This window comes from Pantherophis guttatus, chromosome 1, assembly GCF_059756535.1.
Source record: "Pantherophis guttatus breed Tessera chromosome 1, ASM5975653v1, whole genome shotgun sequence".
Taxonomy (NCBI): Eukaryota; Metazoa; Chordata; class Lepidosauria; order Squamata; family Colubridae; genus Pantherophis; species Pantherophis guttatus.
The window spans coordinates 129165732-129454089 of NC_142063.1; the positions used below are offsets into that span (position 1 = coordinate 129165732).

At 38.8% G+C, this 288358-nt stretch overlaps 10 protein-coding genes and 1 long non-coding RNA gene across 46 annotated transcripts; 5 read left to right on the forward strand and 6 right to left on the reverse strand.

Moving 5' to 3' along the window:
• Nucleotides 1-889: 889 nt before the first annotated feature.
• Nucleotides 890-13981, forward strand: PARP9 (poly(ADP-ribose) polymerase family member 9). 2 transcript variants are annotated; one of them, XM_034423385.2, is made up of 10 exons: nucleotides 890-1038; nucleotides 3095-3131; nucleotides 4183-5000; nucleotides 5541-5771; nucleotides 5864-6082; nucleotides 8522-8597; nucleotides 9626-9985; nucleotides 11070-11215; nucleotides 12310-12484; nucleotides 13553-13981. In XM_034423385.2, exons 1-10 carry the CDS (start codon nucleotides 1015-1017, stop codon nucleotides 13879-13881), a joined length of 2415 nt encoding a protein of 804 aa, XP_034279276.2. In that variant the 5' UTR covers nucleotides 890-1014; the 3' UTR covers nucleotides 13882-13981. The 2 variants fall into 2 exon arrangements, with proteins under 2 accessions (XP_034279276.2, XP_034279267.2); XM_034423376.2 differs by having other exon boundaries at nucleotides 894-1038; nucleotides 9623-9985.
• A 5392-nt stretch (nucleotides 13982-19373) lies between these two features.
• On the reverse strand, nucleotides 19374-31263 carry FAIM (Fas apoptotic inhibitory molecule). 7 transcript variants are annotated; one of them, XM_087881796.1, is made up of 6 exons: nucleotides 31162-31263; nucleotides 28316-28370; nucleotides 27233-27356; nucleotides 23120-23348; nucleotides 21800-21849; nucleotides 19374-19779 (listed from the first exon to the last, which is right to left on the reverse strand). In XM_087881796.1, exons 2-6 carry the CDS (start codon nucleotides 28354-28356, stop codon nucleotides 19630-19632), a joined length of 594 nt encoding a protein of 197 aa, XP_087737922.1. In that variant the 5' UTR covers nucleotides 28357-28370; nucleotides 31162-31263; the 3' UTR covers nucleotides 19374-19629. The 7 variants fall into 7 exon arrangements, with proteins under 7 accessions (XP_087737922.1, XP_087737924.1, XP_034279348.1 ...); XM_087881798.1 differs by having other exon boundaries at nucleotides 28297-28370; XM_034423457.3 differs by having other exon boundaries at nucleotides 30858-31263.
• Nucleotides 31264-31378: 115 nt separating this feature from the next.
• Nucleotides 31379-53373, forward strand: CEP70 (centrosomal protein 70). Of its 8 annotated transcripts, none has more exons than XM_087881794.1 (17): nucleotides 31399-31535; nucleotides 35698-35767; nucleotides 37941-38037; nucleotides 39981-40110; nucleotides 41810-41990; nucleotides 42768-42937; nucleotides 44851-44910; nucleotides 45400-45502; nucleotides 46215-46303; nucleotides 46614-46685; nucleotides 47079-47181; nucleotides 48649-48813; nucleotides 49369-49515; nucleotides 49790-49958; nucleotides 51145-51259; nucleotides 52205-52284; nucleotides 53231-53373. In XM_087881794.1, the coding sequence occupies exons 2-17, from the start codon at nucleotides 35759-35761 to the stop codon at nucleotides 53290-53292; spliced, it is 1752 nt and encodes a 583-aa protein (XP_087737920.1). In that variant the 5' UTR covers nucleotides 31399-31535; nucleotides 35698-35758; the 3' UTR covers nucleotides 53293-53373. The 8 variants fall into 8 exon arrangements, with proteins under 8 accessions (XP_087737919.1, XP_087737920.1, XP_034279301.2 ...); XM_034423410.3 differs by lacking the exon at nucleotides 31399-31535 and adding an exon at nucleotides 33033-33267; XM_034423447.3 differs by lacking the exon at nucleotides 31399-31535 and adding an exon at nucleotides 33038-33267 and having other exon boundaries at nucleotides 46224-46303.
• Nucleotides 53374-53479: 106 nt separating this feature from the next.
• On the reverse strand, nucleotides 53480-98577 carry ESYT3 (extended synaptotagmin 3). Of its 2 annotated transcripts, XM_034423399.3 has the most exons (23): nucleotides 98000-98577; nucleotides 89195-89236; nucleotides 88430-88564; nucleotides 87219-87295; nucleotides 81502-81568; nucleotides 81312-81401; nucleotides 78078-78133; nucleotides 76456-76576; nucleotides 75462-75635; nucleotides 73683-73765; nucleotides 71948-71996; nucleotides 70247-70336; nucleotides 69855-69917; nucleotides 68886-68954; nucleotides 67982-68047; nucleotides 65033-65119; nucleotides 62848-62997; nucleotides 59758-60233; nucleotides 58217-58315; nucleotides 56954-57085; nucleotides 55610-55715; nucleotides 55235-55284; nucleotides 53480-54311 (listed from the first exon to the last, which is right to left on the reverse strand). In XM_034423399.3, the coding sequence occupies exons 1-23, from the start codon at nucleotides 98357-98359 to the stop codon at nucleotides 54275-54277; spliced, it is 2679 nt and encodes an 892-aa protein (XP_034279290.2). In that variant the 5' UTR covers nucleotides 98360-98577; the 3' UTR covers nucleotides 53480-54274. The 2 variants fall into 2 exon arrangements, with proteins under 2 accessions (XP_034279290.2, XP_087737915.1); XM_087881789.1 differs by lacking the exons at nucleotides 53480-54311; nucleotides 55235-55284 and having other exon boundaries at nucleotides 55359-55715; nucleotides 98000-98534.
• Nucleotides 98578-105561: 6984 nt separating this feature from the next.
• On the reverse strand, nucleotides 105562-140457 carry CFAP221 (cilia and flagella associated protein 221). Its single transcript, XM_034423507.3, has 25 exons — nucleotides 140349-140457; nucleotides 135729-135890; nucleotides 134298-134398; nucleotides 133486-133572; nucleotides 133261-133356; nucleotides 131328-131428; nucleotides 128176-128279; nucleotides 126791-126950; nucleotides 124401-124533; nucleotides 124201-124312; nucleotides 123525-123636; nucleotides 122377-122464; nucleotides 120122-120211; nucleotides 118949-119044; nucleotides 117075-117174; nucleotides 116462-116598; nucleotides 113759-113839; nucleotides 112411-112518; nucleotides 112178-112318; nucleotides 111129-111281; nucleotides 110949-111049; nucleotides 109211-109303; nucleotides 108946-109050; nucleotides 107938-108003; nucleotides 105562-106333 (listed from the first exon to the last, which is right to left on the reverse strand). The coding sequence occupies exons 2-25, from the start codon at nucleotides 135865-135867 to the stop codon at nucleotides 106210-106212; spliced, it is 2628 nt and encodes an 875-aa protein (XP_034279398.2). The 5' UTR covers nucleotides 135868-135890; nucleotides 140349-140457; the 3' UTR covers nucleotides 105562-106209.
• Nucleotides 140458-162055: 21598 nt separating this feature from the next.
• Nucleotides 162056-185145, forward strand: SCTR (secretin receptor). Its single transcript, XM_034432765.3, has 12 exons — nucleotides 162056-162179; nucleotides 165848-165958; nucleotides 168382-168500; nucleotides 171558-171655; nucleotides 172718-172853; nucleotides 173736-173889; nucleotides 174558-174618; nucleotides 178681-178747; nucleotides 178979-179070; nucleotides 180303-180441; nucleotides 180957-180998; nucleotides 184899-185145. Exons 1-12 carry the CDS (start codon nucleotides 162092-162094, stop codon nucleotides 185079-185081), a joined length of 1290 nt encoding a protein of 429 aa, XP_034288656.2. The 5' UTR covers nucleotides 162056-162091; the 3' UTR covers nucleotides 185082-185145.
• A 5833-nt stretch (nucleotides 185146-190978) lies between these two features.
• On the reverse strand, nucleotides 190979-200480 carry TMEM37 (transmembrane protein 37). Its single transcript, XM_034423521.3, has 2 exons — nucleotides 200169-200480; nucleotides 190979-194463 (listed from the first exon to the last, which is right to left on the reverse strand). The coding sequence occupies exons 1-2, from the start codon at nucleotides 200187-200189 to the stop codon at nucleotides 193891-193893; spliced, it is 594 nt and encodes a 197-aa protein (XP_034279412.1). The 5' UTR covers nucleotides 200190-200480; the 3' UTR covers nucleotides 190979-193890.
• C1H2orf76 (chromosome 1 C2orf76 homolog) lies at nucleotides 199242-247748 on the forward strand. 18 transcript variants are annotated; one of them, XM_087881769.1, is made up of 8 exons: nucleotides 199242-199943; nucleotides 204417-204611; nucleotides 228226-228369; nucleotides 230402-230452; nucleotides 236256-236293; nucleotides 237226-237307; nucleotides 242493-242596; nucleotides 243163-247748. In XM_087881769.1, the coding sequence occupies exons 3-7, from the start codon at nucleotides 228237-228239 to the stop codon at nucleotides 242582-242584; spliced, it is 396 nt and encodes a 131-aa protein (XP_087737895.1). In that variant the 5' UTR covers nucleotides 199242-199943; nucleotides 204417-204611; nucleotides 228226-228236; the 3' UTR covers nucleotides 242585-242596; nucleotides 243163-247748. The 18 variants fall into 18 exon arrangements, with proteins under 18 accessions (XP_087737895.1, XP_087737898.1, XP_060543913.1 ...); XM_060687930.2 differs by having other exon boundaries at nucleotides 199580-199943; nucleotides 204414-204611; XM_087881772.1 differs by lacking the exon at nucleotides 204417-204611 and having other exon boundaries at nucleotides 199579-199943.
• Nucleotides 213997-221119, reverse strand: DBI (diazepam binding inhibitor, acyl-CoA binding protein). The gene is made up of 4 exons (XM_034423594.3): nucleotides 220969-221119; nucleotides 219850-219967; nucleotides 214997-215059; nucleotides 213997-214249 (listed from the first exon to the last, which is right to left on the reverse strand). The coding sequence occupies exons 1-4, from the start codon at nucleotides 220975-220977 to the stop codon at nucleotides 214173-214175; spliced, it is 267 nt and encodes an 88-aa protein (XP_034279485.1). The 5' UTR covers nucleotides 220978-221119; the 3' UTR covers nucleotides 213997-214172.
• A 7287-nt stretch (nucleotides 247749-255035) lies between the features above and the next one.
• On the reverse strand, nucleotides 255036-283091 carry STEAP3 (STEAP3 metalloreductase). 4 transcript variants are annotated; one of them, XM_034423625.3, is made up of 5 exons: nucleotides 282947-283091; nucleotides 264780-265274; nucleotides 262232-262759; nucleotides 258754-258915; nucleotides 255036-255378 (listed from the first exon to the last, which is right to left on the reverse strand). In XM_034423625.3, exons 2-5 carry the CDS (start codon nucleotides 265263-265265, stop codon nucleotides 255088-255090), a joined length of 1467 nt encoding a protein of 488 aa, XP_034279516.2. In that variant the 5' UTR covers nucleotides 265266-265274; nucleotides 282947-283091; the 3' UTR covers nucleotides 255036-255087. The 4 variants fall into 4 exon arrangements, with proteins under 4 accessions (XP_034279516.2, XP_034279525.2, XP_034279507.2 ...); XM_034423634.3 differs by lacking the exon at nucleotides 282947-283091 and adding an exon at nucleotides 282747-282897; XM_034423616.3 differs by lacking the exon at nucleotides 282947-283091 and adding an exon at nucleotides 282570-282842.
• Nucleotides 281689-283678, forward strand: LOC117669312 (uncharacterized). The gene is made up of 2 exons (XR_004592406.3): nucleotides 281689-281820; nucleotides 281915-283678. It is a non-coding gene; the product is annotated as an uncharacterized LOC117669312 (long non-coding RNA).
• The last annotated feature ends 4680 nt before the right edge of the window (nucleotides 283679-288358 follow it).

Here is a 288358-nt window from a genome sequence, read left to right on the forward strand (position 1 = left end):
CATCTGAGCACAGATGAGCAAAACACAATTATCTTGGCCTTAGAGCCACTTTGGTGTAGTGGTTAGAGCATTAGGCTAGAAATTGGGACTTGCTGAGATGTTCTCCCGCCTTAGGCATGAAGCCAGCTGGGTGACCTTGGGCCAGTCACCTGCTCTTAGCCCCAGGAAGAATGCAAAGGAAAACCATTCCTGAAATCTTGCTGAGAGAATGAATCGTTCAAAGACACCCAGCTAGCTTTCATGGTTAAGGCAAGACTAGAATGTATTAATTAAAATATAGGTAGTCCTTGACTTGTGACCACAAATGAGCCCAGAATTTATGTTGCTAAGTGAGAAATTTGTTCGGTGAGTTTAGTCCCATTTTACGGCTTTTCTTGCCCCATTTGTTAAGTGAATCACTGCAGTTCTGAAATTAGTAACACGGTTGTTAAGTGAATCTGGCTTCCCCATTGACTTTGCTTGTCAGAAGATCGCAAAATTTGATTACGTGATCCCAGGACACTGCAACTTTCATAACTGTGAACCAGTTGCCAAGTATCTGAATTCAAATCACATAAACATGGGGATGCTGCAATGGTCATAAGTGTGAAAAATGGTCATAAGTCACTATTTTCAGTGCCACTGTAACTTCAGTCACTAAATGAACTGTTGTAAATCAAGGACTACCTGTATATAGAGATTAAGAGAATTGACAGACACCCAAATATTCCTAATTTTTTTTTCCTGCCAGGTTAGAGATCTTCAGTTGCCCAGAATTTGTTGGATTGCAATCCCCTTTATCTTTGATCAATGGCCTGGTGGGAACTGGCCCAGCATTTCTTCACCCTTGAATTAATGGTAAGAAGTAACTTGACAATGGCATGGAGTTTCTGGCAGGGATCTCCTTGGTAACTGGGCCAAAAGATTCTAAGGGAGGTGACTGGTGAGTTGAAGGCAGTTCCTAGCTCTCAACCCAGGGAAATGGAAGAAGAAAATAAGGACAACTAAGAGGCCACCAGGAAGAACAGGATCAAAATGGGGAACATGATGAAATTACTAGTAAGTGAATAGAAAGAAAGGTTCAAACAGAGCTTTCCCAGCTTATGATGGAAGAAGAGCCAGTGGACATAGACTTGGGAAAAGGCAGGGGAAGCTTAAGCAAAATTGATGTGAAAGGACCAAACTGTGTTAAGGTGTTCCAAAATATTTTCCCCCCACTAAAAAGGCCCCATTACACATTCACATTAGATTTCTCCTTGGAATTAAATGTCCAACCAGGAAAATTGTCCAACCAGGCATTTGTGATCACTGGCATATCCAGCTGAATAACCACTTTGGGACTGTATAGCCACTGGGAGCAAAGATGGAGGATGGCAAATGATAAAACATTTCTATGTACAATTGAGTTACACCTGTTTGTTGAAGTATGCAGTGCTTTTCACAGTGTTGCCAAAATTTATTTATTTATTTGTTCAACTTGTATGCCGCCTTTCTCCGAAGACTCAAGGCAGCTTACAATGCATTTAAAAACCATATATAAAACATTAAAAGTTAAACCATTAAAAACAATTAAAACCCATTCACACCATTCATGGCCGGATCTCTCCAGATCGCAACAGCGAGATCAACGGCCCCAGGCCTGCCAGAAGAGCCAGGTCTTCACCGCTTTTCGGAAGGCCAATAGGGTGAGGATGGTCTGGACCTCAGGAGGTAACTGGTTCCAGAGAGCTGGGGCAGCCACAGAGAAGGCCCTCCCCCGCGGGCGCACCAGCCAGCATTGTTTAGCTGACGGGACCCTGAGGAGACCAACTCTGTGGGATCTTACCGGTCGCTGGGAGCTATGCTTAAATGCTTAAAGAAACATGTAATCTTCTTTCAAAAGACATTTTCTCTCTCTCTCTCTCTCTCCCTCCCTCCCTCTCTCTCTCCCCTCCCCCCGCCTTGCCTTTCTAAGAGTCAGCTTGCAATTTTACTTTCTTCTCTTATTATTGGAAGATTTCACATGAGAACCTGTTCATGTCGTAGCAGAAATGCTGTCAACACCACACACATGCATTTATATCCCCCTATTGCCAGTGAAGTTGAAAAACTTACATTTTCTCTATTGTGTTATAAGTCATGATGAAAGTTTTCTTCTTCATTGTGTCCCATATAAGGAACTGTTTATTACAAACAATGTTGCTAGATTTTGTCTGGTAGCAATGAAATTCAAAACAGATAATTAAGACTACTGAAAATGAACAACCTTACTTAGAATTCTTTTGTTTTTATTATTTATCTGTTTTTACACCCTTTTCTGGGCTTCAGAGTCTCCCTTTAGTTTTCAATATTGGGAAACAATTTTTCTACACATAACTCTGTTTTAATATTATAGTATTGTGTTAGCAATGCTAACTTTTAGTTATTTTTTATCTCCTGCAAATTTCAGTGTTCAGTGTAACACAGAAACTTGCAGGAGATAAAAATGAATGTAATTTTTTGAATGTAATTTTTTTCTGATTGTATTTTATACTGGTCTATAATAGAAATGAAGATTAGGTATAGATAGATGATAGATAGATAGATAGATAGATAGATAGATAGATAGATAGATAGATAGATAGATAGATAGATAATAAACATAGTGATAGACAGACAGACAGACAAAAGATCGAGATAAAGAAGTATTATTTACTTATTTAATCAAACTTATATGGCCACCCATCTCAAACTAAGTGACCGTGGGTGGGAAAGAAAAGAAAAGAAAAGAGAAAAGAAGGAAGGAAGGAAGGAAGGAAAGAAGGAAGGAAGGAAGGAAGGAAGGAAGGAAGGAAGGAAGGAAGGAAGGAAGGAAGGAAGGAAGGAAGGAAGGAGGGATGATCCTGTGTACATTCTGAAAATAAATCTCATTAAATTCAGTCAGGGTTACTTATAAATAAATATGTTAATTTAGCATATGGTTTGTACAGCATAATGGATTAAAATCTTTGTCTCCTTTTAGTGTATTGTTTCAGAAGATAAATTATTAAACTGAGGATTTACAAATAAGGATCACATTCCTAAACATTAATGTCAATGGCTCTAGTTTAGACATTAGGAAAGACTAATTCTGATTGCTTTGCTATTATTTTCACAGACTTTCAGTTCTGAGACTACTAAAAAAGCCAATGCAGGTAAATAGTCTTTGTGTCTTTTAGTAATACAATTTTCACTGAGGGTCTTTATAATTTCTCTCAGGGTTTCTGTACTCAAGATCTTCATACTAAAAATTTCCATCCTGCATCATCAAGTTGTATGTACAACATCACACATGTACTGCCAAATATAAGCAGAGCCCTGAATGTATCCATAATTGCTTTTCTTCTAGATCTCTAATTCACATGTGATAGCTGTTAAGCAGTTTTATACCATTTTGTTAGGGTGTCTCAACCTCTAAATGGGTAATCAAGAAAGCTAGGATCTCAGAAAGTGTCACTATGCAGATGTGTTGCAAAGAAAAAAGGAATAGGTTACAGAATCTTTGCAATCTAAAATATCTGTACTTGGGTACTTGGATCCCCATTATATAGCAAGTACATTAAGGTTGATTCTCCTTGATATTTTTGATCCTCTTTTTAACTCTATTGATTTGAAGGATAGGTAGCTCCCTGTTTAAGAGAAATGAACAGAGTATCCATCTGCTCTTGGCATTCCATTCCAGCCACAAATTCCATTGCTGGCATTCAGCTGACTTCCTTTGTATTAATAGCAAACAAATGGGAATGCTTAAAGAGCCTTGGTAGTACAGTGGTCTAAGGCACCCTGTTATTAAGCTGGTTATTAAGACCAGCTGCCTGCAATTACTGCAGGTTCGAATCTCGCCAAGGCTCAAGGTTGACTCAGCCTTCCATCCTTTCTAAGGTAGGTAAATTGACGACCAGTTGTGGGGCAATAAGCTGACTTTGTATAAATATACAAAAGAATGAAGGCTATTGCTTAGCGCATTGTAAGCTGCCCTGAGTCTCCGGAGAAGGGCGGCATATAAATCAAATTAAAAAAAAAAAATGTCACAAGATCACAAGGTAATTTATGTTAGGGAAAGATGGCATTCTGCGGAAATTATATACTGGCAAGTAGTTTTCTTCCCTGGGTCAGGAGGGAGTAAAATCTTCAAAAATGAACAGTGGGAATCTATGTACATATTTGCACAACCCACCAAAGGTTAATTTCCATTTATCTCCCTAGAAATTAGGATCCCGGTGGATGAGGAAATGCTATTGATTCCCATCAGTAACAGCATTTATGCAGTTCTTAAGAGGAGAGAGAATTACTTGTGCAGCCTTCTTCAGAAGAAGTTTGGCTGTATCTGTGTCCTTAAGAGCATAAGGAATCCCATGGAAGTATATAGGAAAAGCCTGAAGGAAGGAGTGGAAGTTTCCGTTTGGGTAGATGATCTCACGAGACATGAGGCCGATGCTTTGGTGAATGCAGCCAATGAGTACCTGCACCATTTTGGAGGTCTGGCATTTGCTCTCCTGAAAGCCGGTGGGCCAGAAATTGAAGAGCAGTGCAAACTTTTTATTGAAAAGAATGGTCCACTCAGTGCTGGCCAGATTGTGGTCACTAGCGGAGGAAGACTGCCGTGTAAGCAGGTTATCCATGCGGTAGGTCCAAGGTGGTCAGAAGATCAGAAGGAGGAATGTTGCCTCAAGTTGGAAGCTGCCATAATAAATGTTCTGAAATATGTGAATGCTCCAGAAAACAATATCAAGTCTGTGGCCATTCCTGCGCTGAGTTCAGGGATCTTCAATTTTCCTCAGGATTGGTGCGCTCAAGTGATTGTACAGACAATCAGGAACTTTGTTCAACTTGCTCCATTATTTGGCTACTTGCAAGAAATCCACCTTGTAAACATTGATGAGACCACAGCTGATGTCATGAAAAGGGCTTGCGAAGATCTTCTGGGGGTTAACGATATTGTGCCCCCGTCAGGTATTACTGATTCTATCACAGTCAATGAACTCTGCCTGCAGATCAAAAAAGGGGATATAGAAACACAGCAAGTAAGTCTTGTGGATTATAATGTTTCTTGTAGATGTATTGGCATGCCAAGAATATATATTTTTTTTATTCCAATGCAGAAAACTACTAGACTTCTTGTTGCTCTACTGAAAATTATATGATGTGGAAGATACATGGGCCACATCCAACATTAAATTTGTTGCTATTTATTCAACAGGATATTCTGTTTGAATATATCCTAAGATTCCCTCTGTGCATGCCTCAAATTATTTTTAGAAGTCCCTAAACCTTACAGAACCTTTCTTGTAGATATACACAGTAGTGGGATTCAAGTAATTTAACAACTGGTTCTCTGCCCTAATAATTTCTTCCAATAACTGCTCAGAAAGTTAACAACCAGTTCTCCCAAAGTGGTGCGAACTGACTGAATCCCACCACTGGATATATGTCCTGTCCTTATGAAGATGGGGAGATTATTAAGATTTCTTGCTGTTGATGGAATAGTATAGAATTTCTTGTCTGTAGAAACCTGGCATGAAAATGGCATGAAAAGTTTCACATTTTACATTGCTCTCTTCCAGGCTGCTATAATTATTAATTCTGTGACTGTGCAAGATGATCTTTTTCAAGGAGTGGTTTCAAGAGCAATTTTGGAAAAGGCAGGTCCAGCTTTGCAGGAACAATTTCTCTCGGAGTTACAAAAACTTCCATCAGAGAGGCCCAATTTCATATACACAAAAGGATTCAATCTCAATTGTGAACATGTGCTCCATGTGGCTTGGCCATCTTACTTTGAAGGCAGCAGGCAAGAGGTGATAGTTATTTCCTATTCACTTTACAGCGTTTCGTTTGTATGAATTTGGGAGAAGATCAACGTATATATAATTGAATTTCTTTCTGGCAGGTATTAAAAACAGCCATTTCTAAAGGGCTTTCCAAGACTCGGGAACAACAGTTGTCATCCATTGCTTTTCCTCCTCTTGGAATTAAAGATTTACATTTACCAAGTAATGAGGTGGCTGAAATTATGGTGGAAGAAATCATGCACTTTGCAGAGGAACAAACTGGGAAGAAGCTGGATGTCTACATTGTGATATCTCTGGACAACATTGATGTTTATGAAGTAAGCTATTGAATATTCCTTGCAAGGGGTCTAAGGAAAGCATATGGTATTATCAGTCAGTATTACCCATGAGACTCAAGTTACTCTCCTTGCACTATTATGAATGAAACTATTAAAAGATAGAGAGTTGCTTTTCAATGCTCTGGAAAATATAGTTATTGGCATGATTTGCATAGCCCTTGGAAATATTGATATCTGCTAATATTTTTGTCTGTTGTAGGAGGTGGTGGGGTTTTTTTTGAAGACATTTAAATTCTATGAATATCATAGAATCAGAGACTTGGAAAATACCTTGGATGTCCAACTCCCTGCCCAGGATAGGAATTCTCATATAATCCCAGACAAAGAGCCGCCCACTGTTTGGCTGGAAGCCTTGAAATTTATGCTTGAACATTTGTCTAGCAACCCAACTGATTAGTTTATTCTGTCTCTACTCTTTAGCCATATGCACCATTTTCAGACAGATTAGGAAAAGTTTAACTATAAGGTGGGTTAACAGAAAAGGTGAGGGTCTTGGAGGCCAAATCTATGAGGAAACCTTGAAGCTTGAAGAAAGGATAATTATGTTATGGTGTAATAACCATTTTCTGATTTTTGAATGGAGGATCTTTGTTTTTTTTCTCTTCAAAGTTAGGTTATAAATTTGTAGCTCAAATAAGAAGAAAGCACTAAAAAAGTATAGGCTTTGTGAGAAGTTTTATATCCAAATTTATTTTATTCTTTATACTGTTTCCATCTTTCCTTAACACTTTAACAGAATCCACAATCGTCTGAGAATCAGCGTCTCCACTAGATAATTGACAATCAAGCTGAAACTAAATTGATCAAGTGAAAATAGCAAACGGGGAAAATACTAGTACTTTAGCCAAACTTCCTCAAACTTCCAAATAAGACCTAATCCACATTTCAAAGGTTAAGGCAGTGGTGAAATTCAAATATTTTTACTACAGGTTCTGTGGGCATGGCTTGGTGGGCGTGCCTTGGTTGGCGTGGCAGGGGAAGGATATCGCAAAATCTCCATTCCCACCCCACTCTAGGGGAAGAATACTGCAAAATCTCCATTCCCACCCCACTCCAGGGGAAGGATACTGCAAAATCTCCATTCCCACCCCACTCTAAGGAAAGGATATTGCAAAATCTCCATTTCCACCCCACTCTGGGGTCAGCCAGAGGTGGTATTTGCTGGTTCTCTGAACTACTCAAAATTTCCGCTACTGGTTGTCCAGAACCTGTCAGAACCTGCTGGATTTCACCCCTGGGTTAAGTTCTGCAAACACAGTTAATTAAATTAGGCCTCCCTGCGGAACTGTATGTTCACAAGAATTCATACCTATACAGACACATGTCCCTCAAGTGTCACCCTAGAATCAGCACGCAGATACTTCCACACCCCGGACAAGCTCCCCCTATGAAAATCTGCACCCCATTTCTCTGCAGCCTGCCCCTAAATGCAAATTGTTTTGCTTTTAGGAATAAATAGGACCTGGATTGTGGGGGCAATAAGCTGACTTTGTATAAATATACAAAAGTATGAAGGCTATTGCTTAACGCATTGTAAGCCGCCCTGAGTCTCTAGAGAAGGGCGGCATATAAATCAACCCCCCCCAAAAAAATCTTCTTTCCTCACAGCTATCTGGATCTCATTTTTATTTATTCTTGCACAGCCCCAGTTCGAGTTGGAATCCCAAATTATTTTTCTGACAGCTTGTTGACCACAAAATACCTTGCCTTAGAAAGTGAGGATCCCTTCTTCACTAGCAGCTGGTTAAGAATTTAGCGATTTGTACTGTAATAGAGGATTTCCTGCATTGGTCAGAAACTGGATTCGATCATTTTAGAGATCCTTTTCATTCTTTGATTATATAAAAACAATCAAGAAGTTAATAGACCAAGCATGAAGAAAAGTCTTAATAATAAAGGAGGTACCTGCCCAAAGAAAAATAGCTTCCTGAACAATACTTTGCATGTTGCTAAAGAAATGCAATTTTAAAAGAAATTGCAATATATCTTGTTGTGACCAGTCTGCAATAATCCTTTGAAGTTAGCATGAGTTCTAGACCTTTCCCTACCCAAAAATCTCAGCCAAGGAAACAGTGTTAAAAATCCGCAGAGAATAACTATTTCATTTACTAGTTAGTACGAATGACATATCACACTTTCTGGGACCTTAAATCAGTCTTCTATTGTAAATGTCAGCTAAACTGTTAACATCAGTTGTATCTTCTTATTCTTTATGTTTGTGTCCGTAAACATGACTTCACCAACTGAGTTTCCAATCTATTCCAAGCATTCAATATTGGGGAGAAACATCTTATTTAAAACTGATTATTATTTTAATTGCCATTTGCTGTAATGTCCATGGTATTATATGAGCAAAAACAAAATTCCAAACTAGTAGTCATATTATGCTGATTAATCATTATTTTCCCCCTTTTAAAGGCTTTCTGTGCCAAGCTTATGTCAGTGAAGAACAAAGTAGAAGAAAAGATGGATTGCAGCAATATTGACACAATGGGTAAAAATAAATCGGAGGCTTAAAATTTATGGGAATTCTTGGCTTAATTAAGTTCAATGACCTGAAATAGATTCTTTGTCAAGACCCTTTCCAATGATTGAAACATTAAGAACGTGGGAAATAGATTCTTTGTCAAGACCCTTTCCAATGATTGAAACATTAAGAACGTGGAGCTCAACAACTTTGAACTAAACAATTTTGTTGACAGTGATTCAGTATATCCCATTTACTCATCATCAGTGTCATTGCTTTTGACAATGATGGTGATCCTGTGTATTGTGTTTGTAAAATCTGGGTTTTGGTTTAATATGGAAGGTGAACTCCGCAAATTCTGGCTTAGTCAGCAACCAATGGTTTAAGAAGTTGTGTATTGGTATACTGTGAGAACCAGCCATAGAAGGAGAAGCTGAAAGGTCGGTGGGATAAAAGAAAAGCTGGGGGAAAATTAGTCAAGATAGGAGGGAGGAAGCATTTCAGGGAGAGGGAATTTCCTTTAGATTTTAAAAGCTGGGAAACCTTAAAAACTCTCAATTTTTAATCTTATATAATCTTGTCTAAAAGCAAGATTTTTCTCAGTGAAAGCTCCTGGGTAATTGTGTCTTAAAAATTGCAGAAATTGTACAAAGTTATTGTATAAAATCATATTAAATATCTCAAAATTGTAACGACACACCACTTCATATACTGTTTATTGTTCTTTAAACTTTTCACTTGTTTTTGAGAATTTCATCTACTTCATCTAAAGAGTTCCCTTTCCTCTTGACCAATTCATTTTTTTTCTCCCTACATCTGTTTTGCAATTGATTCTTAGTCATTCTGTCTTTATGACCAAATTATCTCAATGTTCTGGTCATTCTCATTCCTTCTTGAGCCTCCAAATGGTCATCACTTTTTTGGAACTCTCTAGTCTTATCACTAACTATCCTTTCCTGTCACCTACCAGCATAATTTTTTTTCCTATGGATTGCACCCATTTGGATGCAATCATTCAGCAGTGCAAATTTTTCTTTCTTTCTTTTTTTAAGCAGAGCTACAGACTGATGTCCAAACCAGTCCAAGTTTTGAAAGAAATGGGCCTTTTGTGGAACTGATAGGACGCAGCCATGATATTTTGGAGAAGGCAGGACAGTGGCTCAGAGATATCATATTGGTTGAGGAAACTGGACAGATTGTTATAAGAAACCACAACATTTTAAACCTGAGCAATGTCCAGCCTCTTGAACTGTCTCATCTCCAGCAGCATTTTGGCATTACCATCCTGGAGAGTGTAAGTGGAGCAGGGACAGCCCTAGAGATCGAAGGGTCTCCCCGAGCTGTGATTGATGCAGCCTTTGCAATTGAATTCATGCTGCAGTCAACAGCCAAGCAAGAACCTCTTAAGATGGATGGTACGTAGAGTTGCATAAGCATATTCCATTGATAACAGAAATTAATCTAACTTTTAACAATTGACAGAATAATTCACTGAAAATCTTGGTTTAATTAACTTTTTAAAAGCAGACTTCTAGTATTTAGAAACAGCAATTTTAGAAATTTATGTACTCTTCACTGAACTTAAAAGGAGTTTTGTTATAGCATTTCACTCTGAATTGCCTAATGCTTGCTAAAAAGAGCAAACAGTGGACGGGCAGAATGCCGAGACAAAACTGCACAGACATAAATTGTACCTTTAAACATGTACATCATGACTTTATTCTTATAATGTAGAAAGTAATAGAAATCCATGTCAGATAAATTAAAATAGCAGAATTGTACAATGATAGTCTGAACATGTTCTGCTCTGAGAAAATCATGCAACCGTCTTTTTCAGAAAGCCAGAAGATGGCTTCTTGTCCCTATTTTGTTAAATCATATAAACCAGTGCAGTGTTAGAGTATTATTTAATCTTTGTGATCAGCTACCAGGTTTCATATTGCAAATTCTAATAAAATTGATATATCTTTTATTCTATCACTGGAATCCACAGGGGATCAGAACTTTGAAACAACATATAGTAAACAAAAAAATATTTTAGTCAAGTGTTGGCTAAATTAACTATTTTTTCCTTATTTCATCTTAGAAATATCATTTGTACAGATATCCCTAGTGAGAAATACCAAATAAAGTTGTTTAAAATGTTTTTCTTGTTTGAATGTATGTGGGGTGGGAGTGGGGGATGTACATATACTCTCAATTTTTATTCTTTTATTTTCTACAGTTGCTATTGGTATTATGGTTATTATTATGGCTTTATTTTTTTTTAATTGTATTTTATTATCTTTTTATGTTAGCACAAAATTTTTTAGGGCAAGTTATTGCAGAGCATTATACTATATTTAATTTTTTTCCCTTTTATAGAACAAATGGAATTAAAGAGCATCATCCCATTGCTTTTGAGTTTATTTTTCAGTCTGGTTTAAATCTTGGTTAAATTTTTATCTTGGTTTAAAACTTGGTTTCATTTTTATTAACCAGTGTATTATTTGCATTCAGGATCTTTGGAGAGCCATCTTCATCAGGAAGGGGATCTAGAGATGACAAACAGATGCTTTTATCAAATCACCCCAATAGAGTCTTACCTTCAAGAATTTAAAGACAAAGAAAAACAGCTCGAAAAAGCCGGCCTCCAGGTTCTAAAGGTGAATGGCAAAATAATGCTAGGAAAAGATTGTATTGCATTATACATGTATCAAATTAACCAAAACTTAAACAAGATTGAAATCAATGTAATGATTGACAGGGTTTCATTGACACAAAGTCTCTGGATGACCCAAACTGCAAGTTAAACTGGACATTAACTGGTTGTCACTTCTCCCTTTCTGTGAAGCAGCCGACTGTTCAATGCTAACAATGTGGATTTTGAATCTCGGGTTAGCCTTCCATGAAGGGGAAAAAAAAGATTATTTAATCCATCTGAGGGATTTAAGGTTATTTAATCCATCTGACTTGTTGATTTCCCATTTTGCAGCTCCAAACCTGATCTTCCATACAGCTCTATAGGGCTCTATAGCTTTTATTGAGTCATATTGGCCTGTAGGAGATAGCATAACTCGCCTTCTTCTCCCTTCCATTATCAGGAGCATCCTTTAAACTGAGGATTCCCTGCTCATGGAAACTTGGGAACGAATTGTAAACCTGATACAACTGTAGCTTATATCTGTGTGTCTGTGTGTATATATGTGTCAACTCATAAAGCTTTCCAGACCTTTCCATGTGTGTGTTTAATCAAACACCAGCCTTGGGAGGAATAGAAAATGTATCACTCAGAGCAAATCATAAGATGATGTCAGTCTCCTATAAATCATGAGCTCAAGCTAAATTTCAGAAGAGGCTACAGAATTCCAAAATATGCATCTAAATAAAACTAATAAATTTATGACAAATCTGAAAAAGGATAACAACTAACAAACAATGACCTAATTCCTATTGTGAATGGAAAAATAGACAGGCTTAATATTTCACAGAAAACAAATCCATATTCTGCAACAAAATCTTGATTGAACATCGATTTATTTGTACAGAAAACAGATAATCCTGGAATGAGATGTTTCTTTGATTCAAGTACCTGGATTTCCTCCAGAATCCTGGAGACACATACCAGGCAGCATCTCTCGTGTGAGGAAAGGTTTGCTGGAAAAAGAAGTTTCTGCTGGTTGCCAGGGGAATTATACTCATACTCATTTTACTACTGGTAACAAAGAGGGCACATCCTTACCTTTCATTTTTATTACAGATAGAGAAAATACATAACCCTCTTTTAGAATCTGCTTTCCAAAGGGTAAAAAGGAGAATAGAAGGAAGAAATACTGGAATGCCTGTATGTCATAGATTGTACCATCATGTCCCTGCTCAGTATTGTAGCCTGGTATGCAAAACTGGATTTCAGAAAACTTACTCCTCATCACAAGGTAAACCACATATGTTGTTGTAATGCTGTAAGAATTGCAGAATATTTTTCAGCATATTAAATACCTTATTCATGTGCAAATTGAATATCTTTGAAACAACACAAACATGTCTTAAAAATTAGTATTTTACAACTGGTTCTTAAATTATAATTTCTATACTGGTGAGAAACAAGACTGGAGTTTTCATTCTTAAGTGTAAGGAATCCAAACTAACAGGACTAGATTGTGGTGCCTCTCTTGTGTCCCCTTGGGCTTCATATTCAGACTTGGCAATAAATTACAGACTATCAGAAATTTAACCAGGGGTGAAATCTACTTACCTTCCCTACCGGTTCGGAAGTGCTTGCTTCACTCGCACGCGCATGTCACATGTACACTTGGACCCTCTGCGCATGTGCAAACGCTTCTGCACATGCGCAGAGGGTAAAAAAAAGTTTACTTCCTGGTTAAAACAAGGAAGTAAAGATGTCTGGGTGGGTGGGCAGAGCTTTGCGCTGCTGCCGCTACCGGTTCTCCAAACCGCACGCCGTCACCACCTGTTCGCCCGAACTGGTGCGAACAGGTAACATTTCATGCCTGCATTTAACTCTTAATTCACTTCTCAGGTATTCTAGGTAGAAGATTCTCAGAAAGATTAGAAACTGGAGGGTAAGCAAGAATTCAGTCTCAAACATAGTAGCTGATTCTCCACTGCAGACCATATATCTATGTTCCAGAGTACCGTATAAACTCTAGACTTCTACCTCTTGCCCATTTGAATTATCAGATTAGCTTGTTATTTGTTGGCTGTGGTATACCAAAATACAATTACCTCCCGTCCTAGCCTGAGAATTAATGAGACCCACCTCTCCAACCTCAGCTTTAATTACTCTATTTTTAATTGTTATGTGTGATTATTTTAGTGGTTATTTTCAGCATGGTTTCCAAGTTTGTTTACTGCAGTCAAATTAGTCCTTATGATTCTACCTAGTATATGGTTGAAAGACAAAAGATACTGCAGCTACTCGTTTATATTGCTATAATAATAAAAATATGGTAAAACAGCCTGCATTTTGTGCTGTTTTTCAGATCAGAAATATGGAGCTGGCATATATTTTAAAAAGAACCCCCGGAAACTTATAGCAGATACCAGAGAAAAATGTGAAATGGACCATTTGATCTGTATGTTTGAAGCAGAAGTTGTAACAGGGTCGTACACAAGGGGCAATCGGAGTTATGTAGCGCCACCATTAATTAACGCAAGCAGTATGAAACTCTACGATAGTGTGGTTGATGATATTCATAACCCTGAAATCTTTGTAATTTTTAATAAGGAACAAGCTCTACCACTGTACTTATTGACATGCTCTCTGCTTTGGAGCCCTGATCAGAAGGCAAGTTTGGAACCATCACCCTAGAATCTCTGAAGCCTTAATGTTAATTGAAACACAGACACTAGTTCTGTGTTAGATTAGGTAATAAACATATGGCAGTTCTGTAATGCAATGAAAAAAGAAATCCCTGCAACATTATATTCGTGAAGTCTCCTTATTCTTTAATGTTATTTCAACAAAAGGTAGTTAAAATCAAGCCTTCATTTTATTTGAAACAGAACTGCTGCAGCCACAAATCCTTATATTAAAGTATTAATTTTAAGCCGTCTGAATACCTGGGGGAGGGGGGAGGGGGGTTTATATTTACTTACTTAATTTTACTGTGGTCATTAGCCAGTACAAGAGAATTATACTCAAATATCCAAAGCTAAATTGACCATCTCAAGATTGTTAAGGAAAGTACATATAGACCAAAAAATAATTGGCTGAAAGACAATATTAAATCAAAATATGCTAAAGGGTTTGTTTAGGCTACACATATGCAACAACAACAAATTAAAATTAGCAATCTGGATAATATAAACTTTGAAATAACAGCGTAAAATACAAATGCAATGCAAATACATATATACACATATACATGTACTCATGTATATTTGTAAATAAAATAAAATTTTCCAAAAAGGATTTAAGAATTACAAACTTCTCTTACAAAACATAAAAAAAATATAGTACAACAGCTGACATGGCATTTACATTTCAAAGCAAATGGTTAATTCAGAGCCTCATCCATTTCTGGTTACCCATACGCAGGCACGTTCAATTTCTCTTAATTATTTTTTTGCCTGGTTTTACATGGCAATCTTATATGTTATCTCAGGGTTGAAATTGGGAAGTAGAAATTATTTATACTGTTGATTGTTGTATTTTGCTAGTCAAAAGTAAAGTCAGAGCATTTCAGGGTTCTGTATAAAACTGGAAATACAGAAGAACATGTCACAAGGACCTACCGGTACTCGTATGGGGTATGGTGTTTTTTTTTTTTGGTATTTTTGAGCCAGAAGAACTGAAAGTATAGTATTTACATTGGGCTAAGGTTAAAGTCCCCTTTCTGATATGGGATGTTAAGCTATTCTGGAATCAAAACCCAAAGCAAATGATTAGATTCACTGCCATGATCTATTAGTATATACCGGACGGGCTCTCCTCCAGAAGAATAGTGGAAAACACATCCCTGCAGATAAGAGTTGCACCCATAATTTCAGAACAAAGGGGAAAATAATGCAAAAAGCAAGGAGAAATGATACATGCATAGATATTCATAAGTAATTACCTAATAGATCTCAGGCTACTTCCTACCCTTTTGTTATCTAGAGAACAGTGGCCCTGGTTAGAAGAAACATTTGCATCTTATGATTCAGGGGTTGTTTTGGATTGTTCTGATAAAACTTAGCATATGCCTTTTGAGTTGCAAGGCCACATTCCACATGTCTCAATTTGTCTATTAAACAGTTGCACTCATTTAAAAACTGATTTTCCTCACACTGTATAAGAAGCTGGTGTCAGAGTTTATCTCTTGCTGTCTGCCATGGGAAGCTGAGAGATATTACAAGCATCCTTTTGACAGTCTATATTAAGCATATGTTACTTAAATTTGACCCTTGCTTGCTCATAGTCCAAAGATAGTGAGGGAAAATCCTAGGAGTGTGTGCTGTAAACTGCTTGCTTCCACCCACTTTGAGATCTGTCTTCTAATGCCAGGAAAACTGAGAAGGGAAAAGTGTCAGCTTCAACTAGTAAAGAAATACAGCTTGCCATATTCTAGCCTCCTCTTATCATTCCAGCCTATACAGTAGTGAAGTATTGGAGACATGATGAGGAATTTGGGAAATTGCACTTAAAATTTAGATTGATCACATTTAATGGTACAAGATTGGGAGGGATGTGTGTACACACACACACACACACACACACACACACACACACACACACACACACACACACACACACAGAGCCACTAAAGCCCTTAGCTCCACTATCCAGCACTCAATTGGGACTAACACACACACAAGGTTTCTTAAACATGAATGTTTTGCAGAATATTTTTTTTTCTCTAGTTAATTTCCTAAAATTAATCTCAACCAGAATTCCAAATAAATTAATGTTTATATAAAGGGGGTACAATCAGTGTTACAATCAGTGCTGGGTGAAATAACCTACAATTGTATAATGGGACTTCACTTGTTCTCAGCATTCTCATCTTTTCTGAGGGTTTTAACTTCCTACAGATTTGTGGAGAGGAGTGAAACATTGAGTTGATAAATGCTAGTCAGTTAGAAATTAAAAGGACTCAACTCTAGGTAGCATTACATTAAATGCCAATAAGTGAATATTAAATTTTACAATACCTATGGAGTTCAACATCATAAACTAGATCATTCATTCATCTATCCATTCAATTCATACAGTATACATGCAGCATACATTTTGCACCTCCAATTACACACACACATATATAGCACAAATATTTAAGATTGCAGTATTATTTAAATGTATAAATTTTCAAGTTTTTTTTTCTCAAAACTGCTATTTTTTTTATCTATTATAAGAGTACAACTATTTGAGAGCCAAGTATTTAGATATTAACTTTCAGTTACAGTACTTATTTTCAAATTCCAATTCTTTTGCACAAGATTAGAACAGTGTCAAATACAGTGAATTATATGTATCATGTGGTTTATATAATCACATTAAACAATATTGAAAAGTAGATTGTGATGTTTTTGGTACAATAAAAAATGCCATTCTTTTGCTTTGTTTTCAGAGATTGTGATGTATAAGAAACTGTTTTTCTTTCAATATTTCTTAAAATTGAACTGTTTTCATGCTTAATTTTAAAACAGACCTACTATTGGATGTCACAAGTTATTTATAAAGAATATCTAGAAACTAACTAACAAGAAATAAGAATTGAGTGTCTTATAGAGTGATACCTTGATATTCAACAGCTTTGAAACACATTGAATTTGATACACAACACATTTTGATGTGAAAAATTTGTCTCAGCATTCATCATTTGTTTGATACAAGCTAGAACTTGTCAATGTCAGCTGCATTGTAACTCACTACATTGTTCCTTATGGGAAAAATTGTTTGGCACTCATCATTTTTGGTACTTATCATGCCACCCAGAACCAATTAACAATGAGTACCGAGGTACCACAGCATATAAAATATCAATAATTAAGAACTAATAAATTTAAATCAGTATATATGGAGTTCAGTTGCTCAATAAAATATCGAACATTCAGAAACAAGTTTTCTGATTTGTAATAGCTTCTATCTACAATGCTTTAAAGTTTTTAAAAAATGTTATTTAGCTTGGTATTTCTTAAACCAGGACTGTTTTTCTTTTAAGAAAAGGTCTGTGAAGGTACAAGCCAAATATCAAGAGCAGTTAGTTTTAAATGCTGCTCATAGTCCAACGAAGAGTTAGAATTCTATGAGCCCACTAAATTCATTTATATTTGTTCGCATCAATATTTAGACATACACATATAGACATTCCATAATACTAAACATAAACTTCTCTTATTCCTTTATATTTCTATATTAATGAGAATAATATAGTTTCTGGTACAGTCATTGTTATAGTTTTGTTTACATTCTTTTTTAAAAAATAAACTTTACAAAAAGTTTTAAAGAGACCATAAAAACTAAAAGAAACTCATAAGGATAAAGAAAACAAAGACAAAAGACAAAAGGGATAAAGAAAACAAAAGCAAAAAAAAAGGCTTCCAATTTCCTTTGCAGTAAATATAAATGATTACAAAGTCATCACACTGTAATTACAAAAAGCTCACTTTTTTCTATTATCTATTTTTTCCTAATCATCAAAGGTTCACAAATCTTAAGTGCTTCCCCCCCCCCTTTTAATGCAAAAAGTCTACAAGGGGTTTGCAGTCAGCCATATCTAGATACTGCCTTTTCTCTAATCAAGGAAATAGGGAAATTGGCCATCTCTGCAAGTTCCATCATCTTCACTAATCATTCCTCTGTTGTGGGTAGCACTGAACTTTTCCACTTTTGACCATATAATTTCACTGCAATCATCATTTATGAAAACTAAATTCCATGTTTTTTTTAATCCCAAAAGATTAAAGTTTCTGGTTTCAACTGTACATTCATCTTTATCTTCTGAATTAATATATTTGTATCCAAAAATTGTGTCTTTTTTTACATATCCACCATATATAATAAAATATCCCTTTATGTTGTTCACATTTCCAATAAATATTTGAAGTACCTTCATACATTCTACTCAAGCCGCCTTGAGTCTTCGGAGAAAGGTGGCATACAAATTGAACAAATAAAATAAAATAAATAAAAATAAATAAATTTCTCTGGTGAGAAATGCCAACAATACAGCATTTTATAAGAATTCTCTTTAAGGCTAGAACATAATGTAAATATAATGTAGTCCTTTCAACCACCTATTTTCCCATTAATCCATTTGTGGAGGTGGCGCAGTGGTTAGAGTGCAGCACTGTAGGCTACTTCAGCTGACTGCTAGCTGCAGTTTGGCAGTTCAAATTTCAACAGCCTCAAGGTTGACTCAGCCTTCCATCCTTCCGAGGTGGGTAAAATGAGGACCTGAATTGTTGGGGGCAATATGCTGACTCTGTAAACCGCTTAGAGAAGACTGTAAAAGCACTATGAAGAGGTATATAAGTCTATATCTCTATAGACTTGTTAAGTCTATAGTCTATAGTTAAGTCTATAAGTCTTGTTTATTGAGGTGAAAAGTCCTAGCCCATTTTATCTTACATTCTTTCTTGTTCTTCTGACTCATATTTTCACAAAAGTTTATACATTTTGGCAATAACATGCTCATCATTTGTGCATAATTCTATTTCAAACTAAGTCCTGCATTATTCAAAGCCATATTTTATCCACTTTAAACCTTCCTGATAACTGTATATAAGAAAGCCATTGAAAATAACCACCTATTGTTAAATCCCTTGATTTTATTTTACAATCCTTTTAAGAAGACTCTAGTACATTTATGCTTACTTATCATTTTTCATCTACACAATGCTTTTTATGCTAAGAGCCATAGAAGTGTTTTGGGCACAATCTAGTTTATATTTATTCCATAGTTTTGTTTACATTCTTAAAGCTACATGGATTTCGAAAATATAAGACTTGATTTTACTGTATCATACCTTCTATATGCAATTATAGAGTTGTCAAAGGACATTGTGATTTCACCATTTCTGAACACAAGCACTCATCGATCATGAATTCAATCAAACTCATTAGATAGATCTCCTTAGGCCCACAGAATGAAATGACTATATAGGGAAGGTAGTTATGGGGCTCTTGTAGCAATCCTAGTACATAGAGATGAAAGTTGACTTCATAGGCATGCAGACGTCTGGTATCAGTTTCACCAATCATAAATCTCAAAAAGATACATTTACTCTTTCGCTGCAGTACACACCAAGTTTTTTAAAAAAAAGCTTAATTTAAAGGGATTAAAAAACCTTCTGATATGTAAATGAACAAACTGACTCTTTTATTCTGCACTATTTTATTAAAATGTCCCATGTAAACAATTTCTACATTAGTCAGTTCCCCTTCAGTGTCCCTATATAACAAAATAATAATTATACATAACTTTACATATTTATTTGGCCCTCTAGTGAATTTTCTATGTTCTAACTTAAAAAATCTATCACAGACTCAATGAACAAGTACACATTAAAGTTGTCAATTAAACCACAGTAATTGAAAATCCCTGATATTTTTATCTGCATTAGTCTCTGAAAGCTATTCCAAGACTTCTGGAATTTCTCCATCATCCACAATGAGCATGTGAAGAATTCCTTCCCTTCTCTTCCCACTGCTGATAGCTTTGATATAACAGTTGTGCTTTCCAATACTGAAATGTGTTTCTGTCCCATCTTCTACAAATTCACCCTGACAAAAAAAAAAGATTAAAAAAGCTATTTAATGATTCACAAATGTTTCAGACTTTTACTAGCTATCGAATTATTTTAGTTTCAACAAAGCATAAAACATTCAGAGTTACAGCATACAAACAGGACAGCAAGCTCAACCTTTAATTTTTCCGGGACTAGGAATTTCAGAAAAGATATCAATGCCATTTGAACTATAAGCGTGCAATTATTTTATGTACTGTATGGAATTTCTCAAAGAAATGTTCCATTTGTCTTGTAGTAGAGTTTAGCTGTGTAAAAGCTGAGGTGTTTTGATCTGGAAGCCAATGCCAAGGTTCTGGAAGAGGGAAGTCCTTCCTTTTTGTAAGAGGCATAAGCATTCCAGAACATGCATGGATCTTTGTGTTTTTTCCAACTCCCAGCCATTAAACTAAGTGATAAAAGGAGTTCCGGCAGCAGCAAAGATCAGTGGGAGCTTTCCAATACTGACATGTATGATTTGGGTTTTCTGCTGAAGGAAGAAAATTCAACTTAAGGAAAGAACTTGTGACACATGTCTATGGAGATTCTCAGTCATCCAGGTCATGGTTGTCCCAAAGGTGCTTTTTCAAGAGGCAACTGGACTTTCTGGTTTTTCTTTGAAGATGTTTCGCTCAGCTCTGAAGAAGCTTCTTGGATGAGAAGTGAAACGTCTTCAAAGAAAAATCAGAAAGTCCAGTTGCCTCTTGAAAAAGCACCTTGTTGTGAGACAGTAAAGATGAGTTGGAGTATTGAAAGACTAAGAGGAAGAGGAAGAGGAGCAGGAGCCTGGATAAAGGAAAAATACTTTTCACGCCAGGCCACATGATGACTTTTGTAAGCCCCATACATTTTTGCTTTTTGAGGCCCCTACTTCCATAAAAACAATATTATTAAAAATTACATTCCATAGGATTTTCAGTATTTTCTGTTTTTTTTAAAACAAAGAAACAGATTATAAATAATAAACATTATTCTGTAATAATAATAAATTGTGGCCAGTTAGTTATGTCTGTCACACATGGCTACAAACAAGATTTGTTGTTCATGTTTTGTGAGTTTCTTGCATGCTTTTATTAAAAGGTGGTGAAATAAATATTTTTTAAAAGGCACCAAAATAAGTAACTTCTACTTCACTGTTTTCTGATTAAAAAAAAAACCCACATTAAAATATTTTTATGAGCCCTTTGCCTATCATGCTTAATGGATAAGTCAATCCCGTTTTCAATAGTGAAACAAAGATTTATTTATTTAGTGTATGGCAGTGAAACAAAGAAGAGAGATACAACCGTTTGGAAGAGCCGAGTGTTCCTTCCAAATGACTCATCTCATTCAACAGAGATACACTGTACAAACTACACTACAAGGGAAGCAGTAATCTGATGACAAAAGGCTGGCAAGAGAAAGGGAAATGAAAGTGAAATTTGATAAAGTGGCTGAGGAGAACTCAGCATTACTCAGAGATAGTCATCAATTTGGAGACCAAGGGCAACAGCTTGATTCTTAGCTTATTTTGTTCCCAGACTGAAAACTGAGATATGGAAACAAAAAGAAGCCTCGTAAAGATAAAGTTGCACTTTTCTATTTGCTCAAAAATACTGATTCCTGCATGGAAAAATACAAATCTGTTTACTTCCTTCTGGTGTCTGTATCATCTAAAAATGAACCTGTGACACCATCATGATTGTTAATTTATGTTTTATTTTATATTGGGTTGCTGCAGAACTATAACTTCCACTATCCACAACCAGTAGGACCATTGGCAGGGTTTGCTGAAAGTGTAGTTTTTCAGCAGCATTTGGAAGGCCACAGGTTTCCTACCAGTAATAATCTTTAAAATTCTATAGGATTATGCTCGTTATGATTGCTTGTTAAGCTATTCAGCTATCACAATTATTTTGTCTTGATTGTCAATTTCTTGGGGGAGGAGAGAAAGATGGTATGAAATAGCCTCTTTAATTTATGACTTAATTATTTTCAACTAAAATAATCTACTTAAAATGTTTTTTGATGTTACATACTGCTGTTTCCACTTTTTTACCGTTACACCAGACATCCATTGTATCTTTCTCTGAAAAACAAAATCAGAAAAGGATTGTTACTTAAACTATTATATACAATTTCAATATCTTAAGTATAAAAGTTATACCCAGATCAAAACTCTTCTGCAGTTTACATTATGTTTTATTTTGATTGAATTCTACAAAACGCTATAAATGCATTTCTAATTGCATTCTGGTCCAGATGAAATCTCATTATATGCATGATGTTTCTCTAAGAATGCTGTTCATATAGTTATAATATCGTGCTTTTGGAGAAAATAAAAAATTAACAGAAAACTTATAGAATGTCAAGTGGCCACCGAATGCTGATGGAATATTGAAAAAAAGAATCCAATGGGAGGAAGAATAGAATGAATGGTATCCTTAAGAGAAATGCACTAAACTGGAACAATCACAAGTCTTGCTTATTCTATGACTGCAAGAATGTTAAATGTCTATCAATTTAATAGAAAATAGATTCAATCTGAAAAAGGGCAATCATTTCTAAGTAAATAATGCCTTATGAATGTAACTTGTCAATTTTTTTTAAAAAAATTACTTAAAAACCTGTATTTCTGAAAAACTCAAAACTGCCTAAAAGGTGTGACGTTTTGAAAATTAGGGTGACTACTGAAATTGGGGTGCAGATGAGTGTACATTGTTATCAAATCTATAGCTGATGCCAGTTTGACAGAAGGACTTTGATTCTGGTAATCTTTCTGCAACTTGCAAAGGGCAAGAGAATGCTGCATGTCACTTTTTTTAAGATATTATGGTAGCAGATACAGGTTGATAGTAGACACAGATTTATTTACAAAATGCTGCTATTATCTTAAAACCAGCTTGTTAGTCAGTATCCTTAATTCTCATAGTTATGCCCATAGCCATATATATGTCCAACATGATGTTTTCTGGATTTATAATAATACTATTTTCTATTTTGTTATACAATAATCACATTGCCAACAATACATAGTTAAGATTCAACACTAAATATAAACCAATGCTAGTAAATTATAAACAGCTATTAAAATTTAACACTAATTTAACAAATCCTTTTCAGAACCAAGAGATCTTGTTGTAATCCTAGAATGTCTCCAAGGTAAGAGTATGTAACTAACTTGATTATGTGCCATGCAGACATTGTCAACTCTAAGCCACCAGACATATTGATTTTCTATAAAGGTTCCCTTAGTCTTTATTTCAAACAAAGGGGTTATAGCATTTATATTGGAGAGTACCAAAATACAACTAAAATAGTACATGAACCATACAAGAGACTTCAGGAAACTAACATACCTAAAACAACTCTAAAATCTGTACCATCTAGGTGTAAAACCCAAGTGTTTGTTGTTTTTGACCGATTCTCCAAATATTTCTTGAGACTTTTTCCATCTATTTCCAGAGTATATTCATATGCAAATCCGCTGACTGCATCAATATTAATAGTAGCCTTTGTGTTAGCTGCTCCAACTGTAAATGTCTCCTTTCCCACTAATTTAAACATCCATTCTTTTCTTATTATTTCCTAAGGATGAAAAAAAGACATTTAATACAAACATATTTTTGCTTCAGTTCTGAAAACTTGATTGCCATAAAACCAGTCAACTTTTTGTTTTATTATTGGAAAAAATGATCAAATCAGATGTAATCAAAAGACTTATTATCCTTTCATCCTATTGTATGGTAATATTTCCTTAACAAGAACATAGAATCCAAATCACAGGAAGTAATTATTAAATGCTATTCTGCCCTGATTGTATCCCATTTCTGAGACACTTTACACTTTAAAAACAAAAACAAACTGAAGAGCAAGTTCAGATGTTTACTAACATGGTGAATTATTATGGTTTGTTACAGTCAGTGAGATGTTTAGACTGGATTTGGCATTTTATCCACTTATCGAGTCCTTCTAAGGATGTAGGATAGATACTGTTTGATGGTATTAAAATACTGTCACAGGATTATTATTATTATTTTTAAAATTCCTAGCATTTCCCCACACGAGCAGGGTCCAGAAAGTAAACTCTATCAGAAAAGACAAATGACATGTACTGTATATAGGTTTAGATAACTGAGGGGAGACATGATGGCAGACTTCAAATATTTCAGGGATTGTCACAGAGAAAAGGGAGTAAACTTAGAACTATCACCTAACAGGGCTGCGTGAATTGAAACTACAAAAATAAGATTCAGATTAAATGCCAAGATTGTAGAAACTGTCAATTGTAGTGTAGGTTGCTTTGTAAAGCGATGAGTTCTCCTTTGCTAGAGGTTTTTAAAAAGAAACTGGATGTCTTTATTAGAGATGTTCTACTGGATCCTGCACTGAGGAGGAAGTTGGACTATGTTATCTCTAAAATATCTTTCAAGTCTATGACTCTATGACAGTGATGGCTAACCTTTTTGCCATCGTGTGCCAGGAGAGGGGGGGCGGGAAAGGGTCGCGTGCGTGCCCACACCAATAATTCTATGCGCCCTGCTCTGCACATGCGCGCACAACCCCCCCTCTCCCACCCTCCGCTCCTGGCACGTGATGGCCTGGTAGGCCCGTTTTTCTTTCTTACCTGGTTCCAGATCCTCTCTATTTATCTGAGAAGGGTGAAAACAGCCTTTCTGACTCCCTCGGAGGCCCTCCAAAGGCCTGAAACGGGCCATTTCCCAACTCCCGATGGGACAGGAAGTGATGTTTTTTGCTGTCCCCAGCCTCTTTAGGAGTCTCTGGAGGCTGGGGACAGCAAAAAACGTCACTTCCTGTCCCACTGGGAGTTGGGAAATGGCCCGTTTCAGGCCTCCGGAAGGCCTCTGAGGGAGTGGGAAAGGCTGTTTTCACCCTCCCTAGACTCATAGAGAGGATCTGGAGCCAGGTAAGAAAGAAAAATGGGCCTTCCCCATCCCCCCCGAGGCAGGAAACTGCCTGTTTCCTTACTTCTGGTGGGCCCAGAAGGCCCGAAAATTAGCTGGCCGGCGTGCGCGTGCGCACCAGAGCTCAGCTGGCGTGCCCACTGATATGGCTACGTGTGCCATCTGTGGCACGCTTGCCATAGGCTCACCATCACGGCTCTATGATATCTAAAATATAATAGTCCTGAAGAATAGGTACCCTGTTTCCCCCAAAATAAGACATCCCCTGATAATAAGCCCAATCGGGCTTTTGAGTGCATGGCAATAAAGCCAAAACGCTTATTTCAGGTTTCAAAAAAATATAAGACAGGGTCTTATTTTCGGGGAAACACGGTATGTATGTACCAGAATATACATTCTGTGAACGTTCTTTCAAATACACCTGCATACACCTTATATTTATGTATTTGAAGGCTGAACACTGCTCTAGAACAGTGATGGCTAACCTTTTTGTCATCATGTGCATTGGCAAACAGGCCATTTCCGGCCTCCAGAGGGCCTCTGGGGGAGGTGGGGAAGGCCGTTTTCGCCTTCCCCAGACTCCTAGAAAGGCTTTGGAGGCTGGAGAGAGCAAAAAATGGGCCTTCCCCACCACCCCGAAGCAGGAAACAGCCTGTTTCCCTACTTCTGGTGGGCCCAGAAGGCCTGAAAATCAGCTGGCCAGCGCGTGCATGCACGCTGGTAAGCTAAGCTTGCATACCTATTGATATGGCTAGGCGTGCCACCTGTGACACACGTGCCGTAGGTTCACCATCATGGCTCTAGAATATCCTTTCCCTATTTGTAGGACTAATCCTACAAATGAACAATAGTGTAATTGTGCTAGGGAACTGAGTTTATGAAAGGATAGTAATTTAATTTGCTGTATAATAAAGGTAGTGGCAGAAGGGTAGAGGCACTTGTATGATTTGCTGCATAGGCAATGCCTCAAATCATAAAGTATATGCTACAATAATATGCATTCACCAAAGGAAACAATGTAGCTGACCCTGACTTTTTATTTGGACAAATGAGATAGGAAGCTGGAAGAAGATGTGCTACCTACTCAGAATGTGATTCTACTCACATACTGATTCCCTCAATTTGGGATAGAAGCATTTGCAGCACTGTGTTGGTCATTTGGATGAAATAGATCTAGTCTCCTCTTCCATCTTCTATTGCATGTGCTTTTCTGCCTTCATAGAGAAGGAATACCTACCCAGGTTTGATCTTATGGGATCATTCAAATACATTGGCAGGAGCTGGAGTTCAGTTCCCAAAAGCCAGAAAGAAAGGAATCATCATATTGTCAGGATGCCCCTTTCTTTACCCTTCTACTTGAAAAAGAAAATAATACAGTGGGGAATGATAAAAAATGGAATGAAAGGAATTAGATAAGGAAAAATTATGCCTAAAAAGCAATCTGATAAATTAAGCCATCTCTCCAATTAACCGGTTGCTCATTCGTATCTATTACGACTGCAATACTTCTCAATTTCCCAATATACATCTGTATACCTTAAATAATGATTTTCTATATAATATCTGCAGCAAGACTGACAGCAAGATTCTAGTACCACGAGGCATTCATTCCTTGCACTATGCATTCAAGTGATGTATGTTTTCAAGAAACAACTGAATTCCCAAACTGGTTATTGTGTATTTTTTGAATATATTAACAGAGAAAATTAATTAATCTATCAGTTTAACGCTGTGAATAAATATTCTTTTAATAGCTAAAAGCTGAACTCAACATCTGTTCAGAAGAAAAATATTTCATAAAACTGCATTATTTATCTTTAATAGCAAATTTTCAAAACTTTAGTTCAACATTATTTATCCAATATATTTCTATACTGCTTCTTTTGCTGGAGCATCTCAAAGCGATTTTCACTAATAGCAATAAAATCTAATTTCAAAAAGAATGAAATACTTATTTAGTCTAAACCTCCTTCTATAATTTTGATTTCAAATAAAAATTGTGTAACTGAAAACTGTTGAAAAGACTAATTTCAGCATGTGTAATGGGTAGTGTACATAAGGATAGTATTTCAAGTGATAGTTATTTAAGGGAACCTTAATCTATAATTATCTATCCCTCATACTTATCAAGGACCCTTCATACTTACCCCTGAAATCGGTGGGTTAAAATGCTTTCTTGCTTATCCTCTTTTAGTGTCTTTTGTAAATTCTCTTGCCAGTGCTAATGTATGGCCTTACCAAAATAAGATAGAGTACCTCCATTCTCAACACCATACCTGGGCATTTTACAGCCTGTAGGCCACATCTGGCTGGCAGGTGAACCCAGTCTGGCCCATAGTATCAGAAGCATTGAGGCAATGTCAATGGTTTTCCACAAAAGTCCCAGTTTCTCATGTGGCCCCTTGGGAAAATTAATTGCCCAGCCTACTCAACACCAATTAGAAAAGCTTTCTTGAGATGTACTCTTTCAGCAAACCATGTTTTACATACACAAACTGTTAACTTGTTGTTTTTCAAGGAACTATGCATTTTATGCAAATGTCCTACCTTTCCATCTACATACACAACACGCTTTCCTGATGTGGTCCCATGTTCAAATTCAATTTTGTGAACACCATCACTCAGGCCTACTTCCCAGACAGCCACCAGGTCTGCCATTCTGTCTATATAACTGTAATGAGACGTAGAAGAACAAAACATTTAAATATGTACACTTGACCTACTTCAAGCAGTATTATTCAAAAGTGAAATACACTTCTAAAGTGGCTCCAACTTAGCCAGGCTCTCTTTTTGGAAACTTAATTATATTTACAGAACATACTATGCAGCTCTTTAAATTATGAGCTTAGTTTTTACTAAATGTTTTGGTCACTCAGGCATATGCATATCCTTGTCTGTATATATATTTATATTTTTATTACACCTAATAAGAAAAAAGTGACATATTACATTATATATAGCAAAAATCCCTCAGCCCAATTTTTATTTTTAAACACCATGTTAAATCCCGATCATACAGTCATTTCATTGTACTGATACAAAGTCAGTTTATAGACAGAAAGTGAACATATTTAATTGTTCCAAGCCTAAAAGATTCCTTGGAATATTTATTCCCAGATATCAGTATTTAAAATAATTTAAACAAATAAAACTCCAATTTTTACAATTTTCATTTAAACTCTAACGAAATATGTTATTTGATTAATTGAGTAACCTGATAATTTGCCAAACGTAGAACTTAAAAAATAATTATTAAACTTAATATACCACTGGTTAACAATAACAATCAATCCTGGCCAGTTAAATCCAAATCCAGTCCTGTCTTTCTGTTAGATAGACCTATCGTTCCAATATCAAATTAAATACAGTAACAGAGAAAAGTAATCTCTGATAAGCACCACAAAACACCTTAATAAGAAACATATTAAATATAGCAGAGAAATTAAAGAACCACATATATGAACATTGTATTTATTGAATTTTATTTGGTGTTTTTATTAATATTCACCATTGGGAACCTTTGTTGACTATAGCAGTATATAAAACAAACAAAGAGAGAAATTAATATTTGGCTAAGATTTGTTTCAAAAATAACTTTCCATATCTCTTACCCTATGGGGTATATTTTACCTTACATCTTCATTGTTATCAGTCTCCATCCAAGTTGCCATAGTATACAAAATGGCTTTTAATCCAATTAGCAGCAAAAAAAGAAAGAAAGAAAAAAGAAAGCAGAAAGAAGTAGCAGCAAAAAAGTAAAAAATAAATTGCAGATGTTTAGAATAATTGTGTTCATGACAAATCACTGCTATTTCAAATATTTTGTCCTGAGCTGGGGGAAAATGCTGAGAAAAGCATTCTAATTTGACTTCTTGATTTTACCAATCTGTCAGTGGCTTGAAATTAATTTGGATACACAAATGCAGTATACCTAGAAATACCATAGTTACTACTTGCAATCATTCACTAAAAAGCAGGCTGAACCTGTTCCTCAAATATTTGCAAGTTTGCCAGTAGCATTTACAACCTTTTGACCTAGCTCAAAAGAACTTGAACCTCAGTTAAGGAATGCAACAATATGTTACAATCACTCAGTTACTTAACAAAAATAAATTTCTAAGCTGCTTGCTCCAACATATCAAAGCTAATGTTAATGGTCAGCAATTTCTTCCTTCTGGTTTCTACTTTAACTTTTTCATTCTTGACATTTTTGGAACACAAAGCAGCACATTTAAAAAAAGACATAAGGTTTAAAACAGCAGATGTTACAGCAGCACCCACATATTTTCCCCCAGGACTTGAAAAGTTATTTTTATTATAAACAAATAAGCAGAAAACTGACATGCAGTAAAAAAAATAAAATGATTAAGCCCAGTATTATATGCATTCCATATTCATTAAAGTGGCAGAAGGATTCCATAGGCATCCCTAAGAAATAAAAGGTGGGATGGCAATGTTTGGAAGATACTTATCAATCTACATAAAAAAGACAAATGGGTAATACAGAATGCTGACAAATTACTGAAAGTGGAGATGAATTCTAATTAATGATGTTTCATGATGGAAAACATTTTCCACAGCAGCCACTTTAACCTGCTTTTTTCTGATTTTGGCACTTTTTACAAATCTGACAAGAATAGAGTAACCTGTATAAATACTTCTCTACTATGAACTAAAACAACAATAAGTTCTGTGCTATGTAGGCTACTAGATTTCTTTGTGTTGATGTAATGCTTAAATTTAAACAGTATTCTTTGCTGAGTTCTCCAAATTTCATTTGATGAAAACTATAGCAAAATATTCTGCAAAACAAATTCAATTAAATTCTAGGCATCAACTCTGAATTAAAAAAGAAACGGCAGTGTGATTATAGCACAAATTTCACCTAGTTTGCCCCTATGTTAAGATCTATTCCATAAACCATAATCAGTTGAATTTGCAAGAATATGCCATCAAATACATTTAAAAGTCACAAAAACTAACTTCACACAATAGGCGTGTTGCTTGAAAAAATATTAATGCTTGCAATGTTGTATGAACCAGCTAAGCATGTCAATTTTAATTTCGTTCAACCCACATTTCTGGATTCTAAAAACAATACTGAAAAGGGGTTATTAGAGAAGAAGGCCTCCCTATTTATATGTGCTTTGGGTGACTTTAGTTAAGGGAAAACCAAGTATTTTTTCAAAGTGATTCTTTTTATTCCTGATTGATCTGAAATAATGAGGCTGGGTACAATCACCCTTGGAAAAAGCCATTTCCCTGTAGAGAAAAATTACAGCGGACAAAAGGAATCATACCACTTCACGTTATTTCTCTTTCTAATAATTTCTATGCAGGAATAGGATCTGAGATTTATATACAGGTAGTCCTTGACTTACGACCACAACGAGCCCAAAATTTCTGTCACTCAGCAAGAAATTTGTTAAGTGAACTTTGCAATTTATGATCTTTCTTGCCACAGCTGTTAAGTGAATCACTGCAGTTGTTGAGTTAGTAAAACATTTGTTAAGTGAATCTGGCTTCCCCCTTGACTTTGCTTGTCAGAAGATTGCAAATGGTGATCACAAGACCCCAGGACACTGTGCAACCGTCTTAAATAAGAGTCAGTTGCCAAGCATCTGAATCGTGATCACATCACTATGGGGATGCTGCAACGGTGGTAAGTGTGAAAAACAGTCCTAAGTCACTTTTTACAGTGCCCGTTGTAACTTCGAACGGTCACTAAACGAACTGTTGTAAATCGAGGATTACCTGTACTCCTTTTCTAGGGGAACATCAACAGATACTTGAATTAACTCCTTCTGGATCAGAGGGAAAAAAAGACCCTCTTCCATGTCATTTTTAGACTTAGACTTAGAATAACTTTAATGTCACTTTGAAATGTACACTAATCAGCACACATTAAAATGAAATTTCGTTGCATACAGCTCTCAAAGGGTCACCCACCTCCAATACACACTACATAAACATGACAAAATAAATAAATAAATGCAAAATTATGCATATAAATACAAAACTATGCATATTTGAAGGAAACGACCATTCGACCCACTTCCCCCATCTGCCAACCATTAACCCATTTTAAGGCTGTTCTGAATCCGGTTTTAACAACGCGGGCTTGACTTCGGTCCGAAAGAGCTATGGTGTTTTTAAAAGGCCCGTTCTCTACCTGCCTCAGGGACAGAGCGCCTCCCGCCCGCCGGTCGGAAGCGAGGCCTCGTCAGTGTGTGGGAAGTGAGCCGCGCCGGCTTCGGGCGAGGATAGCGGGTCTCCCAGCCCGAGGAGGAGAAAGGGCCGGGGGAAAGCCGAGGGGAGCGGCTTCGCCCCTTTCCCCCCCTCGCAAATCTCTGCGCCTCCCGCGGGGCTTCTCACGTTTCCGAGAGCCCTCGCGAGTCTCAATATGGCGGTGCGGCCCGGGAGAGGAAAGCCGGGAAAGCGTCGCTTGGAAAGCGCAGTCGGCGCATCTCTCCTACCCTGGCAACAGGCGCGCACACGCGCGGGGACCGGCCGAGAGACGCGTCCCGGAGCCGCCGCCCTCCGGAGCGCCTCCTCATCTCTGCCCGACGCTGGACTTCTCCCAGGCGCCGCCTTTGGAAACGCCTCGCTGGCTGCCCAGGCGAAGCGAAGCTCCTCCCGCTCCTTTCGGTGCCTTTTCGGGGCTTTTCCTTTCCGCCTCCTTCCAAGGCTCTCCTCCGCATCAGGGTTGCCTTCTTCACCGCCACGAGCCTCGCTGCTTTCGGGGGAGTGTTGCTGTTACTCCGAAGGAAGCCTCTGCAGAACCTCGCAAGGGTCTCTTTCGACTCCGTTTCTATGCTGGACCTTCTGGGGTTTTTTCCCTCCCCAGAAGGTAGGACAAGCAAGGATCCTTTGGTTTAAATTGCAAGGAAATAGATTTTGTTGGACACCGGGGGGAAAAAAAATCCTCATGGTGAGAGCCAATTAAAAAAAATATCAAACATTACTTTGGGAGGTGTTGGATGGTTTTTCTCTTTCACTGGAGTTGTTAAGCAGTCTGAATGGCTCTTTTAGGGATGCTGCAGTAACGGATTCCCGCACCAAATGGAGTCGGACTAGATGATCTTTACTCTTTACAGCTCTTTACATTCTATGGTTCTAACCTGCTAATCTGTAATTAGCACTCAGCCCAGTTAATTTAGCGAGTTTGCACAATATACACTGCTCAAAAAAATAAAGGGAACACAAGCAGAAGACATCCGAGATCTGAATGAATGAAATAGCCTTATTAAATACTTTGTTCGTTACATACAGTAGTTTTGTGTTCCCTTTAGTTGTTTGAGCAGTGTATAAACTACTGTAGGTAAAGAACAAAGTATTTAATAAAGCCATTTCATTCATTCAGATCTCGGATGTCTTCCGCTTGTGTTCCCTTTATTTTTTTGAGCAGTATATCAAACTATAAGCTAACTGACTAGACTGCCTTTATCATGTTGAGAAGCAAACTAGCCAGGCATATTTTAAGTTTAGCATTTTGGATCAACGGTTATAATCTGGTTAAGGAAGGCGGGATTAAAAAATATATAATGAAATAAATAATATGGACCACTGTATGTCTCCGACAGATGAAGTAGAGGGGTTGCTCACTGGAGAAACCCCCTCCCCCTCTTTAAAAACAGCACTCTGGTTTGGGGGTGTTCTTCTAAGAAAAGATTGCCTATGTCATGTTTTTAGTACAAAAGAGGGTCTTTCCCCCCCCCCCTGATCCTGATAACCTCTTTTGAGGCATTTTATTGATACCACAAGAAGATATGGAGTGCTAAAAATGGAAATAAGCTTCCTCCTCCACTGTTTTCCTACTGGTGAACAACTACAGAAAATATTGATACTAAAAGGCAGAGATCTCTCTTTTTTGGGAAGCTCAATCTCCATCTCCAGAGCAGAGGCTTTCATCTCATTTAAGTAGGAAGGCAATCTTTGCAGCCAGCATCCCCTATTCTCCTTCGAATAACTTTTCCCTTAATAACCCCTGCTAAGAATAACTCCACAGGCAAGTCCTCTTTTTGGAGATCAGACGAGCCTCGTCGATTAAATCGAATATACCTGCGGAGTATATAAAGCCTAAGAAGCCCGGCAGCCAAAAAATAAAAAATGACATCCCTGCTGCCAGGAACTGAACCTGAAACGTGTCTAGCATTTTTAGGGCTCTGAAATTAATCCGGAGGTCAGCTAGGGCCGGGGTTCAGCTGAGTTTTGCGTGTAACCTGGCAGAACCGATAGGTTTGTGTACAGACGTTTTTGCAAGCGTTTCTCCTCCTCCCTCTACGCCCGTAGCCGCTTGAGAAGAGCCAAGAGGTGGAGACTGGAAGCCAAACCCAGGGGCGGCTCTACTTCAGCTTGTGAGCCCGCCTTTAACGGCCGCGGAAGCTCTCTCGCCTTTGCCTTTCCGCCGAGCAGACAGAGGCAGCGGGAGAGAAGGCGCCTGCTGCCTCTGCGATCTTCTTGTTGGCCGAGCGGAGCGAAGGAGGCGGCGTGAAAGAACCCCTCGAGCAGTTCGGAGCCGGAGGGCCTGGCTGGTGGGCTAAGGCGGGGAGCCGTGGTCCATTTAAAGCAGCCTCTCTCCGGTGAACCTTAGTTTCTTATGGGTTGAAGTCTTGATGAGAGAGGCCTCTTGGCGTCGCTAGTAAAGCTTTTGTTCCTTTTTGCTCGTCGTAGAGAAACTGAGCATCGGGGGTTTTGTTTCTTTTCTTTTTGGCCGGTGTTTAATAACAGATTCGATCGGGACTGCGGTTTTATAACGTTATGATCGAACATAAGCAGACTTGTAAACCGAACCGTAAGAATAATCAAGGTTGTATAAACTCAGTTTGTTCTGCGTTCTGTTGAGGGTCCCAGGCAACTTCCTATTTTTGTGTCTGGCTTCTTTAGAGTAAATGCCATTGCGTGCCTTGCCAATGTTACCCGATCCAGTTTGCATCGTTATCCCACGCTTCTCACATCATGTATTAGGCAGTGCTAATTAAGGGGAGAGATGTCCAGTGGTGGGATTCAGCCAGTTCGCACCACTTCGGGAGAACCGGTGGTTAACTTTCTGAGCAGTTTGGTGAACTGGTTGTTGGAAGAAATCATTAGGGCAGAGAACCAGTTGTTAAATGATTTGAATCCCACCACTGGAGATGTCCAATATTTTCACCAGATGTAGATGTAGCTGCTCGTTAGTAAGTCTTACTTTCAGTGTTGACAGTGAGGATGGGATCAAAGCTTGGATTACCATCCTAAAAAATGCATTTGAGTTTCACATCTCAAAATATTTGGGATATGTGTGTGATCCTGTGGAAGGGAATGCTTAAGAGTGTACTTAGTTGGAGTCAGCTAGTAGAGATTGATTGATTATTTATTTATTTATTTATTAAATTTATATACCGCCCTATTCCTGAGGGACTCAGGGCGGTGAACAGCGAACGATAAAAATACATGTAATACAAACGTTAAAAAAAAAAAAACCCAATTAAAATATACTAAACACTCTGGTCCTAGATAATTCAAGACATATTATTATTATTATTATTATTATTATTATTATTATTATTATTATTATTATTAGCCATCAGGTCAGTTTTTTTAACTCCTAGCAACCACACAGAAATTTCTCCATGGCAACCTATCCCTATTCTGGTATCTCAGGTCATCCAGTAGAGAAAGAATGCACAGTACAGGTACTCCTTGACTTACGACCATTCATTTAGTGACCATTCAAAGTTACAATGTCAGTGAAAAAGACTCGTGACCGTTTTTCACACTTACAACCATTGCAGAATCCCCCTGGTCATGTGATCTAAAATTGGATGCTTGGCAACTGCATCCTTTATAATGGTTGCAGTGTCCTGGGGTCATGTGATCACCTTTTGCAACCTTCTGAGAAGCAAAATCAATGGGGAAGCCAGGATTCACTTAACTTCCATGTTAGTAACTTAAGAGTTGTAGTGATTCACTTAGCAGCAAGAAAGATTGTAAAATCGGGGCAAAACTCACTTAACAAATGTTTTGCTTAGCAACATAAATTTTGACTTCAATTGTGGTTGTAAGTCGAGGACTATCTGTAAATGATTTTCTTGCTTGAATGAGGTTTCTCCACCAGCTTGGAAATTGTTTTGATCTCTTGCAGTGACAGTCCTGATTGATTATTTAACCTGGTAGCCACTGGTAGCCACAGGAAGCTGTTGAATATGCTCTTAGAAAAACACAAATAAAGCTTTTGTTTCTTTTTATAAAGAAAAATTGAGCAGTCCAGTTTAGTTTTAGGGATGCTAAGTATAATTTCACATTTTTCTTGAACAACAATGCAAGCATGTCCTGTCAATATCCTTTTTTATTCTATATCCCCATGTTATGTCTTTATCTCATCTGTTAGCCATGAGTAAGACAGCAAGACAGACTGCTGTCTTAGTATTAAAGAAGTGTTTCCCCCTTTTGTGACACTATCCAAGGGCATCCTGAAGGGATACTGAATTAGGCTTTGAAACTTATTAGGACTCTGCCGCACTTTGGATCAGATCTCCCAGAGGTTGCTTCAATGTGTAAACATACACCTACTTGGAACTTCTTGAAGCAGCTCTTAACTTTTCCCAGGAACATGCTACCGAAGGTTCTCACATGTTTCAAACAACGTTTTGAAGATTGAATGCAAATGCAAATGCTGCATAGCTATATCGTCCATTAATATGGAGTGAAATCAGGGGACTGCTGTAACTTAAAATAGAGGTACAGTAGAGCCGAACAATGGGGACAACACAGCTTTTATGTCAATACAGATAGCTTCAACTCAGTAGTGGGGAAGGGCCCTATATTAAGTGAATCTTGTTTCAAAATCTGGGAGGAATTGATTTGTCTTTGAAGGCTTCTTCTGGCAAATTAATTTTTTGTATTTTTTAAATATTTGTATATGTGAGACATTTGAGCTATAAAACAGTACATAGCATAGCGTTGATCAATTTTCCTCATGCTGTAATGCTGTTTAATTTTTTTGCTTTTCCTATGTCTTCTTCCATTTTCAGATTTCAGAAAAAATAGGTGTCATATCCACTGGTCAACTAAAGTCAAGAGTTCAAAATTACAATGACGGAGGTATATCTTTGTTGAACCATGCATAAATAATAGCATGTTAAGGTCACATAGAATTGAATTACTTTCAGCAAAAGTTCAGTAGTTCAAAATGTGTTATTTCATATTTTACATAGTTCAAATTTTTATTATATTGTTCAAAATGTTTTATTATACAAATTTTGCTGCATTATTTTTATGTTATTATAATATTATATAGAAATAATAAGTTACTAAAGAGCAATAGGAACCTGTAAATAGAGTGCCTACAACTCACTGTGTAATGTTAGGTTCAAATTCTTATCTGCTGTAGCCAGTATGCCAGTATTCAGGTCAGTAATACTTGCAGGGTCTCTTGCCAGTTGTGTATCAAGCCATCTCAGAATTTTAATAAAGATTAAGATAAGGTGTTCTAAAAGCACCTTATCAATTTATATTATGAATTATCATATCTCAATATAAGCTTTGGAGCTGTTATGTATAAGCTGCTTCTGTATAACATTGTTCATATATTACGTTAAATGTAAGACTACAGTTCTAAGCCTGGTTTCCTAGAAATAAACTCAGTAGGATTTCATTGCTAAATAGGATGGGAAGAATTGTCACATATGTGTGTTTGAACATAATAGTATGAATCCTAGATTTTCAAGAGAGGCTTCTGTTTATTGATTCTGTCCATAGACTGATACAGAGAAAAGGGAAGGAGGCAATGTGCATTAATTTCCTCTCTAACATCTTCATTAGTGTTTCAGAGTTTCAGTCCTTTGGAACAAGGTGCAAAAAGAGCTGTGAGGAAATGGATAGTTGTTAAATTTGTAAGCCCTCCTCCGGTTTATGGGAGTGACTTAATGAGTCTTTATTGAGATGAAATTCTTACCTGTGGTTCATTGGTTACGAATCAAGCCTTAGTGATAAATAATTTTGTGGATGTGCTTTTCAAAGCATCTAAAGTTGCAGACTGCCCAAAGAGGACAACAGAGTCTCTGTGATGGTGAAATCTAATACCCAAAATATCCACAAGCTGGGATCATATAGCTACAATAATAAAGACTCTGTATTATACTGTTTTTAAGAGTGGGTTGAAAGTGTAGGGAAAAAAATTATTGGAGAGAATTGTGGAAACCATCTAGTGATTTTGGTTTCCCTTTTTCTGTCTCTCCCACTTTCCTTTTGGTTTATTTTCTTTTTCTTCTGTGTATGTTATTTTGAAGGAATCTGAGGGTAGTTAAATGCATACCTATCCCATAAATAGAGTTGAAATGTTTAATTGGAGGTACAGTATTGTAGTGAAAGTTCAGGAGGAGGATGCTAGAAAAACGGAGCTTGTGGAACAGACTGGATAAATGATATTAGTGGTTCACAGATCTATATTAAAATCAGTAAAATAGAAATGATATAAAATTGATTTATGAACTCTCAACTTTTATCTCATATGTAAAACTGAGAAAGTAGTAAGGCCCTTCTTTCACTGTTAGAATGAAAAAGCAAAGGACTTAAACCAAGAGTGAAATGCTCCCAGTTCGGACCGGATTGCCCGATCCGGTAATGATGGTGGCGGGTGGTTCGGAGAACCGGGAGCAAAAATCCCTGTGCCCCCTCATGCCCAACTGACCTGCACGATCATCAGAAGCTTTTTTTTTTTAACTTTTCAAAGCATTTTTTCTACCACCTCTTCCGACGAAAAAATGCTTTTAAAAGTAAAAAAAAAAAAGCCTCTGATGATCGCGCGGCTCAGCTGGGATCTTCAGAAGCTTTTCAAAGCATTTTTTTCTGCAACCTCTTGACCAAGGAGGTGGTAAAAAAAATGGTTTGAAAAGTCTCTGACGATCCCAGCTGAGTTGCCTGATCAGCAGAGGCTTTTCAAAGCATTAGAAAAAATGCTTTGAAAAATAATAATAATAAAAAAGTTGGCCACACCCACCCAGTCACATTACCTCACCACCACCAAGCCATGCCCACAGAACCGGTAGTAACAAATTTTACATTTCACCCCTGACTTAAACTTGAGAAAGCTTGTGATATGTAGCGCTCTCTCTCCCCCGGTATGTTTGCTACCGTGTCTATTTTCAGAATTTTACCATGAAGTAGCAATATTAGGTGACCAGTTAGGAGCAATTTCAGAGGATTGCATTAGAGAACAAGCTGGCAATGCTTTGTAATTATAATATGAAAAACTTTCTATTTTTTTCCCCTGTAGCAAGATCAAGAATGGGAAAACTTAAACAAGTTATTAAGACAACATGGCTTAAGACCTGTGTGCCTTGATATGCCTGGAAGTCGCGGAAATGTGCCAGGTAATCAAATTTTTTACTAAACTAATTTAAACTCACTACAGTAGAGTCTTGCACTTCTGTTACTCTTTGAAGATTTAGATACTTAAATACTTAATATATTTATAAAATATTATTTACTACTGACATTTCTGTGCATATCCACTCCAAATGGTTCTGAGCAGTATGTGATACAAGAGAAACATTGGTAACCCATCAATGTAAGAAAGAAATTTAGGACAGGTAAAGTGAGTTTTCAGTAGTTAAGGACAACTTTAAATGGTCCTATCCCATAGGATGCAATGCGATTCCTTAGCATATAAAACTATGCTGCGCATTCCTCAATATGAAATGGCTGGGATATAATTACATGAAAACAAAATATATTTATAGCTTGAAAAAGATACAAGTACTAAATTATGAATGCTTGAATTATGCTTACAGTTTTCCTTCAAGCAAGGAATGATGATAACACGGTACATTGTTGAGGTCTTAAGAACACCACATCCAAACTTCTTTCTCCCAAATTAAGAATCCTCCACCAGGCTCAGGTCTTCTACAATTGAATGACTTCCCCTTTGCCAATACAAGTACCATCAGTTAGATTCAACATGCAAAACTCCAAGAATTCCCCAGACAGCTTAGCCATTGCTGAAAACATTAAAGAGTTGATGTCTGCAAATTGCTGAGGTTGGAGCATTTATTTTGATGAGTATGGTATAGTTCATATGTCAGGTTGGGATTGGGCTGCTGGCTCTTAATCATCTTTGTTTTATACACTGAAGTATGTTACTATTAAAGAGCCAGGTAATAATGATGATTGACATGCCATCAAATTGTTGTCAACTCTTAGCGGCCATGTAGATAACTTTTCTCCTTGAAGATCTATCCCTAACCTTGGATTTCAACCCTTATTAATATTGTTCTATATTCAGCGTTTGAGGAAGTGTCTAACATTGGGTATAAATAGGGTCCTTTTGTGATTCTTTATTGGTTATTTATTTAAATGCCATCTAATGTCAAACTCTAGGAAGCTCCAATGATAAGATATTATGATAATGAACCAGGCAGGTAGGCATTAAAGAGTTACTGTTTCTAGATTAGTATCCTTAAAATCTGAATTCTTTCAGTCTATGAAGAACTTTGATTATATTGAATTTAGACACTTGCAAAAAAAAATGGCCAGTTATAGCGATAGAAGCATACTCATGTTCCAGACTCCAAAAGTTGGCTTAATGAAATTTATCAATCCTCAGGAAAGGCAAGCTCATACTAAACAATTCTGTATGGTCTGTGTTTATTTCATTGTTTAAAAAATGAATCATAATATTGATATTGAAAAAAGTTCTACTAATTTCTTATTGGTTTATTTGTCATGTCAATGTAAGAATATTAGGGCATTGTCAGCCTTTTGGGGCAGGTCAGGTCAAGAATCAGACATTGCAAAAACTATGAATCCTACTTTTTTGTTGTAAATATGACATCAGAAGCTTTAATGCCTGCTAGAGTTTCATCTGTCCTCTCTTACATCATGCAGAAGTAAGAGGATTATTTTTAGTCTTTTCCTTAAGCTTAATTTTTTTCAGGGCTGAGATTTCATTTACAGTTTCATTTATTTATGCTTTGCTTTCCTATCCTATGTCTGCCTCCCTTTATAGTATTAGTTATGCTATACTTACGCTTATGCCAGAGTCTTGAGTAAAGATGCTGCTACTAGATGACTTTGTGTGTTTCTATTCAGTAGATATAAATGAAGCGTAGCATTTCCCAAAGAACGTACGTTAATAGCATGCTTCCATGTAGCCCAGCTATATAGAATGTATCATTAAAGGCACTTGCTTTGTTATTAGTAATTGGAATTATTTACCTTGTGCCATCTCTTACATGGTACACATTTAGCATTCTAGTTGATTGGGAGATGCTTTAAAATAATGTCTTTAAAAGGCATTTATTTTTTAAAATACCAGACGCAGAGAAAATTGTTATGGACAAATCGTCTTCCGAAACAATACAGCATGCACTGAAAACATTACTGGAAGAGACAGAGCGTCAACGAAAAATTATTCGTGGTTTGATAGAAGACAATCACCAACTTAGGTAAGATACTTTCTTAGACTTCAATTGGATGTCATTCTCTAGATCAGGGATGGGCAAATGTGGCTCTTTTACAACCTGTGGACTTCAACTTGCAGAATTCCTGAGACAGCCAAGCTGGCTCAGGAATTCTGGGAGTTGAAGTCCACAGGTTGTAAAAGAGTCACATTTGTCCACCCCTGCTCTAGATGAAATATACAGAGTTCTCTCTCTCCCTCTCTCTCTCTCTCTCTCTCCCTCCCTCCCTCCCTCCCTCCCTCCCTCCCTCTCTCTCTCTCTCTCTCTCTCTCTTTCTCTCTCTCCCTCCATCCCTCCCACCCCCCTCTGTCTCCCTCCCATCCATCCATCCCTTTATCTATCTGTTGTCTCACTTCCCAGTTTTCACTTAGCCCCTTAGCCTTATGGTTGCTCTGTTTGGTTTAAAGGTTTTCTGTTCTGCTGTGGCATTTTGGAAACTCCCTGCGTGCTCTCCTCATCACTGCAAAGTTTTCCATTTAATAAAGATTCAGTGAAAAGCTAACATTCAGTCAGAATTCCATGCTTTCAGTGTAGATTCATTCCCTTGAGTTCTTACTGGGCAAGGAATGACAATAAAGCTTCTTGGCAGCATAATGAGCTTCCTTTATTACAGTAAATCCAGGTTGATGCTTTCTTCTGGGTTGTACATTTTAGGAGGCATGACTTAGACCAGGTGTGTCCAAATCTATGGCCCATGGATTACACCAGCCTTGGACAGCTAGTAATGTGGCTCCACAAGTTCATAAGCTTTTAACATCATTACATAATTTATATACATTAACTATATTATATATTTTATACACAGCCCAAGACAATTCATCTTCACTCAGTGCAGCCCAGGCAGGCCAAAAGATTGGATACCCATGATCTTTGGCTATTTAGGTTTTAATGTATTACCCAGGATAACACCATATAATACTATGAACCAAGCTCTAAGGTGGTTTCTTTAGCTTGGATTATTGCAGGATTGATTCACCCATGAATCTCCGATTTTGTTAAACTCTACTGGCTATTATAGAATTAAATAACATGTGTGGGCCACAAATTATCCCTACTCCCACCCCATAAATAAATCCAGCCTTTTTCCTTTGTAATCCATGCTTTATAACTTCTGAACTAAATCATTATAGCTTGTTCAAAAACCATTATTAAAACAAATGTGCATTAGCAAATTGTGTGATAGTCTTTTAGATGAACGCTCTTATGTTACTTTTGATTTGAACTTACAGGTAGTCCTCGACTTACAACAGTTCATTTAGTGACCATTCAAAGTTAAAACAGCATTGAAAAAAGTGACTTATGACCGTTTTTCCCAGTTACAACTTTTGCAGCATCCCCATGATCATGTGATCAAAATTCAGTTGCTTGGCAACTGGTTCATACTTATGACTGTTGCCGCATGCTGGGGTCATATGATTACTTTTTGCAATTTTCTGACAAACAAAGTCAATGGGGAAACCAGATTCATTTAACAACCAGGTTACTAGCTTATCAACTGAAGTGATTCACTTAACAACTGTGGCAAGAAATGTTGTAAAATGGGACAAAACTCACGTAACAGATTGTCACTAAACAACATAAATTTTGGGCTCAATTGTGGTCATAAGTTTCAGGACTACCTATATTTGGGGATAGCCTATTGTTTCACTAAAGTTTATTTTTGTTTGGTTTTGTTTTTAATTAGAGATGAATTACGCTTGGAGAGGAGTCGGGCTTCCCGACAGGAACAACGAGCGAATGATTTGGATGTTATTGTGGAAAACGTGAAACATAAAATACGTCAGCTAGAAGACGAGTCAATAACCAATGCTTCTCAGCAACATAATCAAATCAGAGATCTTCAAAAAGATCATGAAATTTCACAGGTACTTCAATACTGTTCGGAGTTTGAAATTCCGGGAAGGTTTGTTTATTATAGATGACAGGCTTTTAAAGAACTACAGCAGCTGCAAAACGAATTCTAAATTGCATTATGTCAAAAGCAGCAGGTGGTTATTATACTTTAAATCAGAGGTGTCCAACCTTCGCAACTTTAAAATTCTCCAGTGAGCCCTGCTGTCTTAAGTTGCCAAGGTTGGAAGCTCCTGCTTTTAATGAATATGCAAAAAAAAAAGTGAAAAGTGTTATCTCTGGCTATAGAAGGCAGATGTTTTCTTGAAAATTTATTTATTTATTTATTTATTTATTTATTTATTTATTTATTTATTTATTTATTTATTTATTTATTTATTTATTTATTTATTTATTTATTTATTTATTTATTTATTTATTTATTGGTTCGATTTATATGCCGCCCTTCTCCGGAGATTCAGGGCAGCTTACAATGTGTTAAGCAATAGCGTTCATACTTTTGTATATACCTGCGGTGTTCTTTTTTATACAAAGTCAGCTTATTGCCCCCACAATCTGGGTCCCCATTTTACCTACCTCGAAAGGATGGAAGGCTGAGTCAACCTTGAGCCTGGTGAGATTTGAACTTGCAGTAATTGCAGGCAGCTGGTGCTTCTTAACAGCACTTTAGTCTGCTGCGCCACCAAGGCTCTTGGTGATTGTATGGCCAGCTAGTAAATTGATAGTATGGCCAGCTAATAAATTATTATTTTTTTTTGGTCTTTTGCAATTTTCTGGTTTTCTGAACCCAGGCAGTGTACTGCCACCAAGCGAAACAATTGGAGGAGCAAGAAGAGACGATTGGCCATTTACAAAAGGAGCTTTCCAAGCTGGGTCTGGAAGAGCAGCAGCGTATCGCCACTCAGAAAAAAGTGTTCCGCCAGTTTTGTAAGCAGGCTCCAAGAACTCACTTGGATCAGCAGTAAGAAATTCTGCATGCTTTTTTTTTAACTCTGTGTGTGTGTGTGTGTGACATATTAAATGTGATTTTACCTAGGAATTCATGTTAGGTAGTTCTTCTCTGCATTACACATTGTACTTTTTCTTTTTAAAAATATTCATGCTTATGCATAAAGTTTTTAAAAAATATTATGCTTATGCTTTGATGTGCAAATAAAGAAAAAAAATCAGTGTCAAGCCTCCCACAACCCCAGTAAAATATACATAAAGGAAAAAGTCACTTAGCCCAATTTATCATTTACCCTTGATTTCACAGAGAAATATTGATCAGTCTTGGCAAACTACTTTATAGATTAAAAGGGAATATATGTAAGTGAGCCTAGATTGAATCCTTCTGGTCTCACATTATCTTTGAAATATCAAAGAACTTTTTTTGCTGCACTGTATTTGTATTCTTTTCTTATATTTCATATTTCTAAACCACCTATCTCCCTCAAAGTGATAATAACATCCAAACGTTTTATATATAGTTCTAGTAAATTTATATCCTTAAACCATACTGCACTTTTAATATCTTATTGACAAATTTATTTGTCAATATTGAGTCCTTCGGGAGAAGGGTGGTATATAAATTTAAATATAAATAAATATAAAATAAATAAAAATTTATGAATATGAAATTGGCACTAGGTGATAGTGGGACACACCTATATCATAGAAATGTCCTCTCACCCATTTTACACTTCCAGGTACAGTAACAAGGTTCACACCAGTTCTTGTTAATATTTATCGGTTGTCAATTTGAAATGTAATTCTTTGTTGGATTAGTCTCATTCTACGATCATACAAAACATAACAACAAACAGATTTACTCCTGTGTTTTAAAACTCTTAAACATTGATTTATTCAAATGGGTCATTCCAATTTTTTAATTCCAGAGTTCTAGCAACAACTTATATCTGTCTCAACCATACTCTTTGTTTCTTAAAAAAATATTGTAGACTTAAAATAATCCAAAACACATATCTACATCAACAATATTTGTATGGTTTTAGATAATGTTAATACACCTGAGTCTAATTACAAATCTGCAATGTGTTTGCTATCATCTTAAATTGTATATCCTTTCTTTAGGGACATATAAAAGTTGCATCCATATGGTTTGGGTTTATGTTATTTACATAACACATTGATGGAAAAGTACTGTACAGAATTCCAAAATTTAAACAGGATTGTTAATCAGTAAAGTATGAAATACGATGGGTGGCTCCATCTTGGAAATACCATTTTAGATTTCATATTTTTAAAAACCAGTTTCTACTTTCTCCTCCAGATGTTTTGGCCCATAATGCTCATCAGCTACAAGTGGCAATAACAGAGTGAAATTTACAGAGTCTCTAGCTTCCCAAATTCATCCGGCAATTGTTTGGATATAATTTAATTTCCACAAAAAAGGGAACCCCTATTAGGAAAGTTTAAGTTGCATATGTATGTACTACTTAAGTTTAAATATTAGGGGAAAAAATAGTTCTTATTTTAATTTTTGAATTGAGAATTATTGCAATTATTTTATTTGCTCTGTTTTAATTTATGTTGCGCTCATTCAATATTATTAATTATTTTCTTGACTCAATGGATTTATAAATGTGGATATTTTTTTCTGATATATCGTAATATAACATTTTCTGCAAAACCTAATCTTTCTCAATGGCATACATATAACTTAAAAATTGTTACCTTTGTATTTAATGGCTATCTTTGATAGTTGAGCTTATAGCAGAAAAACAGAACGAACTATTAAGGAAAGATATTACAGTGAACTAAACTTTGTCTACAAGTTCACATTCTTTCTTATAAAAGTTATTCTTAGGGCAGAGTGAGATATCCACATTTGCTGATTTATATTGGCTAAATTAGGGTATTCTTCTTTTTTAGGATTTGTTGCCTAATTGATCATTATGAATCTCAGATCAGCCATGTGAGAAAAGAACTAAGGTAGGTAAAATGGTTGGTCTTATACAATTTGTGACTTATCTTATGCTGCAAGGTATACTTTAGATGACAAAAGTGTTAAGAGAGACATTGTGGCAAGATATCCCCAACCACTCGTAGACTGTAACTCGCGTCAGCCTTCATCACTAGTCATGCTCTCAAAGACTGATGGAAGTTAGAGCTCAAAAATATTTGGAAGATCACATTACTTATCCCAACCTGAATCATAACTGAGATATATTAAAAGTTTTATTTAAAATTTGTAAGGTCAACCAGCTGACATAACAACCTTACATCGCATCCAATATTTTTTGAATAGACTTTGCTTCTTTTACATGTGTTCAAACTCTTTGGAGAGAACTTGCAAAGGGAAGGAAGATGGAAAAAGAAGCATATTTTTCGGCCGAACAAATTCACGCTGTTAAATGTAAAAGTTTGTTTTGTACTTCTGTAAATTTCGCTTAAGTGAAACTTACCCAATTTCCTTCATAGGAAGTACAAGAAAGAGATCAATCATTTACAAGATGAAGGAAAAGATGAGGATGAATTCTTGAAGAATATAGATTCTACTGCTAATTACAAAGCTCTGCTTATGGTAAGGAAATACTGTATAATCCTAGAGGTACATCTGGAATCTGGACAACCTCTAGGCATAAAGTTATAACTTTCCCAGTTGGTAAATTATAATGTGATTCACTTTAGGATTATGCTGAAGGTATTGGTTGATAGTCTTCAAATGTATCCCACTAATGTCTACAAATGAAAAGCGAAGCTTAGAGAACCCACACAACCCTATATTCCAACCCTGAGCTACATATATTCTCTATCATCATAGTTTGTAAATACTATGTATATCACAAACCCATTTTGCTTTTTTCAGCAGGTATTCATTTTTTGCATCTTAAAGTCTGCTATCTTTCCACTAGAATCTTCCTAATTTTTCCCTCCATTTTCCCATTTTTTGTAAACATTCTGCCAGATACAGAAATTCATCTTCCTGCTCTTATTTACCAATTCAATTTGAAAGATAAAGCATTGCACGTTACATTTTATATCTTCAGATATTTTCAAGTAGTTAAATACATGGATTTAAATCATTGGAAATTTTATTTTAAGGAGTTTTTAGTTTTTTAAAAAAACCATTAACTCTAGATTTCTTGGGTCAAACTTTAAGTAAGCCATTATTTTTCAGCATTTATTAGTATATCCTATTCATTAATCATCTACCTAATTGTTAGGACAAATGAGAAGATGCTTTGTTTGCATGCATATGTATGAGTGTAATATTTGTAATAAATATTTCCAAGTCTTTCCAGACACAGATAATTGAAACAAAAGCTCGAAATGAACAACTTGTGCGTGAAAATATTAATCTCAAGAAAGAGATGGAAATTAGGTGAGTGGTCAAAACAATTTCAGTGCAACATGCATGCACGGATTTGATTTAAATCCTGGATCTTAAATTCTGTGTGAAAACATTCACTACTGAACATCAAACAATCTCTACAAGCCATTTTTCAAGTACCTGATTCATGCTGTCATAACAACAGATGACCATTTAATAAACTTACTGAGAGCAACAGAGGCATGATCTGGTGAATGTTTGGCAGGGTGTTACTGGCCTTGTAAAAGCAACAAACAGCAATAAATCTACAAGACAAATATTTTCGTTCCGAAACTTGACAGAACTGTTTTCTTCCCTTCAGGCCAACACTACAAGAATTAAAATTTTATAAACACCAAGTGAAAAAGCTGGAGAAAATACTGAAGAACATCAAGTAATGCATTTTGAATAAACCTTAATCATTAACCTGTTTTGTAGATGGATAAAAATGGGGACGGTGTAGTGATTATTGATCTGAAATGTTGGGTTAGACACTTTAAAAGAGAGGAAGCCAAAATGGGAGCACAGCCAAAGGGAAAAACAAGGAGTATAACCTGAGCCAGTGAACCTATTTGTTGTTATTATAATTTGTAGTTTTTCTGTGTTTTGAAAGTTATGATTTGTGTAAAACATCTTGTGAAAGATTGCATTCTAATTATTTTTTTCTTATTTATGTAGATGCTGACCATATAGTTTACTTTAGGTTTTGTTTATTCTGTGTTTGGTCTTTAAGGCATGGAGCAATTTATTTAGTGTCTCTCCCTTTCCTTTCTTGGTTGCTTGTTAGATCACCTGAGAGCAGCGAAGAAGAAAACATGAAAGAAAACAAAGAACTTAAAAATGGTTTGGGAGGGAGCCAGCTGCAGGAAGTTTGCAGAAGATATTTACAGGTGAGTGTGGATTTCCGTTGCAGAAATTCTGCAAAAAACCCCCATCCTAATATAACATGAAGAAAAGTTTTCTCAGGTTTACTGTTCATTACTGTTCTCCTCTTTCATGGCTACAAGGATATTGTGATTAGTTATGAAAAGCCTGATGCTTTCAATTTAACCTAGCCTATTTAACACAGAGGTTTGTTTTAGATTCTCAGGAAAAGAAAAACTTAGGAGCAAATCAGGGCTTCAGCTCCTGATTTGTTCCCTAACTTGAATTTTGACAAATTATAATTCCTTGAATTTATACATCTTATTTAAATGAGAAAGAGAAGGAAAAGGCAGTGAGCTGCTTCCTATGGCAGGAAGCCATATTTTCCCAGTTAAGTATGTAACTGAGCCAGAAAATATGCCTTTATTAAAAGCTTCTGCTCATTTAACTCCCTTTTCCTCTAAAAATGCCATCTGGCGACAATAGAATCGAAGCCTTTCCTAAATCATCCATCATGCTTCTTGATTGTATTGAGAATAATCCCACTGGGTTACCAGCTGACAGCATGTATTTTCAGATTGCAGAATTGTACTGCTCTGATAACTGCTAAGACCATAGCTTCTATCTGGGAATGCTGTATTTCTTACAGTGTAATCTACTTGATGTTGCTGTTTAGTAAATGTAACATTTGCAGTATGGAATACCTATTTTCTTATCATTTGCATTTCAGGGAGAACAAAACTACCACACATCACTCTAGTCAGGTGCAAGTGAAATTATGCTTGTGGCTTTTTTCATTGTGACTTCCATGACTACCAGTCTGTCTTCCAGTTTAAACCACTTTTATTATTTGTGTGAACTAGAATTTACTTAGAAATCACCTCCAAAAGAAGCTTGCAAACCAAATAACAATTTAATGTTACTTCCCAGACAAACTGATTTTGGTTAGTGAAAGCACATAAGGAAAAATTGGAGCAGGCTTGTTCGTGCAGTGCTAAATTATGGTTTGCTGTTGTGCCTGGACTGACCAACTATATTGGTCAAAACAGTGTACTTAATAAATATAATATAGCTAGAAAGCCAGTTTCACTGAATAGTACCATGCATGTTTAGTTAAATCATATATTCTGTGTTAAAAATGTAGTTTCCTTGCTAAATATAGAAACACAGGGACATAGTGAAAGATTGATACGTTTGGGAGTTGGTGAATAGGAAGAAGCCTGATTATCAGATAACTTCACAATAGAAAGCCCATCCTAATCGCTGTTGGATCAAAACCCAAGAGAAGTGTAACTCTCTGAGATCTTATTATTTCAATGAAAGAATTGAACATTTGCCTAACTGTCCATTTAAACTTTGAATTTTAACTAGGACTGGATTATGCTCAGTATTCCTCAGATATAATCAATGTTACTTCAGCCAAGTGGCTGTCTGGAACATTACATAAAAATTAGTAAATAATGTTTTTTCCTTCAATTATTTTAACACTAAAGGTATTATCCAGCATTGACTCTATTATCAGAAGCCCAAGAAGAGCTCCTCTAATAACACTTACGCAGAAAAAGGGCCTTGGGAAAAGCTGGGCTGAGGAGGAAAGTGGATTTGAGCATCTCCCTGCTGTGATTGAAACCTGGGCAGATCAGCTAATGGCCCTGAAGGTACTGGTGATCTTTGACTGCTCTCTTCAGCCTAGGGACCTGCCCCTGTCCCTGGTTCTTCCAATGAACATCCTTTGTGTTTTCCACATATCTTTGTACTCATTTTCAATGAGTGTAATTTCAACATAAAAAGGTAAAGGTTCCCCTTGCGCATATCTGCTAGTTGTTCCTAGGGGGCGGTGCTCATCACCGTTTCAATGGCAGAAGCTGGGATAAGTAACGGGAGCTCACCCCGTTACATGGCACTAGGGACTCGAACCACTGAACTGCCAACCTTTCGATCGACAAACTCAGCGTCTTAGCTACTGAGCTACCGCGACCCTCTAATTTCAACATACAAGTAGTTAAATAATAAACGAATGTATTTCGCAGCAAAGAATTTTTTACACTTTATCCTGAGAAGTCTTTCTCTCGCCTCATTTGAAATGATTTGATTTTAATCAAGGAGAAGGATACAGGGAACCTGATCTTCCCACAGTATCCTATTAAATTCTTACATTGAAAGCCCAAACGAATAAGAGTAACACATCAACATCTTTCTTTTGTTCTTTCAAGATCTTGCACCAGTCCCTGAAAAAGCTATTTCTGCGGTTAGTTCCTTGGCATTCCAAAACTATGCAGGACACTAATGAATATATTAGAGTTGAGGATCTTCAGCAAATAGTGGAGGAAATCTCTGAAGAAGTAGGCAATGAAGAAAAGGTAATCTTGTTCAAAAATTCTGATTATTCAGAAGTCTTAGTCTAATGTGGAAATATGATAATAATAGTATGTCATTTTGGTCCTGAAAGTACATATGCATTCATATGTATGTAATGTGGAATTATAATGCCTATTTAGAAAACGACACCCTAGTTCTTTTCCAGTTATTATATCTGGGAGAATCCTAGATTTTAGATAGAATGCATTCCCAGGTTCTATCATGTTTAATTGAAATGATTATTGCCTTCCTTTTGTTTTTTTTCATATCCTACAGAAAAGTCTGATTCCTTCACAACAAACCTTGTATGCCATTGTCTGTCATTTTCAAAAACTGTTTGATGTGAAGACTCTAAATGGCGTTTATCCTCGAATGAATGAGGTTTATACAAAACTTGGTGAAATGATCAACGCTATGAGGAACCTCTGTGACCTGTTAGAACTAGGTAAGAATCTGTTGCCCCTTCCCCTAACCTGCTCAAAGTCAGACCAGGGTAATGTGGGGATAAGGAAAAACTCAGCTGTGTTCTTTGAGGGATGTGTGTGGTGTGCCTGTATATTGAAAGGGCATGATAGGTTTTGCAGGAAGAGGACGGCTGCCATAACAATTTTACCTCAGAGAAACGCTTTTTCTGCATCTTAAACTTAATTGCAAATGTACTTGAATTGAAATAAAAATTGAGGATGGAATAATAAAATACAGAACACAGCACCAAATCACATTGAATTCTACATATTTGGTTTGGTTTCATTTTAATATTCAAAGTTTGGTAACATACAAGCTCAGCAAAAGCATGTTGCAAAAGACCATTAAATGCAGCATCAGATTTGCCGCTGAGTCTTTGGGATTTATGGATTTTAAAAACCCATATAAGGCAATAATTCTGCAGCTCCCAGGACTCTATTACATGACCACAAGAAAGACTGGAAATACATTATGGAGGAGATCTGGTATCTCCTTTGCTATGTCTCTACAGAAAACCCCATCATTTTTTGAGCTATGGAAGGATAAATGGGAAGCAGGTTAAATTGTCATATATTCCCCATATGCATCTTGTTCCCTTCCTTCCTTCCCTTCTTTTAAATGTAAATTATTATTACTTATAGTTTTAATGTTGACTAGCTTTTAATGTTTGTAAGCCACCCAGAGTTGCCTTTAGACAAGATGGGTGCCATACAAGTTAATCAATCAAATTGCTCAAATAAATCCATCCAATCTCCACACACAGTCCTAAATTCTCTTTCTGATAAATGCCTTTTTTCCTCATTGCCTATAAAATAAGGTTTTCTTCCTGTAAAGAAATGACAGGCAGGAACCTTCTTCCATCCCATCCTGTTGCCATGAACCAAGCCAGCCTTGTGAAATATCAGGGCCTCCAAAATAACAGGATTGCTCTGTTAATCCTGTTGGTCTTATCCTTCCACTATCAGCACCACAATCGTTTTAATGGGTTGTTGGTTTCGCCTTCCCATTAAAAACTCTGGCATGCCTGTCTTGCACAACCTTTTCCCGTGTTGCTTAGTTTGGCTGTTTGAGTTGGCAACCATTTTGAGGAACTTGCTGTTTCATTTGCTCCCACTTTTACCTGTTGTGAAATGTTACACAGAAACTGATACAGTGTTTCTTCATAGATTGCTCAGCACCACCTAGTGTCCTGGTGAACACGGTTGGAAAGCTATGCAATTTGTTTAATGAGAACGTGGCCTGGCAGGTGGAACAACTGCTGGGCACACAAGACGTTGAAAGGTATGCAGATCTTCATAGTTAACTAATAGTAGCTTTGGAAAGATGCCTTTAGCCCTACATTCTAAGTGCATAATGGAGAGAGAATGGTGTGACGTCCTGTCAGGTATTTGAAGAACACTGTCACGACCATCGTAGTCATGTTATTCAAGGCAAATCTTAGAAAGCTTTTTCAGTTTTTAATTGAGCTTAATTTCTAGTGACCTGATCCTCTTTGCCTTCCATTTTCTCACAGTGCTCCTTAAAAGTGTGGTATCCAAAGGTTGATATGGATACTTCACGTGTGAGGCCTGATCATAAGAGAAGGGAATGCTTCATTCTTATGCTTAAGTATTCTTGTGATATCACAGGTAGACTTCACTTAATGATGCTAATTGGGACTGGCAACCCTAAGGATGGGGTCATAAAGCATGATGTCACATGGCCACACTGATTTATGATTGCAGTTGCAGCAGTTCCAGTTGCCATTAGTAGGTGAATGCCACACAATCACAGTGTCCTGCGATCCTGTGACCACCATTTGCAATTTCCTGCTGGTTTCTCCATTGACTTTGGAAACTGGCCATGAAGGTCACAAATGGTGATGACATGACTGTGGATATTATGATCTTCTTGGCTGCCAGCCAGTTGCCAAGTGTCCGAATCACAATCATGTGACTTCAGGGATCCTGCAACAGCAGCAACTACAAGGAATAGCCATAAGTCCCCTCATTCAGTGCCATTGTAATTTCAAATGGTCGCTGAATGAGTGATAGTTGTATGAAGACTGTACATTTTTGCTGATAAAATCTAAAACTATATATATATATTTTTGAAGCCACATCGCGCTGCTATCTCATACTCAATTTGCAGTCAACTGTAATCAGTTGACCATCATGATAAGATTAGGGCATGTTGTTTAAATTACAAAATGAGACAACGAATGTTTGTCAAATTGATATTTTTCAGCATTATCTGCAAGTTAGAAGAACATGATGACTTTTTCCCAGCATTTCATGCTCTTATTAACAACTTGCTTCGTGTTCTAGGTAAGCACTTTCTGCAAATTAATGATAATAGAGAGGCTAAGGCTTTCAGTAAATTATTCCAAATGAATTTTGTTTTCACCAGAATTTAAGGGCACCATTGAACTTTTTGAACTATATCTCAAAAGAAATTTATAATCATGTGGGATTATCCATTGTCCTGGTAAATCAGTCAAAAACAAATTAAGTGATCAAAGGCTACCCAAAGTTATTGCTCAATTGTAATTTTAATACATGTCTAGAAAGTAATATTATAAATAAGTTAAAATTGTAAAGTAGTTTTTCCCTCTGCATCCTTTCTTTTTTGGAATATATGTCTACATGCTATATAATCTTACTGTCAGAATCAAGTAGAAAGTGATCTTAGGATCGTTCAACAAAATTCATGGTAATTATATAAAGATTGTACACATGGTGTTTTATATTGGCTACTTATTTTATTGGGGATTGCCAACCATTCAGCAGGACAATTCAGTCATGATGTTGCTGTGAGTGATATGCTGTGACTACATCTTTTGAGATGCTTGGTGCATTTGCTTTGAAAGCATTTTAAGGTCATCCCAGGACCCCAAAACACTTCCCCTTGGATTGCCACTGAGGGTTGCTTGTTTTTACTGCCATTTTCATTGGAGGAGTCCACTGTGAATGTAGGTGAGATGACTTTGGAAAAAAGCGCGAAATAGCCATGTTCAGCCTTCATGTGGACATGCTTTTATGAATTGTAGCAATATTACAAGCAAAGAACCCTTCCGTTTCAGAAGCTGATGAATGTAATTTAAGAAATCCTTAGAATGTATATTCAACCCTGGTCATTTACAATATAAAGTATAAATATAGAGCCATACTCCATTGTATAGAGTACTTTTAAGTACTCCATTGGATATCTAAAAATAGGCGATAGTTGAATTGAAAAGGCAAAATAATGTTTGCAAAATTGCTTTTGTTTCAGAAGTCAGAAGTCTCGCAGAAATATTACCTGCTGTACAGAAGCTGAAATGGATGGTCCAATAATGTAAACTAAATATAAACCTTTATTGTATTGACTACCTCTTATATTTTTAAATATTTTTTATTAAAAATGTCTGAATGGAATCTTGAAGATTTGTTATTTGCTTTCCATAGCATAGGAACCAAGTTTTCAAAGCTGATTGAGTATCAATGAATAGAATATTGATCGTTAATAACTCATAAGCAGCTATTATACTGTAACTTAGTTTATTCTTTAAAAGCACATTACATCTTTAAAAGCACATTAATTTAGACAAACAGCTTCTGAATTAGATTCTTTGGCATAAATAATGCAAAACATGGTCTGTTTTATGTACAAAACTTAAGGCAGTGATTAGATACTAGAGCATTGGCCTCTTTGCCAGCCAGCCTCTTTCTTTAACCCCTTGGATCATTCAAAAAGAATCAGAGGATCGTTTAGAATAGGATTCAATGAAATGTGAGGAAATGCTGCTTGAAGGACGGGTCCCCCCACTCTAGCTGCAGGGATGAAGGATTTTTTTTGTCTCCTCACCTCCCAGAAAAAGAGGGTTCGATCCAGGCTAAAAAAAAAGTACGTTCTGTAAGCAAAGCTAGCATACCTGTCAATGTGATTTCAAAATGATGTGGACCCTGGTTTACTTGTGGCACTTTGTGTGGTGGGATAGAGCTGGGGAGGAAAAACTAAGCAGCAACGAAGAGTGCTTGGTCAATAAAGCCTGAGAATATTGAAAGCAGAGCCGTCTGCCTTTGGATGCCACCTGTCTTTGGTCAATCAATTGGGGAACTCCCCCAATACACATTTACTGTTACAAACTTTGCTGTTAAAAGTTAAATGTAGGATGATGCCAAATTCATCCCTTGAAAAAGTCAGAATTTTAAGAAATTGATAGTAATATGTTAAATAAGTTAAGCATTATTGAAGTATAAACATTTACAAAATCTTATAGCGGCCTTCAAAGTTCCAAATATACACGAAGTGTGCTGTTGATCAGGTGTGAAGGAATCAACTCTGGGGCTGTCCATTCATTGTCAACTGATACCTGTAAAAAAAAGGTGGCATGATGAGTTAAGGCAGATACTCCTCCACTAACTAGCTTGTTATATCCCTGGCTTTCGTGTGTGTGTGTGTGTGTGTGTGTGTGTAAGGCAGGGAACCAAAGAATCCCAATGGAATTCATGTTGTCTGGCCTAGATGTGGTTGCATTATCTGGCAGTGTGAGGGTGAAATTATCAGTTGAATAAAGCGTGGTTAAATCACTGCATTGGTCTAGTTATCTTAAAAACAGCCTTCTAGATACTCCTTCCCAGTTCCAGGACCTTTTGCTAGAATCACTTAACCTCAAATATTCAAAATGTTGCATCACCATTCTCAGGCTGTTTGAAAGCAAAACGTTTGGAGTGACAAAATAAATATATCTGTGGCCTTTTCATATTTTTCAGTGTTACTTTTGTTTCCTCCCTATTTTATGAAATCAAGTTTTTAAAACTGACAATGGGCCAAGTCCATATCTAACTAGTACTCAAGCCATCGTTTCTTGGTTTAGCCAGAAGACCATTACTAAACCACAGAGCTACCCAATTTCTCATGTGTTTGTATTAAAAACTTGTTTGGACGAATACTGACTGGCCATAAATAGATCAAACCTATCACGAGACATTCCTCTCAATAGCAAAATTAAATGGATAGCGAGATTGCAATTTAAGTTGTTGTTGAATCCCATAGAAAGCAAAGGGGTGGAATATTGTAAAGCACAGCCTAAACATATGAAGTGAAATTCTCCCTAGATTTTCCACTGCCTCTTTTAGGAGGGAGAGGAACCTGTATTTGAAACAAGCAATTATTTCTTCTGCTGCTCGGTCCATTCTGCACTATCCAGATCTAACAGTTAATCCTTTCATTGCATCTAGCCCAACTTGATAGGTTGCATTGCTACCTTTTTATATGCTGACCATCCAAACATACCATTGAGAGAAGCCCTTGACTAAATCTTCCTTTGATAAGTCAATCAGCACCTTTAAAAAGAAAAGTCAGAACTGTTAAGCTGCTTAATTAAATAATTGAGTTACAAGTACATGGTTTTAAAAAATAAAGTGTATTTCCACGTATAAACTGCCTAGCCAGCTCATCACAGTACTGCTATTTACTGTATACCTCTTCGTATTTTTTAAAGTACTTCCTCTAGAGAGTAGCAACATTTTGAAGTTAATAGAGCAATCCATAGTTATTGTCTAAATAATTCGTATAGCAAATTCTTACTTCAAGTGTAGAAGGGTGGAGAGGGAAAGTGAAGAAAATCCACAGGAAGATGTGAATAGCATCTTTTAAAGAACATTTTACCTTTCCAAGTTCTTTCCTTTCATGTGAAATAAGTGACTTTCTGTTTTTCACAGCAACATCTAAGGCTCGTTTCTTAATGTCTTCCAAGGTGTCATTAAATTCAAATCTAAATGTATGAAAAAAAATATGCTATGTAAATAGCAATTCTCTAATGCAGCTATTCACCAACCTTTCTGGCTTGGCGGATCGGTGGGGTGGGGAGGGAATGGTTCCGTGTGAGTGGAAGGTGTGCGCCTGCCGCTCACACAATTATGCACAGTCGCCTACCACTTGTGTGGCCCTGTTCTGAACAAGCTGTGGGGCGGTAGTGGGCCATGGCCCAAGGTTTGGGGCCCTCTTCTCTAATGATGAAAAGTTAAAGTTTTAGCAAAATTTTAATAAACTTTAATAAACAATCAGTTAGAAAAAAATACATCCAATATGTAAGACCCGCTCAAATTCCAAACACTTCCAGATTGCAGAGGCAATGTTCCCATAGATTAGATCAGATGTGACTGAATCCGTGAAGCATGTTTCTTCCAGGTTATGCCTGTTATTTTGGATTTAAGGCTGGATATGCTAACCATCATTACTTTGTAGTGACAAAAAGTCCTAAAGTCCATATTCCATGGCAAAATTCTGCTACTCAATGACACAGATACACTGTGATAAAAAGTTGCCCACAGAGAACTGAATAAATTATCTGCAGAGGTAACCTTGCTTTCATATGAAAATTGTTGAATGTTTTATTATGTATTAGTTTTATTTATTATATTGGATTTCTTCTGTAATAAAGTTCTGGTTTTTTATACAATATATTTCTGTTTATTTATATCCTATCTTTATTATTTTTTATAAATAATTCAAGGCAGTGAACAAACGTCATACTCCTTCCTCCTCCTATTTTCCCCATAACAACAGCCCTGTGGGATGAGTTGGGCTGAGACAGAGTGACTGGCCCACAGTCACCCAGCTGGCTTTTTTGATTTCTCAAATTCAAAATTTGACATCATAGAAGGTGAAATTATACAGGTCATATTTTCATTTACTTCATTACTGCACAATCTCTAGATGGTGATCTTTCTTTCTCAAGCGGAAAGGCAATAGGTCACTCCAAATCCTTTTTGCATCCAAGAAACATGGGTGATATTAAAAACTTTAGATTACTTCATGCTGCACCCAGGACTGGATGTTTTGAAAACGGCACCAGAGAAAAGCTGTGACCCTAACAATAAGGTAAAACTTAAACCGAGCTCTAATTACATCACCTAATGAGTATTGCATGTTTTTGACGAGCATTATGGGGATATCAAGTGCAACATCTAGGCCTCAGCAGGAAGCAATTTCATTACAGCATTTACTTACTTCTCATCATACCGAGGATTCAGTGTTCTTTTCTTCACAGTAGTTCTTCTTCGGGTTATCCATCTTTTGTCTGGGAGCAAGTAGATGCGAACATACGGATATGCTCCATGCCGAGAGCATGGCGGTAAATTTCTTATGGGTAGAAAATGGTAGCATATTTACAATCAACAGACTAAGAAAAACTCCTGAAGAAAAGATTCAATCAGGTTAAACCTTTTTCTTGAATTTGAACAACAGAAACCTAGAGGATCTTTGTCCATAATAGGCTATTCTTAGGATAGAATTGCTACTAAAGTTGAGCTGGATTGAAGTGAAATATATAAAAGGTCCAGCAGTTGCAGTTCTCTGAATAATCAGGAGCCCAATTTTGAAGAGTTCTTCAGTCAGCATATGTATGCAATTACATGAGGAAGACCCACTTGGAAGCTTCAACTGGACCAGAATGCACTTATACCCACATACCTCTGCTTTGTGAGCTATGCTGTTTTCTGTTTGCTTATAGGTACAATTCAAGGTACTGCTTGTTACCTATAAAGCCCTATGGGGCATGGGGCATGGTCAAATGAAGGACCATTTGTGTCCATTAATATCTGCCCAGACAATTTGATCTTGCAGGATAGGTGCATTCTAGGATCTTTCAATTAAGCTATGCCTGAAGTGTATCTTCTCTATCACTGCACAGAGAACCTCTAGATTGAGGTTCTCCTGGGATCTTAATGCCCCCACTTGCTGGTGTTTCAAAGGGCCCGGAAGACCTGGCTCTTCGCTCAAGCCTTTGATGGGGATGACTGAAGCTTCCTTTTAACCCAGGTTACTTTCTTTGGTTTTCACCTGCTTTATTTTTCTGCCTTCTTTACTGATTTCATTGTCTCTTGCTGTTTTTCATGTTTTGTTTTTATTGTTTTAAATCATTTGTAAACGGCCTAGAATTTTTGGGGGTTGGGCACCATATAAATTTAAACAACAACATGTTCAGCCAACAATAGTTGCAGACTCTGATCAAATTCTCCAATCTAGAAAATTTGGAAGGGGAAATTGCTATGCATATATTCATTCTATTAAGCAAAGATTAAAGTAAAATAATTGCCATTATACCCAAGATGTGTTAAGGGTAATCCAAATATTAAAAAGAATGGTATTTCTCTCAAAACATAATCAGATGCTAATAATGCTAAACATTACTCAAAACATAATCAGATGCTAATAATGCTAAACATTACTCAAAACATAATCAGATGCTAATAATGCTAAACATTACTGTACCTGCATGAGTTGACCAACACAATGAGAGATTGCCTTAAGGAAGCATACCGAACAGTGATGTGAATCTCTCCCATAGACCTTCCATCAGAAAGTGTCCCACTGCAAGATAATTGGCTTAATTAAAGGAAGTTCGTGACTGATGTAGCTGGCTACTTCCTGCTTGCTTCAAAGCGAAACTTCAAATCTAATCCCATAGAAGAGTTAAACTTTTTTTGTTGTTTGATATTATAAACAGATAAGAGGAAAAAATAAAACCATCAGAAAGAGAAAAGAAAGATGCTTGTGCATTTTATTATACACAAGCTAAACTGCCTTTAAATCATTTTCCAAAATATGCGTTCTGTATTTCAACTAAGATATATCTCTTGGTAGTTGTGGCAGTTCATTTTTCTCTCTGGTGCATTTCCGTATATTCCGAAACCAAACTAATATTAAAAGAAAAACTGTTAAGTCAGAGACATATACATTCTTCTGAGATTAAGAAAAGAAATTGATACCTGGGTATTTCAACAGGCCTTTGAGGAGAAGAAGATTTGAAAGGTATTTGTGCTGTGTTAACATTATATGGGTCATGATTTCTCAGCATAGGAATATATTGCTGGTTGTTTTTAGTTTTGCTCTTTTAATCTTATATATGGTTTGATTGTAAGCCACTTTAATTCAGTTGAAGACTGAAACAGCCTAGTAAAGTAATAAGTAAAATTCGAACCATAGAATATTAAGAGCACTTACACAAAAAAATATAAGATGCACAGTAACTATGACACCAGTCCCCAAGAAACTATTGCATTTCTGTAATCTAATGCACACAACATTGTTGAACTACTACTTGCATCATCCCCAACCATGATGGCCAATGTTAGATAGCAACGACAGAAATTATAGCCCATCTGTTTCAGAGGAACTATTTTTTTAGAGATCTGCATTAATTATTCTGTCTATATTCTCTTATACTGAACCATAATTTTAATTATAAAATAATCTTTATATAGATGTCTTCCTGAAATAACCACTCTGATTCTTGAAGCCCTTCTTCCAAAGCACTATTGCACTTCCCTAAGGTGGGAAATACCTGAAAATTATAATAAAAGACTTATCTCCCAGAGAACACAAGCAAAATATCAGCTCCTGTCATGTACATATAATACAAGGTCCCACTCACTTTATATTGTAACTTCACCCTATGTGGCTCTTTCCGCAGAAAAATCACAATGTATGGCCTCTGTCAACAAAAGGTTGCCCAGTTGTATTCTAGCCAAAACCCAGATCTTAAGAAACGCAAGCCCTTCCTTATGAGACTTTGAGTTGACCTAGTTAGGATCCTCAATTTTTCTATAATGCACACCTACAATTTAAACACAAATATTCTGGCATACGGAGTTCACCCCACCTATTTTCAATACTACATAAACAATTAAGGAAAGAGTGAATTAAGTGCTAGGTAGGTCAGTTTTATGTCAGTTTGGGCTAGGTAGGTCAGTTTTATGTCACCAAATACAATTGTGAAATAAAATACCCAGCTGATGTCCTTTCTGACTTACTTATTGAGGTTCAGATTGCTGCAAGTTATATCCATGATTGAAGAGGCTTCTGTGCCTAAAGATGCAAGGCTGGGCGCAATCTGGAGTCTCTGCAGAGCTGGCAACGTTGGGGGCACTCGAGTGGTCTCTGGAAGTGTCAAGGACGTGGGGTCTAAGCCACCTGTAACTCCTTGCTCATTGATTCCAGCAATTGCCTCTATGACAATGGGCTCTGACAATTTCTCATTTCCATTAGGTTTAGCATTGCTGTCCACTTTGTCATTTTTGCATTCAGGAACGTTAGATTCTTTGTTCCCTTGGACTGCCTTGGGCACTTCTACTGGTGGTGGTGGTGGAGGAGGAGGAGGAGGACGAGGTGGTGGCAGCTGTGCCTTGTTTTGGTCCTCGTTCTGTTCCGGGGCTGAGGCAGGAACTTGGTTTAAGGCATTAGACCCATTGTTCGTGTTTTCTGAATCAGGGACCTCTATGTCCAGAGCCTAAGGCAGAGAAAGGAAGTTAGCCATGATCATATTGTTTATTAAACAAACCAGACTCTTTAGAACCCCTTCAAAACTGCTAGTGAATTGTTGATGCTTAGTGTGAGAAAATGCAAAAATTATTAAATATATAGCAAGCAATTGTGTTAATTATAAATAACATGTAGTTTCTGACTTGGCCTCATGAATATATTGCATTATGGACCTTATTCATTCATTCATTCATTCATTCATTCATTCATTCATTCATTCATTCATTCATTCATTCAGTATTGCCACCCATCTCAAATGCATGACTCTGGGTGACTAACAATTAAAAACAAAATAAAAACAATAAGCTAATGTATAAACAACATGAAATAGCAATGAGACACCAACTCATAACAAATATCCGCTGTTAATTCAGCCCAAAAACCCCATTCAAGGACCAAGTTTTTCAGCCTAAAATAACTGCACATCCTTGTCTAGAGGCAGAATTTTGTCTACACATTCTTGTCAATTTAGCTAAGAAATGGAAGACCTTTAGCTGCTGTTTCTAGAAAAGGGGAGGTATCACCTCTCCAGTGAACACAATGACTGAAAAATCACAAGATTCCTATGTCCAACATGTGACTATGAAATATACTGTAGCATGTGCTGTGTTTACTGCTTTACATTCTTGTCATTCACCCTCATTGCTACACTTGTACAAAGGCTACATTTGTCTACATAGCACACCATGTTTAATCTTATGTACTATTTACATAGCTTTTTATTATTTACAATGAAGGTATTTTTTGTTATTTTAGTGCAATATCTATGCCTACAGTAAATGATAAGTCTTCAGGCAGATATTTGCTTGCAAAAGGATGTCATACTTATTTCATCAGATATTTTTTACAGAGAATTTTGCCTTGATTCTATATTGATACAAGCAACTCTTCTATTACAGTAGAAACTGGTGTTGCCATAATCCTTCCCATTTATGAATTTTATTAGCAACAGCAGGAATTATTTTATGGAGTGAAAGTGAGATAATTGTAAACTGTTGTATAATTTGTAGCATACAAATAAACCCAGAAACAATTTGGACCCAAGTGTGTATATGTTGTTGGCTTCAAACCAATTTCCATTTAATTGCTCACTTGGGAAATAATGCAAATCATATGTTGGAAATGTATGTATCACATATCCACCTAAGATTATTCCTTTGAAAATCCGTGACACTTTTGTTCCTAAACTCCCTAGCTGTTCTTTCAAAGTCCAAAATCCATCTCCTGGAAAAGAAAAATTTCTATTTTAAAATATAACAATGTGGTGGTGTATATATTCAAGATAAGAAATTCGTTTTTAAAATTAATCATTCACCTTATTTAAAAAACTGCTTTCCACCACAGAGCTTTTGGAAGGTCTGCAGCCAATTATTCTGCTTTATCACTAAGATGCCCCTAATGATAATCTTTTTGGGCTCTGGATGTCAATAGATTTAGGGTGCACTTTTCAGGGTTATGACTTCAAACATGCAGTAACTTAGTCTTTAAAATGTTAGTGGGAGTGAAGATATAGGACTTTTAATTCCTTTAATTTCTACTGCTGCTTCTCCAAACCAGTCCATTTATTTATAGAATTAATATGTATTTATTAGCAATAGAAAGGAATGGCACTCTTCAAAGGAATGCAAACATCAATAAACATTCAAATCTGGCATTTTATAGGAAAATATAGCTCTCTAGGACTAGGTCTTCTTTTTTTAAAAAAAAAAATTGATTTATATGCTGTCCTTCTCCGGAGACTCAGGGCGGCTTACAATGCGTTAAGCAATAGCCTTCATCCTTTTGTATATTTATACAAAGTCAGCTTATTATCCCCACAAACTGGGTCCTCAATTTACCTACCTTAGAAAGGGTGGAAGGCTGAGTCAACCTTGAGTCTGGTGAGATTCGAACTTACAGTAATTGCAGACAGCTGGTGTTAATCACAATGCTATCAGTCTGCTGAGCCACCAGGCCCTGTAATTGCTGTAATTTAGCCCAGTTTTGCTCATGGTAAACCAGTGTCCACAAATGACATTCAGCATATAAACATCCATGCATGTAGGAATTAATGCAGCAATTGCATTCAATCTCCAATTAAGCCAAGGTTCAGTAAAATCTGTTTTTAATTAAAATTACTATAAATTTATTCAGAATTACTGCTTGTGTGTAAAACTAACACCAGTTACTGAAATAACTTCAGATGGAAAGTGTTATATAAGACCCAGGGAAGAACTACCAGCCGCTAAAGTGCCATCCTACTTATGAACAAATACTCCACCTATAGCGTTACATTTATATAAAGAGGCAAGATCAAGAGATACCTTTGAAGCATTAAAACTCATAATCCATTTGGCATGGATAATACAGGCCTATATATGATGTAAGTTTGGTTTCAGTATAGTTCTCCAAGACTCATTATCCTTAGAAGGAATATTTAGTCAAATTATTAGTACATTAAATTTGATGATAAGGCCACCACAATCTCTTACTTCATAGAAAAAAATATTAATTTCATGGACACACAGAAAAGTTTTCCACAAGAGCTGAAATAATTACAATGAGGAAAAAAAAAAAAGAAAACAGAAGAAATCTAAGCTTACTCTCAGGACAATTTTCAGCTTAATAGAACTGTCCACACCAGAATGATCCAGTTGAAAATTTTGTTCAAGTGTCATCTCAGGGTTCTTTAATAAGCGAGCAAGAGAAATCACCAAAGTCCCAAGGGCATTCTCCTTCTCCTTATCTTTGATCTAGAACAAGGAAAACAGAGGCAGTACAAATGAGCAAGACAAGTGACTCTTGGCAGTGATTTAAACCTTCCCTTTTCAGATTACGTATACCGCCATTATGCGAATCAGCAGCACTTTCTGCATTTCGCATGGGAGCATTGAGACAAGATATATTGAAAGGAAATTCACCAATTAATGGGGCCATTTAAACCTCTTTATGGGAAATGACTACATTAACTTTCATAATGGATGAAGAAAAGCTAATGATCACGGTAGGAATGCTCTAATAATAAGGGCAGAATCAATTGGGCTGCTAGAAACCTATCGAAACATTCAAAGCTGACTTAACAGCTCATTTGGTCAATATAAGGCTTGAAGGCACTGGAAGAAAAGCTTTAAAAACAAGACTAATTAATATTCTCCAAATAAGACTGGGGGTGGGCGATAGTGCCACATGGTATTTTAGATGCTGCAAATTGATACTGTAACTTACATTTTCACAAAAATGACTCAAATGCTGTACTTGATAATACATAGAAGTGTGGGTTATTTGTAACATTGATCCATGTTTTCATAGGTGACCCAGATTTACCATAGGTCCTATACAATTGGGGTCCCCAACCCCAGGCTGTGGACCAGGACCGGTCAAAGGCCTGTTAGGAACCGGATTGCACAAGGGCGGGCAAGCAAGCAAAACTTCATCTGCACATGTGTGGGATCTAGGTTGTGAATGAAACCATCTCTCCCCAGGTCTGCGGAAAAATTATTTTCCTCAAAACCTGTCCCCAGTGCCAGAAAGGTTGGGACTGCTGCTGTAGAATATGGTGTGGGTCACTCTGCCTTATTGGCTGGAAGTGTGCTCATTAAAAACATTTCCAAAAGTATCATAAATGCATATCCCCGCCCCCCAAAAAAACACAATAAGAGGAGACCAAATCAACAAATGAATGTCCATATTTTGGAATATCCTGTCAAATCAGTCATAGGGTTATTAAGATATATCTTAATACTTCACTACAAATGATTAATCTGTAAATGTTTTTTTCTACTGAGCACCTATCCCCATAGGTTAAATAAATAGATAACAAATTAAGCAATCAATCCATTGGAAGCAGTACTTTTGAGATTCACTGTTGCGTCCCTTTCTGGATCGGGACACCCTACACACAGTCACTCATGCCCTCGTTATCTCCGCCTGGACTATTGTAATGCTCTCTACTTGGGGCTCCCCTTGAGGAGCACCCGGAGGCTCCAACTGGTGCAGAGTGCGGCTGCGTGGGTGGTTATGGGAGCAACATGGCGCTCCCGTGTGACACCTCTCCTGCGGGAGCTGCACTGGCTCCTGGTGGTCTTCCGGGTGCATTTCAAGGTTTTGGTTACCACCTTTAGAACTCCATGGCTTAGGAGCTGGTTATTTACAGGACTGCCTACTACCACAAACAGCCTCCCACCGGCCGGTACGCTCTCATAGAGAGGGGCTCCTCCGGGTGCCGTCAGCCAAGCAGTGTCGACTGGCGGCCCCCAGGGGGAGGGCCTTCTCTGTGGGGGCACCCACAATCTGTAACGAGCTCCCCCCAGAGATACGGAGGATCCCGGATCTGCGCACTTTCTGCCGTGCTCTTAAGACCCTCCTATTCCAGCAAGCCAGCCTGGCCTAATTTTCTCTTCTTTCTTTTAAATTTTTAAACTGAAATTTTAATTTGTTTTAAATTATTGGGATTTTTAATTGTCTTGGGCTAAATTGTTTAATTTGGTTTTAAATTGTTTCTAACTTTTGTATTTATGTATTTTAATCTGTGCTTGTTCACTGCCCTGAGTCCTTCGGGAGTAGGGCGGTATATAAATTTAATAAAACAAACAAACAAACAAACACTGGCACTTACAGACAAACTGAACAATATCATGAATTTTGGTCAGATTCTGTGGGGGGGAAAAATCCTCCCTCAAGCCCAACAGTCTCCTTCTTTCTTGCTATAACTGCAAGTGATGGACATGAGTGTAGATCTATAAATCTCAGTTCTGCAATGATATTAGGGAGAGAAGAAAACAAACTGACCTCCAAATGAAGAGACTGAGATGGAGCACTATGGACAAAGAAAGTGAAGGCCTGCCTCCATGCAGGATCTTTAGTGAAATTACAAGTCTGAGGAAAAAGAAAGCAGAATTGACAGCTGGACATTAGATCAAAGAGGTTTAGGCTGCAATTCAGTTCACAAAGGCATACATTTAATTAGAAATGGATTAGAATTGCTCTATTCTGCATTCAAATCAACTCAGTTTCCCTGGGTTCAATGGGACCTGGTTCAAAGGGTAGAGAGCTGTTCTCTAGCAGGATGGAACATTTGGTTTCCAAGGTTTACTGAACTACAACTCTATGAATCTCTACCAGTACGGCCTATATGGAGGAATGCTGGGAATTGCAGTTCAACAACATCTGGAAGGCACCATTTGTACTACCCAAAGGAGACATGACTCAAGCTTTATGTATTAATCACCCTGATTGTCAGTTCATTTTCTTTCACCAGAGCTATACAAAGAATTGTTTTCTATTTAGCAGGTCCAGAATAGAATACAGGTAGCATTTGACTTACAACAGTTTGTTTAGTGACCATTTGAAGTTACAATGGCACTAAAAAAAGTAATTTATGACCACTTATGATTGTTGCAGCATCTGCAGGATCATGTGATCAAAATTCTGACTCATATTTTCAATAGTTGAAGTGTCCCAGGGTGACGTGATCCTCTTTTATGACCTTCTGACAAGCAAAGTCAATGGGGAGGCCAGATTTACTTAACAACTGTGTGACTAACTTAACAACTGCAGTGATTCACTTATCAACCGTGGCTAGAAAGATCGTAAAATGGGGCAAAACTCACATAACAAATGTTTTGCTTAGCAACATAAATTTTGGGGTCAATTGTGGTCGTAAGTTAAGAACTACCTGTATTAAATATTCATCTGACAATTGAGTAATCCTTGTGTAATGGACACTCTGAGCAAGGTGACTTACTTTGACCCTGAGGGAACAGGAAGAATTTTGCTCCTTGTGCAGAGGTTTTAAATACACCATTAACAAGGCCACAGTTGACCCTGAGACCAGATGAATTAATCCTGAATTTAAAATGGAGCAATAGGGTGTTTCCTTTCCACCCCTTTAGGAATGATAATTCACTACATCAAAAGCTGTTTCCAAAGAACAGCTCAGGTTTTGAAAGCTGGTTCTAATCTACTCCCAGCATACAATCCAGACAGGACTTTCAGTCACCTTGTTCCTGCATAGGGGCACACATAATGTCTGCTGGGGAAAATCAAGGACCTCAGTAATGAAGGATTCATTAGTGTTTGGATGTACTAGCAGCTCTCAAAATGGAGCTCAGGGAAAGCATTCTCAGTCATCTAGTTGTCTCAAAGGATGCTTTTTTCAATTGGAAACTGGACTGTTTTATCCTTGAGGAAGAAGACAACGATGGTGGTATTTCACTTCTCATCCAAGAAGCTTCATTGGTCCTGGCAGGTTGGTGGGGGCAATGAAGGATTAGTTCTGACAGGATGGGGGAGGGGATTGAAAAGAGGATGTTTCTTTGCAGTCATCTGGTCATTAGTACTCTTCTTCAAGTGGCTTCAAGAGCTCTCAGAGAGAGTTCTAACGACCAGGTGACTGCAAAGAAATATGATCTTTCCAACCCAACACTCCCCCCCCCATCCTGTCAGAACTAATCCTTCCGTCACCCCCCCCATCCTGCCAGAACCAATAAAGCTTCTTGGACAAGAAGCAAAAGGTCTTCTTCCTCAAAGAAAAAAAACAGTCCAGTTGCTGTTTGGAAAAAAGCACCGTTGAGACAAGTGTACCACATCTATTTATAGATGAATATCACACTTGTGGGAAAGGTGATCAAATATTTGCCAAGTGACTATACTGAGATCCAGTAGTATTGATACAGTGCAGTGGCATTATATTCAGATTCTTTAGAGCTCATATATTAGGTATTTGATTCAACAAATACCAAGTTGCTTAACACATTGTAAGCCGCCCTGAGTCTCCGGAGAAGGGCGGCATATAAATCAAATTAAAAAAAAAAAAGTTCCTCCCTCTTTTCTTTATTACTTTTCACATCAGTAAAAATATTTGGGCTTTAAGTAGGATGCTTGAGGCTGTGTGGCTGCATTTGCATCTGCTGAACACTTTTGAAGGGTCTTTTTCAAAAGTTCTCAGCAGATGTAAATGCAGTCAAGCAGCCTCAAGCATTCAATCATCTAGTAATCTGAGTTCAAAGCAGAAACCTCTCAAGATGTCACCTTGCTGCACCATTTGGGAAACATTGAGCTTTTCAAAAAAAAGCATAACAAGTGTATTCTTTTAATCCATGGTATGCTTTACAGGATCTCCTCCAACCTCTTGCAAAATTACTTAAAATAAAGCACGAGGGTTATTTTATTTATTTATAAAGTTTCTTTCTTTCTTTTTCATGATTAAAAAAATAACCCCAACATGGAGATATTGGTTAAGCAATAACCCTATCTTCAGCATATGGGGACCAGATACTACTCAGGGGTGAAATCCAGCAGGTTCTGACAGGTTCTGGAGAACCGGTAGCAGAAATTTTGAGCGGTTTGGAGAACCAGCAAATACCACCTCTGGCTGGCCCCAGAGTGAGGTGGGAATGGGGATTTTGCAGTATCCTTCCCCTGCCACGCCCACCAAGCCACACCATGCCCACCAAGCCATGCACATAGAACCGGTAGTAAAAAAAATTGGATTTTACCACTGATACTCCATGGTGGGCCAAGCATTTGTATGTTTTCTGTTGCTTTGAACTTTAGAAATCTGAATGCCATCTTGCAGTATTCCTCGATTTTGGTCATGCTACTTAGGCTATTGGGGTCGGGTTCCCCAACCTTTCTTTTATCTTAAAAAATGGCTTGGATACTTTTGAAACAATTTTTCAGAATTTAGTTACCTCAAACTCTATTTTACCTTATGAAAAAGAAGTTGATGTCTATTACCTTGCTTTTGTGAGTTTTGTTGCCCACTGTGAGCAGGACAAAGGAAGAAGGTTCTCTTTCTATCTTCTGTCGTATTTACAATTTTGAAATAAAAGACAGTATTAATAGCAAGATAACATTCACAAGATAGAATGAGAGAAAGTATATAACATTTACTTGATAGTTTTAGAAAGATTGGAAGAAGGGTTAGAAGCCTCAACATGAGTCAGAATTTAGTATTTACATGTTATTCAGTATTTATTCTTGGTAACCCCATATATATCTTGGATTTGTTTGCTGCCTTGAGTTATTTATAACAATAATGGAGGCAGGAATACAAATAAATAAATAAAGATTACCTAATCTTTGTTTCAACATTGTTTCTACATGCTGTGCTTCACTTACACATTTATTTCAAATATGTAGTATGAAATGGAAAGGCTGGGCCAATCTCCATTCTATTTATGGTGTAACTGAGGTAACTTGGCTCTTTTGACCATCTAACTCAAGGTCAAACAGGGAGGCGAGCAGATTGACAGCTCTGCCCAATTTAGCTGGGTTGAGAATTAGCCTCCACTTAGCCAACGATGGCAAATAAGTATGTCATCTGTTCAGATGGATGCTTATAACTTGGCCTAGCTAGTTGCTGAGATTAGATTTTTCAGCCAGTGGGTTGGCTGGCTCAGAACTGAAATCTTTGCCTGATGCTGTACCAAATATTATATCCATTGTAACTCACGTAGCCAATCTCTTGTATTTCACTTTGCACAAATCTTGGCATTGATATCTTTGGCACTGAAATCTTTGCACAAATCTTTGGCAGTTTTTGCATTTAGTACCCTTTTCTTTTTTAAAAATCTTTTAATATTTATTAAATCCTTAATGTATTCAGTTCAATACCCATTCAGAAATAAGAGATATTTACCTTGAGATATCTGTCTTTTCTGTATTTCTTTGCTCCGTATTCGCCATTGGAATATTCCAATTGATTTTTCTACATTAGGAAAGGATTTTGAAATGAAAAAGGAGTTTCAGAAAATTAAGTGATATGACAGTGTAGGACTGTTTCCCCCAGAGGTTTTACCTAGGATTTTTGTAGGACTATTTTTTATCTGATCTGTTTTATCTGGGTTGGTTGGCTTTGTATTTTTATGGTCCTGTTCTAGTTTCTGCTGCTTTTAGTTTATTTTCACCGTTTTCAACTTAATATGTTTTCAAAATTAGTAAATCAATTGAAGCCCAAGACAGGGCAATACTAATCGGGAATGAAAGGCGTACTAATGTTGCCAGCTATGAAAATCTTAGAAGACAGCTAGAAAAAAACTAGCATGGATAAACATCTAGTAGGGAAAAAGTTCTTCTACCAATGAAACAAAGCTAAAATTCTGCAAATGGTTGATGCCAATAAGTTGGGAGAGCCAAGACAGCTTGAATAAATTGGGGACAAAATAGGAAACCTGTGACTTTCTTGAAGTTGCTGAAATACAACTAATAGCAGTCCCAGGTAGTTTGGTCAATAACTAGGAATGCAGAGAGTGATAAATCAGCAACATCTGGGGAATCTCTGAAAAACATATAAAGCTTAGAAAAGGAAAAACGTCATCAGTTCACTTCATAATACTTTGCAGCTTTTTTCATCTCCCTTGATCTGCTAATCAGATACCGCTGATTCTTTGCTTTGTCTTTTGAAACCTTGATTTCCCACAACATTGTTATTTGTTACATAGGCATATGTGCCATGCATTATATCCAATTTTGGTTGGGCAAGGCATCAAATTTATGTCAGATATATAGGTGTACATCTTGTACAAATAGCAAGTATACTAAACATGTAAACATGTAAGTTTGTGTCGCCAGAGAATATGTGGAAATGTTATTTATTTGGTTTACTTACAGGAAGGTTTAAAGCACTCTCCAAATACACGATGAGCATTCCGGTGGCAAGACCATTCCTACCCTACAAAAAAACAATTCCACAAAAAATTAAAATACACATGTGGACACTGCAAATATTTCAAGGCCCTCCTCCATCCCCTAATAACTAGAGGGTAATACAAACATTACCCAATGGTGTGATATTACCCCAAACTCCACAGATCTCTGCCCAATCTCCAAACTCCAAATCCTGCCCAATCAATGCAACTGTATTTGCTACAGTGATGTTTTAAATACAGCTCTCAGAAGAAATTACACAAGATGGCAGACACACTGGGCTATTTCTTTGTTCTGAATTCTTTCAGTTGTTTTGCAGTATGTATTTCTTCTCAAGTCCCAGAAAGCACTCACCTCGCTAAGTTTCTCTTGATTGATGACTAGAGAAAACCACTCGAGCTTTAAGTGGACATGCCCGCTTTCTATCTTGCTCAAGGGAAACCACTTCACAAAAAGAAAGAAACCACATCAGTGCCAGAAATACACATAAATTACATCTTTATGTTGATCTGTATTCAAGGAGAAACTGAGGAACTTATTTATCTTGATATTTTATGGGACCTGCTTTCAGATGATACACAATGGTGTAGGGTTTCCTGCCTAAGCAGTGCGTTGGACTAGAAGACCTCCAAGGTCCCTTCCAACTCTGTTATTCTATTCTATTCTACCTTAAAACCTGCTCCTTTTTAACTGTATTGGTTCAGCTGGAAAAGGGAAAACCATGATTGCTGAGGCACAATGAGCCCTAATTTGAAAAACAGATGGCATTTAATTTTACAGTAAATGACAGTACCCAAACAAATTATTTTTATGCTGCAGAAGGAAAGAATAGTCTTCTACCCTTTTTAGAAAGTCTTGTTCAAGTCTGATTCCTAGCAATGTTTTAGACATATCAGTATAATTTTTGGCAACTATATGAAAGGGGCTTGTTCCAACCTCCAATCTACCACACACACAATGTTTTCTCAGTTTTGCAGCTCACCCCAAAACTCTGCAATGCTGTTTAGTTTATCCTAGAAAACCAAGTCAGCTGCCATTAAGAATTGGGAATCTTGAGGGAAATGGGCAAGAAGGGGCTGAAACACATTCCTTAGATCTTGGGAAACAAGATGGAAACAAGATGGAAACAAGGAAGGCTCCTCCTGATACAATGGGATATAAGAGGGAGGAGCAATAAAGCACAATCAGGCCTGTAAGATTCTGTTTCAGATAGTCCTTGACTTATGACCATAACTGAGCCTGGAATTACTGTTGTAAGCTGCACTGGTCATTATGCAGATCATCACATGACTGCCCAATTTTAGGTTCTTTTCTGTGGTGGCGGTTAGTGAATATAGCAGATTGTAAAGCAAATGCTATGGTTGTAAAGTAAGCACCACAGTCGTTAAGCAAACTTAATGTCTGTAATGCGCATTTTTGCTGAAAGCCAGAACTTCAAATGGTTGCCTAGCAACCAGGTATAAATCAAGAACTACCTATATTGTATCCTGTCTTAATAAAGAATAGTTCTAGAATTCCTATGGAGTGTTTTCTGATTTAGTCTACTCTGAAGAGCTGACAGCTGCAACCTATTTAGGCCCTCCATGTTCCACTCAAAAGCAAATTGCTCCTCCCTTTAAATACTCTCAAAATGCTAAATCGATCCACTTATCTCTCAAGAATCAGAATAAGATCAGTAATCATTGTACTACATGTGTACTCATTTATTTGATGGTGCAAAGATTCTTGCACCATCTGATCTGTATATTTGTACACATGCATACTTGTGGTGCCACAAACTCTCAATAAAATGAATTTTCCCTTTAAAACCAATTCTATCACAAAACTAATAATCTGTGGACATTTTACAAGACCCTGCAATCACACAACCCATACAAACATTTATAATTTCCTATAACAGCAATGAGAACTCATATGCCTGAAAAAAAAAACAATCCTACTTAGCATTTACATTTGGTAAAACCTTATGTTTTTATAGCTGATAAGCCACTCATAAAATATGGCACACCTTTTAAGAACTACTCTGACACATGTTAAGCCAAAACCAAAACTTACCTCGTCAACAATTTTGTCTTTAATCACATCTACAAGGTTTATAACCAAGCTGTGAAAAAAAGAAAAGAAGTCACACAAAGGAAATCCCTTGGGACAGCTGTATTTGTTTCCATAATGAATAGCTACCATATGCTGCTATGGAGACTTATAGTACCTTATACGGAACTGTGATTTTTTTTTTTTAATTATAGTACCTCCTGGAGTTCCATGAAATATTCTGGCTTGCAATCTGTGAGCAAATTTCAAAAGAATCTAGTAGATTCTAATAACTGAATGCTCCCAAGGAAGTTATTTGAATCTGAGCCTAGTTCAACAATAAAGGTTATAAAAAATAAGCTCTCTGTAGACTAATAATAACTGACATTTTTTTTCTTCAATTGATGCAATATGCCTAGCCTGAAAAAACATGGAGTTTTCTGAGACTAGAGTGGTTTCTGCACTTACAAAACCTAGTAATGCTGTATACAGTATTTCTTTTTCCTTTTTAATTTTTATTTATACATTTTTATTTAACATACAGTGATGGGTTGCTCCCGGTTCGGACCGGTTCGCAAGAACTGGTAGTAAAACTGGCGGGAGGCTCCTCCCACCACCCCGGATGTCATCATAGACGATCAGTACATGCGCTGAAGTTCAGCGCGCATGCAAGCGAAGCAATCACGCATGTGTGATCCCGTTGCAAACCAGTAGTAAAGTTAAGTAGAACCCACCCCTGTTAACATATATATGTGCTTAATAAGCAGCGTATTGTCTGAGTCAATTTGCAAATACATAACAACAACATTCTTTAAATCTTTGCTGTATATTTCTATTGAATATTTTATATTAGAATTCTTTGAAACCACAGCCCAGTCCATGAATAATTCAAGTTGAGCAAGGTTCTGGCTTGTTAGGATTTATATTCAAAAAGAGAAGAGACTCTTCCATCGCAATGGAAAGAACCACTACAAATTCTATGACTATAGGAGAAGAAGAGGCAGAACCTAGGGGTGGAATTAATCCTGATTCATTACATTCCCACAAGCGATCCAAGCCCAGATTCCCCTTTAATACTGTTAACTCTTATGTAGCACCAATTTAGCGCTGACTGTTAGTTGACTAGATTTTTGTATACAGGTATAGACCATAAATCACCTTAACTGGAACCTTATGTGTGGTCCCTATTCTTCATGCCTGGCAATGACTGGCTTAGTGGAAATCAGCTATGTGCAAGCAGGTTATGGTGATAGATAGACTTGTGCCATATTTACTAATAAAATAATCTGGGATGGCATGCCAGCGATAAAATACCCAGAACTAACTCATATTTTAGTGACTTTTTTCTAGAGCAGAATGTGACATGAAAAAGTACCATTTAGGCTCAACTTTAATATGCAATATGTACATTAAAAAGTAAAAGGTATAATTCTTCTCGGGATTGTACAATGCACATTGGAGGAATAGATTTTTTTTATATTAAAAATTGTTGTGCTTCTTTAAAGGTCAGCACATCAGAAGATGATCTGGAACAAATTCACCCCCAACGTTACATTTCTTTATGACTTTTTTTTTTTGAAGCAGGAGCATTCAAACATGCAATACTCTATCTGCATTCAGAAAAATTATGCAAAAAACAGAAATGTTTCTGAATGCACAGAAAAGTCCATACCAATTTCATTGGCTCTAAGTTGCCACATGGCAGAAAAAGACACAGTATAACATTACACACACAAAAAAGGAAATCTGTATTCCTTACCTGCCCAAAAAATCATCTTTATCTGGATCTTCATCATAAATATCAACTTCTAGATCTTGGCCGGGTACTTCATGAACAACAAACTGAAATGAATGAAAGAAAAATTAAGTAACAAAAAAGAACAGCTAGGAGTTATTTTTGAAAAATAGGAGTTATTTTTGAAAAATGTCATTATGTCAAGTAAAAAGTCTTTCAGTTCTTCCATGTAGCATTAAATTAAAAGTCCTCCAGTTCTTCTGAAGTTACTTGCATTGTAACAGGAGCCTCAGTGGCACAGTGGTTAGAGTGCAGTACTGCAGGCTACTTCTGCTGACTGCTGGCTGACTGCAATTTGGCAGTTCAAATCTCACCAGGCTCAAGGCTGACTCAGCCTTCCAGCCTTCCGAGGTGGGTAAAACGAGGACCCAGATTGTTGGGGGCAATAGGCTGACTCTGTAAACCACTTAGAGAGGACTGTGAAGCACTGTAAAGTGATATATAAGTCTAAGTGCTATTGCTATTGCCACACACTTGCCACCTGAAGTGGCGGAAGAATAAAGTTTCTACTCATGTTCTTTATAATCAATTAAATTGAGGTGAGTGTAATAGGAGCAATGTTTCTCTTCGAAACAGAATTCAATTCATTACAAGAAAAAAATATTAAAGGAACCACTAATGCGTAAACAAGACTTCTTGGTGAAACAACAGCAAAAATAAACTCTTTCAAATATTCTTTATTATACTGGTTTAATTGAAAAGCTTTTTTCAAGAGAACTTACTACAGTTATTCCAAAAGCTTCATGAAAAAGCCTTTCAAATAGCCTTTCACTCACTTCCTTTAAAACACAACAGGACAAAGTGGACAATATTTAGAATGGGGTTTTCCCTCCTTTGTAAATTAGTTTTCTATTATTCTGGTAAACTGTTTAGTCCTGTAAATTAGTTTGCAATTAATCCATTTTTTTAAAAAAAATTTGATTTATATGCCGCCCTTCTCCGAAGACTCAGGGTGGCTTACAATGTGCTCAGCAATAGCCTTCATCCTTTTGTATATTTATACAAAGTCAGCTTATTGCCCCCACAAACTGGGTCCTCATTTCACCTACCTTAGAAAGGATGGAAGGCTGAGTCAACCTTGAGCCTTGGCGAGATTCGAACCCTGCAGTAATTGCAGGCAGCTGGTCTTAATAAGCTTAATAACAGGGTGCCTTAAACCCCTGTACTACCAAGGCTATTTCTGTTGCTGGCAACAAGACTTATATTTTAATGACTTTTAGATGGTTAGGACTACAACGCCCTTAGACATGAAGCAAAATGGCTGACATTCAGGAATTCTGGGAGTTGCAATCAGAATATCTGAAAAGTATTTGGTTGCCTATTCCTGCTGAAATATTGTTTCCTCAATCACTTGATTATATTCCTTATTCACACTATTTACAGAAACAAAACGTCTTCATTTAGAACACATTTAATTTCAAAATAGTCTGTATTCCTATATTCACTTACCAAGAAAAAAAAAGCTTCCCCTATATTCTATGGGGCTTAATTTGGAGAAGGCATATATAGAATTGTTGTTAATATATGCAAAACTCCAGACACAATCACCCAGCTGTTTCAGCTGATCTAGGTATATGTTAGTCAACTTCCACAGTAATTTGGTTTTTTTTCCTTCCCCTTTTCTCCCTTGCACTCTTTTAAGATATGAACCACCTCAAATCTACAACGTAAGATTCAGGAAGTGGGATATATTGTAAATAATCACCAGCACTTTGTTTCTAAATAGGCAAGGAGAAGTATCACCTCAAATATTTCATTCCAGATGGGATTCAGGTCTCTTTGTACTGTTTTACTCCGGAGTTGCACCAGGCCGACTCGAAGGAAAGCATAAGGGTCCGACTTGCCCCTGATTGCTCCAAGGAAGTTGTCTTTTTGGACAAGATTTTCGGCTTCCAACAGATACACTCTTAGGACTCCCTTGAAAATATACAATTGTTAAATATTACATAGGATGTTCATCCCAGAGGATCTGTCTGATATATACTATTATCAACATAACATTAAGAAAAATGGGGAATGTTTCTAACCACAACCCACAGAAGCATCTTAAATGAGATTTGCCAGTAGAACATTTAAATTTATGAGAAAAATCTTCATTGTTATTTTGCTTTTATTATGAGCCTTACATCAATCTCTGATCTTTCTTTGCGCCTCTTATTGTGGTGGATAAGGAGAAAAGCCAGTTAGTTTGCTTTTGATGATTCTCTGCTGAATTGGATGGGAGAGGGGACATTTACAATGTCTTTTTTTTTTTTGCAATCTTTTTGCAATCAAAAAATAATTTACCAAAATAAACCTGCACCAACTATAAGTCTGCTACGTATTTACTGAGCTTCATTCATTTTGAGCCGATTCCTACCATGCCTTTGTCTGCTCAAAAATTCTCTCCAAATCAGGATATTTTTTTTTAATCAAAAACAAGTTTTCCCAAACTTTTTAAGGTTATGTGATATTTTGGATAAAGAAAGGGATTGAAAAGAGAGGAAACGCCAACTATTAGATAAGACAACTAGATAAATCTTTGGTCTACAACTTTCTCTCCGCTGTGCAGATTCAAATGCAAGTATGGGGCAAGTTTACAATCTCTCCTTCAAGTGTCACTACACTGCAGGTGTGTAGAAGAACAAACAAGTTGGGGTAACCTCACTCTTTAGAAGCCTCACTCTTTTTTTTCTATATTTTGAGCAAGGTGCCTCACTAACAAGTCTTCAAAGTGCAACTCTGACCCCAGACTTACACGTGGAATAGGAAACCGCAACTGAGCCACATTCAAGTTCTTTTTCAATGGGATTGTGACTCTGTTTGGCAACACCAGCCGGGAAGCAATGAGATCTTGAATTAGCGAGTCTGAAAATAAACTGAAATAATAAAGGAGACATTTAATTTAATTCAAAACAAAACGGAAGAGTCATATGTGTGTCACACTGCTCTACTGAGCTTGTGACTCTTGTATTATTTGTAGACTCCATCTTAGCAGACTGCCAAGGTCTGTTGCCCGTCAAGAGATATGGGATGCAGGGTAGGGGAGAGTAGAAGGAATGCTGTCTTAGGTTTATTTTCAGCCTGAGAGTTTAGGATGCTTTGTTACAAACAGGTAAGTCGTTTATGACAGAACATCTTGACTGCTGAAGAAAACATAGAAAACAAGGTTATTTACTGATGTGCAGATAAGCCTGAGGTAGTTATGCCTCTTATATTACACCTTCAAGATGCACTTGACTCTAGCAAGTGCCTGAACAAGTTCTTGATGTTTTCTTGGCAAGATTTTCAGAGGTAGTTTGTGCTTGTATTCTTTCTAAGAGAGAGAGAGGGACTGAACCAATCACCCAACTGGCTTTGTGCTGAAGGCGGGACTAGAACTTAATCTTCTGGATTCTAGGCTGGTGCTTTAACCCCTATACCAGTATTTCTCAACCTTGGCTACTTGAAGAGGTATGGATTACAAGTCCCAGATGTTCTATTGACAGCTGACTTTGTGGATACCAGATCTATATCCATTCTCTTGTTATGTTAATTTCGTTTATTTCAACAGCTTTTACTTTTCTTATCAGTAAGTGTAAAACTCCTAACACCAGCAAATTCACAGGTAATTGCTTTTTGGAAGCAAAAACTCTTCTTATGGGGTAAGAACCATATTTTTCCTTCACTAAAATAACCAAACCAAAATCAATAAAAAGAAACATAAACACTCAAAGTCATCTTTATTGTCAACAAATGTTGAGATTGTCAATACCTCAACAGAATAAAATAGTTAATTTTCCTGTGGACGTGACAATTTCCTTTGGTTACTATTGACATTACTTTTGCGGTGATGCAAGGTGTGGTAAATTAGCAAAGCAAGCCAAAACTCCCATTAGAAACCAAGTAGCTCAAATGGTTCTGACACTTCTAACATTAGTTTACAAAGAAAACTAAGAATCTATAAGAATTTTACCAGCAGGCTCATTCTGTGGTCAGTTCTTATGCCTCTACTTGCCAGAATGTCTGTGAAGGACATAGGTTCTGTTTGATCGGCCCTGTGCCTACCCACAATAAGCCGTTCCTATTATAGAACTGTTATACAACATCTCTTTTGTTTAATCTCCATTTTGAGATTTTATTTATTTGATATTATTGTTTATAAATAATTCAAGGTAGTGAACATTTTTTAATACTCCTTTCTCCCCCTGACAACAACAACCCTGTGGGGTGGGTTGGACCGAGAGTGACTGGCCCAAAGTCATCCAGCTGGTTTTTCATATCTAAGGCAGGACTAGAACTCACAGTCTCCTGCTTCCTAGAACAGCAAACAAACCACTAGACCAAACTGGGTCTTTAACATTTAGATTGTTCTCAGCTCATTTGGAGGGAGGCACTTACCTAATGCCTGGAGCATCCAACAGGTTTGTTACTCCGGCCCAATTGATTTCCAAGTGCTGCAATAAGAATTAAACCAACAACAAAAGTGCAATGTTAATAACTGAAAACAGAGCTGGTTTAAAAAGTAGGAACCTGGAAATCTAGTTTACATCAAATTAGATGCATGGTTCATTGAGATCCTATTGGAGATACCAGAAAATGAACCTGCACTCTTTTCTTGATGCATATAGCATACTATTGAAAAAGTCAAGAATATTGAGTACAATAAAATCACCATAATTACAGTATAACAATAAAATTATTCAAACATGTGACAAGTAATGAAGCATCCTTCATTCATCTGGATATATTTATGGAATTTTAATTCAGCATGAGTATTGTGTCGCCGTTCTGAGTGAATTCAGATTGCCAACCAAACAAGCCTTGAGGAATTATGTGGTCATTTCTATTACCCCTCCATTATAAAAGGCATTTTGGCTACTGCTACAAGTTCCATGTGCAAGAAAACTAACCACCTAGCAAGGCAGCCTCAGAGCAGGAACATACATGAGTGATTTGTGTTCAGAGGAGATGAATAAGCATCATCAAAGCATTGGTTCATTTCCTTCACTGGAGCCTGTCACACTGACTGGATTCTTCTCATGCCTTTGCAATGAAGGGCTGAGACAATCGGCATGTGTCAACGTTCTAAATTTAACACATGTTTGTCAGATGTATATATTTGGCCAGAACTCACATAGCTAGTTTCAGGAATAACAGTGCATTCTGAGTGCTGAATTATCATAGCACTGTGGGGACCTTCTCTCCTGCTTCCTCTATGGGGTTAGAGATGACTACCAGAGGTTCAGAGACTTCTTCCACGAATGAATCCTCCTAATACAATAAAACATCTCTTTCAGTGCTTTAGTCTTCTGAATTTTAACCCTGATTTTTGTTTTTCCTTCTAAGGAAAATTTGTAATTTGTTCTTAACTCTGTTTTCAAACTGCATTTGATTCATGTGCTTACAGTATATCAATGGTGGGATTCAAAAATTTTTACTACTGGTTTTGTGGGTGTGTCTTGGTGGGCATGGCATGGCTTGGTGGGCATGTCTTGGTGGGCATGGCAGGGGAAGTATACTGTAAAATCTCCATTCCCACCCCACTCCAGGGGAAGGATACTGCAAAATCCCCATTCCCTCCCCATTCCCTCCCTCAGCTGGACTCGGGAGGCAGAGAATAGATGGGGGTGGGGCCAGTCAGAGGTGATATTTACCGGTTCTCCGAACTACTCAAAATTTCCGCCACTGGTTCTCCAGAACTGGTCAGAGCCTGCTGAAACCCACCTCTGGCTTATATGGTTTTATTATGGTGCTGTAAACCACCCAAAGTCATTTAAATAAGTTGGGCGGTGCAGAAATTGAATCAATCAATAAATTTTAAAAAATTACAACATATAGGTGAAGATGGTGTCTGAAGATACAAGACTGTGAACATCAATTTTAGTTCAATGAGGGCAAAGAGGAGTCTTAAACCAAACCAACCTTTTAAACTAATATTTTTCCCCCCTAGGGTACAAAATAATTGAAAAGTCAGAGTGAGCACCATATAAAAGCTGTGATCTTATGCATATTTGTGTGATAATCGAGTGCTTCAGATGATTCTTGCCACTTATCATCCTGTATTTTGGGTACACAGGTTGTATGTTAATCAAAACAGACTATGGATAGATTTACAGATTAGTTGCTTCTGTGACTCTTCCCCCCTCCCCCAAACACTGTTCAAGTACATAAGACCAATTTTCTTTCCATACCAAAGTTTTAATTTACAATTGTATGGCAGTTTGCTGGGACAGTGTACTGATCATTTGGGTGGAAGGGAGGGAAGGAGGGAGGGAGGGAGGAGGAAGGGAAAAAGGAAGACACAAAAATTGAATTGTTTCACTACTGAACTTTGTTTAAGGATCCCTCAAAGGCCCTTCAGCCTTGAAGACATAGTCCAGGGATTTGGGGAAGGTGCTAACGATTAGGAATAGACCTTGTGTAAAATGGAATGAAATTCACTCATTAGATAAATTGGTCTACACTATTTTCACCAACATGGATAAAAACAAAATCTCCTTTAATACAAAGCAAGAAAACTGGGGTAGAAGTTGCTTTCTCAATAGGTTAGGAATGGACTGAGGCATTGGTAATGTAGTTCAGCTCACCTGAAATGACTCATCTTCACCCTGAAGCAAACTGGCAGCACACATGTCCTTTTGGAAATGGTTTCAGATATATGAAACTTGTGCTGAAGAAATATGTGGTTGGCTTAATGTTCATTGATTTAGATGGATCTCGAAAACCTACTTGATTCTTGAAAGTTAATCTGAATAGAATTCTTTACTAACACTATTAAAGGTTGGGTTAATTATTTTTAAATGGTTTCATTTTACTTTTATAAGGGCTACACTTGGTTACATAATATTCTAAATTGCTCTTTCAGTGCCAATTGTATTCCTTAAAGCAGTGGTGAAATCCAGCAGGTTCTGACAGGTTCTGGAGAACCGATAGTGGAAATTTTGAGCAGTTCGGAGAACCAGCAAATACCACCTCTGGTTGGCCCCAGAGTGGGGTGGGAATGGAGATTTTGCAATATCTTTCCTCCACGATTGGGGAGGGGATGGGGATTTTGCAATATCCTTCCTCTGCCATGCCCAAGCCATGCCCACCAAGCCACACCATGCCCACCAAGCCACACCCACAGAACCGGTAGTAAAAAGATTTGGATTTCACCACTGCCTTAAAGTTTTCGTGTCTTTATTTCTATCAATGAGTTATCATGGAGGGTACTTCCTTGAAAAGCTACAGTGAAATATTTGTAGTTAACAACTTATTGACTATTACTATCTCGGAATAGTAATATGTTGGCATATTATAAAGCTATCTTCCTGTTTGGTTTGGTAGTCTTTGTTTAAAATGATGTTTGGGAAGAAGAAATAATCTTCCACCTTTTAGAAGCATATTCTCAATTTTATTCTAAAACACACTGACCAGTGTGTAAATCAGCAATCCTAATGTGGAAGGACACTATTTCTAAATAGGCAAAACATGAAGAGTGCTAACTTGTTAATTTGACTTACAAATTAAAAGACTTTTCATAAAATTTGTTAGTTGGAAAATGTGCTACCAGACTCCTGGTTAGTCTGCCACGACAGACTAACACAGCTGTCCTCCTCCTATTTCTATAATGATGTATCAGAATTGACTTACAGGTTTCTGTAGAAAAAACATGGTTACAGCTCCAAAAAAGGGTACATCTGTCAGAAGGGGCTCCAGAATTACTCGTAACATTCCATGCAACTGAAAAAAAAAATTGAAGGAAATAATGTTGATTTTTTTCCAGGAAGGAAAAAAAATAGGAAATATCTAAAAATGTTTCATAAAGTTGTTCTGTACCTACCTGTAGTCCTTTCACTCCTACTTTAATCTTGGAGAGTTCCATGTGAATTTCACAATCCCCTATATAACTGAGAAGGTGTTACAATTAGCAGGGTATTAATTAGAAAAAAAAAAGAACAAAGTAAAAGACAAAAAGATCAATCTTTTCTTATCATTTTAAAGGAATTTCTTATATTGTAATAGTATAAGACGAAGAACAAAACTCTAATTAAAAAGGTGTAATAAGAGTATGTGTGAATACAGTTTTAGACCAGAGATATTTTACTATATCACATCACATTTGCTTCGAGCAGATAACTTATTATAGTAGTTTACTTTCTTATCATGCTAATATGTTTCTGCTACATATAAAGACCATAACATTTATTTATTTATATATTTGGGCGTCTCAAGTAATATATTTGCCAGATTAACCTTATTTCTTTATCACTATATAACTTTCAGAAAATCTGATAGATTTAATCAGTTTACAGTATGTATGTTATGTATTTGTACGTATAGTACAAATATATACACACACATACACCAAGAATTAGGGTGAAAAAAATTTCCCTTCTTTGGTTGCCTTTTTACTAAACAATAAGACACCATCCATTATTTTTACTTTTTCCTCCCTCAAAAGTCCATTAAGGAAAAAGAGATAAAATAGCTGCATAGAATCTACTAATTGTAATAATCACCCTGGAATGTACAAAGAAAGATGATGATCCATTCAGATCAAAGTATTACAGTGAAATAAGATTAACATTGCTTAATAATAGGGCTCCAAAGAAATTCTGCAAATTATAACTCCTATTGCTGCTACTTAGCTTCTCAATAAATTTTGCAAAGAATTTGTAACAGGAATAGCAGTTCACATATAAAATACTTCAGAAAGGTCACACTGGTTAACCAAAGTTTCAGATCTTTAAACTGTTTTTAACATTGATTACTTCAACTGATTGCAGACGAACAGTAAGGGTTGATCAATAGGATTCTTGTTGCTTGAAGGCAACAAAACTATTTCATTTGGACAGGAAGGTAGGTGGGATAATCAATCAATCAACCAACCAATCAATCAACCAACCAACCAACCAATCAATCACCAATATGTTGTTTCTTACAAATTCCATGTTACAAAAGCCCCAACTGTAGTGAGATTTTACACACAACAATTCTTCCCTTACGGAGATACAAGACAACTATCAACTGTGAACTTTTAAATGAGTGTTATAGGAATATTTGGGAATCCAAAAACACAAATTGTAATAAATATAACATTGTCTTACATCCACGCCCATAAATCTCTTTTGGATTTTAAATTTTCCAATGGAACAGAATGTCCAATTGAATGACTCAAAATGGTTTGGCCAATAATGTGGCTCAAACAAGCAGTTTCCCACCTCCAGTTCTTTGCCTGTTCCCTTCAAAAGTTTTAATCTAACTACTGAGCTATTTACGGTCACATCAGTTTTACTTTCAATCTTTGCTAATAATGCACTGTCATGTCAGAATGAAATATGGAAAGCATTTGCAAAATAGAAGCTAAGTCAAGTTTAGTTGACCTCACATGTCACAAAATCTTGGAATGGTTTAAAATAAATATGCATTTCCTGTGTCATCCCTTCTGCTGTCAAAAGGTTTGACAGAGATGTCACGCTCTGCTGTCGACCTGTTTTTGCATTAACCTGATGATAGCATGCTTATTCAACTCCTGTAGCCTTCTAGTGTGTAAAAAGCTCTACTTAAGACCGTATTGTTATCTAAGGCAGCAAGAGGTAATAATTTCTTTTAGCACACCATCCAAAGTGTATTTGCAATAAAATATGTTTTGGTGATCAGAGTGTCCATTAGCAAAATCTAATTTTGTTTTCTTTTTTGACTGAAACCATGTGATTATTTTTTAAAAACAAAAATGTTTGTCTTTCTAACCAAAGAAAGCAAATGCAAATATATCTAATGAACGCAATAATTGTAGAGCCCATGGTGCTCTCTGGACTTGGTTGTTTGCTTGGGGGCATTACCCAATTACAGTAAGTAATATCAGTGCTAGTGAATATGAGATTTGTTCCATGTTTATGTAAAGTAGTAGCCCTGCCAGTTTTGGTGGGGATATGTTTTTCTCCTTGGTAGTTCCTTGATTAGGGTAATGTATTTTGCTTGACTGTTTGTCTGGTGTTAATTCCAGAGTATTGATCACACAACTTTCAACTGTCTTTTCCTGTATGCAGAATGAGGCAGAAAGCCAGCATCTCCTGCCTTACCTTCGAAATTTGTAAGTCAAAAGGCCCTAAGTAGGGAAATACAAGGAGGATGGAGGTTGTCAGGCATTTCTCGTGACATTATCAAGTCTGCCCACAGGAGACTAGGTTACTAGCATAGTTGGTTCTGGGAGTTGAAGTCCATATATCTGGAAGAACCCAGATTGCTTTACTATCTCAAAAGTATCTTCATCCAAGTTTATGTCTACAATGGTCTCACTGGACCAAAAGTTTTGCCAATACTGAGCAGAAGTAGCTCAGATTGTGATGCTGTTTATCCATTATACCAGGTGAAGTTTCTTTAAGCATGGTTAAAAAAGGATGTCAGTTGGTGAGTTTATACAACATGCTAAGATAAACCAAGCAAACTGCATTTATGTTTGCTGAGCAATGTCGTGCTGTTGACAAACTGAAAACCGAAGTCCATACACTTCGAAACATCCAGGTTGGGGAAGGCTGTGAGAATGTGCCTCATTTCACTTAAAAATGTGGCAAGCGATGGATTTTTATAAGCAGGACTTTTCTCTCTTTTCAATGACTTCTGGTCCTCTGCTTTCAGTCCTGCTTTAATGGCTTGGTGGGGCACACTAGATTAATTAGTGGTGGCAGGAAAAGGAAAAGATGAGCCAAACAAAACTATTCAATGGAATAGGAAGGAGCATGGTACAAACTCCCCTAAGGAGAGAATGGTTTTGCATAACATATTACTTACATTGGTCACAAGCCAATACCTGTATTTAGATTGACTTTGATTTCTACTTTTTAAATAACTTCCTGTGTTGCAGCACAAGAGACATACTACTAACATCATGATGATGCAGTCATCATGTTGCTGATCAGGCAACTCAGCTTGGATCGTCAGAGCTTGGATCGTCAAAGGCATTTAAAAGAAAAAAAGCCTCTGATGATTGGGCAGCTCAGCTGGGCATGGGGGGGGGCAGGGATTTTTGCTACCGGTTTTCCGAACCACCCGCGATCCAGTCTGAACCGGGAGCATTTCACCCCTGGAGGGAGGGAATGTTGCATGTCCCCTCTCTTAAAAAAAGACCATCTGGTGGGACCCAAAAGAAGGGCCTTCTCTATGGTGGCTCTCTCTCTTTGGAACATCATTCTTGTGGAGATTAGATTGGCCCTCACTTTGACATTCTTTCACAAGGCCCTGAAGACCTGGTTTTGCCAAAAGGCCTGAGAAACCCAGAGTGTGATGGAACCCATCAAGTGTTGCCAAGGGTTATTGTTTTTGTTTGTTTGTATATTGGGTTTTTATTTTTGTAAGCCAGCCAGAGTCACTAAGTGTGGGTGAGCGGCCCTACAAATTTTCTTAAATAATTAAATAAAACTTTCCTCAGCCTTTGATTGGGTGGCTAAAAGTAGCCAGTAGCCAAAGAGTGATAAAAGGGGGGGGGGAAGAGAAGGGATTTTACATTATATTTAATTAAGTTTAATGTCTTCATTAAAAGTTAACACTTAATCCAAGAAAGGAAAATTCAAGAATTCTGAGTAACAGCAACTAGAAGAAAGTAGGCAAATCTTATAATTCAGGACTTCTAACTAGTACTCTACTTTCAAATGAGACATCTAATTTAAATCATGGCAGCAAAACTTTCCACTTTTTCAATTCTTTTTCAAAGATGAGATATCTGTTATTCGTACGTGAAATAATTTTAATTGTTAACTGTTAGTATTACACTCTCTATGTATTTAATAATTTTATCTTTCCCATTAAAAACCACAATTCGGTGGCAACTTCTGTCACGCCTGCAGAAACCATACCCAAAAGCTTGGACAAGTGCACCCCAATACAATAGAAATTATTTCCCCTGTAACACCTCTTCTAGGAAAGGTTCTACAAAACAAAACAAATATGCATATTTCATTAGACTGCATGAAAATTAAATTCCGCTGAACAGACAGCTATGTGCTGAATGCCATCAAAGTTGATCCTCTATCTTCAAGCAGTGAGAATTAGATCACATTACCGATGCAGAGAACAAGGAAATAACTCATGTGGCCATATAATTTACTTGTGGATCACCAAATGTAATGTGACTCAGTGAGTTAAGAGTACCGCAAACATATAGGCACTTTTCACAAATATTTGAACAAGGCAATATTTAGAGATTACGGAAACCAAATAGAAAGTCAATTATAAGTAGCAACACGGTCATATATTGTTTATATATATTGTAGGTAGCTAAAAATATTGCACTTGCCTGTCTAATAATCTAAAGTACTTAAGATAAGCAAGCATTGTAAAGTGATAAACTAAATAATGGAGAAACAAACACTTATAATGCTGCTCTAAGAGGATATGGATCATTTGTCATGTCGTCCCCCGTATTTTCATATTAGCAACATGCACCTTGTTATCTCCCCGACAGTCTAAAAGGAATTAAAGCAGCAATGAGTCAAGGAAGCAATGTGGACAATGCATAAGGAGGTGGCTTGAAGATTTAAATAGCTCCACCTTTTTTTCTCAGAACTGGAGGAAGAACTCAGCACCTACTCCCAATCAACATACAAGGATGTGTCCTCCAGGATGCCTAACTGGCTGAGCTAGTTTTGAATCCTTCCCCCTTGACTAGGCATCCTCTGTGAATCATGCAGGATTGTGGATTCCTGTCAAACAAGACAGGTCTATTTGCAATGGAAAACTACCTCCTCACTCAAACTCTTAAGTGGGAAAACACCCATATCACCTTTTCATAAAAAGAGCCAGAAGAGAAATACTGTAGCTATCCAGTGCTAATCCAACTTACTCCTACAGCCAAATATATTACTCTCCTGAAGTATTTCAACAATGCATGTTATAAAGAAGAGGTTCAGGCAGTACTTGGCTTCACTGAGTTCTTTGTTTTTATATATTCAGGGCAGCCAAGGACATAAACATACAATATGAGAGATTCTTACCTGTGCAAAGTTCAGTGCAAATGAGATTGGCCGCTACTATATTATTACTAATTACTAATAATTACACGCACCACACCTAAGATTTTTTTCAATGATTCTGTTTTTGTTTCAAGATATTCGTGACATCTTGATTTAATCAGATGCATATTCTCTGCTAAATATGGATTATGTCTAACAAACGGCAGGCATTCAATCAGTGTTATTTCAGCCCATTTTTTTCTATAAATATAGCCTGCAATTGTTATCCTTCCTGGATGGTCTCAATCTAAGTTTTCCCATTTGAAGCAAACGTTCATCTGTATTAATTTGTTTGCATGCTGGACACTTAGAGAAATACCTCTCTAAACTCATGTTCACCATGATAAATGTACCTTTGCAGGTTCATATATCCTCCATGAGGTCATGTGGTGCCATAAGTTGTCTCTATTCCATTTTTATAGCATCGTTTTAGGAAAAGTAAAGCAATCACTGTTAGCAAAAGATGCACAGAAAAATTCACTGTTCATTGCTTATTAGTGAAGCCCTTTCCCAATGATAAACCATAGGAAACAATGCAGTTTTATACTACCATATTTGCAAGTCCAGGATTATTTGTCTTCGATCAACTTCTTTGGTATAGGTTTTCACTCCTTTAATTTTAGGGCACTGAAAGGAAAGCATGCAGCAGTATTATTAATACAGCAATGAGAAAGCCTCATTTATCTTAGCACAAAAAGATAACAACAGCCAAAAGTCAAGCTAGAGCCATCATATTTTTTTAAAAAAAAATCTGCAGAAAGAAAATAAAATAATGAGCAGGAGAGAAAGATTACAGAATCTTTCTCTCCTGCCTGTTGTTTTGTTTTCTTTCTGCCGAATAAAATACAGAATATTTTCTAATTTGCTACCCTTCAGAGGTATTGCAACTAAACCTGATATCACTTCCGGTCACCAGGGAGTTGAAAGATTTTTCTCCAACACATCTGGGAGGCATCATTTGGGGGAAGACTGTACTGCAGCCATTAAGTTTGCATTTTAAAATTCAGCCAGCTAAAAATGTTAGCTGTTGAAACCAACAAAAGGAAGACATCCAAAATTTAAAAACTCGCTAAGAAAACAGAAATTCAGATGCCAATTTAAGATTACTGAACAAAATTAAGTCCTTAATAAATTGAATTGACAATGCAAAGCATTTTCTTTCAATATTATTGTGTGCATTTTTAAAAATACCTAACAAAGGATCTTTGCTCTTTTTATATTAATGAAATCAGAAACTAAGTGAATAATGAATGGGAAGAAGATTTTTCTTTACCATTGATAACCCCTGTAAATAGAGACAAGTAGTTAAGTAATTACACATTCAGAACAGGGTGGGAGAAAACATCATAAGAATAATTCTAACTTCTAGCAGGAATTAGATTTTATAGCTGCAACATCTTTTTGTTCTTTTTTATTACTAACATCTTGAGGATTCAAGTATAATCTGAAAGATTCTGAAAACAAATACCTATTTTGAATAAAATGGACAGAAGTTCACAATCCTTTTGCACAAACATCTACTCTTTGTTACCCAGCTACACTTCTTATCTTTTAGTCAAGTAATTTAAGGAACGGGTTTGAGCAAGACCATTTTATTACAGCTATATTTGAGAAAGTGAATATCAGAAATCATTGTACCACAAATAATCAGAAATTAAAATAAATGGATTCAGATATATCTTAAGCCTATGTAGACCCAGAAAATATAGTCATGAAAAATTAGTCTGGATGTGGCAGTCATTTTCAAAGACATCACCTTACCTTATCTCCAAGATGGATTTTAGTAAATGTACATGTTTTCAGATGTACATTCTTCCCTCTGATTTTTGGTTCAAGGATTTCCTTAAATGTCTTTTCCATAATTGCTCCAAAATATGGCCAGAACTGTTCAACAATCTAGTCATAAAACAACAAAAGGCTAAAATCAACACTTGTATATTACCATTGTTTACCCTTTTTATTTTAAAGACTTTGTAAATGTCTTTATGTTTCTAAAGTGATAGTACTCTTTAGATGAAAATGAGCAGGTTAAATATTGTGGGATTTCTGAATTCAAATTGATAGTCTTGGCAAATTACACACCAGATTTAACTGGTTGAAAAGAAGAAAGTGTGCATAATTGATGCGGAAATACCAGGGGATAGTAGAATAGAAAACAACATTGGAGAATTGTCAGTTTTAATATCTGCCTAAGAAATTTCAGTACTGAGCATACGTTATAACATAATTGCTATGGCTAGTTAGTTTTGGTAACAAAGATTGCTGCACAATTTGTTTTGGAAAGAACCCGACAAAGGCAGATGGCAATGTTTTTTTTTCAACAGACGAGAATTTTGATCAAACAAACTTCAGGGCAAACCCTGAACGCGATACAAATGATATCCAATTTACCCCAGCCACTTAACTAGAGCAAACAAGCTTATTCATGGTTGATTCAGCAGCCAAGTTACAAAGCAAACTTTGAAGCAGAAACATTTCAGCCTTACGTTTATCAGATAAAAGCTCCTTTCATATCCAATGCCTTACCTTGTTCAGCCATTCTACCCGTTCAACATCTGGGAAGTGCACCTGGAAACCAAGGCAAAGAAGAAACAAGTGAAAAACGACTGGACTATGAGAATTAATACACAAGATGCAAGTAAAGTGACAGGACTAACAAAGGACTATTATAAAGTCTGAAATATAGCATGATTCTATAAAAATATAAAAAATGTCCCTACAAAATATATTTCATTTTCAGATTTATATCCATTATGAGACAGTTACAATTGAAGACAAAATTAATTCAACTCCAAGAAATAGCTATAGTTTTGTAATAGAGGGCAACATTTTATATACAAGCAAGCTAATTTCTGTTTTTCTGTTTATCATTTTGAGGTTGAGGGGGCTGCTTTTTATTTTATGGGAACTTGATTATTAGTTACCAGAGCCTCCAGAAACAGGGAAGGAAGGAAGGAAGGAAGGAAGGAAGGAAGGAAGGAAGGAAGGAAGGAAGGAAGGAAGGAAGGGAGGAAAAATTTAATTTGTGGAATTTCCAGTTAAAAGTCAATTAAGTAATACTTCGGAAAAACATTATTTTTGTTTTTCTGTCTGACAGCTTCTCTTCTGAGAATAGTCAATTGGAGTAGATCAACCAACTATTCAGAAATCACGATAAAGGCATCTACAGAAGTCCACAATTATACCTAACATGCAATTCAGGTTCTCACACATTTCAGGGTGGAGATCATTGAAATACTGGGATTTCTTTATCTTCAATGTTTGTCACCCACACTAATGTGAAATAAAGTGATTTATTTCACCTTGTTAGCCTTAGGCTAACTCTTCATAGTAAACCAGATTTACTGTACAGATAAAATGCTCATCTTCTCAACTTATTAAAAATGAGCAACAATAAATGGCCTATTTTGTATTTACATCTTAAGATAATGTTAGTAAATAGAATTGCTTTTCCCTAAAGATGGAGAGCAAATATCTTAATTAAAAGGGCCACACATTCTTTAAAAAAAAAAAAGAACCACTGTAGAATTAACTGGAAGTTTGATCTAAATTAAGATTAGGGGATAATATTTTTGCTTTTAATTGTATTAAATATTACAATTAGATAACTGTTATTTAAGCTTTCTTAAATAAGAAAGGTAAATATTTATGGGTCCATTTGGTGACTTTGTTACTCTTCCTGCACTTTGCATACACTTGCTCATCCTGAAAGTATGATGAATATGAACTCTCTCTCCCCCCACATCTGTGTGTGTGTGTGTGTGTGTGTGTGTTAATGTACACAAACACAGATGTATATATTGTATTTATTTAAAAATATAGAACAGCTAGTCTTTGACTTATGTCTGGTTGTTTAGAGATGGTTCAGAGTTACGACAGATCCTAAGAACGGGATTTACAATCCAGTTTCGAAGTTGCAATATCTATCTCCCATGGTGACATGACTGCATTTTGGTGTTTGGCAGTCGGCCTGCATTTACAGCCATTTGTAGCATCCCGCAGTCACATGACTGTGGTTTCGATGTTTTTTTCCCCCTGGAAATCAGTGTTTATATCCAGTTCCTGGAAAAATTACCGCCTAGCAAACAATGGATTCAATTAATGATCACGGCATTCTGTAATGACTGTGGTGCTGCAGCAATTTAACAATTGCTGGAAAAATATATTATAAAATCAGACATGGTCACACGATGACTTGCTTTACAACCGTCACAACTTACTTACAATCAAAACTGTGGGCTTTATTATGGCTGTATATCAAGGACTATCTACATTTTATGTGAGTAAATCAGATAAATGTAAGGATATATGGTAATAAAACCAAGGAATGTATGCCTACATGGGTAGCGACTTTGTGAGAAAAATAAAATAAATGGCAGGTTGAGATCAGTTCTCAGCATAATTCAATAAAAATGATAATCACTTACTAGCTAATCCTGCAACACAAATTGCACAAGATTTGCAAAGGGAGGGAGAGAGGTTATAGTAGATACAAATCTCTTCCTGTGTAAATGGGTGAGTGCATGAATACTCAGACACAATAGGTATCTTCCTTTTTTTTCACCCCAATTCTCAAAGATATGCTTACAACATTTATAAATTTGGCTCCATGTATAAATATATTAACACCATAGACAATACAATTCAGACAAGGGGTGGGGGAAATCTTAATTTGAGAAAAAGCTGATGTTAAATGTGATCAGAAGTGGTATTTAGCCGGTTCGCACCGGTTCACGCAAACTGTTGGCGGAAATTTGGCCAAGATCGCTGAACCAATAGCTATAGCTGCTGGCCACGCCCCTGAACTGGTTCCCCGGTCCCCCGGTTGCCACTCACAACGCCCGCCATATTCGTCGCCACCATGTTCTTCATGCATGCACATCCCATTGCCTTGCAAGTCCAATGGGATGTGCATGCATGAAGAACATGGTGGCGACAGCAGCAGCTTTTTCCATGACCTCCAGTACTTTTCGGCAACCTGTAGCCAACCGCCGCAGCCACAAAGCAGCTCTTAAAGAGGCGGCGCCTGGGAGGCTTCTTTGCCAGCTGTTTTCCAGCAGCAGCAGCTGGCTGGGGGCCACCGAAAACTCCTGTTAGCTTGCCTTCTGGACTCTGGACCAGCCACCGTGGAAGGTAAGCAGCCTGAACAAAGAGGCGGTGGTGATGGAGGAAGGGGGCTAGGGCCAGGGCTGCTAGAGGAGGGAAAATGGGGCAACTGGCAAAGGGAGGGCGGGGGTAGATAGGAAATTCCAAAAAAATTCCTACCTCTTCCTGTGGGCATGGCTAGGTGGGGGGTGTCATGTGACTGAGTGGGCATGGGTGTGAGTAATGTCAAGTTGGCCACGCCCACTCAGTCAAATGCCCTCCACCTAGCCATGCCCACTGAACCGGTAGCGAAAATTTTTGAAACCCACCACAGAATGTGATGCAGGTATTACAAGATCTTTGATGGGAGGGAATGGATAGTCCAAGAGGTAGTGGAATTCAGGAATTAAATTCAGTACCCTGTTTTAGAGATCCATGAAAGAAATGATGGCATTTCTCATTTATCACTCTACTTTATAGGAATGTCTGCATGGACAGTTAGCTCCTAATGAACCTAGGAAGTCTCTTGCCCATGATCTGTTGTAGAAGCATGAGAAAATTATAGGTGTAAGCAGAAAATGCAATATCTTCACTGCTACAGTTTCTTGTTACTCAGTAAAAAAGGTCATTAATAGGATGGAACCATTGCAAGAAGCTATCAAATGCTACTGATCAAGACCAGAGTCCCACTCCCACTCTCATCAATAACTTTGGAGGAAGAGACAAGCTGTACTCTACTTGCATAGGAGAAGATCTACTCAACCAAGCAAAAGTCACTTATGGGTAAACATGTGCACTCTCTTACTATTAAGTATACTTCCACCTTATCAGGTAAACTAGATTAAGCAAGTAGGAAACAAACCAGTCCCTAATGGTAAAGCGATTCACACAAGATTGCTTTGTAAAGCAAAACAAAAATCCAAAGTAAACGAAATGATGAGCCATGTCTGATTTACAGCACTCCAGGTATTTCTTACTCAGCCTCAGTGTTCCTCACGTGTAACAGAGGAGCAGAGCAACAGAAATATTTGACCTAAAGCAGTTTTAAAGAGTGTTTGTTAGAATACGCCATATGAATCGATACAAATGTGGGCTTGATTTGTACAGTATTTGTATGTGGTTTATCCAGTCACACAGAGTGCAAGCTTCATTTTGTTCTTGATCTCACCCATAACTTTGTATCTCTCTCCAGATGGACTATCAGGATGAAGCCCACCCAGGCAGAATTGGACTATGCCACTCATGATCTTAACTAGTTTATAACACAAGCAAATACTGCTGGTATAGTATAAAAGAACAGAATGCATTAAAAAAAAACAGGTGATCATTCCAGTGAACCAATTTTTTTGCTTTTTATTCCAAGGAAAAGGGTCCCTCTACTGTAGGTAAAAAAAGGGATGTGGTGGCTCAGTGGCTAAGATGCTAAGCTTGTCAATCGAAAGGTCAGCAGTTCAGCAATTCGAATCCCTAGTGCCGCATAACGGGGTGAGCTCCCGTTACTTGTTCCAGCTTCTGCCAACCTAGCAGTTCGAAAGCACATAAAAAATGCAAGTAGAAAAATAGGGACCACCTTTGGTGGGAAGGTAACAGCGTTCCATGTGCCTTTGGCATTTAGTCATGCTGGCCACATGATTACAGAGACGTTTTCAGACAGCACTGGCTCTTCGGCTTTGAAACGGAGATGAGCACCGTCCCCTAGAGTCGGGAACGACTAGCACATATGTGCAAGGGGAACCTTTACCTTATTGTAGGTAAGCTTCAAAATCTTTTAAAATACTAAGTGAAAAGTTCATTAGTTGTTGGCAAGTCCAGCTCTAAACAGATCTCACTGAAACAATTATTCTTTATTTACCCTACACTTACATTCACACTAATGGTGTAACAGCTACTGTATTGTCTCTGTATAATTGAGAGAGGTCCTCAGGCTGAGGCATTCTGTTCTGAAAGTATTACATTCTCATGATAACGAATTCAACAGTTCATAATTGGCCATATTTTCCTCTTTACTACATAGCTTTTATACAGAAGGAGAAGGAAAGCTGTACTTAACCTTTCACATTAAGTTGGCAGGAAAAAAAGACGTTTGAAATACATTAGTAATTCGATAGGCTGTTTTCTAAGATGTGAAGTATTTGGATCAGTTAGGATTTCAAAGTCTAAGTGCCAAATTTACCATGTGCCCGGTGCTTGAGATTCAGGTAAATCTAGGACCCAACTAGTATTTGCTTATTATTACTCTTTCCCTGTTTCTGTTTTGAAAGAAATTAAGACTGCTTTGTTGAAAAAGATTCCCAATCAGCCTGCCACCCAAAAACATATCAAACCCATAACCATTTAACAGGTTTGTCGGGTTTTTAAGATCAGATTCCTTCATAACCTGCTCTGGAATATCTCTAGAAAGAATTCCTTTGAAAGCTTTATACCTTCATGAAACAGCTCCGGGTTCAAAGAGCTAAAGGAATGCTCTTTGCATAAGGCCCATATGAATTAAATCTGACACTCAAAACTTTTCAAAGCCATAAGACCTGATAGGTCTCAGGAGGTCTTTAAAAACCTCATTCAACTTTCTCATCCAAGCTGACTACTTTAGCAAATCCTGTACTGCAATAATACAATATTTGTAAATAAGATGTTAACACAATAAAAATAACTATGCAGCTGTTTCATTGCACCCTAAATTTAATTGAGCAGGCAGTCAAAAGTTACCAGTTCTAAGGCAGTCAGGGTTTATACACTGCATTAAGCTATAATATGATTTCTTTGGCTTTGCTTAGCATATTGAATGGATGCAATCAAACTTGGTTTACTCAATAATCCATGACTGAACAATCTAGAGACAATTTTCTAAATATGTTCTTATTTCTACATCCACCCCTTTATTACGAAGCAGAACAGAATATTTCCAGAAATCTGTAACATTTCTGCTGACATTAAGGAGTACGAAATATTTTTCTACAGACCCTTTCATGAGCTGTCTAGTGGAATCTATTTATTTATTTAATGTACAGATAGTCCTTGACTTATGACCACAATTTTTCTCACAATTTCTGTTGGTAAGCGAGGCAGTTAAGTGAGTTTTGCCCCACTTTACAAGCTTTCTTGCCATAGTTGTTAAGTGAATCACTGCAGTTGTTAAGTTAGTAACACAGTTGTTAAGCAAACCTGGCTCCCCATTGACTTTGTTTATTAGAAGGATGCAAAAGAGGATCACATGATCCCAGGACAATGCAACCATCATAAACATGAGTCCATTGCCAAAAGTCTGAATTTTGAACATATGACCACGAGGATGCTGCAATGATCGTAAATATGAAAAACGGCAATAAGTCACTTTTTCAGTACCATTGTAATTCTGAACAGTCACTAAACAAACTGTTGTAAGTCAAGGACTACCTGTATATGGTGCCTTTCTACTGCAGGCTCAAAGCAACATCCATGGCACAACTCTCTCTAATGTTATCCTCATTAGAACTTTGTGAACTAGGTTGGGGGATAAGGATTGGTCCAAAGCTACTCCATGAGTTTTTTCAGCTGAAAGTGGACTTGAACTTGAATCCCTCCAGTCCTAATATGGGATCTTAACAACTACAACATATGGTTCTGATGGGTGTTCTCAATTTGTAGTCCTTGTTAAAACTCTGTGAAACAGAAACTACTGGCAGAGGGTGGCTATACAAATAATCAACCAGTTATCTTAATTTTAAAAAATATTAAATATGCATCTAGTAAAGTTCAAAGTTAAAAACAATCATTTGGTTGAGTTTCCTATATATGATACTCCTTTAACCATTCGGAATGCATTCTACATCAACTAATTTTGCATCTATATATCACCACTCCCATTACCTCAAAACATATGCATCAACAGATTTTCTGTTCCACTAATTTACTTTATAAAGTTTTTTTTTTTACTTAATTGCAACCAACTATGAGGAAACTTCAGCCCATCAAATTTCTTTGTCTGGCAAATGAAGACCCTGTGAGACACCTTCTGGAAGTCTCTGCCTCATTTTTCTATCTCACCAGATGGTAGGACTCCCTGAGGTCTTCTCACTGAAGCACAAAGGGGATGGGTTCACTGGAGGCTGAGGAGATGAATTTCTGGTAAAGCCCTAGAATTTAAAGAGTTGTGTCTCTCCCAAGGTGCCATTACAGTTGGATCATTGGAAGCAGTTTAGGAGGCCTAAGCTTTTTGTTGATTATATTCTGGTTTTATCAGGTGGCAACAACTAATTGGCTTTGTCTGTGTCTGGAAATTAAATAGGGTGAGCCTGCTTTGCACTTGGATAAGAGACCTCCAGCAAAGGCTGAACTGTAAGCTAGCCTGGGAAATAGAAAAGCATATTGAAGAAAGCAACGGCAAGCCACTTCCACACTATTGTTAACTGAACTATATGGATGCGTCCAAGAAATCACCAGGAGTTGGGATTTAGTTAAAGAATATTCATTGCTGTTTTTCTAGGCCAGAAAATAACTGAAGTTACTCAACATCACATATTCTATTCTCTCATTCATCCACACCTTAATGAGATCTCATCTGCAGCACAGCCCAACACTAGTAAATATTAAGGAAAGAGACAGAGATGTCAATATTTATTGGAGATGGGACATTGAGAGAAAAAGCACCCACGAGTGTGTGCATGGAACTCAGAGGACTTTCTGCCCAATTACCCCACAATTCTAGCAATGCCACTGCAAGTCCTTGGGTTCCAATCAATGTCCTGCAATATATTCCCCATGTTTTACTCTGAATCCTATTAAACGTAGGCAACTTAACACAGAGAAGAGTGAGTTAACCTATTTTCCAAAGCACCGGAGGGCAGAATGAGAAGTAACAAATGGAAACTAATCAAAGGGTTTAGAACTAAGGAGAAACTTCCTGACAGTTAGAACAATTAACCAGTGGAACAACCTGCCTTCAGAAGTTGTGGCTGCTCCAACACTGCAGGTTTTAAAGAAGAGATTGGACAGCCTTTTGTCTGAAATGGTATAAAGGTCTCCTGTTTGAGCAGGAGCTTGGATTAGAATAGGGGTCACCAACCTTTCGGACCTCAGGGACCACTAAATTCATAATTTTAAATCCTGCAGACCACTAATATGATCTGCCTAATGACTGGCTGGGCAAGTGTGGCTAGGTGGCCATGCGACTGGGTGGGCATGGCCAACTCAATATCACTCACGTCGAGGGGTGCCTCACTGGCCTCTACTCGCCCTTTCCCTTCCCAGCCACTCCTCGCCTTCCCGCCCAGGCTCCTTAGGGCCCCAACAGGAAGCAGTTGTTGGAGTTAAGCAGTTGGGAGTTGGCAAAACAGCTGGCTCAGTTCAAATTGGATGTGGCCAAGAAGGAGGCTCAGCAGAAGCACCTCACTGAGGACTAGGAGCATAGGCTTTCCAATCAGAGGGAAGACCTGCGGCAGTGCAAGGCCAGGTACAGGCGCCTGGAGACTCAGCGGGCTGAGATGGTCAATCAGTTCCAGGCCATGATGCAGTCCCACTGGAACAAGGCCTTCCGGCTCTTCGCCATCAGCGGCATTTCCCTCCAGCCTTTGCCCAAAGCCCTGCACCAGGAGGCTGAAGCAGAACCCAAGTGGGAATTTCTGTCCCCCTCCAACCCACACAAAAAGACCCTGAAGGGGGAAACTCTCTGCAGCAACACAAACATTCATTGCATGTATCTGTTCCAGGGGCCATAGTGAGGACCCCTGATTTAGTGCAATATAAAAAATGCAAATAATTTTTCTGCGGACCACCAAAATTTTCTCGCAGACTACCAATGGTCCACGGATCACCAGTTGGTGACCACTGGATTAGAAGACCTTTTGTCTTCTAATAACAACTCTGTTATCTTACTTCTGACGAGTAGGATCAGTAAGCAAGTACCATACTTAAATCACAGTTTTGATTCACGTTAATTTGTCAGGTGTCCCCCTGACAATTCCAAACCAGCAATGGAGAATGGCAAGCCCACCCCCACCAAAAAAAAAAAAAAAGAATAATGATGGACAAGAACCATTGCACTGCCAGACTCCCACCTGAGGTGGCACATAGACTATTTTGGTGGGAGGGGGTAGTTTTCCCTACTGGATACTATTTAATGCCAGGTACCAAGGAACAGAGAGGGAGCCAACTAAAGCCTCTGGGGGTACCAGGTCCAGGGGCTCATTTGCAGAACTGGCTCCAGAAGAGCAAGCCCAGGTTGTTCCTCAGGCCAGGAAGAGAGAGCAAAGTCTGTTTTGCGCTACTCACCCAGGCCGGGAGCTGCTGGAGGGCGATTCCTTGGCTGATGGCTTGCTTCTCATCCTCAACCAGCCCGAAGGCTGCCAAGAGCCGGGACTGCTTCTCTCGCCGGTTCCTTCTCCACCACATCCAGAAGAACAAGGCGATCAGCACCCAGATCGTACTGAGCCCCAGGTAGCCGGCCAGGTAGACCGGCGCGAGGCACAGCACCGCCCGGCTCGCGAAGGAACTCAGCTCACGGAGCAGCGGGGGCAGCGGCTTCGCTTCCAACCGCGAAAGTTGTTCTTCGCTCGGCTCCAACGGAGCGGCGTTCGAGGCAGCAGCAGAGTCCGACGGCGCCGGGGCCGCAGCAACAGCCGCCGGCTGCATGGCAGGTAGAGCCCGAACGAAACCACGAAGAACGACGCCGCTGCTCCCGGCCGGCCGGGCAGGTGCTCAGCACCTCAACGCAGCTCCCTCAGGCAGCCCGGGGCGCTCCAAGCGCTCGTCCAAGAGCATCCGTGGTGTTGCTACTGTTGCTGCGGCTGCCGCCGCCCATTTACTCTCCTCCTCCTCCTCCTCCTCCCTCAGCGACGCCCCGGCAAAGCAAAGCCAAGTCTCGCTCAGGTGTGCTGCTGATTTTCGGCCCCGCCTCCTTTTCCACCCAGCGGCCGGGCCAGCAGGTGGGAGATTTCGTGTCGCTGCTCTTTGCTGCCCCCTAGAGGGCCTCGCGGAAAGGAAAAGCCTCGATAGATTTATCTGTGGAGATTCTCGGTCACCCAGGTTCAATCAATCAATCATAATCGAGCTGGAAGGACCTTGGAGGTCTTCTAGTCCAGCCCCCTGTTCAAGCAGAAGACCCTATACCATTTCAGACGAATGACTGTCCAGTCTCTTAAAAACCTCCAGTGATTAAGCACCCATAACTTCGGAGGGCACTAGTTCCACTAGTTAATTGTTCTCACTCCTTAATTCCAGGTTGCTTCTCTCCTTGTTTAGTTTCTTTCCATCCATTGTTTCTTGTCCTGCCCTCTAGTGCTTTGGAAATTAAATGGACCCTCTTGTCTTTGTGGCAACCTTTCAAGTACTGGAATACTGCTATCATGTCCCCCCAGTCCTTCTTTTCTCTAGACTAGCCAAACCCAGTTTGTGGGGGCAATAAGCTGACTTTGTATAAAATATGCAAAAGTATGAAGGCTATTGCTTAATGCACTGTAAGCCGCCCTGAGTCTCCGGAGAAGGGCGGCATATAAATCAAATTTAAAAACAAACAAACAAACAAACAAAAAAAAAAAACCCAAATCCTGCAACTGGTCTTCATAGTCTTCATATATTTTTGTCTCCAGGCCTTTAATCATCTTAGTTGCTCTTCTTTGCACTTCTTCTAAAGTCTCAACATCTTTTTTTGTAAAATGGTGACCAAAACTGAATGCAGTATTCCAGGTTTGCAGTATTCCTTGCTAAGGCTTTATAAAGCAGTACTAATACTTCACGTGACTTTGATTCTATGCTTCTGTTTATACAACCAAGGACTGTATTAGCTTTTTGGGCTGCCACCGCACACTGCTGACTCATATTTAAGTGATCGTCCACTAGGACTCCAAGGTTCCTCTCACAGTTACTGTTTTTGTTTCAGAGTGAAGAAGCTTCTTGGATGAGAAGTGAAACGTCTTCAAAGAAAAAGAAGAAAAAGCACCTTTGGGAACTCGATAAGTTTGCAGAGGCAGACCAGGCTGTTTTCACAATTCCATTGTGCTTCCTGATGGTGCTATGAAGCCTGTCTTGATAACCTGGAGCTGTTTAGTGGAGTCCTTGGTGCTCTCTGAAGTTGGTTGTTTGCTTATAGACATTTCTTACCCAACCAGATATTTATTTGTTTGTTAAATTTATTTGCTGCCTATCTCGTGTGGGGCTACTCCATGCAGCTTATATCATCAGTGTACTGAAGATTTTACGTAGCTGGGTAATAAAATGTCTGCAAACAAGCAACCAAGTTCAGAGGGTACCAAGGACTCTACAGTTCAATCCTGAGATGCAAATTTTCCTCTTATATTGGAACCGTAGTTTATCCCACTTGGAGATATCCATGAACTTCCAAGTTGCCTTTCCATCAAGTCTTGTCCTGAACTTGTGGGATTATGTGGGACACAAAATCACCCCCAAACCACACTTTCTGGAGGAAAGGAGCCCTTGTTTTAACAGCATAGCTTCTGCCTGTAGTTATTTCAAAGGGCATTTCCCCTACTATTGAGCCTTTAAGCCTTCCAGATCTTTCTGGGTAAGTTCTCCTCTTCCTGGGTCAGTCCCAAACCTGCAGCCACAACATTCTAAGATCATTTTATTATTGACTATATGCATGCATTATAAATTCCTGCAACGGTACATGTTACATATTTACACAAAACACTAAGCCAAAACACAATTGGTTTGGTTATAGCTTAGTATGCTGTCTGAAACTCAGGTACAAAATTTGAATATGTGATACAACTCTCTTAATAACCTTGGGTCACTTGTCCTTTCTTGCCCAGCAAAATTTTGACACAGTTAAAGTGTCAAAAGTAAAGTAGTTACTAGTTAAATACAACAAAGGTAAAATCTCCTTCAAGATGAATTTAATTCTTGTTGATCTTATGATCCTGTCTATGGAATTGGCAGGATTGTAATAGTGACAGTCCATTCCCATCTTCCAGAATGTTTTATGGCCCTCAATCTCTCCTAAACCCTGGGGACTTTTTGATAAGTCTCCTATTCCAAGTACTAATGGGGTACAACCCCATTTACTTTCCAGGAAGAATCTGATGTTTCTGGATTATAATCTTAACAAACATTAATTTAACTTAAATTTCTTCATCCTAATTTTCTTGATTTCTATGACACACTGAATCATATTATAATCATACAAGCTAGGCTTGTATAATTTACTAGGCTAATGTGGGTGGCTGGTTTGGTTCAGTGTATCATACAAATGCAGCTGTAATATTATGAATCATAGACTTCCATGTTATTCTATAGGATTTGACAGTAATATGGCTGTTGGCTCCCTTATGCAGGGAGGGTTTGGATAACTTTTCTTTGGAACAATATGCTGGATTAAAAAAAAATCTTGTGTATTTTATTACTTTGCTCCTAATGCCATCTGGTGCTTAGGTGAAAAAATGCAAGGAAAAATAGATTTAACAGTCACTGACTGTTAGGTAGGGTGCATTAACCTAATCGTTAAAACATATTTCAAATAGTAGAAGTTAAATTGTGGGTGCTACTACTTATTTACTATTTCTGCAGCAATAAATGTGTGCTAGATACAATAAAAGAAAAGGTACATTTGAATTATTTACTCAACCAGTTCAAAAAACTGGCAAAACTGGAATACCTGCATTTTATTATGGTAGTTCGTTCCACGCATACAATAACCAAGAACATTTCCATATTTTAATGATGCTATAGGGCAAATGGCTTTTCGATTAACTTGTGTTTATACCTTTCTAAAAAGAGCTAGCATATATACAGTATATACATACCCATGATGCTTTCCCCTTTTGTGGTAAATAGTTATTCAGAGTGCAGGGAAAAAAAAAGAAGAAATAGGAAAGACTAATTCTTATACCACTCAAATATACTGTCTTTTGCTCTTTAATGTTCTTCTTTATATTACATCAACTCCATCCATCCCTGACTTTCCCAGTCTTTCTCTTCCACTCCACCACCACTATCTGCAGACAGAGTCAAATTAAGCAAGGTGCCAGTCATGCATTTAATCAAAGACCACCTCTTTTGTATATGTGTGCAATATTGGTGCATAGGCAAAAGGGACAAGATGTTAGTTGCAACGTGTACTCTCCATTTCGCCTACCCTTTCTGCACCCCCCTCTCCAAGGATGCACTGTTGCTTTCAACCCTTTCACTCTTCACGTCTTTGTTTTGCAGTACAATCCTCTCTATATGACCAAACCACCTTAATGTCTTGCATTGGTCACACGTTGGTATTAAATCAACATTCTTAATTGGTTCATTTCTGACTTCATCTCTTCTGGTTTTAGCACACATACTTCTTAATCAGCCAGCCAATTCTTAGTGCGTTCAATTATGTTTTCCACATGGGGCACTGCCACTTTAGATGAAGTTGAAGATACTGTCATAATCTTTTACCCATGCTCGGAGGCTGTTGGGATTTAGGTGGGATGAAATAGACTAAAGCTGAACTCAAGAGAAGTGGAGGGTTTTGTTTCTTCATTGAGGTTCTCCATCAGCCCTAGGTGTGGTTCTTGCAGGAAAGGCATAACACCAGAAGAATCAAGTCTAGGATTTGGGCATGGTTCTGGACTGGATTATACTGCTGGATGGACAAGTGAAGGCATCATCAAGGAAGATTTCAGCTGGAATCAACTGGTCTGATTTGTGATTCCAACAGAAAGCATAAGAAGTTCCTCACTTTTATAAGGTGAAGGAGGATGAGTTTCAGAGAAGCTAATTTTTGAGTGGCACCTGGATTGGAAGGGCTGCCTGTTAAAAATCAGATTAGCCCATCTTTGCTCACTGCAAACTGTTGAAAACAGAGATCTTCTGGAGAGTATTTGGAGAGTAACACGATGCTGTCTGTGCTGTTAGAATGTTATTGTCGCTGCATTGTTTATTTTAATGTTTTTAATTAAATACATTTTTGCTGTGAACATTTTAATTAATTTTTATGCATACCATCTGTTATTGTTAACCAGCAGGAATCCTTGCAGATTATAAACACTTCATAAAAAATAAATGTGCGTGATTATGTTTTAAAATCACCAATACATTGCTGGCCCTGGTAACAGCGAATTCCATAATGCAATTATCCACTTGTGAATAAATATTTCTTTCTGCCTGTTCCTGATTTATTGCCAATTTAGTTGCTAGTTTATTGACTTACGTAAGAGTTTACTGTTAGAATTATGATTGCACCAACTATTATTTATACAAGTTAAGATTTCTTAACCTTATTCACATCTTAATTCAGTTTTTAAATATCCATAAAAAAAGCTGTACAAATAGGATGTACCCACCTGATATAATAACTATTTTAATATGAATCAACTTGAAGAAGTCAACACTCTAATTTCTGAAGAATGGTGCAGGAACAAATAATGCTTGAATGGTTTAATGGGTGTGGTTAAACAGAGTCCTTTATGTTACATTTATTTTGTAACAACTGCATAGAACAATAAAAGATGGTGGTATGAGAAAACTCAAACCAAAGTAGATTTAAAATCTTTGCTTAAATGAAGTCTGCAAATCCCAATGTAGACATTTAAAAAAGATTGTTAAATGCAGGAAGAAAAATAGTAAAACCAGTGCTGGGTAAGCATCCTTGACAGAAGGGATTTTAAAAATGAGATGTCCCCCCTCCACTGGAGGAAAAAAAAATCTTAATTTATGGTTACTATTCTCTTTATTTCTTTAATAGATCTTAATATCCAGCAGATTTATGCAAGAGCAATTGTTCTAGATAACATATTGATCCTAAGCCATACAGAAAGTTAAAGGTACAAATACTCTGAATCTTGCTTTGAAGAGAACTACCAACTTTAGTAGTTAAGGCTGGTGTCTTAAAAATGGCAGCACAGTTCTTCATTTTCACAGTCCTTTATTTGCCTTTTGTGCATCAGCTGAAGATTTGTAATCATTTTTCAAAGTGGCCACATTAGAGTCATACTCTGTTATAAATCACAAGTCATCTGAAAAGTTTTTGGCCTTAAAGCCCACCAGCCAACCTTTTGGTTATTAACTGGATTATTTGTTTGGTTAACATTTAAATCATTTATATTCCCACTTCACAAATAAAGGAATCCGGGTGTGCTAGCTTACAGATCACTAACAGGAGGCACCCTAGAAAGGAGTAACGGAAAAAGGAGGAAAAAAAGAATGGAAACAAGAATGGTTCCTGAAAATGGAATGGCTTTGTTTATTTAGATTGACTCTTCTAAAGGCATTTTCAAACTAGACGTCTACTTGGATAACAAGAGAGCTCTTAACTTGCTTTCTTGACTCTTTCTAGTACTGCACCGTGACACTACCTGCTATCTGACTCTAGATTAGGGAAGTCTTTACAACATTGTGAAAAGAAAGGTGCATTTGTATTTCTGGTTGGGAGAACATCCCATAGCATGTTTGCCACTATTGAGATGGGCTGCTCTTTAGCCCATGCCATCTGTACATCCGGAGGATTCCAAAGGGAGCAAAGATAGGAGAGCAGAAAATCTCATTTTCTCTTTGACAGCAACCCAAAGCATGGCCATGGTCACTGTGAAAACAAACAAACTAACTAACAAACAAAAAATGCTGGCCAAGATGCACCTTGGTCTCATCCAACAAAGCTATTTTTATGTGCTAGATTCAACTGCTAGAAAAAAAAATTCCCCTCAATTTACACCACTTAAGGACCATTCAAAGTTACAATGGCACTGAAAAAAGCCTTCAGTGCAATATTCAGTGTCCCTAAGAGAAGGTTCACGATATCCATTAGAAGACAACAACAGCTAACACCTGTCAATAGAAAACTGCAAATATAGTACTACCTGCAGATTTAGAAGAATAATTTCATAAACTTAAATATATTCTGTGTCCTCACAGAAAATGAAAATTAAGCAACGTACAGTACACAGAAATGAATGCAGGTCTGAATGGGACATTTACAACTTTAGGATATTATTCATTAGAATTTAAAAAGGCTTAAATCTATTTGTTATTCAGGTCAGTTTATTTTTCTCCTCTCCCTATAATCCTGCAGTTTAAGATAAACCACTTACTACTACACCTGTTAACTGTAGTTAGCCATACAATTCACCCTAATTATGTTGTAATTCTAACATTAGAAAATACACTGCTTTTCTATGAATGCCAAGCATCAAAACTCATCAGCATTTTCCATTTTTTAAGATATTAATGAACACCATAAATCCACCCCTTGTAACACAATTTTACATGAATGAAAGCCATGAATCAATATATTAATATGTGTATTAATAAATACATGATGATTTGCCAGGTGAAACAGATATGAGGCAACAAGGTAAGAAAACCTGCCTAACAAATTAATCCTATTACAAAAAAAAAAGGAGAAAATGAAGCACATTTATTTATTGTCTTTAACAGGAGCAAGTTTATTTGCTGACATTTTGTTTGCATGATATTTTTCTTGGCTTTGCTGGAACAACAAATAAGACTTCCTTTCTGTTTTGACTGCTGCTAAGACAACTTTTATGTATCATTTTAAATTGGTTCTGAATGGATTCATGTTGAGAGCAGGGCCATGTGTTTGCCTATTCCTGATCACTTTTTCTACTTAATGTGCTTTTTCCAGGGGTTGGCAAATTAGTGCAGCTCTTTTAAAACTCTACCCCCCTGCCCCTGGTCCCTTGTCCATCGCTGCGCTGGATACAGCTAACAAGAACTGAAGTTCAAACCATCTCATCCCGCCTACTCCTGACCTGATCTATTTGACTTGTAGTCTGAAGAACAGCCATTGTGTTAGACTCAGGAACACAAGAGAATTAAATACTTCAAGATGGTCCATCTTATAATACTATTCATATTATAGCCACTCAGCACAAATACAGAATGTAGTACTTTCTCTACATTTTATTGGAAAGCGGTAAGGGTTCATTCACAGGAGACTGACAACACTATACATGCACAGATATAAAAATAGTTTAGGTGGGTTTATGTATATACACTGGCCAGTCTAGGAATTTTAATGGGATGGATAAATATATACATATTAACAGCAATAATTAAATAGGCCACATAGGAGATGAGAGTAAGAAATAAGGAACATAGAAGATCAAATTGGCAATTACCCAAGGAGGATTATCACCCCCGTAACAACTTATTTGACACTCTTTCCTGTGCTAATATACAAAGTTGATCTCAGTAGCGAGGAAATATATGCTTCATTTTGTGTAGCAGAGGCTCCTGCACAAATACAATTTAATTTGCAAAGTTATAGTATCTTGCATGGAAGTATAACAGTAGGGGCACTAAGGATCAGCAAAATTTGACAATTTAAAAGTGGGAAAAGCAATGGAATGTTCCATTGCTTCTCGGTTTGACATAATCTAGAAGGGAAACAGAATACTTTGGAACTCTCTGGAATGTTCTGTTCCTGAATCACTAGAATGTTGTGTGTCCCTACTGGGTGACTCACATTATAAGAAGCATAGAAAAATGTGAATGGCACTTAAAAACATTCAAGCCTGTCCCAAGGAGACAATCTAATTTAGGATCATAGTCTTGTCAATTGTCTTCTCTTTCAGTTTCTCTGCAGTTTCTGAAATCCTTCGGCCATATATATTTTTCTGACTTGCAATATATGAATCCACGATGTCCCTCACATCACTAGAAATAAGAATACAGAAAAAGTTTGAACATGTAAATTAGGTTGTTTTCAGACCAGCAAAAGGAAATACGGTTTTAAATTTAAAAAGTTAGGCAAATGATGATTTGGAAAATAAAAGATTTGCTGTCATATTTATATATTTGGATCATACCTTGAGGTCTCAAAATATAATCTTATATTATCATCCATAGCCTGCTGTTGTTTAAAACTGTTCTTAGAATTCAAACAGAGTCAGGCTAACAAAACATATTCTATTTTTACCATAGATTCTGTTTTGATTAGGTTGTCCTAGTTTTGCCCTCCAAGCTGGATATCCTGGCCAATTTATAAATATATAGATAAAAAAACCAGTCTTGTAAAAAATGGTTCTACAGACCTTCAAGGGGGAGGATGGGTTACCTATTTGGTACAACTAACTTCCTCTTTACAAGAAAAGATGGAGTGAGTTCTCAATAGCAGCTCTCCTGGTGAGCTTCATCATGAGTTTAGCATCCTTAAGGAGCAGGTTTTATCAGAAGGCTAAACCAGTTTTCTCTTTCTGCCTCAGGGAGCAGAATCAATTAAGTGATTTCCATATGTTCTAAGTCAGGGGTGTCACGTGACTTTCCCCCCCTTCACTAAACCGGGGGTGGAGGTGGGCATGACCAGTGCGTGACACATTTGGCTCATGGGCTGTGAGTTTGACACCCCTGTTCTAAGTGTTATGGAAATGAGGGAAAGAACAAAAATATTCCACATGCTTGAAAAGAACTGACCATGAAACAAACAGCACTGGAGAGAGAGAAAAGATCTTGTATGTTGGAAAGTGGGCGGAATATGATAGGGTGAGGTGGGGTGGGATGGGAGAAGAAGAGGAAGAAAAGTATGTTTTGAAGATCTGAAGAACTGTAGAATAAAAAGAAAGCTTATGTTCATATCCCATCTTCATTTTGTATTGAAGTGCTAGAGAAGGGTTTTTGGAACCTGACAACTTTAAGATATATGGACTCCAACTTCCAGAATTCCAATCCTCTTAAAGTCGCCAAGTTCCAAAAAACTCTGCTCTAGGGCAAAATAAGACTTTTTTTAAAAAAAGTGACATCACTTTGCCTTTTTGTGAAAACAGCCATTCTATAATGTTTTTTTTTTTTTTAAATGCAAGTCTGTAACATGCTAAAAAAACCAAAACCCCATTTCTTTGAAATACACTCTAGTTTCTTTTTTATTCTATAATGCCACTAGCATCATTATTGAGTTTTGGTAAAGCCAAATAAAGGGAGAAACCTTCCAATCTCAATAAAATCAGTTAAACCCAAATTCAAATAAACCTGTAAAGAATGAGAAATCACCGAACATTATTAGGCCTTTTCGGAAGTAAGCCCCATTGCTTTATCAATATTTGCAATTCTTTGCTGAATTTTACTAAAATCCAGCCTTTCTTAGTTTTTTTTATTAAGTTTCTTGAGGGCATCCAGCCTTATCCTTTTGCTCTTTTGAATCCACTGAATAAGGCCATAAGGAACCTTATTGAAGTGTACATCTAACAATACACTTCAGTATGATTTCTATTAGCGCTAATACCAAAGCAATCCATTGGCGTTTACAATTCAAACAATTCCATTACCTGGAAACAGGCACAGATTTATATAGAGATGTAAAAGAACCAATTTTCATTTCTGCATTTCCTTCACTAAAAGAGAAATAAAAGAGAAATAATTGTCAAAAAAGCACCCCTCTATTATTGGGTAATAATTTTATTATGAGCAATAGAATGACATAAAGGAGTGCGCAAACATTTGACTTTTCCAGAATGTCTTAGAAGGCCTGGTGTTTAGAAATAAATTAATATAACTAATAAGTGCAGGGATGGGGCAAAGAGTGATGGACTTTGTCAACTCTGCCTGTAGGGAACATTCCTGCATGAATAAGCTTGTCGCCAATGCATTTTATTAGTGTGAATGTGATTTAAATGGAGCTGAATGCCATTTAAATTATGTATATGACAGCAAGCTCTCCAGAACTAAAGTAGTGGCAATTTATGGTGGCACAATGTAGCTGTTTGGGCACCACGCTTGGCTGCCTGGAACACACTTTTAAGAGACTATTCCGACCATCGTCTTAGTTGCCTTGAGACTCTAGACTTAAGAACAGAAAAACTTAATCAAGCCTAGAGGATAAATATTTGTCAGTCAGCATTATAAAGTGTATTGCTTTGCCACAAAAATCCAAGCAAGCTTGGGTTGAATACAGAGAATGTGGCAACATTTTTTTGTTCAAAGAACTATTATTTAGGAAGAAAAATAATCCCTTTCCCCAATTCCAGACTGTAACTCAAGGAAAGGTTGGTTAAATATTTTACTTCCTTACTACAAAAACTACACTTCTGAATGGATTTCTGTACCTAACCCTATCTGATTTTTGTGCTTAAGGGCAAAACTATCCATAAATAGTTGTGGACTATTCCTAAGGCTCATGAAGCATTTAAGCCTCTCTTTCTCTCACATGAAAGCTATCCATTCAGAATATTTCATCCCTGCATTTCCTGTTCAGAACAACTGCATGTTGCCTGAAGTCCACATTTTAAGGACCAGAGCATAGGCTTTGCATGAGATTTCAGCGGAAACAGACATACCTTCCCTCCTTTGATTTATTCTCTTCTGCTAAGAAGTCAATCTGTGGAAATTCGGCTTTTATCATCTGTGGTGTAAGTAAGACGGCAGCCTCTCCTTCAATTGCTCTAAAATTTAAGTTGCCAATTATTTTACTTTTCAAGATGTCTGACGGCAATCTTGTGAGCTTTTAATTATGCGCCCACACATAAACACCTGCTTATATTAAATCCCAGTGCTTGATATGCAATAGAATTATGCGGAATGAACAGTGGAGAGAAAACTTACTCGTCCACCACATTTTCCTTGTCTTGTTGTGGTAACTCATGCAGAATTGGAGGCGCATCATCTGGAAGCATGTCGGGGTTATAAGGATCAATGCTGCAGAAAGTGGAATCATATTGAGATGTTAAGGGAAGCACGTGGTAAGGACAATTGAAATTAACCTTAGGGCTGGCTCTTCCAGTTTTATTGGGACTTCACGTCTCCTAATCCATAGAAGTATTGCATTCTAACACAAGTGGAGGGTTTCAAATTGAATATGAACTACAGCACTGATGTCATTTTCCTGGCTTTGATACCTACATCCTTTTCTTTCAAATGAAAAATAAATGAAGCATGTTATCCTATTCTAATATAATACCAAGCAATTAAAATGTATTACAACGAACAAGAGTCACATTCATTACAGGATCTTCCCTATTACAGGTAATCCTTGACTTATTGACCACAATTGAACCCAAAATTTCTGTTGCTAAGTGAGACATTTGTTAAGTGAGTTTTGCCCCATTTTACGACCTTTCTTGCCACAGTTGTGAAGTGAATCGCTGCAACTGATAAGTTAGTAACATGGTTATTAAGTGAAACTGGCTTTCACCATTGATTTTGCTGATCAAAAGGTTGCAAAAGGCTCAATCACGTAACCTTGGGACCCAGCAATGATCATGTAAATATGAACTAGTTGCCAAGCATCTGAATTTTGATCACATGATCATGCAATCAACATGATCATGCTACAAAGGTCATAAGTGTGAAAACTGGTCATAAGTCACTTTTTTCAGTGCCGTTGTAACTTTGAATGGTTGTTAAATTGAGGGCTACCTGTATACTCCTCCTCCTCCGTGCTTTACCTCTATTTTCTCTTAACGATCTAGAATATATGGTGTTTGACATCACACACTGCTAAGTTCAGGCTTGTTTTAATTATGGTCTGTGGAATAAGCCCAACTCGTTTACTCACTGTATTAAGTCTTCAATCATTTTCCCATTTCCCCCCATTTTGCTGAGAAGCAAAGTATAAAATTTCTGGTCTCTGAAAACCATTCCCAATGCCTTACACTTTAACTATGTTTCATTTTCTATTAAATATGCCTAGTATAAGCAAACTAAGTAAGCTCCAGGATTTGTACCTATAGCTAAATCTGAGCCAGGTACTGATGAGCAATAATAATCACATTGTTTGCAACTGACTTTAGCTAACAAATTTAAGAACCTAAACAGCTGAAGAGTAGGATACTAAAAGTATTCCATATAATCAACTCATATAATGTGTCTAGAAGCAGTATTACTTTACAGCAGAGGCATCAGCTTAATCCTCTCTCAATATTTTTAATTTTAACCAAACCTATAAAATATGACAAACATTTTATTTGGGAATATAGGGGATCTAAAACACCCAGAGGACATTTTTCTTTAAGAAAAGCAGCCTGAAAGCATCCAGAAATTTGGGGGAAGGGCTTTCCACTGCTTCTTACAAAGTCAAACACTTCCAAACTTTTTCTATTATGTTGCTGAAACTCTCTTTACCATTTTTAGCAGTATTCCAAGTGAAAAAGGCCCACTTTGGTCTAGAGCAGAGGTCTTCAAACTTGGCAGCTTTAAGACTTGTGGACTTGAACTCCCAGAATTCTCCAGCCAGCTATTCAACTCTGGGAGTTGAAGTCCACAAGTCTTAAAGCTGCCAAGTTTGAAGACCTCTGCTCTAGAGAGTGAAGATGCTCTTAATAAAAATGATAATTATTCTTACCAAAATGGCACTGCCGTATTACTCAAAGGCACTGTGCCCGATAAGGTTGAATTGATAACTGGTGGGAATTTTCTCCAGTTAGTCACACCACGAATCACTTCCTGAAATGACCATAAACGTGTTAGGAAAAGCTATCCACCATCCCTGTCAGCTGTTAAAAGTTCCAGTGACAAGTTTTACCCTATGATGAAGAAACTTCTTTTGTGTAACTGTAGTGCCGTTTGGGAATTTATTGCAATTTGGAAATTTTGGAAGAGGGCAAACATGATATTCCATGTTGGTTTCTGTATAGGGTAGGGGTAGCTTGAGATCAAGCAGTCCTGGACAAGGATTCTGAAAAGCAAAGAAGAAAAACATTGAAGCAAGAACACTTTTGGGCCAACTGGGGAAAAAAAAAGCCTTGACAAGGAACAAAAACAAAGAAAAGCTTACAGTTATCTTGCATAGCTTTTACTGCCATCAAAAGGAAGCACCTCAGCATATAAAATGAAGTCACACAGGATGACATGCTGAGTCTGATAGAAAGATGATCAGCCTAGCAATTCTGAAAGTTCTGATTAGCGATCTTGATATTTTTGACTGGGTTCGTTCACCACGGTAAAATATAGCTGCTCCTTTTCTACTGTGGGAAAGTAGCCTCTTCGGGTTGTATCTTACTGGACTATGCAAACCTCACCAACGGTGCTCAAATAAATCATGCTAGAAAACTATTTTATAGTTGGAGGTTGCATTTTAAAAAAGGCTTTCATCCAAGGGCCAAATGATACTTGGCTGCTGATGGAGAGACATCCTTGGAGCAAAAAGGACTATAAATTTTTGCCTGGGAGGAATTGTTTGTTTAGGGAACACTCTTAAGATTTATTTAATAAACATCCATGGTTGCATTCTCACAACATGCTAAGTCATAAGATAGGATCCACTAACCAGAAGTGTGAACAAGCAAACTATACTATGCTTCAGCACAATGTGCAAATCCAATCAACACAATGGAATTGGGAAACATTTAGGAATGGGAATAAAACCCAAGATCTTAGCAAACATTTGTTAATTAATCCTGAATTAGATAGATTATTGTCCAAATATTAAATAAAGTGTGTGTGTGTAAGCATATGATCAAGATCAAATACAACTGTCCTAAAATTATACAGCAACAATCTTATCTGCGTGTATTCCTCATTCTTTGTTGGTGGGACAAACTGTCCCAGTGTTCCTTACTCTGTTTTACTCACAAAAATTTGAAGTGGATGATGGTTTGGAGGGTGAAGCAAAGCTTCGGGGGCTTTCAGGTTTAAGAGGGAAGTGTCCCATTCCTCAGCCTGTGTAACTGAGGGTTCTTCTTCAGAGGCAGGTATTAGTGGAATCAGCTCTTCCTGAAAAAAGGCAGAAAATTATTGCAGGGAAATAGCATGACCAAAAAAACACATCCGAAAAAGAAAAGTAAAACACAGAACAGATTAATTACCTCTGCGCCTGATTTCAGAGTTTGAGAATATTTTGGAACCTTGTAACTAGTGGCTGCATGATGTACACAGAATGGTTGATATGCCATGCTACTGAAATGCTGGGGTACCTTGAGGTAAAACAAAACAAAACAAAAACCAGATATCCCTAAAAATCAAATGAATGAACCAAATGAAATTTAAAAAGTACCTTACTGTTCATGATTCACACACCCAGCATATAACTTGCTACAAAAGTTCTCTTGGTACAGGAAAAATGTTATGCCATGGATGCCTGGTACTTTGAATCTGAAGCAGCAAGGTTCCTTCATAGGCATATATGGGCATACATCAGGGATGAAATTCAGCAGGTTCTGACAGGTTCTGGAGAACCGGTAGTGGAAATTTTGAGTAGATCGGAGAACCGGCAAACGCCACCTCTGGCTGGTCCCAGAGTGGAATGGAAATGGAGATTTTGCAGTATCCTTCCCCTGCCACGCCCACCAAGCCATGCCCACAGAACCGGTAGTTTTGAATTTCACCACTGGCATACATGCCTCTCTTGTTGGGCTCCTTCAAGAGGTTGCATCTTTTCCTGGACTCACAGTAGCTGTACAGTCCCAAGAATATACAGGTAGTCCTTTACAACAGTACATTTGGTAACCATTCCAAATTACAATGGCACTGGAAAAAAAAGTGACTTAGGACTGTTTTTCACACTTACGACCCCACCCATCTCCATGGTCATGTAATCAAAACTCAAGACTCTTAGCAGCTGGCATGTATTTATGACGGTTGCAGTGTCCTGGGGACCATCTGGTGAGCAAAGTCAATGGGGAAGCCAGATTCGCTTAACAACCGTGTTACTAACTTAACAACTGCAGTTATTCACTTAACAACAGTGGCAAGAAAGTTCGTAAAATGGGGGCAGAACTCACTTAAGAAATGTCTCACTTAAGAGCAGGAATGTTGGGCTCGATTGTAGTTGTACATTGAGGACTGCCTGTGTGCATTTGAACTAAGGGGTACTGATAGGGTGAGAGAAAATCCTTTGGAGTGGGTACGAAAGCACTCTTGGGGCCTTACTTATAGGTGGCATGGTTACTGTGGGAGCCCAGCAGGGGCAGTTCCTTTAAGGAGGCCAACAAGTGATATTCAGAACCTATATTCAGAACCTTCTGCTCCTCTAATATTCCACACCCCCCACCCCCAATTAAAAATGAACATACTGTCATCTCGGGCTGCAATAATTGAAATCCTACATACTTGGAGATGCCGAATTGGATACAGCCACTAAATTAACATTAACTACTGCTTGCATAGAATACATTAATTTGACCACAGAGCATGACTTGATCAATTGCAGCTAACCTTTAGATCATAAAAGTGGTGGAGCTGTTTGATTTTCACTGAAGCAGACTTAAGAGGAACTATGCCCAAAACTTCTGGTGCCTGGAGGGAGAAAAAAAAATCAACAAACCAAATTGTTATGTGGATATGTGTTTCTGCTCATTTTTTAAAAAAGTCATCAGTATCAGATTGGAACATATTTTGTTCATAATGTAGCTTACATATCACATTGTTAGTCATGATTTGTAAAAATAAATTCTGACGCATACGTTTACTTGGTTCACATTTAATACTAGGCTAATGTATGGTTACTTCTGTTGCTTGCTGTGATGAGAAAATCCACCTATTGTAGTTTAGCATTATGTCCAAAACCAATGGCTTGTTGAACAAGAATATTGAAAAGAATCCTGGCTCCATGATGTGTATAAATGCAGCCAAGATTACTTGCAGGAGGATCAAAAGGAAGATGTGTGATCACATCACGACAGATCCAGCAAAGAGCCAAGACAAGGACATGGACATTTCTGCCCCAAAGGTGCTTTTCAAAAGGCAACTGGACTTCCTTGATTTTTTTCCTTGAAAATGTTTACCTTCTCATCCAATAAGCCAGAGTTCCACAACCTTTTTGGCTTTGCGGACTGGCAGGGGGCGGGGGGGAGGGGGGAAGGCAGGGGTGAAATGCTCCCAGTTCGGACTGGATTGGGCAATCCGGTAGCGATGGCGGCACGAGTCTCTGCCCACCCGCCCGGGTGTCGTTACTTCCTGGTTTTAACCAGGAAGTAATGTGTTTTTTAACCTCTGGGCATGCGCAGAGGGTCTGCACGCACATGTGATGCATGCATGGGGCGTGTGCACTTCCGAAGTGGTAAGGAAAGTAAGTAGATTTCACCCCTGGGGGAAGGGATGGTTCCATGCGTGGGTGGGTGGGTGTGCAGCTCCATTTGCGCAAGTGCTTACCTGCTGCTTGTGAGATGGGGGTGTGCATGCGCTTGCCCACCACTTCGGTGGTCTGGTTCTGAAAGGCTCAAGGCCCGGTAGTGGGCCACGGCCCGGGGGTTGGGAACCCCTTCAATAAGCTTCTTCAGTTCTGACAGAAAGTTCAGAAAAAAACAAGAAAGTCCAGTTCTCTTTCGAAAAACATCTTTGGGGCAACCATGACCTGGATGGTTTAGAATCTCTACAGGTACATTTCTGCCATTCTCTACCCAGAATAAGAGCCCAGGTAATACAGTAACAGATGCTATACTGCCTCCATTGAGAGTAATCCTGGCTAGGCAGAACTATCCAGACAATGCTACTACACTAAGGCTGCAAATCTTTTTTTAGGTCCAAAGAGGGAAACTGTGCAGCTCTGAGGCTGGCCTTTATGTCTCCTTCCACCTTATCCTATCCCATAAATTGTTTATGAGACTGGATGAGTTGCACATGTTAAACTATTGCTATGTTCGTATAATTCAATAAACTACAAATGGTTACGTTCACAAAATGCACTGTACATAAACTATGGTTTGTAAACTACAATGGCTGGTTCACACAGCAAACAAACAAACAGTAGCAAAAAAACCTCAGTAGATTTTGCCATGGAATATTACACGAGCTAAGCCAGCAGTTCCTTTTGTTCCAAATCATTGCAAAAAGATGTCAGCCCACTAGCCACCTACACAAAAACAAATCAAAACCAAACCAATCCCAAAACCCTTTAAAAGTTAATACTGTATCAGCAGAATATTGAAGTTCATTAAAAAAAAAAATCTTCCAACCTGACAGAGTGAGAAAAACCTTTTGAAAAGTAAGCTACTGAGGGGAGCAAGCGTCAAGAGATTCATTTTTCCTTCCTCACTTCCTATTCTCTTTTTCTTCTTGCATGATAAAAATTTTCACCGCCATTCCCTTGACTCTATTTCAATATGCCCCAACCCTTCCTTTTTATATTTTATCTATAGTTTGTTTGGTTACAGGGGCTATAGGGTTTTGTTTTTAAATTATTTTTGGTTATTTGGTTGTTAGCCACCCAGAGTATGTATTTAAGATGGTAAAGGTAAAGGTTCCCCTTGCACATATGTGCTAGTTGTTCCTGACCCTAGGGGGTGGTGCTCATCTCTGTTTCAAAGCCAAAGAGCCAGCGCTGTCCGAAGACGTCTCCGTGGTCATGTGGCCGGCATGACTAAATGCCAAAGGCACACGGAACGCTGTTACCTTCCCACCAAAGGTGGCCCTTATTTTTTCTATTTGCATTTTTATGTGCTTTCAAAATGCTAGGTTGGCAAAAGCTGGGACAAGTAACGGGAGCTCACCCCGTTACGCAGCACTAGGGATTCGAACCGCTGAACTGCCGACCTTTCGATCAACAAGCTCAGCGTCTTAGCCACTGAGCCACCACATCCCTTATTTAAGATGGATGGCCGTATCAATTTTCTAAATAAATAAACTTATGTTTACATTTGGTGAATCAGGTTTAACTTGAACGACGACGATGGCCACACTGGCTCATGTAAGGAGGGAAAAAATCCAACATCTGTTTTAGGATAATACCTTTAACAAGATCATCTAAAAGGGCAATTGTGAAAAATTAAGAGAACTGAGGTTTAGTGCTTATAATGTTCACAAACTTGTTTTGACAGCTTCACTGATGCTGGTTCTATAGATTGGTTGGCTTCAGAAAAAATAGGGTTCAAAGAGGGTTCTTAGGGATTGCATTGTTGGTGTCCTCCTGGTGGTACTTACCAGTTCAACAGCCCATTGTGGTGGATTGTAAGTAGGGAATTCAAATGGCTGTATTCGAGCTGCAATCAAGGCAAAAGGCATTCTCTTCTCCTCTTCATTTATAGCAGCGGTGCTGGATGTTTTAAAACTGCTGCATTCTGCCACACGGAGACAGACATGGACAAATGGTAAGATCTGAAGTATAAGAACATTGGATGGGCGACAGAGAAGCATTCTGGTGCTTCATCTAGTCATTTACCTCTTGACTCCAAGGATGAGGAAGAAGAGGACAAGATGTATCTTTTCATCTTTTCCTTGTGCTCTATCGCTTGATTTTTATGAGTCAAATGGGCCAACCTATTTACCCATCTTCTGTGGCTTCAATAATTGTGAGTTATGGCCCGGCAACAAAGAAGTGGGGAAAGCAGCACAACAAAAAGACATGGGCCCACTTGACAATGGAAGCCACCTTCATGGAAATGTTTTTCTAATTATTTACATCTAATAAATTCCATGTTTTCATCACACAATTTACACATTGTGGCGGCACATATTTTAATTGCAACATATGAAATGACCTGTACTTGTAAAGGAAGCAAAAACTGGCAATAGTTGTGTAATTCTGAGGGTTTACCTGATATCAATCTCTTCTCTTCTTCCTCTTGTTCTTTGTACTGCTTAAATACGTCATGAAGCAAATTTATCACTTTATCTAGCCGAATCTGAATCAGGACCTATAAAAATGATTAAGACCTATTCAGTGGTTTTTCAGTAATTCTGTAAAGTGGTGTCTATCTTTGAGATATGTTCAGCTAGGTGCCATCAGTCAGTAAGTCTAAAAAGTGACAGGCTCAGTTTTTCTCTATTAAATTTATAGAACATAAATGTTTATAGAACAATCTTGAAAACAGGTAAGACAAATAATCCTTTGGCATATTTTTTTTAAAAAAACTAAGGCACAATAAATAAACACTGAGATATCATAATAATATGTATTTGAGACAAAAGGCCAAAACACTGTTTTTAACTTTTTGCAAATAAGCCAAAAACTGCAAAATGTTCCTGAAAGGATGTAAAATAACTGAAAGCTGATCACCAATGCATTATTGTAATTACTCAGAATTTGGTGACTACGACTCCCAGAATCCCCAGTAGTCCTGGTATTTCGCTATGTAGGCTATGACTGTGCAAGCTGCAGGTCTGAAATATCTGAAAATTACCATATATCGGTAATAGGGAATAAAAGACTAAATACATTGGGAGTAAATAGACTGCATACCTGAGCTTATCCTAACTATAACTGAACACCCAAATTTCTAAAAATAAGCTTCCAAAATTATAGGAACAAAATGATTAAGGGAGCACAAAACTTTCCATAGTAAATATTCTGATACTGGTTACTAGACAATTACTAGTCATAATTTGTCAAATTAAAACATGGTACCCAGTCAGTTAAGCTTCATAACCATGATAGCTAGTCTGAGCCAATTAAAAAGCAGAAAGTACAGGGGGAAGTTTTTATTATCGTCATTTATTTATTTATTTATTTGGGGAAATTTCATGTTAATTTCGCCAAATAGTTACCTCAAAAGGTAGCACTGTATTGAAAAGAGTAAACATAACAACTGCAATAGCAGATTAAAAGTAGTTAATAGCATGAATTTTTTGAAATACAATTTGATCAGCAGAAGAGTATGACCAGTGTGGGGAAAATAAATATAATGTCTTGTTAAAATCAAGAATTGAATTATGATAATTTTTTTGGTCTTTGATAATAGGATATTATTCTTCGATAATAGGATATTATTCTTTGATACTGAACATTATTATAATTGCATAGAGAGTTCGTGAAATGCACAAAACAGTATTAATACTGACTAAACTGAGATTATATATTTCAAATTATTTTAATTTAGCAGAGCCTTTGCTTATTGAAAATTGAAATACATTTTTTCTAAACTTGAAGATTTATCAGTCAACAGATATCTAAAAAATTTAGAGCCAAGTGTTGCGAATGTTAAAGGTTATAATAGCTTTATAATATATATTGGAATTCCTTCATTTTAATGCTCAGACTTGTTGATTTTAATCAGAACTTAGAACTTTTCATACTGAAGCAAAATACGAAGGATGACGTTTCTATTTTATGAAAAATAAAATCTACAGCATATTTATACGATTGTATTATATGTACTAAAAAAAGGGGGGGGCAACAGAACTCCACAGTTTAGTCCTAAGCAAATTATAAATATAGATCCACCCTTTCCACTTCAACTAAATGGAAAGTTTTTCTGGGCTGAAGATACACAACTCTATTCATGCAGGTAAACACTGTGAATCTACAATAGCTCCAATAAGTACAATTTTAAAAAGCGCTCATCTCTTAGGCAAATTGATCAGGTACCATATATCTATAGGATCAGAAAAAGGCTGGGCAAAAATGAATAAGTATATCTGCAGCTGGTATCTGCATGTGTGTATTTACCTGCAGCAATTTTGTTTCAGTACCTTTCGTGCAGCTTGTTGGAATCGCTGCTGAATTCTGTGCTTGTGATACCAAGGATTATTAAGCAGAAGGTCAAAAGTAGGCTGAAATTGGGGACGCTATTGGCAGACAAGAAAAGAAAGTTGCAGCCATAAATGTTCAGAGTTTTGAATTTTAACCAATGATACTACCGATTTAATGTTATTACATCTAATTTAACAATGGAACATTACATCTCAGCAATCCTGAACTTTTTATCTTCCTTAACACCCAAAGTGGTAAGCAGTAAAAATACAAAAGGAGGACCCTGAAGCTTCCTTAAGCAGTACCTATTAATAACTACAGGTAGACTTCAGCTCACGACCATTCACTTAGTGACTGTTTGAAGTTACAACAGCACTGAAAAAAAGTGACTTATGACTGTTTTTCACATTTATGAATGTTGGTAGCATCCTCACGGACACATGATCAAAATACTTGGCAACTGGCATGTATTTATGACAGTTGCACTGACCAAAGGTCATGTGACCCCCTTTTGCAACAAGCAAAGTCATTGGGGAAGCTTAACGTTGCTACGAACTTAACAGCAGCAGTGATTCACTCAACAATCATAGCAAGAAAGGTCATAAAATGGAGCAAAACTCACTTAAATGTCTTGCTTAGCAATGGAAATTTGAGGCTCGATCGTGGTTGTTAAGTCAAGGACTACTTGTAAATGGATTTATCTTTGACGTTCTAAACTCTGCATTCTTCAACCTGCTTTCTCCAGATGTTTTAAGCTTCAGTTCCCCTGAATTTGTTAGGTGGGGATTATGGTGAGTTAAAAATCCAGCACATCTGGAGGAAGGTGGCTAGAGAAATTTATTAAAAGTAAAACTAAAGAATGAATTTTTTTTAAAAAATCTAATCTAAATCATAATCAAAGATTTATGATGACAATGTAATTTCTTTCTTTCTTTCTTTTTTTACCAACTTCACATGAGTTAAATCTAGGAGAATCCCGTTAAACCTATCTTCTATCTGATCCTTGTGCAATACTAATCTAATTCTCACTTGTGCAACTCCAAACAACTAGACCTCTCCATCCGTTAATATTGTGACAAGAGGGCCTGACAATGGACATAAACATTTACTTGTATATATTAATTTTAAAGTATAATTCCATCTACTTTTAAGCCTTTTTAACAAATCCATACCTCACTGATGTGTCGGACGATACGTTTCAGAGAGATTTCAATATGCTTTCTTTCAAATTCCTTCTCCAGAATGGGGTCTCTTCTTTTAATCTAGTTTGGACCATAAAGGAATGAATGAATAAAACATATCAATCAAAAGCATTGTGTTTAGTAATACGAGCAGAGCTGATTAGCAAAATGTTGCATGCCAAGGTTGCTATTACCATCCAAGCACAAACTGCTGTGAATGTAGAGCAGGAATAGACATACAACCTGCCAGATGTTTTAGACTACAGTTCCAACATGTCTTTGCAATTATCATATTGGTTGGAGCTAGAAGATATTGAAGTCTAAAACATCTGGACAGTCCAAGTCTCTTAATTCCCATGACAGGATAGGGCTGTTTTCAGACACAAAGCTCCAAATATTGTAGCATCATTGCTTTTCTCCAGAAGTGAAAATTTAATAGTAACATTATAGTTCCCAGGAATCTAATGAGATCTATATATGACCTAAAAGTGCTTTTTCAAAAGGCAACTGGACTTTGTTTTTCCTTGAAGGCAAAGACCTTGAAGAACTGAAGCAGCTTTTTGGATGAGAAGCGAAACGTTTTCCAGGAAAAAGCGAAGTCCAGTTGCCTTTTCAAAAAGGGGAAACCACGACCTGGATGACTGAGAATTGTCCACAGACATTTATATATGACTCTTTTTCTCTTTAAGCTATCGCAAAATGTTTCTTCTCAGAACTACTTGAAAAAGTCACTTTTGACCCGTTACATCTGTCACACCACCCGCCTGGTCCTGGGATCACAATTCAGGCAACTTGGCAACTAGCTTGCCTTTACAATGGTAGCAATGTTTTGTGGTCACATGATCATGGTCTGTATCTTCCCAATCCGTTTCCAACAAGCAAAGTCAATCGGGGAAATCTGATTTGCTTATCGACGTGATGGAAATTCCCATCCCAATTGTGGACTACCGGTATCTAACAGAGATAGATACTGACAAGTGAGGGATTTTAATTAGAACAATTAAAAGGGAAAAAAAAGGGATTGCAGATGATACGTAGATTCCTTAGATCATTTTATACAGCTGAAAGCAATCTTAAATCGAAGATCTTCAACCTATTCAGAATGAAATCCAGCTATGTTCAATGGGATTCCTTTCAGAACTGTAAGATCAGGCCTCAGGGAGAATAATCAAAGCCCTGCAACAAGCTACACTTGACGATGAAAAGGTGATTTGGAATCTGCATGGAAGCTCAAATAAATATCCGTTGATACTTTCTTAAAGGCTGATCATGTGCCATCAAGTTGGTGTTGGCTCTTAGTGAAGCAGCACCTTTTCCTGGCCTTATGCCATCGTAGTCCAACAAAGCCAAGCAATTTTCCACTTTCAGTCTGGATTGCTGTACAGCCCTAATAATCATTTCAAAGTGCTTAGGAAGGGATTGTAATTATAACACCAACTATCCAGTTCCACATCCCTGCTGTTCATTAAAAAATAACTCTTTCAAGGAAAACTGGCTTGGTATAGAGAGCTATCTTTCGGAAAAAATAAATTGAGAGAAGATGTCGGAGATGATGGGACCCACAGAATTGTAATAAAGAATAGAAATAAAAAACAAAGGGTTGGAAAGCGACAGATCTCTGGTTTCACAGAAGAGCTCATGTTTTTCTATGGGACAGGATATCATCCAAGTGCAATCTGACATATACAAAATGAAGGACTCGAAAAGAAATAAAGCAGTAGTGCTATCTTTGGAGCCAAACCAGAAGAGACTATGGATAGATGTTCCCAAAGGGATTGTCCAGCAGACTATCCCCATTTCTCTTCTTTTCTTTTGACATTGCATGTGAACTCTGGAGTTAGGAAAATAAACCATTTTTAAAAATAAGAGTAAGATATACAAAAGATTATGGCAGCAACGATGATGTCTGCTGTGTTTCAAGATAAGATCCCATTTTCTTTAGTCTAAAAAAATTATTCTACTCTCCTGATATTTCCCAGAATATATGAAGCCAGAGTCCCAAAGCTGTTTCTTTTCCGAAGGCAACTGGACGTTCTTGGTGTTTTCTTGGAAAACGTTTTGCTTCTCATCCAAGAAAGTTTTTCAGTTCCTGAAGCGAAAGGTTTTCAAAGCAAACACCAAGAAAGTCCAGTTGCCTTTTGGAAAAAAAAAATCATCTTTGGGACAACCATGACCTGAATTATTGAGAATCTCCATAGATATATAAAGCCAGGAGTTATTTTTATACATTATAATACTCTACTCACCTTGTAAATTTCTTCTTCTTTCAGTCGATCTTCAAGGATTTGCTTTTGAAGAGTTGGACATATTGGATCTTTACCTAAATGAACTTGCCTATGTTTGAAATTCAAAAGAAGAAGAGTTTTAGTAAAAAAAAAAAAAAAAGATCAGACAAAGCCCTCTTGACCAACAATCCTTCCATCTGAAGAAAAATAAACCTACTGGTAATATAAAAATGACTTTTGTAGATTATCTGTCCACTGACCTGCTGTCACTTCACTACACACATCAAATCAATCAACCAATCATGTTGATGCACATGACTGACAGTGAGGCGACAGGATGGATAACAATATTCTAGAGTTGAACATTTTAAAAATCCACTTATTTTAGTTAACGAAATTAACTTAAATTTGTTCTCCTGAAGTCACCCAACTGTAAAATGCTTGGCTGACTTATGCTTCATAGGGTTTTCACAAATTTAGAACTGTGGGACTTGTAATTAATAATGGACAAGCCAGGTCAAAGATCATAATGGTTAATTCATACATATGTAAAATCATGGCTTGTTTCAACTCTGGTTGTTAAACATATCATAATGGCTGGATTCACAGAGTGCAGTAAACCACAAATCATGGTTTGAAAGTAATAGATTAGGTTAACATCTTATACTTTGCCCGGATTTGTTTTTACATTTTTTAAAGTCTTAGAGCATTGTGTTAATCTAGTCAATTGACTGTACCCATTGGTGGCTTGGCAAAAATGCTTCTGTTCATGTTAAGGCAATCAATCAATCAATCAAATGATCAAGCAATACACTTGATTATTTATTATTCCCTCTTATTATTTCTGCTTTTTCACATTATTCTAAAACCTCTATCAAGCCTCTTTATTATCCTTGGATGTATGTGTTATTACACCTAGAGTTATTACAAGGCCACCAACAGTTTAAAAAATGTTCCTTCCCACTTTTATTGGTATCTGCTGCTTACCTACAGTGAAACAACTAACCACAATTTTAGAACATGTAATCAAACTGACAAACTGAGAAATGATAAGTATGTAACTTTTATTGCAAAACCTCTTTTATTAATATGCTAACTGGCAGAATGATTTGATTGGAAGAGTTATTTTAACTTCCTGCCCATTTGGTATAAAGTGTGCCATCACTCACCACTTAAGTTGATTAATTTCCTCTTCTTGTATATCCTGTTTGACTTTTAGTTGAAAAACGGCTTCTTTTATCTGTCGTGTTTTAGTTCCTCCATCACCTTGTCCTCCTAGGACTGCATAACACAGAAATAAAAAACGGTTAATCAGGATATTAAAAGGGTAGCATTAAGCATATTTCCCATTCTTAAATATCTGAAAGAAGCAGAATTATTGAGAAGTTGCAAGATTTCAAAACACTGCACTGATATCAGGAGCATCCTAAGATAATTTATGTAATTATATTATCATTAAATACATTTTATATTACTTCCTACACGATTGACACACACACACACACACATATGTGCACACACACAATAAATGCTAATTTATTATATATATGATAAATTTGTGGAGTCCTTGGTAAAATAAATTTAAACTATATAATAGGGCAGGATAAAATATATAATTAAGTATAGTAAGAACATACATTGGAATTGACAAAAATCACTGTCAGTTAATTGCAAAAAGCAATTTTAACTAGAACAGCTTCCATCCTGCGACGAGACTTTTAACACCATCAAACAACATCTGCCTAACTATCTTTGAGTAGGACTTGATTGGTGGATAAAAATGCCAAATCGAGTCTAAATATTTGGATGATTGTGTGACCAAACAATAATAATAAAAGTTATTACCTTCCCTTAAATGTTTAATCTTCAATTTGCCTGGTTCCTGAATCAAAACTGTTCCCACAGCGTAAGGATTTGACAAATCAACAGGGAACCTCAAGTTTTTATATTCAATAGTCTACGAAAATAAATAGGCTATGTCAAAATGACTGTTGAATGTTATTTCCTTCCTTTATAGCAACAATTTATCTTTGTCCATTCTGTACCTGTCCTTTTTGTAGCGGCCTGGGCTTTTTGTCTTTCGGTGATCGTGTTTTCTGTGGCAGGCACAACACTGCTTTTTCAGCAGACTTTGGTATTCTTTGCAAAACTGACTCTTGGTTCTCCAAATCTCTTCTTCTGGAATTTGGGGGGGGGGGGGAGTATAGAAATTTAGGGGGGGAGGGAAGAAACACATTAGCTTTATTATCTGGGTAATGAAATATTGTTCTAAAAAGGTAAAGCTCTAGTAAAGAGAGGATCCCTTGGGAAAATTACATACATTCATAGCACACACAGAACTCAGTTCAAATTATACAGCACAAACGGAGACATTTCCCTTTTCACCGTATACATTAAACCGGTTCCTGCTATTTTTGAGGAAAAAGAAAGGGATGTGCTAGAGCAGAGGTGGGGAACTATGGTCCCTTTATGACTTGTGAATGTCAACTCCCAGAATTCCTAAGCCAGCATGGTTGGCTCAGGAATTCTGAGAGTTGAAGTTCACAAGTCATAAAAGGGCCATAGTTCCCCACCCCTGTGCTAGAGTGTAGCACCAGTAGACTTGGGAAATAATGGAATGTGGTGGCGGTAACCAAGGGGGAGGCCAAAACTGTTCTCCAACTCAGATTTTCATTTGGACTGGAGGAAAAAAATCTTGTAGGAAACGCTTCTCCCTTTGAAACATACTTTATGGGGATTCTTGAAATCTGAGGCCAAAATTGGCAAACTGCTTCAATGGCGTGGAACGCAATATCACTTCTCCAGACTCAATTGCAATTAAAATCTTTGCATATTATTTATTTCAAACTGGCTTGTTTGGTTTATTACTCCAAAACAGTCCATTCTTTAAATGTCAAGGGCAGCTTTCTCCCTGGAGCTCTGAAGGCTTAGATATGATTGAATGTTTCTGGAATGATGTTCTCCTGATTGAAATACTATGACTTCTTTCCTCACAGACATCATCTTTGCCCTCATCACTCTAATGATAATGTGTACCCTCTTGGCACTTGTCAATGCTTCCTGCAGCCAGTTTATAAAGAGAGTATCAAAAAGAGGAAACAGCTGGTTTTCTACTGCTTGTCTCCATCACATGTCATGCTGCATTAGCTAAACAATGAGGGAAGGAGTGGGAGGGAAGCAAGCTGACCTCTCTTTAGGGAACAATAAAGCTACTTCTCTGTGCAGCTAGGATTGAGGAGAAGTCATAGCTCCATGGCTTCGAGGAGGAGGAGGAGGAGGAGAGGGAATCCAGGAGACAGATGAGGCTGACATTCTCAACAATGTGTAAGCTATTTCACAAGTTTAGAGGAGGTACTATCATCACAGTGTTTCCTCTGGTGTTGGAGCTGAGTTGATTAACTTGTGTTAATTATCTTGAGTTAATCAGTTTAATTTCTGAAGACAACTGGAATCCATAAGCTAGCAGGGACGTGAAATGCCAATATTAGTGAGTCCCTTGCAGGTGGAAGGGGCCTATGACTAGTGAACCATTTTAAAATGACCTACTTCCATTTGTTTCTTTTTACAGGTAGTCCTCGACTTAGGATCACAATTGAGGCCAGAATTTATGTTGCTAAGTGAGAAATTTGTTAAGTGAGTTTTGTCCCATTTTACGACTTTTCTCGCCACATTTCTTAAGTGAATCACTTCAGTTAGTTAAACATGATTTAATATGATTGTTGGGTGAATCTGGTTTCCCCACTGACTTTGCTTGTCAGAAGGACCCAAAAGGTGATCACATGACCCAGGGACATTGCAACTGTCATAAATATGAAACAGGTGTCAAGCATCTGAATGTAAATCACGTGACCATGGGGCTGGTACAACGGTCATAAGTGTGAAAAATTGTCATAAGTCAGTTTTTTCAGTGCCATTGTAGCTCCAAATGGTCACTAAACAAGAACTACCTGTATATTAAGTGATTCTGTTGCTGACATGCTGTCTTACAACTCAAATGAAACTTTTCACCTAAATTTCCCCTCCAGCCATTGTTCTCGGTGGACAATTATTTTGTGAAACAGTTCAGTTTTGCTACTTTCCTCTACTAGCCTAAGTGACAGGAAGCATGGTTGAACAATGTTATTTTTTCACTGGTCCAGAATCCACTAACTAAGATTCTTGATAAACATGGTCTAGTAGTCAAACTATCACTGAGGCAAGCATCTACGGATTGCAATGCAAAAAAAAAAGAAAAAAAGTTTAACCAGGACTGATATTTTATAGCACATCAATTTCAATGGGAGATAAATGTAATTAACATTTTCAACATGATGTTTTTGGGAGTTAGACCTACTCAGTTGATATAGTTTTTTTGAATACGTAACCCTCAGTTGCAAATATTATCTAATAAAGATCTCTGTTAATTAATATTCAAAACATTATGAGCTTCACGTACATAAAGTTTAGGTGTGGAATAGATGTTCCCGTGAATGTACAACTGTAAGGTTTTGAGTTAAACTGCGAAATCCACAACTGGATTTTTATTTGGGCTGTCCCATATTCAAAAGGTGCAAATGTAACCATCACTTCTGTTTTCCCACTGGCTGGAATTATTCCTGTAATGAACAAACAAAATGTTATGTTGGAGTTAATGTACTTATTCTAAAAATCTGCTATTCTTTTCCTGTCTAAATATTCTCTCTCTCTCTCTCTCTCTCTCTCTCTCTCTCTCTCTCTCTCTCTCTCTCTCTCTCTCTCTCTGTGTGTGTGTGTGTGTGTGTGTGTGTATTGTTCCGGGTGCTGCAAGAGAGAAAATATTTTGATCAGCTAATTGGAAAATATTGCTACGCAAAGCAACTTTCAACTACTTGGATTGCTTTCTAAAGAATTAACATGTCTCCTCTCTGAACCTTTGTACATATCATACATTGGCTGTCCTTGTGGCCCAATGTACCGAAAGATGATTCTGGAATAAAAGTAGCTTGGAACTAAATTATTTTGAATTCAAAAGCCTCTTGTTTCCCTGGAAAGACTTGGATCAAGTTTCCCAAATAATCAATTTAGAGCTAATATAATACATTTAATTTAATTAGTTTTCATATTTCTGAACTGCCCATCTCCTTCAGATCATTATGCTATTTTCAATTGGCGGGTAGGGTCAATTTCCCCAAAATTAGATCCACTGCACTGAAAAGCCCAAGAAAAGTACTTCTGCCTGTGTGAATTGGTGGGTTTTGAAAATTTTGAGTACATTGCTTCCCCTTGAATTTCAGTTAGGACTGCTTTCTAAGAAGTTCATGATATGGCTTTCCTAATTCATGCTTTTTCAAATCCTTCCCATTATTTTTCTTATTGTTCATTCCAATGTCTGGACACATTGATGCAGAGGATTTAAAATCAACATAAAATGTTTTGATTACGAAAGGTCAGTTTTGGTTAGCTTTACAAAAAGAGGGTCTGTGAACCATTCCTATCCTACGGAGACTGGCATCCAAGGCAGGCTAAGTTTTGGGAAGACCATCTGAATTTCGAAAATCTATGCTTGAGCAAATGTCCCCATTATCAAGGCAGAGTAGGAAGGAAGTATATACATGGTAAGTTGATTTGCTTTGGTGTATAAATTAGAACCTATGGATAGGTTCACATAACATGCTCAGTGAAAATCAAACAGAACTTGGGAGGACTTAAGGTGACACATGAAATCATACTGGGAGATAGCCATTTAAAATTCATTCATTCATTCATTCATTCATTCATTCATTCATTCATTCATTCATTCATTCATATTACTATGTAAAATTCCAAACATTCATGAATCACGGCTTCCCTTTCAGAACTTACCTGACATGGGTTGTACAGTAAAGGCTTTGTGGGATTGAAGGTACTCAATCTGAAACTCAAAATCTATGGGGCAGCTACACTGCAGTGGGATCACATAGGACTTACTGAAAAAGGAGAACAGGACCAAATAGCAAATAATTATATTCAAATTTTTAATATTATCATTCCAGCAGTAGCATGGCAGAAAATATGCTGATATGATGGCATAAAATACGGAACCTGTAAACAGGAGAGCAATTTTCAAAATAATGCCTGCCATATGTTAAATTAAAGCCTGTTCCAATTTAAATGATTTGCACCCAAATTTTATTTAGTTACTGGAGAATGAGCTACATGAATATGCAGCCCTAATCAAGCAACTATATTAGATAAATTATGATTTCATATTTTATGAAAGTTGGCAGTCTCGTATTAATAATTGAAAACACATATGCATTTACCTCTGTATGTATGTAATTTATTTTAGTGAGGTTTGAGCTTTTGCATTATAAATTCATATAAAAGAAAAAGCAGCTTCCTGTTTTCATGAGTAAAAAAACAGACCTCACTTGATTTTAATTTAAATATTCTTCCTTTTTAAAAATTAACAATTAAACCTTCACGGCTGTAATTTATTTATTTCATATTTCTATTCCATCCACCTCCCTGAAATCCTGTTGAATTCAGTGAGGCTTACTTCTTTAATAGGTCTGCAATATTCATTACTTGTTGCGATTCAAAAACATGCAACCTCACAGACTTTGTTCTGTTTTTAAAACACAGCAAAGTCTATGAAACTGCACGTTTTTAATTCGGTAAATTTAATTCTGGAAAGTAGTCTGGAAAAAAAATCACTAATGGCTGCGGATATAAGACTACAATTTTTCACTTCTGTTAATGGGATTTTTCAAGTGGAATGACATGAATAATAAAAATGAACAAGGGACATTTGGAAATTAGATTTCTTTACCAAAAAGGGTAGAATTGAGGACAACTAAATCTATAGCTTGACTCTTACTTGTAATATATACTGCATATACGGTACCATATTTATAAAGCCTTGTTTAATAATTGATATGTTTATGTGCATGAGTTCATTTCTTGTTTAGGACAGCAGCTTAAATCAATAACTAAGCTTTACTTAGTATGGAATGCAAGGGTGAAGCACTGAATGCAATTCTGCCATGACCCTCTAGGCGGGCATTAGGCAATGGAGCTTCAGGGAATGGACTTCCTCCATAAAATCCAATGCTATTATAACTAGCATGTAGCTTCAATTTGTAGGTTCTTGAGTATCTCATAATTTTTTCCCAAGTTTACTTTTCTGTGCAGATAGCAATTCCTGCTTCACTATTATTTAGGGAAAAAAATTCTGAATATTCTCCATTTAAGTCTATTTCATTCCATGAACTCCAATATAAATAAACTGTCTCACTTGAATCCTGTCTAGCCGATTACAATGGAATGCAGTTTACATACAGTACTTCCTAAAAACAATTCTTTCTGTCTTTCTTGTTTGTGTGAATACCAACAATAGTATCTTTTTTTTTGATGGGCGTTTAAGAAGTTCAACCTGGGAAGCATTTCTTTCCTTTGCAAATAATTGAAGCCATGGATGTATAGAGGGTATTGCCAAGGATCAAAGCAGGAGGAAAGAAAAGGGAAAAACAGACAGAATTTCTAATGGAAAAAATAAAATAAAATGTAAGATTTAAAAGTAAAAAAACAACCAAAAAAAATCTAACCCCTTAATCCTACTCAGATGCACTCAGAAATAATTCTCTGTCCATTTAACAAGTATATTAGATGGAGAATTTGAACATTCTCAAGAAATAATGCAGGAGTATCCTGAAAGCTAGAGATAGGCGGGGCTGCCATAAATTTCAGACCTTGCTCCAAAAAGAGATATGTGAAATTTACAGCACAGGGAACACAAAAACCTCTTTATATAATTTTTTCCAATTATGTATACATCTGATTCTACAACAGAAAAGAAGTTCAATGCCTGAATATACAATTGAAGTTGGCATCATGAACTGCAGGTAAACTGGCTCCCTTCAACAGGCAGGGATGGTACAGTATATTTGAGTATAAAACTTACTACTACTACTACCAAGTTATACTACTCATAAAAGAGAACATTTGCAGTTCAGGAATGAAATGAGGGGTCATTGGTGCTCTCTGAACTTGGTTGTTTCCTTGCAGATGTTTCATTACCCAAACTAGGTAAAATCATCATTATAATGTTACCTAGTTTGAGTAATGAAACATCTGCAAGAAAGCAACTACAGTAAATTCAGGGAGCAGTAATTCTACTCAGTTTATACTACGAACACACTATTATTTCATAGCAGTTATCCATAGGCATATTCTTTCTCCATATATAATCATTTATCCCTACCAATATAAAGATGTTCAGATGAGAATGCTTTACCCACTTTCTGCACACTTTCCGCCGTGCTCTTAAGACCCTCCTATTCCAGCAAGCCGGCCTGGCCTAATTTTCTCCCCTTTCTTTTAAATTTTTAAATTGAAATTTTAATTTGTTTTAAATTATTGGGATTTTTAATTGTCTCGGGCTAAATTATTTAATTTGGTTTTAATTATGTTTCTAACTTTTGTATTTATTTTGTGCCTATTCACCGCCCTGAGTCCTTCGGGAGTAGGGCGGTATATAAATTTAATAAAACAAACAAACAAACCCAGAGAAAAAGATGAAACAAATCCTGTTTTTTTTTTTCAAAACAGTAAGATCAGGGGAAAATAAAAAAAAAGAGAGGAATACTTCCCCACCAATCACATTTTCTTAAAAGATGTAAGGCTCCAGAAAACAAAAATATTATCTAGAATTTTAGTCTCCCACTTTCATTTTCTCTCTTTGCAAAAGTTCTCAGAGTCATCAGTGAACAAACACAACTAGGGTGTGATAGCTATCAATAATTTTACAAAGTAATTCCAGAATTACATTTCACAGTGCCTCGTCACCAAATGAAAAATATATAAATATGCTGAGAATAAAAACAACTTCAATTGCATTTCCTGATTGAATCATTGCTGTAGATGAGGCATTCTGTTCTTTCGCTGCCCACCGGCCAAAGTCTAATTATGCCAATTCTTTTTATCATGCATGAAGAAGAGATGAAAGAAAAGTTATTGCTTTAATAGCCACTTGCCATTGTCCCAAAGGAACATCCGACAAATTAATGTAGGCTGGAAAATCTACATTATTCATCACAGGATAGGCATGGAGAGGGATCAGCAAAGTTTCATCTCCCTGAGAAGAAAAGAAGAGAAGGATACAGACAGTCTCAGGAGAATTGTGATCTAGGGGGAAACTAGTTCTGCTCTCTTACACCATTAAGATTACACTGCTCATAATGACTTAAATAATTATGGGGATATTTTAATTCCCAGTTAATATAAAACATACAGCATATGAAAGCCTAATTTTATATTATCTTCCTAGATTTAAGACCTGGGAGGACTAAACCTATTACCATGCCTGTTCTTGAAGTTTTGACACCCAAAATTAACATGATCTGAATTTTTCCACTTGCATGCATGCACACATGCATGTACACCATGCTATTTCTTTTAGGGTGAGAAACATTTACTTTCTACGAGTTAAATACAACATTAGATTGTTAACAGAGGGCTTTGATGTTTAATCTTGCTGTTTAATTTTCCTGTTAACTACCTTTCCTTACCTATATGGTAGTAGATAGATGACAGGTTAAATTAGAAGTAAATAGATTGCAGAAATTTATTTATTTAATTGTAGGCCTGCTTTGCAAGGGGCAGAAACTATTATTGCTGCAATATATTTATCAGTATTCAAGTAGGGAGACTATATCTATCTCTAGTCAGTCTGTCTCTCTGTTTATCTGTCTATCTGTCTGTGTTTGTGTGTCTTTCCTAATGCACATTTTAAAAAAACATTTTGTCTAACTGTTTTATTTTGGATTTTTTTTTTTTTTTTTTTTGGAGCTTGTATTTTAAATTTCTGGATAAAAAATTATTGTATTAAAAAAGAATAAATATTATGCTGAATTCAGAAAAGGTGTAAGAAACAGGATGCCAAAGTACTTGGAAACGTGAGTTCTAAACAGAAAAAAGAAACCTCGTGAAACCTAGTTACAATTCACTATGTATAAATGTATTGCATAGTTGGTGGGATGCAACCAGTATCTTGGTTTGCAAGAAAATCTCTAAATCAGAAATCGTAACTAGAAGAAATTCGGAATAAAACTGAGCTTTGGTTGAAGTTGTGATAAATTGGCCAAAATGTGCCAAAGTGATCAATACTGTTAATATAATTACCGATCGCTTTTGGCACATTTTGGCTAATTTACTAACGTTCATCACAATTAGTATGAAAGCTGCATGTAGCACAATTAGTATTAAAGCTGATAACCTAGTTTACATGTTCCATCTTACAAAATGTTCATGAATGTTTTAAATAGGCATCCCAGTTCCTAGGAAAGCAATAAAAAAAATGCTGGAAACCCGTCACCTACTTTATTTTAAGCCGAAGTATATATTCCTTTTGAGCGTCCATTTCAGAGGTGGGTTTCAGCAGGTTCTGACCAGTTCTGGAGAATCGGTAGCGGATATTTTTAGTAGTTTGGAGAACCGGTAGTAAAAATTCTGACTGGCCCCACCCCCATCTATTCTCTGCCTCCTGAGTCCCAGCTGATTGGAAGGAAATGGAGATTTTGCAGTAACTTTCCCCTGGAGTGGGATGGGAATGGAGATTTTATAGTATCCTTCCCCTGCCACGCCCACCAAGCCATGCCACACTCACCAAGCCACACCCACAGAACCGGTAGTAAAAATTTTTGAAACCCACCACTGGCCCACCCCCACCCCCCCAGGTGCTGGGTGCATTCTCTTTTGATTGGCCTTGGAACAAAATAACTTGAAGAAAAGAAATCAGTCAAAGAACCTAGTAAAAGAAGCTGATCATTAAAGAGTCTAAAGAATCTTCAATCTAAGCATAGTAAAAATATTCATTGTATGTGCTGATGTCAAGAACAGTCAGCACTATCTTGAATTGCATTTATAGGGAGAGGAGAGTTCCTACCTAGATCTATTGTCTTTTCTTACCTGAGAATGGATTCGGATGCAGTCGTAATAGTATCGCCATTCATCAGGGCAAAAATCAACTGTTACTGTAAAGGACAAGCCAGGGACAAGCCGCTGCTATAAAAACAGAGCAGAACAATTTCCTATGGAAGGCTTCAAATTATTTGTTTTGCAATTTGGCGAAGTTCAAAAAGGAAGAAACGAAATAAATGTGAGCACTCTCAAGGTTACTGAACAGACACTTACAATTTTGTTATATTTGATCTGGAAATAGTTTGTTTCTGGCGGAATAATATGGATGTTTATAACTTCTCCGGAAATATTTATCAGTTTCTGTAGGATAAAGCAAATAATTCAAAGAAAGAAAAAAGATATTCCTGTCAGTATTTTTGGCACAATTACAGACAGAAAGTGATGTAGATAAAATGGTTAACATTTAAGTTAATGTGGAGGACATGAATGGAACAGAATACAGCTTGTTAACTGGCACTAGTCAATTCAGGTGGGTAATGCCCATCTGCAGGAGCTGCATTGGTTGACTATGGCTTCTGAAGCCAATTCAAAGCCCTGAGTATAGCATCTTATACACCTTAGGACCTCATTATCTTTGGGACTTTCTTCTTTTTGTAGAATCTGTCTGCCCTACGCTGTCTTAGCAGAAAGAGAATACAATACAAGTGGGATGCTGGGATTTGGAGAATCGCATTCTCAGGAGCAGCTCCCTCCCTCTAAAATCACATGCCCCCAAGGATAACAATAGCTTTTATGAACAGTAATTAATTTATTGCTTTTAAAATTATGTTTTATATATGTCATTATCTTTATACATTGTAAGTGGTTTTGAGTCATAAGGACTATATTTATTTATAAATTAAGCAAATTTATATGGCCACCCAACTCACAAATACGTGACCAAGGATGGATTACAATATTAAAAAACAAGACATTAAAACCCCTAAGCCACCCACCCTAAATATGTATGTGGGTAAATAATAAATAAGTTAATAAATGCTTGAACTCATTTCAGGGTATCAGCTCTTAACTCTTTCCTTACTTACTAGCACTTGCTGATGATGTTTTTCTACCTCAAATCCTCCATAATGCATGATAGCAGGTTTAGCTTGTATAGCATTATTTCTTAATAGCTTTGTATAAATCTCTGAAATAATAAAAAAAGGAAACAAAACAATAATTGGCACAGCCAGACAATAGCTCCAGGAATTCACTATAACTAATTTTATTCTATTTTTTTCCTAATATTAGATAGACTGATATAATCTATCTCAAGATCTTCCCTACACGAAAACAATCTATTTAGCCTACCAAACCACAAACTACCCCATTCCTCAATCTGACAGTCTTTTTTTTTCTGGCCAATATTAGGCTTCATCCTAAGGTAGCATTATGTATGGGATTCAACTGCAGATCAATTATATTGTATTATTCAGTTATGTTATATAGACAGAGAGGGACTATTTCAGATCCCACTCCAACTATTGGGATCCAGGAGCCTTCTCTGCTGCGGTGCTTGCGCTTTGGAGTATCTTAAGATCTAAAATCTGCTCCCACCCTCTTATCCTTCCGCAAGAACCTGGGGATCAAATGGGGGAGTTCTAAACTGGAGGTGGCTGCTGGACTGATGGCAGAGTCGTCCCCCCTGCCTCCCCCACCCCCGCTCTCTGTTTTCCACCTGTCCATCTTTTTGGTTATCATATTGTTGTACTCTTGTTGTGTTGCTTTTTCATTATTTGTTTTATTGTTTCATTATTTTATTTCTCTTCTGTTTATGCTCCTTTCATTTTCTTATTATTGTAAGCTAGTTTAGCCCCACAGTGAGATAGGCAGCCAATAAATTTAACAAATAATTAATATTCTCTGTTCATTCAATATGAATGTCTAGAATGTCAGAAACTATGTTTCTGTCTATGTTTCCATCTATGTTTCTGTCATGTATATATGTATATTTACCCATGTATGGATGAAGTGTTATTATTTATCCATCTTATGATCTTGTTTACTATCTCCTCATATTGGTATTATGATTGTGGTTATTATTATTCTGTTGCTTTGCATGTACAGTGAAAGTTTCTGCACCGGATAAATATTCCTTGTGTGTCTAATCACACTTGGCTAAACAAAATATTCGAATTCAGATTATCTTACATGATGATATATGTCTTGAAAGAATATAAAAGAGGACTGTTAGTTCAGTGAAATTCTCTGTTCTCCACTGGCAATTTCCCCCTTCCTCAACCACTGGGAAGGATCTTCCAACCTCAGGAGTGGATTGCAAGGGAGGAATGGCGTGCATGGTATTAACAGAGACAGCAACAACTGGTGATAATCTACTGAATTATTATATTTTGAAATGAATTTAGGTGCAACAAGACTCTGCCTGTAAGCCAAGGTGATAAACAATCAAGTTCGTCAAGATTATTAAGGTAACCAACAATTCTTTTCTGCCTGAGAATAGTCAACTAATCACTCACTTGATTCCAGGAGGTGATGGGGAACATCAGTTGTATGCTGGGACTCCTCCACAAAGCTGTCCAGAAGAAGGGATGGAGGGCTTCTGAAAGACCCTTTGGTGCTGTGGAAGTCAGTCTGAATATTACTCACAACTTCCATCCTCTGGTTGGAGTTTATGGTTTCTAGAATAGCAAAAAGATAGTACCTTGTTACCTGAAACAAAACATGTAACATAAAAAAACCCTCCCTGTAATCCAGGGGTGTCAAACCCAATCACATTGGGATGTTTTTTGCCTTTGCAGAGCCAGGGTGGGTGTGGACCGTTTGGACCATATCTGGCCTGCGGGCTGCCAGTTTGACAGGCTTGCTGTTATCCCTTAATTCGGAGTAGAGTCAGGGCAACCGGATGGAACTGAGCATTTATTGGCCAGATGCCCCTCCTGACACCATGTAGAGTTTGCAGCAGATATTTTTTCTTTATGCCTAGGAAAGAAACATCTGCCGCTACCGGATTGAACTCTCAACCTTCCAAGTGGGAGGTGAGCATCCTCACAACCAGGCCACCAGGCCACTACATATAAAAATTCTACATGCACCAATATATTTATTTCAACTGCTATGTGGTATACAAATTAGTAAGATTTTCCAATGAAATTAAACAAATGATTGCTGCCCACAGCTTGAAATGATTCCTCCACCCTCACCCCTGTATCTGTCTATTTGATAATTATTTTCCTCAGGCAATATCTAGAAGTATCTTAACTTTTCCAGTTTTTTCTTCATTCATTTAATACGGGGCATAACAGTAGCATTTAAAGTTTAAAATAACTTTAGAATGAGTTGTTTACATAATGAAGATAATTATAAAACACAGTAGGACCTAGAAGAAATTATATGTCCAATTGGAATAAGATGAATTATTTAAATGTAAATCTAGCTTGAGGCTCAGCACAGAAAATTAAACTATAAAACGCCAGTTTCCAAAATATGACTTTTTGACAGCTGTCACTGCCAATTCCCTCACAATGTCAAAGGGAAACAAATACTTTTTCAGGAAGATAGATAGATAGATAGATAGATAGATAGATAGATAGATAGATAGATAGATAGATAGATAAATAAATAAATAAATAAATAAATAAATATTATAATGTGAAGCTGACCATTAAACAGCATCCCAATGCCAAAACTTCTTACACCTAACCAAATGACTTAAGACGAGATTGGAGGAACTGAATATGTACAGCCGGCAGGATAGGAGGGAAAGCGGTGGACATGACTGAAACCCTTAAATATATTAAGAGTGTGAATAAGGTTCTAGAAGGCAGTATTTTCACTATTAAGCAAAAATCAAGAACACAGGGACATAATCTCAAATTTACAGGAGGGAAAGTTCAAAAGTACTGTTAGAAAGTATTACTTCAAAGAAAGAGTAGTAGAAGCTTGGAATCAACTTCCAACAGAGGTAGTGGATCAGTCATCAGTAACTGAGTTTAAACCAGCTTGGGATAAACACAGGCCCATCATCCAACAAAAATAAATAAATAAAATAATAGTAAGCAGACAGGCACCTGCCACATAACACCCTAGACTTAACAAATTTCAATAAAAAAGACAAAAAAGTCTAGATCCACGATAGTGAACCTATGGCACACGTGCTGGAAGTGGCACACAGAGCCATCTCTCTGGGCATGTGAGCCATCGCTCATTGCTCTTCTGGGTTCTGGCGCACCGGCCAGCTGGTCTTCACGAGCCTGGGAGCACTGGAAACCGGAAGAGCAGCTGCCTGGTGTGCATGCAGGCACCGGGCGGCTAATCTTCCGGTTTCCGGCGCGTGCATACACATGCACATGCTCTTCCAGTTTTTGGCATGTGCACGTGTGAGTTTTTGGCACTTGGTGCCGAAAAGATGCGCTGACACTGGTCTAGCTAGTGGATGTGGCAGTACCTGGAGACAGCAAAATAGAAATATAAAGACCTGCAAATAGAAATACAATGACTGTGGAAAAAGAAAAGAACAGTAAATAGGAGGTTTGGGTGAAATCCCAAAACAAATGGAGCACCACTTGAGCACCACCAGCACTGATAAATTCACTATCAGTCAATTGCAAAAGACAGCTTACAACAGCTAAGAACAGCTGTTCTTAGAACAGCTTACAACCTGTGACAATGTTTGTAATACCATTAAACATCCACATGTGCCTATTCCAAGTCCTTAGAAAGAACTTGATAAAAATGCCAAACCAGTCTGAACATCTGGCTTACTGTGCGATGACCCATAATAAGAAAATAATTAAAATTAAAAATAATAAATAAATTAAAAAGAAAACAAAAACAAATAAAACACTCAAAAGGCAGACTCGATGGACCACTGGGTCTTTTTCTGCTGTCAGTTTTCTATGTTTCTATGTCATCCCTCACCCACTGCTAGGTCATACACTCTGCCAACTCATAATTTGGTTAACAATACTTTACTAGTAAATTGTAATTGCCTGAGCTTATGCATCATGCCAAATCATAAAACCTGATTTACAAGTGACAATGGCTGAAAACACACATTCAAACTTCAAACAAATTACATTAGAGTATGGTTGACATCAGGGTGGATTTGATTTAAATCGAGTTGATTTAAATCACAATTTAAATCATGATTTAAATCACTAGTAAAAAGGCTTGATTTAAATCAACTCGATTTAAATCATAATTTTTAAAGAGCAACTGTCATCTCTGCTACTCCTTTGACCCACTGTTGACTCACCGATAGTCTCAGTATTGCAGAATATACAGCCTCATGCTACATAACTAAGCCCCATTTCAATAAACTAAATCATTTATGTATCTTAAATAGAAAACTATCTTACAATAGATTTTTACCCCAAAAGTTTTTTATTAAAATAAATTCGATAAAAATAAAAAAATCCGATTTAAATCAAAAAAATCCAATTTAAATCAAAAAAGTCTGATTTTTTGATTTTTTTTAAAAAAAATCATTGATTTTTATGCACCCTGGTTGACATGATGCGTGAATCTATTTCCCTAGCCTTGTTCTACAGTATTATGGCTTTAGGTTGTTGAGTTAGCTGGCAAAAGGCATGAGCAAGAGATCCTGTATTGAGAAGAAAAAGAGTGAAGGTGCAGTTTTTAATTTATTGCTGTGCCGTACCTTCTATATCTCTCTTCCAAGAAAATATAATACTGACTTGCCTCAGCAGGTAGCATCACCCTTCTGAAGGGTTTAAAATCTCAACACGACTGGGCAGCAAAGTGACATAAGAAGGTTACTCCTTCTTTCCATTTAGTTGTCTTCATTAGATATAGTGATTGCAATGGGCCATAGATGCCTCAGCAGTTAAAGATGCTAACAGTCCAAGTTCAAGAGCCGAACTCCACGCAACGGGGTGAGCTCCTGTTACTTGCCCCAGCTCCTGCCCACCTAGTAGTTCGAAAGCATGCAAATGCAAGTAGATTAAAAGGTACCACTTTGGTGGGAAGGTAACAGTGTTCCGTACGCCTTTGGCATATATTCATGCTGGCCACATAACCATTGAAAATGTCTTCAGACAACACTGGCTCCCTTGGCCAAGAAATGGAGACAGAATTGGACACCTGCCAGTTAGTTTCTGGAGCTTTCCTTTTCTATTATGGCACAGTTGAGATGGCCAAACTGCATTATAGATAGTCCTTGAATTACGACCACAACGGAGTCCAAAATTTCTGTTGTTACGCAAGACAGTTGTTAAGTGAGTTTAGTTCCATTTTACGCCTTTGTTGCTCCAGTTGTAAAATGAATGACTACATTTGTTAAGTTACTAACACGGTTAGTAACTGGCTTTTGAATTGACTTTGCTTATCAGAAGGTCACAAAGGTGATCACATGACCCCGGGACACTGCAACCGTCATAAATGTGAGCCAGTTGCCAAGCGCCTGGATTCTGATCACATGACCATAGAGATCCTGCAATGGTTGTAAACCATTGTGTTTTTGTGAACGCAATGGTGTGAAAAATGGTCATAAATCTCTTTTTTCAGTGCCCTTGTAACTTCAAACGGTCACTAACTGAATGGTTGTAAGTCGAGGACTACCTGTGTATCTTTTTTAAAAATATATAATTTTACAAATAATATAAAAATATATTATACACCTTTTTTAAAAATGTGTAATTTTATAAATAGTATAAAATATATACTATAATTAACAATCTTGGTACCTAGAAAAAAAGCAAGCTTGCTTCTTCATATGCTTAAACATAAGAATCAGCTGAGTGGAGTGCTGATAATTTAGCAGCAAGCAGAATGCTTGCTAAAAAAAAAGAAATCTTCAGTGTAATGCCTAGCATTTCCAATTAAAGCCCCCTGCTATATATTTGTGTGTGTGTGTGTACACACACACAAATACACAAAATATTTGGTCTGTTTTGGTGAGGTGGAGAAAGAACCTGGAGTAAAATGTGCAAGTGGTAACTTTTAGTCTTAAGGCAAAACAGAAAGAAGCCACTACTAGATCAAAGGGGGCAGGCGCTGCTCCGAAGGAGAGGAGTTTGCATTTGCAGCGGAACCCAGAAACTCTCAATTACCTGCCCCCCTCCACGGTCCCTCCCAGTTTTATTTTGTCCTTCGCTTGGAGGGACCGGCGAACCTACCGGGAGCGGAGGTCCTTCCACAGAGGAAGAATTTTGAGCCGGTGAACCGGCCAGGTGCGATCTGTAGCTGACAAACCACTTCGCGCCCGCCCGCCTCAAAAGCTTCGGTTGCTATGCTGTTCATCAACTGTGACGTTCTAGAGCGGCAACAGGGCTTTGGACCGTACCATTCTCTAACCCTGGGAGGGGAAGACAAGGAGAAGAGATGTTGACGGACGGCCAGCAAAGTGTACAACATCTCTCTCGGCCGTGGAAAGCAGAATGGTTTTGTGCTCGTTCTGGTTGCGTTGCAACTCTTAGAAAAGAGTTGGGAGTTGAATAATAGAGACAGCGCTGTACGATTAATTACTGGCAATTAACCAGTAGCAAATTGTGGCAATTAATTATTTAGCCGAGACGGCCGAGGGATTGCAAGACTTGAATTTGAATTTGAAAGAGGAAATGGGGCGGGTAGAATTAATAAAGGGGGACGCGGTAAACACCCTTCGCCTTTATTATCTCAGCTACGTGTATATAGTTCGACTTCAAAGCTGTTTCCCAAAAAACTATATCCGAGAAAACATCAAATAAAAAATAAAACGGGGAAGAGTTGAGAAGTAAATGTGCCAACACAGTCACTGTAAAAATATGCTGATACATTTTTAGCTGCTAAGACTACATATTTAAAAGGATATATAGAGTAACCCATATTTTGCAGTCAATATTGTGTATTGTATAGATATGTGTGTCCATGCCCAATCGCTTTGCTTGGTAGCAGCAAATAACTGACAACGGATCTTGAGAGCACTAGGAGAGAAGACCGCCAGAAAATCCCAAGACTGTCACTGTAGGCTAGTTGTACTGAAACTGTCACAAGTAAATGCCTTATTCTCCAATATGTAAATAGTATATGAACGGGATATCAGGGGTTAATTTATTCTTCACTTCTTAATGTATTCATACTTCACCACTCCCATATCTAGCTCCACCCATTGTATATATAAGGAGCTGTACGCACTCATTCCTTGCTTCTATCTGTGAATATTCAGTGAATATAGAATGCCTTGTGTAAATAAAGAGAGATATATTTGAACTATTAATTCTTAAATGATTTATTGAGTCTGATCCTGAAAACATTGCAACAAGCTGGTAGCAGAGGATGGTTGAATTGACTCAATAAAAACTTAAATATGTCTAAGAGAGATAGGCCCAACACCAGGGCATACAGCAAAGAAATGGAAACGGATCAAGAAATAATCGATGAGTCCACAAATGCGATTTCGAGAGAATCTGAAGAATACACCACTGAAGACGAAGAAATAATAAATGAAAATGATGACCGAGAGGAAAACAAAATAGAAAACAACGAACTCAGGTCAGAGATATTAAAACTGTTAAAAAGCCAGAAGAACGATGAAAGCCTCATCGCGAACCTCCAAGATATGCTGAAAAACAGCGGAGCAGCGAGAGAGAAGCACATCGCTACTGAAAAGCCAAAAGATTCAAAAATAGTGAGTGATACGATTACAGACAAAAACGCTGTGAAGAAGAAAAACGGTGATCCCGCGCAAAATTTCGAATGGCAGCCATCTTGGTTTCAACAGACCTCCAGGGTGAGCGAAGCAGAGCCAATCAGAAAACTTGATTCAAAATTTCTGGCGCGAAAGACATTACTAGATAACGAGAATGAAAAAGAAAAGTCAAACACCTCAGAAGGATCAGAATCGGAAAGTGAAGGTGATCCAACAGACACACAAATAAAGTCAGCAATGAAAACGCTTTTTGCTCCTTTTGGACCGAAACTAAAGATTACCAAAAAATCAACTAGAAAACAAGCGAGCAAACCAACGCCTCAAAATCTACCCGCTCCCATCCTGACGACGAGAGCACTGACGCCTGAACCCAGAGAGCCCTGCAGATACCGCCCCACACCGCAGATCGATGCAAGCACCAACGCTCTCAAGAGAAGAAAAAGAACAACTGCCATCGTCAGGACTCCCAAGATCGAGCCGGAGACCGATTCATCTGAGGAGGAGCAGAGCGAGCGAGCCGCAACGACGAGAACCTCTCACGACGACTCCAGGAATGAAATGAGCAACGCGCATGCGCAGGACTACGCAGACGGTCCAGGAAGACATGAGTTGCTGAAAGGATCGTGCAGACTCGTTGCGAGCATCCCCACGCCGTTTTGTGATTTCCAGCATTTACGAGACCACGGACTACCCCCGGTTGTAAGTAATGGACCCAATAATGTCGGAAACTTGCCCAGTGACTTCCCAAAGCTGAGAATAGATGGCATTAATTTACAAGAATGGTATCAGCAGCTTCAGGTTGTCTTTATGAAAGAAAACTTACTGTTTTTTATCACTAATCCCCCAAAAAGACCTTGGACTCTAAAGTTAGACTGCTTACACCATAGAGCATTTTTCTTATTAATTTCTAGTGTATCTCCTGCAATGTATCACAGCATTAAGCAAAATCTGACTGTCTCAGAAATTATTCAATGCATGTTCAATTTATTTCACAGTGATAGTGTAGCTACTACCACAAGAATGTCTAAAGATTTCTTTTCTTCTAGGATAAAACCAGGGGTTTCCATAAGTGAACATTTAATATCTTTAAACAAAATTAGAGTTGAACTGCATTTAAGGGGGGAGGTGATTTCAGACCAAACGATGAAAAGTGTTATCATCAACTCACTTGACCCATCATGGGATAATTATATGTCACATTTAGACACAATCAATCTAGGATACTTATCCATAGAAAGTCTATCCAATAAGTTAATAGCTGAAGACAATTCAAGGAGGAGTCGCTCTAACAACCACATAGAACACAAACCATATAGAAAGGTAGATTTTCAAGAAAGATATCGTGAAACATTTAAATGCCACAACTGTGGATCCAAGGAACACAATAGGAGAGATTGCCCCAAAATTCCAAAAGAAAGACATAGGTCAGAACACAGAAATAAATACAACTATAGACAGTCTTCCATTGATAGACATAGATATAGAAGCCCACCAAATTATAAAGAGCATAGAGGAGGCAGAGATAATTCAAAGGATAGAAAATCTGGTTCAATGAATGGACTAAACAAACAAGACAACACTAACATACAGCAAACTGAGAACAATAATTGGCTCATTGATTCTGGAGCAACTAATCATACCACTAATAATAAAAGTATATTATCTTCATTTGTAGAAGATAAATTTGTAATAAAGGTAGCTAACCAAGAAAAGGTCCAAGTAATAGGTAGAGGAAATGTAACCTTACCTGGCCTAGGAAAAATAGAGGGGGTATTACTAATACCTAAAATACCTCATAACATACTAAGTGCCATAAAACTAAGCAGAGATTCTGATATTAATATTGTGTTTTCAAAAGGAAAAGCGATTTTGGAGAAAAATAAAATAGATATAGGTACAGTAATAATTAAAGGAGGCCTACCTTATTTAATAACAAAGGAGAAATGGTTACACAACATTGATTCAAATATGGAAGATTGTATTGAACTAGATAATGAAAACATTAGTAACAGTGACAATGATGAATGTAAAGTAGCTCATAATCACAAGGATGCACATAATGAGAAAAAACCAAAAATAGGTAAGCCAATTCATGATGAGTGTGCTCATGTTTTACATAGGAAGTTAGGACATGCCAGTTTTCCTGTAGTACAAAAAATGACTGAACACGCAGAAGGTGTTAAAATAAAAAATTGTGAAAACTATTTGGAATGCTCAGTATGCAAGTCTACAAAACTCAAAACTAGTCCCAGGCCTAGAAAATCAACAAGGTCAACCAACAAAATTTTTGATTTAGTACACATGGACCTGGTTGGTCCACTAACTCCATCAATCACTTATAAAAAACGTTACTTCTTAACCATTGTGGACGATTATAGTCGTTATGGATTTGTATACACATTAAAACATAAAGATGAAACTTTTCAGAAATTTAAAGAATTTTATAAACGCGTAGAAACACAACACAATATCAAAATAAAACAAATCATGACAGATAGGGGATGTGAATTCATGTCTAAGGAATTCTCCCAATGGCTGAAGGACAAAGGAATGTTACATTACACATCTAGCCCATTTTCTGCATTCCAAAACGGAATTGTAGAGAGAAAGAACTCAACATTACAAACCATGATTAGATGCACATTGGAAGATGCTGGCTTAAGCAAACAATTCTGGTCAGAAGCCCTACAATATTCCAATTACACACAAAATAGAACTTGGTCCAGCATTGTAAATAAGACACCATATGAAGTGATGTATAATAGGAAACCAACATTAGCACACATGCACATATTTGGAGTCACTGCAGACGTACACATACCTAAACAATTAAGAAGAAAAGGAGAAAATGTGTCTAGAAGACTTAGATTTATGGGATATGAGACAGGTACAAAAGGATACAGATTCATTGATAATAATAACAAATTTATAGTTTCCAGAACAGCTGTGTTCCATGAACAGGCCAACTGGTCTAAAATACATCTTAATGAAATATTCCCAAGCAACAACACAGATACAAAACCCCAAGAGAAAAGAACTATAGAAAAGCAAAATGACAACAAACATAGAAACAAAACCAAAACATGGACAAACAGTCAACACAAAATAAAGACAGATACATTAACAAAAAAGGAAGCAAGATATTTGCATGATAATAATAGTAAACCTGAAAAAACAATTAGAAACACCAGAAATCAAATGCCAAATAAGTACAAGGATTATATAATGCATATGAATGGAGAATCAACGACACCTAATACATATGAGGAAGTGTTAAAACTTCCTCCTAAAGAAAAAGAAAAATGGGAATTAGCAATGACAAAAGAAATGGAAAGTTTACAAGGATTAAATGTATTTACACCTGCAATTGCACCAAAGGACAAAACTATTATTGGTACTAGGTGGATATATAAAATTAAAAATTTAGAGGGAGGCAACACTCTATACAAGGCTAGATTAGTTGCACAAGGTTATGCACAGAAATATCCCGAGGATTATACTGACACATACTCCCCCACAGTAAGAACTGAGAGTGTCAAAACAGCTCTAGTTGTAGCATCAGCACTCAATCTCGATGTATTCCAATATGACATACAGACTGCGTATTTACACGCAAAATTAGATAAGGAAATATATGTAAGAGCACCTCACAGTCAATACACAAACAAGAATGAGACTTGGTTATTAAACAAAAGTTTATACGGGTTAAAACAATCTGGTAAACGATGGTATGATTGTTTAGTAAAAGTACTTAAAACTATGGATTTCAGTGCTACTACTGCTGATAACTGTTTCTTTGTTAAAAAGGGTGATGATTACATAGAATTTGTATTGATCTATGTGGATGACATTTTGTACATAGGTAAACATAAAGAAAGAAGAGAAACATTTGTAACAAAGCTAAATGAACATTTTTCACTGAAATCTTTAGGCAAAGTAAATAAGTATCTTGGTGTTCAAATTAGTAAAACTAGAAGGGGATTCAAGCTTTCTCAGAGAGATAAGATCATAAGCTCTTGAGCAAATGTAATCTAAGCGATGCCAAACCCTGTGACACTCCTATGCAGACTGACTTTCTAAGGAATGCAGATGAATCATCCCCTGAGTTCAAAGATAACACATTCTATAGATCAATCATAGGCTCCCTTCTTTACATCTCCAATTGGACCAGACCTGATATCGCTTTACCCCTCAATTTATTGTCCAGACATGTCAGCAAACCAACAATGTACCATTGGGAAGCTGTCAAAAGGATATTAAGATATTTAAAGAATACCTTAGATTTTTGTTTGATATTAGAGCCTAATAATGTCAAGGAGCCAAACCTCACATGTTACGCAGATGCAGATTGGGATGGAGACACTTCATGCAGAAAAAGTACATCTGGTTATATATTCCTCCTTAACGGTTGTCCAGTTTACTGGTACACTGGCAAACAAGATTTAGTGGCCACTTCAACAACAGAAGCAGAATATGTTTGTCTATCTAAAGCAGCAAATAACCTTGTATGGTTTAATGACTTAATTTCTGACATTTGGAAAAAACCTGCCTTGCCTTTTGTCATGCATGAAGATAATAAAGCAGCTATCGAAATATCTAGATCTGACGCCATTGGACAAAGGTCCAGACATATAGATATAAAATTTAAACATGTGAGACAGTTATCTCAGGATGGATTTATTAAAGCGGTGCATTGTGAGACATCAGAACAATTAGCTGACATATTAACAAAACCTTTGCCATCTAAGCAACATAAATACCTGACTTCTAAGTTATATGTTTTGTATTGTTCTGAATCTGAATGTAATTGGTGTAGCATATCGAATCGGCATTTAGAGGGGGATTTGTCACAAGTAAATGCCTTATTCTCCAATATGTAAATAGTATATGAACGGGATATCAGGGGTTAATTTATTCTTCACTTCTTAATGTATTCATACTTCACCACTCCCATATCTAGCTCCACCCATTGTATATATAAGGAGCTGTACGCACTCATTCCTTGCTTCTATCTGTGAATATTCAGTGAATATAGAATGCCTTGTGTAAATAAAGAGAGATATATTTGAACTATTAATTCTTAAATGATTTATTGAGTCTGATCCTGAAAACATTGCAACAGAAACAATCTTGTAAAGAGCTTTAGTACAATTTCCAAAATCCCTTTAAGGACATATCTGTGAAGTCACTGGGATCTGAGCTTCATTTAAAGATTTTGCCTTTTTAAAAAATACAGTACAGTTCTTAGCTGCACTGCATATATTTTCAAATCAAACCAGAGGGTAGTGTAGCATTAGGACATGACCTCCAGCGCCAGATTTTTCCCTTTAGGCTCTCCATGAGGGGAGCATCTTTTTGCCATCTTCTGATTTATTGCATTGTTCTCTGTGTCAACAGTGGAGACTTTATGGCACTCTTAAAGGACAGCTTGCAGCTGCTCTAACTAGTAAGCCCACTGTCAAGAAATGCTGTGAGATGAAGCTCAGCAAAGGCTGCACATTTCCCATTCCTGCCAAGATACATCTTCCTTCCAACTGAAACAGAGCAGGTATACTTTTAGGTCTGGATTATATCTTTTTTTAAATAAGTCTGTGGAGGGGGAGGCAGGATATAAATATTTAAATAAATAATTGGAACTGTTCCAGCTTTTGAGAAAAAGGTTCCCTGAAAGTAGAGGTTTGCAACTGTACTATGCTCATTTTGATCATTTCTACAGCATTGTGATAGATAAGCAGCATTATCTGCAATAAATATTTTACCCAGATACTAGAAACAAGCCCAGTGGAAGAAGACACTGTGTTGCTACCTATTATATATAAACATGAAACTGCAAATGGAACTATTGCCTCATTCCAAGCAAAATAGTGCCAATTTTAACTTTTAAGATGTTTGCTTACTTTCAGTGGGTCTAACTTCACTATCCGATGCTGTAGAAAGTTAGCATTCACCCATCTCCCAGAAGAACGAAATATTATAGGAAATATTAAAAAGGCAGAATATTATACCTCCCTGGATGAGAAAAGGAGAAACAAGCTCTTGGAAAGCAGCCCCCACCTTTGTTAATAGCCCCAGAAAGACTGGGCCATCCTATCTACATAACAAAAGGCTTCCAGCTCCAGGGTGATGGGATTAAGACATGACCCTCCAGGACATAATAGGATTAGCCCTCTACCCATCTAGCAGCAGAGCTCACCACATGGCATCTGGGGATATTACATCGCCCAGCACAGTTCAACCAGGCTTATCTCAGACAATCTCCTAGGACAGTGATGGCTAACCTTTTTGCCGTTGTGTGCCAAAAGCGGGGGGAGCACAGGGTGGTTGCATGCCCGTGTGCCTACACCCACAATTCAATGCCTTCCCATCCCCTGCGCATGCGCACGCGGCCCCCCGTGCTCTCCCCGCTTTTGGCACGTGATGGCAAAAAGGTTATTAGTGGGCCGAGTAGGCCCATTTTTCACCCTCCCCAGGCTCCAGAGGCTTTCTTGGAGCCTGGGGAGAGTGAAAACAGCCTTCCCCACTCCTCCGGAGGCTGGAAACAGCCCATTTCCCGACTTCCAGTGGGCCTGGAGAGTCGAAAATCAGGTGGCCAGCATGCACATGCGTGCTGGAGCTGAGCTAGGGCAATGCTTGCGTGCCCACAGATATGGCTCCGCGTGCCACCTGTGGCACACGTGCCATAGGTTCACCATCACGGTCCTAGGATTTGCACATGACCCCTACAGCAACAAATAGGATACATTTCTTACAGAGGAACAGGAAGCTCTAGGACAAGGCCCAAGAGAGGGTATAAATAACACTCACTCTCCACTCCATGTGTTCAGCTGCACCAAGACCATGTGCTTAATGGTTCTGCTCCATTAAACTAGCTTTCCAAGCAGCCTCCATGTTTCCAGTGTCTTTCTCCCCACTTGGAACTGAACCCAGATGGACATTTCTTCCAACAATGCAGAGCTAAGGCTATATTGTTTGTGGCCCCTTTTGTGCAGGGGTATTTGAATACTGTGAGAATGTTAAACCAGTGTTGGAAGTGATTCCGGTACTGAAAGGTTGCACAATCTACATTCTGTAACCATCTCATCATCTGCTGTCCCCTTCTCCTTTTGCCTTCCATCTTTCCCAACATCAGGATTTTTTTCAAGGAGTCCTCTCTTCTCATTCGGTGGCCAAAGTATTTGAGCTTGAGCTTCAGTTTTTGTCCCTCCAAAGAACAGTTGGTTCTCCGAACTGCTCAAAATTTCCGCTACCGGTTCTCTAGAACCTGTCAGAACCTGCTGGATTTCATCCCTGGCATCATCTACATATCACAAATTCTTATTGTTTTGAAACTTTTCAACTTTTATTCCAGCTGTCATCTCTTCCCCACACTATGCTTATGATGCATATGCTGTGTAAGTTAAACATAAATGGAACAATATGTGTTCTTGTCTTACTTTCTTTCCTCTTCTGAACCCTTCTGTTTCTGAAAACTAACTTGTTATGGTAACTTTGAGTTCTGGTACATCTAGTTTCTCTTTCTCTCTCTCCCCCCCCCCTCTTTCTCTCTCTCCCTCCCCCCCTCTCTCCCTCCCTCTTCCATTCCTCCATCCACATCAATATAACCTGTAGTTATTAAAAAGTTTCTTGGTCTCTATGAAACTTATATCCTGTCTTTCCCTTTTGTTTAGAGAATCATGTTGGTATAGATGGAATTATATAGTTGTCATACCAGAATAGATTGCTTTGTACTGTGTTGCTTTCTGCCCAAGTAAGGAGGCAAGAGTGCTTACTACTCCATCCAGCAGCCATCCTATGAGATGGAGCATACATTTTTGTCTGTCAAAGATGCTCTCTGAATATCTGTGCTCCTGGGAAATGCAATTTGCACAGGGCAGACACTAGCAAAGTGTTTCAGTTTAGCTGAATCACCCCATGGATGGTGGCTTTTCTCCTGCCAGAAATTGGCTTATGCTGCCACTTTATTCCTTCTAGGTTCTGGAACAATTTCTGTTATTTTCCATGCCTTGACAGATTTATCTTTGGTTGGGTGAAACAAATGCAGTTGTCCCATAACCAGATTTGTTCCCTTATCCATGGGAACACAAAGGATTGATCTTTCCTCTTGACATGAGATGATAACAATGAGTAATGGAAGAGAGAGGTGGAAATATAATGACTGCACAAACCCTAACATGCCTGTGGCTGGAGGTGTTGTAGCATCCTGTTGGTATTCAGAGACAGATATAACAGCACCAACAAGATGCAGACAGCCACGTTATCCAGGAGAGAGGGAAGAACATCAAGGAACCCATGGAAGTAACTTTTGATCTGTGTGCAAGGAGTGAAGGGAAGAAGGAAACACCAGCCATGTGGGTTTTTACGTTAATTATCTTCACATCTCTGGAGCTAACGGTAAGGGCTGTAACTGATCAGGGGAATACCGTGTTTGGTAGCAAGGAAGCCAAATGTCTCTGTCCACCCACTTAAAGGAGAAGGAGAAAAATATGGGAGAGGGCTATTGGAGCAGTCCCGTGTGCACTTATACAGAACAACTTCTTTAAAATTCAATGGCATTTGCTTCTGAGCCACAATCTATATAGGATTGTGATGTAAAATGGGGGAAAAATCCAAACCGGGATTTGGAGTTGCTTAAAATATCTTAGAACTTTTTCAGTGGGATTATAAAAAGTATGACAATGCACTTTAGAGAGTCCCCTCTGCCCTCATCAAAATTAAAATGTGTAGGTTGCATAAACTCTTGTCTGATTGTGCTTCAGAGACCAAAACGCACAAGAGCTGTGCATTATAGTGACAGGACAATCAGCTCGTTATGCAGTCTGTAAAAATATAATTTATGACAGCAATTTGCTGGATTGTCAAGGAGCATATAAAGACAGTTGCTAGTCAAACATAAATATTTAATTGTGTTCTGTATAATAATTTATTGTAATTGACACACTAATTTCACTTTAAAATTAGGAACTGTGCTAATGTATGTCTGATTAAAAGGTTATTTCTTGCTCCTTGTCTCGTGTTCAAATATTGCTTAGTATGGGCTAGAATGATTAGTTTAAACTGAGGCCCAAGATATAGAGATGAAACAAATAATCCAGCACATATTAAAAATATGATTAGTTATCAGATGAGACTGCATGCAAATAATGGTATAAATAAATAGAACTTATTATATTTCTAATAAAAAAGAATATGTAAACATGAAATTTGAATTATTATTCAGTTTATAACAATTTATTGAATTGTTCATTTTGAAATTTTTCTATTCACAGAGGGTTAACACTTAAGGAAAGCTAAATAGTAAATGGAAATAAAAATGAATGGAATAAAATATTGCATTTATTTTTATGTTTTAAATGACAGATAATTTGTTTTGCTATGATAGTATTGGATAGATAATAAGTATCAGAAGTCATCTGTGACTTTTCTGTTCAGGTATTTTGGCAAAAATATTTACAAAATCAACATTATTTACAAAATCTATGACTTTTGTGATGTAATTGTGCCTTAGTCCTGCATAAGATGCAATAAAGTTGTGATGTGGCACTGTGGTTCTAAGATTTTTTTTTTTTAATTTGATTTATATGCCACCCTTCTCCGGAGACTCAGGGTGGCTTACAATGCGTTAAGCAATAGCCTTCATACTTTTGTATATTTATACAAAGTCAGTTTATTGCCCCCACAAACTGGGTCTTCATTTAACCTACCTTAGAAAGGATGGAAGGCTGAGTCAACCTTGAGCCTGATAAGATTTGAACCTGCAGTAATTGCAGGCAGCTGTGTTAATAACAGGGTGCTTTAAACCACTGTACTACCAAGGCTCTATGTTAACTTCCATAATTTTGTCCTATTTGCAAAATGATCCCATTGACAAAGTGGCATTGTGACTTTGCTTCTTGGAAGAGCAAAATACCAGGAACTGAAACAAGACTGAAGGTTTCTCCTGTAGAGAATCACTTGCCCTGCGGATCTCTCTCTCTCTCTCTCTCTCTCTCTCTCTCTCTCTCTCTCTCCTTCTCCCTCCCTCCCTCCCTCCATCTCTTTACCTTTACTACTGGTTCGCATCATGCAGATCACTTCTGATGACGTCCGGGTCAGTGGGTGGAGCTTCCCACCGGTTTTACTACCGGTTCTTGCGAATGGGTCTGAACCGGAGGCAACCCACCACTGTCTCACACACACACACATTTTATTTGAAGTGCAACCAAGAAGAAGGAAAAAATGAAAGAAAAGAGTGTGGGCGTGTATGTATGAATGTGTGTATACAGGTAGCTCTCAACTTACAACCGTTCATTTAGTGACCCTTTGAAGTTACAGTGGCACTAAAAAAGTTGACTTATGACTATTTTTCACACTTAGGACCATTGCAGCATTCCATGGTCATATGATCAAAATTTAGACGCTTGGCAGCTAACTCATATTTATGTCAATTGCAGTGTCCTGGGGTCATGAAATTACCTTTGAGACCTTCTGTCAAGCAAACTCAATAGAGAAGCCAGATTCACTTTATAACCATGTTACTAACTTAACAACTTCAATGATTCACTTAACAACTGTGGCAAAAAAGGCCATAAAATGGAGCAAAACTCACTTAACAACTGTTTTGTTTAGCAACAGAAATGTTGGGCTCAATTGTCATAAGTCAATGTGTGTGTATACATTGAGAGAGAGAGAGAGAGAGAGAGAGAGAGAGAGAGAGAGAGAGAGAGAGAGAGAGAGAGAGAGAGAGAGAGAGAGAGAGAGAGACAAACAGACAGAGATAAACAGACAGAGACAGAGAAAAGATTTCCAAGCCGTATAAAATTAAATAAGAATTTTCAAAGTAATATTATATTAGCATTGTATATAAAGATGACCTTAGCATTTAAAATTTATTGTTAAAATCAAGTCAATACTTAGCAAAGGCACCCAAAATACTAACAATTATTAATCAGAGTAGTTTCTAAACTAAGAGTGTTTATTATTATTCTCAGACAAAATCTAAAATTTTAAGGCTTTACGTTTAAGAGTAAGCTGAGCTTCAGATGTGATACAAGTCCCTGTGCAAAATTATAGCCCAACTTAAATTAAATTTAGCATCTCGTTGCTTTTTTCAATTTTAAAAAAGTGATTGCACTGAGACATCCTTACTTTGCCTCTAAATGAAGCAATCAATGCCTTGCAGCTATAGAGGAGATGTAGCAAATCTGTCCTTGCTACATTTCTTCTGGAAAAAAAAAGAGGAGTGATTGATTACTCAATTCATTTCATGAAGACCCTGGGAAGCTGTATGATATTTCAGTAACATTTCCTGTGGGATGTGTAGTAGTGTAACAGCGATGATTTTGGAGGTACAGGTAGTCCTCGACTGACCACAAAATTTTTGTTGCTAAGTGAGACAGTTGTTAAGTGAGTTTTGCCCCACTTTATGACCTTTCTTGCCACAGTTATTAAGTGAATCACGGCAGTTGTTAAGTTAGTAACATAGTTGTTAAGTGAATGTGGCTTACCCATTGACTTGGCATGTCAGAAGGTCAGAATACTTACCTTTAGAATACTTTAACAGGATAGCAGAGTTGGAAGGGACCTTGTAGGTCATCTAGTCCAACCCCCCACCCAAGCAAGAGACCCTACACCATTTCAGATGGCAGGTTACAAAAGGTGATCACATGATCCTGGGACACTGCAACCATCATAAGTATGAGTCCGTTGCCAAGTATCTGAATTTTGATCATGTCACCATGGAGATACTGTCATGGTTGTGTGGGTGAAAACTCTCATAAATCACTTTTTCCAGTGCCATGAGTGTATCTTTGTACAGTCACTAAACGAATCGTTGTATGTTGAGGACTGCCTGGGTACAACCCCTGTGTTTGGAATGGCTCTGAAGGATGATAACTTAGAACCCAAAATTATCTAAGAAGAAAATTGAACCTGGCATCTGTTTTTACATTCGCACTCACCATAGATCACAAGTTATGGCTCACTTTTTTAATATTCTACTATAGCACATTGTGCTAAGCCAAAATGTATTGCAGGAAGGGGGAGGAGGAAGACTGTTGGTTTTGTCTTAACAGGCTATGTAAATCCAACCAATTGCTTCTTTATTTAGTCCGATGGAAAGGTTTGTCAATATTTGATTATGCAGAAGTTCCTGAGATTTTATAGCTAAGAGTGAGATGTGATTAATATTCTTGGAATATAAGGGTCATGATTAGTAACTACTGTGCTTGTTATGCTAGCTAGGAGTATTGGAAACTAATCCAGTATCTTGAAAGGCAACCATTTCACCAATCTTTCATTAGGGATAGGGATCAAGGCAGGGGTGAAATCCAGCAGGTTCTGACAGGTTCTGGAGAACCAGTTGCGGAAATTTGGAGTAGTTCAGAGAACCGGCAAATGCCACCCAGAGGATTTTGCAATATCCTTCCCCCAGGAGCGGGGAGGGAATGGGGATTTTGCAGTATCCTTCCTTTGGAGTGGGGTGGGAATGGAGATTTTGCAGTATCCTTCCTCTGCCATGCTCACCAAGCCATACCACGCCCACAGAACCGGTAGTAAAAAAATTTGGATTTCACCACTGGATCAAGGATAAGGCCTTGAGCCAATCCGCTTATAAATATTTGTGTTACACTAATAAGAGTCTATGAAGATTCTCAGTTATCCAGGTCATGGTTGTCCCAAAGGTGCTTTTTTCAGGAGGCAATTGGACTTTCTGGTTTTTCTTTGAAGACATTTTGCTTCTCATCCAAGAAGCTTCTTCAGCTCTGACTGAATGGTGGGGAATGGAAGGATTTATACTCCTTGCGGACAGCTGGTCATTTGCATTCTTTTAGCGAGTCACTGAGGCTACCTGGAGACCAGCTGTCTACAAGAAGTATAAATCCTTCCATTCCCCACCATCCAGTCAGAGCTGAAGAAGCTTCTTGGATGAGAAGTGAATCGACTTCAAAGAAAAACCAGAAGTCTAGTTGCCTTTTGAAAAAGCACATTTGGGACACTAATAAGAGCTTCAATATTGAATGACTGTCTAGATCAGTCTTTCTCAAGCTTTTTACCCTTGAAGCCCCTTGAAATAATTTTCAAATCTCAGGGATCCCTGCCTTAAAACATATTACAGTGGGGCAAAAAAGTATTTAGTCAGCCTAATTTATTTGCAAATTATGGTGGAAAATAAGTATTTGGTTGATATCAAAAGTTCATCTCAATACTTTGTTATATATCCTTTGTTGGCAATGACAGAGGCCAAATGTTTTCTGTAAGTCTTCACAAGGTTGGCACACACTGTTGCTAGTATGTTGGCCCATTCCTCCATGCAGATCTCTTCTAGAGCAGTGATGTTTTGGGGCTGTCGCTGGGCAACACGGACTTTCAACTCCCTCCAAAGGTTTTCTCTGGGGTTGAGATCTGGAGACTGGCTAGGCCACTCCAGGACCTTGAAATGCTTCTTACGAAGCCACTCCTTCGTTGCCCAGGCGGTGTGTTTGGGATCATTGTCATGCTGAAAGACCCAGCCACGTTTCATCTTCAATGCCCTTGCTGATGGAAGGAGGTTTGCACTCAAAATCTCACAATACATGGCCACATTCATTCTTTCCTTACATGGATCAGTTGTCCTAGTCCCTTTGCAGAGAAACAGCCCCAAAGCATGATGTTGCCACCCCCATGCTTCACAGTAGGTACGGTGTTCTTTGGATGCAACTCAGCATTCTCTCTCCTCCAAACACGACGAGTTGTGTTTTTACCAAACAGTTCTACTTTGGTTTCATCTGACCATATGACATTCTCCCAATCCTCTTCTGGATCATCCAAATGCTCTCTAGCAAACTTCAGACGGGCCCAGACATGTACTGGCTTAAGCAGGGGGACACGTCTGGCACTGCAGGATCTGAGTCCCTGGCGGCGTAGTGTGTTACTGATGGTAGCCTTTGTTACGTTGGTCCCAGCTCTCTGTAGGTCATTCACTAGGTCCCCCCATGTGGTTCTGGGATTTTTGCTCACTGTTCTTGTGATCATTTTGACCCCATGGGGTGAGATCTTGCATGGAGCCCCAGATCAAGGGAGATTATCAGTGATCTTATATGTCTTCCATTTTCTAATTATTGCTCCCACAGTTGATTTGTTCACACCAAGCTGCTTGCCTATTGCAGATTCAGTCTTCCCAGCCTGGTGCAGGTCTACAATTTTGTTTTTGGTGTCCTTCGACAGCTCTTTGGTCTTCACCATAGTGGAATTTGGAGTGTGACTGTTTGAGGTTGTCGACAGGTGTCTTTTATACTGATAACAAGTTCAAACAGGTGCCATTAATACAGGTAATGAGTGGAGGACAGAGGAGCCTTTTAAAGAAGAAGTTACAGGTCTGTGAGAGCCAGAAATCTTGCTTGTTTGTAGGTGACCAAATACTTATTTTCCACCATAATTTGCAAATAAATTCTTTCCAAATCAGACAATGTGATTGTCTGGATTTGTTTTCTCATTTTGTCTCTCATAGTTGAGGTCTACCTATGATGTCAATTACAGGCCTCTCTCATCTTTTTAAGTGGGAGAACTTGCACAATTGGTGGCTGACTGAATACTTTTTTGCCCCACTGTATATCTACAGGACAGGGTGATTAATAAACTGAATTGTGCATAGAAAGCACAAGCTTTCCGAGCACTAGCATTTAGTGGTATGCAACATTTAAAATGGAATGTTTGGTTGTTTTTAGTCATGATCTGTTACAGAACCCGAGTAGAGAAGGGCCGATCATCCTAACTTGGTACCAGGCATGAAATCCAGCAGGTTCTGACAGGTTCTGGAGAACCAGTAGCAGAAATTTTGAGTAGTTTGGAGAATCGGCAAATACCATCTCTGGCTGGCCCCAGAGTGGGGTGGGAATGGAGATTTTGCAATATCCTTCCCCCAGGAGTGGGGAGGGAATGTATAGTTTGCAGTATCCGTCCCCTGGAGTGGGGTGGGAATGGAGATTTTGCAGTATCCTTCCCTTGCCACACCCACCAAGCCACACCACGCACACCACACCACACCACGCCCACAGAACTGATATTAAAAATAATGAATTCCACCACTGCTTGGTACCCTCCAAGAAGTCTCCTAATTTCCCAGCAAAACGCCATGATAGCTTGGGATGATAAGTTGACATCCAAAATATTTAGAGGACAGTAGCTAAAGGACCTTAAAATCTTTTGCATAGTGTTCATCACATTCCATCACATTATGGTTTCCTCTATACTTCTCCCACTCCTTCCCCCTCCCCATATCGTACACATAAGCAGGTGCAGCAATTGTGACACTGTCTTGTGATAAGGATGTGCTATCTGTACCTACTGCAAGACTTATGAGTTACTGACTAAGTAACTGTAGCAGCACTGTTTCACGCCTTTCCCTTTTTCAGGCAACTTATTTCACACACATTTATAAACATCACTTGGTATTTAGAATGTCAGGCATGGAAACCAATTCAAGCCCTTGAATCACTTCAGGAAACCGTATGTGATGTGACTTATTCTGACATGTTTACCGGTACATCCTCTAAGGTGAGGGAAAAGGTCTTGCTTTGTTCTTGAAAGGCAGAATACATCTTGTGTTGAAACCTGTTACCAGTCCTGACTTATCTCGGGCAACTTTGATTTACTTCTGCAAGTTGAAATAGAAGAATTATTTATTTATTTATTTATTTATTTATTTATTTATTTATTTATTTATTTATATTTATTTATTTATTTATTTATTTATTTATTTATTTGTCAAATACATATAAGATAACAGATATAAGTATAAACATGATTATGAATACAGGATAAGGATACGAATAAAGGGGGACAGTAGGACAGGGACGGTAGGCACGCTGGTGCGCTTATGCACGCCCCTTACAGACCTCTTGGGAATGGGGTGAGGTCAAGAGTAGACAGTCTAAGGTTAAAGTTATGGGGGTTTGGGGAAGTAACCACAGAGTCAGGTAGTGCATTCCAGGCATTGACCACTCTGTTGCTGAAGTTATATTTTCTGCAAAAAAAGTTTGGAGCGGTTTACCTTAAGTTTGTTTCTATTGTGTGCTAGTGTATTATTGCAGTTAAAGCTGAAGTGGTCATTGACAGGTAGGACGTTTTAGCAGATAATTTTGTGTACTACACTTAGGTCAGACCGAAGGCGGTGTAATTCTAAGTTGTCTAAGTCCAAGACTTCAAGCCTGGTGGCATAAGGTATTCTATTGTTTTAATTTTAACTTTTAATTTTATTTTTATTGCTTTAATTTTAACTTGCTCTCCTGTATTTCTTATGGTTGTGGTTATAAGGCTCAAACTTCATTAGGGCTACTGGATGTAGGCTGCAAAAATCTGGGCAATCATTAGAATGAAAAGAGCATTCTATCTGTCTGTCTGTCTTTCTTTCTTTCCACTGAGTGATCTTCCAGAAATTACAATCCAGATCTGATACGGTACCGCTAAATTTCACACTTGATGCCTTCTGTCATAGGTTTCTTTTTCCAAAATAATGCTCATCAATTTTATACAACATCTGCCATTTAGGACAAAGAAAGAAAAACTCCCTCTTGCATAAACATGATTCCTTCTGTATATGACTGACAGGTTGTTTTAATGTCTATCAATATTAGGCTGTCATCTTAACTGAAGTTTCTGGAACCCACACAGCATATCGGACATTAATACAATTGAACGTGTCCAGAAATATTTCAATATTTCAAGATATTGAAATATTACAAGAGTAGTCCTCCACTCCTCTGCTCGCAACAAAATACCTTATGCCAACAGACTTTAAATTTTAGGCTTAGAAAATTTAGAACTACATCACTGTAACGGGTTGCCCCTGGTTCGGATCGGTTCGCAAGAACCGGTAGTAAAACCAGCAGGATACTCCGCCCACTGACCTTGATGTCATTCTGTGCATGTGCAGAAGTGTGCGCGAGCGAGCAAAGCAACCGCGCACGGGTGGCCCCATTGCAAACCAGAGATAAAGGTAAGTTGAACCCACCCCTGCTACACCACCTTCGGTATGACCTAAACATAGCTCATAAAATCATCTGCTACAATGCCCTACCTGTCAATGACTATTTCAGCTTCAACCACAACAATACACAAGCACACAAAAGATACAAACTTAAAGTGAACTACTACAAACTCGATTGCAGAAAATATGACTTCAGCAACAGAGTGGTCAATGCCTGGAATGCATTACCTGACTCTGTGATTTCATCCCAAAACCCCCAAAATTTTAACCTTAGACTGTATACTGTTGGCCTCACCCCATTCCCAAGAGGTCTGTAAGGGGCATGCATAAGAGCACCAGCGTGCCTACCATCCCTGTCCTAATGTTCCCTTTAATTGTATTCATTTTATGTATTCAATTCATGCTTATACTTATATATATTATCTAATACGTACTCGACAAATACATAAATAAATAACAAAAAAATTAAATATTCTGTCTTTGGTATAGGGATTAGAGAAATGTCCTCAAGTAGAAACCTTCCCTTTTTGTTGGGAGTCTTGTCATTGTCCCATCAACATGGATAAGGTTAGGCCAATTGGTAGATTACTAGTAGGAAAGCTATGATCTTCCGGATAGGGTGAACATATAACTGCCATCATCCCATCTGACCATATGCAAAGTTGAAGCCCTGGCTCCCATATGGAGGTCAATATTGTTGTATATCTTCAAGATGCATCAAGCTCTTAATATTTCCTGCATATCCCTCCTCAACTCCTTATGAGTTTACTGATAAGTAAATAAAATTAAGTAATTTTATTTACTTATCAGTAAATAAAATACAATAAGTAAAGACAAAGTGAGAAAATGGATGGGAATGGAGAAATCACCCTCAAAAAGTGGATGCAGCTAAGGCAAAATAAGAGCTTTCCATGGGATACTCCTACTTTACCCTTGCCTTACCACATTCTGCAAAAATCCAAGTGTGACCTCTCAAACATTAGGCTGTATTTCTAGCATCTCTGTTCAGAAAGAACAGAAGAAAAGGAAGATCTTCCCCTAAGAACACAGCAAGCAATTGCCTGTCAGACTTGAAAATATAGTATTGGCTTGGTGGACAAAATAGTTTTGACTGCTATAAAGATAACCGCTTATGTTTTATAACTTTCCTAAATTATTTGCAAAAAGCCTGAATGACTTTTTGCAAATTTTGCACACTGTTTTTCTTTGATAGTAGAAGCCTTATATCTCACCTACCCAGGATTGAAGACAGTTTACTTATGGCAAAGATGGCGATCTTTGCCTTCTGTGTGGACATATCTAATGCTGACACCATGCATCTGACTGCAACATCTATCTGCATAGTTACTTAATCATAATATTAGGTTAATCAAGTTGAAATGTTTTTCATTGAGTTACAGCCATATTCTAAAAGGTCTCATAAATTAAAACTCAAGCTTAATTCCAATAAGACTCACATCTCTTAATCAAAGAAATGATTCAGCTGCATAAACAGAAAGTCTTACTAATGTATAACTGATGGGTTGTTGCATACCCTAAAAGAGATGCTCTATAAAATAAATTTTGATTTGGATCTACCTATGCAATAGCCTTTGTAATTCCTTAATAGAGGAATTGCATGTGTTTGATGTGCTAAACATCCTATGCTTTCCCCCTTCTGCCTACAGTTGCTCTTTCTGAACCAATTCTTCTTTCCCCTTTGGTTTTTGGATAGCTATCTAGCTGGACATAACCCCATCCAGGTAGAGAGAGGAATAGATGGATTAAGAAATCTGATTTAAAAGGCAATCATTTTACTGTAACATAAACTGGTCTGCGAATTAGAATTTCAAAAGTATTTTAAGTAAAGTAATAGAAACCTATATGAAGAATGGTTGGGTGAGAGAGACAGCCTTGTGGGCATTCAGCATTCAACAATCCTTTGCAGGAGGTAACATGTCAAGATAAACTCTGTAATCATCAGTTCTGGGGTATCTATTGCATAAAACTTTCTAATTTAGATACATAATTGATTTTAGTAGAAGAAGCGGACTCAGGGCCCAATAATGGCAATACTACCTTTTTTCATAATGCATGAAAGTAGATTAGCCCAGCTACACAAATAGTAATAAATACTTCTTGTACACTAGGCAGGGTTGATGTAAATCAGGCTTGCATAAACTGACCTGCAAAGCCAACTATGCTTTACCACCATATAAGGCAGTCGCCAGGAATGTTGTAAATCTCTTGGGGCTGCTTGTTTGGAATTGCAAAAGGTTGCCCAGGATCTTCTTACTAGCAATATACAATTTACAATCTTAATTCCACTGGTAGTGCCTAAATTGTGCAGGCATAGAGAAACGGGGGCACTTTCAATTTCCCATGCATCCAGTCAAAAGACACAGTAACTGCATTGTAGTTGCATTCGGAAGACTTACTAAACCGCCGACCAGCCAATCACATTCGAATACAGCATGTGTGGTACAAACCCAGACTTAATAAATTCCTTAGAAAAACCCCAAAAATAGAGTTGATGAGTAAATAATTTTCAATTTAGATTGTGTTGTACACTACTTGCATTAAGCAAAAAAGATTGGACGAATACAAAGAGGCCTCAGTAGTGAATGGAATGGGGACAACTATCAGAGGAGACCTCCCAAGAGGACAAGAAGACACAAAGGAATGTTGTGATGTCACAACATATTGCATTGTGATGTCACAACATAATGCCCAGAATTTAAGCATTTACATAATGATATAAGAATGCATTTTTTGGGTCATTTTTCTGCCTTCCCAGTTTGAAATATATGCCTATGACAACCTTGATGGAATAACCTCATTATGGTTTTGACTGATTGTGCTATAAGCCTCATCTGGAATTATGTGATTCATTGATTGGAATTAGGTGTAACGTGAAACAACCTGAGAAAGGCAATTAAAAAAAAAGATCTGTCTACATTGGAATCTAGCTAACCATTTTGTCCTTAAGTTTGAATACCCTTTTCAGAACTGTTGTGGGATTGCTAAAAAAAATTTTTTTTTCAGGGTGGAAGAAAGCAGCGTTGTCTTCCAGAATGCTTCCCCACTTCTGCAAACAAATCACGGGATTGAATTCTAATGAGTTTGGATTCTAGTTGAGTTTAGAAGAAAAACAAGTCACTGTGTTATTTTAAAATGCTGTAATTATAACTATATATAAAAAGGACCTAGCTGCAGTATTTTGTAATCAGAGTAACAAAAGAGTGATAAAATGATACTTTTTAATACAGCAGATTGGAGCTTTCATTTCATCATGCGAAATAAAAAAAACCATGAGGATGGAAGAAGAACTGTGCATCTCAGCACTTGCCCAGGAGGAAGCAAACAGAACAGCTGGAAATGAATTATTGAGGAGTGCAGGTATGTCCCAGAGTATGAATTGGGGCCATTTAGATCAGGAGTCTCCAATTTGGCAACTTTAAGAATTATGAACTTCAAATACCCAGAATTCCTCAATCAGCCATGCTGGCTGAGGAATTCTGGGAATTGAAGTCCACAATGATCTAGACCAGGGGTGTCAAACTCACATCATCATGGTGGTGTCACGTGACCAGGGCCGGATTTAGATGAAAAGAGGCCCTAGGCTATTCCACTTATGAGGCCCTTTCACCTATAGTGAAAGTGTAATTTTAATTTTGCTAACAATTTGAATGTAGGCCCCTCTTGATCTTGAGGCCCTAGGCTGAAGCCTAGTTAGCCTATAGGAAAATCCGGCCCTGCACTTGACGTATCGGGACTTTTTCCCCCTTCATTAAACTGGGCGTGGGCCTGATCAGCACATGACACATGCGGCCAGTGGGCCAGGAGTTTGACAGCTCTGATCTTTACCTCTGATCTACATCATTGTGGACTTCTATTAAAATAAGAATTTGTAAGGTAGTGATAGGTATACAGTAAATTATGCTGATAAAATAACCAGAGACAGGTTGGGGTAAGATCAGGGGTGAAATCCAGCAGGTTCTGAAGGTTCTGGAGAACTGGTAGAGGAAATCTTGAGCAGTTCGGAAAACTGGCAAATACCACCTGTCTGGCCCCAGAGTGGGGAGGGAATGAGGATTTTGCAGTACTCTTCCCCTAGAGTGGGCTGGGAATGGAGATTTTGCAGTATCTTTCCCCTGGAGTGGGTTGGGAATGGAGATTTTGCAGTATCCTTTCCCTGCCACGCCCACCAAGCCACACCACGCTCACCAAGCCATGCCCACAGAAACGGTAGTAAAAAATTTGGATTTCACCACTGGGTAAGATTGTATGACACCTGAATAAGTTATTCACATGGGAAAACCAGAGCTGGTTTTGATCCTTCAGTACCAAAATGGTGTATCCAATAAAGTTTTACTTTTGGCAATTCAAAGCTCTCAAGAGTGTTTCCATATTTTGGGTCCTCTAGTCCAGTTTTCATTTACAACTGGAAATCCCTGGCTTTGACAATATATATCTTAGTTATCAGCATAACATCTCTACACATTAAAATCTTGCCTAGGTATAGCTTCGTCTGTGTGCCTGTGTATCTAGATTTTCTTCCAAGAATCAAAATCTTTTTATTTTACAGCTATAGTCACCATCTCTTGGTGAATTTATGAGACTATAAAATAAACTTTTACTATTTAACTTTTCCTCTGCTTATTTACACTAGTTCACTTTATCTGCCGACGTTATTTTGGTATTGTTTTAATATTCATCAGCAAACTGGCTTTGGTATTCTCTTGCAGTTTCAACAAAAGATTCCTTAAGTCTTTCTCATTTGCAGTTCTCTTTGAAGTTATTGATATTTCTCCCAGTGCTTTAAATTCCAATTTCTATTTTTTCTCAAATCTTCTGCATGCAGGTTAAATAAGTAAAGTGACATTATGTAGCCTCGGTGCACTTCTTTCCCAATTTTGAGCTATTGTATTCAGTTGCTTCATAATCTGTTATTTTGTCAGGGTCTTTTCTACAACCATCCAAACACAGCATTTGGGATCCTGTGCAACACAGTGATTTTTATTCAGCCTTCACTCCCCCTCCCCCAAACTAAGGTATTCAATAAGCAACTTGTATTCCAAGTTATAGCAGAAATATGATCACTTATTTGCAACTTTTGTGATTATATTACTCCTGTTTGATTTAGTTGAATGATTAGTGATAAAGTGCCTTTTAATTAAACAGCTTATGTTGCAAATTTAGAAATGGCAATTTAATCCATAGTTCTTCTCTGGTTTTTTTAACCTATTTTTTCATTTTTATAAAGAACTCAGGAAGTGGAGGATTATAAGAAAGGAAGAAGGAAAGATCAGAATAACCCCATATAAGGAATAAAAGATTAATTAAGGGGGAACCAAAGACTAATTTGCAATTAGTTCTGTAGCTATACTGATCAGGGGAGAATATCCCGTAGAGAAGCTGGAAGGTTAAACTATTAATTAATGTCACATTAGGATCCTCTCTCTCTCTCTCTCTCTCTCTCTCTCTCTGTCATATGAATATATGTGTGTGTGTGTGTGTGTGTGTGTTTGTGTGTGTGTGTATACACTGTGTTTGTGTCTACTTATATTCATATATAGAGACAAAAGACCTTTGGAACCAGTGCAGCTGCCTATTCAGACTAAGGATTAGCGCTAAGGATAGGCTTGTATAATTTAGGTAAACCATGGTTCAGCTAATTTATGGTTTGTTGATGGTTCAGCATGTCCTGTGAATCCAGAAAATCATGGCGTGTTGTATAGTTCTAGCCTAAATTTCTGATGTCTACTTCTCCTATAGGAGCAAGGATGTATAGGATATGAAAATGAAAGAATTCCAAATCACATTGTTTTACCATTCCAGGATAGGCTCTCTCTTTGTCAACTTGTGCATTGAAGAAGAAGAGTTGAGATTAACTTTCAAAAATCAATATTGGGAATAGCCTGTTTGCCAAAATCTCTACTCTAACTTGCCGCAAATCTCTAAAACCTTTCTCTGATACCACAATTTTGGACTATCACAGTAACTAGGAAATGAAGATTTAAATATTATGACCCCTTTGCTATTTTTTATATTTCTTCTGAACGATGGAAAGCACACTGCCCAGCTCCCTCAAGAGAGCGACAGTACCAAAAGAGTTAGTATATAATTAAACCTTGTGGAAAAAGAGTGATCTGTTTGGTGGATTTATGTTCCGTGGTATGATGAAGTAGGCTTAAATATTCAGGAGGATTAGCAATAGAGCTGCCTTCTGGGAAAGAGATTTCTGGAACAATGGTTGATTGAAGACTAATATGAAGGCACTTCTTCCTGGTTTTAATTAATTAGGTTTCATTGACCTACTCAGCCCTTGTCTAAACAAAAGAATGGCCTTGCATGCCTTATTAATCAGCACCTTGAATTCAGAAATATCTGTCCAACTTGTATCTGCTTTTAGAGTATATGTTTGCTCCTTGCCCTCCCATAGTAATCTCACACAGCTCTGAACACCAAAGTAAAGGTAGACCTTTAATAGAAAATAAGGGGACCAATTCACCTCTCCCTTCCTTCTTAGCACACTCAGCAGTCCATTAATAAAGGCTCCTGGGATGGCATGATTTGTGATTACTGGCATTAGTTAATGGAGGCTGGTAGACTGCCAAAACCTGTGTTGTTTGGTTTATATATTATGCAGGCCTATCTGATCGAAATTACAGCAAATGCATTGTGAGACGCTGGGTAAATAGGAGGAACTCTTTAATATATTTTTATAAGCTGTAAAATACTGGTGGCATCAGAAAGAAGGAGGCTAAAGGGCATGGTGTGAGGCTATTGCTCACTTCTACTCTGCTTCACAGAGATTGATTTACCAATAAAGGAGAATATCTGTAGCTCAGGGCTGAAACGACGGGCCTTTGACGCTCTCTGAGCTTGGCTGATTTCTTGCAGGCATTTCATTACCCAACTAGGTAACATCATCAATGGTAGAGGTTGATTTTCCCCACACTGGTTATGCAAGGACAACATCTGGATCGTGACGTGATTTTTTCCCCCCTACTCTCTGTGGGATTCATTTACTATTTTGATGTGTTTGTGTTCTTGTACCTTAGGCAGATGCCTTGGCATGTGGGATAATCTTACCTGTTGGCTGTCTTCTTCCATCGGACAAACTGTTAGTGCACCCTGTCCCCGAGCCTTTCAAATAGTCACTGGACAAACAGGTAACATGAAAACCATGATTTAATGCAGGGCGGGTTTCAAAACCCATCGCTACCAGTTTGCTCGTGGGTGCTTGCGCGCTTGCGCATGCATGCGACGCTTCTGCGCATGCTTGCGTGGGCAACGCACGCATGCGTGGATGGGTGGAGCCTCCCACCACCGCCGCTACTGGTTCATTTGATCCAGGGAGAACCGGTAACAACCCACCACTGATTTAATGGTCTCACATGTTTTCAGAGGATCTGGGAGTTGCTTTAGGTTTTTGGAACTGAAGAAGTTAGGCTGTCAGTGTCCCGAGTAACGCACCCATTGAAAGCATAACTCTGAGGCAGGCAGATTCCCCAAAGAATATGTTTATTGGATACAACATATCGGCACAGCCGGTAAAAACCAACTGAAAGTTCCCATGGTTTTCACCTAATTAAAAGAATAATACTTACAATGTGTCATCTGTCATGTTGTCCAATGAATATGGCTGTCAGGCTCCTCTCCTCCTTCACCAGCCACCTGTTACAATGACCTTGGTTCCCACAGGAAAACTTTTTATTTTGGCTGCAAGCTGGGCTATCTACTTCCCCCCACTCCCCTTCTTTCTCAGGCTTTGTGGCAACTGTGAGGCAGGACAAGATGGCTTCAACCAGGTTCACCTCAGAGTTGCCATAGGCTACTTTTCAAACTGTATGGGACCAACTTCTGTTTTTATAAGAAGAATTTTGTCTATTTTTCATCCCCAAAGCCCAGGACACCAAAGTTGCTCATTTTGGGCACCAAAACACTGTAGATTGAGCACTGAGAGTTGCATTATAAAAGCAAAACAGTAATAGGTCCAAGAATTGGATTGCTTCCTTGCTTGTTTATTTCCTACAAGACTCAAAGTGACACTTGGTAGTTGTCTAGACCACTACCAATCCACGGCCCATGGCAAACTGATCTGTGCAAGGGTAGGCAAGGGTGCAAAGCTTCATTTGTGCATGTGCGGGATTAGGTTGTGTGCGCGAAACCATCCCCTCACACACACATACACACACCAGGGGTGATATCCACTTACCTTCGCTAATGGTTTCGTAAATGTAAGCGTGCACGTGTGGAAGCTCACTTCGCTTGCCCGTGCCACCTCCGTGCATGCACAGGCCTTCCACTCAAGCGCAGAGCATCAAAAAAGGGACATTGTCTGGGCGGGTGTGTGGACCCTCCTTCAGCCAGTTCTATCTGGTTCGCCCGAACCAGATAGAACTGGCTGAAAACCACCACTGACACACACACACACACACACACACACACAGACACACACACATTCGCTGCTGCTGTTGGTCCATGGACCCAGAAAAGTTGGGGACCGCTGGTCTAGACAGTTATATTGATGAAGATATACTCATCAATGTGTATTAACATGATGGTTAGGAGGAATAACTTATTCCAGTTGATGAAGAGCTTACATTGGAGGGCAGCTGTGGCCTTCATATCCCAGAAGGACAGCATGAAGAAGTGCCTTCCCAAAAGAATTTACCAGGGCCATCCTGAAAAAGAAGGTAGTGCATTAGATGGATCCTAGATTCTGTTCAGCAGGGCTTGCTTGATGTTCTTATGAAATGAACAAAAAGTTCACATATTGCTCACATAATACATTTTTTTTAAAATTTGATTTATATGCCGCCCTTCTCCGGAGACTCAGGGCGGCTTACAGTGCATTCAGCAATAGCCTTCATACTTTTGTATATTTATACAAAGTCAGCTTATTGCCCCCACAAACTGGGTCCTCATTTAACCTACCTTAGAAAGGATGGAAGGCTGAGTCAACCTTGAGCCTTGGAGAGATTCGAACCAGCAGTAAATTGCAGGCAGCTGTGTTAATAACAGGGTGCTTTAAACCACTGTAGTACCAAGGCTCTTTTCATTGCAGAAACTTAGTTAATAATGATCCATTCAACAAAACATTAATTAGTACGCTTTCAGAGACATTGGGTATAAACCATGACGATTCAGGAAACAATAAAATGTGCATGGTGGCATCACAATGCAAACCTGGCCCTTTTATATTTGTGTCCTATGCCACACATTTTGTCATTTGCCTCTTGTTTACTCTAGCTCCCCTTCCCCACCTCCCATGCATGACATATTAATCCTATCAATGCTGTACTTGGGATCACGGCACAGCTGTAAACCTGTGTGGTCTTGTGTGTATCTTTGTTTTAGCTCTGGCTTCCTATTTAAAAAATTGAAATAAAATAGATTATGTTTAAGAAAATAATTTCCTTAGCAAAGGAAAGTGGAAGTAATGTTAAACCTTTTCATCACATTGCAATCAATATTTGCTTTAATTTTAACAATAAAATCAAATAATTTAGATTGAAAATGACATTTTCCTCTTATTTATACTCCACTACTTCATTTATGGGTTTTTCCTGTTCTTGTTGTTGCAATACAGGGTTTATGTATCGTAATTGCACCAGGGAAGGCTGGTCAGAAAAATACCCCAAACCATATATTGCTTGTGGCTTAAATGCCAAACAACTTAATGCCCCTATAACTGAGTGGGAATCTAAGGTGAGTTCACTTCTTCAGCTATAATATTTTTGCACGCGATGGAAAATCCTTTATGCAAGCTCAAAAGTTGGTATAATGTTTGACCCTTGTGTAGAACATCAAAAAAAAAAAAAAAAAAAAAAGAAGAAGAAGAAGAAGAAGAAGAAGAAGGGGGAGGTATTTTTTGAATGCGTAAAAGCACATTCATATTTTGCAGGTGCATAAATTAGCTATGAACATGTGAAAATTGGCATGTACATAGGTCCAGCCACTGTTTAGCATTCACAGAAATGTGAAAGTCAACATAAGAAGAAAGTCCACCACTGTCTCTATGTCAGTGATATCACTGATAACCACGGATGCAAAACTGCTGTTTCAAGGCAACAAATTCAACTTCAGAATGTTGGAAGAAATGTCCTTCTGGGTTCAGTTCCAAGTGTGGAGAAAGACACTGGAAACATGGTGGCTGCTTGGAAAGATGGTTTTTAATGGTGGACAGGATCTCATGCCTTGAAGATCTTGGGTGAAGAAAAAAAAGGGAAGAGATGCTGAGAGTGCCTGAGTTTTATACCCTCTCTGGGCTTTTGAAATTGAATTTGTATTCTGATTGGTTGTCAGACTCCCATGGGGCCATGCAGGGGTAACTTTGTAGGTTGTGTTTTTGAGTTCCAAGCTTGGTTTGCCATCATGGATATAGGCAGTCAGTGATTCAGAGGTGAGTTCTAAATTTTTTTTAATATCGGTTCTGTGGGCGTGGCTTATTTTGTGGGTGTGGCTTGATGGTCATGTGACAATTCTTTAGGATTTAGCAGAGGTACTGGACTACCAGGCTTTTAACTGCTTGCAGAGCTGTACCGGTCTACCCATTTATTTTTGCAGGCACCGGTCTACCCATTTATTTTTGCAGGCACCGGTCTACTCATTTGTTTTTGGAGGCAACGGTCTACCACCAAACTGCCTTTTACCACTGATCAGCTGTAGGGCGGCCCTTTGAAGCACCACAGCAAGAATTTAAACAGTTTTTCCTTATAGCCCATCAGCTGGGATTCAGGAGGCAGCAATAGATTGGGGGTGGGGCAAATAAAAGGTAAGAATAACGCGGGGGGTGGGGTGGGGCAGGGGGGCAGGGGGGCAGAACCGGTTCGGTGACGTCATATCATCACTGCTACTGGTTCGGCGGAACCGGGTGGAACCGGGAGGAACCCAATACTGCAGTGATTGGCTGTTAAGTGACACCTAATTGGCTGATAGTTCTTTCTGTTGGACAAAAGAGCAAGTAATTGATGGGAGATTCACTGTGAACTCTATACTGCCCTTGTACCTAATATTCTGTATAGGTCTGAAAATAGTTTAAAGCCATCTCATTCAGTAGGTGCATTTTAAATTGGATTCAGAAGGATTGGTAGATCAGAAAAACCACTTGTCTGGAAGTGTTCTATATCTCTGAAATTTATAATTGCACTCACTTGACCTCATGGAACTGGATTTTCTCTTGGCGCACTGAAGGACTGGGTTCAACGAAACACACTGAAGGATAAATAGAGTGCCAACCTGACTGATTCAGGTCGAAACCCACTAATTTAAGAATTCACTGTGCTATATCTGTGCTATGGACAAACTTTGAAGAAGGATTCAACTTTCCTAAACCTACATGTTTGAAACATGGATGTGCAAATGGATAGGTGGGTCACACAGAAAGGGCAGGAATACATATTCTCTTTTTTGTCTGATTGGTGAATTATGCCCTTTGAAGGAGGAATTGGAGCAAGCCTTTGTTTTTGACACTCTACTTAATTACAGAATAGATTATTACAGTGGCTTCCACGAGGGACTGTCCTGGCAGACTGCCTGAAAATTTAAGTTACACTTGAGTATGCTGCCAACAGACTTAGATCGGAAGGTGCAATATACGAAAAGTGGGATGTCGTCATCGTTTGTTTCCTTGCCCTCTTTTAAGCAGGCCCGAGAGAGTTTTATTTTTGCAGTCATTTAATGGGCTCTTTTATTCTCAGAGGTTGTGCTTTATGAGGCTGCTTTTATTTTGCAATTTAGTTCCTTTGTAATTGTTGTGCACAGGCACTAAGCATTTTATATTCTGTTTAAATAGACATAGAGGTGGGATATAAAATCCAAGGAACAAAGACGTTTTATTATCATGACAGAAAATGCATTTTTTGGGGTTACTTTCATCTTTAGTCTATAAGTGCTTATTCCTTCTGCTGGGTTACTTGGATTCAGAGACAATAGAGCTGCTGCATGTAAGAAAAATAATTGTAAATAGCAACACCTAGTGATCCAATTTAGTACTGCCCAATTCAACAGCCTCTTTAATACATACCCTTTCAAAATGTTGGAATGGTAGAATCATATATCTGTCATTGCATTAAGTGAATTAGGTGTTGCCTTTGAGGGTCATGTGAACAAGGCAACTTAACATGCCTCAGATCAGGGGTGGCCCTTTTACAACCTGTGGACTTCAACTCCCAGAATTCCTGAGACAGCCAAGCTGGCTCAGGAATTCTGGAAGTTGAAGTCCACAGGTCATAAAGGGGCCATATTTGCCCACCCCTGCCTCAGATCATTGATTCCTACTGCAATCACATAAGTATTCATGAAGACCACCCCTGTTGCTAGACCATAATTAGCCATGCTCTGTCAAAAAAGCCATAGTGACTGAGCTTGCACATAACTCTAAATTGTAAACCTTGGCTTACCAATCATAATGGTGATGTTCACACATTAAACTGAGCCCCAAATAAATCACGTTCTGGTCTAGTGTAATATGTACCAGTATATCCCACTTCTGATTTACAGTAAATACGCTAAAAGGAATTACACACCTGGCTGGGGATATTTCTTTGTTTTGTTCCTTCCATGTTTTCAACCAAGCTGAGTTCTGCCAGAGAAATAACTGGGATTTGCAGAGAAAGTTATTTGCCTCAATTCATGGTGGTGCTAAAGTTTATTGCAAATAAAAGATACATTACTGTGATTGTTTTTTAAAAGCAACATTGAAAGGCTTCTTGTATGAACACAACTCCTACCTGAAAAAAATTATCCTTGGATGTCTTCTTACAGGTATCTTATCTCATGAAATTGGAGACAGTGTATACTGTTGGAAGTAGCATCTCCCTCATAGCTCTGGCAGCAGCATTGGGCATTTTAGCTTCTTTTCGGTGAGGAAGAATTATCCATATATTTTTTCCCTTTCCTTAGTTTATCCTGTAATGACCCACATGAATATGCCTCTGTGTATTAAATGATGTGAAACACTGAGATACTTTGAATCCTGTTCCATTCATTGGTGGCGTTGAGAGTGGAGAAATGATGAGACTCAGAGGTCTGACAATACTTTCCCATGATATGTTCAGAATGTGCCACCGTACTGCTTCATCTGCTTTTACTTGATCGTATGATACTGCATTTAATTTGTTAAGTGGATTTTGTATTTTTACACCATGTTTCCATGAGAGCCACTGCGCAAGAAATTAACATATTTTAGTTATCAGTTTTACCATACAGAAGCCCAACTCGGTTGCAGGATGTAGCAGAGGTCATATGATCTCAAAAAGTTAAAAAGGATTGAGATTCAAAAAGTACTTGCCTGTGAGACCACTAGAAAACTCCAGAACTTTAGGCTAAACTGGGAATTTGATTGAACTCCAGGGCTTTAGGCTAAACTGGGAAAAATCCTGAAAATAGGCAGTGGCAAACCACTTCAGCCAGGAAACCTATATATGTGTGTCTGTGAACTCACCCAAGTCCAGCTGAATTCATTTGAGTTTTTACCCTCAGGAATAAGCCATTTGATAAATCCATAATTTTAAAAATTTAATTAGGTAGATTTATATGGCTGCCCGACTTGCACACAGTGACTCTAGGAGGTGTCCAGCATTGAAAATCAACATTTTTTAATTTAATCAGCATATCGATTGAATGTTTAATCAACATTAAATATTAAGCTAGAGTGGCAATGTGCTCATCTTTGCATATAATTGGGTTCTAGGCAGTATGTTCTCCCTTACATGTAGTCCCCAGTGCCATTAGTGAATGGGTTCCACCAAGATGACTTGGAAAGTCGTCTGGCTGAAACCTTGAAAAGCCTGCTGCAGATTAAAGCAAATTATTCCAAGCAGCATAGACAATAGTAATGATCTGTCTTCCCTAAATCTTCATGTGGCTGATGAGAATACCTATTTTGAATCCTGCATAATGCTTTGTCTTCCCCTTTTGAATAGGAGACTCCACTGTACAAGGAATTACATCCACATACAACTTTTTGCTTCTTTCATCTTAAGGGTGACTGCAAACTTTATCAAGGATCCTATACTGTCAGAGGACACAGATGATGCTGTCTACTGTGAATTACACACAGTAAGGAAGTAGAAATATATAGCCACCCAGTTCATTAAAGCATCAAAAAAGCTACATGAGAACGCAAATTGGGGGGGGGGAATCACTTTTATCCTTTTTAAACTCAGATAAAGTTATTGCCACATTGCTTACTCTGGTACCTTTCTCTTGTTTATATAAATTTCAGTTTGAGAAGTTGTTAGTGTTTAAAGTGGCATAAATTGTGTTTAATTTGTCTTTGATTTTGTGGCAGTAACAACTTGATTAAAATGATCAGCACAGATTAATTAGCCATATGAGCTCAGAGGAGAAACATAGGGCAAACATATTTGTAAACAATTTTGGTTAATTCCTAGTTAATATCAGACTGAAGAAAGTGTTATCTAGAAAAGCTAAGGTAGCAAGATTAGCGGTACTGGCTCAAGGTACTGTCCCCTGCAAGAGATCAAATATTTGCAGGAATTGGTCTAATAATCTTGATTATCTTTAGAAGAAACCGAAGCAGAAGCAATTTTACTGCTCAAAGGATTCTGGGATTAATACCTGATGAAAATGCTACCCTAGCCCATAGCTGGTGGAAAAATAAAAATCCCATGTAAAGGGCTCTTAGGAAATGAACTGAAAAATATACAGTAAAATATCCAGTATGAGGACATCTGGGACACTCTGGTGGTGATTTTCATATTTCAGCAGATTTATGACGTGCTTTTATGCTTCTGCTATGATAACAGAATGCCAGTGCAGACGGTCTGATGTAGCACGGTTCTTCTAAGGTATTGCGATCGAGGAACTGATAGACCACTGATGAATGAAGCTCAATGGGGCAAAGGTTCTCTGGAAGGGAGATAAAATGAAAATAAATGAAACATACCTTATTTATAATGTTTCTTGTTTCCTCTTCAGGGCAGGTGCAAGATGATCATAGCCTTTGTTAACTTCTGCATCATGGCAAATTATAGTTGGCTTCTTGTAGAAGGGCTTTATCTCCACAGCCTGCTGGCCATTTCTTTCTTCTCCGGCAGAAAGTTCTTCTGGTGGTTTGTGGCTCTGGGATGGGGTAAGCATCTACATAATTACCAGATAAGCATGTTGTCTAGGGATGTTCAGTGACCTATTGCAGAGTCTCAACGTACTCCCCTTGCCTACTTTGTGGCAGTGATCTCTTAGTTTCTCTCTCCCCTACATTGCCTTTGGCTCACTTCCCCCCCTCCCCCCCTTTGCATTTTGCTTCTGGTTTGTTCCTCTTTACCTCTTTACTCTTCTTCTTTGTCCTGGACTTTTTTCTCCTCTTCCATCTCTTTTCCTGTGCTTGGGGGGAAAAATGAGATTTATGCCCAAGCTCTTGCCACTGATATAACTGAATATGAACCTGCAAGCAGGTATACACCATTCCCTCCAAATACGATGCTATAGAGGAATTTTGGGGTGTAATTCCCATTACCTTCACCCATCACCCTTATTGTTTGTGCAGCACTCAGCTGTGAAAGCAGGGGAATTGTCTTAATGGGTAAGGACATTTTGAAAGGTTATGTATTTCTGTGCACTTCAGCTTTTTGTTAGGTGTGTTGGGTCCATCCTTCTTTTATTTTTAGGCAGATCCATTTTTCCTTTTCATAAGGTTATTAGGCTTGGTTATTATTATTCAAAATGTTCAGCTAACCTAATCTAGCTTTTCTTCTATATTATGAGTAGGCACTAACCACAAAATTGTTTTCTCTGTTGCAGGTGCTCCAAAGTTATTTGTAATTGCATGGGTCATAGCCAGACTATTACATGAAAATGCTGGGTAAGCACGTTTTCCAAACTCAGCAGTCTGTTTGTAAATCATGCTAAGACGCGGTTGGTTCCAACTGTGATTTACTGAATAAAGCAGAATACTAAAGTATCGCAAGTGTGCAAAATGTGCCATCGCAAAATGTTTTGATCCTGAAAGAAACTGCTCTGAATATTCTGGAAGTGATCTATCCTCAAAATAAGCCCATTTTGAATTTGTCCAGAACAGCTTCTGGATCGCTTCTGGAATATTTGAAACCATCTATTTTGTGATATCTAGAATTAGTTTTAAGGTTTGAATGTTTTGCAGCAGAACTCCTTTTAAGTTATAAAATAGCAGGGTTCATGTTGGTTTGCCAAAACTAAACAAATAACATATTATGGCTTTGTGTAAACACAGCAAATTATGCATTCATATATTTCATCACTCCACAAAATGAGTAGTAATTGGTTTAAAATCTGATTTTTTTTCTTTGTTTGTGAAGTGCTCAGGGATTCTGAGAAAAGAAAGAAATTCTGCTATTCGGTTAGAGAGATGAGCCCTTAATAAAAAGCCAGCTCTTATATTCCATTCCTGAATATCAAATCTGCTTCTCTCTGATGGGTTCTGAGCATGACATTTTGATTATTATTGTGGAAACAAACAGGAGTGCTTTGTGAGATTGAGGAGAAGCATGGGCTTTGCACAGTTATGCCAAACTGTCCTTTTAAACACATTTTTCTAGAAAGGAGTGGCAATTTTGTAGAAATGCAGTGGGAATATACAGACTGATTAGAAAGAAAGAAAGAAAAAGAAAGAAAGAAAGAAAGAAGGAGGGAAAGAAAGAAGAAAAGAAAACAAAAGAGATAGAAAGAAGTGGGATCCTTAATGTTCCATGGTTGAACAGGGCAACTGCACATTTATTTTATTTTTTTATTATGAAATTGATATGCTCAGTTCAAGGCAACTCTGGGCAACTTACAACAAGTCTACAACATTTGTCTAAATCCCTAGAATTCTCATTTAAGAATTCACAATCTACAAAAGGACTGTTCCTGTCCCTCTTAATGATGGATAATAATGTTCCAGTTAATCTGGTTTCAAAGCATTGTCATACCTGTTGAATAGATAACCTGTTTTCCCCAAAATAAGACATCTCCTGATAATAAGCCCGATCAGGCTTTTTGAGTGCATGGCAAGAAGGCCAAGCACTTATTTCAGTGTTCAAATATATATATATATATATAAGACAGGGTCTTATTTTCAGGGAAACACGATACCACAGGGAGATATCTTTTCTGCTGCTAGCTGCTTGTCCTGGAACTCACTTTTATTAATGAAGTAAAATAACAAGGTTATTTTAATGATAGTGATCCTATCCTCTGTTCAGATGAATCTAGCTTCCCAGGAATGAGCAATGTGCAGTGAAACATAGTTTGTTTGGCTCCATTTGGATCCTTCTGCTGGGGTAAACAGAGTCAACATTATTTAGCATTTCATCAGATGCCGAGATCCCGTCTTCTTATTGCCAAACAAACCAATCCAGATTTTTAGCCTGGGTTTTTGAGGAAGCAATACACCAAATGATAGCGAGGCACATATTTTGGACTGACAACATGCAGCACAATTTAGCAACACACTCAATGGGTTATTTAGCTGTCGGGGCTAGCAGGAGACCTCAGCTGAATCAACAGACTATACAGAGTTCATTATAGTAACTTAGAACTGTTCTGTGAGAACATGACATTTTCAGGAGCTTTTTGACTATAATTACAGGTGTAGCAATTATTATTTGCATTTCTTAGCATGATAAAATACAGTGTTTTTTTTTAAAAAAAATTAGCTATTTTATTCTTTCTTAGCAAAAATGGCAGTTAAATCCCTTAAAACATGATTTATGCATTTACTTTGTGCCTTCGAGTCAGTGCAGACTCTGGGAAATTGCTTGGACAAGTCCCTACAATTTTCTTGGCAAGGTTTTTCCAAAGTGATTTGCCTTTTGCCTCCTAGTTCCTAGGACTGTGAGAGAGGGACTGGCCCAGGTTTACCCAGCTGGCTTTGTGCCTAAAAAGTGTGAGACAAGACCTCATTGTCTTCCACTAGATGCCTTAACCACTACACTAAACTGGCTCTTAAAACATGATCAGTGTACTGCAATGCATGCCGTTCAGTTTTTTGATTTGGAGAATTTACCATCCAATAGGGCGAGATTTTGCAATGCTCTGATTCAAAGGAGACTGCATTCCAGTTCAGAAATTGAGAAATAAATCGAATGTAGCAAATGAAAATAAAAGAAGTTGCATTTTGGCAAGTTCCTTTTTTCCCAAGAGCCATTTTAGCTTAAGTTTTTACTTTACGATCAAATCAGGACAGGTAATTTACCTTTTTTAGGGCTTCAGAAAATTTGGAAAACAATCTCATGGGAGAAAGTGATATAGGTTCTTGCCAGAGGTGGGTTTCAGCAGGTTCTGACCAGTTCTGGAGAACTGGTAGCGGAAATTTTGAGTAGTTCAGAGAACCTGTAAATACCACTTCTGACTGGTCCTGCCCCCATCTATTTTCTGCCTCCCAAGTCCCAGCTGATTGGGAGGAAATGGGGATTTTGCAGCAATCTTCCCTTGGATTGGGGTGAGATTTTACAGTATCTGCCACGTCCACCAAGCCATGCCCACCAAGCCATGCCCACCAAGCCACGCCCACTGAACTACTAGTAAAAATATTTGAACATAAAATGACATTACAAGACATACAACATTTATATATATCCTCTCTTAAAAGCTATTTCATGATGATCTTCTAGTATTTATATTTTCTCCCTTTTCCCTTTATATTATTCCAATTTCTTCTTGTCCCCTCTCTTTTAATTACACTGTTATAATAATAAAAAATAAAAAAAATTTAAAAAAATATTTGAAACCCACCACTGTTTCTTGGGCAGAGGAGGAGGCATACCTAAAGAATTTTCCTCTGTTCTCACCACAGTCCCATAAGGTACAATAAAGGAGAGTGGCATCATGCTGAAAAAAAGATACAAATAAAATCTTTTCTGCAGATATCCAGTCACCCAAAATAGTGTGTGAGAGAGATTTATGAATTGATTTCATTTATAAGTACAGTACTTTACTTGATGATAAAATTGTGCCAGTGGTGTTTGGTTACTTTGGTCATCCAGAAAACATATCCTGGTGTCACAATGATCAAGGGGCTGTTCTCAATTAATGCTGACACAAATGGCTGCATTATTCAACTACACACTATTCAAAGAGATATTTCTATGGAAATCAAGGTAATTGGTTCCAGCTTAACCTTGCCAAAATAGAGTAACAAACTTTAACAAAGTTACTAAATATAATTCCTATCTATGTTCTAGATTAATAATCCTCTTAAATATTTAAAATAAATAAATCAAATGGACAAAAGCTAAACTAGAGCCTTCGCTCATATCCAAAGCTATCTCCTATATTCTGCTTTGGTTCTCCAAAATGAGCCCCTTCTTTTTTGAACTTTCCAAACAGAACATTTCCTTTTGTTGTTGTGTACACAACAATTAGCATCAAAAACCCCAATGGCAACCGTATGGCCACCAGCTTTACATTAACTGAATTTTGACTTTCATTAAATGCAACCTGGCATCCATTTACAATTTGCACTAAAATTGAATATTGCACTATTTGAATTCATACTAATTTGTGATCTACCTGTATGTGTGCCTGTGTGAATCAGCCTTTAGCTCTACCAAGCAACAGAAAAGTGAAAAGCTTGGGTAGTGTAATGATTCCTTGCTTTGCTGCATCACTGCAAGTTCCTGAGTTCATCTGAACTTTTCAAAACTTCCTTAAAACTAAGCTCTCAAGTCCAAACAAGATTGTCCCTCTGCCTCACCCTCCCAATGTGCCCTCTTTTCTAATAATTATATGTGCCTGCTGTAAATTTCTATAATGTGATAGATGGTAAGAAATACCTGATGGTTACATTCTTCCATGAAATATTTCTCTCAGCACAGAGTTTTCTAGGATGTTCATCCACCGGTTTTTCTAAATGACAACCTATTATTCATTCGACAATTGCAGGTTTGTTTGTTTGTTGTTTTTCCAGGTGCTGGGATATGCATCTTACATATGCCCTGTGGCTCATTCAAGGCCCGGTGGTGGCTTCTATTGTAGTAAGTCTACTTCACAGCTAATTTCCCAGATAAACGCTTGACTATTTCCCCACTACCAAGTTATAGCGATGTACGTTGTAGTGCTGAGATTATTAGTGTTACCTAGAATAAAGCTTGTATGCTCAACAATGAATGGGTGATCCGAGAAGATGTAACAAAATGCTGGTGGAGGAATGAGGTGAGCGTGGTGAAGAACTACCTCCATCTCACTTGTGCTTCCTTGTTTTGTAGATCAATTTCATTCTATTTGTTAATATTATAAGGATTCTGATGAACAAACTGCGATGGCCAGATGGAAGAGGCAAGGACTCCAGTCAATACAAGTAAGGAGGCTTCTTTAAACAGCCTCACAAATAAACGCAACAGCAAACAAAATGACCAGGGGGCGAAGGTTTTCTTTGTTTGCATGTCATGAATCTGTCTAGAAAGCTGCCTCAAGGATGATTGCCCCATTACAGTGAAGGGTGCTAAACTTATCTATGTTTTTATTTAAGGCACCTGTTTTTATGCTCACCTATGTTATTAGGAGCAGAGAATAGAACAAGATGCAGAGTTCCAGCTATGTAACAGAGAACCTCAACTCTTGCTAAAAGTCAAGTGTACATCATAACACTGTAGGAGAGGATGAACCCACCCTGTCAACATCTTTGGGGGAAACAGGAAAAGAGGTTATTCAGGGAAGACAAGGTTTCCTTAACTTCTAAGTGGCAATGTAACACATTGAGATGACCCCAGCTAGCATAGACCTATCTGTATCCAAAAGCCAATATTAAACTGGCCCTCTTTTTAAAAAAAATATATTACTATTCTCATCATCATCATCATCTCTTTTATTCATTAAACATGAAACTCAGTCAACTGGACATTTTAAAATCTGTCACAAATACCATTGACCGGTGCTATTGGTTGATATGGGTTGCTGCCAGTGTCCTAGGTATCAACCAAGTATCTTCTTAAAATATATGATGTTCCGAGTAGCGCAGTTTTTTGCAGTTCTGCTGGTGTTATTGCAGGAAGCTGCAATTTCTTAATGTTAAATAATAATAATAATAATAATAATAATAATAATAATAATAATAATAATAATTATTATTATTATTATTATTATTATTATTTATAATATTATTATTATATCCTTTATTCATTAAACATGAAACTCAGTCAACTGAACATTCAAAAACGCATCACAAATACCATTGACTGGTACTAATGGTTGATACAGGTTGCGGCCAGCGTCCTTGGTAGCAACCTAGTACCTTCTTAAGATGTACGGTGTTCTAAGTAGCACAGTTTTTTGCAGTTCCACCGATGTTATTGCAGGAAGCTGCAATTTGTTGATGTCTCTTATAAAATTCTTGGACATGGTACCAGATGATGATGATGATGATGTTGTTGTTGTTGTTGTTGTTGTTGTTGTTATTATTATTATTATTATTATTATTATCATCATTATCATCATCATCATCATCACCATCACCATCACCATCATCATCACCATCACCATCACCATCACCATCATCACCATTATTGTCATTCTCTCTTTCCTTGCTCCTAGGAGGCTTGCTAAATCAACATTGGTGCTCATCCCTCTCTTTGGAATCCATTACATTCTTTTTGCTTTTTTCCCTTTTGATACCACAAATGGCACCATGGAAGTTCAAGCTCTGTTTGAAAAAGCCCTGGGATCTTTCCAGGTAAGAGGGGTTAATGAAAAATTCCTTAGATACTTAAATTAGGATCTCAGAGAATGCACGTAAGCACAAAAGTAGTGAAGCCACCTTCCCCAAGCTGGTAACCCTTAAATGTGTTAGGGTTACAACTTCTAGAATGGTGTATGTTGTGGGGGGGAGGCTGGCCTACCATGTTAACAAGTTCACACTCTGGTGTAACTCCTATCTTCTGCATCAAACTATTTCATGCTGTTTTTGTTTCAAAGCTCCTAATGAGTTTACTAGCATAATTGGTAAAGGCATTTTGTAAATAGAACACGTAGGATGCTGCAGGTTCAGCCTAAAGTAAACATCCCATCCTCCGCCTTGGTCTTTGGAACCATCGAAGCTGCAAAGTAATCTCTCCATTTCGCCACCTGCATCACATTTCAGTGTGATTTTTTTTTTTTTAAAATGACGTTCCATCTTCCTTCTGGAATGGCAGGCCGCCATTTGCTATTGTGTATTTCATAATGAATAATTTGCTTGTTTTGTTTCAGGGTTTGGCTGTGGCTGTGCTTTACTGTTTTCTTAATGGAGAGGTGAGCTTCCCATGGACTGAGATTTAGTCATGAATCCTGCTGGATAAGATCAAACGTTTGTCTAACCCAGCATCCTGTTTCCCATGGCAGCCCACCAAATGCAGGGCTGGAGAACAATAGCACTTTTCACCATAAGTTCCCCTTCAATCAGCAGTAAGGAGCATGCTATTCCCGATACTGAGATAGATCATGTAATATATAGCCATTACTGCAAATACAGTTAGCTTCACCCTATGTAATTTTGAACATTTTATTCTTATCTGTTTATCATTCTCATAAATGGAGAACATGCAACAAAGCTACTAATCCAGGCAATGGCAACATCTAACTTTTAAAAATAGGAGCAAAGAATCCTTATGAAACTAGTTTAAATCCTTGTTCACCCATGGCATTAAATCGTGGGTTACCAACATGGTATCCATGGGCATCAAGAACGGTGTTGGGCAGTGGTTAGAATGCATTACTGCAGGCTACTTCTGCAGACTGCTGGCTGCCGGCAGTTCGGCAGTTTGAGTCCCTCAGGCTGAAGATCGACTCAGCCTTCTATCCTTCCGAGGTCGGTAAACTGACGACCCAGATTGTTGTTGGGGGCAATATGCTGAAACTGTAAACCGCTTAGAGGGCTGTAAAGCAGTGTAAAGTGGTATATAAATCTAAGTGCTGTTGCTATTGCTATCAGCATGCCTCTTGGGCTCCATGTTTCACTTAATTTTTATATTATTGATTTTGACCCTTCTAATAAACAGAATAAATGGGAGGCTAGTATATTGCAAACTGAAGTGTTTATCTCAAACATCAGCTTTATTTTACTTTCAAGTCCCACACATATCCCAAAATAGCTTCAGAAAATAAAATCAGGCAGAGTTCACTTGCCCAAGAAAAATAAATAAATGGAAAGGATAGTGATCTTAAGGGAGTAGAGGTGGTGATTAATGGCGCGATCAGTTTATTCTTGGAGTTACTATTGCTCCCACCACTAAAGTCGTTTTGTGAAAATGCCCTAAGATACTTTCAGAATTCCAGATGACCCAGCAGGGTTCAGGACTTTTGTTGGCATTTTGTGTGTGTGTGTGTTTTTTTAATGTGTTTTATGTCATCTGCAAACTTGATAAGTTCCTGTTCTAGTTCGGGAAAAAAGTGACTCTACTGCTCTTTTGGACCACACTAGGAATATGTAGCTAATGCCTTTTAAAGGCCATCTTTCTTAATGGTCTCCACTCAGGGTTGGGCTGCTGGGGTTCAGGAGATTCTGTGCAGTTCGGAAAACCCCCAAATCCCACTCCTGGCTGGCCCCGCCCCCCCGCCCCTCCCAGGAGTCCCCACGTGGCATGTTTTGGATGCAGGTAAGTGCAGGCTGTGCACCGAAGTTCGGGGAGGGTGAAAAACAGGCCTACCGGAAGTTTGGGAAGGCTGGAAAAAGGCCCGTTTCCAGCCTTCAGAGGGCTTCCAGAGCCTGGGGAGGCCATTTTTGCCCTCCCGGAAGCTCAAAGAAAGCCTCTGGAGCCCAGGGAGGGCAAAAATGCCCCCCCCCACTGTGGTGCAGGAGGCCAACTAGGCCACAGCCACCATGGCCACACCCACCCAGCAACCAGGCAGAGAACCCCTTGCTAAAATTTTTGAAGCCCACTCCTGACTCCACTGCAGGCTACTGATTTTTTTTATTCAGATCTGTCCTTTCTTCCAGTTGCAAATCGGATGGAGGGATTCTTGCACCAGTTGGGCTCCCTCTATTTTCTTTTCTTTTCTTTTCTTTTCTTTTCTTTTCTTTTCTTTTCTTTTCTTTTCTTTTCTTTTCTTTTCTTTTCTTTTCTCCTTTCTTGTGCTGCCCCTCCTTAAAGTGCTTGATAAATCATTGTCATTCCAGTTGATGTGAAAGAAACTTTTTTCCTCAAACCAGAAGAAGGTTTAGGTACAGTAACCATGATTGGGATATGGAATTATGCCCCAGCTTTTGCTGTACAAGCATCTCCCTTGCTGACTGGTGTCTCTTGAGGAAGAAATTGGGGTGGGGTGGGGGAATATTTCTATGCAAATCTTTTAGATCAGGAAGCCAAGAATCCAGGGAGGAGCTGTGGGGACTTCCACAGAGGCTTCTGCCTGCCTTTGAAATCAGCTATATTCTCACAAAAGCCTTTGTGCTGGGGGTAGCTTTGCTGATTTAATTCCAGCCATCTGCAGCACACAAGAGAAATAGCAATAGCACTTAGACTTATATACTGCTTCATAGTACTTTACACCCAGTGGTGGGATTCAGCCAGTTCGCACCACTTCGGGAGAACCGGTTGTTAACTTTCTGAGCAGTTTGGTGAACTGGTTGTTGGAAGAAGTCACTAGGGCAGAGAACCGGTTGTTAAATTACTTGAATCCCACCACTGTTTACACTCCTCTCTAAGCGGTTACCAGAGTCAGCATATTGAGTTGGTCAGGATCGAACTACTGACAGTTGGCAGAATTAGCCTGCAATACTGCATTCTAATCACTGTGCCACCATGGCTCTTAATGATCAAATGGTCAAACCATCCTTGAAACTCTGGGAGGCGGGGCTTGGGGACACTTTGTTTTCTCATTTGCTGGAGTTCTCGCCTCATACCCCCCTCCTAAAAGCAGAACTTGGATCGGTTTGGTTGAATTGCCAGACTGTCTTACTAGGTAATGTACCTTATGAGGGAACCTAAGGGAAGCAGGGAGGAAAAGAGGAATATTGGAATTAGGGGAAGTTCTTAAGAGATCTTCCTAGAAGATTTTAGCTTTGTCTTTCAGCATCCAGAATAGTCTTGATCTTTGTTTTTTTTCTTGGTATGTCTGGGTGGAGAAAGAGTGTTATGTAGAACAGGAAGAAACAGACTAGTGAAGTTTTAGGAGACATATTTAGATACAAAGATAGCCTTGAAAGGTATGCAACAACCATGGTAAAAAGATCAGCACAAAAAATCAAAAGAGGTTGGGAAAGAATCTCAAATTTCTTAATAATGATGGACAATATGGGAAGGGTGAGGGAGCAATTTGGATGCCTGCTGGCAAGTAGGGCTAGTTTGGGGTCTCCAGCAGTTGATGGGTATGCCTTCTTCCTCCCTGGAGCAAGGGGGCCCTTGGGAACAGAATGAGAAGCAAGGGTGCCATTTTTCTATCAGTCCACAAATCTCTTTATTCCTCCCCCCCAAATGTGGCAGGCAGTTCCAAGGGTCAGCCAAGGAGGAAGAGAAGGAATGATTTCTGATACCCCCTGCCAGCTTCTTAGAAGCAATATCAATAGGGAAGCCAGCAGGAAATTGGAAGTCCCTTCCATTCCCACTGTTGTTGTTGTTTTTTTGCCCTACCTGTGATCATTCCATATCTGCTTAAATAAGAAAGTATCTCTGAAAGGATGATTCAATGGGTCCTGGATTATCAAGTCTTTAAAATCTTTACAATGCAATGTCATTTCTCTTGTTACCTCAGCCCATTCTTCTTTTTGTTTCTTCACCACATTTGTCCATTTATTACCCTTTCTGATCTTCCTTTCTCCTTTTCTACTTGTATACCCATGATTGTCTACTACAATTGATTGTCCCTGCTAGTGGGACTCAGCCAGTTTGCACCACTTCAGGAGAACCAGTTGTTAACTTTCTGAGCAGTTTGGCAAACTGGTTGTTGGAAGAAATAATTAGGGCAGAGAACTGGTTGTTAAATTACTTGAATCCCACCACTGGTCCCTGCCCACATTTTGGCTTTGCTTCCTTCCTCTGCAGGCAAGTAATGGCTAACCACATACCATCAGGGTAGGATATTGCTTGACTTGAGACTGATTTATCCTTGTTATTGACTGTAAAGGTTGATCCCCTATGTTGGAGAGGGAGAGGACGTCCCCTTTCTCTTAAGAAAACCACGAGCCTTCTTACTAAACTGAAACTTTTTGTTCAGGTCCGGCAGGAACTTCACAGAAAATGGTGGCAGTGGCATTTAAGGAAGCATCTCGGTACTCATAAGCACCACAGCTCTTTGTTTCCAAATGAAGTAAGCGGGCTCACTCAAGTCTTGCAGCTGACAAAGCCTGGTTCTCAGGAGGAAAGGCGACCTTCTCACCCAATTCTGAGTAAACTGTAAATGTTTCCAGGGCACACGAGGACATGCTAAAACTCAGAGGGAACTTGCATTACCTAATCGGGCATTGTGGTTCAGGACTTAAAGCTAGTTGTTAGCTCTCCCTGGAGACTGACTTAGGCTATGGGCCTGACCTTGCTATCATGTGGATTATTTTGAAAAGATGATGTGTGAAAAATAATTTCCAAATAGAAGGCTCATCCTATTGTGACCCAGGCCCAAGTAAGTAGTATTAGACGCAAACAGTTCCAAAACAAACAGACTTTATTAGAACAGCTGAGAATTAACTCATTCTAAGCATAGTCCAAACTAAATCAAACCAAATTCTTCATAAGACAAATTCTTCAGTCTAATCACCAACCTTGGTATAATTAGGCAAACTGCCAAAGGCTTCTCTTGGCAAAAGTTCAGAAGCAGAAGATGCCAACCAGAGATAAGTGCAGCAAGACAAGAACAAGTCTATCAACGTTGTTTTCCGACAGAGAGCCTAAGAACCGTTGCTGGTCTTTTAAGCCTTATGGGAGGGGCCAATCATCTCTTGGTCCTACTCCCAAGTCATCCTCTTTGCTTTAGCTGCTCTTGCCTTCTGGCAGCTCTTCTCATACGTGCACTAGGAACAGGCTCCTCCTGTTCCTCTGCCTCTCTACTGTCAGCCTCTGGAGGCTCCGGAGTTTGCACATCACTCCCCGATGGCCCTAGCCCCATTCCTACCTCTGACGCAGAGCCCTCATCCGGGCCTTCCCCAGCCTCCAGGACTGGGCCATGTTCTTCCTCAGCCTCATCGCTGTCTGACTCCGCTGCCAGCTCCACAGGCTGTTGGCGGACCACAACACATCCCTCTCAACTTGCTGGTTTTGTTCTTTGGAATCTATCATTTCAAAAGAGTGTACCTTCTCTTCTCTATTTGGTTCTTTATTGGAGTGAGGATTCTGAACAGTATTGCCATTTTCTTTATGACTCTGACTTAGAAACTGGTTATATATCTTCGGTAAGTGTTGCATTGTGTGAACATGATAGAGTGTACATTTTTTTGGCAGAGAGAAAAGATATCTCTTTGGTATGGAGCCCATGCCCACAATTAAATTGAGGGATTTTTTTAGGCATTGTATATGGACATTTGAGTTTGCTGTTTGGAAGTCTTGGCAATTCAGCTGCCACAAAAGGCCTTTACAACTTCCTCTTGAGAGCTGATTGTGGCTCTGTGGGACTTGGGGCTGCCACTTGGAAGCTAGCTAAAAACAATTCACTCCGTGAGAGACTGCTGTATATCTTCAATTCATCTAAGACAGAAGTTGGATTAGAAAGATGCCCATTTTTCTGACATGATTTCCTGTTGTATTCTGAGCCTAATTTGAGAGATTGCTTTAGATTCACAAAGCTCCAATGAATTTGGGAGGTGCCATGCATATATCTGTGTTTCTTTGCCTTCAACTAGTGTTGACACCTGATGATGCCTGGACAAGTCCCTGCAGTTTTCTTGGCAAGATTTTGGAACTGGTTTGTCCTTTCTGGGGCTAAGAGAGAGAAAATGGCTCAAGGTTTCCCAGCTGGTTTTATGCCTAAGGAAGGACTCAGTCTCCAGTTTCTAACCTGATATTTTAACTACTACAGAACAGAACAGAATTCTTTATTGGCCAAGTGTCAAAGTGGCTTTATGTATCTATAGTATTACTCTTCCCAGTTCTGTGGTACTACATTTTGCAGCATCTCTAACCATTAGCCATGCTGACTTGAACTGATAATAGATCCAGTCTAGGAAGGTCTGGAGCAGTGTTTTTCAACCTTGACCACTTGAAGACGGATGGACTTCAACTCCCAGAATTCCCCAGCGAGCCAAAAATTCTGAATTGGTCCACATATCATCAATATGCCAAGATTGCAGAACACTGATTTGGAGGTCTATGGAGATTCTCAATCATCCAGGTCATGGTTTATCCCTAAGGTGCTTATTTCAGGATAATTGGATTTTCCTTGTTTTTTCTTTGAAGACATTTTGCTTCTCATTCAAGAAGCTTCTTCAGCTTTGACTGGATAGTGGGGAATTGAAGGATTTATATTCCTTGCTGACATCTGGTTATTTGCATCCTTTTAGAGAGTCGCTGAGGCACTTAGAGGTTTATCTGTGTCCTCAGGGTCACCTGAGTAGTGCAAATGGTTCCTGTGGTCTGCAGTTTTTTCCCTGGAAATCCGTTAATACTCCCACATTATTTGATGCCAAAGTACATGGCTATGTCCCTCAGGACACAGATAAACCTCCAAGTGCCTCAATGACTCTCTGAAAGAATGCAAATTACCAGCTGTCTGCAAGGAATATAAATCCTTCAATTCCCCACGTGCAGTCAAAGCTGAAGGAGCTTGTTGGATGAGAAATGAAACGTTTTCAAAGAAAAAACAAGAAAAATCCAGTTGCTTCCTGAAAAAGCACCTTTGGGACTGATTTAGAGGGTTCCTTATCCCTGCTTTCCATTGACTGTTTCTCATTATCAAACTGTTTCAAGAGTGCTCTTTTAGCTACTTAAATCTTTGTAATAATTAGCACATCAGTGGCATTTGCAGTGCCTTTCTTCTTCTCCTCCTCCTCCTCCTCCGAATTTTTCACAAAAAATAAGACAGGTACTGTAAACTTGCTAAAACTCTAGCTATTTTACATTGGTTTGACAATGTTCAAACTAGTACAGATAGTTCATGTCAGACTTTTGCTTGCTGTGATGAGTTGCATCAGTGAATATTGATTTTGGCAGTAGCTTGAATTGACAGTTACCAGTATTGTTCTGTGGCTTTGGGAAATCATCTTATTGTGAAAGTTAAGCATGTGTTTTCATATTATTGAATTTGATTCTAGTTTATCCGCTGCCTGTGCCAAATATCTCTACAGTGAAAGTGCTGTTGTATTTAATAGTAGTCATAAATATAATATTTCTGGACCATATGAGGCAAAAAACCAACAACCACCCACAACTTCAGCCAAATTATTTAATTCGGTTTTATTCTGTTTTTAAATTTTGTATTTATGTGTTTTTATCTTGTGGCTGTTCACCACCCTGAGTCCTTCGGGAGTAGGGTGGTATACAAATCAAATCAAATCAAACAAAACAAAACAAACTTTTTTTCTGAGCCAACAATGACCTTTGTGGACTCTCTTCACTCCTAAATTAGCTTGCCCTATGCAAGTGGTCCCTGGGTGTGTTAGATTATTATCTCAAGCCAGTATGTACAAGGTGATGAGATCTGTTGTCCAAGATACTTGGATGTTCCTGGAACAGTTAGACATTTCACACAGAGCCTACAGCTACATTCTGCCCATTTTGGTTTTCTATGATTGAGTTCACACATTATACTATGTTGAAAACTGTCAGTATAGATTTTTATCTTGTTATGGTGGAGAACAGATTAAACTTTTAGAATAAGCAGAGAAAAATCTGTCAAAGCTGGCTGATCTATTGCTGAACAGTTTTACCATTAAGATTTTTTTTCCTGATTATAGCCCACAATGTCTGGAGATCATTTAATCCAACCTCCTGCATCTGCATATGGGAGTGGGAGAACCAGTCCCCTTGTATATGCTTTGGCTTTCACAGGGTTTCACTCAGTAAAAGCATAAAAATAAATCAACCCCATTCTCCCGTAGGTTAATGACCAAAATGTAATGTCAACAGTTCTGACAACTGTGACCCAAGACTCTCTACTGAGGATCTCAAGTAATTTAGAAGAGAGAGAACACATTTTTTAAAAAATATTGTATAAGCAAAATGGGAACACTGTCAAAAACTTATTCTGGACTTTTCTCCTCAAATTACCTGCATGAGCTCTCAATGGAGAATTGCTATATATAGCAAACATAACTGTGTTGTGTAGCCTTATATCTCTCAATTATAAATATACTGTATAATTAAGCCTGGTGATGCCAATGAAATTATTAGTTTTATTCATGGGGGTATCACACAAATTAATTTTTCATTTTAGGATGCTGCCAAGTTTGAGAACCAACTCATTGAGGTAGCTGCTTCATGCATCCTTAAAGCATGAAGGTCAGCTTGGTGACTTTGAGCAGTCATTCTCTCTCTCTCTCAGCCTAACCTTCACAGGGTTGTCGTTGTTGGGAAAAGAGGGGATAGAAGGAGTATTGTGTGGGTTTGTCATCTTAAGATATTTATAGAAATAATAAAGGCAGGAAATAAATTTATCTCTCTGAGTGGCCTCTGGCTATCTGTTCTTGTCACAGGATCTTTATGATGCCCCTATCTTTGGTGCCTTTGTTGCAAAAACATTAGTGGCTTTAGGCTCTGTTAATATCAACTGTTATCTGGGAATGCCATGTACACTTGTTTTGTTGTTAGAAAGTTATGTTGGCATACGTGGCTAACCTGTTTGTTAGCCCCAGGTGAGAGATCAGTATATAGACCCCAAGACAGGAAATGGGGGGAAGAGCTGTCACACATCATGCCAGCATGCTTAGATGGTTCTCTGTCCTGATCATAATACGGATTTACTGGAGTAATTAAAATTAGGGTTTTTGTCTTAATTCAGCCTTGTCATGCTTAAGCTTTGTCTTGAATTGAACTTTGCAATAATGGTAAGAAGCATTATCTATGTCAATTTAGTTCTGGCTATGCTTCCATCTTGTGTGCTCTCTTTCTCACCTACCCACCTTTTTGTGAATGTGCATATAAGCATGCATACTTTAATATGTACAGTTGCTGGAGACAAAAAGTCTGAGAGCGCTTAATAATACCCATTAATATCAATATTCCATAAGTCATTTTGACATGTCTGTCTTGCCTATCATGATCATTTTGAAGCTATCCTTGACTTACGACCATTGGATTTAGTGACTGAAGTTACAACAGTACTGAAAAAAGTGACTCACAATCAGTCACCACACTTACAATCGTTACTGTCCCCATGGTTGCAATTCAAGCAGTTGACAACTGGCTCACATTTACAACAGTTGCAGCTTTTTGGGGTCACGTGACTGATACGTGCAACCTCCCCAGCTAAATTCCAACAAAATGAGTGGGGAAACTGGCAGGGAAGATCCCAAATCGCAATCATGTAATCTCTCGCTTAACGGATATGGCAAAAAGATGTGAAATTGGGTGCAGTGACATAGTATCTTGCTTAATAAGTGTATCACTTAATGACAAATTTTCCGGTCCCGATTATGGTTGTAAATTGAGGACTACCTATAAACCGAGTGAATTATCATGATTTACCAGCTCAAGCTAAATAATTAATGTCTGAAAAGAATTTCCTGGCTGGATTTGATCCATGGATAATATACCTTACCCCAACTTTCCTGAACTTCATGCCATTCAGAGATGATTAATTTCTATGAGGCATGAATAAGGAAGCCAGCATCCTCAGGCAATTATTTATCCCTAGAAGGTATATATCCCGGCCATGCAGTATTCCTGAATCACTATTGTTTTCTAAAGGTCAGTCCCCATTTGTGGGATCATCCCATCCAACAACTACGTACACCATGCAAAGCTGAAAGCAGTAAAATATAATCTTAGGTTTATTTTAAAAAATCATCTAGTCATGCTGGGTTTAGAGAAAAGTTAGGGTACACTCTGAATAAATACATCATTCAGGAGTGTTTTTAATAGTCTAATGACCAAGCACATTGCATCTCATTTCTACACATTATCTATCTAATGACTCTGTTTCAAATTCTTAAATTACCTCCCTTTTTCAATTTGGGTAGGTTTGTGCAGAAAAGACATTATCAGTTTAAACCTATTTCACAAACATTTTCAAATTCTGATTTCTAGGAAAACCTTTTCCAGTTCCTTTTCTCTACAATTTAGTGCAAATATACTGGGGTATATGTGTGTGCATATATATTCACATGCATTTGCTGTATGTCTCCCAGCTGTGACACTTATAAGTGACTAGAATTACCATTTTAAAAAGTAGTTTATTGAACATTTGACATTCTGATCCTAGATATCTTCCAATTTCCTTTTATAGTTTGTAGAAAAGAGTTTAGAAAAGCCCACATGTTATAACTTACTTAGTAAAACAATCATTATTAAAGTTTAGAAAAGCTTACTTGTTATAACTTACTTAGTAAAACAATTATTATTAAAGATAAAGATCACCTAAACAAACATTCTCTGGAATTTACTGGCAAATGGCCTTTAATAGGACAAAAAAGAGTCAAGGTAAATAGTATTTACAATTCTTTTAGAACATCAGCTCAAAATTGATCTCTAATGTACTACAGCTAGATAGTTTTGAAGGCCTAATTTAATCAGAACCATCATTTTTGAAAGGAAAAGATGATGGTCATTCATTTAGCCCATGAGAAGAGAGTGTTCCACCTTTTGAAAATGAGCTGAAATTCCAGGCAAAGGATGGAATAATCAGTGCAAAAAATATATATATTAAACAATACAACAGCAAAGACAGACACTGGCAGTATATCATGCAAGAAATCTGGAAGAATTCCACATTTGTTGTAGCAAAGGTCAATCATTTTGACAGGTCCACAGAGATTTGTGTTCGGTTCTTTAGCACATTATTTTTTTCAAGAAGACTTCAAATTTCTTCATCAGATAGTTGGGAAAACTGTTGAATGAAATCAGCAAGATAATAGACTTCTAGATAGGCAATAATAGAGAATTAATGCTCTAAACTGGGGAAAAATACTATAGATTTTGCAAAATATTCTCAACATGAAAACTTCAAAACTCCAATCAAGCAAATCTTTCTTTCTTCAGGTTCATACAATTTAATTTATACAGACTACTAAACAATACAGGTAGATACGATTTGCTAATTTTCCAGGGTCATCCCTCACCCTGGGAAAGGTCTGGAGATACTTCACTGTATAATGTATTGTGTTCTTCAACTGTGCAAAATCTTAACAACTCATAAGAGGCAATAATAAAAATGCAAGCTGAATGACACGCCAAGATCTTTCTGAGGGACAATAAATGGAGTATCTTTTTTTTGTCATAGTAAACATATAAAAGTATATGGTGGCTTGTGAATCTATTGATTCTACTGGTATCATAACCTGTCTAGTTAATTATTAAGCACTCTTTCTATTTGGGGTCCTTTTTAATATATTGCACCACAATTCCCATTGCCCAAAGCAGTCCATGCAATACTGGTTGGGGTTAGGCATTTAATATGACCCCGCCAGATTTGGGAAAGCTTGGCTAGACTGCCAACATACTGGCTTTAGTTTATTTCCAAGTAAATAGCTTGGAAACTTCTACAAAAGTTTTAGTGAAAAACTTAGTAGAATAATTAGGGCATTCCTAAATAGTCTTTCAGTTAGCTGTAAAGATACAAATATAAATAAGGATTAGAGAACCTAGAATTCAATCAAGCATGCAGCTTTATTGAAATAACACTGGTTCTCTCAAAAACAATGATTCAGTGCAGTAGTTTCCATAGAAAATTTGCCAGCTGATTTGTGCATTTCTTAGGCTACTGACTTTTTTGTTGTTGACAATAATGAACAATTTGGATTAATAATATAGGATATTTAGAAGTAGAAAGTTCACAGGGATGGAGTCAAACATTTACAATTTTAAATGGTAACAACTGTCCCAAGTTTATGAAACTTATTGTTGTAGTAAAATATTGTGAAATACATATACAGAAAAGGGTTCAAGTTATTACTGAACAATAGAGAATTCATGCTTTAAACTTACACCAAATCTGATTTACAATTTATTTCATTTATACCACAGGGTGTGTTTTAGGATTGAAATCATATAAGCTATATGTCCAGAAAGGAGTACAGAAGCCTCCTTCCACTTTTACCACCATATATGTGCAAGTAAATGCTTTCTATGATAACGGCCTGACCCTATATTCTTAGCAAAGAATGTATTTTTTAGAAGGGTAAAAACTTACTTTTCTGTAATTTTGAAAAGCAGGAAGTAAATTTAACTGGGCATTTTGTGTTACAAACTCTGTGGTTAGAAATACACAGAGTTTAGATGTCTCTATGAAAAAATATTTCCAGCTTGCGGGAAGGGACTGACTCTCCATTATCATTCATTAAATTGTTTTAATGAAATAATTAAAAGTGGCACAGGCCTCTTTTAAAAAGATGTTGGTTGGATAGCTTGCTTCTCAGCAGTAAAGGATCTTACTTTGGTAGAAAATGCACACAGTACTGACATGGTTTATACATCATATATTTGCCAGAGAATATATGATAAAAGCACAGACTTTAATTGTGGCTTATATATGACAATGTGAAAAGGCAAATTATTTGTGTTTATTAGAAAGTAAAGTTTTAGTTGGTACTGTCCTATGTCCTACATAGTACAAATATTTCTGGTGATACAAATTACTGATATGAAGAACACAATCATGAAAATGCACAAAACCCATTTACACAGCATAGGTCTTATTCTACTTGGCTATGGAATTTGGTTCCCACCCAACTCAAATAAAAATAATGTGATTGGTTGTCATATTCATTTCAGTGAGACACTTAAAAGATAATGACTGTAACCGGACTAAGGATGTTGAGACTTAGAAACTGAGTTTTAAATTAAGCAAGTTACTTTTTGCTATTCCATTACTATGGTTAGATGCATTATTTAAAATCCCAACAGGTTATAATTTCCCATTTCCAGTACTCAGCATCCATTATCAACTTAATTTGGAGACATCCTCTAGAAAGTGGCAAGCTGTTGGAAATCTTTTACCTTATGCTACCAAAAAAATCAAAAATCAAAAAATCAAACCAAACAATTCCCCTCAAAAACAACCCCCCTTGGTGTCTTTCTCGAACGTTAATGAGCTGCAATATATTCTTGGGATATTTGGTTCATCATGCTTAATTTTTTCTCACTCTGTTCCATGGAAAAGTTAGGTTGTTAAGGTGAAGTCCACTGATTCCATTAAGGAAGAAAAGGAATGTTGCAATAAATTCACACCAATAGGTTAACGTAAAACTTGTGAACGTGATGTAGTCTCTCAGGAGGATTAAGAAGCTCACCATTCCAGCCGATGACAGTAGAAATGAGACAAGAATGAGGACTGAGCCCATGGACCATTTTCTCCTTGAGTTGATATCTTCGCAGACTTGAGAGACCATGAGAAGTTCCAGGCCAAAGATTGCAACAACAATGGCAAAAGACACCACGCTTCTTATAAAGGTCATTCCTATGCTTATCCCTTTGATATTGGTCAAAGAGAGATCAGTGGTGCATTTCAAGGTGCTGTTGCTTCCAAGGGTACAGAAATGCCACAGACCAAAGAGTTTTCCTTTTGTGAAAAGCCAATGGCCATCACATACCGCAATGGACAACAGAACAATGGCAATTGCAACACAGAGGATAATTAAGCTCCTGATAAAGGTCTCAAAGAATGATTTCTTCGGTCTTCTACGAGTAAGTAACCACTGGGTCTTCAGGAGAAATTCCCAAAGAAAGAACAGGAAAAAGAAAAAAGAAACATAGATTTAGTTCAGGTGGAACAGACCGTTTTCGTTAAGAGCTACATTGCCTCAAGATTATCTTTTCAAAGTCACAGTGCCTGTGATGGCTGGAACCAAGACAGACAGTAGCTGTGCAGTCAAACTCCTAAGTGTCCAAAAGGCCATGCATATTCTACCGATAAAGAATATCTGTATCTCAGGGTTGGAATGAGGGATCCTTGGTGCTCTCTGTGCTTGGTTGTTTTCTTGCAAATGTTTCATTACCCAAAGTAGGTAACATTACAGTGCACTAATTATGTTACCTACTTTGGGTAGTGAAACATTACAAGAAGACAACGAAAGTCAGAGCACCAAGGACCCCTCATGCATATTGTCTTTCTGATGTCTCCTTTTCTAATTCTTTATCTTTCTACTATTCTTTCTTTCTCTCTGTCCCTTAGGGTGGCAGGGCAGGCTGTTCTTAGTGAAGATCTAAATTGTCCACTTGCAAAGTTTCTGAAAACAGCCTGAAGGTTGTATAACATTACCATACTGGAACTCTTTTAAACAATGAACAAACTGTGATTTTTGGCATGCCAATAAATACCATCAGTGAAGTCAATTAAATACACTTTAAAGACCATTTATACACAATTGATCTGAAAGTGCCTTGGGAAGAATGCATAATAAACAATATTGATGTATTTCATGAATTCTATAGAATAAAAGCCCTAGTAAATGTTCCATCAGTTTTTCAATAGGAATGTAATATTTGGAAATAAAGAACATTATCTGTAATTTGTCATTCCCAAGGAAATTAAACCAAAACAGTCTTTTTAATGTGACTTCCTTCTTTGAATTTTTTTGTACACACATCCTGACAGGCAAACTATTCAAAGAAGTCTCAAGATACAGCTATTAATACTAGCGGATACAGCTAGAAGCATGCATTTTGCAAACAGAGTTGAGACTGATGCTTGACATTCACAGGAAATCCCCCCCACCCCATTACAAAATAGGCTTTTAAAATTTCTGTGAATAGCACAGATCTATTTACCTAAGCATTTCTGATTAACTCGATTGCACTATTTGGCTTAAGATTGTGCTACAAATATCCCAAGCAAACATTCTCGCTTGACTCCCACAGACTTTATCTGCCTGGCCCATTTGGTTTGCAAAGCCTCATGCAGGACCTTTGCTTTACTCCTACATCCTTGAGGAAGAATAATGGAACAGAGGCAAAACTGGGAAGAAGAGAGTTGGCACGATCCAACTCACTTTGTCTGTGTGCTGCTTCCCCCCCCCCCGGAAAGGGAATAACAGGAAATAATACTGCAGGGTTAGACATGTGTTGCCTTTGCTGTAGCTTTTCTCATCGTAACAATATCAAGGTTCTACTTTCACCTCTTGTGGAAATAACCTTAGTACATCCCGAGTCCCAGAAAGAGCTTCTTTTGACTATCTCGTGCATGCACCATAAGGGCAACCGCTTTTCCATCCTCCATAGTTGGTGTCCTCCAACTATGTACATTTATTTCACTTACAGTAGGACTATCTTCATTTTTAATCCATAAGAGCTATCTTGTGAGGTAGGTTGAGCTGAGAGACAGTGGCAGATGCAGAATTACCCAATAGGTTTCTTTGGCTAGAAAATATTAGGATCTGGGCCTCCCTAGTTCTCGTCCAACACTTTGACTACTGTACAGTGCTAGCTCTTGATGTTTATCTGGCATTAAAAAGTAGTTAACCATAAGGGACAAAACCATAGCCATTGTTATAAGGCACGCTGGCAGAGCCAAAGAAGCAATCCTTCATTCTCTGTTTTTCAATTGCTTTCCCTCATCTGTGTAATACTGTACTCGTTTTGTAATACAGGTAGTCCTCGACTTACGACCACAATTGAGCCCCAAATTTCCATGGCTACGGAAGACAGATACTGAGTTTTGCCCCATTTTATGTCCTTTCTTGCCACAGTTGTTAAGTGAATCCCTGCACGTATGATTAAGTTAGTAACACAGTTGTTAAATGAATCTGGCTTCCCATCGGCTTTGCTTGGCAGGAGGTCACAAAAGGTGATCACATGACCACCACCACCCCCGGACACCGCAGCCCTCATATCTGCCAGTTGCATCTGGATTTTGATCACATGACCATGGGGATGCTGCAATGGTTGTAAGTGTGAAAAATGTTTGTACGTCACTTTTTTTAGCGCCATTGTAACTTTGAACACTCACTAAACAAACGGTTGTAAGTTGAGGACTACCTGTATTCCTTATATTTTACAAGCAACAGGCTGGAAACACTTTAATTCCAAAGGACTGCAGTCTAAGACAGGCCAGGGAACAACCTTCCTCCCCCAAAAGAAGAAAAACAGAATAGCAAGAAAGAATCGGTATACCCCACCCCACCCCAGGTCATGTGGTTTTGCTTATAACATAACAGTATTGAGGTAGAGAGAGAAAGTTCTCAAGGCTTTTCAGGAGAGGTGAGTTTGAGGAAGGTTTTCTTTTAAATAGTTTCTGGCATCAGGGTTACCAAGGGAGAATTCATTTCATTCATTTCAGGATCAATGGAGTTGTAGAGTAATGGTGACACAAAGAGATGTGCTGGAATTATCAGCATGGAGAGATGAAGCAAGGATTCATCCAAGGATAAGGAACCTTTGCAAGATCTGTATGGATAGCATTTCTGAGTCAGCTGCTCAGCTGGCAATCAATTCTCTCCACGCTTAGCACCACTTGATTATGGATGCTCTCGTGGTGGACATTTTTGAAGTCATCCAGCTATTGTGGGGATTTCTTTTCTTTTTTTTTTAGTGAATGATCACCTAAAAAAATTGTGGGGACTTATCTATCCTATCCTCTTCTGCTTTTTTTCTTACCTTCTTCAGATAGCTAAGTGGGGGTTTGGCTTTGAACAACTTGGGACTTATTTCCAGCAAAAATTAATTCTCTCTTCTTGGCATTAACATTGACTGAGGTTTATTTCACTGTGTTATGATGTTCACATGACCCCCCTAATACCCTCTTTGACCCAGTTAAACATGCTATGTGAACACGGGCTGAAGGGAAGATACCAAACAGATTCTAAACCTTCAGTGAGCTAAATATCTGATAGACATAGGTGGATGAAAAGAAGACAGAAGAAGACCAAGAGAAACAAGCAGCAGTAATTGGCAAGCAATGACCAAACTTTGCACAGAAGGAAGGAAAGAAAGAAAGAAAGAGAGGGGGGAGGGAAGGAGGGAGGGAGGGAGGGCGGAAGGAAGGAAGGAAGGAAGGAAGGAAGGAAGGAAGGAAGGAAGGAAATGTGTGTGTATGTGTGTGTGTGTATGTCAAAAAAATAAGAACAAGAGATGAGAGATTGTGCATTTTACTTTGGACAAAATATGAGAAAATAAAGAAGTAGTACACTATAGCAAAATGGGTACACAATAGTGCTCCAGATATTGCTCAATTAAAACTTCCCCAATTCCCAATCATCATGGTCAATTATGAGGAATGCTGGGAACTGAAGGTCAGCAATATTTGGAGGACTAATGATTTATCATCCTTGCATTTAGAGGTATTGAAAACTCTAATATACATAAATGCTAAAGATGATTAAAGAAATATATCTCACATTAATCAGCACCGTCCCATTTCTGAGAAATTTAGCTCTAAAAGTATTGACCAAGAAATATTCCCCCAGATTTCCGTTTCTCTTAATTGTCATTCCTGTGGTGCACTTTGTTTTGAAAATCACTCTTGTACAAGCCTTGCTGTGTATGAGCTAGTTTTGCTGAAACATCAGGAACAACATGCCAGCAAGAGACAGATTTGCTGATCTTTGTAAACAACTCATTGCATTCTAAGAAAAAAGAAGGAAGTTGAGCAAGTTGAGTTGCTTTGGTTCTTGGATGCCCTCACGCCTAAAAAAAAAATAGAGAAAGAATATGGAGCATAAGTTATTTAATTTGTTCCAAGCTCCTTATCAACGATAGCTAGAGGAGGCATCTGTACTTGCTTCTGTATAATGAAGTAACATGTTCCATCTCTCTGAGTTAGTGTGATTTCTTTCTTACCTCTTGTCTGTGTTTGTGTAATGTTTGCATGAGTGTGTGTTTGTGTGTGCAGATACTCTGCTCACATGACCAGGAGAGAGAAAAGGAAAACCGGCTTAGAATGCAATAGTTAATTTCAATCTGTGAAAATACCCAAACGATCATCTGTAGGATGCACAGGCAGTTCCCCCCCCCCACCCCTGGAATATTTTTCTTTGCAGTCTTTTTGGCCAACTCTGGCCCATTTTCAAACTCCACTGTCTTTCGTTGGCTTCCCCTCTTAGATTTAGTCTAACTCTGTTCAATGTTTGGACGGATATTCTCCACATGAGCAGATAGACAGGGTCCCGAATCTCTCTACACAATTTCTTTCCAACCTTCTGTTGTGTTGGAAACATTTCACATTGCATATAGTATGCTTCTCCTCACTCCACTAGTTGGATTTGCATGTGTTTATTTGAATCCCCCTCAAAATATTATCAGGCTGATGCATATACTGTAGATTGATGGTATCTGCGTTTCTGCCCCCATCCCCACCCCATCATGCTGCATCTGTCTTGTTTGAGTGTATGTAAGCCCTGGGAAGAATAGGGCAGGCTGTAAATGCTTCTTTCTAAACCAGATGACCTTCCATCTTGAAAGAGAGGATGCCTACTTTTGTTCGCCTTAATTGCTCTGCCCTGGGTCACATGACTAGGAGAGGAGGTTAAGAATGGACCCTTAAACAACAGCTTTCTCAGCTGCCTTTTGTGTGTGTGTGTTTGTGTGTGTGTGTGTGTGTGTGTCTTTCTTCCAGGAAGATTGTCTTCCAAGCAGATCTGCTTTCCTTTTGTGAAATTTAGTCTTTCTTTTGCCAGCTTCTCCCATCACACCCACCCTGGGTTTTTTTTAATCTCATTTAGTTCACTTTTGGGAGAGTCACCCAGCTAATGGATGGCCAGAAAGTTTGAACTATGTGAGGAACCAGAAAGAAAGAAAGAAAGAAAGAAAGAAAGAAAGAAAGAGAGAGAGAGAGAGAGAGAGAGAGCGAGCGAGAGAGAGAGAGAGAGCGAGCGCCGCACTCTTTACTCGAAGCCCCACCTTCAATTGTGTCCCACCTCCACCCCCTTCTCCCCAAGCCCTAAAACCCTTCTCCAAGCTGTGCAACCCACTCGCCAACAAAAAGCGAGCCATTTGTCATCCCTGGGCGATAGAAAATTTCGGAAGGCAGATTTAAAAGTCAACTTCTGGGCGAGCAAGGAGAGGAACAGAATCGCATGACAAAAAGACTTCCAACTTTCCACTATTTGAGCGCTCGGTTAGGGAAGCCCTCCGTCTAAAAGAGAAAACGCAACGGTCGGGATTTTCGATTTGGGGACGCAAGGGCTCTCTTCCTCCACCACCCTCCACCCACTCCGCGTTTGGAGAGAAAATTTACGAAGAGCAACAGGTGAGTCCGCCGACCGCCCAGTCCCAGAGGAACCGCTCCGCCTGTAGGGCCAAGAGCGAACATTGTACCAGGTAGAACAAAGGACCGGCCGACACAAGGCTTCCAGGGATGGGACCCCCTCCCTCCTTGTCCTGCCCCCCCACCCCAAACCTCGCTCCCCTGTCCCAAAGAGCGCCCCTTCCGCCCCCAGGACGCGGCCCTCTCCCCCCGCTCTCCCCAACTTACTTGCGCTGCTATGGCTGTCATGGTGACTGGGGTTCCCGGCGGAGGAGGAGGAGGAGGAGAAGGGAAACCAAGGGCAACTTCGCTCCGCTTTGTTCCCGGCGCTGGCGGGAAAAGTCTCCCGCGGCCGCTCCGCGCGTCCCTTTCAGAGCCAGGCGGCTTCGAGCAAGAGCTGCGAAGAGAGCGGGCCCCCGGGCGACATCCTCGGGGAGGCGGGCAAGCCGGGCGGCGGAGCGCCCTTTGAGTTTTCCCTCCGGCTGAGTCAGCAGCCCAGAGACTCCGGGAGGAGGAGGAGGAGGAGGAGGCGGGCAGAAACGGGGGGGGGGCGGATTGCTCCGGAGAAACAAGGCGCGCCGGGAAGAGCCGCTGCCTGCTGCGCCGACTTCGCGAAATTGAGGGGGGGGGGGTTCAATACTTAAGGCAAGACATCCCCTTTCGCCCCCCCCGCGGTTCTTCCAAGAAGGCGGTGCTCTCTCTCTCTCTCTCTCTCTCTTTCATTCTCTCTCCCTCTCATTTCTCTCTCCCTCTCTCTCTCATTCTCTCTTTCTCATTTTCTCTCTCCCCCCTCCCTCTCCCTCTCTCTCTCATTCTCTCTTTCTCTCTCCCCCTCCCTCTCCCTCTCTCTCTCATTCTCTCTCTCCCTCTCCCTCTCCCCCCTCTCTCATTCTCTTTCTCTCTCATTCTCTCTCTCCCCCTCCCTCTCCCCCCTCTCTCATTCTCTCTCTCCCCCTCCCTCTCCCACTCTCTCTCATTCTCTCTCTCATTCTCTCTTTCTCTCTTTTTCTCTCTCCCCCTTCCTCCTCATTCTCTCTCATTCTCTTTCTCTCTCTCCCCCTCCCTCTCTCTCTCATTCTCTCTCTCTCTTATTGATTGATTGATTGATTGATTGATTGATTGATTGATTGATTCGATTTATATGCCGCCCTTCTCCGGAGACTCAGGGCGGCTTACAATGCGTTAAGCAATAGCCTTCATACTTTTGTATATACCTGCTTAGTAGGGCTTTTGGGCCCCCCTAAGCGGTGTTCTTTTTTATACAAAGTCAGCTTATTGCCCCCACAATCCGGGTCCTCTTATTCTCTCTCTCCCCCTTCCTCTCCCTCTCCCCCCCTCTCTCATTCTCTCTCTCCCTCTCTCTCTCCCTCTCATTCTCTCTCTCTTTCTCATTCCCTCCTCCCTCCCCTAGGTTTGCCACCACACATTGGGCTGTAAAGGGAACGAGTATGTTGGTGCGTGTGTTGCCCTAGGCTGAGTTAATATAAGGGTGGCTGCTTTGGGGGTTAGCGGGTCAGTGGGTCATTCAAACCCCGAGGTTGTGCTGCATTGTGACTGGCTGAAGACCTTAATTACAGTAGTGGAACTCGGGAACCTGAATTAACCCAATCGCTTGAGATGGTTGCACAAGAGACCGTGAGCTAATCACACGGAATGGGTTGCGCACAATAGGCTGCCGCAAAGAAAACAAACACAAACATCTGAGCAAAGTTAAAAACTCATCAAGATTAATCTCTTATGCAAATGCAGGCAGGATGTTGCAACGCCTGAGTAGCATCTTATTTCCTGGATCCCACTCAACGCCCGGAAAAGAATTGCAGGGCAGTGACACCCACTGCTTATCCTTCTTTAAAAGCAGATAAATAAAGAGGGTTAAAGGCCAGAAGAAGAGAGGCTAGAATAAGCCCACAACCCCTCTCCCCCCCCCAAAAAAAGATTTCATCTTCTTGCAGTCAGACTCGGCTACTTGCAATCAGTATAATCACATCATGTTGACTTTCTGGTGACAAAGGCAAACACTTCCAAATCAAGATGGTCACTAAAAGGTAACAAAGCGATAAAAGTTTACTGTCCACCTTGTCTTCCAGTGATTGTCAGTTTTCCAGATCACTTTTGGTAGCCCCATCCCAAATGTAGATTAATTGTAGAAATGGGAACATTGTGGAATTTTGGAAAGTTTCTGCTTTTTAACTGTAATCAGTGACTGAGTTATGTGAGTCTCTGAAGCACAACCCAGTTACCTTTTCATTTAATAAGCAGTTCTGTGCAAACCCAGCCTTTCTGGTTAGTTTCTGGGTCAGTGTGTTGCACAAGACAGGACATCGGAGTAATTAAAATATGATAAGGATATTGCCTGCTCTGCCCTATCCTGCTTGATCCAAAATGCTACACCCAGCCAGCAAAATTAGGTAGGATAAAGACCCATCTCCCAATCGCTGTAATACAATTGTACAACCTTTTTTTGCCATGGTTGTTAAGTGAAGCACTAGTTAAGTGAAGCACATGGTTAAGCAAGGCCAGCTTTGACTTTGGTGTTGGAAATTGGTTGGGAAAGTCGCAAATGGTGATCGCATGACTCCAAGGTGCTGTAACTGTCATAAATAAACGTTGGATGCCAAGCACCCAACTCTGCCAAGTCACATTTGATCACATAACTGTAGGAATGGTGTGATGGTCATAAATGTGAGGACTGATCATAAGTCACTTTTTTTCTGTGCTGTTATAACTTTTGATGGTCACTAAACAAATGGTTGTAAGTTGAGGATTATCTGTACATCTATTGCAGGGGTGTCAAACTCATGGCCCGCAGGTCCGATGCGTCATGTTCTGGCCACACCCCTGGTTTAGCGAAGGGAAAAAAAGTCATAATATGTCATGTGATGACGTGGCACCCCTGATCTATAGGGTCCTAGGCTAGGAAAGGTGTCCTACCCACTCAATTATTTATTATGTCAAGAAGATAATTACATTTTCTTTTCCTTATCCCTGTTTTCAAAAGTTGTTTCTCCATTCTCAGGACAGGAAAACATTTTTTTTTTTTGTATGAACAAGGTGTATCATGAAGACACTACCCATTCTGAAGTACAGCAAAATTGAGATAATATCCATTCAGGAAAACAAAAATAAATCAGGATTCTGGGAATCCCTTAATTTCAGCATTTTTCTCTGTTCACTTATTATCTGCAAACTGGTGGAAAGAAAGGGAGGGATGTGCTTAAATGTATTTTTTGAATCAGCCATGCAGCTGACAGTGTTTGATTGATTAGACTCCTGGTAATAATGAGATGAGCAGTGTTAAAATATATGCATCAAACACTATGCCCAGGAGGTGGAAATTAAGGTTTGAAGGGAAGTGAAAACAACACTGTGTAATGCTCTAATTTTGTTGGATGAAGTGTAAATCCTACAAGAACAAAACAAAGAAGGAACAGCAACATTTAGTTGATAGAAGGTCACATTGGGAGTAAAATATTTGGGATGCAAATTTTATCTCAACCTCAGAGCTTCTTGTCTGACCATTCAATCTTGATTTATCTGATGGGATTGATGCAAAGTTAGAAAGGTAGAAAAAATAGCAGATGTGCTCCCAGAAACTCCCTGAATAAACAGGAGAAGTGCTAAATATTTAGCTATACCATTGTTACTTAAAACGTTATTTTTAAATTATCTTGGCTGAGTTTGCCAAGACTTAGTCATACATTAGACTCAGCCAAGACTTGGCTGAGTCTAATGTGTGACTCAATCCAGGCTAAGATTTTCGATTCAGGTGCTCCATACTTCAGTTTTCCTTTGAACATCCTTTTTCAAAAAACATTTCAGGATGGCAATCTGGGTTTAAAAAGACCTTTTTCTATAGTCACCTAACCAGGACCAGTATGCCTTGGCTAATTTTTGTTTTTGGGTGGAAGATGCCATGTTTCTAATAATAATTTGTCTCTTTTGAGTAAAGCAGCTTAATTACTTAATCCATAGCTGAACTGCTGTTAAAATAGTTTATTTTTCTTCATGAAATCAACATTTTATAGCAATTGCAAATTATGTAAAATTTCAGTAGAAGAGAATATATGTAGTTCAGGATTGAACTGAGGAGTCCTTGAAGATGATATTACCTAGTCTGGTGAATATCTGCAAGCAAATAATCAAGCGCAGCCTCCTGGATCAAAGTCTGCAGATAAAGAAAGATAAAGAAGAGCAGAATATTCTAAGTATAGTACTGCTTGTGACTCAGCTCCCTTCAGGACTCTAATCTATTTTTTTTTACAAAACAAAAACTTTGCTCAACTTGGATAAGAAGAAAATGGGATGTAAGAGGAGTCAAATGAATGAGTGTAGATATGGTAGAGTAATCCAATCAGATCCACCACATATGTATAAGTAGTCCTCAACTTACGACCACAATTAAGCCCAAAATTTCTGTTGCTAAGCAAGACAATTGTGAGTTGCACCCCATTTTACAACTTTTTTTTTTTGCAGCAGTTAACTGAATCACTGCAGTTAAGCAAATCGTGCAGTTGTTAAACAAATCTGGGTTCCCCCACTAACTTTGCTTGTTGGAAGCCAGCTGGGAAAGTCACAAAAGGTGATCACATGACCCTGGGACACTGCAACTATAAATTCATGCCAGTTGCCAAGCGCCTTTGATCGTGTGACCATGGGGATGCTACAATGATCGTAAGTGTGAAAATAAGTCACTTTTTAAGTCACTTTTTTTCAGTGCTATTGTAAGTTCAGATGCTCACTAAATGAATGGTTGTAAGGACTACCTGTACTGCAGTAGCGTTATTGGCAGATGTTTTGATATGTAGGAGGACAGTTGAGTTAGAGAAATTAGCCAATTGTTTCTTGCATCTCATCTAATTGCATCTAACACCATTATTTTGTTTTATTGGCTTATTAACTTAATACCTTGCCTGCAACAATGAAACAAATGCCAAATCAGATTTTATGATATCTCAAAACCTATTTGTATAAAACCTTTCAACCGAGGAAAGCATTTCATATGTTTCATAGCTGAATGAGCCTGCAAAGCTTTACTTTGCTACGTCTTTACAATGTTACAAATCTCCATCCCTTCTTATAAAACATCTCAGGGATAAGCCCAGCAAGAATTACACAACATATATAACATTAGAAGACACAGGAGAAATATGGACTTGGACAATTCTAGCGAATCTGGAAAAACTGGAACCCAGCGTTTTGTCTTTTGCTGATCACTTTTAATCTCCATGAAACTGGCATCATTATTATGCTAAGATGATCCATGGGCAATCTTCTACTATTCCTCTATGTTTCCCCTTATGCTCACAAGTTGGAACAAGTAGGGAATGTGCATGGAGCATAGTCCCTTGAGATCCACATTCAAATCCTCATTAGTTTTCAGCCCAGCCTGGCTTAGAAGGTTCTTCTTAAGAGAATAAAATGAAATACTCCACATCAGTGGTGGGTTTCAATTTTTTTTACGACCGGTTCTGTGGGTGTGGCTTGGTGGGTGTGGCATGGCTTAGTGGGTGCGGCTTGGTGGGCGTGGCAGGGGAAGGATACTGTAAAATCTCCATTCCCACCCCACTCCAGGGGACTGTAAAATCTCCATTCCCACCCTACTCCAGGGGAAGGTTACTGCAAAATCTCCATTTTCTTCTGATTAGCTGGGACTTGGGAAGCAGAGAATAGATGGGGGTGGGGCCAGTCAGAATTTTTACTACCGGTTCTCCAAACTACTCAAAATTTCCGCTACTGGTTCTCCAGAACTGGTCAGAACCTGCTGAAACCCACCTCTCCTCCACATATCCTACCCGCATACTCTGTGTAACAATAAAAAATGAGATAGATATATGAATTAACTATCCAGGAATTACAGAATGAAGGAAACAAATAAAACACAGAATAATAGAGTTGGAAGGGATCTTGGAGATCATCTAGGACAATCCTCTGCTCAAGCAGGAGACTGCTTGAATCAAATAGGAGCAAGACTATTTTGACTTGAGCACTCCTTACTGTGCAATGAAGTGATTGTTGGAGCAGGATGATGGAGCAACAAGAAGATTCTGAGTACTGTAGTTTCTCCACCCTTTGTGACTTGGATATAAATTTATACAAGAGTTCTTTTGGGCTGCAGGCTGTGTTCTCAGATCATCTTGGGAGGCACATCTTTAAACCAAGCATTAGGGGTTGGTTGGGGGAATATGGGAGTAGGATATGTGGAGTATTTGATTTTATCCTTTTAAGAAGAAGCTTCTAAGGCAGGCTGGGCTGAAAACTAATGAGGATTTGAATGTGGATTCACATTTCACTTCCCTTCTCAATGATCTTGTGGAGAAGAGAGGAAAAAACCCTTCCCCCTCCATCTGACTTCAGTAATGAAATGTGGATATGATGAAAAATACATGAGCTTCACATTCTGTGACCTTTGAATTATATTACAGTAGAATGTATATGAGAGCCTTTCCTCATTGGCAGCTAATGTCAGCACCAACATGCCCTTCCAAATTTTTATGTCTGCTGTGATGTTGTCTTCAGTTGATGCCCAGACCATACAAGAAAATATAAGGTCATCCTTATCTTATTTTATCACTGGTTTTGCCCTGGATACCCTCTGATGCACTCTCCCAGGCATTTTGTCAGTGGCACAGCTTGGTGAGCCATATAGGGTGGATTCAGTCTAGCATCTATTGACCACTATTCTCCCCCAGTCCCTGGAGACTCAGGGCCATTCTGCTTTGGGCAGTGGGGAAAGTTGTATTCTTTCAAATGAGGCACTTCTCAGTTTGCAGGCTGGATCTGCAGCTGACCAGTTGGAACAGAGCTGCCCAGCAAAGTAGAAGTGGGAGACAAGGAGACAAAGTCTCAGGCTGCAGTCTTCTTTATCAGTCGGCAGTTTGCAACATGGATTTTAATGCTTCTGTGGAATAAAATTGAATCTGACAACCTAGCTACCTATCAGGATTCTCACATGAAGGCGAGTGAGTGGTAGATGGTTTTCTGCCAGACAGTGGTATCCAATAACAGAGGAAGAACACAAAACCAGGTGGATCCACCAGTTCCTTTTCCTGGTGTGTCCTCTACACTATAAATACATACAGCACCCCTTGCTGATTTTATGCTGGCAGGATAGGAATTGTCAATGGGATTAGTAAATGTACGGTTTTGATAGTTTTCTGCTGGCTCAAGAAAGTGTGGACAGCACTGTAATTTAGGAACTGAGGAAGAGTCCTGAATACATATGCATATAATTGTACCATAAATAATGCATCTATTTTCTGTTATTTTCTTTCAGAATGGGCTATTTTGTTGTTGTTCTGAAATATATAGCAGATCTGCGTGCTCTTCTGACCTTTTCTTATGATTAATGCAATATGTTTATTTGATTATTTTATTAGTTTTCTGCAATATTACTCCTTACAAGTAATGACCCAAAGCATCCTGTGGATCACTTTTGAAGAACTATAGAGTTGCACTTCATTAGGAAATTGAATTTAGCTGGAACAGTAAAGTGTACAATAGGCCAGAACACACAGTTGTAGTCAATAGTGGGTTTCAGTTTAGTTTGTTACTGGTTTGCTTGTGCTTGTGTTCGTGCGCGTGTTCGTGTGCATGTATGTGCGTGCGATGCTTCTGCGCATGCACAGAAACATCCGGGCAGGTGGGCAGAGCCTCCCGCTGCCGCCACTACCGGTTTGCCTGATCCGGGGTGAACCAGTAGCAAACCACCACTGGTTATAGTTGATTAGAGACTGCTGATTCATGCATGAGGCAATCTACGCTATGATTGGCTGCCGTAAGTGTAAAGGGGGAGTTTCCCTTTTTTCCCGCTTTTTTCTTTTGTGTGTTCAGTATACGGTTTAATTTACCTCATGATATTCCTGTGTTCCTAAGTATCTGCTGTTTTTTCTTTCTGGATGATGACTTCTATGCAATTCCTTGACACACTTCAAGACCTCATTTCATTGACTTGATTCCACATAATAATAATGTAATTAAATTTAAGGAATGATTGTACTTTTAGTGGCATATATATATGTAAAGGCATAATGTATCTTTATGCCCCAGGAAGCAACACAGAGTTGCAGTTTGTCAGCAGAAAAAGGGCCCAAGAACTTGTGAATGAGATTTCACAGAACCTAGGGCTGAAGAACAACTAAGTTTACATAGGTAAAACCTGGCTAGAAAGAATATGCACATAAAAGCCTATGAAAAAAGAAAAAAGATACACCACAGAAGTGGTGTTGTCATTGATTTATTTGAGGATATATCCTCCTCTCCCCCCGGCAAACTGAGTAGCTGGAAAGTTTCATCTCTTTTTAAAATTCCTACCACCTTGGGTATTTCCTGGTGGTTCTCCCCATTGAAATATTAACCCTGCCTGAGTCTGCTTAGCTTCCCAACTGCATTGAAAGCAAGGTTTCCTATTCTGGTTGGTTGTTTATTAGATTTTAATCCCGCCTTTCTTCCTTTATAAGAAATACAAGGAGGCAAACATACGGTACCTAATTCTCTTTTCTCTTATTTTCCATACAACAAGCACCCCGTGAGTTGGGTTGGGCTGAGAGAGTGTGATGGCCCAAAGTCACTCAACTGGCCCATATTCTTCCCCAGCCTCCTCACTGTCCGACTCCGCTGCCAGCTCCACAGACTGCTGGCCGACCACAACAGCTTTCATATCTAAAGCAGGACTAGAACTCATAGCCTCCTGGTTTCTAGGCCACCCCCTGAACCACTATACTGAACCAGTTCAGCATTTTTGATGAAGATATTAGTGCCAATAACAACCTGGAAGCCCTTTTGAGCAAAGTAAAACAGGTTTCCCATACATTTTGCCAAACATATGTTTTCTGTAAACATATTGCAGGAATATTTTGCTTGTGTTCACCTCAACTTCCCACCTAGTTTCTTAAGCATGAAAATCCATTTGGATGAGATGTGTTCCTGTGTCAGGTGCTTGCATTTTCATAAATATTATAGGGATTTCATTTTGGAATAGTTAAATGGAGGTATCCATCAAGAGATTCAAATCATTTATCCAGCCTTTGAAGATGCTGAGAGTGTGCCTAGGAAAGTGTACATGGGCCAACTGGGCATTCAGAAGTATTCTGGGAAGACAAACAGCCTCACAGCTCACTTTAGCCTTAGTGGTGAGTCTCCTGGCCATAACAGTCTCTGGTTGGCTGGGTCAACTAGGCAATGCCTAACCATAGTAAATAAAATTATCTGCCACAACGTCCTACCTGTCAATGACTACTTCAGCTTCAACCACAACAATACACGAGCACACAATAGATACAAACTCAAGGTAAACCTCTTCAAACTCGATTGCTGAAAATATGACTTCAGCAACAGAGTGGTCAATGACTGGAATGCACTACCTGACTCTGTGGTTTCTTCCCCAAACCCTCAAAACTTTAACCTTAGAGTGTCTACTCTTGACCTCACCCCATTCCTAAGAGGTCTGTAAGGGGCATGCATAAGCGCACCAGCGTGCCTACCGTCCCTGTCCTACTGTCCCCATTTATTTGTATCCTTATCCTGCATTCAAATTATGTTTATACTTATATCTGTTATCTTATATATGCTTGACAAAATAAATAAAATAAAATAAATAAATAAAAACAATTATATTTACCAGGGGAAAAAAAAATGCCCCAAGGCCTCTCACAGTATTGTGCTGCCCCATGTGAACAAGCCCTCCTGCCTGTTCTCCCCCCACCCAAGGTGGGTGCTGCTTCTGGGAGTGGTCTGCTAAAACATGCTGAGACCATCTGAGGACTGTCTACAGGTGGTCCTCAATTTACACCCATTCATTTAGTGACCAAAGCTATAGCACTGAAAAAAGTGACTTATGATGTTTTTTCACACTTAGGATCATTGCTGTGATGACCTGGGACAAGGCACGAAGGTCACACAGCCAGCTGAGAGTTCAAACTCCCCTTTAATGCCCCAAATTCCCACCCCCCAAATGCTCTTCTTGGCAAGTCCCAGAGCAAAGCACGCCCGCACATGCACACACACACACACACACACACACACACACACACACACACACACACACAGCAGCCTCTGGCTGTGCACAGTCCAGCAAAACAAACAGGGAAATGAGTCCATGAACCAAGGAACAAACAATAAATCCACAAAGTAAGGAACAAGGTACTGAGTTCATGAAGTCAGGAATAAGGCTCTGAGTCCACAAAGGAAGGAAGCAAGCAAGCAGTCCTGCAAACGCCAAATGTTTGTACCGGCACACCAAACTCTATGAATTCAGCATTTGTTCCTGACAAATGCCCCTCCCCACAGCATCTCCTTAAATCTCAGTCTCCAGGTGTGCCTTATGAAGAGGGGCAGGGTGCTCTCCTCCCAAGTCGTCAGGTCAGCCTGTGCTGTTCCCGCATTCTCTCCACTCTCTGTGCTCAGGGATCAGGAGAGGGTGGTCCTTGCTCATCGCCTGAGCTCCATTGCTCCTCAACTCCACTGCTTGCCCTTTCTCTGTCATCCTGCCCCTGTTTCTCCCTGCTAACAAGCTTTCCCTATCCTGAGGGGTCCTGGGCTGCCTCGGCCTGCTCCTCCCCACATTCCTCCAAAGCCAACCCTCAATCTCTGTTGGCTCCAGCTCTAGCTCATCCTCCTCCGCAGATTCAGGCTCCAACAGGGGCATGACAATTGTAGCATCCCCATGATCAAAATTTGGGCACTGGGCAACTGGCATGTATTTGTGACAGTTGCAGTGTCCCAGGCCATATGATCACCATTTGTGATCTTCTGACAAGTCAAATCAATGAGGAAGCCAGATCCACTTAACAATCATGTTACTAACTTACCAACTGCAGTGATTCATTTAAAAACTGTGACAAGAAAGGTTGTAAAATGGAACAAAACTCACTTAACAACTGTCTTGCTTAGCAGCAGAAATTTTGGGCTCACTTGTGATCGTAATTAGAGGATTACCTGTACCCCCATCATGAGCAAGCAAGATCTCTCTGCTCTTCAAAGGAAGGCAGGATGGTCTCTCTCTAGCAGGGAGCAGACAGAAAGACAGATGAGAGTTCAAAAGAAAGAAGCAGAGGGGGGAAAAAAGAAAAGCAAGATGCAGGCAACTATTAGTGAAACAGGATTTTTAGACTACCGGTATATTACCTTAAGTATGATTCTGCCAAAATATTACAAGGTGACCTATAAAATAAAACTACCAAATGATATATGCTTCCAGCTCAGTGACTAAAGTGAAATTGCTCAGGGTCATAAGATCTGTTTTTAGTAGCTGTTACTTAGTAAATTGTATTTAATAAATTTAATGGAATACTGCAATAGTCTTGAGTTACTAGTGACTTGAGTTACCAGTGAATGAAAAGTCTTCAGTGTTGTAGTCCTTCTGGGGCATTCTACTACAATTGTTCCCAGATCTTCATATTTTGACCTCCTTACATAGTCTTCTATATATATGAGTCTTGCTAATTCTTGCTATCCATTCTTGATCCCAAACTTCATATATTTTTAGTTGTTCTAGAGCAGGGGTTCCCAATCTTGACAACTTTAAGACATATGACTTCAACTCCCAGAATTCTCTAGCCAGCTGGAGAATTCTGGGAGTTGAAATTCATGTTTTAAAGTTGCCAAGATTGGGAACCCCTGCTCTAGAAGGCAAAGCTAATCTTTTATATTAAATACTCAACTTTTGGTTTCTGAGTTAGAGTTAGAAAACAAAATATACTACCAATTTTTCCTATACAGAATTACTTCAATTACTGTACTCTTAGATTCTTCAAGTGTTCTTTAAAAGTTTTGCTACAATAGCTTAAACCAGGATGAAAAAGCTACTGCTCAATTTATATAGGTTCTGTATTCAAAGGGAGCTGGCTCCCTCTGCTGGCAAGATTATTTCTAAAGTGTTAAACTTTGGATTCCATTTTTGTAGGTCATTGTTGTACTCATTATATGCAATATACTGTATAACAAGGCTGATAACAAATTCGCAAGATGAAAATATTTTATACAGTCTGGCCAGATACGTCTTCCTATATTTCCCCATTTTAATTCAGTCCTGGTGTATTATTTTCTGGCCTAAAGTCTGTTCAGGAACATATATGCCTATGTTCATTTGTCATGGTCAATTAACACAATATAATAGTTTTGTTTGACATACTTAACCATTAGCTAATCTGGCAAGCTAGGTTCATGCAACATGCAGCTGAAATGCAGTTGAGCAATTTATGGCTCAATATGTTGCATGCTTTCAACATAAGACTAGGCTCATGCAACATATTGTCATAATGCCTTGTGGCCTAATATGTGGACAAACCCTGCCAATTCTGCTTTATTCAATAAGAAAACTACACAGTGCGTGGATAGAACTGAAGGCTTATTAAGACTAATAATGCACATGTTGGATTATTTCCCACTCAATATTGCAAAAGAGGTTATTTCTATAGCCTTTTTTTGGATGGGCTTTTTTGCAATTACTATATAGAATAACACAGCCAGTGTCAGCTTGCAGCTTTGACATTTAGTGCAAAGGCAGCAGATAATTTCAGCTGCGACTGCAGTCAGCAAACCTGTAACAAATATGAAGATTGCCTTTGAAAAGAGACAATCAGTAAAGGATTTAATCTGATACAAGTTAAGATTACAACTTTACTTTTTCTATTACTCTAGCCTGACATCAGTGTAAGGTTTCAACAGAATACCACTTGCTATTAAGTGGTAATTGCCATACCTCTTAGACATACCATTGCTAAGGAATAGAAGCAATGTGAAATTCACAGTACTAGACTTGTGGATCATGCTAAGCAATATGACGTAGTTTGCCCAGAAAAGTCCTGGTTTACTCCAATTGTGTTGGTGTCATCCCCCAGTTTAGTGTTTGTTCTGGATTTATTTTTAAAATTAAATATAATTAATAGCAGTTTGGAGAACCAGTTTGTAGTGGTTACTGCACCAGGCTAGAAACTGAGAGTTCTAACTCTCTTAGGCATAAAGCTAACCAGGTGACCTGGGGCCACTCAATTTCTCTTGACTCTAGGAAGCCAGCAATGGCAAACAACTTCTGAAAAACCTTGCTAAGAAAACTGTAGGGACTTGTTCAAGCAGTCTCCAAGAATCAGACAGGATTGAATAGATTTTTTTTTTAACTAGTGGAGCAAATCTATTGGTACAAGTTCTCATTTCTTCTTCTTTTAACCAGTGTATATATGGACAAGATGAGCCCTGAGCAACCTTTTCTTCTACCTCTGTTGTGAGATCTTTGCCTTCTTCCCAGTGGTGAAATCCAGCCAGATCTATCCGGCTCGTGTGAACTGGTAGCGCCGGTGGCAGGAGGCTCTGCTCACCCACTGGGACGTCATTACATCCAATTTTTGATCCTCTGTGCATGCACAGAAGACTCTGTGCATGCAGAGGCATGCACGCTCCCATTCCCGAACTGGTAGTGAAGATAAATGGATTTCACTGCTGCTTCTTCCTCCTGCAGCTAACTGGCTCACCTTGAATTCCTGAGCCATAGATTTCTGCTAATTCTCCATGTTTCAGCACAAGAGACCCAGTTTGTAGGATAAAGTATATGGTGACTCCTCTTAACATTGACTGTGCAATTAACAGATACTTCTAACAAACCTGCATAGTATGTTGCACAACCCAAGGATGTGCCTGTCTTGTACCTGATCATCCTAATCAAACCATGCATTTAAAAAATCCAGTTAATTATCCTGTTTGCAAAGGAACCAGATGATGTATATTTGCTTGTCAGTAGTTCAGTTTTAATATGGTTTAGGATTACATGCTAACATGGCAATTGGTATGGGATAGTCTTAGATCTAGGAGAGCATCTTAATTGGAGGGGTGAATTTATCTGCCTTCCCCAGATCCTAGGCCAGCAACTTGTTGCCGAGTTGCTGGAACAGCCTACATACCAGGACCCAAAGGAGGAAACAGGCGAATCAGGGACTGACGCATGTAATACACAAAACTAAATGTGGTTTGTTTATTGTGAATAAGCATATGATGTGAACCCACCAGGGAAATTCATACTTACAGTATGAATTACTGTAGCACTTTAATGATAACAAGTAGAAGAAGCTGTTGTTACCAATCAGTTGAACACTGACTGGGTATTTTTATTCTACAAACCATTAGAAGAAAAATGTACACTGCTATTCAGAAGTGGCAAATGTTTGGCACTGTTGGCAGTACTATGTGCTATACAATTTAAGTATCCATATTGTTAGTAAAGCATATTTTCATTCAGGCAGGAGTTCATTGCATTCCATATTTCTCCTTCAGCTCATTAACTTTGGCTATGTATATTTTGATTGCTTCTTCTTTGGACATACCTGAAGGGAAAAAAAAGTTTTTTGATGGGTGAGCAGAAATATAGCATGAAAAAATTTGCAATTCCCATTTATTTACTACCTCAATTTCTCCCTTTTGTAACTAGCTTGAGAAAACCTAATTGGGAAGTTCTTGTGTAAATAATGGTTCTAGTGTGCCAGCTCCCTGAAAAATTTCCTTTTCCTCCCCTATAAACTTCCTGAGGGAAAAAGTTCAATAACAATTAAAAGAATAGTACATATATTAATGTTAACTTATGCTGAGCACTGTGCATTTAACAGGGCTCTTACTCCTAGCTTTTATGGCCTTTTGGTTAATGAGATCGAGTTTTGATTTAAGCCATAACTTTTGGTAAGAACAAACAATGCATTTCATCAGTTCAATTTACCTGGGTATCATGACCAATTAATTGAACTTTCTGATTCTTATCATTGTTAAGTTCTACTATAGAAACTTTCTTATGTAAAACTATCAATTTTCAAATAAGAATTTGCCTAGAGAACAATACTGGCTAATGTAAGAGATTTCTATCCTCTTATTTCTTCAAGAATTTTAGATTGGCACTGAATTTCAATGACCCCCCCCTTGTGCAAAAGAAGCATGTACAAAAGTTAATTGTCTTTTATGCCACCAACAAATAATCTGTTAAGAGCATAGAGATTACATTCTTTCCATTTGCAGGCTGAAGATTTGGTTAGAATTGGTGCTTTTAAGTCCTTTGTCATTTCATTGTCTTTGCCAAGGCCTACCTTTTAATTTATTCCAGGCGTCCCACTTCGCTTTGCCTTTTAAATCAAACATTCCAGGGCGTTCTGAAACAAAACATTTTCACATGGTTGTTAGATGTGCTTATAGTACAAAGCACAGCTTTGAGGAGACTTCACACGAGCAAAAATAATGTGCTTTAACTTTACAGGCTATGCAAGAGGTATGACCAGAACAAGTGATTTTTTAAAAAATTATATGGATTCAGGCAGTTTTGACATAAAAAAATGTAAGGCTCTCCTGGTTCTATTTTATATGATAAACTAAGAGCTTATATATTTTAAATCTTGCTTACTGAGAGACTGAACGCACATTAAAAAAAAAAGATATTAATTACCAGCCACAACACTAAAAATGCTTCATTGCAGTAGGGTGGACAAATTCTTGTGATCTGCTAAAAAAAACTGTAGCTGTTCTAACTTAAATTAAAACATCCTGCCAGCGTGGGACAATTACTATTTAGTGATCCATGACATTTATTAGAAAACCAGAGAAGAAATGGTGCTGAAAATTGTAATATTTTTCCACCCAATCAATATAGCATAGCTGTTGCTAGGTCAGAGTACTACAGGGGATCTGCTAATTGGTGCTAACAGTACTTATGTCAAAGAGGTTTCCTATACAGCTGGAAAACCAGCTACCATGAATTGTTATGAAAAGCTAAGCATGGCTTCTACTGCAATGGAGATCTTGACATACACGGGCAAGCTTTGCTTGCATCATTCAGTTTAACATGCCTATCGACATGTACGCTCATGCAGAAGTCAGATTCCTCTGCTGCAGATTAACTCACAAAGATTTGAAAACAGGCTCTACAGGTAGTTCTTGACTTATGACCGTGTTTGAGCCTGGCAATTATGCTTTGTAAGTCATGACAGTTGTAAAGCATTCACCATATTACTAGACCCAATTTTACAACCTTCTTTGTAGCAGTTGTTAAGCGAACCCATTGTTTGCTATGAAGCACTTTTTGCTAGAAACCGGAAGTAAACCCTTTTTTCCAGTAAAACACTGTAAATCATGGTCACATGACCACGGAGCATTGCAAATGGCTGCAAATGTGGGGCAGTTGCCCAGTGCCTGAAATACAGTCACATGACACTGTGCGTGTGCACAACATTTGAACTTTGAAATCGGGTTGCAAGTAGCTTTTAGGGGTCCATCATAACTTCAAGCAGCTGCAAGTCAACTACTTGCATATTGCATTAAAAAGTACACTTTTTGTGTGAAATGGTAGAGTATACGTACACCATTAAAAAACAAACTTTTACCTCCACATGAAATCACCTGCCTTTCATACTCAAGTATTGCACTTATAAATTTATTCCTGAACTTTCCAGAGTAACTTTGGAAATTTCCAAAAAATAATTTGCTTTATTTTATATCTCCTTGTCTCCTTTATCATCCCAGTGAATGGAACAGCAAGATATAAAACAAACAAATGAAAACATATATCCCCAATTTTGAGGGTTATTTGGTTCAAGCAAGTAGTTCCTCTATTAAAGATAGAAAAAGATTCTATTCTGAAACTATTCACATTAAAGCCCCATCTCCTTTTAGAAGAAGAGATTATGCTTTTTATTTTATATTACTTATAATTGCTATACAGCTAATTGCATTTGCAATTGTATTTCAAGAATTCAAATTAGTTTGACATTGGGTCCTAGGATCCTTAGAGTCATTGTAAGAACAAAAGAAGGCACCCATGTTCTAGAAAACCTCCATGGAACTTTCTGGCCATGTTTGCATATTTATGCTGACCAGAAAAACTTAAGCAGTTTTAAACAGAGTGCCATTTTTAACCCTTTGCTGTGCCTGCTTTACCCAAGACTCTAGACTCGGTGTATTATGTGAACTCAACATGAATAGTCTTTTAGATTCCTGGTTAAGTCCAACCAGTTATTCATTGATACAACTATATATAATATCCAAATGAAAGGGATGTAATATCACACCCACCCTGAACTGCATCTGAAACCTTTGTAAAAACAAAGCATGTGGATGAAAATATTCCTGTGTACATTCATACAACCAGGGTTTTCCTTTTTACATGTTGTTCTGTGAACATGGACTCTGTTTCTCAGTAAACAATGTGTGCTTCTGCCTAGTGAGATAGTTATCTGAGCAGAGTAGTCTCCCTTTCCTTGACAATCTGTTCATTTTGGGCACTTTTTCTTCTGACAGGTCACCAGAACGAAAGAATCAGGGTTGTGTACTTATCTCACATGAAACATATTTTGGAGATCTGTTTTATGCCTAAACCTTTGGTCTAAAAGCCTCAAATGCAATGGGGGGTCGTTCAACAAATCTGCCACTTTAAAACTTTAATTCTCAAAGTTGGCAATGAGACGGTCTGAAAAAAAATCCACTGCTCACCAGGCAGAATGGATGACCTTGAGCTCAAATTGGCAGCACTAACCCAGAGAAAAATTGAGCTACTGTCCCTTGCTTCCCCAGCAGAGATGCCAGCAATGCTCAGCTGGGAGCTTTATATCCCCCTCAAATGTCCAACAGTATCAGTATAGTTGCAACTGTATGAGGGAAGAGGCCTCTGTGTCTCATTATTTTGATCTCCAGGCTGCCCTTAGACTCCCTTTCTTACACGAGTAAGCAAAATTATTTGAAACTATAAGGAACATCTAAGTATAAAAGAGGAACAGTATTTCAAACAACCATCCAAAGTTTGGATCAGTTGCACAAAAGGCCAAATCTTAAGAAAGCGAGGATATTATAATAGCAGGCGGTGATTTAAATGGTTTATGACATAATGATAAAGAATTGCCTCCAGGCTCAATTCTCATGATTAACATAAGTGCATTCTCATGATTTTTTTTTTTTAAAATTGGACTGTTAGACTAAGTTTCTTTCCAAATTCTCATACAACTTACCGTTCTCACACAGATCTTGAAGCAGAGACAGAGAATCTGGTATCATTTACATATATCAGACCACAGTGCAAACATTGGCTATGCTGAACACGGAAGATGGCTTACAAAGGCCAAGATATCTGGAGTTCTCTAGGCTGCTTATTCCAGTTTAAAGGTTTATGATGCTTATGGCTCATTTTACCTAACTTGAGTTGTTTTTAGATAGCCATCCTGTAACATAATCATGTAGGTCTGTAATGGAAACCTTAGTTAAAATGTAAGGTATTAATTAAATGTTATTACCAGTAAATATTTTCCCTTTTTCTATCAGGGCACCAGATTGTACTCTTTGTAACATATAAAGCTAGGCACAGTCATGCTTATATTTTCTACCATTTATCTGTTATAACATCATGTTCTGTTACAACTAAAATCAAACTTCTGGTATTTTGATTTCAGTTTCCTGGCATTTGCAGAGTCAAACACTTCATGCACTAACATGGCATGGCTTCTATAATCATTTCTTATATCACAATTCATGCAAAATTAGGTTACAATTTTTCAGTGTAACTACCTGTTCTATAACTGAAAGCTCAATGTAAAAGGCTGCATAACCATCATGATTTTTATAAGTTGAAACTGCAATTCCCATAACTCCTATTTTGGAACAGTTCCATGATATGTGCCAAGATTCTTGGTCTAGTCATTTTAATTAATCCTCATAAAGCAGCAGAAGCCTGAAGTGTGCTGGTCCTTACACAAGTTACTTAAACAGCATGCTGGCTAAAAACTTTTGCCAATAAGGCAGATTTCTTAGTTATGCAATGCTTTAATTCCTATCTCTGATTGTCTATCTTGCTTGGAACATGGTATCTTCCTTAGCATCATAATATGCCAAGTCTGCTTGTGGAATATTGCTTAAGGCATTAACCGCAAGTTCCATCATACTTGGTCTCTATTGCTTTATGAAGAATAGCTAAAATGAATAGTTCAAGAAACCTAAGATGCACTGAAGTATCACATTGTTTGCAATCTCATGCAGATTCTCAGAAGCAACATAGAAACATATTGGCTAGGAAATTCTAGAAGATGTTGTCCCAGGATGGCTGGGAGAGATGGCTACCTTGAACGCTATCAATCACTGTGTCCAAGTACCACTGCAATCACTGTGACTAGTAATGTTATGGAAACACTTTGGTGTCATGATTAAGGTTCTGGATTAGAAACCAGGGAAGTTCTAGTTCCCCATTGGCATGAAAGCTGGCTGGATGACTTTAGGTCTTTCTCTCTTTTAATCCAATCTCCTTAACAGAGCTGCTGTGTGGAAAGTTACATTTTGGAACATTATGTTCTTACCCTGAGATGCACGAAATAAAGGCAACAGTATAAATTCATAATAGCGAAGTATATGAATGAACATATTGTGATAGTTATGTAATAGCTGCACCTATGCCATATATGATGTAGTGGCTGGCATGTTGGATTAGGGAGCTTGGTCAGAGATACCTCAAGGTCTTAGACACAAGATGGGAAGAAATCAAACAAAATTTAAATATATATTTCACTAAGAAATTAACGTTAATATTACAGGGAGTTATGGTTCATTGAGGACTATGTATTAATGCTTTTAATACTATCTGGAATAATGATCTTTTAGGCATATTAAAGTGGTGCGCATCTCTGCCTGTAGCTTATCTCTGACCAAATAAGGATTTTCAATCTCAAACTGAAGTCTATTAGCAAGTCTGTCATGAACATAAATATTAAAGTGAGAGTAGGTTAAGAGTGTGTAGCTAAAAATGATCCAGATCTTGACTTCAGCCCAATAGCCATTTGTATTTTTAGCACATAGGCTTTGTGGAAATAGTTCTGTTCATATCACTTCTGAAAAGTTTTTGTTCAATCAAGGTGGTTTTAGTCATTTGAGATGCTGCAACCTTGTGTACATAGTTACTACTGGCCGTTCTTACCTGTATTTACATCTCCAACTGTAACTTGCTTAAAGTGGCCGTAGAGATCCAGCAATTCTTGATCTGATGGCTGTGTCTTCAGCTTCTTAACTTCTTCAGCTGCTTTATCAAACTCTGCCTATTTCAGTAGATGCAACAAGAAAAAGGTTTAATGCTCCCCCGTGGTTGAAAGACGGCCATTCTTAATTGTATTCAACACAAGGACTGCCATTTCTAAAATGTTCTTCAGTTTTAACCTAACTACAAGCACACTAAACACAATGCACCTGTCACCAATTTCAACTTGAATTGAGGGATGCATGTACAGAGGGTTCTATTTTCAACCTACCCAGTGCTTGCTTGAACAATAGATCAAAAGTGTGATATGGATTGTGAAATGTTGCCACATCAAGTTCCAAGGCTAGGCAGCAGAGGCTCCAGAATTGTAATTGGGTCTACCCCCTACAATTCCCATTAATTCCGACACGTCCCTTCCACTGAACATTGTTACTACAGTATCAAAAGAAGTTACACTAGCAAACACCACCCGCTTCAGCGTTCAACTGGAGCCACAATTGCCAATTGTTTCACCGATGCACTGGAAACAAAATACTTATTTGCCGCCCTTTTCCTCCCCTCCTCCTCCCCGGTCAAGGATCAGAAGCTGCTTTCATGTAGGCACTTTTGAACGCACTTCAGCCGCCGGCAAAAACTTAAGGTAGTTTATTTTCCCTTGAATGGGTTTTTTTCTAAGACGCCGAACAAATTTCAAACAATTCTTCTTCTTGCATTCATTGCAACCTGGAAAATCACTTCCGACAAACCTACAGGGACGACTCCCATCCCACAGCTTTGCTAGGTAGGGCGGGACGCCAGCGATAGGAAACCGAAGAATGACAAGGGATTTGAGCCCATGAGATTTAATTCATTTAGCAAGGTTTCTTCAGCGACGAAAGAAAAGAGAAGAAAGAAAATGGGCGCGGGGGAGGGGAACTTAGAAGGCATGGCACTCACGTCCCTATTTCCCTCCCCCCCCCACCCTCCATGCAAGACAAAAGAGTAATTCAAAAGAGAGAAAGAGGAAGAAAAACGCTTTTGGGGCTATTCGTCTCAAATAATATTCGTCGTTTTAGAACTCACCTGCGTCATAATTGCAAGATAGTCGACAGGAACGAGAAAAAGACCGAAGACCGCCTAAAACTAGTGAGAACGCGCTTCCCCTTTGCAGCTTCTTTGCTTTGCCAGAGCCACTATTTCACTCATCAGCCCAGTGGATGCCGACCAATCACAGGGGGAGGGCGGAGAATCCCGCGCCGTCCTTCAATCGCGTCTCCCCAAAGGAGCTGATGGACGGCGTGGACTAAATGGGAGACAAGAGTTCTCGTTCAGTAAAGAGTGACGAGCAGATCCTCACGTCCGGTTCCTGAGGGGAGCTTGGAGACTCCGGCCAAGTCCCAAGTTAGAAAGAAGAGGATAACATCGGATTTTCATCAACAGAATAAAATATAAAAGTAAAAAAGGATCCTCTATTTCTGGTGAGGGTCGTTATAGCAATACAGTCTGCCATTGTAGAAACTTTCCCTTTTGCCTGAAGTTTTTAAGATTTCTGCCGAACTCTCCCGTAATTAGCAATCAAGTTCAATTGTGTTCAGCTGTCTTAGCATCTGCAGAGCTGGTAATGGCCAAATCAAGGAAACCTATGTTGGTTAGTCAGTGCAACAGGACTACAAACACCATATTTCAAGTATTACAAAGTCCATGCTGTGTGTCAGCTGCATAGCTGGAGCTAGACTTCAAGATCCCACAGCCTATTGAAGGGGTGTTATTGTACAGATCCTCATCTTTTTACTTCCTTGTTTTCCAACATTAGTTTTTTTTTTTCTACAACAAATTCAGGCATGGCTTTCAACTACATTTAATGCTAGGCCTGCCAAAACAGGCCCCATTTTCTTTTAAAACATTTTTTTTGATAGTGCTAGAACTTAAGTCAATGCAAAATGTGAAACGGTATGATGAAAGTATAAGGGCCCCGTTTTATCATTAAAACAAGAAAGTATGCCAAAGTTGGATTTGCATGGCATGCGGGTTTAAAATATGATTGCTCAGTTTATGACTCAGCATTTAATAAAGGTACTCGGTGTTGAGCTATTGTGATTGAGAGTATTGTGGAAGCCCAGATCACAAGGTTAATTGTTAACATGGTTGCATTGGGCCTTCAGGATTGGAAAAGAGGATTGGAAAATATATGTAGTTCAGTGTTGAAATGTTGGGTTCTTGGCATTTGCTGAGCTGGATTGTTTTCTTGCAGATTCTTCTTTACCAGGTTAGGTAACATAATCAGTGCCTGAGGAGTGAGTTTCCTGGCTGATTTCATAGAGTTTGCCCTACCAATCAAACTTGGGGTGTGGTTCCTTCTTGATGGTTCCCTCATTAAAGTAATAAAATGCCTGGGAAAATAACCCAGCTTGGCAAACGCCAAGAGTCCATTAGCTGGTCTTTTAAACTATCTCCCTAAGTTGAGGCAGAAACTTAGGAAGCATAAGTAGAACAAGGATGATCTATGGACTTCGACTTCCAGCATTCCCCAGCCATCATGGCTGGCTGGCGAATTGTGGGAGTTGAAGGCCACAGGTCTTAAAGTTGCCAAGGTTGGACACTCCTGCTGTAGAATGAAAGGTAAGCAATCTCAATCCTCCTATTCCCAGGGTTCTCTGAGTTTTAGTTGCTATGGCCCATTTTGTGGTGGTGTGCTTGGTGGATGCTGTTGCCATCATCTATCTTCCAGAGAGATGCATTTACCTGGCACCTTCCCCATATCTTCAACATGTTAGGCAGATAGGGAACCCACAACTTGAACGTCTCCCTTTCAAGGGAGATTGACGGTCTGTGTGCCAAGTTATTGTCTTAGTGACCATATAGATTTTCCCATGACATTCTGTCCCTAACCTGGTCCTTCAGCTCTTCTAAAGAAGGCATTCATCACCACTGTAACTGAGTATACCTTATACTGGTTGTCCTCTTCTTTCATTATTAATCAAATTCATAGAGCTGTAACTTCGGGTGGCACATAACAATAAATAAAATAGCTAATATAAAAATAGATAAAAATATAAAAAGACCCCCTACAGTAATTAACATAAAAATGAAAATAGTAACCATGGGCTGAGTGTGAAGGAATGTGGAGGGGAACTTTGGCAATCACACTGTGGCTGGATAGAATAGAATAGAATAACAGTTGGAAGGAACCTTGGAGGTCTTAAGTCCAACCCCCTTCTTAGGCAGGAAAACCTACACCACTTCAGACAAATAGTTATCCAACATCTTCTTAAAACGTCCAGTGTTGGAGCATTCACAACTCCTGGAGGCAAGTTGTTCCACTGATTAATTGTTCTGTCAGGAATTTTCTCCTTAGTTCTAGGTTGCTTCTCTCCTTGATTAGTTTCCACCAGTGGTGGGTCCCCCCCGCCCCCACTTCAGACTGGTTTGCAAGAACTGGTAGTAAAACTGGCAGAAGGCTCTGCCCGCTGACCCAGATGTCATCAGGAAGTTTCTGTGCATCTGCAGAAGCACGCACGTGCACACCCGGTCCCATTGCGAACCGGTAGTAAAGCTAAGTAGAACCCAACCTTGGTTTCCACCCATTGCTTCTTGCCTTGCCTTTAGGTACTTTGGAGAATAGCTTGACTCCCTCTTCTTTGTGGCAGCCCTTGAGATATCAAACACTGTTATCATGTCACCCCCTAGTCCTTCTTTTCATTAAATTAGACATAGATAAGGCAGCACGTTCCTGAGAGAGGCGCAATGTATGAGACTGTGCATATATCCATGGGGATAAGGAGGAAAAGATTTAGCGTAGCCACACCCTAGTATTTCACAGGTCTTTTAGGTTAGAAGAGTATAGCTTTAATCTGGTGAGATTCTATCTATTAGGTGTAAGCAAATAAAGAACTGGAGTTGACTGGATTTCTTTGAGTCATCTTTGCACTTAGGCCAGACATGTAGGGAGGATAAAAATGCCCCACTCAGCAATACTGCCCACTGAGACAAATCCCCCTGTGAGCCCCAGATCTGGCAGCATTAACCAGGCTTTGGGGGACCTTTAAAAAAAATATCGAAAGATTCTTCTTCCCTTTCTTTCCATCTTTCCCAGCATTAAAGCTTTCTCTAGAGGGGTAGGTTTTCATATAATATGTTTGAAGTAGGATAATTTGAACCAGGTGCCTTGAGTAAAAGCTCCCAGTTTTATGAGGCATTGGTTTGCTTTTTTAGGTGGGTGGGTGGGTGGGGGGCTGTCCTTGGTTTTCTCAGGAATCTTTTCAACACCATAATTCAAAGGCATTAGTACTCTGCCTATCCTGCTCCTTTAAAGTTCAACTTTTGCTTCCATAGAGTGTCACAAGGAGCACCACAGCTTGTACAATCCTTATCTTTGTAAGTAAAGATACATCCTGGCATTTTGAATGCAGTATCTTTTTCCAAGGCTTTCCTGGCTGCCAAGTGCTAAACTGCAATGCTAATCTGCAATGTATTTCTTGACTTTACTTTTGCCTTTACTACGGATGGATAATCTTAAGAGACAGAAGCTATCCACCACTTCAATATCTTCAGTGTCATTTCTAAGGCTGGTTGTTCTAAGGCTAGTTTAGTCTTTTTTATATTTTATAATAATTTTAGTCCCCCCTTTTCACTGGGCTCCTTGAGTTTTATTACTACGGCTTGCAGATCCTTTGCATTCTTGGCTAGCGCTGTAATGTCATCAGCATAACACAGGTTACTGATGTTTCTTTCTCAAGTTTTAAAATCATGTTAATCTTTATGTAATCCAGTTTCCGTAACTCAGCAGATAGATTGAATAAATAAGGGGAAAGTACCCTGTTGCACTCCTTTGCCAATCTGGAGCCAATCTGTTTCATCATGTTCTGTCAATATTGAAACTTTCTGACCTATATATAAATTTCTCACGAGGATAATGAGATGTTCTGAGATTCCGCCCTCCCCCTTTTAATCCATTCTACAACTTGATGTGATTGACACATTCAAAGGCCTTTGTATGTAATCAGTGAAGCACATGACTTTGTTTTTTGGGGCCTTTCTCAGTTATCTAGCATGCATTGACATGTCTTGTATTCGTCAGCTTTTTCTAAAGTCAGCTTGAACATATGGCATCTCTTTTCCAATGCAGAGTTCTAATTTGCATTGGATGATCCTAAGTATTATTTTGTTATCATGTGAAATTAAGGAGATAGAAAGTGTCTCTAGAGAATTTTGTATCAAGAAAGACTATGTAGGAGGAGTTTAGAACTGGAAGATTCTGGACAAAATAGGTGACAGCATTGATTTGCTATCAGAAACTTCTCTTGCCCAGAGATTTCAAGTGATATAAAACTCACTGAAAACTAAATTTGCTGTGATAAATACAATATCAGAGCACAACCAACATATCAGAGTCAATTAAAACATTGGATGTAAGAACAATAGACTACCAGAGTAATGTAGATTTCTAGCTAAATGTTTTATCTGTAGAGATTAGCAGAGTTTTTGAATCAAAAGGCTCACTTTGTGTCCCTAAAACTTCCTAGTTCGATCTGCATCCATAGATTCTTCTTTGATTCCTAGGATTATGCATTTTTAAATGGATTTTGGGTCATGGTTTGCCCACACTTCCAATGAAGGCTGCCTAGCTAGGTTCTCATGAAGATGCAAATGTTGCCATTTCATTACTCTGTTTTCAGGAATTCTTCTGCATTCATTCTGTTCTTCATCCTCTGGAAAGCACTCTATATGTTGCAACTAGGAACCCGAAGTCTACCTGCAAAATAATTGAGGTTAACTCTTTGATACATCACTCGGCATCCACCCAAGTCAGTCTGCAGTGGAGGAGGAATATAGAACTCCATGTGGCCAAATCAGAAAATGCTGTGGAAATGATGACATGGATGCATGACCTTAGAACTCAAAGCCATTTTTAACCAAGATAAAATTTTTGTCTTCATATATCTTGCAACTTCTTTGTGTGATTTGTTGTCTCTCCAGGATGTATAATAATGCAGGTAGACAAGTGGAAAAAAATTCTGGTATTTTATAATGTGGTCATCCCTAATAAAACAGCAATCTTTATCTTCTGATTAAGAACATTGAGGTTGGAGAGGCTACAAAATGGGCAAACGGTACAATGGTGTAAAGACGATATTTTATTTTTGAGAATTCTAGGCTTTACTTTGAAATCTGAATATATTACTGCAGTGCTTTGCATGATTGTTGTAAAATGTTCTTTCTGCTGCATCCTTATTTTATTATTAGATTTTTATGCCGCCTTTATTACTTTGTAAGTAACTCGAGGTGGCAAACATACCTAATATTTCTTCCTCCTGGTTTTCCCCACAACAATCCTGCGAGGTGGGTTGGAACTTGGGCTGAGAGAGAGTAGTGACTGCCTCAAAGCCACCAAACCAGTTTTGCAACTCAGACGGGAGAATAAGCGTCCCGGGCGGGGAACAATCCTACCTCAATCACGTGGTGAGAAAGTTCTTTGGAAGTAAGACATACTTTAATTTAAATAACTATTTTAAATAACTTAAATGTAAATAACTAATTTAACTATTTTCGTTGTTCACAAAAGTCTCGAAGTGTATCACAATACAATCGGCATAGATACCAAGCGCGTAACATTTTCCCTGAAAGTTTTAGATGACCAGCGAAACATTTTCATTGTAGGAAAGGGAGAAAAAGTACAGCAGCACCTTTCATTGTAAGGCAAGGCAGTGAAAATGCGAAAAGGGAATTCTAAGCTTTGTCATTGGGTGGAACGCAAAAAAGTAAGAGGAACAGCCAATCGTTGTTGAGAGGGGCGGAGAATAGTTAGCAAAAAAAGGGAAAGGGAATTCTAGGCTTTGTCTTGAAGTAGAACGCAAAAGTGGGAGGAACAGCCAATCGTTGGTGAGAGGGGCGGAGAGTAGTCGCAGAAAGGGAAAGGGAATTCTAGGCTTTGTCATTGGGTGGAACGCAAAAAAGTAAGAGGAACAGCCAATCGTTGGTGAGAGGGGCGGACAATAGTTAGCAAAAAAAAGGGAAAGGTAATTCTAGGCTTTGTCATTGAGTGGAACGCAAAAGTGGGAGGAACAGCCAATCGCTGGTGAGAGGGGCGGAGAGTAGTTGCAGAAAGGGAATTCTAAACTTTGTCATTGGATGGAACGCAAAAAGTGGGCGGGGCAATTAATCGCTGGCGAGAGAGTTGGAGAACAGTAGAAGGCGAGCCTTCTTTCTCCACCAGGAAATGACAGGCGATAGGCGGGGAAGCCTTCTAGCCACGTGATTCCAAGGCAGGGGCGGGATTCATTTGAGGGACTTCGCTGGGGCGAACCTGCAAGGCGAGGCGAGGCAGTGAAGCTCTTGACTCGCCTGGGAGGAAACTGTAGGATTCTTAGCGAAGCTGTCACGGGGAGTGGCAGGTGACTTCGGAGGTAGAATGACACGCATTGCGATGGAGTTGAATGTGGATGTGGACAGGGGTCCCTCCTGTGTGCTTGGAGCTGAGAGGCGTTAGCACGTGGGAAAGCCGGTGCGCGCAACTGGGTGGGCATTTTTGCGTAGAGCCCATTGGAGTTGGGTGGCTAACAAAAATAAATGAAAATAGTATTCTCTTCTGCTGGTAAAATAAGTGAATTAAACACTGCTCCGTATAGTTGTGATGCTGTGATTGCAGTGGTGAGCTCGCAGGAGGCTTTTGTCATGCATGCACGCACACTCACACACACACACACACACACAGAGAGAGAGAGAGTAGTGGACAGTGAAAGAATATGAAGGCAAAGTAGGTCAGTATCCACTAAGATCAGAGGTCTTCAAACTTGGCAGCTTTAAGACTTGTAGACTTCAACTCCCAGAATTCTCCAGCCAGCATAGGTGGCTGGAACATAGCTGGCTGGAGAATTCTGGGAGTTGAAGTCTACAAGTCTTAAAGCTGCCAAGTTTGAAGATCTCTGCATTAGTTTTCTATTAGTAGTTTTCTATTACCCTGTTTCCCCCAAAATAAGACATCCCCTGATAATAAGCTCAATCAGGCTTTTGAGCGTATGGCAGTAAGGCCAAGCGCTTATTTCAGGGTTCAAAAAAATATAAGACAGGGTCTTATTTTCGGGGAAACACGGTAACATCACTGTTTTAGGGCTGCTTTTCTTTATGCAGCTTTTAATGCTTCTTTTCAAAATAGTATTCAAATGTTTCTAAAATCTCTGAAACAAGGATTACTGTAAATGAATGAAATAATTATGTACCTTCTAAAAATCTCTCTGCGCCTCTTAGTTGATCTCTTATATTTTTATTTTCCAAAGAAGATCAGTTCTTTCAAAGGCAATAATTCAATGGTTTTCTTTTTTTCTTTTTCTTTTTGCCTTCCAGGTTAATTTCACATGTCATCCGAAAGTGTGATAGTTACCGTTCGGCTTATTCGCTCTTTTGAGCATCGTAATTTCAGACCTGTTTTGTACCGTAATGTTAACCTGGACCAGACTATAAAAGAATTTATTGAATTTGTGAAGAAGGGTAAGAAGCTGTGAAGGTTGACTTTGCTGGTCAGTGCACTGAAAGACTAATAGGAGGAAGGGAGGTGGGGGTGGGGGTGGGGGAGGACTTTGCTGACAGCTCTTTGGCAGAAGAATTGGAGCATGCACATTTTTGCCTACAAAATGCATATTTAGGCAAGCTGGAAAAAAAAAATCCCCAGAACTAGAGTGCTGCAACCAGCCAGCCAGGACATCAGTCATGTATGTGTTGGTTGGGCCAGTTGTCTGATTTGATTATATATTATCTCCTTTGTTCCTACAATGTTTCTATTGGACCATGTTTTAGAAAAGTCAAACTCAGTAAAGCTTTATTTCTCTCAGAATATATGCTTTCTAAGGGATAATCAAGCTACAAGGCAACTTTTTTTACAGTATCATATGTTAAGAGATTATGAGAGCCAGTTTAATTAAGATACCAGATGAGAAACAGAGAGGTGATGAGTTCTGGTCTTCTTTTAGGGATGAAGCTAACTGACTTTGGGCCAGTCACTCTTTCTCTGCCCTAGAAAAATGCAATGGCAAACCACTTCTGGAAAACTTTGCCAAGAAAACTGCAGGCAAGCACTCTTCTAGGCAGTCACCAGGAGTTAACACTGACTTAAAGGCTGCAAACAAATAAACAAAAAACAAGTCATGGCAGATTCTGAATGATAATATTTCAGTCTATATGATTTGTTACAATCCTTTGTATGGATTAACTACATGTTTACAGGTAGTCCTCTGTTTAACAATGCTAACAATCAAAAAGCAAACAATATTTCAGTCAAGGAACTAACAACTCAGACAAACAAGCTTAACAGTAAACCCAATCAAACCCAAAACAGCCCAATCAAGGAAACACCAAGACCACTCTCGCCAACAGTGAAAGGGCAAGCCACTAGTATATAAAACGAGAGCAAACCCACTCCCTTCTTGCACTGATGATGTTATCTAGTTGAGTCATGAAATGTCTGCAAGAAAACAACCAAGCTCAGAGAGCACCAAGGACCCCACCATGCTAATTGGAACCAGGAACTCCATGGTTAAACGACAGGGGCATAAGTTGAAAAATAACACAACTGCACCACTTAGCTATGGCAGTCCTGGTTGCTGTTGTAAAGAAAGGATTAGATGGACATTGAATGAAGTCCTCATGTGATTCTGGCTTGCAACTTTGCTGGTTGGAAACCGGTAGAAAAGATTTCCAAATTGCAACTACGTGATTCCAAGACCCTGTGACATCATCAGTATGAGGGCTGGTCGTAGCTACCACTCATCCAGCACTGTTGTAAGTTCAAACAGTCATTGAATGAGTGGTTGTTAATTGAGAATCACCTGTATTGGATGTAAAAGTGAAAAAAGCCAAAACCGCCAAACCTTGAAAATGGCAAAAACCTTTCATGCTATTGCCATGAAAACTCTGTGGAATACCCATGTAGTCAGCAGACGTCAAGCCTGCTTCAAACATGTCTTTATTAAAATATGACGATCCTCATTGGCCTGATATCAATCTCTGATACGTACATAGATACCGCTATCCAGTTTTCTTGACATGGGAGTATTTTGTTATGTCTTCTTGAGCGATGCTTTCTCAGTCTAGCCGATAATTCTGGTGGGTTCCCATCTGAGTATTTACCAGGTCTGACCCGGTTTAACCTTTCAAGATCACTGAAAGTTGACTAGGTGTTGCCACCCATTGGTCTCCCAAGATCTTGCTGCCTACCATATATATAATTCTTTTGTGAGTTTCATTTGATTTGGTGGAGTTTGACTGCTATTGAAAAGCAGCTTATTTTTCTCTTGGTTAATAAAGGGTGTCAAACTCACGGTGGCACGTTGCCATCGTGATGTTTCATGACGTTTTTCCCTTCGCGGAGATGAGGTGGATGTGGCATGCACATGATGCATCTGGCCCATGGGCTGCCAGTTTGACACCCCTGGTCTAAAATAATGTTCCAGGTGCTTATGTACATTGCTAAATTGCTAAATGTAAGGGAACACAATGTTGATTTTCATTTTTGCTCCCCCTCCAGATATCACATCGAGGACAGAACTTTTGCCACCTTTCAGAAAATATACGTATGGTAATTTCCTTTCCTTATTTTTTAAACAACCTGTTTAAATGAATTCTGCTTTGAATAAAGTAAGGCACAATCCACAAAAGCATGGATATCAATTTGGCTTGGTTTTCTAATTCATTCAAATTTTCTTTGAAGATTTAACCCATAAAATCAGGGTTGGAGATCAGGGAATGACCTAGTAAGGTGGGGATCAGGGGAGCCAGATGTAGTGTACATTTAATTTTATGTCTCAAACAATGATCTGAACTGTAGAAATGTATATGCTGTGAGAGACCTTGTGCTGGAGAAGCAGGTGATTGAAATCAATTATTTCGAAAGACAACTTCATTTCTCTTTTTTCATTTTTTCCCTTTTCCCCCTTTTAATTTGCCTCTGGTTTTAAAATCCTAAATCAATAAATAAAGGCTTGCAATCTTATTGACTTAGTAATGATCATGCTGGTCAATGTTGCCAGTCTTTAATGCATGTATTCCTGTGAGTAAAGCTATTGAAGGAAGAATTTCCATTTGCTTCCTCTTGAGTAAACAGCATAACTGAATTGGCTTTTCCCTGGAGCTGATAGTAGTTGCATTAGCGATGTGGGTTTAAAGATTTCCTGATAGGAAACAGAGTAACCTACTCTATCAGTGGACAAGGTTGGTGAGTTATTAATGATGTGGTCTACATTTTCGGCCTGCACCGACAAGATGGCAGCATTAATCATTTCTATCAAATTTTGTATTTTAATTTCCTGCTTATCCATGCTTCAAAGAATTTTCTTAACAAACTTTGCAGATTGCATCACTGTATTTGTAAATCAGTCTTGCCTTTCATCTCTTGATTTGTATTGATGCTTGTGACAATTAAGATCAAGAGAACAATACATGTTCTCTAGTATGATCCCTATAGAGGGGATAAAGTAGAGGAATGTCAGAAATAATGTCTCATGGCAGACTTGTTAGCTGCCATCTTTCCACTGGTGCCAACAATGTTGGATTCCTGGCAAGACCAGGAAAACTCATTCCTGACAAAACGTTTCCTATCCAAACTGGTTTTCCCAGTTGCAATGTATGCCTGTGAAAGTTGGACCATAAGGAAGGCTGAGTGCCAAAGAATTGAGGCCTTTGAACTATGGTGCTGGAGAAGACTCCTGTGAGTCCCTTGGACTGCAAGATGATCAAACCGGTCAGTCCTAGAGGAGATCAACCCTGACTGCACTTTAGAAGGCCAGATCCTGAAGATGAAACTCAAATACTTTGGCCACCTAATGAGAAGGAAGGACTCACTGGAGACAAGCCTAATGCTGGGAAAGATTGAGGGCAAAAGAAGAAGGGGACGGCAGAGAATGAGGTGGCTGGATGGAGTCACTGAAGCGGTAAGCGTGAGCTTAAATGGATTCCAGAGGATGGTAGAGGACAGGAAGGCCTGGAGGAATGTCCATGGGGTTGTGATGGGTCGGACACGACTTCACAACTAACAAGAGCAACAACAATCCAAATTTCAAAATAGAAAAATAATTCCTATCTAACAAAATGAAATTTAATGTGGAGAAAAGCAAGGTTTTACACCTAGGCAGGAAAAACCAAAGGTACAAGTACAGATTAGGCGAAACCTGGCTCAGAAATAGTAACTGTGAGAGGGACTTTGGAGTGCTAATGGATGATCACTTCAATATGAACCAGCAGTATGCTGCAGCAGTTAAAAAAGCGAAGATACCCTTGGTTGTATAAACAGAGGCATAGAATCAAAATCATGTGAAGTATTAGTACCACTTTAAAAAACCTTAGTAAGACCACACCTGGAATACAGCATCCAGTTTTGTTCACGACATTACAAAAAAGATGTTGAGATTTTGGAAAAACTGCAGAGAAGAGCAACTAGGACATGGGTGTTAAACTCTTATCGTGTGTCACGTGACGTATCGTGACGTATTGCAAGGTTTTTTGCCTTTGTGGAGCTGGGGTGGCCATGGCCTGTGCATGACACATCTGGCCTGTGTGCCACAGTTTGACATGCCTGAACTAGGATGATTAAGGGCCTGGAGACAAAAACATATGAAGAAAGATTGCAGGAACTGGGTATGTCTAGTCTAGAGAAAAAAAGGACTAGGAATGACATGGTAGGACTATTCCTGTATTTGAGGAGTTGCCACAAAGAAGAGGGAGTCAATTTATTTTCCAAAGCACCAAAGGCAAGACAAGAAACAATGGATGGGAACTAATCAAGGAGAGAAACAACATGGAATTAAGGAGAAACTTCCTAACCTCCTAACAATTAACCAGTGGAACAGCTTGCCTTTAGAGGTTGTAGGTGCTTCATCACTGGAGGTTTTTGAGAAGATAATGGACAATCACTTGTCTCAAATTGTATAGGGTCTCCTGCTTGAGCAGGGGGTTGGACTAGAGGACCTCCAAGGTGCCTTCCAGCTCTATTCTGATTGATTGATTGAAAAGTATCAGGCATTGCAATTCCATTGTACTGAGAACTTTTCCTTCTGGAGTTGTATCTTGGCATTCAACTTCCACATATTAATTATCAGAGTTGTCCTTGGGGTATAATTTTTGTAATATGATCCCAAAATGCTTTTTGGACTTGACTTATATGCTAAAATGCCATTCATGACCCACAATCCTTTGAACTCAGTTTCTTCCATGCTTCTGCATTTCAATAGCCAGCAACTAATTGTGAGGTCAAGAAGGGGGAATCAAGTAGGAGCTGGAAGCAATGAATAAGAATTATGTGCTGAAAGAATTTACATAGTAAGTAAGCCGCACATGAGAGCAGAGATAAACAAATAGGATTCTAAGATGAAGTAATATTTAAATCAAAATGAATCATTAAATTAAAAGATAAATTAATGAATTGTAAGAGTCCAATTATGCCAATTATACAAGTATGGGATGGTTTGAAACAATTAAACGTTCGACTGTATATCTGTTAATATTCATTTAATCACCATGCCAGGTTTTTCAGTAAATAAATTTGCATGTTATAATGTAATGGACCATGCGAATGTAAAAAGAGTGCACTAGCTGGCAAATGTTTAAAAATAAATCAAATAATGCACATCCCTTCAGACAAGTAAAAAGTTATACAGTATACCTAGATGGTTTATGAATGTCTGTTATATAGTATTTAACTAATTCAGAGAATATAGTGCTAAAATGTATGAATGTTAACATTCTCCCAGGAAAATTGCATCATGTTTTTGCAGGTTTTTTTTTTAAAAAAGCAAAATATACTAAACTGACTTAGAATTTGTTTTTTTCAAAAAAATAATAAGAATTGACAATATTGTATAACCAGCCTATTGAGATTAAAAGACAGTAGATGGCAGAGTTCTATAGTAAAGCCCTTGCATGATACACTGAGAGTAAAGTTTGAATAGGAATTACGGTAGTATGTTTTCAAGTTTTCTTTATTTGTTTTTATTTGTTGTTATTAATTTGTTTTTATTAAACCAACAAATTGTGTATTAGTGTTAAAAAAAAAATCAAAGTGGTCTTTTAATAGATGCTAGTTTCTGCCACAATCTGATAATGACTTGAAATCACAAGATATTGATTAATATAGTTGATACATTTTAGTTCCATTGTTTTCTTATGCCACTGAATACTTTTATTATAAAATGATGCAGAGGGGATAGAAGGTAAGAGGAGAGCCCTTGAGGATTTGATTAACTTTCTCTTTGTGGTGAAAACAGTGTAGTTTTTTTCCCCTCTTTTGGAAACGTTAAACACATCTTGTATTTTCAAAGTGATGCAGAGTTAAGGTCTTCCCTGATGGGTTGCTGTCAAGGAAATAGATTTCTCCTCCTGTTAGATCTAAATTATCTGAAGCCTAGTACAGGTGGTTCTCAATTTATGACCACAGCTGAGTTCAAAAGTTCTGTTGCTAGGCAAGACAGTTGTTACGTAACTTTTGCCCAATTTTAATGACCTTTTTTTGCCACAATTGTTAAGTGAAGTAACACTGTTGTTAAATGAATTGGGCTTCCCCGTTGAGTTTACTTGTCAGAAGGTCGCCAAATGTGACCCACATGACCCTGGGACACTGCAGCCGTCATAAATACATGCCAGTTGCCAAGCTTCTGAATTTTGATCACAAGACCAATGGGGATGCTACAACTATTGAAAACTATTGAAAAACAGTCATGTCACTGTTTTTAGTTCTGTCGTAACTTTGGAGGGTCACTAAATGAATGGTTGTAAGTCAAGGGCTACCGGTAATTCCTAGCAATCTTTTATAGTTAGGTGAGGAAAAAAATAGATTGTCATTCTATAAGTGAATAAATTAGTGAACTTGAAGAATTTGTTCATATGTTTGAAATAGTTTAGGGTCCCCTCCCTCCCCCAAATAAGTTGATTGACAAAGAAAAATTCAGCTGCTGTAATGGCAGCTCAGTTTCTTGGTATGAACAAAGTTCAATATAAACCACATTCTTAGGTTGACATTATACCAATGAAACTCAATTTCTTTGAGGGCTGCACCAGGGTTGTGTTTGACCTTGGGGTGGCCATGGACAGGGTGGGCATGGCCAGCTCGATGTCATTGGTGTCGGGGGCACCTGTGGTGGCCTGAGCACTCTGCCAGTGAAAACGGGCTCCCGAGCTTCAATTTCTGGCTGTGATGGCCTCCTGCAACCCTATGTCAGTCAAAACGGAGCTTGGGAGGTCTGCCCGCGGTCCTTGCGAGCTCCACTTTTGGCTGCGATGGCCTCCTGCAACCTTCTGCCAGTGAAAACGGAGCTTGGGAGGGCCGCACGTGGCCCTCCCAAGCTCCATTTTTGCTGGCAGAGGCACTGTGGGCCGGTCCTTTGCTGTTTCTAGGGTGGCTCTGTGGGTGAGATCTAAGCACCCTGTGAGCCGGATCTGCCACCTGGGCCTTGAGTTTGACACCCCTGCTTTATACCATATGTATATACTTTGTGTTTATAATTAAGCACATGCATTATAAGTGGAGGAATAATGAGGAATAATGAGTAAAGTATGTATAATAGCAGAATTTTTGTGTCGATAGGTGGACTGGCTAAATTCTTAAAACATGCTGAATTAGGGTATTAAAAATCACATGATGGTTACTTGACTGGAACTAGAAATAATCCTAGCAATCTATTTTCTAAACTAAAATATATTTGTGTGGTTTCTCTTTTAACCATATTACAATAAAACAAGCATAAGAAAAACGAACATTGAAATTCACATTGGAGCCTGAATTTGACTAATCTAAAGACATGCTGGTTGTTGCTGATTTGAATAATCTTAACAATGCTGTTCTGTGTGTTTAGTGCATTTCGGGTATATTTATACATGTAATTTGTAATCTCTCTTAAAATGTTGGAGAGAGAGGTCGTAGTTGATAATATTTTTAAAGCTGGCAACAAATCAATAGTTAAAACCCATGCAAGGGTATATTTGTACCAATTGTATTGATTTAATTTGTTTATTGTGCTTTTAAGCTGCAATGAAACAGACAAATATAAGCGGCTTATAATTTTATAATTTAAACTTAAAAACTTTTGAAATAAATTCTAAAGCCAGTTCAAATTAATCATAATGAAATAAATAATGACTGGCTGTAAACTTTCCGTATTCTTATTTAGGGTCCATTGATAACCCAAATCCTTCTTTTTTTTATGGGTCTAAATTTATCCCAAGTGGCATCACTTGGAAGAAGTGGTTTTATATTTCAAACTGTGATACCTGTCTAATTCTAGCAAAATGAATAAAAGTAATACTCTGCAGAATGAATGAAGCATGCACAAAATCAGGGAAGTGTCTATGAGTGTTTAAGTCAAACCTGTCTCAAAGTAAATAATCTCTTTCAGACACAATGAAGATTATCCATCAAGCGCATGGCTCCAAGGTGCGTTTACCATTGCTTCCTTATTTGCCTCTGATGATGATGATGTTATCCATTCTGTCATGTCCGACTGTTGGTGACTCTGTAGGCCAGGTCTCTCCACATCTTCCAATCTTCCACTGCTTCTTTGAGTTTTTCTATGCTGTGGCTGGTGTCAGCTTTGATGATGTCCAGCCATGATGTTCTTTGACAGCCTGGTTTCTTTTATTTCTGTTGTGGCCTGTTGGCCACCGGCCCCACCAACAGCCGAATCAGATGAGGAGGAGGCGTGGGAATCAGGATCAGCATCAAGGCAACCTGAGAGCTCCAAGGGGGAAGTGGGAGTGGAGCTCTCAGAGAGAGAGATAGAGGTGAAACCTGGGCTGTCCGTCAGTCCTCAGCTGGAGAGTCAACATCCCCCAGGTCTGGAGGTGGCTGATAAAGAAGAGGAGGAACAGCTGGGTCCCATGCCTGATGCACGGATGCGTAGAAGGCAGAGGAGAGGAGAGCAGTGGAAATCTGTGGGCTATCCTAGGGATGGAAGAGCCACTGCTGCTAATGAAAACCCCACCCTAGCTCTGGCGATAAAAAGCAGGGAGCAGAGATGAATAGATGTGGCAGACAATTATTCATCTTCCTGCCAGACAGATTTGTTAGCCTGCTGTGAGGGAGAGACTTTTTGCCGGGGCTCCTGGCACTCCTAATAAAGGAATCGTTTATTGATTTCAGAGGGTTTGTCGTGTTTGGGGAGCTGGGTCAGAACAATTTCCCTCTAAATCAGGGATGGGGAATTATGTATGACCCTTTTATTGACCTGTAGACTTCCAGTCCACAAGTCATAAAGGGCCCATAGTTCTCCACCTCTGCTCTAGATCATTCTAATGTTTTTTCTTCTTCTTGATCTTGGAAAATGTTGATACTCTCTCATTCCACCCTTCCTTTCCCCATATTTCTAGACCAACGAACTTGTTCTGAGTTTAGAGGATGATGACAAACTCATTTTGGCGGAAGACAGCACCTTAAAAGCAGCTGGAGTAGGTAGGTTGCTCGTTTGAACTCGTGGAAGATGTGGTTCATTGTGCTGGCCTTTATTCTGAGAACAGCTGACCGTATTTGGTTAGCCAGCCGAAAAGCAAACACTATTTCCTGGTGTGCTCAGTGCACAAACTGGTAATAATTATTCACGAGCGGGAGAGGAGGCCAGCTTAATGTACATTCAAATCATTGGGCTTGAGGGCACCCTGTCTCTCCCTACAGAATGCTAACGAAGGCATTTCTTTAAAAAAAGAAAAAAAAAGAAGGTATGCCTAGAACTCTGTGGAGAGTAATTTTAAATGATTGACAGCTTGGTTATTAGAACTACATCTGCTTCGTCTTTTCAGTAACATTTAAATGGACGGTTTGGTTGGAAATTTAAGAAGGGGAACTAGCGAGGAGACATGAGAGAGGTATCTGTTTAATAAAGCACAGCGGTGAAATCACCCCGATGTTTGAAGCAGAGTGCCCTGGGGTATGTTATGCGGTAAGAAATGTAGAGAAAGAGGATTGTGTAGGCCAAACCAGGTGGCTGCAGGGTGCCAGTTAGATATTGATTTGGCATTGCAGGTAATCCTTGTTCAGTGACTGTCTTTATTTATTAAATTTGTTTGCTGTGCATCTTGCCACAAGGCAACCCTGGGCAGCTTACAGCATTAAAATGAAACCGTAAATATATGCATAAAAGAGCCATTCAGAGTTGCCTTGCAGTAAGATGGGCGGCTAATAAATGTTTACAAACAAAGAAAATCACATTAAAATTAGAATAAAATACAAGTTATAAATAAAGATGGGGAGGAGGAGAGGAGAAGATTATTCATAAAAGTATTCCATAAAATAAGTAGTGGTGGATCTGATCCAGGAAGACCTCAGGAAAATGTAGCTTGTGATGGTGAAGAGAGGACAGGAAAAGTGGAGTGTTTTCTGGTCATTGGACAGGCTGTCTTTTCTGGCGTTTGTTCGATGGGAACTTTTCTTTCAGCTTTTAAGCCTCCAAGAAAGGGTGGTTATGAAACCCTCTTAAAATTTATCTGAACAATTAAATTGACAACAGAAGAGAATGTATCGTTCCAATAAGATAATTTGGAAACGATTTGAACATCGCTCTTTATAAGATAGAGTTAGTTTGTAGGTAAAAGGAAACACAACTTTATTATATTTAGTGCATGAGTATCAGACACGTTCATTTTTATCTATTTTCTGAGGTTTATATGCCTAACAATGCTTAATTCATCTCACCTGAATAACAATAACCAGGACTGTAACCTTAAGAATAACTACAACCCTACCCTCAAAACAACGCTATAGAGCACTGCACACCAGAACAACTAGACACAAGAACAGTTTTTTCCCGAATGCCATCACTCTGCTAAACAAATAATTCTCTCAACACTGTCAAACTATTTACTAAGTCTTTTTGTGTTGATAAACATATTATATTATCTTGAATCACAAGGCAAGAGAATTATGCTGGGGCATGCAGAAGATCGGGTTGTTACCCACTACGATGATGGGAATTAATAATCCTGATGAAACCCACAATTATTACTATATGGAATATAATTATAATGTCACTCGGGTGGTTGTTTTTACTTTTATACATATAAGAAGATATTTACTACTGATGGGGGCAGATATGATTGAAGATCCTGAATAAACTGTTGCACCAGTAAGCTATGTTACCCGATTATGGATGTTGGTTCTACCAATCCAGTGGAAAGACCTCAAAGAAGATACTATATGGATTATAAATTTAAAGTCATTGTCTTTTCTTTTTTTTTATTTAGATATAATGGAAAATATAGACATATATTTTTAAGTAGTGTGGGCAGTGAATCAAAGATGTTAAGAAATGTTGTGTATGGCAATTTTGCATGATAGTGGGTGAATAAGCTAGTTAGTAGATTGATTAGTCTAAGAAAAGGGATTTTTAAGTGTTATATTTAGGGGAGTGGATGAAATGGATAGAGTGGAATAAATGTTAAACTAGATTTTATGGGGAAGGCCGCTTTGAAATGTTATAGTAATATATATAGAAGATTAAATGTTAAAGTAGGACTTATCGTATAGTTTTAAAGTGGAGAAGTTATTCTATAATGTCATAGTATAATGTCTTTTTTTTCCCCTTTCTTTTCTCTTTTCTGATATGTATGGATAAAGGGGGATGTTATAATATTAATAATATTTTTAGTAAGTAAAGGTCAATATCTAGAGGAGGGAGTAAGTAATCTGTTATGAATTAGGTTTTTTTTTGTTATGAAGAAGTCACAGGGGGGGATGGGTGGGGAGGGGGGGTTAGGGAGGGGGAGGGAGGGGAAAAAAGGGGGAAAAATTTGTATTTGAAAACTTTTTCAATAAAACAAAAACTATTTACTAAGTCTGCATTACTATTACTATTAATCTTCTCATTGTTCCTATCACCCATCTCCTCCCACTTATGACTGTATGACTAACTTTGTTGCGTGTATCCTTACGATTTATATTGATATTGTTTCCTGATTGCTTATTTGTACCCTATGACTATCATTAAGTGTTGTACCATATGATTCTTGACGAACATATCTTTTCTTTTATGTGCACTGAGAGCATATGCACCAAGACAAATTCCTTGTGTGTCCAATCACACTTGGTCAATAAAGAATTCTATTCTATTCTATTCTATTCTATTCTATTCTATTCTATTCTATTCTATTCTATTCTATTCTATTCTATTCCATTCCATTCCATTCCATTCCATTCCATTCCATTCCATTCCATTCCATTGTATTAAAATAATAAGTCATAATAACCATTAGAAAAAGGAAGCAACAGTGCCTTGTAGAGCAGCTATAGCAGCCTAACCCACAGCAAGAAAGTTGCTCTCATCACCCTATTTAATGAACTAAAAGGCCACTCAGTGAGCTGTTGGACAGCATTACTTGGTCTGCTGTGTGGATGCTTGGGTGGTTTAGGGGTGGGGAATTTTTGGTGGGTGGGGGTGTGTCTGGGGATTGTCATGTATGTTGGGCTTGGTCTCTGGGTGTTATGTGAATTTCGTTGTATGGTTATACTGTGTATATACGTACAATGACAATAAACTTTGCATACTTTATATACTATTAAGGTTGCTCTCATCTGCGTCTATTAAGCACAGATTCACTTAGCTGAGATGGGTGGTATGGAAATTTAACGATAAAAAATAAAAATATTTCACAGCTCTTCAGAAAATCCAGGTTTTTATACCCTTCTGAAAAACCCACCACAATAAGACCCAATTTAATCTTGGGAGGAACACTGCTTAGAATAGAATAGAATAGAATAGAATAGAATAGAATAGAATAGAATAGAATAGAATAGAATAGAATAGAATAGAATAGAATACTTTATTGGCCAAGTGTGTTTGGACACACAAGGAATTTGTTTTTGGTGCATACATATACTCTCAAGTGTACATAAAAGGAAAAAGAAAAAAGAATACATTCACCAAGAATCATAAGATACAACACTTAGAGATAGTCATAGATTACTATTAGGAAATCAAATCATACTAGGAAATAAACAGAACAATATAAATCGTAAAAATACAAGCAACATGGTTATTATAATCATAAGTGGGAGGAGATAGGTAATAGGAAGGATGAGAAGAAGAATAGTAATACAGTCTTAGTAAATAGTTTGACAGTGTTGTGGGAATTAGTTGTTTAGCAGAGTGGTGGCATTCGGGAAAAAACTGTCCTTGTGTCTAATTGTTCTGGTGTGCAGTGCCCTATAGCGTTGTTTTGAGGGTAGAAATTGAAACAATTTATGTCTAGGATGTGAGGGGTTTGTAGATATTTTCACAGCCCTCTTTTTGACTCGTGCAGTATACAGGTCCTCAATGGAAGGCAGGTTGGTAGCAATTGTTTTTTCTGCAGTTCTAATTATCCGTTGAAGTCTGTGTTTGTCTTGTTGGGTTGCAGAACCAAACCAGACAGTTATAGAGGTGCAGATGACAGACACAATAATTCCTCTGTAGAACTGAATCAGCAGCTCTTTGGGCAGTTTGAGCTTTCTGAGTTGGCGCAGAAAGAACATTTTTTGTTGTGCTTTTTTGATGACATTTTTGATGTTAGGTGTCTATTTTAAGTCTTGAGATATGATAGAACCTAGAAACTTGAATGTCTCTACTGTTGATACTGTGTTGTCTAGTATTGTAAGAGGTGGTAGTATAGGAGGGTTTCTCCTAAAATCTACCACCATTTCTACAATTTTGAGTGTATTTAGTTCAAGTTCTGGTTGCACCACAAGGCTAGTTGTTCAACCTCCTGTCTGTATGCAGATTCGTCGTTGTCTCGAATGAGACCAATCACTGTTATATCATCTGCAAACTTCAGTACTTTAACAGAGGGATCTTTTGAGATGCAGCCATTGGTATACAAAGAGAAGAGAAGTGGAGAGAGCACACAGCCCTGGGGGGCTCCTGTGCTAATTGTACAGGTATCTGATTTGATTTTGCCTAGCTTCACCTGCTGCTTCCTGTCTGCTAGGAAGCTTATGATCCATTTACAAGTGTGGTCAGGTACAGCTAGCTGATTTAGTTTAGTTAGAAGAATATCTGGAGTGATGGTATTGAATGCTGAGCTGAAGTCTATAAAGGGCAGCATCTAACCATTGATGCTTTAATCTCCTTTTTTCATAGAAAATTGAACAGAGGGGTCTAGCATTTCAATAAGCATGTAATATTTTTGTTCATTTGAAGAAGTTTTAAAATAAGGGTGCAAATCTGAAGTTTGCTCCTCATGACGTCAAGGGTCTACAAACCCAGATGTGACCTTCTGAACAGACCCTCTCATTGGAGAAAAACAAATTGTGAGAATAGAATAACTTTTTAGGAGCAATAATGATCTGATAAGCAAGGCCTAAACAGGGTGCAGTTCACCCAAAAGTTCTATACAAAGTGTCTGCTTTCACTTTGGATTCCTCCAGGAGGACCCGTCTTTTCTCTTTCTGCTGATTTCCAAGTCGATATTCAGTCATAGCTCTCCCCGCTCCTTGCTCCTTTCTTCACGACACAGGCAGACTTCATTAACTTACGGTTTAATTTTAAAAAGCGAGTGTCGAACTTGGTCGCTTCGCACTTCAAAAGGCTCCCACGTCTTCTAATTGTGATGACTTTCCATCAGCGATGTGTCTGCTCTGAATTAGTAATGTTGCTGACTTACTGTTTTAGAAGAAGTCCTTGACCTGCTGGTGGGAAGAACTGTGCCTGTTCTGAACCTCTGTGGTTCCTTGGGCTCTGCCAGATCCCCTGTGAATAATTAGAGGCATTTGAAGGTATTGCTGGAGAAGCCAATTTGTGTCTTTCACTTTGCATATTGTTGAAGCCTCATGAATTAATCATTGGCGGGGGTGGGAGGGGGGGAAATTAGCTGCTTCAGTCTCGCATTTGATGGGTCATGAGGGAGAATGTAAAGTGACCTGTAAAATATTCTACTGATCCTCTAAGTATTAAATTATTACTGCTACAGGTTAATTTCAGGGGGAACCTCCCTCCCTTCTCACTAAATAGAACAAGGAACTTTAAAATATAGGCTTAGCTATTTCTTATATTTTGAAATGAGAATACAATGAAAGAGAAGAAGTAATGCTTTCAGCTTCTGGAATGCTACCTCAATGTCTTTGTTTTGAATTTTGTTTTTAAGCAAGGGTCCTTCCCTGTTCCTTCTATACCAAGCCTACTATGTCTTCTTACCATTGGGATCGGTTGTAAAAAGATGTTAATCATCAACAGCCTTAAATGACAGCTTAATTATTACTATATTTTTCCCGTGATGGGAAAACTCTGGTCTTTATCAAATAGGTGTGTGTTATCAAACAAATGTGTGTTTTCCTCATTTCAGCGAATGAAACAGAGCTCGCATTTTTCTGCATGGACGATTACAGAAACTATAAAACCAATCCTGTTACTACCTGGTGAAGACCAAGAAAATTGAAGGGAAAAAAAATTCTCTACTGTTAATGAGAAGGGTTATCCTGAAATCCTAAAAATGTATGTTAACAAGCATTGAGACTTTTATTTACAGCAATGCAAGACCCATTGCAGAGGGGATGGGGGACGACTACAATGACATTGCTTTCCGACAAGGCTAATTTCACTTCCTAAATTGTGTGGTTTTGTTTTTTTTATAATAAACATACGTCGATGCCTTCTCTGTATGGCTTGCAAATAGGAATTCGAATGTAGATTGACACAGTCATTTATGCCAAAATGAAGATGTATCAGCTTCAGAAAAGAACCAAGCATTAAAAAAAAAAACCTCTGGACAATCTTACCACACTTTTGTTTAAAGTCCTTTCCATTTCTTCCCTTGTTTCTCCATAGCATTTTCTTCAAGATGAAGGAACTGTGAGAAATGCCTTTGACAGATCCATGAGGGTAAATGCTGGGCTTGTTTAAGGGTTTATGCTGTTTTTAATAAATTAGGCAGAGTGCCAAAGAGATGTTTATATAGTGCTAAACCTGTAAAAAGGAGAAAAATAGCTAAAAAAATGTCATTTGCAGAGTGGGCACCTAACAGTTTCTAATCACCAAGTAACTTCTCCCATTTTCTTTGATTTCTCACTGGGTAAAACTTTCTTCTGTGTAGTCATAACTATTTAGTTCCCATCACAGTCAGAGTTGGCCACTGTGATTTATGAGATATGGTCACTGTAGTATGATAACTATCATGAGATTTGATATCAGAATGCATCTGTCTTATTAACGGAGTCCTTTGCAGTAACTTTTCTGTACCAATATGGTCAAGAATGACAAGCTTGTCATCTCTGCTGCTCTTCTTTTAAGGATATAACAATGGTTTGGATTATGTTCAGACTGGGACAAAATTCCTTTCATTATGAAAAGATACTGCCTCTAACGCGTTAACTTCCTTTGGAAGGTGGGTTGCATCACTTCACTTTCTGCCTGATGGTTTAGTTGTGCTGGCCTGCGTTGAAAAACATTAGGAATCAACTCAAAGGGAAGTGTTAATATTGCTGTTTCATAAAGAGCACGGGGTTATTCCCAGGGCTGAACGGTGGGGCAAATTATGGTCTTGTTAATGATGTTTCCTTATTATGAATCTCCAAGTAGTGCTTAGTGTATTTTTAATAGCTCTCTTTTAATTGGTCTCAACAGATGGCAACACCTGGCTGACATTGACTTGGCTTGGAAGCTAAGTAAGGTTGGTGTGGGGTAGTGCTTCTGCAGAACAGAGGCTGAAGGCTAGATGGGAAGCAAGGGGGAACATTCCAGAAAGGAGGCAGTGCAAACCACTTCTATATTGCTGCATGGTAATGGCCATGGAGTCCCCAATGTTGGGCTTGACTTGAAAGAGACTATCTTGTAATCCTCCTGTAGTGCTTGCTTGTGGCATATACACAGAGTCTTAGACCTACAACCACAATTGAGCCTAAAATTTCTGCTGCTAAGGGAGACATTTGTTAAGTGAGTTTTGCTTCATTTTACAATCTTTCTTGCCAAGAACTATTAAAAAATACAATAAACACTACTTGGAGATTCATAATAAACATCATTAAGAAGACCATAATTTGCCCCACCGTTTGTTAAGTGAATCACTGCAGCTGTTAAGTTAATAAGAGCCTTGGTAGTACAGTGGTCTAAGACACCCTGTTATTAAGCTGATTATTAAGACCAGCTGCCTGCAATTACTGCAGGTTCGAATCTCGCCAAGGCTCAAGGTTGACTCAGCCTTCCATCCTTTCTAAGGTAGGTAAATTGAGGACCCAGTTGTGGGGGCAATAAGCTGACTTTGTATAAATATACAAAAGAATGAAGGCTATTGCTCAACGCACTGTAAACCGCCCTGAGTCTCTGGAGAACGGCAGCATATAAATCAAATTAAAAAAAAAAATAACACGGTTGTTAAATGAATGATTTCCCCATTGACTCTGCTTATCAGAAGGAGGCAAAAGCTGTTCACAAGACCCCAGGACACTGCAACCGTCATAAATGAGTCAATTGCCAAGCATCTGAATTTTAATCACATGACGATGGGGATGATGCAACAGTAGTATGAAAAATGATCATAAGTTACTTTTTTCAGGATCGTAACTTTGAACGGTCACTAAAACAAACTTGTAAGTGAAGGACTACCTGTACATAAAGAAAAGAGGGAGAAATATGCACTCAGACCGACTTTGGAGGGGAGGGAGCAAGGATTGATATGGTCCGCTTCATGCAATTTTACTAAGCCAAAATAAAACAAACCCCTTATTCTGATGTAGTAGCCACTTTATACACCTTTTGAGATAAGTATGACTTCTTTAGGATTTTAAAAATTCTGTATGCAAAAAATGCTCAGTTTAGGCCCCTTGATTAAAAGAAGAACTTAAACAAAGATAAGTGTTCAGTTGTGAGATTTCTTTGGTGCAAAATACGCATCTGAACTTGGCAACGAATCAAGAATGTTTGAGATTTAGCAGTTATTTGGAAGAGAAAGGAACCTTTTGTATGTGAACTTTTTGCTAGCAAAACCATCCTGGTTTTGCATTATTACACTATAGGATTTCAGCATTTTTGGATATAAAAAAGGTGATTTTGTCTTTGTCACATGAGAAATAACTTTTCTTCCAGAGAAATTGGAATATTTAGTTAATCTTTGGCTTCAAGGTGAAAACTAAATTGCTGGATCCTAGAATGAATGCCAAAATTAAATTAATTAGCTATAAGAATAATGCCGCAAAGAATCCAATTAGCTGTAATAAGAAGAAAAATAATCAAGATAGTTGAAAATAGGCCTACCAGATCTGACTGCAAAAGCCAGGCTACCCCAGTAGAGCTATATAGAAATTTCTAACTCTTTTCTGTCATCTAGTAAGGATTTTTGCAACCTAGCTATACTGGGCCAAGTATACACTGGATTCAGTGACCCAAGCTTTTAATTTGGTATGAATTTGTAGCTAGTACTGAAAATATGCCAAGAATAGGACAAAAAATACTGGAAGGTTGCCTACCATTTTTAGTATTGGCCCTACAGGGAGTGCTTGGAGGAAAAATTCAACCACTCTTTAGATGGCTGAGGTTTCCCCCAAGGGCTGTTATTCAGCAGGTTCTGACAGGTTCTGAAGAACTGGTAGCGGAAAATATGAGTAGTTCGGAGAACAGGCAAATACCACCTCTGGCTGGCCCCAGAGTGGGGTGGGAATGGAGATTTTGCAATATCCTCCCCCCCCCCCCGAGTAGGGTGGGAATGGAGGTTTTGCAGTATCCTTCCTCTGCCACGCCCACAGAACCGGTAGTAAAAAAAAAATGAATTCCACCACTGTTCCCCCCCCTTTTTATATATATAAAAAAGATATTTTAAGTTTCAATCTGGATCAGAGGTTTAGTCTTCCGGGCTTTTGGACTCGTGCTGGAGCCTGTCCTCAGGGAACTTCTCTCCACTGGAATATGTGCTTTAGGCTATTCTATACTTCATGTTTTTGTGGTGCCTTCCTATTGACTGATTGGTGAGCTGATGGCCTGTGATTGGCTGTTGATTTCTTGTGCTGCCAAGTCCTTGGCTCCTAAGTACTTGATGAGCTGGTAGTCCTGTTGACTGACGAAGAGGCCCATTTCTCAGGCTTCAATCATTTCCCTGGCTATCTTTGTACCAGCACGGCCAACAATCTTAGTAGCTGCGAAATTGAATGTATGTCCTTGTTCATTGCAATATGAGGCTACCAGTGAATATCTTCATAAGAGCAGATCTTCCCAGATCTTTGATTTCACATGATATGGGATCAACGCAGTCAAATTCTGTTAAAATTTAATTGGATAGATTTGAAGTTTGTAGTTAACTGAAAGACGATGCAGGCAACTTATTTTAGTTTGCAGGACTAATGTTCTCAAGTATTCCGCATCTCCTTGGAGTCACTCGGTTATTACCAAGCACCTGGTTTATTCACAACAGGCACTTCTACAAGAAACACAAGCTACCTTGAAATAGCAGTGCAGTTTACACAAACGCTAGAACAAAGTACTGCAATGGATTTTGTCTTCATCAAAAACCACAAGGTGTCAGCACAGCTTTTCTTTCATGTAGGAGTGGGGAAAAGAAGTAGACAGTGAGTGTTTAGTGTGGTACCAAAGGCGGCTGAGGAAAAAAAATGTATGCTCTATGCGTTTTTTTAACTTTATGTAATCCTGAATTTCTACTAATACAAAAATGAATGTAAAGCTGTGAATATCATGTAGCACAGTTGTCTTTATATGGTGATTGGATGTGAACTTGATTTCTTCATATGTTTAGTCATGTCTTGTTTGCTACTATATTACCATGTCATCTTTAAAAACGTTTAAGGCTTAATCTGCACATTTTTCAAGGAGCATGCCCTGGTACCATTATTTTGAAAAGAAAAAAAAAAGATTAGGTTGCATGTCTGATTTGATTTCACTCCAAAATTAATTGGAGTGCTACTTTTGAATAAATGTGGTCAATGTAAACCTTTAAGTTGTATGTATAAATGTATAACATGCCTTGTAAAGTTACTCGATGCTCAAAGGATTCCAAATAGTTACAGTTCTTTGTATTCATCCAATAGAATTGTTGGTAGGAGTTGTCTTAATGCTGGACCAAAAATATAATCCCTTAAATCCCATATCAAATTAATGCTGTGGCTTGTGTGTATTGCTTTAAAGAAGAAATTGAGTTTAGTGGAAAGAAATGCAATTGCTAAAATTCCAGTCCAGATACCTAGGGAATGTTACAGGTAGTCCTTGATTTATAACAGTTCATTTAGTGACTGTTCGAAGATACAAGGCATTGAAAAAGTGACATGACCATTTTTCACACTTACGATCATTAAGTGTAAACTCACTGAACAAACGCCTCACTTAGCAACATAAATTTTGGGCTCAATTGTGGTCATAAGTGAAGGACTACCTGTATAAGCTTTACCTGCAGAGATTAAGTTTTGCTGCCTGAATTTGAAACAAACTCATTAAAAAAACAAAACAGCTGCCAAATGAGCTCATTAAAATCCCATGCCCTCTAACCAAGAGAGTCTCTGATGTTTTGGGTTCTTTTGAGGTAACTTGTTAAAAATTAAAATGATGAATCTTGAATTTGACCCATTGCCATTTTCCCCGACTAGTTCAGTTATTTATATATATATATATATATATATATATTTGGCAGTAAATATTGAAGGAATGACTCTTTCCTAAGTGGTTGTTGAAGTGGGCAATGCAACCTGCTCTGGTTCTCAAAAGTACTATGTGGACCAAGGACAATCCCCTGCCAGAAGCATTCAGTCCATTCTGTTCTTTTTTAATTCCCTTCCTGCCTTTAAGCAGGAATTTTCAACCTACTTTAGAAAAAAGCTCAAATTCCAAATTTTCCCAGGAATTTTGCAACTTCTGAGATATCTTCAGTGCCCTTCCCTTCTTTTCCCCAAGTTTGAAAAAACTAGGATAAAATGAAAAGGAGATCTAGAAATAGTCTTTTACTGCAAATAAGAAAAAAGAGAGAAAGAGAGAGCAGGTTCTTTGCATCAGTTCATAGATATATCCTGATTACATTCTTTTTTACAGTATGATAACAGGAATAATAGAACATCCACTGTAAAGCAGGATGGTAACTTTACAATTACCAAGGCACAAATTAGGCAGTGCAGAAAAACATTGATATAGGCAGTATGTTACAATTTTTTAGTTTTGCGGCAGATATTCATACAGAATATAGATATAAAAATAATCTTCAAGCGAGCATTACACAAACCTTTCTGTCCCAATATTGATTGGTTAAAAATGCAGAAACTATTTACAAAGAGGTTGTGTTTCCTATTGTAGGGAGAGAGAGAGAGAGAGAGAACACATGGCTGATTTCTTTAACAAAATCAAAGTCATTTTTAAAATGCTTCATGCAGACAGGAATGTTTCACAAAAACTAAAGCAATTCTGATGCTTTGCAACATTTACATGTGACGTTCTTGGCAACCGTCAACTACTAATGTAATAACGGTATAGGCATCTTTGGATAATAGAGACAAATGGTCTATTAAATTGTACTTGCCAAGATTGTATATCTTATATACACTGTATGCAAGAAGTCTGGCCTGGCCTGCCTTGACCTGGCCTGGTTGTTTAACAAGGATTTTTGCACTATTTGATAGAAACAGACATCTGCTAGGCAGGATGCTGCCACATCATTTCTCGCCATCAGAGTCAAAGTGATGAACCCTTGGACCGTTTTCTTAGTAATGATTTAAGGCCAGGGGTGTCAAACTGCGTGCAGGCCATGCCCACCCCAGCTCCACGGAGGGGAAAAACGTGAAACGTCATGGGACGCAGCAAGTTTGACACCCATGTTTTAGACTGTATTCATCAATCCAAGTGCTCTTTCAGCAATGGCCCTGGCCAGCTAGAGAATTCTGGGAATTAAAATCCTTACGTTGGGGGAAGACATCCAGGTTCCAAAAAATGTAAAGCCTTCGATATAGGGGACAGTGTATATAAAAAACATCTCTTTGTAAATTTTTTAAGCAGCTGTGTCATTTGGAGGGACTGCGTGGCTGGCTTGGAAGCTACTCCCCACTAGCTCTGTACAGTAGGCTTGGCACATACTGCACTTCTACACGGTTTCAAAGCATCATTTCTGGAACTTCTGCAGAGCCCTAATACATAAGCACCCTCTTTCATGCTACTCATTAGTTTCTATCTGCGAGAAAGCTCCTCAAAGGAGATCTAAAATTGGCTTAGCTACTGTGGCACAGAACACATTTTGAGTTTTTTTAGAAATTCAAAATGTCACAGTTCAAATGTAAGTCATTTCTAGCCCTTAACTACAGACGTACTATTTCGGCTATGCTATTACAGACATAAGGTCATAATGACCGCTCATACAATTTTCTTAATCTATGAAAACAATAGGTGGGATATGTTGTTAAATTTATTTTATATACTTAAAATTTTCAAATTAACAAATTTTATAAATTGAGAAACAAATATAATAATAAATAGTCACTCCAATGTTTGTAGAGTCTTTTACAGCATTTGTTACATATTGGCTTTTTACATATATAACACAAATGAAAAGTTTTTCCTGTTAACTTTGGATCACACACAGAACACATTTTTTCTTTTTTCAAGTTTATCTAAATTTTTGTCTTGCGGCATTTCCTCTACTTGCAGAATTTTTCAAATTCAAGACTTCAACTTTCTTGGTATTTTTTTATTCAGTCGTCTTATCATTTCATCTCTAATCAATGTTTCTGCTAATTGTTTGACAAGTTGCCTGGTTATTTTCTTATTGGTGTTACCATAACAATTGTAAAGGATGAAAGAATTTACTGAACTAATATCCAATATTCTGAAAAATATTGCCAGAGGCCATCTACTGGTAGGCCTCCCACTAGAACATATGGCACACTTTTGGTCCAATGAATCAATATCTCCTTTATTACTACTGTAAGAAATAATTTCAGTTTTGTTGCTATCGGGATCGGTATATTCATTATGATGTATCAAGGATACTAAACATACTGTACGATTTTTCTTCGGAACACATGACAAGAGCGTTATTTCTTTTGTAAATGTGTACATGGAAGAACCAATAGCTTTCCTTCGATGTGGAAGAAATGAAGGAGGAATTTCAGCTTTATTTTTCTTCAGAGTTCCTACATAAGTCAAACTTCTATCTCTTAATTCACGAACTACCTCAATTGGACTAAACCAGTTATCGGTGGTTATATTTCTATTATTACAAAATAGAGGTTCGGCTAACCTCAATACAGATTGAGTAGGTTTGGAAAATTTGCAGTCCTTCTCCGATAAAGATCGTCCATCTGAATTCTTGCCTAAATATAAATAACCATTGAAAAAATAGCTACTGCGAGAATCTGTAAGGCTTTAGCCGATATTCGTCAGGTTTTAGTGGAAGGTACATTTTGAATTTGCATCTCCCACAAAATCCAATTAACATCTCGCCAGTGGTGGCTGACGTCACAATCGTGTAAGCCTCCTGACAATTTTTGATAAATTGTGCAAAAATTTCTGTAATCGGGGCAGAGGGATTCAATGCCCGTTGTTCCTTTCGGTCATCTGGATTATCAAATCAAAGGCATCGAAGAAGAACAGCAAATCTGTTTCGATTCATTACACATCTAAAAATTTCTTGACCAGTTCCATCAGTAGCAAAAAGACATTCAATGTTTTCATGGTTGGATCTAAAAATTGATGTATAGAACAGTAAACCAAAAAATGTATTGATCTCTATCAAATCCACATCGTGCAGGTCACTTTTTGTTTCTCCATCTTTTAACTTCAATCTTTCTGCTCTAATTTTTACATTGGTCCACTGAATGATGCCACTAATAATTTCTTTAGAAAATAATAATTTCCAAATCTCTAGCGGAGTTGGTGAATTTCTGAGATTTCTAGCTGCTGATCTTAGTCCAGGTCACAATATTGTGACTAGCGGTTCTGGAACTATTGCTTCCAAAAGGTGCAGAAGACCATTTGAATTTGTTCTTGCCATATAAATTATTGCATGATGTAGATTGTACCTGGTCATCAATTTCATTGGGAGCTTCATCATCGCTGATGTCAGAATCAGCGGCAGGTTCATCATCGCCCATTCCAAAATTTTTGTTGCAATCCAATTCCACTTCACTCAGATCACTCTCTGCTTCTTCATACCATTGTAGAACAGTTTCTTCAAAGTTTGGATCACCAAATTATACTCTTTTTGATGGAAAACATGGCCCCGACATTATAAAAAATATATATGTTAACAAAGAGCTGCAGTCAAAATGACTGAAATTCAAATTCAAACGCCGCTACAGAAAACACCAAATAACTAACGCAAGCAAGATGCTGCTTACACTCTTATTGGTGGGGGGAAAAATGCTATTTGCAACTGGAGCAGTCCATTTCTAAAAATAAGGGTGTTCTGAACATTTTGGAAAACTGTTGCGGTCACTATGACTGTGGGTCTGTGGTTATGGGCTAGCATCCCAGGTGCAGGCAGACAAGAACCAGATTGAAATAATAGGTAAACAAATGATATGCAGCTGATTCTTATGGCTACTTTGCAGTTATTTCCAGTCAATATCCATGCCAAGCTTGTGAAATAATTACAGAAATTACATTTCTTGTTGCCAGCTTCCATGGGAACGATGGTTCAGGACCAATTTTTGCAAAGTTACCTGAAAATCTTTGCTGCATAACTTTATAGTCTGTTTAAACTGTGCCAACCTCAGCAGAAATTTGTCTGGTAATGTAAGGAACACTATGTGTATGTGTTCCAACCTTGTATAGCAATAGCAATAGCACTTAAGACTTATATATCACTTATGCTAGTCAGACTCCATGTGTAAAATAGATGCTGGGAAAGATAAATGGCACCCTACAAGGGTTTATGGATCCAGCAGGTCAGTAGGTTTCTGTGAACTCAACTAAATCTCAATGGTCTATTCACCTTTAAGCCAGCATTTTTACCATGTTTGTTGAACAAACTTGGTTATATGAAACTAAGCCAAATATTATATATATTATTATCTTAGTTTAGTGATGTGTGTGACCCAAGTCAAGTAGCTTGCCAATGGGACTCGGTTCCCGACTTCAAAATTTGGAGCAAGCAGGTCTTGCTTCAAGTGTATCTACAGTACAGCCAAGTTCTTCATTGGATCATTGCACACTTTCAGAATTGAAAGATTGGGCAAATTATTTGTAGTTGGGCCATTCAGTAGGTCCAATTCATACTAAAAAAAGATGCTTTGAAGTACCTCTCTGTAAAAGCACCTTATGACTTTTCCTTGGATTATGCGGCAATTGCAACTGTTTGTTCTATTGTGTTCCACTGCCAATTCTTTTAAAGTTCACACTGAAACGAAAATTATTTTACTATATATGAAGAATTGGCATCGCAACGCAGAGGCTGGCTGGGTGTACAGACATCAATTAATAACAACGTCTATATGCAGTAAGATAGCATTGGAACACTTTTCATTCTTCAAAGTTGTAAAACCATTCAAAATGTCACCTTTATTTAGTTTATTTGTTAAATTTAAATCTGTTAAATGTATTTACCTGCCTAGCTTAAGTTAATTTCTCTGTCATTGTATACACTAGTAGGTTGCCAATACACAGTTGCTGCCACTTGTCCAGTTTATAGGCCCAAGCTTTAACTTCTTTGAGCAGTTTCTGTCTCCATTTGTTCAGTACTGCTATGGACAACTGAAGAAAGAACAACCCTCACTCAAGTTCTGAATCTAAGCAGTTTACCCAAACTATTTAGGAAAAGCCAGCCCTTCATTCTACGTTACCCCATGGCTGAGACAATGAGGAAACAAGAGAATGATAGAGCTAGTGGGTAAAGATGCAGGATAAAACATTCAGAATGGCGTAATTACAATACCTCTAAACAGTGGATACTGCACACTTGAGGGCCAGCTCTTTGGAACGGAAGAGCAGCTTTTGCTGATACCAATTATAGAAGGAATCCAAACTCCATTTTATCTAAGTGATTGAAGTGATAAAAGGCTGCTGATCTAGAGCAGCCATTCCAAAATTGTCCTTAATGTGAATTTACTATGTCATTAAATGCTTTTCAAGGCCACTGTAATGTAGCATCTGTGGACAACTTGGCATCTGCAGAATCTCAATTTTTTTTTTTTTGCAAGAGAACAAGAGCCAATTTCAGATTGCCATGAGATCATGATATCTTAAAGCTCATGACATTCTAGGCAAGGATGCCAAAATTTTAGGAGACCTGGTGATCTCCCAAGATTTTGAAATAGATGGAAGAAACGTCCTTCCTTCCTTTCCTCCCCCCCCCCGCTAACCACACCAGGGAATATAAGTGGCTCCCAGATTACAAAATGGATACCATCTTGAATCCGTGGCATACTTAATAGCTGCATTTGCTCAGAAGAATCAAGTAACCTATGTGTGAATTTGTCCATGTAAGAGAAATGTGATGAATATTATATTTTTGCAGCTATGTATACATATGTAAAATATTTAATTCTGTCTCTATAACGGCTGTTATTGTAGCCCCAAAGCTTCTTTGCCCCTACCATATTGTATATAGAAATAATAACTATGCTGAAAAGTTTTGGAAACGAGTGGAAGGAATTAAAATACAGTTGCTACATCAGTAGCTGCAGGGTATTTAAAATAACCCCCCCTGACCTCTGTTGACTAACTTCTAGGCAGTACAGTCGATTCCCCCTTCTCCTGTGAATTGAAGTATTTTCTTTAATAAGTAGATGTTTGTTATTTGTGAGAATTAGTTCTCATTGTTTGATGGATAAGGGGCCGGGTATAGCCAAAAGTCAGTTTCGCAGAACTTAAAACATCTTTTGTTTGCTAGAGAATCTCCTTAGCTAATATATCAGTGAACAACATTAGCACACTAAATGTCCCGTAGAAGCAGCTAATCTTCTGCTCAGAAGGAAGTTCAAATGTTATTCATGAATGTGTGTCTGATTGCAGCCTTATGGGGAAAAAAAAAAAAGACTGGTATCAGGGAAAAACAAAATGTTTCTAGTGTTGTGTTCTACCTGTATTGAAGAAGCAGAATGCTTGTGTTTCCTTATGTATGTTTCAATGGTCTAAGTGAAAATTCTGCACTGATGTTTTTAAGGCAACCTTTTTATAACCTAGGAAATTATCAGTGTATTCTCAATGTTACTCTGTTTGATAACTTTCTCTTGGAGTAAGATATTGACCATTTAATGATCCCCAATAGGCTTTTTTAAAAAAAAAAAACGACGCACACAATAAAAACAGAATCATAATGCTTCTTGACAATTGTAATGGAAACAGAGGTTCATCAGCATCACACAGTGCTGCTGCTTTCTCCACTGGAAAATTCCCCAGATGCTCTCGGCAACGTGAACTTGACGTACCTGCTCCGCTCCCACCCACTCCTGATGCGCTGCAGTCTTTGGTTCATACAAGGAAACTTGAAAAAGATCTTAGCTAGGATTATGGTGCATGGTACCAGGAGGGTGAGGGTGAAAGTGGGAGGCAGGTAAAACTTGTATTGGTTTTCATCAAAGGCTCTTGTCCAGCCGTAAGTCAAGGTGTGGAACGTGCTGATCACCAGAGCAACAAAACCGAGGGTAGACTGAAAAAAGTGGGGAGGAATAAAGACCTGTTATTATTTTCTGTAATGTTAACTTTTATACTCTACTTCAGGGGTGTCAAAACTAGATTTCATTGAGGGCCACATCGGGGTCGTGTTTGACCTCAGGGGGCTGGCTGGGCGTGGCCAGGGTGGGCATGGCCAGCTTGACGTCACTCGTGTCAGGGACGCCTGTGAGCGCTCTGCCAGCAAAAACGGAGCTCGGGAGGGCTGAACTCTGTTTTTGCTGGCAGAAAGTTGCAGGAAGCCATCGCAGCCGAAAATGGAGCTTGGGAGCGCAGCCCTCCCAAGCTCAGTTTTTGCTGGCAGAGGCCCCGTGGGCCAGTCCTTCGCTGTTTCCAGGGCGGCCCTGCGGGCCTGATCTAATCACCCCACAGGTTGGATCTGGCCTGCGGGCCTTGAGTTTGACACCTCTGCTCTACTTCAAACATACATCCATACCTGGATATTTATCCTGATTCACTGCAGTCATTTATCACTGAATCCCTTGACTCAACAGAATTTAGTCCTGAGTAAACCCACAAGCAGTTAAATTACACATGAAAAATGTCCCTGAAATGTGATTGTATTAATTCTGTAGAAGTTAATGAAAACATAACTCTTAATTTTGTTAGGATGTAGTCAAGCCCTTTCCACAGTGGTGAAATCCAATTTTTTTTACTACCGGTTCTGTGGGCATGGCTTGGTGGGCGTGGTGTGGCAGGGGAAGGATACTGCAAAATCTCCATTCCCACCTCACTCCTGGGCATGCCTTAGGCGCACGAAGCGCACGCTCACAGAACCGATTGTTAAACCTGTTGAAGCCCATCACTGGCTCTGGGAAGAACTCTGATCCCATTACCATTTGTAAACTGAGCATATCATGGATGCAAAAGGTTCAGTTCTGCCCCTTTGAAAGACTTAAGTTACAGTTTATAACCTGGTAGAGATTGGTTGAGCTGAATGCCAGGTGTGCTTCAAATTGGATGGAGATAAAACTAGATGTTGGCCTGAACTCTCTCCTCATCAGCAGCCAAAGATGCGAAGGAGGCCTGGGTTTGCAATGACAGAGTCAGGGACTGTTACGAGTCCCAAATGATATAGCAGATTGCAAATCTGGCTTGCTTTGCCTTTTAAAACAGTAATTTGTAAATATGCGAGGCTCTGACATATGTTAAAGCATCTTGCCCTGTGTTGAATTGTAATAGATGGATTTGGCCTTTCTGCTGGAGCACTGTTTTAAATAAGAAAGGGATGGAAGTTCATTCTTTTTTTTTTTTAAAAAAGGAATCATTATCACATTTCTTCTAGAAATAAGGACTGAGCAAATATTATGAAGGAGCAGCAACTGGTAATATGAAATATTTGTTTTGGTTTACAAGCAGTTGCCACTTGAGAGGCCTGAAAACTTTCAGCTGAAAACTTTCACATGGGTTCAATTTCTGTTCCATAAATCTACACATAATAGATAATATGTAGCTAGGTTAACAGAGCTCTTGGTTCAAATATCATCTAAACCTCCTTCAGACCTAACCCAACATATATCCTGAATCTAATACTTATGTGGGGCAATAACTTTGGAGCCCTTGTGTGATGTAATCTTTTAGCAAAGCCTCAGCCAATAGAAAAAAAAAATCAAGAGGATCAACCTTTGTTGGAGAGGGACATGGGTCCCTCTTTATTATTTATGTTGATAAATTTAAGCAAATCCATGTATGGATGGATTTCCCCTTTGCTTATATGCCTTAGTACGGCTGAATCCAGACACTGTGACTTAACTGTATCCAGTAATTAGAACAAAACCAGGGCTTTAGTCTAAGAAAGTGACTCAACAAGCGTCCTTCCTGAAAGGATCACAGTATTTTCAGCTAGTCTTTTTATGTATTTCGCATTATCTTATTACACACCATGGTACCGGCAGCCATCTCCGAAAGCGCACAAGGCTGTTTGGCAGGAAGATTCCTTGCCTGTCAGAGAGAGTCATTAGCATTGACCTTGAAAGGATTTTGCTTTTCTGGCTTATTACAGGAGTGCTGTAATCAGAACAAGAGCCCAGAAAGCCATGTCAGAGCAGGAAACAGAAAGACTAACCAAAGTGGATGTACAGAAGTAATTGGTGACATTGTTTGATTTTGTTAGGAAATTAGGACTTGTTTCAAAACCAGGAAAATCTATTTATATTCTGGGTGATTTTTCTTTTTTCTTTTTGCAGCGCTCTGGTCTTTTTCTCACAAAAGCTAAATCTCTTTCTCATTAAACTGGAACAGCTTCTTGCTAGGATCTCTTTTGAGGACGAGACAGCTCTGGGTAGCAAAAAACTCTCTCTTCTGAGAATCAACCGCTTTCATTCACCAGTATCCCTTTCTGTTTCCCTTGTTTTTTTTCAGCCATGGGGAATGCCTGCAACTTCTTCACCAGAGCAGCCTGCTGCATGTCAGTTAAGGCTGTAGTGAAAATCAATGTCTCTCTTGAAACTGTCAAGATTTCCTACAGAAAATCATGTTGGTACACTACAGCAGAGTTCCCCAACCTTTCTGGCTTGGCGGCTTGGAGGAGGGCGAGGGGCAGGTGGCTTTATGTGCGCATGCACAAACAGGGCTGCGAGCGTGTGACGCTTGCGGCAACGGTAGTGCCTGTGGCAATGGTAGCATCTGCACCACGCTCATGCAACGCTAGTGTAAGTGGGTGATGTGTGCACGCCCACTGGCCAGCCACTCATGTGGCCTGGTGGCCAAGGTCCGCTAGTGGGCCATGGCCCACAGGGTGGGGACCCCTGCACTACAGGATCTTCTTGATACACTTGTACGCTTTGTGGAATTTTGCCATCACTGAAATATTCACCCTCGCTGCCAAAAGGGTCCTTAAAGATGTAAAACTGTTACTTCCCACCCCAATCCAGGGGAAGGTTACTGCAAAATCCCCATTCCCTCCCGATCAGCTGGGACTCTGGAGGCAGAGAATAGATGGGGGCGGGGCCAGTCAGAGGTGGTATTTACCGGTTCTCTGAACTACTCAAAATTTCCGCTACTGGTTCTTCCGAACTGGTCAGAACCTGCTGAAACCGACCTCTGACTTCAACTCATCTAGGCCTATTTAATGCAGTGCTGTGCAATCTTCGTGCAACTGGAAGATTCCCTGTAAAAGTCACAGGATGGTGGCTTGGAGCCATTCTACCCCCTATTTATGGGGGGATCATCAGCATGTTGCTTCTCCATTCAAGAGATGCTGCCATAGAAGATATATTCACCTATGGAGGTTAGCAACAAGGATGAATAGTGATGAAATTCTTTACGTGTATACTGAATGGACCTAAGAACACGGTCTCCTTCACCACCAGTTCTTTCTTTCTGGAGAACAATCTTGAACTGTAGCACTTACTTGAATGAAGCTGAATTCCCTCCAGTTGAGAGAGTTCGAGATGGAAGGGAGTGAGGTTATGGCAAGTAACGAGAGCAAGCCCAGAGCCATGATGCCAAAAGAGATGTATATCTCCATCCTCCAGACTTCCTCTTCCACCCAAGCGTCTGTTCTCTTCTCCACCTGAAAGAACAATGGGAAAGTCACGTTGAATAAACCAAGAAGTGGGAAACAGGGTGGCAAACTGAATAATGCTCAAGGGTGGGCTTAATTTTCATATAACGTCTGCCAGCTGCAGGATATCTGGAAACTTTGGACAAAGGAAGCCTGTCCTTCAGCCAACATTTTTTCTGATGAGATACTGATTCCTGACCTCCATTTGACTTGAAGAAATAGGAGCAGGAAGTTTTCATAGCTGGGAATAGTCACAAGGGTTCCAACAGTCAGTTTTGGCCTGCTCCTTCCATTGCCCCAGGCAGCTTTACACAGCTCGCATACACAATGTGGGGCTGTTTCATAATCGTTCGTCAATGATAGTGAGGTTTAAATAGTTTAAATTGGTTAACTCCCACAACTGACGTACAAATACTTCAGTTGTGCCACTGGCAATTAGTTACAGCTTCCTTCCTATTGCTCTTAACACTGCATAAAAGGAGTGTTCACCTGTGTTTTCAATGCAGTAGACTGTGTGTGCACATATTGGATTTTTAATATTGCCCTCCAAAAGTTTCCTTTAAGTCACTTATTGGCATCTAAGTATACTTAGGGTTTTGCTTCTCATAGGCTGAATGGAACACACTTTCTGGAGCATGGTCTGTTTAGAAATGATTTCCCTAGAGATGTGCATGTATCAATCCATCAATCAGCAACTATATATCTTGGCATAAAAATATTGCAAAGGAAAAGCTTCAGAGCTCAGTTAAACTTCGTAATTGTGCCATGTGGCTTAGGGCTGGGCAAAAACTTTTATCAACCAGCAAGATTTGACTGATTCCTTTTCCTGGTGGACACATGTGGCTTGAAGCAAAAATGTGAATTTGCTGCAGGCTTGTGTCTCCCACTTACCTTCACTTACCATCTGGTACCAATAAAAAGAGTGAATCCCACTGATAGCCACACATAGTTATCTGGATGAGACTGACAGCCGGATTGGCAACAAAACCATTATTCTAAACCCAGTCACATGTATAGAAGCCACCGAACAAGTTTCCCCATATTGTTGAAACACAGCAGAAAGGAAACAGAAGGTCTGTAACTCTCACCGACCTCTGGATGAATGTGCCAGCAACTTGGTGCCTGGAAGATCAAACCACTCTTTGCCATTTGAAAGATACAGTTAAAATGGCAAAGCAGCTCTAGTTTCAGGCAAAGACCACAAACATCACTCTCCGAATGCTGGACAGCTTAGGGGCTTAATGGGATTTGGTTTAAATGCTTTTAGGAGAGAAGTCTTCAGACTAATGGGGGAAAAAAAACCTCTCAGAAATGGGATTTGTACTATATTACAGAGACTGACACTTAGCTCCTTCCATTTATTCTGTTAAATCAATGTGATTCATGATGTTTGTGGGGGGAGAGAAATAAGTAGCATAAGAAGAGAAACAAACAGGCCAGGAAAGCTTGCCTGAGATTTATTTACAAAAATCACCAAAAAGAAACAGGAACAGAATTAAAAACCAGGGTGGGGATATTGTGTTCCTAGCAGCAAATACAGGAAGGCGAATGGGCAAGGGATCATACAGGCAAGCTAGAATGGAATGAAAATTCTTGTTTTTCTACACGGCATCTCTTATTCACTTACTTAAGTAGAACTGAGGTCTTCATTGGCATCAATGAAACTTCGTCTAGTTTAGAATCTATATTGATAGGAAAAATACTTGTAGTTCAGGGTTTGAAGTATGGGGTCCTTGCTGCTCACTGAGTTTGGTAGTTTTTTTTGCAGATATTTCATTACCAAACTAGATAATACCATCTGTACTAGATTCTGTATGTTCTGGCCAGGGCTGATATATGAAACAACCAGTATTAATTTAGAAACTGGAATGAAATCATTCTATCAAAATGTTTCATAGAAATAATCTACTCACACCTTAGATTTTGAGGTTAGGTGTACTATCTTGGCTTCTATATAGAAAGAAGCCACTTTTCTAACTCTTAGAAGGACACAAAGGAAAACCAGGAATCCAGTTCACACTGGACAATGCCTTCTGACCCAGCTTTCCTCCTACTGGCTCAGGTGAATGCTATGTCCAGGATCTCCTTCTTTTCGTCCTTGGAGAATGGGAATCTGGGCTGAATCATTCATGCCTTTGGGAAATGCTTGGAAGCCTAAGCTAGTTAAAATATAACAGCCAGTTTTCTGGAATATAGAATATAGACTAAGAATGGCTATGGAATTTTTTTGCTAATTTTGGGGATGGGAAATCCAGAAAATGAGAATGGAAGGGGATTAAAATCTCTTTCATGTTTTGTTGCAGTTCTAAATAAGATAGCATGGTTAGTCAGAACAAAATGCCAGAAAGAACCCCAATTTTGTATCTTTTAAATGTACAAATGTCGCAACGATGGGGTTTTCGGTGCTCTCTGAGTTTGTTTTCTTGCAGACGTTTCATTACCAAAGTAGGTAACATAATCAATGCTAATGAAACATCTGCAAGAAAACAACCAAGCTTAGAGAGGACCAAGGACACCCCAGTTCAACCTTGAGCTACAAATATTCTCTTCTTTTGATTACAACTGTGGAAAAAGTGAATGGTGGGCAATTCAAACTTCCAGGGCTGAATGTGGCCTTAAGCTCTTCTAATCAAAGAAGCCCTTCTGAGAACATTCAAAAACTGTACGGCTAATCCTGATAGGAGCTCAATGAAGTGTTTTCTCTCCTTAAAGAAACAATCTCCAAACTCTTTCACTCCCAAATCTAAGAAAAAGGTCCCATGGCATTCTGATCCTGTCCATTTCGTATCACCACTCCACTGACTGCTGCTCCCATCCTGCCAAAATACAACTACAGATAGTCCTTGACTTATGACCATAATGGAGCCAAAAATTTCTCTTACTAAGACAGTTGTTAAGTGAGTTTTCCCAGTTTTATGACCTTACTTGCCACAGCTAAGTTAAGTTAGTAACCCAGTTGTTAAATGAATCTAGCTTCCCTATTGACTTTGTTTGTCAGAAGGTAGCAAAAGATGATCCCGCGACCCTGGGACACTGCAACCGTCATAAATATGAATCAGTTGTCAAACATCTGAATTTTGATCATGTGACCATGGAGATGTTGCTAGTCTCATGTGATAAAGGGTCATAAGTCCCCTTTTCAGTTCTGTTGTAACTTCGGTCACTAAACAAATGGTTGTAAGTTGAGGACTACCTAATCAGCCCACTAGTTAACACAAGGTTGTGGCAATTTGGAATGAAGCAGTGAAGCTAGGGATTCCTAAGATCACGCAATGAAAGGAGTAAGCAGCCACTTTTCCAATCTCCTTCCTAGGGGGTACCATACCTGCTTGACTGCCTCGTTGAGCAACAGATAGCGGTGGGACCGGCGCATGGGTAGGCACAGACTGTAGACAGCATGCAACGCTGCGCAGAAGAAGCTCAGGAGGCCTATCTGCTTCCGGTGTTGCAGCCACTGGTCAAGCCAGTCAGGGAAACGCCGGTACTTTGTGCAGTGGTACAGCTGAAAGATGGCTGCGAGCACTCCAGGAAGGTAGACCAGGGAGAGCATGACGTAGGCCACGCAAGGCAAAGTGGTGTTGACGATCTCCACGGGGATCTTGTAGAATTTGTTCTTCTTCTCTCGAATGTAAGGATGCAAGACTTGCCGGATGAAGTTGTAGGTGTAGAAGCAGAGGAAGAGACCCAGGGCTAAGAAGACGGGAATCTTCCAGGCAGGAAGGAGACGCAAGGGAATATTCTCTATTTCCCGAGCTGAGAACAAGGCACCCATGTCCACCGGGCTGAAGCCCATGGCATGAGCAATTTCAGCAACAGCCTGTTTGGCTTCTTGGTTGTCAGAGCAAATGAAGACCTGCAATGAAAGGAGGGGAGGGGGGGGGGGAAACATCTGGGAAATTGTAAACAGGAATCCCCAGGCAATGGTGCAACCAAAGGAATCTTAACAGGATAGTGTTGCCTAGTGGTTAAGGTTTTAGATTTGGACCAGAGAAGCTCAGTTTTAAATTCCTATTCAACCATGGGATTCACTGCTGATTTGGGGCCATTTATTCTCTTTCACTCCAACCTACCGCACAGAGTCAAATGAGAGGAAATCCACTTGTATACTGTAGACAGGATATAAATGTGAATGAATGGGTGGATGGATGGATGGATGACAACAGCAGCAGCAGCAGGAACAGCAGTGAAAAATGATTTACCTAACAACTTTTTCTTTTCTGCTCCTGGATGCCTTTACTTCCCATGATAGCCTCATTCTTGAATGAGGAAATAAGCATTTTCCCCATTGAACCATTATGAACAAGAGGCTTCTAGTGAGCTATCTTAAAAAGGTACTGAAATACTTGATTATATGAATTTTAATGAATCAATTATAATAATGACTACCTCAAATACCAGGCACACATATATATATGAGCATCTTATATATTTTATTGGTTGCCCATCTTATGAGCGCCATGTTGGCATAGAGGTAGAGCTCAGGCTTCAGAAGCAGGAGGCTGTGAGTTTGATCCTTGGTAGCAGCAGGTATTTCTTTCTCTGGGAGCAAAGAGAAATGATCTGCTGTGAACTCTGCGTAGGCATCAGGAAGGGCATCCAGCCAGTAAATGCTCAGTTCCGTTCAGTCACCCTGATTCCAGCTCGATGCAAGGGATTACAGGGTTGTTAAAAGAAAAAAAAAATGGCTGCCCATGTTACTACAAGATAACTGATGACTTACAATCATACGTATATGATGGTGTGTGTGTCTTTATGTATATATACACGTACACACACATATATACACATACATACACAGTATATCATAAATAAATGAATCCAATTGCTAAAAGTCAATTACAAATGGGGAGGGGAGGTGGGATCTGTTGTTATTTATTTATTTATTTATTATTCAAACTTCTATACCGCCCTTCTCCTTTCGGACTCAGGGTGGTGAACAGCCAAAATAAAAACATTTATACATAACATTGCAATTAAAAATAGATTTAAAATAATTAATAAATTTGGCCCATAATTTAAAACTTGTCAATTTAAAATCAGTATCAAAATTTTAAAACCAACCCTAAAATCAAGACAGACCGGCTAACTGAAAAAAGTAAGTTTTTAGGGCCCGACGAAAAGTCCGGAGGTCGGAGATCACTCGTATCTCTGGGGGTAGATTGTTCCAAAGGGTAGGTGCCACCACAGAGAAGGCTGCCCTCCTGGGGGTCGCCAGCCGGCATTGTCTGACCGACGGCACCCTGAGGAGGCCCTCTCTGTGGGAGCGAACCAGCCGGTGGGAGGCTATTGGTGGCAGAAGGCGGTACCGTAAGTACCCCGGCCCTAAGCCATGGAGCACTTTAAAGGTGATCACCAACACCTTGAAGCGCACCCAGAAGTCCACTGGAAGCCAATGCAGCTCGCGCAGGAGAGGAGTCACATGGGAGCGCCCCGTCGCTTCCATAATCCCCCACGTGGCCGCATTCTGCACCAGTTGGAGCCTCCGGGTGTACCCCAAGGGGAGCCCCATGTAGAGAGCGTTACAATAATCCAAACGAGAGGTGACGAGTGCTTGAGTGACCGTGTGTAGGGAGTCCCGGTCCAGAAAGGGGCGCAACTGGCGTATCAGGCGAACCTGATAAAAAGCCCCCCTGGCCATGGCCGTCATGTTAATTGATCAACCTCCTCCATTGGGATCTTCCCCCATTACAGTGGAGATGGTTGATGCTTTTCCCTTTTTCTCAAGCTAAATTCACAGTCTCTGATGGGTTTGAAGTTTATGCAGAACAAACTGGTTAAACATACTAGGACTTCTTCCTAGGAAGGGAGAATCTCAGAATCCCAGAGACGCCGGTATGTCCACAACGTACCAAAGGGAAAAAAAAAACCATTACCTGTTTGTTCCCATCTCTGGGACCTGACTGCAGGGTCCAGGCTGAAATGACGTTAAATCCTTTGACCACAGTGCAGGTTGGCAAAATTGAGGCTAGATACTCTGCATTGGATTCTTTGTGATGATTTATTTCAGCATTGTTGCTAACATCCACCAGTACTTTGCCAGAAAGCTCGTTGTTGAGGTCACAGAGCGTGGTGTAGTGTTCTCTGAAAATGGCAACAAAGATGATATCGGCCTTCTTTATGGCGTCTGCCTGGCATGTTACTTCAACTGCAGAAGGAAAGAGGCTAGTGTTGCGCTTCGGGTTCCGGCTTCCGACCACCACTTTGAAACCTGAGCACACCAGGCGCATAGACAAGGAGCGTGCAAAGTCGCCACTTCCCAGAATCCCAATTGTCCTGCTCCCAGCAGCCGGGGCCAAGCTTAAATTACTGTCCGTGTTCTGATGATCTAGCAGTGGTTTGGCCATGTCGCCTCCTGGCATCCCGTAAAGCTGAAGCAAATAAACACAAGGTCATATCAAACACCCACATTGGTTATTTTCATGAAGCATCTGCTTGATTATTGACAGTATATAGCTTAAGTCCCACACTGAAAGTTCTTTGAACATCTCAAATAATGATTTAAAAAATCAGAATAATTTCTTTATATCATGCAGCTGTACGGTATAAAGTTAAGTGCTAAATGTTGTTATGAGCCTAATCAGTAAATAATTAAATCAGGCTTCAGAATTTGTCATTAAAATTTTGGATTAAGCTTAATTATTAATTCATTAAAGAAGAACACACCGACTTACAAACTTTATTTAAACTTACTTCTAAAATCTTTAGTGTTTCCTGATGAAGAGCTAAATTTTACTTTAAAAGCAAGTCTTAATACGATTTTATAAATACGCAATGTTTAACAGAATATTTTTAGCCCTTGAATAAGTATGAATTAGAAAATATTACACATTTCCACGATTAGCTCATAAATTTCATGATGTTTCTATGCTTATTAGTTTATTTAAAACACGGTCCAAGAGCCTTTATTGTTTTTGCATGATCTTTAGAGAAAACCTCAAAAACTTATCTGCAATAAAGATTCTGGAATAAATATAGATTAGCATTGAATTTCATAATATGAAACCCCTGATTTGAGAAGCCATTCCTGTAATTACAGCAGAAACATTCTTACATTATACTCATTTAATCCAATGAACAAAATTATCAGCTTAAATAACAGATCAGTTTTTGAGCTCTATTTCAAAAGTTCCTTTTAAGAGCACTCTTAAAAGCTATTCTCTTATAGCAGGCATGATTGACATGCAGTCTGATCTTGGACTATAACTCCCATTATCCCTCACTACTGGACATGTTAGCTAGAGAAGATGGGAATGAGAGTCTAAGGACATCTTCAGAGCTAATTGTTGCCCAGTTCAGACTTCAAACAAACAGAACCTTATCTGTCTAAGTGAAATTAAGATATATAAATATTCAGTAATGTCAAGATAGAATTTACCTAGAGATTTGTCTCGTGACCCAGCGATGCCTCAAACGTGCAAGCTGTTCTCCCTACGGATAAGAAACTGTCCTAGTCTCTTTTATAGTCTGGCACCCGTGTTTTGCAAACTGCCATTCAAAATGAGCAAGGGCAGATTTGCAAAGTTTTAAATTAAACATTGTGCTCTCTTGTTTTGATAAGCCAAGACAATGGATGATGCAATACATCTAAATCTGAAGCATTACACCCTTTGAAAGTGTAAGCAAAAGAGTGGTATTTTTAAAGGAGGGGGCTAGCTTAAGTCTGGACTCTCATTAATGGTAGATTTAACTAAGACCATTGTTTGAAGTCAACATGATTAAGACAGCTTGTTCGAAGATCCTTTATAAAGGAGTGTGATCTAGTACGGCTTTTTAAAACAGGTGACTCAGACACCATTGGTGGTCCACTAAGCCTTTATTTTTGCTGATTCATATGCAGTGATTATCTGTGGCAAGACAGTCTTGGATATACAGAGATGACTTGTTCCTGTTTTCCAAAATTGGAATTAACGTAAATCCAATGAAAATGACTCCCAGTACCATTTGTTCTGATGCTGTTTGGAACTCATATGATACTGGTGGGGAAAGAGCAAGGTGATTTTTTTTTAACCCAAAATGTTTTAATTGCAATCGCTTCTCCTTTCTTTCCAATCACAGGAGTAGCAAGAAGGATCTGGCATCTTGGTACAGGCGGAGAGAATTAGCAATGGCCATGGGAGAAATTCTTTAGTGGGTAAACACAGACAAGATGGTATAAAAACTAAAGATAAAAGGCTTCCTCTGTCCAGTCATGTCCAATTCTAGGGGGGCGGTCCTCATCGCCATTTCATAGCCAAGGAAGCCAGTGTTATCCGAAGACAATTTCTGTGGTCATGTGGTCAGCATAGCTATATGCCAAAGGCGCATGGAACGCTGTTACCTTCCCACCGAAGTGGTACCTCTTTATCTATTCTCATTTGCATGCTTCTGAATTGCTAGGTGGGAGGGGATTCATTTTATTTCTCTCTAGGGCTGCATGGATATATGGATAAAGTGTCCGTTTTTCAAAATGCAGTTTTTGAAATATTTTAAAAATAAAAATCACTTTTAAGATCAGTCCCAAAATTACCAGGAGTGTGATACTGATGGGAATTTTTCTGCATTTGGGATTATGGTTAGGCAGTTGAACTTGGGGTCTGTATCATACTCATTTATACTTAGCTGGTATTATTATTTCATATACTGATATTGTACACCTTGAGGAGCCAATAGTCATTAAGGCACCACCTAGAAACTGGGACATTGTGAGTTCTAGTCTTACCTTAGGCATGAAGCCAGTTGATGATTTTGGGCCAGTCACTGCCTCGGAAGGAGGCAATGACGAACCACTTCCAAAATCATTCCAAGAAAATTGGAGAGACTTTTCCAGGCCCAGGAATGAAAATCTCACTTGGAGGAATACACCCAAGAAAAGAATCTTGAAACCTCTAAGTAGCTTGTACTCAAGTTACATGAAGGACTGCTTTTTTGCATTCTTAGATCAACAGTAAATCTATTTTACAAACCTACTGGTAACAATCATTACCCTGTCGGTAAAATGGAAGGAGCAGTGATGGATACACATTTATGGAACTCAGTTTTAGTAGGTATACGCAGGGCTCCATTCCCACATCAAGCTTTTAAAACTTCCCAATATTTATTTTGATCCTGCCTTTGTTAGTTTTGTAAATACCTCAAGCAACAACATTTCTAACAGTCCTTCCTCCTCCTATTGTTTCCACATAACAACCCTGTGAGGTGGGTTGGGCTGAGAATGTGTGACTGGTCTAAGATCACCCAGCTGGGTTTCATGCCTAAAGTGAGACTAGAACTCACAGACTCCTGGTTTCTAGCCTAGTTATTATAGCATATATTTAGTATTTCTTTATCTGCTGCAAGTACTATGCAATTCTAGCTGTATTTTTTTTTTTAACAAACCATGTTATGAACGATTAGCTCATTCTGAATTATTTTTCTTAATACTGTAATGCTTTATGCTTTAAAAAATTCATAGTTGATTATTTATTGTAAAAACATATACAGGGAGCTATCTTGGGAGGTTTTATTCTAAATGGCAGTCTACAAATCTTTTAAATAGATAAATAATTACAGACTATGAGAGAGGTAGCCAAAACAGTCTTTATAAAAGGAAACAACTTTGGAGAGTTAAGCTTTTATTGTTGTTGTCCAATGCAGCAGATATTTCAGGATATTTTAATCTGCAGCTCTTTATTGTTGGAAATATAAAGGGGAAAACAACACCATCCGGCACCTAGCAAGTATGTTGTTTGGATACAAAATAAAAGAAACCAAATTACTATACAAGGAAATTGAAGCGTCAGAACAGAACAGCTTCCCTGAACATGGATGACATGGATCATCTTAAACTTAGATGGTGACTTGGGTGTATGTATTTGCAAGTTTTTCCATGAGATTATTAAGAGCTTGATGGAACCATTGAAAATTAGTTTAATCACTTATCTTCGGGGAAAGAGGGAGAGAGAAAAAAATACTGATAAATACAGCTAGTTCTTGACCATAATTGAGTCCAAAATTTTTATTGCTAAGGAAGATAGCTGTTGAATGAATTTTGCCCCATTTCTCAATCTTTCTTAAAAAAAATTGTTGAGTGAATCACTACAGTTGTTAAGTTAGTAATATGGTTGTTAAGTGAATCTGGCTTCCCCATTGACTTTGCTTGTCAGAAGGTCACAAAAGGTGATCACATGACCCCAGGATACTGCAACTGTCATAAATATGAATCAGTCGCCAAGTGTCCGAATTTTGATCATGTGACCATGGGGATGCTGCAATGGCAGTAAGTGTGAAAACTGGTCGTAAGTCACTTTCTTTAGTACCGTTGTAACTTCAGTCACTAAACAAATGGTTGTAAATGGAAGACTACCTGTAACTTCTATCACCTCACTTTATTTACTTGATTTATGACCAATCACTTAATGACCATTCAAAGATATGATGGATTCTAAAAAGGGGACCTATGACCCAGATCCGAAGTTACGATGATTCATGGTCATGTGACCCAGTTTAAGGAGCTGAGCAACACAGCTTCCTTTATGGCTGTTTGCAGCATCCCATGTTTTACAACACCTTTGCCAAATAACAGCACATTTCCCGTTTTCAGCAAAACCATGCCTATAAGAAACCAGTGATTTGCTTAACGACTGCAGCTTTTACTTAACAACAAAGTCATAAAGTTGGCTCATGTCACCGACCCATTTTTAAAACTGTCATGACATAACAACCATTATGGGCAGACTCCGTTATGGTCGTATGTCAAGAACTACCTGTATACCTCATGATGGAACTCAGACCTGTGTATTCCTGACCATTCCCTTGTGTATTTCAAAATGAACATAAGGTTCAGTGACTTGGGTCTCCTATGGGTGCGAAGGGACACCAAACTAAGCTAAGCAAAGTTAGGTATGTGGATGGAAGACAACCAGAGAATTTAAGACTTGTCAACCAGACAGGGAAATCTTAAAAACTTATTGAAAAAAGCAACAACAATCAACTTTAATAATGCTGCTAAGAAAACTATATTATATAGATGCAGCCACGATGTATGGGATGGACACGGGATCAAGTATGGAATACCATGGGATGACTTCAGTTTGAAAAAAAGTTCACTTTCTTTTACGTATCGGAAGTCAAACAAAAAAAACCACACAAGATAAAATTCTGGTTTAAGAGAGCATAATTTTGAATGACTGTTGCCAAATCTTGCATATTAGGAATTTTCATGTCTTTATTTCTTATGTGGGTGTGGTCCTGCTTCTCTATTTTCTGCCCTTGACTTTCAAAGTGTTCTATTACTGAGGCAGGATTGCAGTACATTTCTTTGATGGCTTTGGAAATGGGAAGGTTTACAAGAACAGGCCATGGCTCAATGACCAAGTACTTTTAACCTAGATTGAAAGAAAACCAAACAAGGTCATCCTTGGCTAGTCCCTGAATGGGAGACTAGCAGGATATCGCAAGCTGTAGGCTGGGCTGAGTTACTGAATGAAAATCCAGAAATGGCCTATCACTGTTATCATATAACATCAACTTCTCCATGGAGTCACCAGGATAGGAATCAAACTTGATTAAGAGAGACTCACTTTCCCTACCTCCATACATTGAAATGTTCCCAAATCCTCACATATAGCTCACTCAATATTGCCTGGATGCTTAATTAAATCCTGGCACAATAGGATGAATTGCTACCAGTCCAGCTAGCATATAGCAAATACAACTGGGACTAAACCAGAGGTGGTATTCAGCTGGTTTGCACCGATTCACACGAACCGTTGGCGGAAATTTGGCCAAGGTCGCCAAACCGGTAGCGATGGCTGGCTGGCCACACCCCCAAACCAGTCCCTCGGTCGCTCGCCCTGCCCGCCATGTTCATCGCCGCCATGTTTTTCACGCAAGCGCATCCCATTGCCTTGCAAGTCCAATGGGATGTGCATGCACGAAGAACATGGCAGTGATGGCAGCAGCTTTTTCCGCAACCTCCAGTACTTTGCCACTGCACCTGCAAAACGGCTCTCAAAGAGGCGGTGGCTGGCTGCAGGCTGCCAAAATCTCCGGTTAGCTTTCCTTCCAGGCTCTGGACCAGCCACCGTGGAAGTAAACGGCCCGAACAAAGAGGCGGTGGTGGGGGAGAAAGCGCGGCTAGGGCTAGGGCTGCTAAAGGAGGGGAACCGGGGGCAACTGGTGATGGGAGGGTGGGGGTAGATAAGTGGAAATTCCAAACATTTTCCTACCTTTTCCTGTGGGCGTGGCTAGGTGGGGGGGTCATGTGACTGAGTGGGCGAGGGTGATGTCAAGTTGGCCACGCCCAGTCACATGCCCCCTAGCCATGCCCACCGAACTGGTAGTAAAAATTTTTGAAACCTACCTCTGGACTAAACAACTGTGCTACACACATCCACACCCACACCCACACCACATTCTGTTTAGTTCAACAACCGAAACTCTAATGTTTGGTAATTTACTCTCTAATACTGTTGTTCACTGGAGCACAATATCCACATTTAAGGCATATTATATAATTTACTGGGTATAAATATTCTGTAGTTGCTTCTTTAGAAGCAGATAAGGAGTTAAGGAGTGATACTCAGCATTCTCTTCTGCACTGACACAGCTACTGAATCCCTTTGGAACTGAATCATTTTTCTACAGGTTTAGCTAAATCTGCAGATTAAAACCATAAATGTTTTGTTGTAGGCAAGACACATTCACGGCCATCTGCAAAGGTTGCTAGCAAGTAAGCAGGCACAACAAAGCACCAACAGGATACAACACAACAGCGTGCTTTTGGCACACAAACACAGGCTGCTTCCTTGCCCACATTAGCAACCGCTAATGACTGATCACTTAAGGGTACTTTCAATGCATTTGCTTCTTTCTTTTTAAAGGGCAGCAGGCAATTTACATGTTCTTCCCCCAAATTCTGCGCTGCTTCTAGGAAGTCACATTTTCCAAAGCAAGCCAAATCCTGGATTTTCTAGCAGAGAAAATACGATACGTGTGGCTGGTGGACTAGCTGGAGAGATGATCAGCTTGATGCTCTAGGGCCTTATGCTGTCCTTGGCCTAATTAAAACAGCCTCCCCCCCCACCCCCGTGACTAATTGAGACCGCTGGCAAAAGCTATTTGCCCCCCTTCCTGGCAGTCTTTAGAAGAAAGAGTGGAAAGAAAGCATGAAGGGATATGGAAGGAACGAAGGAAATTTTGCTCATATTTGCCATTATCGCCATCGGCTTTAAAGCCTCCCACCGATGGCATATGACTTGATGACCTGGAGGTCGGAGTGTGTGTGTGAGGGGAACCGGCCTGCACACACCGGCCCGCCACTTGCGCAGCCCAGTTCCAAACAGGCCACAGCCCAGTAGTGGGCTGCGGCCTGGGGGTTGGGGACCCCTGGCATATACCCTTCCTATCAATCCCATGAATACACAGCCCTCAACAGGAAAATGGTTGTTCACCCTGACTGGTTTGATATAATTGATGTAATCATTTATATCGTAAATTCCGATCCCAGTCAAATTGTATTCACTGTTCAAAGGCGGGGTGCTCTTATTTTTCTAAAGGCTTTGTTTAGCTCTCCTCACTGCTCAACGCCTCCTCCTTCCCTCGCCATCCCCGAGGGCACCTTTTTCAACTTCAGGTGCTTTATTTTGGCACCTGAAGTTGATCTGTTTTCCTAGGCATGGTTTCTATTCAAATTTATGACCTAACATGTTTTGCCTCTAAATAGCAGCCGGAAAGTTGTGACATCAGCTCTGTTACCACTAACTCTCCCGAAAGGAGTCAGTGCAACGCCAAAAAGGGGATTAGTGGAAAGACTACACAAGGCTGGTAAGAGGTCCCATTTATGCAGAAGGGTGACCAAGCTGGTCCTAGCAAAGCCACTCTATCATCCAACATCATGAATCCGATAATAGCCCTGTGGGTTGCCATAGCAAAATCAAGCTTAGTTTCAAGGGTCATTATTATTATTGAGTTAACTAGGCCTTCGGATATACTGTATTTATTCATCCCTTAAATTATTTCCCTGTGCCTGTTTGCAAAATATTGTTGCTTGGCTAACTGTTTCCCAAGCAATTATACCCTTGTTTCCCCGAAAATAAAACCGGGTCTTATATTAATTTTTGCTCCAAAAGACGCATTAGGGCTTATTTTTTGATTGGGTCTTATTTTCAGGGGAATACAGTACTAAATGTATCCATCTGCCTGATGACCTTAACTGGGGCTTATTTTTGGGGTAGGGCTTATATTACGAGCATCATGAAAATCATGCTAGGATTTATTTTCCAGTATGGTCTTATTTTTGGGGAAACATGGTAGGTTAGCATACATAAGAAGCCTGGCTTTTTTCTAGCCTAAGCAGGATTTAAGAAATCCTGAGACTGGGTCCACACATGCTAAACCAATATTATAAAACATTCTTTGCCCCCAAAAATGATTGCTTAACACAATTATCTGACTCATAGCACAGTGAGCCACAAATCATCCAACCCTATTTAGCCTAGTCAGGTGTGTTTTGTGTACTAAACCTAAAGAAAACTAGAGACACATGGAAGAAAGTTAAAGCTTGAATTTTACAAAAAAGGAGTGAAGAAATACTGACACCATATTCCTAACTGTAGTTACAACTCATGTATGATAAGGGATCCTGACTCTGTAAGGGTCCTGGTTCTCTTCAAACCTTCTCTACTAACAGGGAAACTCTAACTCATCTCTAACTCCCTTCCAGGTCTTCAGTTTCTTAAGAACTGATCTGATCTGACTAAGCCCTGATTTACAGAATTTGGCAGTATAGATAGTCCTTGACTTATGACCACAATGGAGCCCAACATTTTCGTTGCTAAACAAGACATTTGCTAAGTGAGTTGTGCCCCAGTCTATCTTTTTTTTTTTTTTGCTGCAGTTAAGTGACCCACTGTAGTTGTTCAGAGAATCATGCAGATATTAAGTAAATCTAGATTTCCCCATTGACTTCGCTTGTCAGAAGCCAGCTGGGAAGGTTACAAATGGTAATCATGTGACCCCGGGACAGTACAACCACCACAAACACATGCCAGTTGCCACGCGCCTGAATTCTGATCCATGATCACCATGGAGATGCTGCAATGGTTGTTAAGTGTCACAAAACCCGGTCATAATTCACTTTTTTTCCAGGGCTGTTATAACTTCAAACCATCACCAAATGAATGATTGCAACCTGTACAAGGCTAGGGTCTTCATTGCAAAACATTGCAGAAGATTCTGTAGAATGTTCCTACTGGATCCTCAGTATTTAAAAAATTAGCATGGCAGCAAAATTAATGTAACATTGTCAATCTATAGCTTGAAGATCAATTGGCTTACTATTAGCTTTATTGATAATTCCCACAATTGACTATCCTCATGTGTATAAATATCATTTTGGACAAAAGCTATTGAGTAATTCAGTCTGTCTGTCCACCCTGTTTCCCCCCAAATAAGACATCCCCTGACAATAAGCCCAATTGGGCTTTTGAGCGCATGGCAATAAGGCCAAGCAAAAAATATAAGACAGGGTCTTATTTTCGGGGGGGAAAACGGTATCTATTATCTCATTTATGTAAATAACAATTAATTTCTTTACTATTAAATAATAAATAATTATTTATTGTATTATTAAATCAATTGCCACCTTGGAAAAAGTATTTTGAGAGCGCTGTGTACTTACTTAAAGCCGCCCTGAGTCTCTGGAGAAAGGCGGCATATAAATTGAATTAATAAATAAATATGTTGAGGGCCATGGTATGTGTTTTGTATGTGTGTGTGTGTGTACTGAATGAAACCATGATACCAAATTGGGTGGGAACATCTATTCATTTCCACAACCCTCTCATCTCTCTTCTCTTCCAAACAGTAGGTGCAAGATTTAAAGGTAGACCCTGTCCCTCTTTTTTGTCTGGTTAAAAAAATTAAACAGTGTGACTTTGCCCTGAAAAACAAAACTGAGTTGCTATCTGATTGCCAAGAAATACACAAAAGCAATTACCCCAAAATCCTTTTTCATAGTCTTAACTCCTTAATCCATATCATTTTGGATTGAGACATGGGGAGTAACTGCTTTTGGGAAATGTTTTTCTATCCAGATAATTGCTACTTTATAACTTTCTATTAACAAATCTTTACTTGATGAATCATTCCGTTGACAATACAGCAATCCTTTAACTGTAATATATAAGTTATCTAAATTTTTGATGAACTGCTTAATTTATGCAATCAATAAACAGCATTCATCCAGGTGAAAGACCTGTTGTTTTGTATGATCACTGTTATTTTTTTTTCAATAAAGCAATACAGTACTATAGGAATAAAATGATAAAAAGGTTCAAATAATAGTACAAAAAAACTATTATGGCAAATCAGAAGTATTTCATAGTTGATTCAATTGCTTATCTTGGCCTTAATATTGATATGGAAACTTGAACATCTTTCATTTAGTTTGCAAAATACTTTTTTCTCTTTAGATTTTAAAGGATTCTCTTAAATTATTTTTGGGGATCATTGAGCTGTCGATAATAATCTGAAAAGGAGATAGATTTAAACTAATTCTCCCATGTGGGAGAAAGACCTCGACTGCTTCCATCACCATGTTCTCAGCAAACTGAAAATTCAGTTTAAGTTTAAAGGTAACTTATTTGGAGAGAAAATGCGGTCTTTCTTTCAGTTCATTTAATGACCATTCAAAGTTACAATGGCACTGAAAAAGGTGACTTATGACCATTTTTCACAGTTACAACTTTTGTAGCATCCGCATGATCATATGATCAAAATTCAGATGCTTGGTAACTGGTTCATACTTATGACCGTTGCTGTGTACCAATGTCATGTGATCACCTTTTGCGACCTTTTGACAAGCAAAGTCAATGGGGAAGCCAGATTCACTTAACAACAAGGTTACTAACTTATCAACTGCAGTGATTCACCTAACAACTGTGGCAAGAAAGGTCATAAAATGGGGCAAAACTCATTTATCAAATGTCTCAGGTAACAACAGAAATGTTGGGTTGAATTGTGGTCATAAGATGAGGATTACCTGTATTCTTGACCTACACTGCAGGGCTGTTGTGAAGGTACATTTCACTCCACCCCACCATTTTCATATGGAAAAGTTAGCAAAACAGATTATAAATAAGTAATATGGACTTAGCTGACAATCAATATATTTCTGCCGTTTATATATTATTCAGAGCATTTATACTCTGCTCTTCAGCCAGAAAGGCTTTCAGAATGAGATTTCTTTTTTGCTACTGAAAGCTTCTATTGGACTGAATTCAAAATGTGAACGGATCTGTAAACTTGGATGCCTGAGCTACATTAGATAATAAAACTGGGTCAAAAAGAGATTTGTGGAAATTCAGATGTTCCCTGTTCCCTACTTTTGTTGTAAAATTACCTATCCCATTGCTTACAAAAAGGCTTAGGTAGAATTGATCGTATTTTCCATGACGCTTGTTTCTGCTCATTATGGGTAATCAAGTAAGAGAGGCTTAATTGATCTGAAGTCCCATCTCTCTGGCATTAAAGTTAAATCTCTTGGAAATTTGCCCAGTGACAGTAAAAAAACAAAAATCAATTGCCCTATTAATTTCTAATACGAGGTAATATATGACTGATGCTTCCTGCTGCTTTTTATCTTAGTTACCCAATTTCTGTACCTTTTTACTCAACATAGATCAGCCATGATTTCAGTGTCACAAATACTGTGTCTTAATATTGCAGTTACTTACTGATGATCTAGCACTGATATAAATGTTTGCTGAATTGGGCATGGCAAATGAAACACTTTTTCCAGAATTCTCATTGTGGATTATTTTCTGAAAATATTTTGCGAGAATTTAACTTTGCTTCTGGGAAGCGATGTCAGAGAGAAGTCAGTAGGGAAGCTGGGGGGCACCTGTTGGTCCAAGGCTAGCTAGCAAGCAAGTGGCTGTTGCTGGGTGAGAGAGGAGATGAGGGGGTACATGGGGTTGTGTGAGAGGTGCTGGATGGTTGGAAAGTGTGTGTGTGGTGTGTGCCACATGATTGGGGAGGGTATACTGTAGGTCAGGAAGGGTGCTTTGGTATCCACAAAATGTGCGAGTTAGGTAGGGCACACGGGAGGGGGTTGATAGTATAGGCTGAGAAATGGGGGGTCATGAGGATGTGTAAGAGGTGCTGCACGGGTCAAGCAGGGTGGACAGTCAGGGGGACGGCACAGGTCAAGAAGAATCAATGGGGGTCACAGGAGGATGTGACAAGTGCCGTGCAGGTCAGGGATGGTGTGTGGGTGATGGCAATGTGGATTCAGAAAGTTGTTTGGGAGTGTGCAAGAATGTGCATGAGGTGCCATGCAGCCCAGAGATGGTGCACAGGAGGCTGGCATTAGTTGGGAAGGGTGCATGGACTACCCAAGATGTGCTGCACATGTCAGGGCTGATGTGGATTGAGAAGGGTGCATGGAGGCATGCAGGAGGTGTCGTGTGGGTTAAGGATGGAATATATACCTGAAGAATCAGTGGATAAAGGTTTTGGCAACAAACTGCACTATATCAAGCTGGATGGGAGAGGGAAGAAGAGGTTCAGGATAGCCACACCCTAGAATCTGTCAGGATGTATCTAGTAGGTTAAAAAGTTATAGCTTTAGTTTGACAAGACTCTGGTCATTAAGTGTTAAGCAAAATAAAATATTAAACTTGACTGAATCTTGTTGGGTTCTTTGGGCTTGGCCTATCATGGGGGTGAGCAAGAGATGCTGTGTGAGCCAGGGAAGGCACATAGGGTGACCTCCGCTTTCCATTAGGCAGTTAAGTGCTGAGTAGGGGAGGAAGTGGGTGACTGGGAAAATGTCTTAGATTGTTGAAAATGCAGATCACAAGACTGCAGGAGCAGCCCAGTGGCACAGCAACAGCCACAGCTTCTCCAAATGCTGGGTCATGGGTTCCAGATTTTGGACACATTCTGTAAGTTAGCTTACTTGTGGTTCCCCGATTCAAAAATTGTTGACCTATGATGCATTACTTTGTCCAAGTAAAAGTCATGACAACAGTTTTAGTAGTATACAGCTTGTTTCCTTGTATAATTACCAGTGCAGTCTAATACTTGCTTTCTCAACAGGGTGAATTCCCATATTAGTCCGTGTTCAAGTTGGCAATTTTTACAGTGTTTCTGGCCCCTTTACTTTTTGCTATACATATATTTCTGACTTTCAAAATAGCACTGATCAAATACTGATCTTTACTGTGATCAGCCCAATAAAGCCTAATACATTAAAAAACAAACAAACAAAGATAAGTTCGAGACAATTTAACACTGTTATGTTACTGCCTCCTCCACTCTATTTGGCCTTTTTTTCACTTTAAGTGGTTAGAAAGAATATTAAGACAGCATATAGACCAGTGATGGCTTTTTGCTGTCGCGTGCCAAAAGCGGGGGGAGCGCAGCAAGGTCGCCCATGTGTGTGCCCACACCCATAATTCAATGCCCCCCACCCCTGCGCATGCCCCCCCTTTTAGCACATGATGGCACAGTGAGCCCGATAGGCCCGTTTTTTCACCCTCCCCAGGTTCCAGAGGCTTTCTAGGAGCCTGGGGAGGGCGAAAACAGCCTTCCCCACCCCCCGGGAGGCCTTCCGGAGACTGGAAACAGCCCATTTCCCAACTTCTGGTAGGACCAAAAGGCCCCAAAATCAGCTGGCCAGCGCACACATGTGTGCTGGAGCTGAGCTATAGCAACGCTCGCGTGCCAACTGATACGGCTCCATGTGCCACCTGTGGCACCCGTGCCATAGGTTCACCATCATGGATATAGACTATAAGCCAGAACTATTTCTGTTAGTCAGAAAAATATGATAAATGTCTTGACAGCAGCAAGAACTGTATTTGCACAATATTGGAAGAATGAGGAAACACCAACAAAAGAAGATATAATTTTAAAAATATTAGACCGTGCAGAAATGGACAGATTAACACTGAAGATAAAAGAAAAGGAAGACACAGAGTACTATCGAACATGGGATTTGTTTTATCAATGGTTGGATAACAGAGGTAGAAATTAGGATTTTAAAGAGTATTATACTATGTAAGCAACTGACTCAGTATGCTGTTCACTAAGCACTTATTGTATGTAAAGAAAATATATATAAATAAATGGGGGGGGAGAGAAATGGTTTATTTCAATTTAAATGTTCTTAGGAGAAAAGATCACATTCCTGTAATAAATGCATGTTTGCCCTGGCTAGAATAATAGTTAAGAGAGTGTACCATAAGGACTATAATGGCAAATGGAAAGATAACTGATACATACATTCATTAACTTTCTTCAACTAAGCAATTTGTCACACCTGATCTCTAACCTCCTCTGCCCTTACATGTTACCAAAATGTATCTGATACTCTTTCCTCTTCCCTTTTCTGAATCTGAGGGACCTTTGGAGATCTTAGAGATAGTATGACATTTCCCCTTCCCCAGTCTGTTGGCCAACATCATCACAAATTGTTGTGTACAGGCATTGGTGCAGGTGATATGGAATTATATCCTGCAATGAACTGGCCAAGAGAACTTCATCTTATTCCAGGAGTAATTGTTACCATAGAGCCATTCTGATACACAGGGAGAATGTGGGACACTTATTGTCACAGATACCAAAGCAGCTAAATGGACGTCTTAAGAATGCTGAAACTTAGAATCGATCCATGTATCCTCCTGCCAACTGTTAGCAACTACGAGAAAAAAACAGTAAATGGAGCAGTTTTCAACTTTTTCCTTTGAAACTAAGGATGCAAGATCTGCCTTATTGCTACTTTTTTTTTCCAAGAAAGAAGTTTTTGAAACAAGTTTTTTAACAAAGGCAAAAAAGCTCGAGAAGTACAATTTTTCTGACAAAGTTCTACTCTTTTTAACTTACAGTTTGGCCATTGGCATTTTGCCATGTATAACAACCCATATAAACATTTGTTCTCTTAATCATTAGCTTTTTTTGTTTTTTTTGCCTTCCAGTCAATGTTGATTCCTGGCAATTGCCTGGACAAGTCTCTGCTGGGTTTTTTTGGCCAGATTTTAGAAGAGATTTGCCCTTGCCAGCTTCCTATGGCTGAGTGTGTGGGATTGGTCCAAGGTCACTCAGCTTTGCTTTGTTTTTAAGGTAGGACTAGAAGTCACGGTCTCCCAGTTTCTAGCCTGGTGCCTTAATCACTACACTACACTAGCTTTCAAGCATTAGTTTAGGCCAAGTGTCTCAGCCATGGTGGCTTGAAGAGATATGGATTTTAACTGTCACTCAGCATACTGACTGAAGAATATTGAGAGTTGAAGTCCACACATCTTAAAGCTGCCAAGGTTGAGGAACATGGTTTAGGCAAAGAAAGATGTTGCTTGTAAGATATACTCGCAGGCATAAGGCAAATTCTTATCAAGAGAGGTGCAGTAGAGAATGTTTGATGTCTGATAATTTATTCTTTTGTGACCACATTTAAAAAGTTAGGAAATATTTAAGAACTGATGGCAGAGAAATTCACAATGAGTAGACTGAACATATAGAGTTGTTTTTTTTTTAAAAAAAACTTCTTAAATGAAGTTTTTCATCCATAAAAGCTAATGCCAACCAGCATGGCCTAAAATTTGTGGTCTTTAACAAATCCTGATGTTACCAAACTGGGAAGGCTAGTTTATGCCACAATAAAAACATTTAGAGGGGAATCAATGGAGTGTTTCATTCAAAAGCTCATCTTTTCCCTCATATTACTTTCACAGGGTGAAAAATTTCATGCCTTCCTACTCTAATCCACTGTTCACAATAGGTATGAAATAGCAGCTGATAGGTATAATTTTCTCCACAATAGTTTAATCCAGCATTCAGGCAGTTAAGTATTTTGAGTCTGCCTTGCTCAGATGCCACCATTTAACTCTGCTTTGTGGATTAAAAAACAACAACACACGGATGTGATTAATGTTTGAATGGGGGACCACCCGGAAATCATAAGGCTGCAAGTTAGACTGGGAACTTAAAAAATATATATCATGGAAAAGAGCAGGGTTAAACAAATCCCCTATTCTTTCCAACAAAATCAGGTCCATGATGAAGTCATCAGAGCCTTGGTGGCGCAGCAGACTAAAGCACTGTTAAGTAACACTAGCTGCCTGCAATTACTGCAAGTTCAAATCTCACCAGGCTCAAAGTTGACACAGCCTTCCATCCTTTCGAGGTAGGTAAAATGAGGACCCGGATTGTGGGGGCAATAAGCTGACTTTGTATAAAAAAGAACACCGCTTAGGGGGGTGGGACGAAAGCCCTACTAAGCAGGTATATACAAAAGTATGAAGGCTATTGCTTAACGCATTGTAAACTGCCTGAGTCTCCGGAGAAGGGCAGCATATAAATCGAATCAATCAATCAATCAATCAATCAATCAATCAATCCCAGCAGTTATTTTTTTATAAATCTTGCTAATACACTTAGAATTTAAGATTTATAATAACTTTGTCACTTTGAATATACACTAATCAACATACATTAAAATAAAATTTCGTTGCCTAGAGCTCTCAATGGGTCTCCCCTTTGAGATACAGAACTAACTGAAAAAGTAGGCGTTTTTAAAAATTACCTACTCTATTGACGTATTTTCCTCACTGTATTCCTTCTTTGCCATTGTTTAGTTTTACTTCTGTTTACACTCCTTCCATTTTTCTTCCTGTTTGTTATTATAAGTCACCCAGAGTAGCCCCCACGGCAATATATCAAATAAATTTAATAAATAACGTATAGGTAAAGCTTTTTACTGGAAACTTTTTCCCCCTACTAAAGTCAACTACTGGGGCAAGGTTGCCACAACAGAACGAATCGAGGCAACACAGCCTACTTTTACTATAGAAAAGTAATCCAGGTGCACCGAGTGGAAAACGAGGAGCAGGCGACGGAGTAGCGCTACAAGCGATATACACCCCAAGACCGACATTCATCCCAAACAGGTTTCAGGTAAGACTCTTACACGGTCGCCACAAACCGGACCCTGCTACACACAAGCTTCAGAAAGCGGAGCCCGGTAAACGGCCCTCTTTTTATCTTGCAGATGATTCCTCTAAGACTCGAGAGCTGCCGAGCGATGAGGCGGGGAAGATGAAAAAGAAAAAAAAACGGACTCTTTTTCCCCCTCTTTCTACACGCCAGACTCTTTGAAATAGGAAAATCATGGCTTTTAGAGTAAAGCGGAGAAAGAGAGAAATGCAAGCGTGGAGAGGAGAGGAGACCTGCCCGGAACTGGAAGGCGAGGCGAGCTAATGTGGAGAGCAGGAGGGTGAAGGGGGGGGGGGGACTTCGAGACGGGATGCGTCTCGCAAAGCGTGTCTCGTTTGGGGTGCGGGGGGGGGGAGGCAGCTGGTTGCGAAGCCCTTCCATTGAGGGGCGGCCATCCATTGAGACCTGCCATTGAGGGGCGCGGCCTGTGGCTCGCAAGGGGACCCGAGGAAGGGGAAAAGGGGGATAGGAGGAAGAGAGGGCAGCGTCGCCTGTCGTCCGGGCCCTTTCCGGCGCCTTAGGGACTCCCCTTTTGAGCGCCCCTTTCCCCTCGCTTTTCTTCAAGCGCTCGCTCCTCGCTCCCTCCCTCCGCTGGGTCTTCCACGCACGGCCAGCAAATGGCATTCAGCCACGCAGCGACCGAATCGGGAGTCCAAGCCCAAGGGACGCTTTTTCGTGTTTTCCCCCGCTCGGGCTGCTGTTCTACTCACCGCTCTACGGGGTCCGTGGGGGGGCAGACGGCGAAGCGAGGTTGAAAGTGGGCGCTTTTTTAAAATATATTTTTTTTAATTTTATTTGGCCGCGCTCGCAGGGCGAGGGGATTAAAAACGGCGGACTCCTCCCCCTTTCTCCTCCCGCCAGCTCCGTGTTGCTTTTCCCCGCCTCACTCCACGAGCGAGCTCGACCTGCCTGCCTCGTCCGTTCCTGATCCGGGCCTGGCGCCGGTGCACGTGTTACGTGCGTGGGGGGCTTCGGCCTCTGTTGGGGAAGTACCGTGGAGCTGCCCACTTCGTCGCCTCTCCCGGGATCCGAAACGCTGGGGAAAAGCGGCCGGTGGGTGGCTCAAAGCCCCGCCGCGCTCTCTTACCTCTGGTGGGACGGTGGATCCTGAGCTCCGGCTCCTGGGATACGAGCCCAAATCCGCCTGGTTTTTTGATTGCTTTATCCGGAGAAACGCGCGTGTGCAAATGGCGAACAACCAGGTTTAATTTACAACTAGGCAAAGCTAAATTAAATAATCTCCCCGAAAGGGAGCTAATTACATCGCTCATTCGACCCAAATCGGGTTTGGTTTGCAACAGCTGTGTCTCCCCCCCCACGTCTTGCGGGGCCAATAGATCTCAGGTGAATCTCTACCTCCGTCGAGATACTAAAGAGTAAAAACCCTTTGAGCTCCGAGAGATAAATGCAGTCAATATTATATAAAAGTTGTGTGCAAAACAAAGGGAGCCTCTACGTTGATTTTGAAAAAGCTGAGCGGGGTCTGAGTTGGTTTCACCTCGGGAAGGAGACCACCAAGAAATCCAAGGCTGGAGGGTGGACTCGCAAATTAATATCACCACCACTAGAAGTCAGCATAGGGAAGCCTCTTCAGTTTGGCTCCGAAGAAAAGCTTACACCGAGTTGAGAAGCTCAACAGGGACTTGAGGCTGGGGAATGCTGTTGCATATTAAAGAAAATCATTTTGATTGATTGTATACAGTCTCATCTCAGGTTTACTAGCCTCTATATTTGAGCTCAGCTTTTCTTACAGGGATGTTGTAAAAACGGGGTGAACAATAAATCAAGATTTAAATAAAGCCGGCACTCATGACTATAACCATGTTGCTTGTATTTTTACGATTTATATTGTTCTGTTTGTTTCCTGGTATGATTTGATTGCTTATTAGTAACCTATGACTATCACTAAGTGTTGCATCTTTTTATTCTTGATGAATGTATTTTTTTCCTTTTATGTACACTCAGAGCATATGCACCAAAGACAAATTCCTTGGGTGTCCAATCACACTTGTCCAGTAAAGAATTCTGTTCTATTCAATTGTACATTTCTAGGGTTCTTTTTATTGTTAATTACAATAAACATTTATGATTCTGAATAGGAAAAGAATTAAAAACAAAACCATCAATTAATGAGATAAATAGAAGCCCAGGCTGCATATTTAAAATGATAACTTTTGCTGTAACTAGTCCTTTACGCAGTTGACCAGAACTAATCCCAAAACAAGTTTAGAGTAACTGAGGAAAGGTCACCCAATTTTTCATTTCTCAATTAGGTTCAGCTTCAGCATTTCGTCAAGTCTTTTCTGGAATTATCTTTTTCATACATGACAATCATCATAAATGACCACAGCAGGTGGCAGTGCCTAGCTGACCTTAGTTGACTCAGAACAGGGGTTAATCTATAGATAGAGAAGAAATCATCCTGCAGGAAGGCAATGGTGGTCTCTTAAGTGCAATGTTTCCCAACCTTGGGAACTTTAAGAAGTGTGGACTTCAACTCCCAGAATTCCCCATCCAGCATGGCTGGCTGTGGGATTTTGGGAGTTGAAGTCCATACATCTTGAAGTTCCCAAGTTTGGGAAACACTGCCTTGGTATCAAGGAAGTGACACAGGCATATCTGTGTAGCCATCATATTTGATGCAGGCTACCCCGATGTCCACAGGATAGGGTCCAAAAAGTCAAAATAGTGGTTACAGCAGCACACACAAAACTGCTAGTTTTTATGTACATTAAGAGTTTCAATCACCTGGTGGTGGCTGCCATCTTGACTTTTTGGATCATATGTAGATACTCCTAGACGTAAGGCATATTTATATAATTGCATGGTATTTTTTTTAAAAAAAGTCGAGCAAAACTGGAAAGTGGAACATAAGGTGAGAGGAAAACTATAAAGAAATACAGAGGATGGAGGGAGCTTATTATGAAGCAAGAATGGGAAGCTGAAACAAGGAGGTTAGGCTGAGCAAGGGCGGAAAAGAGAGAGCAAGAAGATGGAAAGGAGCCATTACATTGGATGTCCCCTTTTCTCCACAGCTTCTGATTCTCCTGCTCTACAGCAACACACAGAGATCACATCCATACAGAAACATGCCGGAGCATAAAAAGGTGCCATAGTACAAATATCCCGCCTGGACTATTGTAACGCTCTCTACATGGGGCTCCCCTTGAGGAGCACCCGGAGGCTCCAACTGGCGCAGAGTGCGGCTGCGCGGGTGGTAATGGGAGCGACATGGCGTTCCCATGTAACACCCCTCCTGCGCAAGCTGCACTGGCTCCTGGTGGTCTTCCGGGTGCGCTTCAAGGTTCTGGTTACCACCTTTAAAGCGCTCCATGGCTTAGGACCCGGGTACTTGCGGGACCGCCTACTACCACCAATAGCCTCCCACCGGCCGGTACGCTCCCATAGAGAGGGGCTCCTCCGGGTGCCGTCAGCCAAACAATGCCGACTGGCGGCCCCCAGGGGGAGAGCCTTCTCTGTGGGGGCACCTACTATCTGGAACGAGCTCCCCCCAGAGATACGGAGGATCCCGGATCTGCGCACCTTCCGCCATGCCTTAAAGACCTTACTATTTCACCAGGCCGGCCTGGCCTAATTTTCCCCCTCTTTTATAAAAGATTTTTAAAATTTTAAATATCTTTTAGTATTTTATACATTCAATTTTAAATTGGTTTTAAAAGTTTGGGGTTTTAAATTTGTCGGGGCCAAAATTATTTAATTTGATTTTATTCTATTTTTAAATTTTGTATTGTATGTGTTTTTATTGTTTGGCTGTGCACCGCCCTGAGTCCTTCGGGAGTAGGGCGGTATAGAAATCTAATAAAATGAAAATGAAATGAAATGAAATATATGTTAAGTTCTACTAGGACAGGGTGGACAACTAGAGCAACTTGACCTGTGGACTTCTATTCCCAGAATCCCTGAGCCAGCATGGGATTCTGGAAATTGAAGTCCACAGATCATAAAGTTGTCATAGTTGCCCACTCCTGGACTATGATATTTAGGAAAAGGCCTCCAGCCTGTTTCTTTATTCTTGAACAGTAAATGTGTTTCTTTCTTTGTCTTTGACTTTTTCATCTCTTTCTTTCCCATTTCCTTTTGGAGAACAGGCATGATGTTTTCCCGTAACTGGGCTTTTCAAAAGCTTCCATTGCTTTTAACAGAAGAGAACTTTCTTCCTTGAAGCCTAATTATTGCAAGGAGGATGCTGCAGTGATCAGAGTCTCGGGTCCATTGACACTATTTTTTTACCCCTCCCTAAACCTAATTGCCATATAGAAAGTGGTGAGATCAGAATTAATTCTTTCCTCTCCAATGGCAAATCCATTACCTCACCTTTCTGGAGTAGCAATTAGGCCTAGGCAAAAAGCCTACTGCTTCTACATTGGTTTAAAAAGCTCATCCAAGACTCCTATATAGGTTGGGATCTTAGGCCCCAGGTAGACTAATGTCTCTGCCTTTCTGATTGCTTTGGTTCTCAAAAACTCTTCAATGTTGATATTTCAAAAGGACTCAAATGGGGAGGCGATGGCTCCTGGCGTAGGTAGTTTTAAAAAGGGATTTCTGAAGAAAGAGCTAAATGTGCTTGCGAAATTTAGAAATGGCTTTTGCCTCTCCTGAGGTTTCTGCAAGCGATTCTGTTAGGAGTAGCACCTAACACCTGGGTCTTAAGTCTGATTTCACTAGCTGAAACTTCCCTATTTAAATTGAGGTTGTGGAATTCTCTGCTCTACTTTCCTTGTTTCAGTGCATTCAACGCTGAAAGATGGGAAAGGACTGAAAGAACAAAGGAAAGTGCACTTAGGGTAATAATGATTTATTATTGGTGGCTCCATTATGGGTGATCTTTTACTCATTCCTTGTGGTCTGTAGATTTTAAATCTTTTATAATCTGTTTTTGCTACATGACCAGCCCATTTCCATTTCAATTCTTTTACTCTCTTGATGGGAGGCAAAGTTACTCGCATCCGTGGCAATCCTTAAGTCACACGTGCCTCCTGGGTGGTGCTAAATGAGTAACAGACGGACTGGTAGCCAGACATCCGCGAGGATCTCCTGGCTTCACACACAACCCCACGGTCCTTTTAAGACCTTACTGCTTTTTTATTGTTTTAATTGTTTTTAACCTGTAAAAATGAACTGTTTTAATACTGTGTGTGACCAGCCATACGCTAAATAAATAAATACTCTCTTGATGATATCATATACTTTCATTTCTTCTCTAATCCATGTGCAGGTCTTTCTATTTTGCCTTGTAATCCTGAGCATTTATTTTTCCATGGCTCTTTGCGCCACTTGTAGCTTTTGTATCGATTGTGAGGTTAGTGTCCATATTTCACTGGCATACGTTAGAGCAGGTAGCACACACACTGTTCGAAAACTTTTCAGGCATAGTGGGAGGTTGTTCTTGAAAATTATGCTTACCTTGCTGAATGTCTGCCAACCACACTTCAATATGCTGTTCAATTTCCTTTATTGTACAACCTTCCATTGAGATCCGTTGGCCAAGGTATATGTAGTTTTTTTTAAACTACTAGATGTAGTATTCCATTACGTCTAGTTCTTCTCCATATATATATGTTTTCTGAGGTTTTCGTGGGTGTTTGTATGTAGGTCTTTGGTTATTAGGGTTTTTCTCCCGCGTAAAATTGGAAGTGTCTTCCAAAACACCAGCCTGAAGATGACGAATGAGACTTCGTCGAAACGTCGCCAAGACACTTCCAATTTTACGTGGGAGAAAACCCGAATAACCAAAGACCTACATCTATCTATCTATCTATCTATCTATCTATCTATCTATCTATCTATCTATCTATCTATCTCTATCCATCTATCTATCTATCTATCTATCTCTATCTATCTTTGGTGAATTTATTAAACATAACCTGGCTCTTTTTCAAGTTTGTTTTTAAGCCAAATGGTTCTCCTGCTTTGTGCAGCTCTTGTATGTGTCTTCGTAGCTTTTCTGGGCAGTGGTGAAATTCAGCCGGCTCATGTCCCGTTTTTGACCCTCTATGCATGCGCAGAAGGCCATGCGCACGCGTGGAGGAGGCGTGTACACTCACATTTGCGAACTGCTAGCAAAGGTAAGTGGATTTCACCCCTGCTTCTGGGTCTTTTGAGAAGAGAACAACAAGATCTCTTAATGGCAGGTGGACCAAGGCAGTCATAAAATGGATCCTACTTGATAAAAAGTGTCAACAAAAGAGACCTAAAACAAGATGGATTGATGACATCAGCAATATTGCTGGCCCAAATGCCAAAAGAAAGCTCAGGACCATATTGGTTGGAAACATGGAGTTGATAGACAATGGCTAAAACGATGATGACAATAATCTCTTTTTAATAATGACTGTTTTATATATTTGCTGTTTTTATTGACTCTTGTGTGCTGCTCAGAATTGCTTCTGTGAGAAATAACTTATAAGGTGTCTATACACTTCTAACATAGGCCTGCAGGTTTTTCTTTTTTAAATAAGCTTCTCCAATTGTCTTACTG

Bases quoted from the DNA above. Each gene is read 5' to 3' on its own strand.
- TMEM37 (XM_034423521.3), bottom strand. From the start codon at position 200,189: ATGACAGCCATAGCAGCGCAA. The intron at 194,464-200,168 runs GTAAGTTGGGGA...TTTCTCCTGAAG, and splicing joins TGACAGCCATAGCAGCGCAA to ACCCAGTGGTTACTTACTCG.
- CEP70 (XM_087881793.1), top strand. The intron at 46,304-46,613 runs GTGAGTGGTCAA...TCTTCCCTTCAG, and splicing joins AAGAAAGAGATGGAAATTAG to GCCAACACTACAAGAATTAA. The intron at 49,516-49,789 runs GTAATCTTGTTC...CATATCCTACAG, and splicing joins AAGTAGGCAATGAAGAAAAG to AAAAGTCTGATTCCTTCACA.
- PARP9 (XM_034423376.2), top strand. From the start codon at position 1,015: ATGGGGAACATGATGAAATTACTA. The intron at 5,772-5,863 runs GTGATAGTTATT...TCTTTCTGGCAG, and splicing joins TTGAAGGCAGCAGGCAAGAG to GTATTAAAAACAGCCATTTC. The intron at 9,986-11,069 runs GTACGTAGAGTT...ATTTGCATTCAG, and splicing joins AGAACCTCTTAAGATGGATG to GATCTTTGGAGAGCCATCTT.
- CFAP221 (XM_034423507.3), bottom strand. From the start codon at position 135,867: ATGGAAGTTGTGAGTAATATTCAGACTGACTTCCACAGCACCAAAGGG. The intron at 126,951-128,175 runs GTAAGTTCTGAA...TGTTCATTACAG, and splicing joins TACTGTACAACCCATGTCAG to GAATAATTCCAGCCAGTGGG. The intron at 111,282-112,177 runs GTGAGTAAAACA...TTTGCTTTTCAG, and splicing joins ATCATCCACTTCAAATTTTT to AATCCTTGTCCAGGACTGCT.
- FAIM (XM_087881796.1), bottom strand. From the start codon at position 28,356: ATGGCAACTTGGATGGAGACTGATAACAATGAAGATGTAAG. The intron at 23,349-27,232 runs GTAGGACATTTG...TTTCATCCTTAG, and splicing joins TTGTGTATGTAGATGGAAAG to GAAATAATAAGAAAAGAATG. The intron at 19,780-21,799 runs GTATGTAACATC...TTTTTTTGTCAG, and splicing joins GTAAAAAAGTGGAAACAGCA to GGTGAATTTGTAGAAGATGG.
- C1H2orf76 (XM_087881769.1), top strand. From the start codon at position 228,237: ATGTCATCCGAAAGTGTGATAGTTACCGTTCGGCTTATTCGCTCTTTT. The intron at 230,453-236,255 runs GTAATTTCCTTT...AATCTCTTTCAG, and splicing joins TTTCAGAAAATATACGTATG to ACACAATGAAGATTATCCAT. The intron at 237,308-242,492 runs GTAGGTTGCTCG...TTACTGTTTTAG, and splicing joins CTTAAAAGCAGCTGGAGTAG to AAGAAGTCCTTGACCTGCTG.
- DBI (XM_034423594.3), bottom strand. The intron at 215,060-219,849 runs GTAAGAACGGCC...GTTTTGTTTCAG, and splicing joins AGTTGGAGATGTAAATACAG to AACGCCCTGGAATGTTTGAT. The intron at 214,250-214,996 runs GTAGGCCTTGGC...TTTTCCCTTCAG, and splicing joins CGCCTGGAATAAATTAAAAG to GTATGTCCAAAGAAGAAGCA.
- STEAP3 (XM_034423625.3), bottom strand. From the start codon at position 265,265: ATGCCAGGAGGCGACATGGCCAAACCACTGCTAGATCATCAGAACACG. The intron at 262,760-264,779 runs GTAATGGTTTTT...CTTTCATTGCAG, and splicing joins CCAGAGATGGGAACAAACAG to GTCTTCATTTGCTCTGACAA. The intron at 255,379-258,753 runs GTAAGTGCTACA...CACTTTTTTCAG, and splicing joins GGGAATTCAGCTTCATTCAA to TCTACCCTCGGTTTTGTTGC.
- SCTR (XM_034432765.3), top strand. From the start codon at position 162,092: ATGAGGATGGAAGAAGAACTGTGCATCTCAGCACTTGCCCAGGAGGAA. The intron at 162,180-165,847 runs GTATGTCCCAGA...CTTGTACCTTAG, and splicing joins TGAATTATTGAGGAGTGCAG to GCAGATGCCTTGGCATGTGG. The intron at 179,071-180,302 runs GTAAGGAGGCTT...CCTTGCTCCTAG, and splicing joins AAGGACTCCAGTCAATACAA to GAGGCTTGCTAAATCAACAT.
- ESYT3 (XM_087881789.1), bottom strand. From the start codon at position 98,359: ATGCAGCCGGCGGCTGTTGCTGCGGCCCCGGCGCCGTCGGACTCTGCT. The intron at 78,134-81,311 runs GTAAGTCAATTC...TTCTTATTGCAG, and splicing joins TGTTTTTTCTACAGAAACCT to CACTTGGAAATCAATTGGGC. The intron at 58,316-59,757 runs GTAAGTCAGAAA...ATTATCTTGCAG, and splicing joins AGCAATCTGAACCTCAATAA to TGGGACACTTTCTGATGGAA.